Source organism: Macaca fascicularis, chromosome 6 (assembly GCF_037993035.2).
Source record: "Macaca fascicularis isolate 582-1 chromosome 6, T2T-MFA8v1.1".
Lineage (NCBI taxonomy): Eukaryota > Metazoa > Chordata > Mammalia > Primates > Cercopithecidae > Macaca > Macaca fascicularis.
In genome coordinates, this window is record NC_088380.1 from 126,464,313 (window position 1) to 126,752,670 (window position 288,358).

At 36.2% G+C, this 288,358-nt stretch overlaps 1 long non-coding RNA gene across 1 annotated transcript; it reads left to right on the top strand.

Moving 5' to 3' along the window:
- Positions 1-14,931: 14,931 nt before the first annotated feature.
- Positions 14,932-171,526, top strand: LOC123574023 (uncharacterized). The gene is made up of 3 exons (XR_006698837.2): positions 14,932-15,142; positions 82,025-82,115; positions 171,043-171,526. It is a non-coding gene; the product is annotated as an uncharacterized lncRNA (long non-coding RNA).
- Positions 171,527-288,358: the final 116,832 nt, after the last annotated feature.

Genomic DNA, 288,358 nt, shown 5'->3' on the forward strand with positions numbered 1-288,358 from the left:
ATGTCTCTGCGTGTGAGATGGGTCTCCTGAATACAGCAGACTGATGGGTCTTGACCCATCAGTTTGCCAGTCTGTGTCTTTTAATTGGAGCATTTAGTCCATTTACATTTAAGGTTAAGATTGTTATGTGTGAACTTGATCCTGCCATTATGATATTAACTGGTTATTTTGCTCGTTAGTTGATGCAGTTTCTTCCTTGCCTCAATGGTCTTTACATTTTGGCATGTTTTTGCAATGGCTGGTACCGGTTGTTCCTTTCCATGTTTAGTGCTTCCTTCAGGGTCTCTTGTAAGGCAGGCCTAGTGGTGACAAAATCTCTAAGCATTTGCTTATCTGTAAAGGATTTTATTTCTCCTTCACTTATGAAACTTAGTTTGGCTGGATATGAAATTCTGGGTTGAAAATTCTTTTCTTTAAGAATGTTGAATATTGGCCCCCACTCTCTTCTGGCTTGGAGAGTTTCTGCCAAGAGATCTGCTGTTAGTCTGATGGGCTTCCCTTTGTGGGTAACCCGACCTTTCTCTCTGGCTGCCCTTAGGATTTTTTCCTTCATTTCAACTTTGGTGAATCTGGCAATTATGTGTCTTGGAGTTGCTCTTCTCGAGGAGTATCTTTGTGGCGTTCTCTGTATTTCCTGGATTTGAATGTTGGCCTGCCCTACTAGGTTGGGGAAGTTCTCCTGGATGATATCCTGAAGAGTGTTTTCCAACTTGGTTCCATTTTCCCCCTCACTTTCAGGCACCCCAATCAGACGTAGATTTGGTCTTTTTACATAATCCCATACTTCTTGCAGGCTTTGTTCTTTTCTTTTTCTTCTTTTTTCTTTTGGTTTCTCTTCTCGCTTCATTTCATTCATTTGATCCTCAATCGCTGATACTCTTTCTTCCAGTTGATCGAGTCGGTTACTGAAGCTTGTGCATTTGTCACGTATTTCTCGTGTCATGGTTTTCATCTCTTTCATTTCGTTTAGGACCTTCTCTGCATTAATTACTCTAGCCATCAATTCTTCCACTTTTTTTTCAAGATTTTTAGTTTCTTTGCGCTGGGTACGTAATTCCTCCTTTAGCTCTGAGAAATTTGATGGACTGAAGCCTTCTTCTCTCATCTCGTCAAAGTCATTCTCCATCCAGCTTTGATCCGTTGCTGGCGATGAGCTGCGCTCCTTTGCCGGGGGAGATACGCTCTTATTTTTTGAATTTCCAGCTTTTCTGCCCTGCTTTTTCCCCATCTTTGTGGTTTTATCTGCCTCTGGTCTTTGATGATGGTGACGTACTGATGGGGTTTTGGTGTAGGTGTCCTTCCTGTTTGATAGTTTTCCTTCTAACAGTCAGGACCCTCAGCTGTAGGTCTGTTGGAGATTGCTTGAGGTCCACTCCAGACCCTGTTTGCCTGGGTATCAGCAGCAGAGGCTGCAGAAGATAGAATATTTCTGAACAGCGAGTGTACCTGTCTGATTCTTGCTTTGGAAGCTTCCTCTCAGGGGTGTACTCCACCCTGTGAGGTGTGGGGTGTCAGACTGCCCCTAGTGGGGGATGTCTCCCAGTTAGGCTACTCAGGGGTCAGGGACCCACTTGAGCAGGGAGTCTGTCCCTTCTCAGATCTCAACCTCCGTGTTGGGAGATCCACTGCTCTCTTCAAAGCTGTCAGACAGAGTCGTTTGCGTCTGCAGAGGTGTCTGCTGCGTTTGTTATTGCCCTGTCCCCAGAGGTGGAGTCTACAGAGACAGGCAGGTTTCCTTGAGCTGCTGTGAGCTCCACCCAGTTCGAGCTTCCCAGCAGCTTTGTTTACCTACTTAAGCCTCAGCAATGGCGGGCGCCCCTCCCCCAGCCTCGCTGCTGCCTTGCCGGTAGATCACAGACTGCTGTGCTAGCAATGAGGGAGGCTCCGTGGGTGTGGGACCCTCCCGGCCAGGTGTGGGATATGATCTCCTGGTGTGCCTGTTTGCTTAAAGCGCAGTATTGGGGTGGGAGTTACCCGATTTTCCAGGTGTTGTGTGTCTCAGTTCCCCTGGCTAGGAAAAGGGATTCCCTTCCCCCTTGCGCTTCCCAGGTGAGACAATGCCTCGCCCTGCTTCAGCTCTCGCTGGTCGGGCTGCAGCAGCTGACCAGCACTGATCGTCTGGCACTCCCCAGTGAGATGAACCCAGTACCTCAGTTGAAAATGCAGAAATCACCGGTCTTTTGTGTCGCTTGCGCTGGGAGTTGGAGACTGGAGCTGCTCCTATTCGGCCATCTTGCTCCGCCCCCAAATTCTTCTTATTATTGATTTCTAGTTTTATTCCATTGTGATCAGAGAAGATGCTTGATAATATTACTTTTTTGAATGTTGTTAAGACTTGTTTCATGACCTTACATATGGTCTATTTTTGAGAATGACTCATGTGAGGAAAAGGATGTATTCTGTAGCCCTTGGATGAAATGCTCTGCAAATATCTATTAGATCCATTTGGTCTGTGGTATAGATTAAGTCTTATGTTTCTTTGTTGATTTCTGTCTATAAGACTTGTCCAATGCTGAAAGTGAGGTGTTAAAGTCTCCAGTTATTATTGTATTGGGGCCTATCTCTCTCTTTAATTCTAATAATATTTCCTTTATATATCTGGATGCTCTAGTATTGGGTGATATATGTTGAAAATTGTTATATCATCTTCCTGAATTGACCCCTTTATCATTATACAGTGATCTTCTTTGTCTCTTCTTACAGTTTTTGTCTTGAAATCTATTTTGTCTAAGTATAGCGACTCCTGCTGTTTTTTTGGGTTTTCATTTGCAAAGATTATCTTTTTCCATCCCTTTCTTTTCAGTCTATGTGCATCTTCATAGGTGAAGTGTGTTTCTTGTAGGCAACAGGTGAATGGGTCTTGTTTTTTTTTTTTCTCTTTAATCTATTCAGCCAGTCTATGTCTTTTGATAGTAGAGTTTAGTTCATTTATATTCAATGTTATCATTGATAAGTAAGGACTTACTCCTGTCATTTTGTTATTTGTTTTCTGGCTGTTTTGTGGTCTCTTTTTCTTTCTTTCCTTTCTGTTTTCCTCTAGTGAAGATGATTTTCTCTAGTGATATGATTTAATTTCTTGTTTCTTATTTTATTCTGTATCCATTGTATGTTTTTTGATTTGAGTTTACCATGAAGCTTGCAAATGCTATCTTGTAACCCATTATTTTAACCTGATAACAGCTTAACAATATTTGCATAAACTAATAAAAACTCACTTTAACTTTGTTCTCTTGCTTTTAAAATTTTTGTTTTTTCTATTTGTATCTTATTGTACTAGTTATGTCTTGAAAAGCTGTTGTAGTTATTATATTTGATTGGTTCATCATTTAGTCTTTCTACTTAAGATAAGAGTAGTTTGTACACCACATTCACAGTGTTTTGACATTCTGTGTACTTACTATTGCCAGTGAGTTTTGTACCTTCAAATGATTTCTTATTGCTCATTAACATCCTTTCTTTTTCACTAAAGTACCCCCTTTAGCATTTCTTGTAGGACAGGTCTGGTGTTGATAAAAATCCTTCAGCTGTTGTTTGTCTAGGAAAGTCTTTATTTATCCTTATGTTTGAAGGATATTTTCATGGGATATAGTATTCTAGCATAACCTTTTTTTTCCTTCAGCACTTTAAATATGTCATGCCACTCTCTCCCAGCCTGTAACGTTTCCACTGAAAAGTCTGGTGCCAGATGTCATGGAGCTCCATTGTATGTTATTTGTTTCTTTTCTCCTGCTGCTTTTAGGATCCTCTCTTTATTCTTGACCTTTGGGAGTTTGATTATTAAATACCTTGAGATAGTCTTCTTCAGGTTAAATATACTTGGTTTTCTATAACCTTTTTGTACTTGGATGTTGATATCTTTCTCTAGATTTGGGAAGTTCTCTGTTACTATTCCTTTGAATAAATTTTCTATCCCTGTCTCTTTTTCTACCTCCTCATTAAGGCCCATAACTCTCAGTTTTGCCCTTTTGAGGCTATTTTGTATTTCCTTTATATGTGCTTCATTGTTTTCTTAAATTCCTTTCTTTTTAATCTCCTCTGGCTGTGTATTTGCAAGTAGCTTGTCTTCATGCTCACCTGTTCTTTCTTCTGCTTGATCTACTCTGCTATTAAAGGACTCTGATGTATTTTTTAATGTGCCAATTGAATTTTTCAGCTCCAGAATTTCTGCTTGACTCATTTTAATTATTTCAATCTTTTTGTTAAATTTATCCAATAGAATTCTAAATTCCTTCTCTGTGTTATTTTGAATTTCTTTGAGTTTACTCAACACAATTATTTTGAATTTTCTGCCTGAAAGGTTACATATCTCTGTTTCTCCAGGATTGGTTCCTGGTGCCTTATTTAGTTTAGTTGGTGAAGTCATGTTTTCCTGTATGGTGTTCTTTGGTGTCTGGGCATTGAAGAATTAGGTATTTATTATAGTTTTCACTGCCTTGGCTTATTTGTAGCCATCCTTCTTGGGAAGGCTTTCTAGATATTTGAAAGGACTTGCATGTTGCGATCTAAACTGTTTCTGCTTTAGGGGACACCCCAAGCCCAGTAACACTGTTGTTATTGCAGACTCCTAGAGATAACACCTTGATGGTCTTCGACAAGATCTGAGAGAATTCTCTAGATTACCAGGCAGAGATTTTTGTTCTCTTCCCTTACTTTCTCCAAAATATGGAGAGTCTCTTTCTCTGTTCTGAGCTACCAAAAGCTGGGGGTGGGATGACACAAACATTCCTGTGTTTACCATCACTGCGACTGGGCTGGGTCAGACCTGAAGCCAGCATAGTGTTGGGTCTCACCCAAGGCCTGTTGTACCCACTCCCTAGTTAACGACTGTGTTTGCTCAAGGTCCTGGGGCTCTACAATCAGCAGGAGGTAAAGCCATCCAGGTCTCTGTCCTTCCCTTTGGGGAAGTGAGGTCCCCAAGGCCCCAGGTGGGTCCAGAACTGTCATCCAGGTGTCAGGGACTACAGTAAAAAACCTTAGAAGTATACTTGGTATTCTATTGTATTGCAGCTCAGCTGGCACTTAAACCACGTGATGCAGTTCTTCCCACTCTTTCCTCCCCTTTCCATAAAGAGAGGAGTGTCACCCTATAGCCCCTGCCAACCCTGGCCACGAGGAGAACTGCCAGACTACCACTGATGTTCCCTTAAGGCCCAAGGTCTCTTAAGTCAGCTTGTAGTGAATGCTGCCTGGCCTGGGACTCACCCTTCAGGGCAGTGGGCTCTCCTCTGACTTAGGGCAGGTCCAGAACTGCTGTCCAAGAGTCAAACCCTGGAACTGGGGACCCCAAGAGCCTGCCTAGTGCTCTACCCCACTGTGGTGGTGTTTGTACCTAAGGTGCAAGATGTCTCCTTTACTTTGCCCTCTGCTTTTCTCAAGCAGGAGGAGTTTTGCCCCTTAGCCACCAACCATATAATGTGCTGGGTCTCACCTAAAGCCAGCAAGTCTTGGAGGCTCACCAATGCCCTCGATCTAGTACCTGGGATGTTGCTGCCGGTTATTCAGGGTCCAAAGGCTCTTCAGTTAGCAGGTGATGTATGCTGACAGGAATGGGTTCTTTCTTTCGAGGCAGCTGGTTCCCTTCTGGCCCAAGGTGTGTCTAGAAATGTTATCTGGGAGTTAGGGCCTGGAACGGGAGCCTCCTGACTCTGACTGATGCCCTATACTGCTGTAGCTGAGCTGGTATCCAAGCTCAGCTTGGAGGACAAAGTCCTCCCTACTCTTGCCTTTTCTCTCCTTGAGTGGAGGGAAGGGTCTCTTTCGGAGCTGTGAACTGTGCAGCCTGGGGTTAGGGGGATGGAACTTTGGCTCTCTGTGGCAATGTTTGCACACATTCAAGTTCAGACCACTGGGATTGGTGATTCCCCTCTGGGTAGCGATGGTTTAAAGGCTTCCTTTGTGGGTGGGCATTAACTGAGTTTCATCTAATTTTCTTTTCAGCTGTAACAAGACAGCACTGAGTTCAATGCCTTATAATTGCTGTGTTCTCCCTCTCCTAGTGCCCAGAGATGCTCTCTGCACCTTGCCTCCACTGCTGGGGATGGGGAGAGATGGCATCAGCGATTCAAGGCTGCTTTTGCTATCTCTTCAGTGTCTCTTTCAGTGATATGAAGTTAAAGCCAGGTACCATGAGTGTTCGCCTAATTTTTGGTTCTTATGAAGGTATTTTTTTTGTGTGTGTGTAGATAGTTGTTGACTTGGTGTTTTTGCCCCAGGGGGACAATTGGTGGAGCTTTCTCTTCTGACATCTTGCTGGAGCAAGATGAAAATGTTGACTCAGTTAGTTCTTAAGGTCACAGGAATATAAACCCTCTGCATGGAACTTGTTTCACTATCTGGTTTGTGTTCCCAAATGTCCTGCCGAATGGCACATCCTTTCAAAAAATAGACAACACATTTTATTGCTGCTAAATAGACATAAACCCAAAAGTTAATAGTTACAAAATTTCTTCCACAAAATCTATTATCAAATACATATTAAAAACTTGTTTCTCAATCTCATGTATTTTTTTCTATGCAATAGATTTTTTCTTTTAATCAAAACTACCTACCAGTCACTACAATTCTAAAACCTTTAAGGATACAGAGAAATGTTTCATCAACTATAAAGTTTCTATGCTACAGTGATAAATTAGTTATATTATTCATGTTTGTTTATAATTTTCGTAGTACCCTGCAGACATGAGTGACAAGTTATAGGAAAGATTTAAGTTCAGTACCTCAGAATTTTCTAATAGAAGTTGATTGGTTAATCTGGCAGTATTAAGTAGCTGCCATAATCTTCTTCAGCTTCTTGTCCTCCCCAGCTCCATTTAATGAGGCTCCCAGTAGGGATAGAAGCACAGTGGTCAGCGAATAGGGATAGCAGTCACAGCAGTCTCCCTTCCTTTCTCAGGGAGAAAGAAGCTGCTCCTGGAGAATAATTATCAGAACTGGTATTTGCATGGCTTTTGGCAAGTGTAAAGTATATATCCCACATTATCTTTAGAATAAACACAGCAGGTAAGTTGGGATGGTTGTTATTTTTGTCCTTGCTGATGCCAGTATTATTGTTATATTTTATTACTTCTGATAGAGATAGAAATTGAGATACAGACAAAAAAGAAAACTGTTTTAGAAAACTTACACAAGTTGCCCAGTGTCCCATACGTAGTAAGTGGCAAAGCATAGACTTGAATCTGGGATCCTTGAACTCTAAACCCTTTTTTCTTTTCCATTGGCCAACCTGAATGCCCACTTAAGGCTAGGCATTAGACTAGTCCCCTTACCATAACTAACTGATAATCGTGAATTTGTGACATATTTCCGGTTTTTCAGAGTTTAAGCATGTGGAATATCTTTCTATTCTTGATGCTTGAATAATAACTTTGGTTGTAGCACAATCCACAGTACAATCTTATACTGCATATCTCCAGGTTTCTTTTTCCTTTCTTAGCTTTTATTCATCCTGATGGGCAAATTCCTATGTTAATCTTTCTCTCTTAGTGTTCTTTGTTGAGAAGTATTTTCACTGTGGGACATCCTCTCTCACTACTTTATAAGCAGCTTCTTTTTTCTCAGTAGTGAACACACTGTGCTAAGGGATATGTCAAGTTTGTTTTATCTTCCTCAGGTGTTTGAAGTTCTAGTAAAAAGACCGACTACCCAAGGGCATCACCCTTTCTGGTAGGGTTCTGTGCTGCTAGCTTAGATGAATGAGGCCCATTTAAAAACATCTTTACTGGGCTTCTCATGAAAAGACTCTTACAATATTAAAGGTTTTAAAATTTTATTTTAAAACTTTCTTTTTAAAATCATTAAAGTTTTATTTTTTTATCAGAGAAATATATGTCTATGTTACAAAGTAAGAAAGACGGAATAATTTTAAATACATAATGAGTTTTTTGTCCTCACTCCATCCTATTCTCACACCTACTTACCATGGGCAACCTATTATTTTAATTGTATGTGTTTCTAGTTATTCTAGTCATTACCTTTATCACTGCAAATACTATGATAATTCCTTTATTTTTTGATTTATGATCACTAGAGAAGAGCTGCTGACATTACCTGCATTTCTAAGAAAGGCATTTGTCACGCTTGCATAATTTCCACCACTTTGCCCCATTTTCCTTCTTTCCGTTCCTTCTAATTTATAAAATTTCCTATTGGTTCCCATTCTAATTTCCAGTAATATCCATATATATTTATTATTTAACATTCACTTTATTTTATTTTTTGAGACAGGGTCTTGCTCTGTCACCTAGTCTGGAGTATAGTGGTGTGGTCACAGCCTCGACTTCCTTGACTCAGGTGATTCTCTCACCTCAGCCTCTTGAGTAGATGGGACTAAAGGTGCATGCCACCATGCCTGGCTATTTTTCTTTTTTTTCTGTATTTTTGTAGAGATGGGGGTCTGTCCATGTTGTCCAGGCTAGTCTTGAACTCCTGGGCTCAAACGATCCTCCTGCCTTGGCCTCCCAAAGTTCTGGGATTACAGGCATGAGCCACTGTGCCTGGCCAATTTTACATCGACTTTCAATATTCTCCTTTGAATCCCTGATATGTAAGATGGATGTTTTAGAGTCACTAACTTTTCCACACACCGGTCTTTCCATTGCTCAACTTCTAGCAGTTATAACTCTACATTTGTCAAATTGAAAACATTTACAATTTATTTTATAATCATAATTAATCTTGTGCATTTCTATAGGCTAATTTTTAAATCTGAAAATTAATAAAAAGTGTTTACATCGTTATGTCTACATAATAAGTTTTTATTTGTGGCATCAAGGCCAAATAAAGCATTTTTTCTTACACTTCAACATTTTCTCATAATCTTGTACATTTTAGTTAGCAACATTTTAGAGTTGTGACTCTTCTGCATAGTTTTCATTTTCCTGGGGTTTTTTGGTTGCTTTTTCTTTCTTCAAGATTTTCTCCTTGTCTTTGATTTTCTGCATTTGAATATGACACGTTTAGTTGTCAGATTTTTAGTATTTATCCTGCTTGGTGTTCTTTGCACTTCGTAGATTTGTGGTTTGGTGTCTGTCATTAATTCTGGAAAAATCTCAGCCATTATAACCTCAAATATTTCTTCCTTTTCTCTCTCTCTTTCTTTTCCTCCTGCAATTTCCATTATGCAATTTACACCTCTTGTAATTATGCAGTTTACACCTCTTATAACTGGACCACAGTTCTTGGACATTTTGTCAGGCCTCTGAGCCAAAGCCAAGCCATTGCGTCCCTTGTGACTTGCACATGTATGCCCAGATGGCCTGAAGTAACTGAAGAATCACAAAAGAAGTGCAAATGTCCTGCCTCGCCTTAACCAATGACATTCCACCACAAAAGAAGTGAAAATGGCCGGTCCTTGCCTTAAGCGATTATATTATCTTATGAAATTCCTTTTCCTGGCTCATCCTGGCTCAAAAAGCTACCCCACTGAGCACCTTGTAACCCCCACTCCTGCCCGCCAGAGAACAACCGCCTCTGACTGTAATTTTCGTTTACCTACCCAAATCCTATAAAACGGCCCCATCCTTATCTCCCTTTGCTGACTCTCTTTTCGGACTCAGCCCGCCTGCACCCAGGTGAAATAAACAGCCATATTGCTCACACAAAGTCTGTTTGGTGGTCTCTTCACACGGACGCACATGACGCATTTGATTCCATCTATTTTTCTTTTTGCTTTTAAGTTTGGGCTCTTTTACTGGCATATCTTTAAGTTCACTGGTTCTTTCTTCAGTCATAATCAGTCAACTGATGATCTCATAGAAGGCAGTCTTTATTTCTGGTACAGTGTTTTTATTTCTAGCATTTCCTTTTGATGCTTTCTTAGTTTCCATCTCTTTGCTTATGTTACCCATCTGTTCTTGCATGTTGTCCCCTTTTTCCCATTAGAACTCTTAGCAAGTTAATCATAGTTATTTTAAATCCCTAGTCTGATAATTCTAAAATCTCTGCCATATCTAAATCTGGTTCTAATGTTTGCTCTGTTTCTTCGAGCTGTAATTTTTTTTTTTCATTGTAGCATGTTTGTAATTTTTTTGTTGAAAGCCAGATATCATGTATTGGGTAAAAGTAACTGAGGTAGATTTTATGTTTATCTGGCTACCAGTTAGGCTGTGAGTAGAAAAAAAAACTTTAAGATTTCTTGCCTGTATAAAAATTCCATCTTACTGTTCCCTTCCCTGATTGATAATTTGGGTATTCTAAGTTTAAAATAATTTTCAGTGTGGCTGATGAAGTTTGAGGCCAATATGATTATAATTTCTTTAGAGACGTAACTTTTTAAACTATGATGAATTTTTAGAACCTTAATTTTTACTCTGGGTATTCTGAAATTTTACAAATAACTCTTTAGGTGTGGGATTTTCATTCATTTGCTCAGGGACCAAGGAGATCTTCCAATATGAAAATCATTTATCTCCAACTCTAGTAAGTTTTTACTCTTTCTTTGATAACTTCAAATCCTTTATTTTTCTGAAACTTGATTATTTTTTCACGATTAAGAATAAAGGGCACAGTTTGATTAAGCTAGTAGTCAATGTACATTTTCTTCTACTGTTGTGTAAGCAGAACTGTTTTTCCTATGTTTCTCATCTAAATGAGAACTCTGTGTTTCTGGGCAGAACCTGTGGACTGGCAGCTTTCTTTTTAGACTATGTAAGCAGAGGCGATCAAAGGATCCTTTTTTTTTTTTTTTTTTTTTTTTTTTTGAGACAGAGTCTCACTCTGTTTCCCAGGCTGGAGTGCAGTGGTGATCTTGGCTCACTGCAACCTCTCCCGAGTAGCTGGGACTACAGGCATGCACCACCACACCTGGCTAATTTTTGTATTTTTAGTAGAGATGGGGTTTCACCATGTTGGCCAAGATGGTTTCGATCTCTTGATCTTGTGATCTGCCCGCCTCGGCCTCCCAAAGTGCTGGGATTACAGGCATGAGCCACTGCGCCTGACCCCAAGGGGATCCTTAAGTGCCTAAATAAGTGCTTTCATCTGGGAGTACCAACTTGTTCCCTGGAAGCTTATCTGCAGTTAATTAGATTGCTTTAGAGATGACCTCTGCCCTTGCTCTGTACCAAGTATTTTACCTGTGAATAGACACCCGGAAGAAAGCTGTGTGGTTGAGACAGGAACCAGAGACAGTAACTAGCAGAGGTTGCTGCACAGTTAAACCCCTTGTGTTCTGCCCTGTTTCCACTGCTAGCCTCAGTATGTGCTCACTCTCGGTTTCCGGTCTTTGAAGTTCAGTCACTGGGCCCAACTTTCAACTTCACTACAGCCAGGATTTCGCCTAGTTTTATCCATCGACTTGTTTGAATCCACTGTTTCCTAGAAATTTGTTAAAATCCTTTGAGAACTGATAACTATGCCTCATTCTTTGCATTGTTATTGTTCTATTCATTTTGTATGTTTATTGTGCTGTTTCAACAGTCTGGTGAAAAAGAGATATAAATGTGGATGCTTAGTCCATCTCTTTAAACCCAGAATGCTTCTAATTTAAAATTTGTCTTAGTTATCTAAACAATATATGAAAAATTCTTATTGTAAAATTGTAAGAACACAATTATATAGAATAAAAAGTTAAAATCTGCCTTTATCTCTGCCTCACTTTCCCTCCAGCTGCTCATCATCAGTTGACCTTTGCCGTATGCAAGCCCCACTTACCCAACCACTTACTTCCTCACATACAACCACTGTTAGTAGTTTGGTATATATCTCAGTAGACTTTTCTCAATGTATTTTGAATCAAATATGATAATAAAGGTTTGTTTGCTTTTATAATAAGTATATTTATACTCTATGTATCATTTATGTAGCTTGCCATTATTATAGAATGACTATTAAGTAATATGTTTTCAATCTCTAGTCTTAATGGCATTCATTTCTTCTTCAAGTTAGCTGAAATAAATTTGGATTGACTCCTTTCGCTGAAGATAGCTATTTTGGATATCATAAGTCTGATATGAAGTCATAATTATCTACTAATCATTTTGTAATTTCGATTCTATTTATTTTTAATTAATTCATTCCTCTTAAGCATCTTTCCCTTTTACTATAAATTATGCAAAAAATAGAAGTTCTAGGCTACTTGTAATAAAAGCATTTTGGCTTTTATTAACCTCATTTTTTAAAATGAGAAATTGCAGTTCAGAAATACTGTGATTTTCACAAGGTCACATGGATAATGATCAGAGGACAGGAGTTTCCTGACTCCTATCACAGTGTTCTCCAGCCAGACAGTGTTTCCTTATAATTGAAAACTCTGCTTCTTCCAGGAGAAAAACAAAACTGCTAACAAATATGAATCAACCTTTGAAATAGAATAAAACAAAGATGCTATAGGAAATACGTAAGGGGGCATTTATATAAGAAATATATCCAGTAGCTCTTGGCACATGCACAGTTAAAAATTCTCATATAACAAGAAAGATAATCTGGAGAGTGTGTGTCAACCTTTTGTGACAATTTTCCCGACAATCTGCCCCATCCTGCCCAGCCCAGATAGTTAAACAGTTAAGCCCTCCCTTTTCTAAACTTTATTGTCCTTTTGACTCTGAATTATGTCTTGTTTCATGTCCATATCCTCTCTTAGTAGCAAACTCCTTGATTACAGGGACTTTGTCTTATTCATATCTGAACCCCAGCGCCTAGGCAATACATGGAATGTGCAAGGTGCTTACTAAATGTTTCTTGAATGAATAGACACCTTGTATTACTATGCCAAATTCTTTAAATTTGACCCCTAAGGATAACTAACTGTGGGCTGTGACAAATATTAATTCTATGAATAATCTTATAGGAAGGAGATTCTAAGTACTTTTTATGCCAATTATGGGATAAGACAGTGTAATAGCCTCATAATTTAAAGCAAACTAGGAAAGAAGGTTGTATCTATTTTTTTCACTCTGAATTTGTAGACAGAAAACATCACAGTTTTAGAACTTGCACAAAAATAAGCATATCACCCAATAAAAACATTCAACTATGTTTTGGGATGACTATATTTTAAAATCTCCCTTGCTAATCAGCACCCCTCACCTATTGTTTAAAGTATGGGCTAAAGTATCTAGCTGAAATTTAATAATGTTTTGCTTTCATTGTTTTTTATTTAATTACAATAATCTGCCATTTATGGTCAATGACAGATTTTTATTCATGGTCTTAGCATTAAATTTTCCTTTAATGATAAACTAATTTATATTTTAAAGTGGGCCAATTCAAAGAATGACAGTAAGGAAAGGATAGTACAGGGAGTGCCACATGATAATAATTGTGGCAGTTGTATATGAATGGCTAAAGTTTGGGCATACTAGGTTATAGCGTAAGGCCAGAGCTGGTGTCTAATTCCAGTAACAGATCAACCAAAGCCAAATTTGAACAGCTAGAGAGTCTGACTCAGTAGCTTTACTGTGACTCCTAAATGGGGTGTAGATGAAGGACTAGGATTTCTGGCCTAATGTGAATGAATGTGGAATCTTGTCGAAGTTCTGTGAAGCTTTAGAAGACCAGGGCTGTGAGGGGCAGGCCTAGCTGGAGTCCCGAAGGCCATTTATAGTGGACTTTTTTTCTCAATTTCTTCATCTCCCATTCACCTTTTTAGGCAGTCCTGTCTTGCATCCACCCATCTCACATTACTCTACCAATACAGCTCTCACATAGTCAGTAATTACCTTCCCAGGGCATTTATCAATCTTCGTCTTTCTTAACCTTTCCGTAGCTTTTAATGTGTATTTTCTTTCCACCATTCCTTACACATTCCTTTTCCTTGGCTTCACGACACCTCATTCTCCTGGTTGATTTTTAATCATATGGTTTCAGGAAGGCAACCAAAGGGATAGAGGTTACCTTTGCAAACTCATTCTCACTTGTTAAGCCACTAAATGTGGGTTTCCTCAAAGCTGGAGCCTAGGCTCTCTTTTTTCCCCTCTGGACTCTTGCCCTGGACGTGGAATCCACATTAACATTCAATTCTTACCTGTATGCAAAAGACTCACAAATAAATACTTCCAGCCAGATCTTTTCTCTGGGACCCAGACCCATCTACCTAATTGCCATGCTGACAACCTTACAGCGAAGTGGTATGAAAATTCTGTCCAAATCAGCCCTTGGATTGCCCTCCTCCTTTCTGCCTGTCTCCCTTATCAAACCTAGTCCTTGTCTCCTGTCTTCTATCTCAGTAAATGTTGTCATATTCCAGACATTACCAAAGCCAGAAACCTGGAGTCACCCTGATACCTCCTGGAACCTTACATTCTATATCCAAGCCATACTCAAATTTTGGAAGCTTCACAACTTAAATTTATCTCTCACTCTTTTCTCTCTCTACCTCTAGATCATTATTACTGCCATTGCCCTGTTCAAGCTACCATCTTCTCTACTGAATGACTACAATGGCTTCTATGTCCCCCTCCCGGTTTTTTTTTTTTTTTTAAATTTTAATTTTCTTGCTACTCCCCTTCCGCATTCCCCATACTGTGCATTCTCTTCCTTCTTCCTGGGATACTTCATCTGTTCTCCTCCAATCTTCACATCACACAAATTCAAATGTCCACCAAGGGTCACTCTGTCAGAGAAACCTTAGCTCTCCTCCCTCACTACAGCAAATCCTCCCTTGATAAACTAACATGACACTCTATGCCTTCCCTTCATGACACTTAATCATGGTAATGATTTTACCTCTACTGTATGTTTTTGTTAGTTTATGTCTGTCTTCCCTGCTAAATCATGTTAGCTTTTGTTCACTTGAGTATTTACTTTTTTTTTTTTGAGACGCAGTCTTGCTGTGTCGCCCAGGTTGGAGTGCAGTGGCGCGATCTCAGCTCACTGCAAGCTCCGCCTCCTGGGTTCACGCCATTCTCCTGCCTCAGCCTCCGGAGTAGCTGGGACTACAGGCGCCCGCCACCGCGCCCGGCTAGTTTTTTGTATTTTTAGTAGAGACGGGGTTTCACCTGTGTTAGCCAGGATGGTTTCGATCTGCTGACCTCGTGATCCACCTGCCTTGGCCTCCCAAAGTGTTGGTATTACAGGAGTGAGCCACAGCGTCTCGCCGAGTATTTACTTTTTAGGAAAATTTCTGGTATATACGAGATAATAAATAGGTGTAGAATAAATGAAGAGCCAAGTAAGGCCACGAAGTTGGTGTTGGAAGAGCGCAAAGGTAATGAGATTTGAGCATGCCAAGGGCAAATGGTCTTTTCACTGTTTAGCTATGGTGAGAGTGTGTGGCTTTTCTGTCTACTGAATTGGAACTAGAGATACCGGTGAGAGTGAGATTAAGAGTAACCGGCGATACTGCTTCTTTGAATGTTTCTATTCTCTAATTTGCACTTCTCCTCATGGGCTAGGTTTTGGTGTGAGAGTACATTTATAGGAAATGGTTAATTGTGGGATTGGGAATATAGAAGCTTTGCTTGATTAAAAGTATTTTCAATGGCTGGGAAGATTTTCCTAGGATGAAAATACTTACTCAAAGGTTGTTTCTATATTCAAATAAATGGGTTTTTGATAGCACAAACTAGATATTTTGTAAGGTACTTGCCAAAAAAATAAATCTTTGTTCATTTAAAAATCATCCATTTGTGTGCAAGTAAAATTGCCTGTCATGATTTGAAAGGATTATTTATGGTTTCTAAACATTAGTCTCTCCCAACTTGGCTCATATATTGCCTTTACAAAGTGGAAACTTAATTCCATTAGAATGTTCTATTTTCCAATATATACACCTTGTTGTATTGTATTGTAATATGATTACTTTCAATTTCCCTACTTGCTATATTAGAAACTGCCAAAGCACATTAAGTAATGCTTAAGTTTTTACTATAAATGTACTGATGACTGTGACTAATACTGTTGGTGATCATTTCAAAGGTAATCATTAGGAACAGTAATGTTTTGCATTGACCCAAGAAGAAAATAGTTCACAGTAATGTAGAAAATAATAATTATGAAATATAGTTATACAATATACTCTCCAAGACCTTACAAGGTGGAAGACAGAAGTGTAGCATTTATTTTAATTATTACTATTTATTTTCGAGACAGGATTTCACCCTGTCTCCCATGTTGGAGTGCAGTGGTGCAATCAGGACTCCCTACAGCTTCAAACTCCTGGGCTCAAGCGAGTCTCCTGGTTCTGTTTCCCAAAGTGCTGGGTTTACAGGCATGAGACACCATGCCTGGCCAGAAGTGTAGAGTTTACATGACATTTCTCCGAATTTGAATTTTAGAAATGATTTCTTTGGCTTACATTGAATTGCATTGTTTGATATTAAACAGGTATCATGTAAATAGAACATTGTATTAATATGATTTTTTGTGACTATAAAGTTCTGGAATTCTTGAACTCTTAAATTATGTTTCTCTGTCTATGAGATGGTGTTGCTTAGGGGTGAGGAACAGACTGAGATCTGACAAAAGAGTCTCAATGATGCCATGTCCCTAAGAAATTATGATAAAGAGAGGCAATCAGACTGAAGAGTACCCATCAGACTTTGGAAATTGTCTCTGTTGTTCTGTTTTGGCCAAATGCTTGCTTCGTAGGAGGAGACACCATCTGCTTTAGGCATTATTCACACTGAGGGGGGCATGAGCAGTAATTAAGAGGAGATAGTGCATAGGCTGTTAACCACAAAAGAAGACTTCAGAGGAATTTGATACAGTGCACAAACATATAATTAGGAAGGACACTCATAGTTAAAAATTTGAAGGGAAATGCACACATTTGGTACTAAAAATGAACTTATTTTTAAAGACCAGTTTGCACTTTTTAGACAAGAGCAGTCTGTATGATTTGAAATGTCTATGTCTTCCCATCTTTTTGTTCTCTTCCTCTACTGAATTTGAGGATAATTACTTCAGTATGTTGGTATGTTCTTTGACCATACTTTCAAATTAGAGTATGTATGGTTCTCCGTAGCTACTTCTCTGTGCATGAGCAGGTGCGTTGGATGGGGGCTTTATTGTGTCCTGAGCATACACACTCATAAGGGGCTTATAGAGGTCATCGGCTTTACCTGGAATGAAGTCACTGATTGAAACTGTAAGTTTTGATCCAAGATTGCCATTGAATTGTGACAGTCACACCTTGGAACTAAGGCACTGTCATCTTTTCTTTGTTTTTGTTGGTAGCTTCAAGAAAAATAATCTTTGCTGTCAGAGAAAAAAGCTTTATTTCCAGGTAAAAGGCACAACCATGGCAAGTGTTGGGATTATTATAAAACTTGTCAAATCATGGGAGGCTTTATTATGATATTATGATAATTTATCTTAACTCTCAGGAGATTTTGACAATTATTTCCCAATTTTAGTGACAGAGGAGATGTATAGGGATCAAAAACCTCAAAAACATTGTTTGACCTCCTGAGAAACTCAATATGGTCTATATATGTGCTTAGGAGATTTATTTTTGTAATAAAATGAAAGAGTTTTATAATCTTTCTTACTCTCTTTTCCTTCTAAACCATAGGGACAATTGGTATTAATGCTTGTATAGTTTTGTTTTTGAAAACAGCCTATGTGCTATGGGAAAGCAATTTATAATTTTAGCTGTTTGATGGACTAGACTTACTCAAGGAAATCAATCATAAATTTATCTTGGGTAATTTTTTTTTTTCTAAGAACTAGTCTGTAACCTCAGTGACGGCTGCGACCATGACTGTTTCGTTCATCTACATAGCCTGCAGGGACATGCTGCGTGCTCAATAAATATGTGTTGTTTGAATGGTTAAATGAATGAGAAATAATGGCAGACTGCTGACTATTATTATTTAGTAGATGGCATATGCGATGAAGACAATTATTGTCTTTTTCTGCATGCTAAGCATCATGTAGTGTGTTATGCAGATATAAAATATAGGGTCCTGCTGACCATATTAGACAGAAGAGGGAAGAGAAAAAGTACAGTAATATAACTTATCCATGATGATTAAACTGAAGGAAAATTCATTTCTATTGATATCAAGTAAAAACTGATGAAAAGATTCTCCAGATGGTTTGCATACAAGTACTTTGCTTTGTGAAATAGATATATTTATGAAAAGTTGTGTTAGTTGATAACATATTTAATGCTGAAGGAGAAATTACTACATAAAACAATTCTTATTGAAGAATTCCATGTAAATCTTTTGAAATGATGGAATTTATTCTTCATGTAAGTTAAGATTTCATCCTTTGGAACAGCATAAAATGCAGAACAGTAGTACAAAGGACATACTGTTATTTATGATAAAACTAAAGATTCTTTTTATGCTGCTATACAATGCCTTCCATAAAAGAATTCTTACAGAGTGCTATCAGAATCACACCTTGCTTTACAAGCAGAATGCAAAGTTTGCAACATGAGGCAAAATAGACAAAAATAAGCCTAATGTCATCAGTTTTCTATAAAGTGACTTCTTTGTTTTTCCCATAAGAATCCCGATCTAAAGTCAAGTTGGGTCTACCCATCAATATATAAATATTTATATCTGAAATCTATATTTTACTCTATACCTACATCTATCTATGTATCTATGTATGTATTTATGTATCTGTCTATCTATCTATTGGCCCATTTATCTATATATCTCTCTATAAAAATCCCTAGAGGTTTTCAAGAGAGTGACTGAGCCAGTGAGGAGAACTGTGCTCAATTTCTTATAGACAGGCACAAACACTTCTGGAAACCATCAATAATCTACACTCCAAATACCAGGCGTCCTTTTGTGTATCCTACCCTGGCTTACCCACAGTGTCTACACTATGATGCCCATACTGTGATGTCTACACTGTGATGCTTTGGGCCCTTATTACTTAAGCAAGCTAATATGTATAAAGTTCTTTTTTTTTTTTTTTTTTTGAGACGGAGTCTTGCTCTCTGGTCCAGGCTGGAGTGCAGTGGCCAGATCTCAGCTCACTGCAAGCTCCGCCTCCCAGGTTCACGCCATTCTCCTGCCTCAGCCTCCCGAGTAGCTGGGACTACAGGCGCCCGCCACCTCGCCCGGCTAGTTTTTTGTATTTTTTAGTAGAGACGGGGTTTCACCATGTTAGCCAGGATGGTCTCGATCTCCTGACCTCGTGATCCACCCGCCTCGGCCTCCCAAAGTGCTGGGATTACAGGCGTGAGCCACCGCGCCCGGCATGTATAAAGTTTTTAAAAGAGTACCTAGTACATTTCCTAGGTACTATTAAATAAAACAACAAAGAAAAGAATAACTTACTGAAAAAAATAAAGTCACTATGTCAAAATAGGTTTGGGGAGCAGATAGAAAAAAAATCACTGATGATTCAGCTGAAGGGTACTAGAAAGCAAGATATTAGTAAGTGAAAATCAAGATTGTGGAATATAAATGAAACAAAGAGATGACTGCCTAGAACTGTGAAGAGATTGAGATTTTACTTTACCTTCAGGCTACCAGTCAGCCTACTACAGTTTTATGGATGCTGACAAATCACTTTCTGAACTCAATCTTCCTGGTAAGAGGGTTTGCAGTTGCCTCCAAAGGTTTTTATTTTATTTTATTTTATTTTATTTTATTTTATTTTATTTTATTTTATTTATGTTCCAGGGTACATATGCAGGATGTGCAGGTTTGTTACATAGGTAAACATGTGTCATGGTGGTTTGCTGCACCTACCAACCCATCACCTAGGTATTAAGTCTGACATGCATTAGCTATTTATCCTGATGCTCTCCTCCCACCTCCCTGCCCTCTCCTGACAGACCCCGGTGTGTGTTGTTCCCCTACCTGTGTTCACGTGTTCTCATTGTTCAGCTCCCACTTACAAGTGAGAACATGCAGTGTTTGGTTTTCTGTTCTTGCATTAGTTTACTGAAGATAATGGCTTCCAGTTTCGTTCACGTCCCTGCAAAGGACATGATCTCACTCCTTTTTATGACTGCATAGTATTCCATGGTGTACATATATACACATTTTCTTTATCCAGTCTATCATTGAAGGGCATTTGGGTTAATTCCATGTCTTTGCTATTGTGAATAGTGCTGCAATAAACATACATGCACATGTATCATTATAATATAATTATTTATATTCTTGATTCCATTCTGAACCAAATTCTTCAGTTGCCAACTGAAAAACCTTTGAGAGATTCAGTTCAGGAGCTCTATGGCTGTAGCACAGCATGAACTATGGCTTCTGATAACATTTGGTAGCCACCCCCCTCCTATTTTTTCATAGCCCTTTCTCACAATTGGTTGGAGATTAGAGCTAGAGATTCAGCACCTTATTTTTATGTGAAGGATTTTAAAATTTCCTCTTGCTCTCAGCATCTATTGCTTGCTTCACAATTTCTGGAAAAGATAATCTGCTCTGACTCCTATTTACCATTTGGCTTTTGTTCCCTGTCAAGTTGGTAGAGATGTCTATCACGTATTTAAACCCATGCCATTTTTCTTTTATATTTTATCCATCTCTTTGGAGTAGAAAGGATTAATTACTTGCCAAGTCACTGAATCATCTTGAGCAGTTCATACCCTGAGCTGATTTTAGAGTTATGATTTTAGGCCATGGTCATCTACTCTTATTCTGTTTTGTAATGCCCATCAACAGTCCCATTTCCTAATTTGAGGTGATGGTCTTGTAATTGTCAGATCAGCTGTAAGTCCTAGTCATAAGAGAGTGCATTGAAACAGTCATTTTATGTTAACATCCAGCTCTAGTGGATTAGGCATGCATGTGCTTTTATAAAAAATAATTTAAATAAAAAATACATTCTTACTATACTTCCTCCCACAATTGGAAAGTTTGGTTGTTTTTAATTTCCATGACTCCAAAATAAAATATCAGCCACATATATTAGATTAAATACTAGGTAATCACATGAGAACACGCCTTAGGAAATCATCTAGAAAATGTTAGTTAATCCCACCCTGTGGCAGAAGGGACTAGATAATTTTTTGATGTGTCTCACAGTCTTGATCTGCTAAATATGAGACAAAGGCAGAATGTTAACTCTATTTACCACACAAAGTAGGTGTTATTTTCTCTGTTCACTTATTACTTTTCAAGGCGATGTTTACCAATGAAAGTTCAGCACCTGGTACAGTACACAGCTCAATAATGAATGCATGCCTCAATGAATGACAAGTTCAGTTTAAGACAATTATGGAAAAGGTTGAGAACTACATCAATTACACTTGGAGCACCTGTGGCATTAGTACATATGTTTATTCTGGAAACTACTATTTCATCTAGTTTCCAATGATTCATTTTGGTGAATTTCATTTTTTTAAATAAACAATATTTAATACAGCTTTAACTAGTATGTTGATGACCTACACTTGGTTGTATGATTATAATGACATGTTTAACTACACATGGCATGTTCATATTTTCTATTTTTAAAATATACGTCAATCATTTACCATAGCCTCAACGAGACATTCTTAGGAACAATGTTGTCAAGGAAACATACTGAAACTGTTACATAAAAGAATGTCTCTGTGAGGAAAATCTTTCAAAATGGTATTTCTATTTTTTCCCAGATTATGTAAAATTATAATTTACAAGCAATTCAATTTAAGTAAATAATTTATACGCAGTTTATGTAATGGTGCAGCTCTGGGAATCTGTCAGGTAAAGATATTTTTAAATTTGAAGGTTAAGTGATTAGATGCCACTAACATAATACAATGCCCTAATCGGGAGGAGATTTTTAAAAGTGGTATGATGCCTGATTCCCACGTTAAGCATATAAAATTTCAGTGAAATCTTTGAGATGACATAGTTCTTAGTAGAATTAATAGATTAAAAAATGTTCCTCTATTTCCATGTTGATAAAGTGAGGGAGTGAAAAAAAGGAGTGATTACTTTTGAAGGCATAAATGTCAAAGTCCATGGGAACTTACTAGGAAGTATCATTAAACAGCAAGTATATATTATTTATGTGCTTAGGCAACTATGTTAGAAAATAGTAGTTGGAGACTAGGCTGGTCTCAGACTTTGCTCATTAGCACTTGCTTGTTACGTATTTTAAATTTATCATTTAGCATTGAAGGATATAAGCTTGAATGAAAAATTTGTAGGAAGATTTCCTGGAATATATATCACATATGTTTTGTTAAAAAGTATAGATTGGCCTACATTGCATCATAGAATATTTGAATTTAAAGAAACTAAAGAGATTATTCAACAGATGAGAAAATGTACCAAGAAAGGCTATGAAAACTGCCTAAAGTTACTTAGGAACAAAGCCAGAAATAGAATCTGGTTTCCTGATTCCTAGTTCAGTGCTATTTCCATGATATTGTTAGCTTAAAGAACTTGGGGTACCACTCCTTTCCTGTGATTCTTTCCCAATCGTTAGCACTACTGATTTTCAACTGAAATGTAAACTACACATAGCGTTTTGCATGCTGTTTAAATTATTTCTTGTGGGATAGAGGAAAGAATATAAAAAGAAAACAAAATGTTTCTTTAAACATAGGAATTCTCAATGACCTTGATGATACATTAAGAAATAAAAGACTATCCAGTAAGTGTGTCAAGGAACTATAATCATGTAAATACATTTTCATTATCAAAATTTTAAAAAAGAATAAGCTTTTGCTGGAGTCAAAGTAAAAAAGATGTAAGCAGGGAGTTAAAGATTATGCTTTCTATGTGGCACATATACACCATGGAATACTATGCAGCCATAAAAAAGGATGAGTTAGTGTCCTTTGTAGGGACATGGATGAAGCTGGAAACCATCATTCTCAGCAAACTATCGCAAGAACAGAAAACCAAACACTGCATGTTCTCACTCATAGGTGGGAATTGAACAATGAGATCACTTGGACACAGGAAGGGGAACCTCACACACCGGGGCCTATTGTGGGGAGGGGGGAAGGGGAGGGATAGCATTAGGAGATATACCTAATGTAAATGACGAGTTAATGGGTGCAGCACACCAACATGGCACATGTATACATATGTAACAAATCTGCACGTTGTGCACATGTATCCTAGAACTTAAAGCATAATAAACTAAAAAAAGAAAAAAAAAAAGATTATGCTTTCTGTTTTCATTTCTTTTTCATTCATTCTTCTACATTCATATTATAAACTATTACACAGACAAACCCTGTCTGAGATGATATTCTTACCTGGCTTGTCTCTGGGAGCACCAGCATCTTGACTGGCATTGTCAAGTAGACTCATCTGGTAGACCTCTACAACTGACAGAATGGCATTTATACTCTGGCCTTTTTCAAGGCAGCAAAACGATCATTTAGTGCTAATTATCAGTGATCAATGTTGGTTACTAATCCTATGCATGTGAAAAAGTATGTAGTCGTTTTTCCTCCAACTGTTTTATTATGTGTTAATTAAAAATTTTAAAAATCAAAGAAATGTTCTCTTTGCTTTTGGTTTTCAGAGATTTACTAGTATATGTCTACATGCGATTTTCTTTGCAATTATCCCTCTTATTCTGTTCATAGCACTTTTTGAAGCTGGGACTTAATGTATTTTTGTCAATTTTGGGCATTTCTCAAGAGCCAGTAGCTCTTCAAATACTGTTTCTGCTTCATTTTTTCTTTCTCCTTCTGGGTCTTCAAATACGTGTACGTAATACCTTTAAGCCATATGCCATTTGTTATTTCTACACTTGTTTCTGTATCTTCCATCTTTTTTTTTTCCAGACTGTAGCTTGAATATTCTGTTTTAGATATTTCTTTTTTCTATGTCACTCATTCTGTCTATAGCCGTATTTAGTACTGTTGATACCAGCATACTGTTTCTAGAATTCCCATTTGGTTTATTTTTGTAATAGTTTTAGTTAATTGCTCAATTCTATTTGCTCAATTCTATTAGGCATATTTATTTAATGCTTTTGTTTCTGGATCCCTGGTGTGACTGTTTTTTATTACTTGTTTCTCTTGGGAGTTTAGATGAACTATCTTGTCTCCTGTGTGACCTATTTTTTTGATCAAGTGCTAGATATTACTCATCAAAAATTATGGATATAATTTGAGGATCATGATATTGTTATCTTCTATAAGAGAAAATTTATATTTGTTTCTGGCACAGTTAGGGACACTAACAATTTCAGGCCAAAATTTTCAGTCCATATGAAAATCGTTTTATTTCTAATTTCTACGTGTCCCCAGGATGTCAGTCTTTGTAATCTCAGCCCAGTCTTAGTGGTTGACCCACGCACCTTCCCTGTCTCTGCCCTTGATTAATCCTTGATTTATGTTTTGTTTTCAATCTTGTGCTCTTAGCCTCCTGAGTGTAATGAAAGCTTTCTTCAGCTTCTTATTGGGCTTTTCTAGTAAAACAGGCAAACACCCTTCGGACACACAGCTCTCAAATTCCAGGTTATAAATCTGTTTATTTTTTTGTTTTGTTTTCTTAGATCTTATCACAATAAATCTTCACTGCCTTAGTAGTTTTTCAGTGCCATTACACAGATTTTGTTTTATTTTGTCCAAACTTTCTATTTTCTTTCAGCAGGAAGATAGTTCCAAGTTATCTAGTTTTCTATTACTGGAAGCAAACATCTCAAATTTTATCTTTGAAATTTGTCTCATTTTTATATACTTGTGAAGTTTTAATTTTTCTACTAACAAGATTTTTTTTTGCGAGGGAGTGAGCTGCTGTGCATTTCTTTTTCTTTTTACTAGTGATACAAAGCTATAACATAGCTAAGAAGAAATTTAACAGTATTTTTACTATGCTGCTTTTAAGGTTTGGAGGTACAAATTCAGTAGAATTGTTTGGGAGTGGAGGAAATGTAGCATGCTATATCTTCTTTATCATTCATTTAATACCAGCGTTGTTTCAGCTGATATCATATGTTTATTCCAGAAGTTCAAGAGATAATATTTTTATTTCCTGATTGAATGTTTGTATTGTGGAATATAATTAGCAAGTATAGAGTTTTCCTTTATCGATATACTATTGAACATTCCATAATGTTAAGGAAAAAGTTATTAAGAATCATTTTTATGTAATTAAAACATCTCATTTCCAGTTTTCAGAACAATACAAATGAAAGCAAAAGTTATCTGCTATTGTAAATAATTTTTTTTTTGCATAGGAACATTATGTATACCTATATATATTTTACTGTCCTCTAGGTACACAAAATTGAATTGTTCAGAATATTTGATCAATTGTCCACTTTTATTATTGACATATCATGGTCCTCTTTTATTTGTTTCATAATTTACTTATTTTTAATAAATTAACCTCCATAAAACCACCACGTGATCAGAAAACTAGACCCGAAAACATTAACAAAAACTTCCATCTGCCTATTTGTTTTCTCCATCTCGTTTTTCTTTCTTCTTTCTGTGCTGATGTAACCACTTTCTGGGACTTGCGCTCAGTACCTAAACAATATATTGCTTAATTTTAGTTGTTTTAAAATTTTTGTTTAGAGTCTTGACCTTTTGAAAGTAACAAAATCTTCCTAAGTGTTTATTGCTAAGCTAGCTGAATAGAAGGCTAATGCCCTAGGCATCTCAGGTCTATTGCTGATTCCTATCCAAGAAAAAGAGAACTGTTACTTCTTGTTAAGGCTCACATCAAAACAGTTAGAGCTTAAGCATACATGCTTAATAAACATTGGTGGGTGGAATAATTGTGCTGCTTTTGTTGTATTTTTTTTAAGCCAGGTTTATAGATGGTTTGTAAAGACAGCTAAGTCCATGTGGGCTACAAATAACTAGTATGAATTTTATGCCTGGCATACAAATGCAGTGCTTCATCCATTGCCCCAAATTCCGTTCCTATTTATGTTATTCTCAACTACATTCAGCAACAAGGGAGGGAACTGTGGGGGAGCTAACTGCTTAGAATCTCATGAATTGTGCACTCTTCCATCCAACTTCATGGACTCACATGGGTTCTAAAAATAATAATTATGTTAACTCTGACAGTAGTTTTTATTTCAGAGACTCAGATTCTAGTTTTACCCATAGAAGTTGGAAGAACAAATGAAAAAGAATAGATGCTCTTAGTACATAGTGGATAGTGCAAAAAGTCAACAAAATTATTGTGAATCCAGAGCTTAAAATGGCAATTAAAATAGATTTTGCCTCCTACACTCTGTTTCTGGAATGGTTTTATTTGGAATTTAAGAGGAATGTCTTGATTTAAAAATATGCTTTGTGTTATTATTAGAATAAGAATTTTGAGAAGAATGAAAGAAAAATAAAGTAACAGACAAATTCCATTGGAGTAAGAAAGACATTTTCTTAGGAGAAATGTTAAAATCTTAGAGGTTTGACTAGCTAGATATGACAAATTAAAGAAAATAAGCCCCAATTTATCTACTTTTTAAAGTGGGACTGTAAAAGAGGGGATTTTTTAGTTCTTCTAGAATTAAGGAGGGTAAATGGAGCATAGAAAAACATGGCTGTAGCATAGTAGCAGGGGCAAAGAGAGTGTAGTGTAATTGTTATGTTGAGCAATCCCAGATCTAACAAGTCTTTTTTTTTTTTTTTTTTAAGAACTTTTGAGTAAACTTTATTCTAAACCTAATAATGAGATGTTTTAGGGACAGACTGACAATGTCAGGCTTTGTTTTGTTCTGTTTTCTCTTTCTACTATGTGGATCTAGAAGAAAAATAAAAGCCATTGATATAACTGACTCTACTTTAGGCTAATCCACTTTTCAATTTCATTGTAAAAGGGAAAGATTTTTAGAAACTTTACTTAGTCTATAAATATCCTTGTCTATAGACACCGTGATTATAGACACAGTTATAGACAGATGTTTCGTATTTGGGTAGAATTTGTTTTTTTAGTCATCTACGAAATTGTGGACTTAACAGACTCTTGAAAATGTTCCTCTTAAAGTTGTAGATAAGGAGTCTTTAATGAGAACTAACCACATGGGTATAGAATATCTGGACACATGTGAAAGAGAATGATTGAAATAGCAGCCTACATTAAAAGAAGTACTGATGCAAGGTGATACACCTGTTGTAAGTGGGCAGGAAGATACTGTCTCTCTCTCAAGGAGAAGAAATATAAAATAAGGACTTTAAGGAAAGTAATGGGAGCTACTATATATTGAAAAAGAGAGAAAAAAATACATCAAATTCAGCCTGTCTCTGATGAGACAATGATTGAGATGATTCAACCCAGGAGGTGAAGGTTGAAAATATTTTTTTAAACAGTGGATGTTTTGGCAGCGCACCAGAACTCACTGACTGTAATGATCTCAAGATAGGGTACCCTACCAGAAAAAACCTGGAGAAAATTATGTCATTGAAAACAGACAACTGAACTTAAAAACAATGAGAAAGAGAGGCCGGGTGCGGTGGCTCACGCCTGTAATCCAACTCTTTGGGAGGCCGAGGTGGGTGGATCATGAGGTCAGGAGATCGAGACCATCCTGGCTAACACGGTGAAATCCCGTCTCAAATACAAAAAATTAGCCGGGCATGGTGGTCAGCGCCCGTCGTCCCAGCTACTCGGGAGACTGAGGCAGGAGAATGGCGTGAACCCAGGACACGGAGCTTGTAGTGAGCCGAGATTGCACCGCTACACTCCAGCCTGGGCGACAGTGTGAGACTCCGTCTCCAAAAAAAAAAAAAACCAAAAAAACCCCCCCACACACAAAAACAAACAAACAAACAAAAAAATGAGAAAGAAAAGCAGATACTCAGGTCTTGCGGATAGTTATGCCTATGGTAGAGAAGGAAAGTAATCCATTTAAGAAGCAAGGTAAACTATTATGAGCCTACTTGGAATAAGACAATAGCAGACAGAAATAAAGCATTAGAGACCTTCCCTGTTGCAGAAAACTATTAAGCAGAAAGAGATGTTGCTCAAAGCCTAGAACATTTGAAAGCTAAGGAAAAGAAGGGCCTTGCAGAGGGTGATTCTCCAGCAGAGACCAAGATTGGGGAGAGGGGAATCTTCCCTCGCAGGCAAGTCTCATTCTCTAAGACATTCCGGAGCAAGCAGCAATAGTCCCTTGAAACAGGCCTGCATCCTGGTCAGATCTCACCCTCAACTGCTATCCTGGAATGAGGGCTAGGACAGAAAATTAGGCTCAAAGGGAAAATGAAGTGAACAAGTTTTAAGTATGCTGCATGGGAAAGAAGGAAACTTCAATAAGACCCGCTGACTTGGGGCCATGACTACTGCAAATTTCAAAACTTTGTCAGGAGTTTTTCCCACTCTCTGATTGAGGAGAGAGAATGTAAAAATGAATTCCTTTCCCCTTGATATTGGTTAAGCATAATTAATCTTATTGCTGACTTCACAATTCACTGATTTTGGACCCTGAATAAGTGACACTAACTGGGAGTCTAGAGTAGCAGAAATTTTTTCTCTGAATTGACTATCCTTTCGTTAGATAGCACTGAGCCTTTTATGGTCTTTGGGGACAGTACATATTGGTTCCTAGTTTTTGGAGATCTTTTTCTAAAAAATTGGAGATATTCACTTTGGAGCTGCAATTAAGTTGTTTTAAAACTAGGATTCTAATAATTTTTGTGTTGTGTAACTCTTTGGACTTTCTTAGTAGAGGAGCCCATGGGGAAAATAATTTAATTTCTGATGTCTTGTTGTACAATATCCATTCCTATGGAACACAGCCCAGATTACAAGTCAACTAGTCAGGACTTTTCTAGATAGTACACAAAGAACTTGAGAAAAAAAAATATATTTATATTTCTGAATTTAAAGCCAGGTGTGTTACCATTGAGGCTTTAATTTCTTCCTGAGAACTTCATAAGGGAGCATATTTATATTCCCATTTGGTAATTTTTATGTTGTTGATGCTATTATTGGAGAATAATTGTGCCTCTATTTTACTTCATTGTATAACCTCTGGTGAATTATGATGGAGAGTGAGGCTGGGCACAAATTAGAATGAGAAACAAAATAGGGAGTAAAAACAACTTCGTATGAGGGTAAAAGTAGAACTTTGGAATAAGTTTACTTAATGTATGATTCTTTGGACACAGTGGAGCATTGGTTGGTATTTGCAGAGAAGCCTCATAAACAGGGCTGTTCTGAAGCTCATCTCTGTCCCTGGGGATGAGCTGAATCCATCATTAGCCATTTGCTTAGCTGTTAAACCAAATACGTGAAGAGAATGGAAACCAGAGGAATGTGTATACATGTGTGGGAATCTTATTTACTACTTCTCATATTTCCACAAGTAGGAAATAATATGTATTCAATCTCCAAGAAGTAAAATGGGCTAAAATCCTTCTAGACTTTTCTCTACCAATTTTACTCCTAGCCAAAGTTCAAATGATGACTTTTGGGATTGATATACTGGGGAAAGGTACTGAGCATGAATGGTTTTGATCTTTCTGGGTTTTCCTTTCTTTGGAGTCAACCTGACTGAAACACACACTAGAGGGAAGCTTACCAGGGCAGATTCTGTCTCTGCAGCAGAGCAGTCAGCAGTCTTGGATGGGGTTGAATTCAGGTCAAAGTGGAATGGATTAGGAGACCCATTTGACCACTGATCCAAACCATGTTCTTCAGTTTAATGTTATCACTAGTACAGTTGAATTTTTATATTCATTTCCTTGACTCTCTGTTCTATATTTTTACTCTGGGAGGCTATAGGCACAAGAGTGATTATCATTCCTAAAACCCCCAGGAGATTTAGAGAAGTACCAACTAATGAAGGAGGCATAGTGAGTGCAAGAGCAGTCAGTGAGCTGGGAGAGCCCCTCACGGGGCACCATATATTCAGAAACATAAGAGGAAGATTTGGGTCATCAAAAGCAGAATAAAAACGATGACTTGTGACTATGACCACTTTTTTTTTTTTTTTTTTTTTTTTTTTGAGACAGAGTCTCGCTCTGTTGCCCAGGCTGGAGTGCAGTGGTGCGATCTCGGCTCATCGCCAGCTCCGCCTCTGGTTTCACTCTATTCTCCTGCCTTAGCCTCCAGAGTAGCTGGGACTACAGGTGCCTGACATCACACCCGGCTAATTTTTTTGTATTTTCAGTAGAAACGGGGTTTCACTGTGTTAGCCAGGATGGTCTCAATCTCCTGACCTCATGATCCGCCCGCCTCGGCCTCCCACAGTGCTGGGATTATAGGCATGAGCCACTGAACCCGGCCAACTATGACCACTTTTTTTTCTGAAGCAGTGGTTATGATTTCAAATGTCTACAAGGACCAGGTAGGTGAAATGAAAAGTAACAAAGGGCTAGACCTATGTGTTTTTTGTGTGAGCAGAGGTGATGACGGGGGGGCAGGAGTCTCCTCCAGAGTAGAAGTTCTTGTGTGTGTTAGCAGGCTGTAGCTATGGGGGAATTGTTGGGTCTTCTTATTTTTAAGAAAATTCTGATGTAAGTATTTTTATAAGAAATTCCCTAAGTTTTAAATGTTGGCTAAAATTTATGGGAAAAAATTCTTGGCCAATTAAAACAGGTCTATAGATTTGAAGTGGTTTTGGGACTGTTGTAATAGAAATGATATTTCTTTCAGCATGTTGGGGACCTGCCCCCCAATGCACTTAGATTTGAATTTCTTTCTTAGGAGTTTACTTTATTCCAATTGGCTAAGACATTTCAGTTTCCTGTCTGTTTGCTGTATTTAAACTTCTGCTCTACCTTTTTTATTACCACTGATTTAAGAATTTATCATATACTGCCCTAGACCAAATGTGGAGTTTATGAGTCCAGTGTTCATGGGACCTGACTGGATCCAAGAAAGCACATATGGGGAAATGTGCCATCTCAACGTTTTGTCAATTATGCCAGTATACTTGGGCCAGGGAAAGTGATTTCTCTCTCCTAAAGACATATGAGCCAGAAAGAAGTTCTTTGATTTCTTGTTTTATGTGACATTCTGTCTGCAATTAGCAGACTTCCAGATGTTCATGCATTTTATATTCAACTTACACAGTCATTTATGTTTCCTACCAGAAAGCACAGTGGTTTATGTTCCAGAAACTCCATCGAAAAACATTTTTACTAACTTGAACTTGAAATGACTAAATATTTCATGGTGTAACTTCTAATTATAAGTGTTCTGTGAGATTAGAGGACTTTTATTTTTATCTGGGTAAGTTTGAATTTTATCTACATCAATTGAACAAACATTTGAAAATATTTCCTTCAGTTTGGAACTGTTTGCATCTTTCATTTTTTTCGTTGATAGGATCTCTTCTGATAAACTACTGAGACTTTGTAACTTTTAATCTTATTTTAAAAAATCATAGTTGTTCTGTGTTATAACTGTATATTCTAGTTTTCATTAGGCTACGAAGGCCTAGAGAGGCCCTTGCAACACTTCATACAGGACTATCTTATACTAGGTGCTCAAGAAATTTACTTCATTTGTACGAATTCACTTTCCCTAAGAATTAGGAGAAAAGGCATTTGTAGATCAGTGATTTAACTAAGGGTGGAGCCTTCATCAAGCTGGTCCCCTTTGCCAACCCATGTGGGATATGTGGTATGAACAAGAAATTGACTTTGTTAAGCTGTTATTTCAGGTCTGTTACTACAACATAAGCTAGTCTGTTCTGACTAGTAGACAGAAGAAGAAAGGTTAACAGACACTGGCCAGGCAGCTAGCTGGATCTGCAACATTCTTCCACAGAGCCTGTTTCCACTGAATCCTGCAAAACAGTGGTGGTCTTCACTTCCCTTCTAACTTAATTTTGTTGTGGGCAAATTTTAAATAGATACAAAACCAGAGAGAATGATAAAATAACCCAATATACCCATCAACACATGACCAATCTTACCCATTTCTACTCCTCCCCCTCTTCTCTCCACTCCGATTATATAAATCAAATCCTAGGCATCACATAATTTTATGTGTAAATATTTATGTATATGTCTCTAAAATAAAGAACATTTATAATTTAATCATAATGTTATTTTCATAGCTAACAATTAACAATGTCCCTAATATCATCAAATAATGTTCGCATTTCACCAATTGTCTTATAGAGGATTGTTTTTACAGTTTATTTGTTCCAATTGAGATCCAAATAAAGTTTATAATTGTGATTGTCTAGCACATCTTTGAATTCTCTGTTAGTATAAATATTACTCTAGATATTTCCCTAGTTCTAAAAGTCCTGTCATTTTTTCTGCAGAGTTTTCTGCAGTCTAGATGTTGCTATGTGTTCCCATGGCGTCTGTTAAAACAGATTCCTCCATTTGTTTTATTTTCTGTTCGGATCTAGATCCAACTGGTCTTTAGATCTAGACAATTGATAAGATTGCATTTTTTTTTCATAGAGTGGTATCATGTTCTTTCATTAGGAGGCATATGCCTGCTTGTCTCTACCACTCTCCTTCTTGTCCTCTTTTTTAGTGCCTTGAACACCTTAGAGATAGCTTCTGTTTCTGTTAATGGTGATGCATGAAGCTTTCAATAGGACCCTTAATTGTATTGGCTGGGCCATCTTCTCATTTTCAGCAAAATTGAATGTTCTCTCACTTTCTGTTTAAAATCAACTTTCTTGGGTTATAATTTACATAATAGAAAACATCCATTTTAATTAAATAGTTTCATAAGTTTTGACAAATGTATACATTACTGTAACTACCCCCCATTAAAGTATAGAATTCTGTTATCCCAAAATCCTTTTTCTGTCTCCTTCCTGAACAATTCCCTCTCCGTGTCTCCAGGCAACCAGTGATAAACTTTTACCACAATAGATTAGGATTTCGTATAGACAATACAAAGTTTCATGAAAATGAAATTAAGAGCATGTACTCTGGTGACTGACATTTTGCTCAGAAAAATATATGTAAGTTTCATCCATATTGTTGTGTGTATAAGCAACTTGTTTCTTTTTATATCTGAATGCAACTCTATTGTATGGATGTTGCTGAAAAATTAGAGAATGTGAGAAGACAGAGGCAGGGAAAAGAACAATCAAGGAGTCTTAAGATGAACAATTCCCAGAGCTCAAACAAAAGAGAAACACTCAAATTCCAATCCTCCAGAGGGCAGAGCATTTGGGAATCATCTGGGACATTAAGGAAAAACGCAAATGGGTCACACTATCTCTGTTTCTCAATACAAATAAATAGATGATGATGATAGATAGATAGATAAATAGATAGGATAGATGATAGATAGATAGAAAGATTAGATACATGATAGAGATAGATGACCGATAGATAGATAAATAGATAGATGATAGATGAGAGAGAAAATAAAAAGTTGACAGGTACACACTTGAAAAAATGATCAATATCATTAGTAATCAGAGAAATAAATATTAAAAAAAAAAGATACACTACACACCCATTTGATTGGCTAAATTAAAAAGACTGACAATACCAAATGTTGACAAGAGTGTAAAGTAATAACACTATCATACATTCTGATGAATATATAACATTTAACTTTGGAACTATAACTTTGGAAAACTGGCATTTTCTTCCAAACTTGTATATATGCCTGTCCTATAACCCAGTCATTTCACTTCTAGGTTTTACCCTAGAGGATGAAAACATGCAAATATTCAAAGACTTATACAGAAATTTTTGTAGCAACTTTATCTTAGCCAAAACCCAAAAACAATCTAAATGTCAATTGACTTGTGAATGAATATACTCCTTGGTTGTTCTTTTCCCTGCTTCTTAAAATTTTACCTGCACAGATTAGTACTCAGTTCATTTTTAAAGGAACTTATGCAGGTTTTTTGATAACTTCCTCTTCCTCCTCCTTTTTCTTTTGTAGCTTCCTTCTCTGTTTCATAACTTCCAGTCACCTGATTGTTCTGAAGCCCTAATCTCTGTCTTCTCACATTCTTTAATTTTTTTGTGCTCTGCCTGGGGTTCTCTACCCCAGCTTCATGATCCAGAATATTGGATGACATAGAAGCCAAAATGATTGTGAGGTTCACTCATTTTTTTTTTTTTTTTATTCTCAGGATCATATGTCTGCACTAGTTGTTATGCAATGTCTGAAAACAGTAGTCTGATGTATTTTTTCAATTTTTTGTTTTGGTATGAGGCTAAATATGTTTGTTGATACTCCAAATAGTCAATGGCAAAAATCCTGTGACTTCTTTTTTACATATTCTTGAACCTCTTACACTCAGCTGAACCCTCAAAGATTGGTTTATCAAAATTTACTGACTTTAAATTTGTTGAATCCTTTAAATTTGTTGAATCCTTTAAATTTGTTCAATTTCCCTCTACCTACAGTGGATGTTCCTAATTTTTACTATTCTCCTTATGCTCCATCTAATCTTTTCTAGATTTGTTTTTGTAGATTTCTAGAGTTTTTCTTCTCTGAGGAAATAGAAAAGATCAATCATAACCTCCCTCAATTTCACTCCAGCATGCCTCCAATGTCTGGTAAGGTATCCTGCTCCTTGCTTTAAAGTGCAGTGCTCAAACAATATTAATACATTTCACTTTTATACAATTATATTTTCTTTACTCTTTCTTTTTTTTTTTTTTTAATTTATTATTATTATACTTTAAGTTGTAGGGTACATGTGCATAACGTGCAGGTTTGTTACATATGTATACTTGTGCCATGTTGCTGTGCTGCACCCATCAACTCGTCATTTACATCAGGTATAACTCCCAATGCAATCCCTCCCCCCTCCCCCCTCCCCATGATAGGCCCCGGTGTGTGATGTTCCCCTTCCTGAGTCCGAGTGATCTCATTGTTCAGTTCCCACCTATGAGTGAGAACATGCGGTGTTTGGTTTTCTGTTCTTGTGATAGTTTGCTGAGAATGATGGATTCCAGCTGTATCCAAGTCCCTACAAAGGACTCAAACTCATCCTTTTTTATGGCTGCATAGTATTCCATGGTGTATATGTGCCACATTTTCTTAATCCAATCTGTCACTGATGGACATTTGGGTTGATTCCAAGTCTTTGCTATTGTGAATAGTGCTGCAATAAACATACGTGTGCATGTGTCTTTATAGCAGCATAATTTATAATCCTTTGGGTATATACCCAGTAATGGGATGGCTGGGTCATATGGTACATCTAGTTCTAGATCCTTGAGGAATCGCCATACTGTTTTCCATAATGGTTGAACTAGTTTACAATCCCACCAACAGTGTAAAAGCGTTCCTATTTCTCCACATCCTCTCCAGCACCTGTTGTTTCCTGACTTTTTAATGATTGCCATTCTAACTGGTGTGAGATGGTATCTCATTGTGGTTTTGATTTGCATTTCTCTGATGGCCAGTGATGATGAGCATTTTTTCATGTGTCTGTTGGCTGTATGAATGTCTTCTTTTGAGAAATGTCTGTTCATGTCCTTTGCCCACTTTTTGATGGGGTTGTTTGTTTTTTTCTTGTAAATTTGTTTGAGTTCTTTGTAGGTTCTGGATATTAGCCCTTTGTCAGATGAGTAGATTGCAAAAATTTTCTCCCATTCTGTAGGTTGCCTGTTCACTCTGATGGTAGTGTCTTTTGCTGTGCAGAAGCTCTTTAGTTTAATGAGATCCCATTTGTCAATTTTGGCTTTTGCTGCCGTTGCTTTTGGTGTTTTAGACATGAAATCTTTGCCCATGCCTATGTCCTGAATGGTACTACCTAGGTTTTCCTCTAGGATTTTTATGGTATTAGGTCTAACATTTAAGTCTCTAATCCATCTTGAATTAATTTTCGTATAAGGAGTAAGGAAAGGATCCAGTTTCAGCTTTCTACTTATGGCTAGCCAATTTTCCCAGCACCATTTATTAAATAGGGAATCCTTTCCCCATTTCTTGTTTCTCTCAGGTTTGTCAAAGATCAAATGGCTGTAGATGTGTGGTATTATTTCTGAGGACTCTGTTCTGTTCCATTGGTCTATATCTCTGTTTTGGTACCAGTACCATGCTGTTTTGGTTACTGTAGCCTTGTAGTATAGTTTGAAGTCAGGTAGCGTGATGCCTCCAGCTTTGTTCTTTTGACTTAGGATTGTCTTGGAGATGCGGGCTCTTTTTTGGTTCCATATGAACTTTAAAGCAGTTTTTTCCAATTCTGTGAAGAAACTCATTGGTAGCTTGATGGGGATGGCATTGAATCTATAAATTACCTTGGGCAGTATGGCCATTTTCACAATATTGATTCTTCCTATCCATGAGCATGGTATGTTCTTCCATTTGTTTGTGTCCTCTTTGATTTCACTGAGCAGTGGTTTGTAGTTCTCCTTGAAGAGGTCCTTTACATCCCTTGTAAGTTGGATTCCTAGGTATTTGATTCTCTTTGAAGCAATTGTGAATGGAAGTTCATTCCTGATTTGGCTCTCTGTTTGTCTGTTACTGGTGTATAAGAATGCTTGTGATTTTTGCACATTAATTTTGTATCCTGAGACTTTGCTGAAGTTGCTTATCAGCTTAAGGAGATTTTGGGCTGAGACAATGGGGTTTTCTAAATATACAATCATGTCATCTGCAAACAGGGACAATTTGACTTCTTCTTTTCCTAACTGAATACCCTTGATTTCTTTCTCTTGCCTGATTGCCCTAGCCAGAACTTCCAACACTATGTTGAATAGGAGTGGTGAGAGAGGGCATCCCTGTCTTGTGCCAGTTTTCAAAGGGAATTTTTCCAGTTTTTGCCCATTCAGTATGATATTGGCTGTGGGTTTGTCATAAATAGCTCTTATTATTTTGAGGTACGTTCCATCAATACCGAATTTATTGAGCGTTTTTAGCATGAAGGGCTGTTGAATTTTGTCAAAAGCCTTTTCTGCATCTATTGAGATAATCATGTGGTTCTTGTCTTTGGTTCTGTTTATATGCTGGATTATGTTTATTGATTTGCGAATGTTGAACCAGCCTTGCATCCCAGGGATGAAGCCCACTTGATCATGGTGGATAAGCTTTTTGATGTGTTGCTGAATCCGGTTTGCCAGTATTTTATTGAGGATTTTTGCATCGATGTTCATCAGGGATATTGGTCTAAAATTCTCTTTTTTTGTTGTGTCTCTGCCAGGCTTTGGTATCAGGATGATGTTGGCCTCATAAAATGAGTTAGGGAGGATTCCCTCTTTTTCTATTGATTGGAATAGTTTCAGAAGGAATGGTACCAACTCCTCTTTGTACCTCTGGTAGAATTCAGCTGTGAATCCATCTGGTCCTGGACTTTTTTTGGTTGGTAGGCTATTAATTGTTGCCTCAATTTCAGAGCCTGCTATTGGTCTATTCAGGGATTCAACTTCTTCCTGGTTTAGTCTTGGAAGAGTGTAAGTGTCCAGGAAATTATCCATTTCTTCTAGATTTTCCAGTTTATTTGCGTAGAGGTGTTTATAGTATTCTCTGATGGTAGTTTGTATTTCTGTGGGGTCGGTGGTGATATCCCCTTGATCATTTTTAATTGCGTTGATTTGATTCTTCTCTCTTTTCTTCTTTATTAGTCTGGCTAGTGGTCTGTCAATTTTGTTGATCTTTTCAAAAAACCAACTCCTGGATTCATTGATTTTTTGGAGGGTTTTTTGTGTTTCTATCTCCTTCAGTTCTGCTCTGATCTTAGTTATTTCTTGCCTTCTGCTAGCTTTCGAATGTGTTTGCTCTTGCTTCTCTAGTTCTTTTAATTGCGATGTTAGAGTGTCAATTTTAGATCTTTCCTGCTTTCTCTTGTGGGCATTTAGTGCTATAAATTTCCCTCTACACACTGCTTTAAATGTGTCCCAGAGATTCTGGTATGTTGTATCTTTGTTCTCATTGGTTTCAAAGAACATCTTTATTTCTGCCTTCATTTCGTTATGTACCCAGTAGTCATTCAGGAGCAGATTGTTCAGTTTCCATGTAGTTGAGCGGTTTTGATTGAGTTTCTTAGTCCTGAGTTCTAGTTTGATTGCACTGTGGTCTGAGAGACAGTTTGTTATAATTTCTGTTCTTGTACATTTGCTGAGGAGTGCTTTACTTCCAATTACGTGGTCAATTTTGGAGTAAGTATGATGTGGTGCTGAGAAGAATGTATATTCTGTTGATTTGGGGTGGAGAGTTCTATAGATGTCTATTAGGTCTGCTTGCTGCAGAGATGAGTTCAATTCCTGGATATCCTTGTTAACTTTCTGTCTCGTTGATCTGTCTAATGTTGACAGTGGAGTGTTGAAGTCTCCCATTATTATTGTATGGGAGTCTAAGTCTCTTTGTAAGTCTCTAAGGACTTGCTTTATGAATCTGGGTGCTCCTGTATTGGGTGCATATATATTTAGGATAGTTAGCTCTTCCTGTTGAATTGATCCCTTTACCATTATGTAATGGCCTTCTTTGTCTCTTTTGATCTTTGATGGTTTAAAGTCTGTTTTATCAGAGACTAGTATTGCAACCCCTGCTTTTTTTTGTTCTCCATTTGCTTGGTAAATCTTCCTCCATCCCTTTATTTTGAGCCTATGTATGTCTCTGCGTGTGAGATGGGTCTCCTGAATACAGCAGACTGATGGGTCTTGACTCTTTATCCAGTTTGCCAGTCTGTGTCTTTTAATTGGAGCATTTAGTCCATTTACATTTAAGGTTAAGATTGTTATGTGTGAACTTGATCCTGCCATTATGATATTAACTGGTTATTTTGCTCATTAGTTGATGCAGTTTCTTCCTAGCCTCAATGGTCTTTACATTTTGGCATGTTTTTGCAATGGCTGGTACCGGTTGTTCCTTTCCATGTTTAGTGCTTCCTTCAGGATCTCTTGTAAGGCAGGCCTAGTGGTGACAAAATCTCTAAGCATTTGCTTATCTGTAAAGGATTTTATTTCTCCTTCACTTATGAAACTTAGTTTGGCTGGATATGAAATTCTGGGTTTAAAATTCTTTTCTTTAAGAATGTTGAATATTGGCCCCCACTCTCTTCTGGCTTGTAGAGTTTCTGCTGAGAGATCTGCTGTTAGTCTGATGGGCTTCCCTTTGTGGGTAACCCGACCTTTCTCTCTGGCTGCCCTTAAGATTTTTTCCTTCATTTCAACTTTGGTGAATCTGGCAATTATGTGTCTTGGAGTTGCTCTTCTCGAGGAGTATCTTTGTGGCGTTCTCTGTATTTCCTGGATTTGAATGTTGGCCTGCCCTACTAGGTTGGGGAAGTTCTCCTGGATGATATCCTGAAGAGTGTTTTCCAACTTGGTTCCATTTTCCCCCTCACTTTCAGGCACCCCAATCAGACGTAGATTTGGTCTTTTTACATAATCCCATACTTCTTGCAGGCTTTGTTCGTTTCTTTTTCTTCTTTTTTCTTTTGGTTTCTCTTCTCGCTTCATTTCATTCATTTGATCCTCAATCGCTGATACTCTTTCTTCCAGTTGATCGAGTCGGTTACTGAAGCTTGTGCATTTGTCACGTATTTCTCGTGTCATGGTTTTCATCTCTTTCATTTCGTTTAGGACCTTCTCTGCATTAATTACTCTAGCCATCAATTCTTCCACTTTTTTTTCAAGATTTTTAGTTTCTTTGCGCTGGGTACGTAATTCCTCCTTTAGCTCTGAGAAATTTGATGGACTGAAGCCTTCTTCTCTCATCTCGTCAAAGTCATTCTCCGTCCAGCTTTGATCCGTTGCTGGCGATGAGCTGCGCTCCTTTGCCGGGGGAGATGCGCTCTTATTTTTTGAATTTCCAGCTTTTCTGCCCTGCTTTTTCCCCATCTTTGTGGTTTTATCTGCCTCTGGTCTTTGATGATGGTGATGTACTGATGGGGTTTTGGTGTAGGTGTCCTTCCTGTTTGATAGTTTTCCTTCTAACAGTCAGGACCCTCAGCTGTAGGTCTGTTGGAGATTGCTTGAGGTCCACTCCAGACCCTGTTTGCCTGGGTATCAGCAGCAGAGGCTGCAGAAGATAGAATATTTCTGAACAGCGAGTGTACCTGTCTGATTCTTGCTTTGGAAGCTTCCTCTCAGGGGTGTACTCCTCCCTGTGAGGTGTGGGGTGTCAGACTGCCCCTAGTGGGGGATGTCTCCCAGTTAGGCTACTCAGGGGTCAGGGACCCGCTTGAGCAGGGAGTCTGTCCCTTCTCAGATCTCAACCTCCGTGTTGGGAGATCCACTGCTCTCTTCAAAGCTGTCAGACAGAGTCGTTTGCGTCTGTGCAGAGGTGTCTGTGTGTCTTAGTTTACTGTGCCCTGTCCCCAGAGGTGGAGTCTACAGAGACAGGCAGGTTTCCTTGAGCTGCTGTGAGCTCCACCCAGTTCGAGCTTCCCAGCAGCTTTGTTTACCTACTTAAGCCTCAGCAATGGCGGGCGCCCCTCCCCCAGCCTCGCTGCTGCCTTGCCGGTAGATCACAGACTGCTGTGCTAGCAACGAGGGAGGCTCCGTGGGTGTGGGACCCTCCTGGCCAGGTGTGGGATATGATCTCCTGGTGTGCCTGTTTCCTAAAGCGCAGTATTGGGGTGGGAGTTACCCGATTTTCCAGGTGTTGTGTGTCTCAGTTCCCCTGGCTAGGAAAAGGGACTCCCTTCCCCCTTGCGCTTCCCAGGTGAGGCAATGCCTCGCCCTGCTTCAGCTCTCGCTGGTCGGGCTGCAGCAGCTGACCAGCTCCGATCGTCCGGCACTCCCCAGTGAGATGAACCCAGTACCTCAGTTGAAAATGCAGAAATCACCGGTCTTCTGTGTCGCTGGCGCTGGGAGTTGGAGACTGGAGCTGCTCCTATTCGGCCATCTTGCTCCGCCCCTCTCTTTACTCTTTCATTCTCCAAATTGACCTGTACATCAACATTTCTCTCCATTTATTGCTATGTCTTTATCTTGCCACTTAAAATTAATGCATGATCTTCATTCTTAGATTTCTCTCTTGGTATGCATTGTCAGTTTTCTTCTTTGAGTTAGTACATTTATGAAAAGCCCTCGGTGTAACAGTTATTAAGGCTTCATCCAGCTCCAAGTCTCTTTTCTTATACACTTTTATCACTTAATTTCTTTGAGTACTCCTACAAAAGGGGCTTTTCAGTCTCAGCTTTATTGTCATTTGGGGCCAGCTTAGTTGAGGGGGACGTTGTTCTGTGCATTGTAGGATGTTTAGCAGCATCTGTGACCTCCACCAAGATGCCAGTAATATCCATCCCTCCACCCAAGTTGTGACAAAATGTCTCCAGACATTGCCAAATGTGCCGTGGTGGGCAAAATCATCCCCAGTTAAGAATCCCTGACTTAGAACAATTTTCTTTGACCTTGAGATTTCCCTCAACTGTAAAATGAAGATAATGAAACCTATTTGCAAGGGCTATTTTGGGGACTCAACGATGATGTACAGGAATTTTTAGCATAGTGCCTGTTCAAAAATTGTTTGCTATTATTACAATTATTATTAACTTTTCTGTGAATATACTGACTCACCACTCTCCTTACTTCTTAAATCTAATGTATCATGTGTATGTCTATAGTGTCTCTTATTTATTTATTTTTCCGAGATGGAATCTTGCTCTGTCGCCTAGGCTAGAGTGCAGTGGTACAATCTTGCCTCACTGCAAACTCTGCTTCCTGGGTTCAGGCAATTCTCCTGCCTCAGCCCCCCGAGTAGTTGGGATTACAGGTGCCTGCCACCACGGCCAGCTAATTTTTGTATTTTTAGTACAGATGGGGTTTCACCATATTGGCCAGGCTAGTCTCGAACTCCTGATCTCGTGATCTGCCCACGTGGCTTTCCAAAGTGCTGGAATTATAGGCATGAGCCACTGTGCCTGGCCTCTATTATTTATTATAATATTAATTATCATTTTTTCTATTTCTTCTTTTTCATTTTATGTTATTAAAAATTTTTATTTTTAATTTTTGTGGGTACATATTGGTGTATACATATACTTATGGGGTACATGAGATATTTTGATACAGGCATACAAGGCATAATAATCACATCAGTGTAAATGGGATGTCCATCATTTCAAGCATTTATTCTTTCTTTGTGTTATGAACAATACAATTTTACTCTTTTAGTTATTTTAAAATGTACAATAAATTATTATTGACTGTAGTCACTCTGTTGTGCTATCACATACTAGATTATATTCATTCTAACTATATTTTTATTCCCATTAGCCATCCTTACTCCTCCCCGATCACCACCATCCTTCCTAGCTTCTGCTAACCATCATTCTACTCTATCTCCATAAGTTCAATTGTTTTAGTTTTTAGCTCCCACAAATAAATGAGAACATGTGAAGTTTGTCTTTCTGTGCCTGGCTTATTTCACTTAAAATAGTGACCTGGGTTCCATCCATGTTATTGGAAAAATGAAAGGATCTTATTCTTTTTTATGGCTGAATAGTACTCCATTGTTTATATGTACCACATTTTCTTCATCTATTCATCTGCTGATGGAGACTTAGGTTACATCCAAATATTGGCTACCGTGAATGGTGCTGCAATGAACCTGGGAGTGCAGATATCTCTTTGATATATAGATTTCCTTTCTTTTGGGTATACATCTAGCAGTGGTACTGCTAGATCATCTAGTAGTTCTATTTTTACTTTTTTAATATTCAGCCATAAAAAAGAATAGGATAAAATACAAAACATAAAACATGTGGAGAAACCTCCAAATTTTTCTCCACGGTGGTTGTACTAATTTACATTCCCACCAACAGTGTACAAAGGTTTCCTTTTCTCCACATCCTCTCCAGGGTTTATTATTGCCTGTCTTTTAGATAAAAGCCATTTTTATTGGGGTGCAATGATTTCTCATTGTAGTTTTGATTTGTATTTCTCTGATGATCAGTGATGTTGAGCATCTTTTCACATACCTGTGTGCTGTTTGTATGTCTTCTTTCGAGTATTCTTCATTCAGCTCTTTTGCCCATTTTAAAAATTGGATTACTTTTTTTCCTATATTGTTGTTGATTATTTCTTTTTTATTCTCATTTATTATGATATATGCATTAAATTTGGTGTTTCTTACAGTGATAAATTCTCTTTTGCTGAAAAGGTATGGAAGGTATGATTTCATATCTTCCTTAGACAGTTGTCTTTTCTTCTTCTTTTTAGATTAACTTTTAAAACAGTGAACCTGCATTCATTGTTATAAATTCTATTTATATCCTAATATCTGGCCTCTATCCCAGTCACCTTACTCAAAGTGCTCAGGCAAAGATCAGCCATATCTTTTTGTTTAATATTTTGTAAACAGAAATTAAGTATGCAGATAGTTTAGGCAGTTTTCTTAAGGCTTGTAAAGAAACAAAAAACGAAAACAAAAGTTGCCATCCCTTCACCCTTCATCTGGCTCCACCTATCTTCACTGCTCAGAATCAAGCATTTTGTATTTGTTTAGATGATTTTTCAAGTATTTACCTTTATATTTTTTAATAACAGGCTGTGATGGCTAATTTTATGTGTCAAATCAACTAGGTCATGGGGTGCCTGAATATTTGGTTAAACATTAATTCTGGGTGTGCCTGTGAAAGTGTTTTGGGAAGAGATTAGCATTTCAGCTCATAGATGTTGTAAAGCAGATTGCCCTCCCCAACGTGGGAGCATCATCCAATGCATTGAGGGTTTAAATAAACCAAAAAGATGAAAGAAGGGGGAATTATCTCTCTCTCTCTGCCTAATGCTTGAGCTGGCACATTAGGCTTCTTCTGCCCTCAGAATGAGACTTAGAACAGCAGCTGTCTTGGGTCTCCAGCTCGCAGACAGCAGCTTGTGGATCTTTTCAGCTTCCATAGTCATGAGAGCCAATGCCTTATAAAAAATCTCTCTCTCTATAAAATAAAATAGGAAACATAAATAAACATACACATAACTATAAACATATGTATGTATCTCCTATTACTTCTATTTCTGTGGAGAATCCTGACTACTGACACAATTTTTTTTTTTGATTTAGATATTATCTATTGACTCCTTACTCTAGAAAATTGATGTTTACATTTCTTATTCCCCCATGTCCTGGCATGTGCACACACTCCTTCTTTCTATCCATTCTTGTTACTTACATTATTATTTTCAATGTTTGCATTATGACCACCTAAGCTGAACTGACTGGACTCTTTTATTGGCGGATTCTGAATTATCAATATTTCAATATTTTTACTTTTATATTGGTCTATTTCCTCCTGGGGGAACCCTCTAATTTCCTGGGGAGATATGTACTTTGCTATATTTCCTATATTTCCTTTTTTTTTTTTTTTTGGCTGTATTTCCTCTTGGGGTTAAGTGAAAAAAAAAAAGAACAAGTGTTTTACCATTCACTGCACAAGAGTTTCACCTTATCCTCTTGTTTTCAGTATGATGCACTCATCATCAGCTGGGCCTGTTGTTCTTGAGTCCACATCCCCTCTGTTTCACTTCTCCAAAGGAATAAGCCATTTGGCTTCTATTGTATGGAGCAGGGACAGTTGCCTTTCAGTGTGGAATAAGGGGTAGGAATCTGAGAATCAAGGTGATTCTTGTAATCTCCAGCACAAATTATACCACCAGTTTTTAGGAATAGTAGTTCTTTTGATCCTGAGATGTTCTGAGATTCTGTGTCATGAATACATTTGCTTCTTGGCTTTTCCTACTGCTGGCTTAGGCTTTGGCTTTATTTGTTTTGCTGATAGTTACTAATCAACTGTCTGCTTTCTAGGTAGGTTCTTAATTTTGTTGCTGTCACTTCCTTTCATGTTACCTTAATCCTTGTATATTTATCCATTTTATCTATCTATCTATCTATCTATCTATCTATCTATCTATCTATCATCTATCTATCTGTCTGTCTGTCTGTCTATCTATCTATCTATCTATCTATCTATCTATCTATCTATCTATCTCTTTCTTTCTTTTTTTTGAGATGGAGTCTCACTTGTAGCCCAGGCTGGAGTACAGTGGCATGCTCTTGGCTCATTGCAACCTCTGCTGCCTGGGTTCAAGCGATTCTCCTGCCTTAGCCTCCCGAGTAGCTGGGATTACAGGTGCCTGCCACTGTGCCTGGCTAATTTTTCTATTTTTGGTAGACACAACATTTCGCCATCCTAGTCAGGCTGGTCTCGAACTCCTGACCTCGTGATCCACGTGCCTCAGCCTCCCAAAGTGCTGGAATTACAGGTGTGAGCCACTGCACCCTGCCTTATCTATTTCCTAGTTTTTCTCTAATTTTATTTTAGTGAAGGTTTGAAGAGGTGCAGTTGCAAACCAAAATGTTCAATCCACCACATTTAACTTGAAGTCCACAATGATAGCCTCTTTTAATCTTCATTTCTCTTGACGTATTTGTAGAATTGATTAGTATTAGCCCTTTCGTGGTAAATTTTCTGTTCTCATGACTTCTTTGATATTACTTTTATGCAACAACAAATATTTCTTAGAAAACTACAATGTGCTAGGCATTCTATTATAGGATGGGATGCAAAGATGAATAAAACATAGCCTTTGCAATGTGTGTGACTGATGTGAAGAGAGGTGTTATTGTGTTCAAAGTGTTATAACAGGGTGAAAGTGATTGAATCAAGTTTGAGGAGCTGGAGATAAGTACAAATTCATCAGTTGAAATCACTGAGGAAAGTAATTCAATAATAACACAAATGACAATGGTTACAAGTATTTAAACTTATCATATGCCAGGAATTGGAGGAATCCAAAGCCTGGGTTTTAAATGACTGAACTATCCTGCCCTGTGTAGAGGGATAGTTTATTTAAAACAGTGACTCTTGAAGGTGGTTGGCTGTCAGGACGGTGGTGAGCAGACAGTGGAGCCTCCATATTCATTGTTCCATTATCTACTGAGAACGTAGTGTTTGTTAGGCATTGTTCTGGGTGCTGGGAAAACAACACTTTAATGTCACAGTCCTTGGCCTCAAGTAGTTTAATCTGAGAAGGAGTATTGTAAGATTACTTGAAGAAGAAAGTGCTGCAGATGATGCGGACATGAACTAGAGCAGGTAAGGACTAGTGATAGAGGGATCAGGTAGAAGGGTCAACATAAATTTCTGTGGGAGATGCCGAAGGGTTAAATTGAGGCAGTAAAAATGAATATGAAGAGAAGACGTTAGATTCCAGAGACTCTTCTGAGATGTAAGTACAATAATTGACGGGGAATAAAATAAGTCAAGAAAAACTGAAATTTCCAGTGGTAGAATAGATTGATAGCGATACCATTTACAGAGGTAGAGAGGCAATTTCTGAGCAGGTGTTAGAGAATATGTTATATTTGGAATGCTCATGGATAACAAGGTATACTTGGGAACAGAAATCTGTAGCTCAGGAGGAGACCATCCCGAGAGAAGAAAAAGATGTGGGACTAAGCAGATAAGATGCAGAATTAGAGACTGACGTGGGGCTAATCTAGCATGACAAATGAAAAGAAGACTTAGAATAAAGGAGTAGATAAGTAGGAGAATTAGGAATGTGAAGTACCCAGTGAGCTAAGAGAGAAAGGAATTTAGATAAATAGAATGGTTACTTTGTCACTTGGTTGAGGACTGAAGGTAACATTTTGATTTTTTTTTTTCGAGAGGGAGTCTCACTCTGTTGCCCAGGCTGGAGTGCAGTGGCGCGATCTCGACTCACTGCAAGCTCCGCCCCCGGGGTTCATGCCATTCTCCTACCTCAACCTCCTGAGTAGCTGGGACTACAGGTGCCTGCCACCACGCCCGGCTAATTTTTTGTATTTTTAGTAGAGACGGGGTTTCATCGCTTTAGCCAGGATGGTCTCCATCTCCTGACCTCGTGATCCGCCCGCCTCAGCCTCCCAAAGTGCTGGGATTACAGGCGTGAGCCACTGCGCCTGGACAACATTTTGATTTTTTGGTTAGGAGTCTTTGGTGGTCTCAGCAACAGTAGTTTTAGAAATGGGTTTTGCCAGTGTTCAACCTCTAATATTAATTGTATATTCCACTAGCCTTCATATGTTCTCTAAAACAATTATGTGACAATATGTTCATGTTCTTGCAACATCTTGGCAGTATAATTTATCTGTGTTAGGGACTTGAACTGTAGACTCTTTTAATGAATACAACAAGAGATCATGTTTGTATACAGTTTTCAATTTCACAGCACTGAGTTTCTGGAAGATCTAAGTTACACGTATCATTGCAGTCACAATGAACTAGGTAAGTAAACAAGGCAAAGTGGTAACAATGCAAGCTCTTTATGATAGCTTCCAGAAAAGCAAGCACTGACAGTAGGACAGCAAGATATTTAGTTTGATAGACTGGAAAGTTTATTTGCATTAGGTGTGAGCTCTAAAGAAATGGCGGGCAGGTACCTTGCCCAAGAAGAACTCAAGCTCAAAGCAATTTACTTTGATTAATAACTCATACCTTCATTTATCTGATCTCAGTGAGTCCTCTGCACAAACCACTCCCTGTTCATCCCTCTTTCTTGTAGTGATAAGAATGTTAACACTATATAGTTTTCTTATTATCAGGACTTAATCTTCAATTATGATTGAGGCATTTTTGTTGATTCATTTATGCTATTCTTATTTGTTTTTATTTTTGTTAGCATAACACACCAAATATTTCCAAATATATATTCAAAGTCCCTTTTCCCGTGAAAGACCTATTCTTCTGAGTTGGTCTAATAACCTCTTCTACTAAGTTTAATAGATCTTCTTTTGGTCATTAATGATTCATACTCAACACTTCTCTCATTTGCATACTGAATCACACATCCTGGCCTTTGAGCTTCAATTACTTCAGTGTCTTGTTTGTTCTTCCATTTGCAGTTTTGAGGATTGATTCTTTGATAGAAAGGACAAAAGAAAAATAGGACTTGAGAAGTTCTGTGCTTTTTTGCCATCTGTTAACATTATGCCATCTGCTTTAAATACTGATTTAACCCTCTTTTTCTGTGCTTTTAAAGTGAATCTGTTTCTTTTTCTCCCTTGTGTTGTTTGTGATTGTGTTGTCAGAATCTCCTATTGCCAGCCTCCCTCCCTCCCTCTCTTCCTCGCTCTTTCCCTTTCTCCTTCCCTCTGTCCTTCCTTCCTTTCTTCCTTTCATTCCTTCCTCCTTCCCTTCCTGAGAAGCTCATTTTCTTGGACTACTGTCTAGTATCTTAGACCAAGTGATTATACCTATTTTTTCATAGAATATGCTTGAAGATATTTATTTAAAGTCTAGGATACCTGATTGTTATGCTCAGGGATCTTTTCCTGAATTCCATGTATGCATGCATATGTGTGTGCTTGCTGGTATGAGTTGGAGTGGGATGGAGAAGGACTGGGCTGGCAGGAAGGCAGAAACCTGATCATCTCTGATTTGTGTTCTAAGTTACATAGCCTTGACTAATGACATCACCATCAGCCTAATATCTCCAAATAAGAAATTCTCATGCCATCCTAGGCTCTTCCTATTTCTTATTTCTTGCATTCAATTAGTTCCAAGTGCCTATCGATTCTACCCAGGTATAGCATTTCAGATAGACTGCTACCTTTTACTTCACTGCCACCTCACTCCCTTAGTTTATGCTCTTCTAGCCTGGACAGTTTCACAGCTTCAGGCTGTGCAGGCCCCATTTCTCCATCCTCCTTCTCATGCTGTCTATTCATCTGTCTCATCCCACATTCTCATTAACCTCATGATGACTCGTCATCACTGGTGGAAACTTTGACATCCACCTAGAGGATCTAGCCAGTACAAGGTCTCTCATTTCGTTAAACTCCTAAATTTTAATTTTTGTTTTCTGCATCTTCTTAAACCAACCACTGCCATAATCATCACCAATAGCTATCCTGCCTCTATATTCTTGATTTCAAACATTTCATTCTCTTATTATCACTTCTCAGCCTTTCAGCTTTCTTGATCTAATATTCTCATTTGAATAATTCCCCAAACTTTATGAGGCCTTCCATCTATTGACCTCACCTTTTCTTCACTAGACTTAATATTTCAACTTTTATTTTAATTTCTGTATTATTATGTTCAAAGATAATTTTTCCAGTTTTATAATTGGAGACATTATTTTTAGACATATATTTTAGACATATAATTTCTTTCTTTCTTTTTTTTTTTTTGACAATTTATTTCTTTAGAGTGTGTTTTTACCTACAATCTCAGACTCCCAGATTGCAAAGTTTGGGCAAGTTTTAATATTGCTGTTCCTTTTTGTGATTCCTAGTAGAGCTGGACAAAAATGATTTTAAGTCAAGAAAAGAATCTAAAGATTACAGTGCACTACACCAGCAGGCAAGACCTGGGCCACACTGACTGAAGAGAGGCTGAATGGTTATTGTAAAAACGTTTAGGCAGCAGGTGCAGTAACAGCAACATGGACCACGTGTATATGTTTTAGCCTTAAGCTAGATGGTCATTCATATAGACCTCCCTTTCATGAGGTCAGCTGGTTTCTGTCTCTTCTTGGTTCAGACAAGTAAGGGTTGTGATTCCCTTAGCAAAATTAATCCACCAAACCTTTTTCAGATATAGTTAAATTTCAGTTATATGCTTAAACTTCAAATGTATTAGTGGCTTCTAACTTCAAGCAACTTTAGTATTATAGATGTTTATCTGCTAGCTTTATTAACCAAAGTCTACAAGCTTTAACTACATTAAAAATAATCTGGTGATCAAATAAATTCTCCCTGCATTATAGTATTTGCTTGAGGGGCCACTTACCAAGATGGGTCATCATCTTACTTGACTTGCAAGTATCATTTGACAGAAGTGACACCTCTCTCCTTCTCAGAACACTTGCTTTTCTGTGCTTCTGTGATATCACACTCACTTGGTTTTCTTGCTATCTCACCAGTCACTTCTTTGAGTCATATTTTCTAACTTACCCTTCTCCACCATATATTGAAGCACCCCTTAACTGTCTTTGTCTTTTCTGCTACCTAATGGGTTCACTAAATGATAACTTCCATAGCCCTGACTTTAAATATTATCTATAGGTTGAGGTTCATCCAATTTATATGGTCAATCTTTACCTCTCCCCTGAAACCTAGACTTTTACATCTACTGCCTTATTGGCATCTCTGTTTCAATGTCTGATAGACAATTCAAACCCAACATGGCCAACTTAGAATGTAGAGCTACCTCCCACCCTATCTCTTTCCCTTCAGATTTTCCTCATCTCAGAATAGCAGTATTGTTCACTCAATAGTTTAGGCCAACATTTTAGGAATCATCCTTGATTTATCTTCTTTCCTCATATCACAAGCTCATTCATAATTAAGTCTTGTTGGTTTGAATTATGGAAAACAGGGTGGAGATTCCTTAAAGAACAAAAAGTAGAACTACTGTTTGATCCAGCAATCTCACTACTGGGTATCTATCCAGAGGAAAAGAAGTCATTATATGAAAATGATACTTGCACACACATGTTTATAGCAGCATAGTTCTCAATTACAAAATCATGGAACCAAACCAAATGCCCATCAATCAATGAGTGGATAAAGAAACCGTGATTTATATATATATATAATCTCCACACACAATGGAATACTACTCAACCATAAAAAGGAATAAATTAATGGCATTCAAAGCAACCTGGATGGGATTGGAGACTATTATTCTAAGTGAAGTAACTCAGGAATGGAAAACCAAACATCGTATGTTCTCACTCATAAGTGGGAGCTAAGCTATGAGGATGCAAAAGCAGAAGAATAATACAATAGACTTTGGGGCCTGTGGGGGGAAAGGGTGGGAAGAGAGTGAGAGAAGGCTACAAATTTGGTTTAGTGTATACTGCTCGGGTGATAGGCACACCAAACTCTCACAAATCACTGCTAAAGAACTTACTCATGTAATCAAATGCCACTTGTTCCCCAAAACCTATGGAAATAAAAGAAATATTATCTTGAAACGGAATACTTCTTATTACCTTCACCCAAAATATCCTAATTGTAAACCTCTATCATTTCTCAGCTGTAATATTTTAATACCCACCTAATTAATCTTTGCTTTACTTTTACCTCTCCAAAAAGGTCATAAGACATATCATGGCACAAATATTCTTTCCATGTATACATTGGATTATGGCATTCTTTCTGTTTGAAAATCCTCCAGTGGCTTCCACTGCAGCCTGAATAAAATGCAAATGAACTTCTTACCTTGATCTGTATTTTCTGGCCTTCTGCCTACCTTTATGACTTAATTAATCTTCATTCTTCCTCTTATTCACTACACTCTGGCTAAAATGCCTGCAAAAGTGCCAAGTTTATCTCTTTCTTTCTTTTTCTTTTTCTTTTTTTAACCCTAACCCTAACAAATATTTTATTGACTTGGAAAGATTTTCCTTTTTTTTTCTTGCGTGTCTCCATCTCACAACTTAGGTATTATTTCACAGATTATGTCTTCAAAGAGAACATCCCTAATTATAGCAGGCCTCATCATTTTCTTGTGGTTATAGGACTGAGGCTTCCATTTTCCTACTAGCTATTGGCTGGGAACTGCATTCAACTCCTAGCTGTTGCCACATCTCCTATAGTTTACAATATGGATGTTTGCTTTCTTCCAGACTAGTCATATTGTGCCTGCCTCTATACCATTCTCTTCCGTTACCAGCTGAAGAAAACTTTGGTTTTAAATAACTCACCAAATTAGTTTTTGTCCACTCAGGATAAACACCATTTTGTCATATAATGTGACATAATCACATGAATGGTATTTCATCATATGCGCAGGTTCAACTCACACTCAAGGGCATTATATAGGGCATCTACACCAAGGAAAGAAATTTTGGAGATCATATTAGGATTTTGTCTGCCTAGTTCTATGTTAAAGGAAATGAATTCAGTATTAATAAACTTCCAACAACGAAAACTTCAGGCCTAATTTATTTCACTGGAAAATTCAACCAAACATTTAATGAAGAATGAATTCAACTCCTACATAACTTTACCAGTAGAAGAAGATAAAAATTGCTTACCAACTTATTTTGTGAGTCCAGCATTACCTTGATACTAAAACCAAAGGTATTATAAGAAAATTACAGACCAGTACTTCATAAACATATTTTCAAAAATCCTTAAGAAATATTATCAAATTAAACCCAGCTATATATTAAAATAATGCATCATGATCAAATGGGATTTATTACAGGAATTTAAGTCTTGTTTAACTTAAATCAAAACATTTTTTCAAAAATCCTTAAGAAATATTATCAAATTAAACCCAGCTATATATTAAAATGATAATACATCATGATCAAGTGGGATTTATTGCAGGAATTTAGTCTTGTTTAACTTAAATCAATCTATAAAATTTACCATATCAATAGACCAAAGGTCACATAATCATCTCAATAGATACAGAAAAATATTTGAAAAAAATCAGCATCCACTCAGACTGACAGAGACAAAATAACACAAAACTCTTAATGTACTAGGAAGTAATGGAAACTTCTTTAAACCAACAAAGGGAGTCTACAAAAAAAACCTACTGCCAATATTATACTTTATGGTAAAGGGTTGATTACATTCTCTTTGGGATCATGTAGATCTTAGTGCACTAAGGCAAGAAAAATAAATAAAAGGCATACATATTAGAAAGAAAAATACAAAAACATCTCCATTTGGAGATGACATTATTATCCACTTGGAAAATACCAAAAAATTCAGAAAAAACTAATAAAAATAAAATAATCAAGTTTATATAATATAAGATTAATAAAGATAAATTATATTTTTATATATTGGGAATGAAAGTTTGGAAATTAAAATGTAACTATAATAGGTTCAGAAGGACTAAAAACATGAAAAGCAGGAATAACTCTAACAAAATATTTAAAATATTTGTATTCTGAAGTGACAAAATATTGATTCCAATTATAGAAATCAAAGGAGAATTATGTAGATACACCATGGTCATGGATTAGAAGACTCTGTGTTGAAATAAATGTCAATTTTCCCCAAATCTATAGATTCCATGCTATTCTAATTAAAATTCCAGTAAAATTTTGTTTATTGGTTAGGGAATGACCAGCTCATTATAAGATTGATATAGAAAGGAAAGAACTTAGAATGGTCAAATAATTTTGAACAATAGGAAAGTTGGGGGACTCATTACCTGATTTCAATTCTTATTATAAAGGCATAATAAGGCAGTCAATGTCATATTGCTTGAAAGACAGACACAACAGATCAATAAATCAGAATAGAGAGTAATAGAAATAGACACCTTCAGGCTGGGCACGGTGGCTCATGCCTGTAATCCCAGCACTTTGGGAGGCTGAGGTGGGCAGATTACGAGGTCAGGAGATAGAGACCATCCTGGCTAACACAGTGAAACCTTCTCTCTACTAAAAAAATACAAAAAATTAGCCGGGCATGGTAGCAGGCGCCTGTAGTCCCAGCTACTCGGGAGGCTGAGGCAAGAGAATTGCGTGAACCTGGCAGGCAGAGGTTGCAGTGAGCGGAGACTGTGCCACTGTACTCCAGCCTGGGTAACAGAGTGAGACTCTGTCTCAAAAAAAAAAAAAAAAAAAAAAAAAAAAAAAAAAAGAAACAGACACATTCAGTTATGGTTGATTAATTTTTCATAAAGATGCCAAAGTAATTCAATGGAGGGTAGTGACAGCCTTTTAACATATAATGCTCAACTAATTAGACATCCATATGCAAAGCAATAAACCCTAAAAGTACCTCAGTCCATATACAATATTATATCAAAATGTATAATACACCCGTATGTAAGAGCTAAAGCTATGAAACTTCTCAAAAAAATCTACAATAAAGCCTTAAGGTATTCAGTGAGATAAAGTTTTTAAAACCAGGACTCAAAAATCGTAAACTATAAAAGGAAATATTGATAAACTAATGTTAATTAAAATAACACCCCTCATTTGCCCGCTGTGTTATCAAATGTTATGAAAATGAAAAGGTAAGACACAGACTTGAAGAAAATATTTGCAAAACTTATAACTGACAAAATCAGTAATGTAGAAAACTCTCACAACTCAAAATAAGAGCAAAAAACTCAATTAAAATGAGTAAATGATTTGAATAGACACTTGACCAAAGAAGAAATATAATTGAGAAACAAGTGCATGAAAATATTTTCAAAATCATTATTAAATGTAATTTCAATATATTAAACATTGTTTGGTAATAGGGAAATGCAAACTAAAACAAAGAGAACTCATTATTACACACTTATTAGAATAACTAAAAGAAAAATACCTGATTAGTATGCAGGACAACTAGAATGGCCATTTCTTAGTAATGTGAATGTGCAATAGTACAACCACCTTGGAAAATAATTTGGCAGTTTTTTATAAAGTTAAAGAAATACTCATACCATATGACCCAGCAATCTCATTCCTAGGTACTTGCCTGATAGAAATGAAGACCTCCATAGAGACCTTTTCAAAATCTTCTGTACGAATATTTATTTTATCTTCATTTATAATCGCCCAAACTGGAAACAACCCAAATATCCTTAAACTGATGCATGTATAAACAAAATTAATGTACAATGGTACAATGGAATATAACAGCAATAAAAGGAGAAAACTACTGATACATGTAACAATATTGATGAATCTTGAATGTATTATGCTAAATAAAAAGCTACACTTGGAAGGCTATGTAGTATATGATTCCATTTATATGACATTCTGGAAAAGTCAAATTTTAGATGGCAAACAGATCCACAGTTGTCAGATTGACATTTTCATCTAGTGTATTTATTACCTCAAACATTGTAGTTTTCATCTCTGTTGGTTTCATTTGGGTCTTCTGTGTATCTCATGTTTATATACTATATAGTTTTTGAATATATAGAATGAAGTTATATAAATGTTTTAATGTTCTTGTCTTTTATTTCTAATATCTATGTGTCAGTTCTGGGTCAATTTTGATTGATTTCTTTTCCTTTTTATTAAAATCATGCTTCCTTTTTCCTTTTCATGCCTAGTGCTTTTTAAATAAAATTTAGTTATTGTGACCTGCATCATTTCAGGTTTATATTTTACTTTGTTAGGTTGGAAGCTTTGTTAGATAGCAGAGCAAAATTTATTCTGGGACTAATTATTCTCCACTATGGAGACACATATACTCTACCCACTGCCCTGTGAATCTTGGGGCTTTTTATTCTGGCTGATATGGAGGGGCACTCTTCATAGTCTTGTGTAAATCCTGAACAATGAACTTCTAATCCTTCTAGGTGACACTTTCCTCAGCCTTCATAGTTTCTTAACACAAAAACTGATTAGTGGGGACCCTTTGGAGACGTCTCGTGTTCTCTCACTGTCCAACTACGTTCTCTATCTCATGAACTCTAGCTGCCCCGGCGTTCCTGAACCCAACCTCTTGTCTCCTTGACTTAGGGACTATACTGGCCCTTTTCTTGATTTATGTTGCCTGTGTTTTGGCCTGGAAACTCTCAGGTCAGTAAACAGACAATCTCAAAGCTCACCTCACTTGTTTGCTGTATCTCAGGGTTTGCCGCCCATTTATGCTTGCTGTCCATTGTCTTAAAAACATAATTTTATATATGTTTTACATATTTTTTGCAGTTTCTTTGATTAAGCCAGAGAAATAAATCTGTTCCCTGTTACTCCATCTTGACCAGGAATAGAAGTCTGCAGGATATGTTTTTCATACTATTACGGTTCCTTCCTCTGTCTTATCATTGAATGAGGTGAGTTTCAATACACAGGCACTTTTCAGGAGACTCCTTGAGAGGAGAAGATGAAGTTGAAGATAGTATTCCAGTTTTACTGCTATTTTCAATTTAGAAAATCTTTCTTCTCTGCTGCTAAATAGTGGACTGCTGCATCTAATTGTAGCTGTGTCTTTTTTATAATGTATTTATATATTTTTAAAATTGACAAAAAGTGTATATACTTATTGTGTATAACATGATGTTTTGAAATATGTATACATTGTGTAATGACTAAATCTAGCTAAAAACACTTAAAATCCACTTTTAGAAATTTTCAAGAATATGATACATTGTTACTAACTATAGTCACTCTGCTGTAAATAGAACTCTTGAACTTATTTCTCCTATTGAACTAAAATTTCATAATATTTGACAATCTCCTGCATCCCATAACCCCTGATAACCAGCATTCCACTTTCTACTTCTCTGCATTCCACTTAATTTAGATTTCACATAAAAGTGAGATCATGTAGTATTTGTCTCTCTGCGCCTGAATTATTTTATTTAACATAATGTCCTCCAGGTTTATCCTTATAGTTGCAAATTACAGAATTTCCTTCTTTTTAAAGGTTGAATAGTATTACAACCTTTAAAAAGAAGGAATGCGGCCGGGCATGGTGGCTCACACTTGTAATCCCAGCGCTTTGGGAGACTGAGGCGGGCAGATCATGAGGTCAAGAGATCGAGACCATCCTGGTCAACATGGTGAAACACTGTTTCTACTAAAAATACAAAAAATTAGCTGGGTGTGGTGGTACATGCCTGTAGTCCCAGCTACTCGGGAGGCTGAGGCAGAGGATCGCTTGAACCTGGGAGGCAGAGGTTGCAGTGAGCCAAGATGGCACCACTGCACTCCAGCCTGGTCACAGAGCAAGACTCTGTCTCAAAAAACCAAAAGCAACAACAACAAAAAGAAGGAATGCGTGTATATATGCCATATTTTAAAAATCTGTTCATCTGTTGATGAACACTTAGGTTGGTTCCAGAACTTGGGTATCTATTGTGAATAATGCTGCAATGAACATGGGAAACAAGACATCTCTTTGACATACTGATTTCATTTCCTTTGTATATAACTTAGTAATGGGATTATTGGAACATATGATACTTCTATTATACAGTTTTTGAGGAACTGCCATACTGTTTTCCATAAGGGCTGCACCAATTTACATTTCCACCAACAGTGTGCAAAGGTTTCCTTTTCTCAACATTGTGGCCGTCACTTGTTATTTTTTATCTCCTTATTACTAGTCATTCTAACAGATGTGTGGTAATATTTCATTGTGTAGTTTTAATGTGCATTTCTCTGAAGATTACTGGTGTTGAACATTTTTTTCATGTACTCATTGACAATTTATATGTCTTATCCTTTGCCCATTTTTAATAGGGTTGTTTTCTTACTATTGAGTTGAGTTCCCAATATATTTTGAGTATTAACCCCTTTTTAAATAGGTGATTTGAAAATATTTTCTCCGATTTCATAGCTTGTTTCTTCATTCTGTTTCTTGCTTCCTTGGCTGTGCAGAAACTGTTTCGTTTGATGTAATCCTATTTGTCTATTTTCACTTTTATTGCCTTGAATTTGGGGTCATACCCAAAAAATCGTTGCTCCAACAAATGCTATGTAGTTTTCTACTGTTTTCTTCTAGTAGTTTTAGAATTTCAGGTTTGACTTTTAAGTCTTTAATTCATTTTGAGGCTTTTTAAATCTATGGTGTGAGATAAGGGCCTAATTTTACACTTCTATATCTGGATATTCAGTTGTCCTAACAGCATTTATTGAAGAAACTGTCCTTTCCCCACTGTTTGTTCTTGTCATCTTTGTCATAAAATCAATTGAACATAAATATGTGGATTTATTTCTGGGTTCTCTATTCTGTTCCATAGGTCCATGAATCTATTTTTATGCCAGTATCTTGCTATTTTAATGCCAGTATCTTGCTATTTTAATTAACATAGCTTTGTAGTAGATTTTTTTTTTTTTTTTTTTTTTTTCTGAGACAGAGTCTTGCTCTATCACCCAGCTTGGAGTTCAGTGGTATGATCTCGGCTCACTGCAACCTCCGCCTCCCAGGTTCAAGTAATTCTTCTGCCTTAGCCTCCTGAGTAGCTGGGATTACAGGTATGCTCCACCCCACCTGGCTAATTTTTGTATTTTTAGTAGAGGCGGGGTTTCACCATCTTGGTCAGGCTGGTCTCGAACTCCTGACCTCATGATCCACCCACCGCAACCTCCCAAAGTGATGGGATTACAGGCATCAGCCACTATGCCCGGCCTGTAGTATAATTTTAAGTCAGGTAGTGTGTTGTCTCCAGCTTTGTTCTTTTTGCTTAAGATTGTTTTGGACAATTTGGAGTCTTTTATGGTTTCATACAATTTTAGTGAAATTTTCACTGTTTCTATTTCTGTGAAAAATTTCATTGGAACTTTGATAAGAATTGTATGGAATGGCGTCTTGCTCTTTTGCCCAGGCTGGAGTGCAGTAGGCGCGATCTTGGCTCACTGCAACCTCTGCCTCCTGGATTCAGGTGATTCTCATGCCTCAGCCTACTGACTAGCTGAGATTACAGGTGAGTGCCATCACACCCAGATAACTTTTGTATTTTTAGTAGAGGCAGGGTTTCGCCATGTTGGCCAGGCTGGTCTTGAACTCTTGGTCACAGGTAATCTGCCCATCTCGGCCTCCTAAAGTGCTGGGATTACAGGCGTGAGCCACCACACCTTGCCAGTATTTTATGGAATCTGTAGATCACTTTGGGTAGTATGAACAATATTAATAATATTTATTCTTTCAATCCACAACAATGAAATATATTTTCATTTATTTCTGCCTTTTTCATTTTTTCATTGGTGTTTTATAGTTTTCAGGTCTTTCACTTCCTTGGTTAAATTTATTCTTCAATATTTTTATTTTTTGGTAGCTATTGTAAATAAGATTGTTTTCTTGTCATTATTAGCGTACAGAAATGCTACTGACTTTTGTATGTTGGTTTTGTATCATGCAACTTTACTAAGTCAGTTTATTAGTTCTAATTGTGTTTTAGTAGCATCTTTAGGGTTTTCTATATATGAGATAATGTCATCAACAAACAGAAACAATTTTACAATTTAACTTTTTCCTTTCCAATTGGGATGTCTTTCATTTCTATCTCTTGCCTAATTGCTTTTGCTAGGACTTCTTGTACTATATTAAATAGAAGTGGTGAGAGGCGTAGACAAATGGAACAGAACAGAGAACCCGGAAATAAAGCCAAACACTTAGCCAACTGATATTCAGAAAAGCAAACAAAAACATAAAGTAGGGAAAGGACACTCTATTCAACGAACGGTGCTGGAATAATTGGCTAGCCACATGTGGAAGAATGAAACTGGATTTTCGTATCTCACACAAAAATCAACTCAAGGTGTATCAAAGACATAAATCTAAGAGCTGAAACCATAAAAATTTTACAAGATAATATTGGAAAAATTCTCCTAGACATTGGCCTAGAAAAAGCATTCATGACCAAGAACTCCAAGGCAAATGCAACAAAAACAGAGATACATAGATGGGGCTTAATTAAACTAAAAAGCTTCTGCACAGCAAAGGAAATAATCAGCAGAGTAAACAGACAGCCCACAGAGTGGGAGAACATCTTTGCAAACTATTCATCTGACAAAGGACTAATATCCAGAATCTACAAGGAACTCAAACAAACTAGCAAGAAAAAAAACAAATAACCTCATCAAAAAGTGGGCTAAGAACATGAATAGACAATTCTCAAAAGGAGATATATACATGGCCAACAAACATATTGAAAACATGCTCAACATCACTAATTATCAGGGAAACGCAAATCAGAATCAAAATGTTATACTATCTTACTCCTGCAAGAATGGCTGTAATTAAAAAATAAAATAATAATAGATGTTGGCATGAATGTGGTGAAAAGGTAACATTTTTACACTGCTGGTGGGAATGTAAACTAGTACAACAACTATGGAAAACAGTGTGGAGATTCCTTAAAGAACTAAAAGTAGATCATGTGTGTGTGTGTGGGGGTGTGTGTGTGTGTATACATATCATGAAATACTACTCAGCCATAAAAAGGAACAAAATAATGGCATTTGCAGTAACCTGGATGGAATTGGAGACCATTATTCTAAATGAAGTAACTCAGGAATGGAAAACCAAACAATGTATGTTCTCACTTATAAGTGAGCACTAAGCTGTGAGGACACAAAAGCATAAGAATCATACAATGAACTCTGGGGACTTGAGGGAAAAGGTGGGAGGGTGGTGAGGGATAAAAGACTACATATTGGGCACAGTGTACACTACTTGGGTGATGGGTGCACCAAAATCTCAGAAATCACCACTGAAGAATTTATTCATGTAACCGAACACCACCTGTTTCCCCAAAACCATTGAAATAATAAAAAAATTTTTAAAAGATAAAAAAAAAAAAGAAGTGGTAGGGGGAGGACTCTTGTCTTGTTCCTGATCTTAGAGGAAAATCTTTCACCTGTATTCACCAGTATGATGATAGCTATGTGCTTATCATATGTGTTCTTTATTGTATTGAGGTCCATTTCTTCTATGCCTAATATTTTGAGAGTTTTTTAAATCATGAAAAGATGTTGAATTTTTTTCAAATGCTATTTCTCACACTATGGTTTTTGTCCTCTATTCTGTTAATGTCATATACCACATTTATTGATTGAATTCCTGGGATAAATCTCATTTGTCATGATGAATGATTTTTTTTTTTTTTTTTTTTTTTTTTTTTTTTTTTGAGACGGAGTCTCACTGTGTCGCCCAGGCTGGAGTGCAGTGGCGAGATCTCGGCTCACTGCAAGCTCCGCCTCCTGGATTCACTCCATTCTCCTGCCTCAGCCTCCCGAGTAGCTGGGAGTTCAGGCACCTGCCACCACGCCCGGCTAATTTTTTGTGTTTTTAGTAGAGACGAGGTTTCACCATTTTGGCCAGGATGGTCTCCATCTCCTGACCTCGTGATCCGCCCTCCTTGGCCTGCCAAAGTGCTGGGATTACACGCATGAGCCGCCGTGCTTGGCCGATGAATGATTCTTTTAATGTGCTGTTGAATTCAGTTCGTTAGTATTGTGTTGAGGATTTTTGCATCTATGTTTATCAAGGATATTGCATGTAATTTTCTTTTCTTGTAATAACCTCGTTTGGTTTTGGTATCAGAGTAATGCTGGGCTCGTAATATGAGTTTGGAAGTATACCTTCCTCTTCAATTTTTTGGAGGAGTGTGAGAAAGATTAGTGTTAGTTTTTCTTTAATGTTTAGTAGAATTCAGCAGTGAAGCCATCATGTCCTGTTCTTTCTTTGATGGGAAACTTTTTATTATGAATTAAATCACCTTTCTTGTTTGTATTCTGTTTGGATTTTCTATTTCTCTATGATTCAATCTTGGTAGGTTGTATATAACTAGAAATGTATTTGTTTTTCTAGGTTATTCAATTTTTTGGTGTACTCATGTTCCTAGTAACCTCTTACGATCCTTTGTATTTCTGTGGTATCAGTTGTGATGTCTTCTCTTTTGTTTCTGATTTTGTCTTCTCTCTTTTTTGTCTAACCAAATAATTGTGAAGTTTTTGTCCTGTAAGCATTTATTGCTATAAACTTTCCTCTTAGAACTGCTTTTGCGGTATCTCATTAATTTTGGTGTATGTTTTGCTTCTACTTTCTTTGTCTCAGATTTTTCTAATTTTTTTTTTTTTTTCATTTCATTGACCCACTGGTTGTTCAGGAGCATGTTTAGTTTTCATGTATTTGTGACATTTTGAAATTTGTCCTGTTATTGATTTATGGTTTCATATCATTATGGTTGGAAAAAGATACTTGGTATAATTTCAGTCTTCTTAAATCAGTTAAGATTCATTTTATGGATCAACATATAATTTATTCTGGAGAATGTTTCATTTGTGCTTGAGAATAATGTGTTATTCTGTTGCTATTGGCTGGACTGTTCTGCATATGTCCCTTAGGTCCAGTTAGTCTAAAATGTGGTACAAGTTCAATGGTTTTTTAACTGGTTTGTCTCTCTGAATAATCTGTCCGTTGCTGAAAGTGAAGTATTAAATTATCTAGCTATTGTATTACAGTGTATCTCTCCCTTCAGATCTATTAATATTTGCTTTATACATTTAGGTGCTCCAGTGTTGGGTGCATATATATTTACAAATGTTCTCTCCTTTTCCTGAATTGAGCACTTTTTCTTTATATAATGACCTTGTCTATTTTTATAATTTTTGAGTTAAAGTCTATTTTTTTCTGGTATAAATACAGTTACACCTGCTCTCTTTTGGTTTCTATGTGCATAAATATCTTTTTCCATTGCTTCTGTGTACGTCTTTACAGGTGAAGTGAGTCTTTTGGAGGCAGCAGATAGTTGAATTGTGTTTTTAAAATCCATTAAGCCACTTTATGTCTTTCGATTGAGCAATTTAATCCATTAACATTTAAGGTAATTATTGATAGACAATGACTTACTGCTGCCATTTTGTTAATTGGTTTCTGGTAGTTTTATGGAGCCATTGTTTCTTTTTTCCTTTCTTACTGTCCTCTTCTGTGATTAAGTGATTTTCTCTAGTGATATGCTTTGATTTCTTAAGTTTTATCTTTTGTATATCTACTATAGGTTTTTGCTTTGTGGTTACCATAAGGCGTACATAAAACATCATATCATTTTAAAAGACTTTTTAAAGCTGACAACTTAACTTTGATTGCATATAAAACTGTATACTTTTTCCTCCTCTAACTCATCTTACGTTTTTGATGTCACAATTTACTACTTTTATATTGAATATGCCTTAACAAATTATTAAATCTATTATTACTTTTAATAGTTTTGTTTTTCAACCTTTATACTAAAGATATAAGTAATTTACATATCACCATTACAATATTAAAGTGTTCTGAATTTGACTATGCATTTACTTTTGCTTATAAGCTTTATACTCTCATACATTTATGTGTTAGTAATTAGCATCCTTTTCTTTCAGGTTTTTTCCAATTTAAAGAACTCTTTAGCATTTCTTATAAGACAGGTATGGTGTTACTGAACTCCCTCAGCTTTTCTGGGGGGAAAACCTTTATCTCTTTTTTATTTCTGAAGGACAGCTTTGCCATGTACAGTGTTCTTTTTTGGCAAGTTTTCTCCTTCAACACTTTGAATATATTATCCTACTCTCTCCTGGCCTATGAGGTTTCTTCTGAGAAATCTGCTGCTTGCCTTATCAAAACTTGCTTATGTATAATTTCCTTTATTTTGTTCCTGTTCCCACTTTCAGGATCCTCTTTTTCTTTTATTTTTTGACATTTTGATTATAATAGGTCTTGATGAAATCTTGTTTGGATTGAATTTTGTTGGAGACCTTTAACATTCCTATATCTAGATATTTACATCTTCCCCAAGATTTGGAAAGATTTCTGCTATTATTTCTTTAAATAAGCTTTCTACTGCTTGCTTTCTCTCTCTTTTTAAACTCCTATAACTCAAATATTTTCATTTTTGTTGCTATTCCATAACTTGCATAAACTTTCTTCATTCCTTTCCATTCTTTTTTATTTTCTTTCTGTATATTTTTAAACAACTTGTCTGAGTTCACAGTCTTCTACTTGATGAATCCTGCTATTTTACTCTATCATGTGTTTCATTTCATACATTGTATTTTTTAGTTCCAAAAACCACTGTTTGATTTTTTAAAAAATATCAATCTTTCTGTTAACATTTTTATTTTGGTTATTGTTTTCTTTACAACACTGAATTGTTTCTCTGTATTTTATTCAGGTTTTTTTGAGTTTCCTTAAAACAATTATTTTGAGTTTGAATTACTTGCCAGGTAGTTATCGTATCTCTGGCTCTTTTGCGTCAGCTACAGGGAAATTATTGTGTCTTTTTGGTGGTGTTATGTCTCCTTCGCTTTTCATGTTCCTCGTTGACGTACACTGACGTGTTTGCACTTGGTGGCACAGTCACCTCTGTCAGATTTTATAGGCTAGTTTTGGCATGTAAAGACCTCCCTCTATGTAAGAGCAGTGTGAAAGCACTTGTTGGGTACGGTACAGCAGTTTTGGCACCAGTGAGGGTGCAGCTGTGTACTCTCTGTGTAGCCTTGTGAGTTGAGATGGGTGTTGTCACAGATTGTAGGAATTCTCAGCAGTTAATACAGTGGATGTTTGCAGTGATAGTGAAGATTCTTGAGGTCTTCAGTAATTGTGATTGCTGATGTCCTCCTGGTCTCTTTCTCCCACCAGGTAAGATGGGTTCAGAGCATCTCTCTTGAAACTGGGTCTGGTTTACGGCCTGCTCACAGTGGTGGTAGCGACAGTGTCTGATGAGTCATGCCCAAAGGTGTGGTCTTATGCTGAGGCTTGAAACAGAGGCATGTGTGGAGGGACTATAGTTCCGGGATATGAGGTGGTAAAGGTACTGATGTTTTGAGTGCAGGAACTCCTGGTGCTGCACTGGTAACACTGTGTAAGGTACACATGCTTGTAAAGCAGCCAGGGAGTCAAGAAGGGGAACATAGGCATGTGCAGAGTTACAGTGGCTTCAGGGTCACGGCAAGGCCTAGTTCTTTATGGAGGGTGAGCGAGTGCCCAGAGAGCAGGCATGCTCAGAGAGACCTTGTCTTCTGACCCAGATTGTGAACAAGCTCACTATGGCAAAGCCTCCAGTATCTGAGACACGGGTGGGTTCGGTGCATCCACATTTGGAGTGCACGCACTTGTGGTGCAGCCATCAGTTGGCGGTCAGGGTACGTGTGAGGTTGTGAGGTGGTGTTTTCTTTCCTGAAACAACTCTATAGTAGCTGCTTCTTGGTGGATGAGCAGAGGGAAGAGGTGTGCGATATGTCTCCTTCTGGAGTTCCCCAACAAGAATGACTGTCAGTCACCTCAGTGGCAAAAGATGCCAGTGTCCTCTGTGGAGCAGGCCGCTTGGAACCATAATGGTTTGTTTTCTGGGTAGTTATCTGCATTTATCTGTGTTGTGGGAGAATAAAGGCTATAGTATCTCCTACTCTGCCATCCTGGTGATATCACCCCAAGGGATATGTCTTTGATCATCAGTTAGAACCTCTCACTTTTATAAAACACATTTTGATGGAAGTTTTGGGTAGGTGCTACATAAGGCAAATTTTACCCTAAATTTTTATTTCAAATTTTCCCTCCCTATCCACTTCCTTTACCTCAGTTGTTTTGGCAACACTTACGCACATTTTACAAGTTAGGGATTTTTCTATCTGTTGAAAATGGCATTTGCTTTATCAATTCTCATTGTTGCTTTTGGATAATTTATATAAGCAGATGTTGAGATACTGATTTATAAAACTTGTTCATCCTGGAAGTCTTACATTTTTAAAAAACAACTAAAAATTGAAAGTAAGAATTGCCTAATATAAAGGGAATTGATATTTTCAAATAACAGTATAAAAATAATTTATTGATATGAAAAACATGTATTTAATATTATTGAGTCAAAATTTATGTTACAAAGTATCATTTATAGCAGTTATCATTTTGGAAAAAATAGTATAACATGAAAAGGAAAATGAGGAAAGCTATGCACCAAACTATGGACACATTTTGATGTTTAAATTTGGGTGTTTTAAATTTTCTTCTTTTTTGCCAGCTTTTAATGTTTTTAAACAAAAAGCACTCATTTATAATGTAGAATTGCCATTTCTTCAAATTATAGTAAGCACAGAATTTATGTTAGAAACAGGGCGATTTAATTGATAATGTAAACTAAGCATTGTGTCATCAGTCCATATTGCTATATCCTTCCAAGAATATAAATTCCAAATATACATACATATGACCTTATACTACAATGTTGACAGCATGACACAATTAAATTAAAAATTAAAAGTAGAAATAATTTTCATTTTTACCTTATACAGGAATCATTCATTTTTACCAATATAACCGATGAGACCATCCAAATCAGAGCCAGACTTAGTAGGGATCAAACCTCAATGTAGAACACATTTTGTCCTTTAACCATCAACTTGAATGGAAAAAGTTCACAATGGAGTTTCAAGGATTGATGTGGATGTAGAATTATGAAATATATTACTCCTATAGATGGCACAGAGACTTATTGTATGGTGTATATATGAGTTTCAACTGCTGCAAAAAAGTATATTCTATAGATTAGTTACACTGTTTCACTTTCTGTTTTGCCATCAGTTGGACTGGCTGTCTGCTTAAGTTATTATTGAGCAAAAAGTATGAATTTTCTCTTCCCTAAGTGCATCTGTAGACTGTAAAAATGGCATTGCACCAAGATTGCAATAGTCCGTGCCGTGATTTCAAAGAGTACTGTGAGAACCTGGGAATATCCATTTAGATAGCCCTCTCTATAAAATGTACGCAAGATAATGATGCTTCTTTGATTTGTAGCAGCATCTGTCTTTGCAGTATCTATGATATTCACAAGTTTGTCATTTTAGAGTTTTATCTGAAGCCTTTGATTTACTATTCTTCATTACTGCTATTGATGGCCAGGTGCCCAGAACTATGATTTTTAAATTATATATCTCAAGTCTGCCTAATGCTGTTATACTATGTTCAGTTGGTATCTATATATCCTGAATTATTTTACAGACTGTAAATTTGAAAATCACCAGTGTCAGCCTTTAAATATGGTCAGGATATCTGGAAGTAACTTGAATCTGAGTTTAATGTATTTGTTCAAAAAATTCTTATGAAATGCCATAAGGTACTGGGAGTAAAGGGATGAATAATCTCTGTGTCAAATCTGTAAGCCCCAAACCATCAGGAATATATCTATAGTCAAATGAAGTTAGATTTATTGACTTATGGCTATGAGAGAAACGACACACGTGGTGAACCATGAACCTTCATAAGAGGAAGATGTTAAGAATAATTTACTATAGGATTTGTGTTTGTGTTAGGTATTTTTCAGGAGGGTCGAAGGAAATGGAGTTTTCTCTGGATTGGGTAATGTCAGAAAGCAGGGTAATTATTCAATTGAATATTTTAATGCATCTTATCTAGAGAGTGGGAAGAATAAATATGAAGGGAAGTCCATAACTGGCAAAACAGCACTTATTATTCATAATAATAAGGAGGATGTTGGAGATTTTTGCTGTTTCCACTGTTATCTTGTTTTTGTATGTGCTTTGCCAAGGTCATGAAATATTCTTTTTCTTTTTTTTTATAATTTCACTTTATTATAGTCTTAGAGCTACCCGATCTGGTGTCAATGCTCTGTGAGGTTAATTTTAACAGAAGAATGCCACAGCTTAGCTGAGAGTGCCAGGTCAGCTCCTAATAACACCAGTACCTAGCTGTTAGTGTTAGATGAGTTATTATGTTTCAAGGTCTGGTTTTCCTTTTCTTGTCAGGAATTTTCGTGTAATGTCATTGTCTTATTTGGGTATTGCGGTAATTATGGCATCACAGAATGATTAGGAAGTGCTCCATCTACTTCTGCTTTCTGGAGGAAATTGGGATAAGTTGGTATCATTCTTTAGATGTTTGGTAGAATTCACCAGTGAAAGAAAGTTGGTGCTTTCTTTTTTGGAAGGTTATTAATTACTGCTTTAATTTCTCTAGTAGATATAGAAGTATTTTGGTTATCTATTTCTTCTTGCATGGGTTTTGATAGCTCATGTCTTTCAAGGAATTGGTCCATTTCATCTGAATCATCAAATTTGTGAGCATAGAATTTTTCATAGTATGCCTTTATTAGCTGTTGAATATTCATGAGATCAGTTGCAATGACTCCTCTTTCATTTATGATGCTGATAATTTGTGTCTTTTTTTGGGTTTGGGTAGAGAGTTTATCAATTTTTTTGACATTTTCAAAGTATAACTTTTGGTTTCTTTGATTTTTCTCTATTATTTTTCTGTTTTCAATTTTTATCATATTTTGCTCTTTTTGTTATAATTTTTTCTTTTGCTTGCTTTAGGCTTAAATTCCTTTTTAAAAAATTTTCTAAGGTGAAAACTTAGTTTATTGGTTTTATATCTTCTCTATTTTCTAATATATGCATTACATCTTAATTTAGTTAAAATATTTAGAATTTTTTGAGATTTTTATTTCATGGATTACTTACAGTGCTATTTAGTTTCCAAATGTTTGGGGATTTTTCCAATTATCTTTGTTTGCCTTTGTCCCCTTCTGGTATTCCTGTTATGTGTGACACATTTTGTTACTGTCTCACATTCTTCAATGTTCTGTTTTTTAAAAAATTAGTCTTTTTTCCCTTGCATTTCAGTTTGGGAAGTTTCTGTTCATCTATCTTTAATCTCTCGTCAGTCATGTTGGATCTACTAATTCTCTTTCTGATAATTTCAGAAATTATGTCACATCATCTGTGTCTGAGTCTGATGATTGCTTTGCAGTCTGCTTTGCAGACTGTTTTGGTTTTGTCTTCATGATCTTTCTCGAAACCATATTTGTTAGATAGAGTAACAGAAACTGAGGTAAATAGGCCTGTAGTGAGAGGTCATATATTAATATGGTAAAGATCTCATCTGTATTTAATGTCTTCTGTAGCCATAAGAGCCAGATAGTTCAAATTTTTTCTAGTTTGTTATTGTTGTCTCCCCTCTTGACTTTGGGCTTGCCTAAGTTCTCCCTGTCAGAGAAAGTCCGTGTCTTACAGCTCTCTCCGTTGTAAACCACGATTGTTATACTGGAGCTTTGTGTGTAGTAAGATGCTGGAGAGGGAGAGTATTTTATAATTTTCTGATTAGATTTCTGACTTTTAGTGGGTCTGTGCATCAGCGCTGTGATCTCCTGACTGTTTCTCCAGTGATAAGGTTCTCCCGTGCTCCCTACCACCTTTCCTGGCTGCAGCATTTCCAGCCTGTTCTTTGACACCCTGCCCCTTGTTGACCTTTATTTCTCTTAAGGGTAAAAGGGGTTAGGGGAGGTGGAAGGGGAGGAATGCTCTTCTCCCAGCTGTGGTAGACTATGGCAATGGGCTTTTCACCTGACCAATAGACCTTGGTTATGGAGAAACCCCTTGTCATATTTCACATTGACTATTCTTCCTCTCCCTTTAACAGAGACCCAAGGGGCCAAAGAGATCTTTCTAGGATTATCACTGTGAGAATCTGGTGAAGTTTCTGGAGGTAAGGTCCAAAACATTGTGAGGATCTCACTAAGACTGTGGCCCTAAGGAGTTTCTTACTCTGGAGCTAGTCCACACACAGCCTCCAGTAAGCCACGAAAATTACTATTTAAGTGTTACTACTAGTTACTATATTCAGAGGTGTCTTTTCACAGTAAGATTTTGGATGTGTCTCTTTAATGGGATTATCTCTTCAGATTTCCTGGTGGTGATTTTTCGTGTGACTTCAAATGCTCTGAATCCAAGAAAAGACATTCATTTCAGATTGTCCAGCTTTTCCTTGTTGTAAAGACGAGGGTTATGACTTGCACGGTCTTTATATGTCAAAGATGAAACTGTAAGTTCTCTTTCAAGCTTTAAAATAAACCAAACATGCCACTAAAAACAGAAATCGCAAACTGGCTTATTATAAATATTGGCTGGCATAAACTTTTTTGGTACTCAGTGGCTCTGTTTGATAATGGTATAACCATAAAATAATGTCCTTATCAGTATATATTATTTAAATGTGCTGATTTCCTATATTTTAATATTATATCACTATTAGAATGTTTTCCTAGAAGAGTAATGCAACTTTTGTAACTTTTAAAACGAGATAAAATCTGAATTGCAGTTACAGAAATATCCATGTTGGACTCCTTTAGTACATTTTATCTGTGGTTTTCAAAACATTTATAGACATTCCCTATTTAACCGTCTTTTTCATGATGCAAACAAGATGATGTTATGTATCTTTAGCTATTTTAGCCTAAAAAATTGAGACACCAAAAGGTCAAGTAATTATTTAAATGTTAATGTAACACCAATTCCATGCACTTGATATCCTCATGATTCAAGAAAAATTTTGAGCCTGGCTATGTAAATTAGTGAAGTAACTAAAATTCAGTTAGAATGTTCAGACTTTAAGGTTAGAAGTAGGAAAAGTTATTATTTTATATATGAGGACAAACAGAAGAAATTCTCTGGAATTAAATGTAAAGCTGCAGTCAGAACAGAAACTTTTCATAAGTCAGGCCTGTGAGTATTGACCAATATAGTTTGCAATAATGTATGCATGTCAGTCATCTTCAAAGAGACGTTTTTATTAACCTCACAGCATATGTGCTGTAGTCCTTCTTGCAATAAGCAATAGAAGTGAAATATACAGGTAAGACTTATTGGCAAAGAGGTGACCTTTTTAACTATTATAAATACTGGTGGTTTTCTTTTACTCAGTTGTTTTTCTGCAGCATATTGTGTACCTGTTTGTTTTTGCCTGGCATGTCATCAACTCTTCAACCAAGGTCTGCTTCTTGATTACTTTGCTTAAATTTCAAATCAATTTAGGATAGATAAATGGGGCACCACCTATCTTGTAGGTAAAATTGTATTTTCAAGGTCACAAAGTAGAAAACATATGTGAGACTGATGTATTTTATTGTTAAGTATTTAGTTTTATACCTGCTATAGGATGCTGCAGTAGTCAACTATAGTTACCTGTGAAAGAGGTCTCAGGGATGTAAAAACTGGAAACTCACTCTGCATCTCCTGGGAAGCTCCTGGAAAGTTTTTAATGAGAACAGTATGAGAATTCCATGGCACAATGAAGACAACAGAAGGCTAAGATGAGGCTTGTGATCCTGAGAAAGTGATGGGAAAGCTAGACCCCAGAGATGTACCAAGAAGAAAGGAATGGCTTATTGACTCACTACTAATCATGTCCCTCTCACTGCTCAGTTTGGGCTAAGTTTGCAGGCAGCTATCAATACGCAAGGGCTTCTCATCCATTTCTAAATCTGCTTGCTTGGGTCCAGGGAGGTACAACAAATACCTGCCCATAGTGTTGAACACAAAGTGATCTGTGGATGAGATAATAAGGGTATAAGAATTAGAATACTCACATCCCCCAAATGCTGAATGATAGCAAACTCTCTGATACTTTGATACTTCTCTGGTCTTTTTCACTTTTCTTTTCTTCTCTTCTCCTCTCCCCAAAGCCAGATAATTTCGGATTGTCAAGGAGTAGTTTGGGAAGGGTAGTGGTCACGGATTAGTGGGAAAAAGGATCAAGGCATTATTCGCGTGTTTTTCCCAACTTAAACTTTTCATGTACAACTTCTAATGCTTTCCAAACAGCTGTGGTAGATACAAAACTGTTACCTTACACCAGTGGTTCCCAAATTTTGCTGCACATTTTAAAACACCACCTGGGTATCTTAAAAAAATATTTATGCCTAGTTTCCTCCCCAGACATTCTTACTTAATTGGCATTAGCTGTTATCTGGGCACTGGGATTTTCAAAAGCTCCCTAGGTGATGCTAATGTGCAGCAAACTTTTGGAACCACTACTTTACTCTCTGAAATTTTGGTATACATTTTATTCTGGCTTTGTAGGAATCAAAGATCCCTGCAGAGATTTTGTTGCTATATTTCAGTTTGCCAGTGTGCAAACTAATACGATGTTTATTTAGTTGTTATCTTTATATGGGCCCAATGTGACTTCTAAATAGTTATTTCCAATTAGCTAAGAGTTTACTACATATTTTTATGAGTGAGAAATTAGAACAAATTATTGGTACCCCCCAACTTCTGATATTGCACAAATAATCTCAAAAGGATGGCAATTGTTCACTCTTTAAATTCTTCAGAGAAGTTACTAAACAATACTGGTAATAAATTCAAAGAATTAAAAATTGTAAAATTGTTGTAATTACTATTTCCTGGCTTCTGGGTTGGAGACAGTAGTTAGCACTTGCTGTATCCCTGGTATTATACTAAAAATCATATTTAAATTAGCTTTAATTTCCACAAAATTTTGTGTATGCTTATTTCAATTTGCCAATGAAAAATGAAAGTGACATGATAGACCCATCTCTCTCATGAATATTTGAACTTAAAAGAAAATGTCAGGGAGAAGAAAATTCTAAAGCTTAGAATGGATCTCTAGTAATGAAACTTCAGGCATCAGGTAGAACAATATCTTTAGAAGAAGTGACTTTACATTCTATCTCAATGACATTATCTGTTCATTCATTTTTCCTATCCTTATTTTATCCATGGCCAATTCTGATCCATCTTTTCTTAATTTCAACTTTGAAATTATCCCACCTCTTAGTGTCAACATGTCAACCTGGAACATACAGAGATAAAAACCTAAACAAAGCAAGACTCCTTGGAACACTACTTAGCTGTTGCAAAAGCATTTGTAAGTTCTGTATAGATGGCAATCATTTTTTTTTTTTTTTTAACTGAGGCAGGAACACAACTAAATGAAATGTCTCCTTGAAAAAGGAAATTTTTGCCTTTATGCACATTTCTAGCTTAGCAGGTAACATGACCTAGAATGGAGAACTGGCATCTCAGATTTTCTCTATCCTGGTTAAAGCATCACCAGTCACATGGTCACTCAAGTCTGAAGTCTTGAAGTGATTTGACAATTTTACCTCAACCCATTTTAATTAGTCACTAAGTCCTATTAGGGCTACGTTTGAAAACCTTTGATTTTATCCTATTTTACTCTTCCCATCTCTCTGCCTTAATTCTGGCCCTAATCTCTTATTTGAATTAAAACAGTTGCTTCCTAACTGCTTCACCTAGAAAACAGACATTTACCCCAAATATGATATGCACAGTAGCCTAGGTTCATGTAAGCTGTGATACCTGAAAGTCATACAATATATTCAGGAGCAAAAATTCTGACCAAATAAGAGGAAGAGAAGTTTACACAGGTTTTTAATTTTTTACTTTTTTTTAAAAAAAACCTCTGAATTAACCCCCCCCCCCCCAACACACACACACACACTCATGTAGCCACCACTCTGGGAAAGAATTTGGGTGGAGAGTTGCCATACTCCAGAAACTCCCCTTCTGATTCCTCTCAATCAATCCCGGTAATAAATTCAAAGAATTTATTTTTCCCTCCCCAGACATAGCCTGTTTTCCTGACTTCCACTACAGTTGAGTTGTGCCTGTTTATGAACGATATGTAAATGGAATCATACAGTATGCTACATCTAGAGCCTTTTACTCAACAGTTTGTGCGTGTTTCACAGTTCCTCCCTTGTCGTGTCGCCATGTTCAATGTGGGTATGAACTGGGCTAAGAGTTGCCTTTTCTCCGGCCTGGGAGCATCTCACTTACATATAATCCCTGTTCTTTTATTATTCTCTGTTTCATCAGATTCCATGACGACAGTGAAATTCACAGACAAAGAGGCTCTTTTTCCTTCCCTTAGGGTTCCAGCAGGGCAGGAGGCAGCCTGAGGGAAGGTGCTGAGGAGGGAAGGGTTCAGTGACTTACTTCCCCATGTAGAGCTTCTACCTTCTGAAAGCTTTCACAGACAGGACTCATTACCTGAGCCCTCATTAATTGACTTCTAGGTGCCCCGAAAAGGCAATCACTCGTTGCATTTACTATCATTTTATGTTCATTTAAAAACAAGGTAAAATACTTTTTCCTCACTTTGAGATGGCAATATAAAAATAACTTTCATGTCCTTCTAGATAGAAAGAAATCTTCTAGGCCATTTGGGGCATTGTACAGTAGGTGCTCTTATGCATGGTACATTTATTCCTAAAATCAAGTAATATTCTAATGAGCTATGTAATAGAGGTGTATAGAGATAATGGAGAAATGCAAAACCTCATTATATTTGATATTTTAATTACTATTAAGATGATTTAAGAAAATGCACATGACTCCTTATAGTTATGTGCATTTTCTTTTTTAAATCTTCTATTATAATTTATAATATAAAATTGTATGTTTGCAACTTCTGTTGCTTACACTTCCTATACCTAGCTACTTCATGTATCTGTGTCTTTCATCCTGCTGTTCCCTTTGCCTGGAGTGCCTTTCCCAGCTTCCCCTTTTCAAGGCCATGTTCAAGTGACGTCTTCCTAGGAAAGCATTCCTAACTCTAGTTTGGGAATATGACACTCCTTTATGCTCTCATAACACCCTGTCTTGGTCTATCCTAGCATTTTATTACAGTACATTGAAATCCTTTTTATTTTCTGTTTCTCTCATGAAACTTAAGCTCTTCAAGATCAGTTACTTTTTGTATTATTTATATATCCCAGCACAATTCCAATCAGAGAGCACACTTGATAATTGCTGAAGTAAGTTAGTGAATGTGATCTAGTGCAGAGGTTCTCCCAGTGTGACTCCAGACCAATATTATCACTGTCATCTGGAAATTTGTTTGAAATGCAAATTCTCCAATTCCACTCCAGACTTACTGAATCCAAACTTTGGGCACCAGCAATTTGTGGATTAACAAACCTTCCAGGTAATTCTGATATACAGTAAAGTTTGGGAACTACTGATCTCAGATGGTTTGCTTGACTTTTGGATGATGGGAAGGGTCTAAATGCCTTTTAACATGCCTTCTGATGATAAAATCCAAATCGTATGAAAATTCCTGCAACCTCCATTTCCAAAAGACAGGCTGAGACAGCTACTTTCTAATTCCCCCATAAAAACTTGACACTGCACCAGATTTCCAATAATTTTCTTTATGCTGATTCCTTGAAAAAGCAACTCTCCTGTGAATGTTGATGTGGTTCCTTGTCTGTCTTATGATTGTTTTCCTGTGTATGGAAAAAAATCCAATTTAGTGCCAACCATTAATCATATTCTAGACTATTTGTACCTGAACATGAAAGGTGTACATCTTAAGAAAATCCGTCATGATTACAGTGAAACAGACAAAAAACCATGGTGTTAATATGATCAAGGACTTTTTGACTATAAATTTTGAGATCAAATTTATTATATATGACCCTTCAGAAAGCTACACGGTCTCTGAGCACTCTGGCTAATGAACAGTTCTACTGTGATATTATGTTGCATGTGTTTAATAGCATCTAACTTCTTGTTACTTTGGCATAGGTTCCTAGAGACATGCCAACAATGAAAATGCCACTTTATCATTCTGTATTTCTTCCTCCCTCTACCATTAAAAGAAATTAAGAATATACATATAACTTTTACAGTTATGATACTAACTCATCTTTTAAACAATTCTTCTATTGTAATTTATAATAGTAAATTGGATGTTTACAAGCTCTGTTGCCTACCGTTGCTGCTAAGAGGAATTCAGATAATAAACTTTATAAATACAGCAGTCTCCTATTATCTTTAGGGGAGATGTTCCAAGACTCCCAATGGATGTCTGAAATTGAAGATAATACCGAACCCAATTGCCCTCAGTCAGAACAGGATTCTGTTCATGTTTTCCGCTCACAAATTTAATGACTTTTTCATCGTAACTAAGCACTTATGCACTGTGGGCATAACTTTTGCAGTTTAAAGTGCAACAGCAAAACTAGCACAGATTTTAATTTTCCTTTTCACAATTTCATGGATAGAAGGTTCGTTCTTATTGTAGATCTTAGCAACCTCAGCATACGATTTTTTTTTCCTTTCCTTATTAAGTTGAGAACTTTCAGTTTTCACTTAAAGGAAACACCTTATGGCTTCTCTTTGGCATAGCCAAAATGCCAGCATCATTATTCTTGCACTTTGGGGCCATTTTTGAGTAAAATAAGTGTTACTTGAATGCCAGCTTTGCAACATCATGACGATCTGATAACCACAATGGCTACTAAAGGGCAAGGAGCATCTACAGCATGGATCTGCTGGACAAAAGGATGCATGAGGTGGGACAGAGTAAGATTTTATCGTGCTACTCAGAACAGCATGCAGTTTAAAACTTATGAATTATTTCTGGAATTTTCTATTTAATATTTTCAGACTGGTTGACTGCGGGACCACTGTATAAGCACTTTTAGCATGTATTACTTCTGTGGTTATATATGAAAATAAAGCATGCTGTCTTTTATATGCAAAGGAGTTGTTTGTTTAGTTTAACTTGACTAAATTTGCAAAAATGCTTTCTATGTGTAGGCACTATGAGGACACCAGAAATACTAAGACAGTAAAACCTAGTTCTTGTAAATGTCCATTTTTCTCCCTGTGTTTTTCCTTGATCCGTCTCTGTGCATATCTACATCCCAATCTCCTCTTAATAGAAAGACAGTCATATTGGATTGGGGCCCACCCTGATGTCTTTAAGTTACCTTTTTAAAAGACCATATCTCCAAATACAATTATATTCTGATGCACTGAGAGTCATAACTTCAACATGTGAACTTTTGAGTGGACATAATTCAGTTATAACATTCATAGTTCTATCACCTCTAAAGTCTTCTATTCCGATACACCAAACACTCACTGCCAACTTCTATCTCTTCAGTTCTATCACAAAACATCATGAAGCTCTCCAGTGTTGAACTGCTTGTTCTCCAGAGCCATCAATTCTTCATGGCTTTATATATTGTCTACCCACCTGAACCTCCATAATGACTTTAACCACTGAAATGCCAAGAGCTGTAACATTAAGTTCCAAAGTCTTTTCCAACTACCTACCCTATACATTATTCACTGAGTCACAAATTGGCTTGAAGAAATCACCCAAATATAAAAGTGCTGCTATCAATTCACAGCCTTAGTTGTAAATATCCAAATTCATTCTATCTCAGCAGACAACTTTGCCTTTTAAAATTATTTTTCTAAGAGATGGGATCTTGCAATGTTGCCCGAGTTGGTCTCAAACTCCTGCGCTCAAGTGATCCTCTCACCTCAGCCTCTTGAATTGCTGGGATTCCAGGCATGTACCAATGTGCCCGTCTATCTATGCTTCTCTTTAAAATAGAAAATGGGTTGTTGAGTTCCTTAACTTCCTTTCTTTATAGGCATATTTCCTTATGTTGCAGAACATTTATTTCTGTAAATAAAATTTATTCATTTATATTTACTCTTATCTCTTACCTCTAAATGCAAAAGAAGACTGTACACTTTCCTGTAAAATTTTTTCCCTACCTATTCTTTCTTTAGCTGTTTCTTTATCAATTAGTTACTGATTTAGCTTTTGTTTTCCTACTAATTCTTTTTTTTAATCAGTATAGAAAGATACCTGACTAGTATAGTCATGTATTGCTTAATGAAAGAGATCTGTTCTCAGAAAGGTATTGTTAGGTAATTTTGTCATTGTGTAAACATCATAGAATATACTTTCAAGAATCTAGATAGTATAGCCTACTATACACTCAGGCTATATGGTATAACCTCTTGCTTCTAGGTTATAAACCTGTATAGCGTGTTACTATATTGAATACTATAGGCAACTATAACACAATGGTAAGTATTTGTGTATCTCAGCATATCTAAACACAGAAAAGGTACAGTGGGAATATGAAATAAAAGATAAAAAATGTTACACCTACATAGAGCACTTACCATTCCAGGTAGTTAGAAAGGCAATGAGCAGATCAGGGGAGGGCTTTCCCCAGACCCACTAGGAATGTCAGGTGCTGGTTTGGCAATTATCACATTGTCTCTCTAAAAATAGTATTTCGGCAGCCAGGGAAAGACAATCTCCTGATGGTCCACACCTGTTAACATTAAAAATGCTAATTGAAAGCAGGCCCCAGGGAGAAGCAACTTCCTGGGCATGCCTGTTAAAGAGACAGACATGGTCTTCCGGGTCACACGCCACTGGAAAAGGGAAGAAAGCCTCAGATGGGCATGCGGATAAAACTCCCTAAACACACTGTGCTGTGCGTGCTCAGTTCCCAAAGGTAAGGAGGGCACTGCGCTACGCAGAAAGCCCACCTTAAGGGAAGAATCATGGGAAAGAGGGGAGACTATAAAGTCCTAGGATCAAGGTTAAAGGCACTTTGTCTCTGCCCATTTTTTCTCTTGGACCTTCAGACGCCCACTTGGGTCTCTTTGCAGGGTGCTTTCCTTTCTCTCCTGTTTAAAGCCTTTTAAATAAACTTCCACTTCTGCTCTGAAACTTGCTTCAGTCTCTTTTTCTGCTTTATGCCCCTCAGTCGAATTCTTTCGTTCTTTCTTTTTCTTTCTTTCTTTTTTTTCTTTCCTTTCTTTTCTTTCTTTTTCTTTGACGTAGTCTTGCTCTGTTAGCTCTGTTACCCAGGCTAGAGTGCAGTGTCGCAATCTCAGCTCCCTGCAACCTCCGCCTCCTGGGTTCAAGTGATTCTCCTGCCTCAGCCTCCCAAGTAGCTGTGATTACAGGTCCCTGCCACTGAATCTGGCTAATTTTTATATTTTTAGTAGAGATGGGATTTCACCATGTTGGCCAGGCTGGTCTCGAATTCCTGACCTCGTAATGCACCCACCTAGGCCTCCCAAAGCGCTAGAATTACAGGCGTGAGCCACCACGCCGGGTGGATTGGTTCTTTTGAGGAGGCAAGCATTGAAATTGCTGTGGACCCGGGAAAATATACCACTGGTAACCCGGGGTAACTCGTAACTCTGCCACCACTAGCACTTCTCTACCACGATGATGCTTCTACTCATTATTCTCATCAAGTGGGAATTTTGTAAGAGTTTCGGTGAGAAATTAGGCAGCCTTTACACTTCTGATTTGGCTCCTTCTGACTTCTCTTTGTTTCCTAATTTTAAAAAGTCTTTAAAAGACACTCATTTTTCTTCAGTTAATAATGTAAAAAATACTACATTGACTTGGTTAAAATTTCGAGACCCTCAGTTCTTTATGGATGGACCAAATGTCTGGTATCATTACTTAACAAAATGTTTTGAACTTGATAGAGCTTATGCTGAGAAATAAAATTTATATTTTTAATTTTATCTTTTGATATATTTCCAAACCTTTTTAAAGGTTGTGGAAATATATGTATGTATATATGTATTATACATGTATAATCTTATGTAATGTATATATCTATTATACATGTATATAATTTTTTTGCCATTTCTACTGTAGAAGAAATATTTAGGAGGCATTGTATGTCTAAAATGCTCCCCCAGATGGAATCAACTGGTCATTTTATATTTCTTGGTAATTTAATTTTATGCTGTAAATAACTGAATAATATTTTAAAATAGTTATATCCATCAACCTCATTTTAGCTTCAAGGGAGAAGTTGTATGAAAAATAACACAATACAATATTGTATGGGAAACAATAGCAGTAAAATGTGGCAAAGGTAGCAGAAGATTGGCAATGTGGATAAACAGCAGTTTTTCTATTCTCCAACACATAACATTATGAAAATAAGCATGACTAAGCAAACATATGGGAAGGACCTGTGAATATTAAGTTATTTATCATAAAAGTCAATTTATATGATTGCTTTTCGTTAATAAAATGTTCAGTAACATAATAAAATATGCATAAATACAAAATGAATGCTCTATTTCAAAGAATGTCTATAGGACTTATGGGAATAATTTCACAGATAGACATAATTAATGCGATAGCTGCTGAATAACTTAAACTTGGATATAGCCGATAATTGTAGGGAAAAGGCTTTAGCCTGGTTATGGGTTATGTTTCAAATGGCATTTGGAGAAATGAATATTTCACAGTGGAGAGTGAAAAAGAGACTCTGACCATGATTAAGTAGGTATAAACGTGAATAAATCCAACTAGCTATCTTCTTCTAAAAATATTTCCTTTAATACTAAAAAGAAAGAACAAAACATTTTAAGTTTAGTTATTCTTTATTAACTACATCCTTAAATATGGCACATGTTTTCTGCTTCTTAGAAGTATTCTCTTTAATTTGCTATGACATCTGTAATTTTTCATTTCATTAAAATTCGTCTTACCTCATATAATTAGAAAATACAAACATATTTTATATTTAAATGTAATTTGTGGCTTTTAAGGAGAAATCCAAGATATAAACTGTACAATCTCATTATTGCCCATAAGATCCATAAGATCCTAGTAAAATGGAAGATCTTAGAGAAAGCAGGGAGCGGAACAGTTAAAGGATTTTCTTGAAGTCAAATAGGATGAATCATGCTGATGGAAAGGCATAATTCAGGAGTTTCAATAACAACCAGGCTTCACAAGCTTAATGGTTTTGCATTGGTGGCATGAGCACATTTTAATCATTTGGATTAAACTTGGTAGCTTCCTTAGTGGTAGATTAATCTTGTGGCATGGTGGCAACCTCTGATGTCTCCTCTCATTTACTATCCTAGGAGTTGGAGAATTTTGTGAGGAAATTGTATTTGGAGCTCGGCTACTCTTTGCTGGGCTACTTTCTGTTTCAACTTGCCTATGGTAAATGCAGTTCTAAAAGTCTGAACTTCTGGATTACTGAGGAATCCTCCTTATTATGAGCAAAGAACTATATAAGAAGTGAAAGCTTAACAAAAATCATAAAACCAGTTCGAATAAATTCACCCCCTGCTCTATCTCTTAGAGATGCATGTGTCTTATTTTTCATTCTGCTTTCCCCAATCTTTATTTTAATCCTAAAAGAAGTTTTTACTTTGGTTTAAGAAGTCAGAAGAAGGTTATAGGGCAGGAATTGGTAAGAAAGATGGCCCGTGTTCTATAACTTTATAGATCCCAGTCCTTTAAAATCCTCATGCTTAACATAAACAATGAATCATTCTTTAGGACAGCAACTTCTCTTGTAAAGTTTTATAAGAAGGAAACTTGGCATAATTTTAAGTAGATGGGCTGGACGTTATATTATATGTATTGTGCTAATGGTTTCCGGTATTTAATACCCTCCATAAAACCTCTGAGATGTTGGTAATGATAATGACCTCATAGCACAGTTGGAGCAGCTGAATGTAAATGGGATATATAAACTTGCCTAAGGTTTCTTAGCTCTTAAGTGGCAGAATTGGGACTCAAACCTAAGTTTGTTTGCTTTCGAAATTCACACCTACTTTTACGCTTCCTGAATCTTGAAATCTATGTTCTTTCTCAGATATTGGAAATTTTTATTCATTATTATTATTTTTAAATAAGCTATCTTGTCCTTCTTCTTTCTCTTCTCCTTCTGAAATTCCCATAATATGTACATTGGTCCACGTGATAGTGTCCTACATGTCCCTTAAACTATCATCTTTACCCCCATTTTTTCTGTTTTTGAAAATCTGACTAATTTTCAGTAGCTTATCTTTGAGGTCATTGATTATTTCTACTCCTTGATCTAGTCTGCTTTTGAACCCCTCTTTTGAATCTAATTCTTCTATTTGAAACATATTTTCCTGTTTCTTAATTTTTCTTGACTTTCTGTGTTGGTGTCTACGAATTAGACAAGATATCCAGTGTTCCCATTCTTCACAAACTGGACTTGCACAGTGGAAGACCCTGAATAATCAACCTGGCCAGAGATCCTGGGCCTCTCAAAACTTTATGCTAGTCCAAACCACCATCTTTGTTCTTTGCAGCCCCCATATGTTGGGTATCCCAAGCCCCATTAGCTCTCAAATATAGGCAAGTTAGAAGCCATATCCTTGGGTATCAGCCAGAAAAGTTGGGGCAGTGAATACGTGGTCAAAACCCTTCACTCCTCAGGAAAAAAACTAAGAAATTCCCTCCTGACCATATGGCCCTGTGCCAGGAGTGGGGATTTTGGTGAGAGTATGTCCAAGCTTTTCCTAATGTGGGTAGTTTTGCACTCACTCAAGGTACAGGAGACTTTCAGACAGTTGCTATGTTTCTCATGAGAATTACTCTCTGTTGCCATTGGGTTGGTGTGTCCATGAAGGGAAGGAGAGTCCAGAGCCTTCTATTCTACCATCTTGCTAATACTATTCTCAGGCCTGTTTTTATTTGCTATTTTATTTTATTTTATTTTCGAGACAGGGTCTTACTCTGTCAGCCAAGCTGGAGTGCAGTGCAGTGATGCGATCGTGTAGTCTCGACCTCCTGGTCTCAAGTGATTCTCCCACCTCAGCCTCCTGAGTAGCTGGGACTACAGTCGTGCACCACCTCATCCAGTTAGTTTCAAAAACTTTTTTGTAGAGACAGGGTCTCACTATGTTGCCGGGCTGGTCCTGAACTCCTGGCCTCAAGTGATTCTTCTGCCTTAGCCTCCCAAAGTGCTGGGATTATAGGCATGAACCGCTGCACCTGACTTACACCTGTTTTTAATTGCTATGCTATACTGCATATTAGCCTTCACTAAGGTGATTTACACTTTAAATCATTTGAACAGCCACTCAGATGTACCACTGGATTAAGCAAAGCAGTGACTCCTTGGTTTTCAATGTTCTAGTCTGGAAAATGTCCATAATGGAATCTAACACATAGGGTTATTTTTAGGGTTAAAGTTGTTAATATATATGAAATATCTATTAATTGTTAAGTCATATCCTAGCTATTAATAGATATTTATACTATGAACAAAGTTCATGCTTAAGAAATGTTAGTTCTCTTCTTTCTTTGCCACTTTCCTGTCCAATCTATAATGCATATTAGCTCAAATTTTGTGCAATTCAAAGGAGATAAACCAGTGACTGTCATGACTAGTTTTACCCACCCCATTCAAAAAGATAAAACGTATTTTATTGAGGATATTTTATAAAGAAATTTCCAGCATGTCTGAAGACAATAGTGAGCAAAGTGTTGTGGATTCATGGAGGAAAAAAAGGAGCTTTATCCTCAGAACCAGGAGGCAGAGAAAGAAATTTGGGAAAGTCTCATGGAGGGGATGGTACTTTCATTTAAGCTTCACAGAAAAAATTCGGAAAAGTGGAGAAGGAAGCAACTGCATTTTTTTTCTGATACAGAAGCTGCATTAGCAAAGGCAAACAATACGCTGCAGGACTGTTGGATCAGAGGGAGGAACAGCTACGCCTGGGAGTGGTTTCAATGTAAGAGGTAAGGAGGAATGAAATAGGAGATGGTAATTTCATGGGGGGAGGGAGAACCTGATCTCCGAGCATCTTGAGTTCTTTGAAAATTAGTGTTCCTTGTTTTATTTAAATAATACTGCATAACCACTACATGTTTTCTCATCTTTATTGCCTTTGAGTAGTGAAACAACTATTGTGAATTATTTTGGCATTGATCTTACCAATTATAAAGAAATCATTTGTTTTATTAAATGTAGCAATGCCTAAATTTATTATATAATATCAATGATCTAAAAGACAATGTATGTTGAATGATAATCAATTGGATTAAAAAAAATCTGGCTGCATAAGGCCTTGTTGGGGTCACTTGCTTTTTTGTGAAACCAAGAGATTTAATACCATTATTTGTGTTAATTCAACTGTCTTTTAAAGTTTGGGCATATCAACTTTTAAAGTACAGCATCAAGGAGAACTCTTGGAAGATACTTGGTAAAGTTCCCTATTTCATAACACTTGAAAACCGCCTTGTTAGAACAATTTTTAGAACAATTTATCAAAAACCCCTAAAAATACTTGCTGACATTGAGAAATCATTTGCTTCAAGTGTCGTAATTCATAAAACTATATGTGAATCCACTGCTTTAAAATATTTATTAACTCTATGAAAATGCTGGTAAACTTTCTAAAACTTTCTCTTCCTGAGTTAAATGAGAACCATGGGGTTCTGTGGTTTATAAGGTCACATATTTGAACTGAAACCTTAGAGGGAGAAAATAAAACGTAGATGTTCAGAAAGGATAATTTCATTTGTCTTTGGCAAATACTGCATTGTGTAACTAATTAAAATAGTTCATAGATGTTGCATTTCAATAAAAGCAAATGTATACAGTTTATGTATGTTTATGTGTATGCCTTTAAAATGAGAATTACCTTGACTTTTAGGTGTAACTTTTCTCTTTCATTGCTAAAATAAAGAAAAACTGAAGTCTGTTCTCTGTTCTGCAAGCATTCATAGCTTGGGATATTTAAAGGGTGTTCTTGGGGTCCAGGTTCTTTTGCTGAAGAAATTTGAAATCAGACAAGAGTGTCAATTCAAGTGCCCAATTTCCAGCTTGCTTCCTTTTAGCCAATGAATTTTCTAGGCCGTACAACAATCCATTTTATACTGCTTTGCATTTATGCAGAATTTTTTCTTTTAATCACGTTTATGTTGGTATATTCATTTTGTGGGAGTGGGTACTCCTTGATGCTCTATTTTCTTCCTTTTTATTGTCCTGGTACTAACAGCACAGTTGAGTGTTTATTAAATGTCTGGTGGAGTGCATTGGAGTGATTATAAACTTTTGTTCCTTTCATAAGCACATAATTTATTTATAAGCTGTGGTCTTTATAGTTTGGCTCTCACTTTATAATATGCACCCATTTTTAGTGTATATATACTAAAATATATATAATATAAAAAATATATATACATATATAAAATATATATATATTATACTTTTACCCAGGCCTTCTCCATACCTAGTCAAACTCTTCCCATAATAAATTAAACTATTTTATCTTTATTACATTGAAGAGATGAAAAAATGATTAAAGAAGAAAGATAGTCAAGTCATGAAAACGTAATATTAACATATTATCTGACATTCCCTTAGTTGGCCCTTCTTTGTAAAACAAATCCTGGCCTAGAAAAGGTACCTAAAATTTATTTAAATAAAGAATGCAGAAAAATATTTGGAAATATGCACACCAAATTCTTATTATAGTGATTATGTCTGAGGAGTAGATGTGGAAGCAGACAACGGGAAAATTCTTTCTCTTGTTCCAATATTCATAACCTACTTTTGGAATGATAAAAGGCATTAAAATGTGTCATAAGCCAATATTTTCATAAGTATAAATTCTAAGAATTTTATGTATACTGAAAACTTTAAACAATCAATGAAAGAAACTGGAGCAGACACAAATGTAAAGATATAATGTGTTCATATATTAGAATAATTAATATTATTAAAATGTCCATACCATCCAAAGTGACCTATAGGTTCAATGCAATCTTTATCCAAATTTCAATGTAATTTTTTAATAGAAATAGAAAATATACTAAAATTTACATGAAACCACGAAAGAGTCCAAATAGTCAAGGCAATCATGTGCAAAAAGAACAAAACTGGTGACATCACACTACCTGATTTCAAACTACAAAGTGATGGTAATTCAAATAGGATACTGGTGTATAAATCGATTCATCAACAAATGGAACAGTATAGAAAGCCTAGAAATGAACCCACAGATGTATTAAGCTGATTTTCAACAAAGGTGTGAAGAATACACAATAGGAAAAGGATAGTCTATTCAACAAGTGGTGTTGGGAAAACTGGATATTCACATTCAGAAGAATGAAATTGAATGTTTATCTCATACCATACACAAAAATTGGGTCAAATGTAGATTAAAGATCTAAACATAAGACTTGAAACTGTAAAACTTCTAGAAGAAAACATAGGGAAAAAGCTATAATCCATTGGTCTGGGTAATGACTTTTTAGATTTGACCCCAAGAGCTCAGGCAACAAAACTATAAATAGACAAACAGAATTACATCCAACTGAAAAGCTTCTGCAAAACAAAGGAAAGAACAGAGTGAAGAGACAACCTATAGATTGGGAAAAAATATTTGCAAGCAATACATCTGATAAGGGGTTGATATCCAAAATATATAAGTAATTCAACTCTACAGAAAGAAAATAAATAATCTGATTAAAAGTTAGATTAGGGATCTGAATAGTCATTTCTTAAAAGAAGACATACACGTGGTCAATAGGTATGTTTAAAAAATGCTCAACGTCACTAATCAACAGGGAAGTGCAAATCAAAGCCATAATGAGATATTACTTCCCATTTATCCAAATGGCTATTTTCGAAAAGATGAAAGATAAAAAGTGCTGGTAAGGATGTGGAGAAAAGAGAATGCTTGTATACTCTTAGTGGGAATGTAAATTAGTACAGCCATTATGGAAAGCTCTATGGAGGTTCCTCAAAAAACCAAAAATAGGATTACCATATTATTTACAATTCTACTTCTAAGTTAAAGATTTGAAGTCAGTATGTGGAGAAGATATCTGAGCTCCCATGTTCATTGCAGCACTATTCACAACAGCTAAGTTCTGGAATCAACCTAGGCAGCCATCACAGATGAATGGATGAAGAAAATGTGGTATATATACACAATAGGATACTATCCAGCCTTAATAAAAGAAAGGAATTTTGTTAGTTGCAACAACATGGATAAACCTGGAGAATATCATGCTAAATGAAATAAGCCAGACACAAAAAGATAAATATTGCATGATCTCACTTATACCTGAAATCTAAATAAATCAATTTTAGAGAAGCAGAGAGTACAATAGTGGTAACCAGAGGCTGGAGAGGAGGGTAATGGGGGAGAAGATGGTCCAGGGATACAAAGACTCAAATCGGAGAAATAAATTTGATTATTTTTGCACAGTGTGGTAAATACAGTAGATAATGTACATTATGAAATGTGTAAGAGAGTAAATTTTGAATGTTCTCACCACAAAAAAGAATAAGTTTTTGAGGTGATGGATATGTTAATTAACTAGATTAAATCATTCTAATTATATTCATAAATTGTAACATCACATTATACCCCATAGAGATATAAAACTATAATTTGTCCATTTATAATTTAAAAAATAAAAATTGAATAAAAGAACTAATGACTAAATAGAAAATATAGTCTACAGAAATTTTCTTTAAGGACCGATTTGTTGATCTAATTTTTTGCAATAAGAGAATCTTAACAAAGAAAACATTTAGGAAGCTCCCAATAATCTGTATTCCAGATGCATTAATATTCCATGCATCTCTATAATGTTTTAAGTTTGCTGTTTGACTTTGAGCATGTAACAAACTCTCTGAGCCTTAAAAATGATGAAATTTGCATGAGATTATTTCTAAGATCTGTTCGAATAATATTATTTCTAGATCTTTTTCTAAGATTTCTAAGCTGATTATTTCTTCAGCTCTAATATTTTATGACCACAAAATTAGTGCATTAGAAACTGATTAAAAATTTAAAAGCAGTTAAAAGCATGAATTGTGGATAGATCAGCAAGTACACCCACACTGGGTTGAGGAAGTCAGAATTCACACAGAATGAGCTGTTTGAATACAAAAAAAAAAAAACACTGATTATTAAAATATATTAAAGTATCGTAACTGTGTTGAATATTTACTATATGCCAGGAAATACTATACATTTATTATCCCATTTAATCCTCATATCAATTGTATAAAGTAGGGATAATTATTATCCTCTTTAACAGATGAGAAAATTGTTGTAGGGAGAAATTTATCTTCTCAGTAAATTTACACAGCTAGTAAGTGGTAGGTCAGACTTTGAACTCAGGTGACCAGATTCCAGAACACATACTCTTAATTACTAGTTTATTCCCAGATTGTGATTAGTTGGCCAGAAATACCCTTTTTGTCTTCAATACTGGTGGTTGAAAATTTCCCTAAGATGATTTCACTTTTGTGCCTCAATTTTTTGAGTATAACTCAATTTTGCCTCTACTGAATAATTTTCCATGTGTAAAGTTCAAGTCTAGACATCTTTTCTTTTCTAGAAGATTACATATGTAGAAGATTAAGTTGACTTTTTACTTCCATCAGCAGCTATCTTGGCAATTGGATTTTAAAATAAATTTCCTAATACTTTTCCCCTAAAAGTAGTTCTTATGAAAAAAATATTTGAGGATGGTCCTATTTAGATAGGTTCTTGCAAATGTGTTTTGAATTCAGTATTATGTGCCCTTGCTAAAAGGGAACTCAAATCACCATCAACAATATATAGTTCATAATCTGCTATGGTATGAACATATTGAAATATGTATTTGTGTGAAACCCTGTCTCTACTAAAAAATTAGCCGGGGGTGGTGGCCAGCTCCTGTAGTCCCAGCTACTCGGGAGGCTGAGGCTGGAGAATGGCATGAACCCGGGAGGCGGAGCTTGCAGTGAACTGAGATGGCGCCACTGCATTCCAACCTGGGCGACAGAGCGACACTCCGTCTCAAAAAAAAAAAAAAAAAGAAATATATATTTGCTTTGGAAGTAGTGGGAAAAATTGGTCAACTGAATGCAACCCAATAAACATTAATTTTTTATTAAATTTCAGAGATTTGTAATCTGGAAACCTCTACAAAAAGAACTGGAGGAATGATATGGAATTTGGAAAATTAGGATAATTACAATTTTGAGGCTACATTCAACTCCTATTGAAATGTACTTCTTGGCATATTTCTGGGCTAGATTGCAATGATTTCTTTATTGATTTTAAGTTTACAGTCTAAGACATAAAAATTATGATTGGAAGTTAAGATATAATTGGAAAATTTTACCTTTAAAAATGGTGAAATATAAGTTTAAGGTTTTTTTCTTTTAAGAAAATAAATAGAGACAGGGGTCTTGCTATGTTGCCCGAGCTGGTCTCAAACTGTTGGCCTCCAATTATCATCCTGCCTTGGCCTACCAAAGTGTTAGAATTAAAGGTGTGAGATGCCATTCCGGGCCACATTTAAGCATTTGTAAATTAAATTTAAATTAAGTCTGAAAAACGGTAGGTAAAATTGGAATCCCAAAATTAGAAAAGTGCATGGGTTTCAGTGTAGATTAAAATCTTACTCAGATTAGTGAACATTGGAATCTTACACATTCTATGTAGTCACATGCAATAAAAATTGAAAAAGAATCTACTGTATAAATGAGTCTATGGATCATTGAAAAAGCAAAAGAAAAAAAAAAAAGAAATTGCTGTGCTTGTACTTAAAATCGTTCATGGAAGTCTTAAGACTATCTTTGTTCTTCTAGTGCTTCTCATTTTTGAAAAGACTGCCAGTTACATTTGTCGCTGGTGCTCATTATTGTAGTATGTTTTTGTGATATGTTTATACAGCTGTATAAAAGCACTGTAGAAGAAATCAAAGACTCATATTGAAGGGAAACACCTTAAGTATCACATTAACTGCCTAATTGGTTAATAAATGCAACAGATGCAAGTAATGATTAAATGGCATCTGAATCAAGAATGCTGTTGTTAATAATTAAATTAGCCACATTTGTCATCCTGACCACTAATGATTTAAAAGTCAGTTTATGGTTCTCCAGAGCAGTTGCTGAGACAATGAATCCAGACTGGGTCTTTTTGTTTTTACTAGGCATTTGCTTTTTAAATATCATAGCATTTACAGCAGGGAGTGCTTCCTGGTGTAATATATGGAGAAAATAATAGATGATTACAGGATTAACGGCTAGAAATAATTAAAATGACACTACTAAGCTCTGCCTTTTCAGGGAGAGAGCTCCAATTAAGCCACATTTCCTTTCCATTATCACTCTACTGCCAATTAAAGTCTGATGTATTTTGTCAGTTTTATACAGATGAAGCTTTTAGTCTTTAATATACTCAAGAATTTACATTTTGGCAGGATTATAAAGGGCTCTGTCATTTAACTTTTATATCCCTATAAAAGACTCCACTCAGATCTTCCTTTTCCAAGTTTGCAACTTCTCTCATTGTCACCAAAGATATCAAAAAATGCCTTTTATTGTCATAGCAATATGATGCTTGTTAACATTTAGCATTTACATTTTCTCAGAATGCAATTATGTAACAAAGGAAAATTCAGAATCATTAAAGAGACAGTACATAGCATACCCATAAGATTCTAATTTATGTAACCTTTTAGGCATCACAGTTTTGTATGGAACAAGAATAAGGCAGTCCTTTTAGGCTACAGTCTTTGAGGCAATGGAAACCTGGAAGGATAGATATATCGTTAGTGGATGAGATAATTGTTTAATGATCATCTGCAATAATGGTAGAACAGCTTTTGAGGGAATATAGATAGTAGGAAAAATATGAAGAGTGATCTCTTTTAGAATTATACATAGATTTAACCTACTTAAATGTAGAAAATTGATAGTAGAGAGGTAGCATGGTGTATTGGAAAGAGGTGAGTTCTGGTACAAAGCAGTCCTGAGTTTGAATCTCAGTTCTATATCTCAGTCAATTGGAGTATTAGTCAATTATTTATTCTCTACAAGTATCAGCTTCTTCCTCTTTTATGTGAGGGTGATAATACGTAGTTAGGATTTCTTTTCAAGAGTTAGAGACAATGCTTGGAAAGCTCCAATCATTGTGTGGAATAAATATTCAGATATTTGGTGAGTGCAAATTGTTATTGTTGGGGTTATGGTTGTCATTCTGTGGTTTTATTACCTGAGTTATTCCCAGTCTCAGATGCACCTATTGTTCCCACCCTTGTTCCTACAGAAGCGAGCCATATGGGTTCTCATAAAGACATTTGTATTGGCTTTCATATCAAAATGTTAAACTACTCATTAAGAAAGCTTTTTGAAAAAAGATAAACATTATAAAACCAGATAAATGGTTATTTACATCACTATTGTCCTTTTTCTTTGATTTCTTCCTCTCCCTTAGTCTTTGATGTAGATAATGAAAAACTTTGAAAGATGAAATAGAGCACATCAGTTCTATTATTCATTCAGTTTTAAAGAGATTGAGAGTGGAGGTGAAATCTATAAATATATTGCTTTAATATTTGAAAATGAATGATTTTATCCTTGTATTAATAAAATGGATACAAATCTTTGGAACTATATATGTCTGGTCTTTTTTGTTATTGTTACTATTGTTTTTCTTATTATTGTTCTGCAAATAAAACCTTAGCACTTAAAAGTCAGTGGCAGAATATTGTATTTAAGCACACCACACATACTGGATATTAGGTCATTGGTAAATGTGGTAAATGGTCCTGTTGCTACAGAACATTCATTCATTAATTCCCAAATAGCACATAAACATTTTTATTAACTCCCTTATTTAAAGAGAAACTTTTTCTTGAACCCACAGTTTCCTCCAGCCCCTTCTATCTCTATGTCTCTTTAGAACAAGGTTCATCAGAAAAGGTGGTCAATAAATTAACTTCTCCACTTTTCCCTCTTATTGTTCTTTCCTATCTAATTATCTTTTAGCTGTACATCTCCACCGAAATGGCTCTTATAAACATCACCGATGGCCTCCATGTTGCCAAATTAAATGTTGTTTCTTAGTTTTCACCTTACTTGACCTATTAACTTCATTTGACTGTGATCACTCTCTCCTACTTAAAATGCTTTCTTCACATAGCCTTCAGGATATCACTCTCCCTATTTTCATTTTGCCAGTCATGCCTTTTCAATCCCCTTTATGGGTTTCTCTGCATCTTCCTAAATAAGGGCTCAGTCCCTGGGCATCATCTCTTTTCTGTTTCTACTCCTTTTCTGGGTAATCTCTTCTAGGATTGCTGCTGGCTCTCCAATGAACATCCATCCTGAAAATCTCTTTGTTTACACAATTGCTTAATTGGTGTCACTTAAATACTATTAGATATACCATTCTACATTCTATGCTTCTCCCATGCTTCCTCCTTCTTTTGCAGTATTCATCATTTTAGAAATGGGAATTCCATCCTTCTAGTTACTCAGATCAGAAAACTTAGAGACAACCTTGATTTTTGTATCTCACGCCTTACACCCTGTCAGTAAATTCTGTTCATCCTACCTTCAAAATATATGCAGAATCTGACTCTTCTTGCTATTTGGAGTCAGGTGTAAACCACCATCATCTCTTGCCCTGTGTTTTGCAGTAAGCTAACTGGTCTCTCTGCTTCCACAGCTGCTGCTATGCTGTACTCTTAAACACAAGTCAGGTTAAGTGATTTCCCCATACCCTCCTTCTTCTGCCCTCATGGAGTGGAATATCTAAAGACCTTACAGTGCTTCCAGGGCCCCAGATGATCTGCAGCTCCCCTTGGCCCCCCATCTCTCTGACCTCATTTCCTCTCCCTTGCTTACTCTGCTCCAGTGTCACCAGCTTCTTTGCTATCCTTCAAATAAGCCAAGCAGCCAAGCACTTCACCACCTGAAGGCCATACCAATATGCTCTTCCCATTGCCTGTAACTTCCTTTCCTCCAAACGCATCTTGCTTGCTGTTTCATTCTTTCACATCTCTGTTCAAATGTCATCTTTTCTCTGAGGCTCTCCCTGACACCCTATAAGATAACATCACACCCCAACTGAACACATCCTTTCCCTCTTATTCTGATTTCTTTTTTGTCCAAGGAACTTATTACCATTTTATATATATTAATATTTATTCTTTAGTTTTCTGCCCACTCTGTTAATAAGTTCTTGGTGAGCTTAGGCTTTATCTGCATGAATATATCCTGGTGCCTAGAACAGAGTCTGGTAAGTAGTAGGCCTTCAAATGTTTCTTGCATGAATAAATGATTAAATAAAATGTAGATAGCTATAATCACTTAAAGACAGGACATAATCCAAATTTAGGGGCTCTGGAAAGATTTTTTTTTAAGTGACTTCTAAGCTGAGACCTGAAATATGAGTAGGTGTTAACCAGCTGAGATGAAGGAAAAAAGTGCTTCAGATGGAGGAAAATGACTATGTTAGAAAGAATGGCATGTTTGAGGAGTTAAAGTAGTTGACTGCAACCGGTGTGTAATTTGTATTTGGGACAGGGTGTGTGGGTGGGAAGTGGCAGTGGATATGACATAAGTACAGAGTGACTTGCCAAAAAGGCTTTATATACCATGCTAATAACTTAGGAATTTTATCTGAGGAAAATAGCTGCCCCTCAAGGGTTTCAAGGAGAGAAGTGACATACATTTTAGAAAGATCACACCAGCTGCCACACATAAAATTGATATGAGAGAGGGAAGGGAAGGAGGGAGGACTAGTTAAGGAGACAATTATAGAAATCTAGGTGGCTGCCTAAACTGGGAAGTAGCTGTGGAGTTGGAGAGTAGTGGGTGAAGTCCGAAATATTTGGGAACTGGTAACTGGTTGGATGGGGGATAAAGAAAATGGAGGGATCCAGAATGTTTTATAATAACTAAATGGCATATTTATATTTAAGCACATAAAATTGTAGAATTCCCAACCTATCTTTGCATGTCTGAATTTCCTGAGATAACTGTAAAATATGTTCTTGCATTAGCCTTGGCATGTTTTCCTCATAGAAATTTTTAAAATTATGAAGGACTGTTTCATTATAAAGCATTGATGGATTATGATTTATTTAGAATAAAACAAATCAAAATTTACTAGGCCCTTGATTTGTGCAAAGTGTGGTGTTATTAAACTATGACACATGTTTTTTCTTAGTTTTTGGTTTTTAAGGTATAATTGACAAAAATTATAAATATACTGTCTATAATGTGATATTTTTATATATGTATACATTATTAAATGATTAACTCAAGCTAATTAACATATCATCACCTCACATATTTATCTTTTTTTGTGGTAAGAATATTTAAGATCTAATCTCTTAGCAATTCTCAGGCATGCAATACAGTATTATTAATGACAGTTACCATGCTATACAATAGATCTTAAGAATTTATTCATTCTAACTGAAACTAAGTCTTTGTTAAATTTAAATTACATCTCTTTATTCCCCTGCCCTCATCCCCCTCAGCCCCTTGCAATTACAGTTCTACTCTCTGCTTCTATGAGTGGACTTTTTTAAACTGCTCACATAGGTGAGATCCCGTGACATTTATCTTTGTGTGCTTGACTTATTTCACTTAGCAAAATGTCCTCCAGGTTGATCCATGTCACAAATGACAGGATGTTCTTCTTCTTCTTCTTCTTTTTTTTTTTTCTGAGATGGAGTCTCGCTCTGTTGCTCAGGCTGGAGTGCAGTGGCGCGATCTCGGCTCACTGCAAGCTCCGCCTCCCGGGTTCACGCCATTCTCAGGCCTCAGCCTCCCGTGTAGCTGGGACTATGGGCGCCCGCCACTATGCCCGGCTAATTTTTTTTGTATTTTTAGTAGAGACGAGGTTTCACCGTGTTAGGCAGGATGGTCTCGATCTCCTGACCTTGTGATCCGCCTGCCTCAGCCTCCCAAAGTGGTGAGATTACAGGCGTGAGCCGCTGCGCCCGACCGATGTTCTTCTTTTTTAAGACTGAATAGTGTTCTGTTGTGTGTGTGGACATGTGTGTGTATGTATCCACATTTCTTTATCCATTCATCTGCTGATGAAATCATTAATGAATTTAAATGATAAAATACTTGTACCTTGGATCACTCTTTTCTTAAATATTTTAGAATTCCAGAATATAAAATGGATCTAGTAAGTGCTATCATCTTCCTGATTTGGCTAAGAGTGTGTTTCTGGAATTTGAAAAAAAACCCCAACAACCCCAGTGTTACTTTAGTAATGGCAGGTGCCATTTATTGAGCTCTATGTGTTAAGCATTGTGCTAAGCACTTCACATTAATATTATTCATTTAACGTTTATTACAATTCCACCAGGGGAAAAACTATTGCTATCCTATTTTTGTGAGTGAAGAACTGAGGCTCCGAAAGGGTAGGTAACTTGCCTAATGTTACACAGTAAACAAATGGTAGATTCACAGCAGAATTTTTAGTTTTCTGTTTCTCCAAAGCCTGTGCTCTTCCGTTGAGCCTATTGCCTTTCTGTCTGTGTGATTTCCAGGCTTTTTCAGAAAGCTTGAAAATATGAATTTGCTGACTGCTCTTAAGAAAAGTTTGGAACTTTGCACACATCCATCAGATTTTATAATAAGTGTCCTCTTATTGTTTCTAATTATAACTCATCTCACAATTGTGCTCAATAATATATTTTCATTGAATTTTGTGCCCTTCACAGATTTATGAGTTCATATCAGCTTCCTCAATTGCTGCATAGTTAAGCAATACTAATTTTATTCCTTTAATTTGACAAATGCATAATGTGGAAATCAGCAATGGTGTAGGGATCCTTAATTTACAATATTCCCTGTGTTCATTCTTTTAAATCTCTAACTCTTACATTTTCATTGCATTTAATATGCATCATAAAAGTGTCTCTTTGGCTAGTTGATTACGTATGCTCTCTGATTGCAGTTAGAGCCTTTGGAATTGCTATTAGGCACAGTGGAAATAATTAAGAGCTTTGGTCCATGCTGATTTTAGAACAAATAAGTGCAGTCAGTTGGGTTCTCAAATAACTTCATTACTGTAAATCAGGGTAGTAATATATACTCTACAGCAATGGAGTGAGTGGATAACAACTGTCCACTCAGCACTCCCTGGGAAAGAATAAATTAATGTCTTTCACAGTTCAAAGCTGATAAACATAAACTTTTGATGTGTCTAAAATTTTAAAAAGAAATATAGTAGTGTTATTGGAAAACATTAAAGGAAATTGTTAAAATTCATTTTTGATCATTCAAAGTTGCTAGATAGTATTGATAATATTGGTGAACTGTAAGTGACAAATAGCTTCTATAATCATAAAAAAACCTTGAGGTGTTTTATGTTCATTGATTTAAAACATTTCTTTTGAAAAACCAGGAATATAATAAATTTAGACAAAGGAAACTGCAAGCATTTACCAAATAAACAAAATTTTAAGAATAGATTGGGAGATACACTTGCATACATATGAATGGTAAATGGACAATAGCAATAAAATACAAACTGTTCTTACAAAATGATAAAAAAGCATTAATGATACCATGGAAAATGGAAAATAAGTATAAAAACACAATTCATACAAAAGAAAATTGCCAGTAAATTTATAGTCAGTCTCATTGTGTTGGGGGAAATGAAAATTAAAGTAACAGTGAGCTCTCGTTTTCATCTCCATCAGTTTGGCAGATAGTAAAATTAGTGATAATTCTTTCTGCTGGTGTAAATGTTGGGGGAAGTGTACACTCATATAATTGTAGTAGAAACATGAATTGTTATAGACTTTAAATAAGCACTTAGGCAGGGTCTGTAAAACTTAAATATATACCTAATCTTCAATCCAGCGATACAACTCTTGAGAATCTATCCTAAATAAGTTATCTCTCTACCATTTAAAGATGTGTCTAGTGCTATGTAGTTGGTGATAGCAACTAATTAAAAATGAAATTAATGGCAATTAAGGAGGAGGATGACTAAATAAATTGCAGTACATCAATTGCACAGAATGTTATGCATCCATTAGAAGGAGTGGGTTGGAGTTTTGCTTGTTGACTAGGATAAACTTTTACCATGCATTGTTACGTGGGAAGTGCAAGTTGCAGAAAAGTAAGCAATGTCAAAAAGCCCTTTGATTTTATTATATATGCTTGCAAAATATGAAAATAAACACATAGAATTATTAGCATTAGTTATCAATGTGTGTTGGTCAGACAAAGAAAAGAAAGGAGAGGCCAAAAATAAAACTACAAGACATAGAAAGTTCAAAAATAAAAAAGTACATTATATACAATTCAATGTATGAAAATGCAAAAGTATAACCATACATGTGTAAATGTGTATATACATGTGAAAAGGGGAGAGAGTTTTAAAATGATTGTCACTATTATGGACTGAATTGTATACCCCCAAAATTCATACAATGAAGCCCTAATCCTTGATGTGACTGTAGTTGAAAATAGAATCTTTAAAAAGGTTACTAAGGTGAAATAAGGTCACAGGGTAGGGCCTGAATCCAGTATGACTGGTAAGAAGAGAGACACCAGGAATGTGTGTGTATAGGGAAAAGACCACGTGATGATACAGAGAGAAGGTGGCCATGCAAGTCAAGGAGAAAGGCCTCAGGAGGAGCCAAACCTCTGGACCCCTTGATCTTAGACTTCCAGCCTCCAGAACTGTGAGAAATAAATTGATGTTGGTTAAGCCACCTGATTTGCAGTATTTTGTTATGGCAGTCCTAGCAAACTAATATTGTTATCAAAATAATGTGAGTCACCTCAGCATTTTAGGTGACTTGGTACTTTTTTCCTTAGTGTGCATGCTATATGATCTCTTTTTCCACAAGAATAAATTATTTAGAGTCATTATTGTAAAGATATTTTAAGTGATATAAAAAGAAAATGAATGGAAGGTAATAGGCACTGGAAATGAAAGGTCATGTAAGTTTAGGACCAGGTTCATCACAATGGAAAACTAAAGTCATATATCTTATTGTAGCAGAGAGGAGCAGTGACACCCCAAGGAAACATATAAATAGGTATACAAGAGTGAGAGAACAGGACAGCTGGTCAGAGAGAAGCAGAGATGAAGGCTCAATAACCCTGGAGGAAATAAAATAACTTGTTGACTCTTTGTGGATTGGCAATGTCTTATTGCTATTTTTAGATTTTCATAAGATTTCTCATATATTTCCAAGACATTCCTTTTCTGATCCTTCTGATAACTTGAGTTGAATCCCTCTGCCTTGGATTCCAGTGTCTCCTAGAAAAGTATTCAAGACTTATCTATGTTCAGTGGCAGAGAAATCTGATTATTATTGCTCAAAAAGTTTGGTAGACTTGAGAACCTCGACTGTAGAGCATCGAAAGTTTTTCCAAACCAAAGCCTCTGAGTTCTCTGAAATCTTCATATTTAAAGATCTGTACCTTCACTCCAACATTGCCACTGTAGGAATCTACCATTGTCACCTTCTATTTGGCCTTGAGCTTGTGGTACAACTAAGGAGGTAGTGACCATCTTAATTGAAAGATAAACTAAAGTCAATTTTTATTTTAAAAAAGATTTAATTGAGAAAAGATTTCAGAGCTGATGTTTTCTGAATAATTTGCAAAATAACTACATTCAGCATATTCAGGATTTCTTTGATAGACTGCAATGAATCCATCAAAGCCTCAGTGGCTTGCTGTCACTGTTATCTAGTTTGTGTCTTAACATCTCTCCTGGTTCCTGCCTCTTTGTCACTAATATATCTTGCAGGCTCTGCTAATCTGAAGCAACTTCCTCAAGGTTCTTCCTGCCCAAGACTCTAAATGGCTTATAGTCCTTGGTGTCCCATAATGGGTTTGTCATTTTGTGTTTATCTTATCCATTAGTTCTCCCAACAACTGCTGATGAAATTGTGTCACACTTTGCTATTCCCTTCACATACCATTAACATTTAGCCTCGATGTATTTTCATGTGTTGTTTAATCTGCAGAAGTCTCTTTCCCTCCTATCCTTTATATACATAAATTATTCCCTGCTTTAGGGTCAGCTTCATGTGTTTTTCTTGCCCGGTAGCATTTTCTGATCGCTCAATATCATATTTAAGCCACTCTCCCTTTGATGTTCTCAAGTACTCAGTGTTTATGAATACAGTTTAGTCAGATATTTGGCTGTGAAAATAATAGAATCCCAATAAGACTGTTGGCAGGGCGGGGGAAACACCTTTAAGTGTTGATAAAGGGTCCCCATGCAGACCTATAGTCACTATTCATTGGTCTCAAAACCACAGCTTTTGACACATTTGAGTAGTCACACAAATATGCTACCAAAATCCTCCTATTCTGTGCTAGAAAGAAGGGAAATGATGATATTCTGACTGCAAACATCACTTTTATTAGATCCTTAAGATGGCTTTGTTATCGTATTTTCTTTTTAACAAGACTGTGCCCTCAGGGACATATCATGAGTGCATACTACATTGGAGTCCCTAAATACTTAAAATGTCCCTCCTTATTTGACAGTCTTAGGGGTAAGATTCATGTAGAGTTAATTACCTCCCTTCCCTGAAACCCAGCTATTAAATATAAAATGTGAAAAACAGGGAGGGATTTCTATCCTAATAAAACAAGAGAACTGAATCTTAGAGTTTGTGACAAAATTTCACCAGATACGAAACATGCCTCAAATTGAGAAGGAGACTGAAAACTGATTATAAGGCTTCAGTTTTCTAGTACACATTTGTTTCTCTGAATATAACTGATAGTGTCCCAAAAGGAGGGGAAGGAAACTGGGAATATGTTAGACAGCTTTGAAGATATATGTGAAAACAAATGAACAAATATAAATGATACCATGTGTCTGAACTTGTTAACTGTAGGACTTTCCTATGAGCTATGGGGCCACCTACAGTTTAGGCACAGGTACATGTAAGCCATATGTGACTGTGCATATGAGTTGCATATGTGCATAGAGCCTAAGCAATAACCAAGAGTACACACCTTAAATAGTTATTGACTCTTTAGTACAAACCATGTGTACCATGCATAAAAAAGTTTAACAAAACCCCAGAAAACAATTTTGTTTTCTGTGTATGATAGGGTGTGTGTGTGCACACGTGTGTATAGTGCTGTTGAAGTAGGGAGGGAGGAAGCAACTGGGGAGGCACGAGTTGAGGAATTGCTGACTGCCTCTTTAAAAAACATATAATAGAAGTCCATCACTGCTAAGGTGGTCTGGGGATCAGCATTATGAGTATAGATTCTGGTCTCTCTACAAACAAGTAGTGAACCCATTTCTGAAATATGTTTCATTTGAGAAATGGTGTCTTTTGTGGTTCTGATATAAAGTGTGACTTCAGCTGACAGCTATGATGTTAAATTCCATGGAATTTTTCCCCAGGAACTTCTTGAGGAAAGCATGTCCTTCAAGATTTTTTTTTGCTCAAGAGCCCAAAATGGTCCCTAGTTCCCCTTAATGGCAAATGCCCCTTAATAAGCTTATATGATAGAAGTGGACAGACATGTACTTGTCAAGGCCCACTTTGAGGTACAAAATTTAGGCTGCTTCGAGGAACAGTTACTGAAACTAATGGACATCTATGAGTTTGCTCAAGACCACATAGAAACTTTTTAGACTTAGCAGAACTCTTGCTTTTCTTTCAATTAAAATGAAATGTAGTTCAGCAGTCTTACTTGAAGATGTTTGTAGGAAATATATATTTGCATTATATTTTGCACATATACAGTATATGTATTTTAATACTGAACATATAAAACCTGTGCTAGCTGGCTGGGTGCGGTGGCTCACACCTGTAATCCCAGCACTTTGGGAGGCTGAGGGGAGCAGATCACAAGGTCAAGAATGAGACCATCCTGGCCAACATGGTGAAACCCTATCTCTACTAAAAATACAAAAACTGACAGGGCATGGTGGCACGTGCCTGTAATCCCAGCTACTCAGGAGGCTGAGGTGGGAGAATAGCTTGAACCCAGGAGGCAGAGGGTGCAGTGAGCTGAGATTGCGCCACTGCACACTAGCCAAACAATTTAAATTGCCTTGCCATTTCTTCTCTTTGAATTTCCTGCCACCTTCCTCAGACTTCTTTTTCTTCTTTTAATATATCAGTATACAATCAGGCACAAGAACCACTGGCTTAGATATTCTAAGATAGTGATACCTTTCTGTTGGTTAGGTTGAAGAGTAACTGAGATTGTTTTGTGCGAATATGGTGCTTACATATATCACCTTTTAACAAGAGCCAAAAGAATGTGTGAAGTGAATGACCAACTATGCATTTGTAAGATGGGATCTAAAGTCTGTGATTCCAAACGCTCTCATCACACTCACTCAGACTTTCAAGAAGAAGCTCCACTTACTTTTCAAACAACATAAAGCTTTCAGCAGTAAATGAAATAAAGCCCGACAGATTTTTACTCAAAGATTGCAGATGCTGTGTATATTTTTTTTAGGTGTTCTTTTTTATTTCAATTTGTAAAAGCTCAACAGTAACTTAAAATCATTTCTTTTGTAAATATCTTACCATATGGTGATTGGAAGAAGATAAGTCTGTCATAACTTAAATTTATTTATTTATTCATTCATTCAATGATATGTGTTAAGCACCATGTATCATCCAGGTTTAGGAACAAGTACTAGGGATAGAGTGATAAACATGACAGGCATATAGTTTATTGGTGTATAGAGCTACTGAACAAGATTATGAATGCAGTGAGCAATGAGTACTGTAAAGGTCCCATGGAAACATAGAGGAGTGGATTATGACCTGATCTGGATTTCCAGGGAGAGCTCCTTTGAGTAGTAGTTTGATACTTGTATTAGTTTCCTATTGCTGCTGTGGCAAATTCCCACAAACTCAGTGTCTTAAAACAAAATAAATCTATTAATCTTATAGTTCTGGAGGTCAGAGTGTTCAAAATAGGGCTTAGGGGGCTAAAATCAAAGTATCAGCAGAGCCGCATTCATTTCTGAAGGCTCTATGGAAGAGAATGCATTTTCTTGCCTTTCCTAGTGTCTAGAGAGCTCTTGTGACTCCTTGGCTCCTTTTCCCCTTCTCTTCAAAGACAGCAGTGGCTGCTTGAGTCTGTCTTACATTGCATCACTCTGACTCTGTCTCTTCCCCTTTCTGTTTTACATTTACAGGACCCTGGTGATTACATTGGGCTTGCCTGTATAATCCAGGATAAACTCCTTATCTTAATGTCAGTTGATTAGTAACCTAAATTCCTTTTGCTGTGTAACATAACATATTCACAGCTTCTAGGGATTAGGAAGGACATGGACATCTTTCGGGTGGGGGTACCGTCATTATTATTATTATTATTATTTTTGCCAAATACTTGATGAATGAATAGGGATTATCTGGACAAAAGAACATGAAGAGGATTTTGGCTTGAGAGAACAATATGCATGAAGGTCCTGAAGTGAGAATGACCATGGCACACACGATGAGAACCCCTGTGGCAAAGTCTGACAGAAGAAGGAGGTACATTTTCAATGAGTTCTGCACACATCTTGCGATCTCAGTAATCTCCATTCAGCTCACAGTTTCTTAGTAGGTGCTCTCTGTCATACCTTGCAAAGTCTTTTCCTAAACATGAGCCACTAACTTTTTTGGTCAGTGATTCAAGGGGAAACCTATGCAGTTTCCTGGGGTGTTCCTTCTATGAATTTCTCTTTCCTTTCTGGTGAACAGCTCTTCAAATTTTAGCGACTTCAGAAGCTACAGGCATCAGGATAATCCGCAAAAGAGGTACATTCCCTAATATTTGGAACCTGTGAAAATATGGCATTACATGGCAAAAGATAGTCTGCAAATATAATTAAGGTGACAGAGTTTACATAGGGAGATGATCTTGCATTGTACAGGTGTATCCAATCTAATCATACAAGCCCTTAAAAACATAGCACTTTCTCCACTTAGAATCAGAAAGATGTAACAGAAGGGGAAATCAGAGAGATTAGAATATGAGAAGTACTTGACATGCCCTTGCAAGTTTTGAAGATGGAAAGGCAATATGATAAGGAATGCATGTGGCCTTGAGATGAAAGAAGCTCCTAGCTGACAGCCAGCAAAGAAACAGAGACCTTAGCTCTTTAATCTCAAGGAACTAAATTTTACCAAAAACCTGAATGGGTTTGGAAGTGGATTCTTCCTAGAGCCCACAAAGTAATGTTGCCCTGCCAACACTTTGGTTTTGGTCTTATGAGACTGTAAGTGGAGAATTGGCTGATTCATGAAGTACCCAGACTTCTGATTCATGGAAACTGTGATATAATCAATGCGTATTGTTTTAAGCCACTAAGTTTGTGTGAATTTGTTACAGCAGCAATAGAAAATTAATACAACACTCATAAATTCCAGTGTCTTTTCCCAGAAAGATTACTGCTTTGTTTAGGCTCCACTTCTCTGTGCCATGGTTTGTAAAGTGCCCCCAGGAAGAATGTGGCTTTTGCCTCATGTTTTTCTCTTCTCCCAAGGATTGTAGCTTCATATTACCATTGCCTAATGTCTGAATATAGATACTTCATATACTGTGTTCAATTTTATAGTTGTTTATAGCAGGATGGTGAGTCCAGTTTCACTGACTCCATCATGTCTGAAACTATGAATTCAAATAGATTTCTGATTCATGGTATGTTATTTGTTTTTGTTTGTTCTTTGTTTTGTCTCTGAGAGCTTTTAGAAACATGTCTTTTTTTTTTGTTTTTTACCAGAAGTTTGAAATTTCATGATAACATGACGTAGTGTGGGTCTTTTCCCATTTGTTGTGCTACACAAATGCCCATCAACTTAGAAACAAATTTTTAAGTTCTGGGCAATTTATTTAAACTATTTCTTTGACAGTTTCCTTCTCTCTGTACACTCTTCTATTTTTCTTGAATATATGTTGCAGTTGGTCACTATTTTCCAAATCTTATAAATCCTTATGATTTTTTGTTTAGTTCTTCTATCAATTACAAAGAGATAGGTGTTAAAATATTTAACTTTATGGATTTCCCTATTTCTTCCTTTAGTTCTGGAAGATGTTTCTTTGAGTATTTTGAAGCTCGCTCATTAAGTTCATATACATTTAGAGACGTTACTATTAAGAATTAATATTTCCTATTGAGAAATTTCCCTCTTTATCTCTAGTAATACTCCTCGTTTTGAAGCCTACTTTATCTAGACTCATGTGCTTTAGATGAATTTATTTACCAGTTTTTGTAGTGCAGGTTTGCTGATGATGAATTATCTTAGCCTTAGTTTATTTAAAAATGTCTTTATTTTACACTTCTTGAAAGATAGTGTTATAGGCTGACAGTTTTTGTTTCTTTTAGCACATTAAAGGTATTATTCCATTGTATTTGGCCCTTCATTGTTTTTTGATGAGAAGTCAGTCATCATTTATATCATCGAGTCCCTAGTAGGGGGTGTGTGGGTTTTTTTTTTTTTTTTCTTGCTGTTTGTTTTCAAGGTTTCTCTTCTTTGGTTTTCAGCACTTGATGATGATATGCCTAGGTATGTGTTTCTCTGTACTTTTCTTCTTGCTAAGCTTCTTCCATTCATGTGTTTATATTTTCTTCAAATTAGCTTTTCTGCCTCATTCTATCTTTCATCTCCTTTTAGTATTTCCATTATGCATATACTAGACTTTAATATTGTTCCAGAGTTCACTGAAATTCTGTTTATTTCAATATTTTTGTCTGTTTCCTTCAAATTGGATAATTTCAGCTGCTTTAACTTCAAATTTATTGATCTTTTCTACTGCCATACATAATCTTCTATTAAACTTCTCCAGCAAAATTTACATCCTTAATTACTATGCTTGTGATTTCTAGAATTTTTATTTTGTTTATTTTCATAATTTCCATTTCTCTGCTGAGATTTCTGATATGTTAACCTTTATTACTATACTTTTCCTGTAAGCCTTTGAACATATAGAACTGTTTTGATGTTTTAAAATTTTTTTTCCTGGTAATGTCATTATCTATGTCATCTCATATTCCCTTCTTACTGATTTTTTTTCTTCACGATAGATCACACATTGATTTCCTAGGGCAAGTCTCCAGGAAAGCTGAAGTGTTTACCAAGCCCCTCTAAGTTGGGAAACTCCCAACCTGGTCTCCATTGTGGTAAGTAACAGCTGGAACCTCTACTGAATTATTTCAGCTGGCCAGTTGATGTTGTCCACCCAATCCTCTTTCAGTCTTCCATGTGGAGATGCAATCCTGGGAATTAGTCAATATTTGAATTTAGTTATATGTAGATTTAGTTCTCCGCTGTGCTTCCCTCCTTTCGAATGTTGTTCTCTTCAGTTTTCAGTCTGGGATTCATCTTCTAGCACCTCAAGCTAAATTCTAACCTCTGCATCATGAGCGCTGCTGAATGTCTTTAGAATTAAAGCCACGTAATCATTCATCTCACTCAGGATGCTTCACTTTCTTCAAAGGTCAAATGCCTCTAGGATCTCTCAGCTTTTGGCTACTCTCTTTTTTATTTTTATTTATTTTTAAAAGAAATTTGGGAAAAGGATAGTAGAATACTAAATGCTGACTTTCACAATAACATTATTTTTAATTATGATGTGTGACACTGATGAGTGTCACTAATGTGACAGTCTTTTGTATATTAAGTTTAATTCCTACAACATTGTCGTTGCTTATTCTAAAAGTTTATTCATACATCCTTTGAGTTTCTCCATAGAAAAATATTATATGTGAATAACTTATCATTTATTTCATCCTTTCTGTTTTTAAAATGTCTTTTAACAATCTTAATGATTTTAAATGTTTGATCTTAATGCATTGCTAAGAACAGTCACATAAAAGTAGTGATAGTGCATAAATCTTGTTTTTGATGTTAAAAGAAACAATTTAAATAGTTCAACATTGTGTTGCTGTAGGTTTTTATAGATATTATTTAAGCAAGCTGTGTTCTTTTTTATAGTAAGGAATGAATGTTATATTTTGCTATCTATAGAATTAGTTACTATTTTTCTACTTTTAATCTTGTAAACTGGCAAATTACATTAATTGCTTGCTTAATGTTAAACCAATTTTGCATTCCTGAGAAAATCCCAATTAGTTCACAATATAGTATCTTTTTCATTCATTGCTAAATTAGGTTTGCTATTATATTTTTAGAAATTTTGCATCAGTGTTCCTGAGTGATCGTTCTTTGTAATTTTTCTTTTTATGTTCTCTTTATTAAGCTTTGTTCTCAAGGTTATACTTGCTTCTTACAATGAGATGGAGACTGCTTGCTTTATTTATATACATTGTCATAGTGTGTATAAAACTGCCATTATTTGGTTTTGGATTGCATTCACCAGTAAAATTGTCTGGGAAAATATTAAACCATTAGTTCATTATTTCTTAATGTTTATAGGATTTTTGTGGCTTCTATTTATCTTTTGATAAACTTGTTAATTTCATCTAAATTTTTATGTTTATGGACATAAAGTAATCATATCCTCTTATCTGCTTAATATCTGCTGCACTGATTTTTATGTACATTTTTCTTTTTTATTTATAATACTGTTCATTTGTGCCTTGTCTTTTTTTACTGTGGTAAGTTTTGGCAGAAGTTAATTAAATTTATTATACAGTTCAAAAGACTAGTTATACATTTCTTATGTTTATCATTTCATTTCTTTTTTGGGAGGAGGGCTATTCTTTGTTAGTTGTGTGTTAATCTCTTAACTTAAATGCCTAATGTATAATTTTGAATGTCTCTTATTTCCTATTACAAGCATTTGAAATATACATTTAAAAAAAATCCATGATTGCTTTATTTCATAAAATGTTTATGTACTATTTTCATTATAACTCACTTCTAAAATATTTTGAGTTTTTAATTATGATTTTTCTATGACTTGTGCATTTTAAAAAGTGTTATCTTTGAATTTTTTTATTTTTAAATTGATTTTCTTATGAACAGAAAACAACAACAACAAATTGTCTTTATGATACAAATCTTCCCAATTTCTTGAGACTTGCTTCATGACTTAGTGGTCAGTTTTCATAATATTCTATGCATCCTTGAAAATAATGGATATTTTCCATTTGTTATATCCCATTACTTCAAATTTATATCAAATTCTTTGTCCTCTAATTACTGATTTTGTATTGTTCTAGATCTATAAAAGCTGAAGAAAAATGTATGTGAAACTCTAAGAACATTGGGTGATTTTTCAATTCCTTTTTAAAAAGTATCTCTCAGTTTGTTTCATATATTTTGAAACTAATTTGGATGTATCTACGTTTAGAACTGGTAAATCTTCCTGACCTACATTTTCTTTACAAATGCTTTTTGAGTTAAAATCTATATCTTCTGATATTAATAATGGCACACATGGTTGATTTTGAATAGCAATTTCCTAATATATATCCTGTATTTTTCTTTATTTTTATGTTTAAATAGATGGCAATCATTAGATTTTTTTGGTTGTTATTTTTGCATATGTATATTTACTTCATATATGTATATTTACTCATATATTTACTTCAGTCAGGTAAACTTGTCTTTACTTACATTTATTATTATCACTCTTTTTTGGATTTGTTTCTATCATCTTATTTCATGCTTTCTATTTATTCTACCTTTACTAAATTTGCTTTTCTATTTTTCTTTTTGTCTTTTGTTTGTATGTGTGTGTTTGTTTTAAACTTTCAAACCTCTGTTCTTATAGAAGCTATATATTCAATGGACTTTTTATTTATAGTTAACCTAGACATTTTAATATCCATTCTTTGTGAAATTAGATAATTTAAGCCTAAAGCTGTTGGAACTTTAAACTATTGAGCCTTGAGAAAAATGTGACTATGTAGCCTGAGTCACATAGCGTAAGCTCCAGCTTCTGCTTCTACAATTACGGATTAATTCCCTTTCTTATTCTTGTACTGTGGATGATTAGGAAAGACTGAACTGTGCCGCGGATAAGAGCCCCCTTGAGTCCATTACCCCTCCTTATGGAATGTTAAAGCAATCTTCCTTGGAATGTAGCAAACTGTAACTAATCAAATTGCTGTAATGTATGTATTGGCCTTGTGTGGAAAATGTTGCAACCCTGTTAAGTTTCTCTCTCTTTGCTTATATAAGCGAAGCCTTAACTTCCCTCCTTAGGAGCACTGACTGCATTCGTTTGGAGTCTGTTACCCAGGTAGCCATTATCACATTTTATACTCTCATAAACTCTATAATTAATCATATTTTCTAATTCTCATTATTTAAGGATGACAATTTCTTTGAAAATCAAAAGTCAATTAACAATTTTATGTTCTTCTTGAATAATTTGAAGATCTTAGAATCTGTTAACAGTCATAACACTTCTCCACTCTTATGTGACATTTATTTCTATCCCATTCATTTTTAACCCCACATAACAATATCGTTTACATTCAATGTTTGTTTAATCTTCATATTTCTCTTATTTTCATTTCAGTATTCCTTCATGCATTTCAGATGCCCATTTTGGATTACTTTCCTTCTGCTTGAGAATTTTTGAATTTCTTGGTTCTATTCATGCCAAACTTAAGTTTGTGTGTGTTTAAAAAATTCATATATTTTACCCTAATTGGAAGTTATTTTCTTTGTGAATACAAGTCTAGAATGACAGTTATTTTCTTTAAGGACATTGGAGAGACCACCTATTTGTCGTCTGGGTTTTATTCCTGTTATTGAGAAACCAGCTTTCAGTCTTATTTTTATTCCTATGTAGGAAATTTGTCTTTTAAATTTTTCTTTAGTGTTCTTGAATTCTTCTTTGTCTTTGGTGCTCTTTGGGTTTTTTTTTTTTTTTTTTTTTCCTACTATATTATCCAGAGCATGGATTTCTTTTTATTTATTGTGCTCTGGATTAACTGGGTTTATTGAATCAGCAGAATGATATCTATCAACATACTGGAACATCTTCAGTAATATATATTTTTTAAATTGACCTTTTTTACTTTGTCTTTTCATCCTTTCTGGAACTCTCATGTGAGAGTTCCTTTCTCATGTCTCTTAAATTCTTTTTTATATTTCGATTTCCTTATCTCTCTGTGCATTACATGCACACACATAGACATGTAATAGTGAATATCTCTAGTATTATATATCTCTAATATATAATCTATTATTTAATCAAGTGATGAATTTGTAAAATTTTGATCTTATAAAGTTTTTATAAGTTTCATTTACTCATTTTTATGACTTCTTATTTCTCATTCTGTCAGTTTGGCCTTTTATTATTTAATATTAATTTTATGATTTTTCATGTTTAAATATTTTATACTTCATATTTAAAAATATATCTTAAACTATTTCAGAAATATATTTTTAAGTAAAATTTATGACAGGCCATTGTTTTGGGTGAGCTTGTGCACTAGGCTCCAACAGAGTAAAGCAAAATAGAATCACTAGTGCCATATAATCAAACTGAAGCCTTAAAAAAAAAATAAAAAGAAGAATCCCTAAACACACCAGCTTTTCCTTAAAACAGGATATTTACAGCAACTAATAAAAAAGGCCCCAGTTTACCTGAGCCAGCATGATATGGAAGTCCTCTCTGTTTGAAATCTATCAGGAAAGTATCTTTAAAGTGACCAATCTGCTTTTTATTCCTTGTTTCTGCTTTTTCAGCTCCTTTCTGCCTGTGAAGCCCACCTCCTCTGCTCTGCTCATCAGAGCACCTTTTCTAAATGCCTAAAATGGATGCTGCCTGACTTACGAACTCCTAATAAAAGCAATTAGATTTTAAAAATAAATTTGTTGAAAAGTTTTAAACACTCTATTTCTACAAACTTTATTATTAAGTTACCATCTAATAGTTTTTGAGGAACAGGTGGTATTTGGTTAAATGGATATGTTATTTAGTGGAGATTTCTGAGATTTTGGTGCACCCATCACCCAAGCAATGTGTACTATACCCAGTGTGTAGTCTTTTATCCCTCACAGCCTCCCACCTCCCCCTCAAGTCCCCAGAGTCCATCAAGTCCCCAGAGTCCATTATAACATTCTCATGCCTTCGCATTCTCATAGCTTAGCTCTCTCTTATAAGTGAGAACACATGATGTTTGGTTTTCCATTCCTGAGTTACTTAACTTAGAATAATGGTCTCAAACTCCATCCATGTTGCTGTGAATGCTATTATTTCATTCCTTTTTATGGCTGAATAGTATTCCATGGTATATATACTCACCACATTTTCTTTATCCACTCGTTGGTTCATGGGCATTTTGGCTAGCTCCATATTTTTGAAGTTGCAAATTGTGTTGCTAGAAACATGTGTTGGAAGTGTCTTTTTCATATAATGACTTCTTTTCCTCTGGATAGATATCCAGTAGTGAGATTGCTGGGTCAAATGTTAGTTCTACTTTTAGCTCTTTAAGGAATCTCCATACTGTTTTCCATAGTGGTTGTACTAGTTTACATTCTCACCAACAGTGTTAAAGTGTTCCTTTTTCACTGCATCCATGCCAACATCTATTGTTTTTTTGATTTTTTAATTATGCCATTCTTGCAGGAGAAACGTGTTATTGCATTGTGGTTTTAACTTGCTTTGCCCTGGTAATTAGTGATGTTGAGTATTTTTTCATGTGTTTGTTGGCCATTTGTGTATCTTCTTTTGAGAATTGTCTATTTATGTCCTTCACCCACTTTTTGATGGGATTGTTGGTTTTTCTGTTGCTAATTTGTTTGAGTTCCTTGTAGATTTTGGATATTCGTCCTTTATTGGATGCATAGTTTGTGAAAATTTTCTTCCACTCTATGGGTTGTCTGCTAACTCTGCTGATTATCTCTTGCTGTGCAATAGCTTTTTAATTTAATTAAGTCTCATCTATTTATCTTTTTTGTTGTTGCATTTGCTTTTGGGTTCTTCGTCATGAACTCTTTGCCTAAGGTAATGTCTAGAAGAGAGTTTCTCATGTTATCTTGTAGAATTTTTATGGTTTCAGGTCTTAGATTTAAGTCTTTGATCCATCTTGAGTTGATTTTTGTAGAAGATGAGAGACGAGGATCCAGTTTCATTCTTCTACATGAAGCTTGCCAGTTATCTCAGCATCCTTTGTTGAATAGGGTGTCCTTTCCCCACTTTATGTTTTTGTTTGCTTTGTCAAAGGTCAGTTGGCTGTAAGTTTTTATCTTTATTTCTGGGTTCTCTATTATGTTCCATTGGTCTATGTGCCTATGTTTATATCCTTACTATACTGTTTTGGTGACTATAGCCTTGTAGTATAGTTTGAAGTCAGGTACGTTATGCCTCCAGGTTTGTTCTTTTAGCTTAGTCTTTTTTTGGCTATGTAGACTCTTTTTTGGTCCTTTATGAACTTTAGGATTGTTTTTTCTAGTTCTGTGAAGAATGATGATGATATTTTGATAAGAAATTCATTGAACTTATAAAAGGCTTTTGGCAGTATGGTCATTTTTACAATGTTGATTCTGCGCATCCATGAGCATGGGATGTGTTTCTCATTTGTGTATATCATTTATGATTTATTTCAGCAATGTTTTGTTGTATTCATTGTAGAGGTCTTACACCTCCTTGGTTAGGTATAATCCTAAGTATTTTATTTTAATTTTCAGCTATTGTAAAAGGAGTTGAGTTCTTGATTTGATTCCCAGCTTGCTTGCTGTTGGTGTATAGCAATGCTAGATTTGTGTATATTAATTTTGTATCCTGAAACTCTACTGAATTCATTTACCAGATCTAGGAGCTTTAAAGATGAGTCTTTAGGGTTTTCTGGGTATACAATCATATCATCAACAAACACTGACAGTTTGACTTTCTCTTTACCAATCTGGATGTCCTTCATTTCTTTCTCTTGTCTGATTATTCTGGCTAGAACTTCCAGTACTATGTTGAATAGAAGTGGTAAAAGTGGGCATCCTTGTCTTGTTTTGTTTCTCAGGGAGAATGCTTTCAACTTTTCCCTTTTCAGTATACTTACTGTTGGCTGTGGGTTTGTCATAGATGGCTTTTATTACCTTAAGGTATGTCCCTTCTATGCCAGTTTTGCTAAGGGTTTTATTCATAAAGGGATGCTGGATTTTGTGAAATGCTTTTTCTGCATCTATTGAGATGATAATATGATTTTTGTTTTTACTTCTGTTTATGTAGTGTATCACACTTATTGACTTGCATATGTTAAACCAACCCTGCTTTTCTTGTATAAAACTGACTTGATCATGGAGTATTGTCTTTTTGATATGCTGTTGGGTTCAGTTAGCTAGTATTTTGTTGAGGATTTTTGCATCTATGATCATCAGGGATATTGGTCTGTAGTTTTCTTTTCTTTGCTTCCTTCTTTCCTGGTTTTAGTATTAGGGTGATGCTGGCTTCATAGAATGATTTGGAGAGGGTTTCTTCTTTTTCTATTTTTTGGAATAGTTTAAGTGGGATTGGTACTAATTCTTCTTTGAATGTCTGATAGAATTCAGCTGTGAATCCATCTGGTCCTGGATTTTTTTTTTTTTTTTTTTGTGGCAATTTTTAAATTACTGTTTCAATCTCACTACTTGTTATTGGTCTGTTTAGAGTTTCTGTTTCTTCCTGGTTTAGTTGAAGAGAGTTGTATATTTCTAGAAATTTATCCATCTCCTCTAGATTTTCTAGTTTCTGCACGTAAAGGTATCTATAGAGCCTTGAATGATCTTTTGTCTTTCTGTGGTATTGGTTGTAATATCTCCTAGTTAGTTTCTAATTGAGCCTATTTCAATCTTCTCTCTTTTCTTTGTTAATCTCTATAAAGTTTTATTGATTTTGTTTATCTTTTCAAAGAACCAGCTTTTTGTTTCATTTATCTTTTGTATTTTTTTGTTTGAATTTCATTATTTCTTTTCTGATCTTTGTTATTTCTTTTCTTCTGCTGGGTTTGGTTTGTTCTTGTTTCTATAGTTCTTGGAGATATGAGCTTAGATTGTCTATTTGTGCTCCTTCAGACTTTTTGATGAAGGCATTTAATGCTGTGAACTTTCCTCTTAGTACTTCTTTTGCTGTATCCCAGAAGTTTTGATAGGTATTGTCACTATTATCATTCAGCTCAAAGAATTTTAATTTCCATTTTGATTTCATTGTTGACCCAGACATCATTCAGGAGAAGGTTATTTAATTTTCATGTATTTGTATAATTTTGAGGGTTCCTTTTGGAGTTAATTTCCAATTTTATTTCACTGTGGTTTGTGAGAGTATTTGATATAATTTTAATTTTCTTAAATTTATAGAGACTTGTTTTGTAGCCTATTATATGGTCTATCTTGGAAAATGTTTCCTGTGTTGGTGAAAATAACGTATATTCTGCAGTTGTTGGGTAGAATTTTCTTGTGAATATCTGTTAAGTCCATTTTTCCTAGAGTATAGTTTAAGTCCATTGTCTTTTTGTTGACTTTCTGTCTTGATGACCTGGCTAGTGCTGTTAGTGGAGTACCAAAGTCTCCCACTATTATTGTGTTGGCATCTATCTCATTTCTTAGTTCTAGTAGTAATTATTTTACAAATATGGGAACTCCAGTGTTAGGTGCATATATATTTAAGATTGTAGTATTTTCCTGTTGTACTAATGCTTTTATCATTGTATAATGTCTGTCTTTGTCTTTTTTAACTGTTGTTGCCTTAAAGTCTGTTTTGTCTGATATGAGAATAGCTAGTCCTGCTTCCTTTTGGTTTCTATTTGCATGGAATATCTTTTTTTTTACCCCTTTACCTTAAGTTTGTGTGAGTCCTTATGTGTTAGGTGAGTCTCTTGAAGACAGCAGATACTTGGTTGCTGGAGTTTTATCTATTCTGCCGTTCTGTATCTTTTAATAAGTGGAGCATTTAGGCCATTTATATTCAATATTAGTTTTGAGATGTGAGATACAATTCCATTCTTCATGCTAGTTGTTGCCTGAATACCTTGTTTTTTATTTTTCCGTTTTGTTATTGTTTTACAGATCCTGTGAGATTTATGCTTTAAGGAGGTTCTATTTTGGTGTATTTCAAGGTTTTGATTTAAGATTTATAACTTCTTTTATCATTTCTTATAGTGCTGGCTTGGTAGTTGCAAATTTTTTCAGGATTTGTTTTTCTGAAAAAGACTTCATCTCTCCTTCATTTATAAAGCTTAGTATGGCTGGATACAAAATTCTTGGCTGATAATTATTTTACTTAATGAGACTAAACATAGGACCCCATTCCTTTCTGGTTTGCACCATTGCTGTGGAGAAATCTACTGTCAATCTGATAGGTTTTTCTTATAAGTTACTTGATACTTTTGCCTCACAGCTCTTAAGATTCTTTCCTTTGTCTTGACTTTAGATCACCTAACTATGGCTATGTGCCTAAGTGATGATCTTTTGGGGATTAATTTCCTGGGTGCCTGGCTTAGTTTACCTAACATAATGACCTCCAGTTCCATCCAGATTGTTGCAAATGACAGGACCTCATTTTTTTTAAAGGCTGAATAGTATTCCATTGTGTATAAGTACCACATTTTCTTTATTCATTCATCTGTTGACAGACACTTGAGTTGCTTTTAACTTTTGGCTATTGTGAATAGTGTTGTGATAAACACTGGAGTGCAGTCTTTGAGCTTCTTATATTTGGATGTCTGTATCTCTAGCAAGACCAAGGAAGTTTTCCCCAATTATTCCCTCAAATAAGTTTTCCAAACTTTTAGATTTTTCTTCTTCTTCAAAAATACCAATTATTCTTGTGTTTGGTTATTTAACATAATCTCAAATTTCTTGGAGGCTTTGTTCATTTTTTTAAAAAATTATTTTTTATTTGTCTTTGTTGGATTGGGTTAATTTGAAAGCCTCATCTTCAAGCTCTGAAGTTCTGTCTTCTACTTGTTTGATTCTATCGTTGGGATCTTCTAGTGTATTTTGCATTTCTCTAAGTGTGTCTTTCATTTCCAGAAGTTGTGATTGTCTTTTCTTTATTATATCTATTTCTCTGGAGACTTCTTCACCTATATCCTGTATTTTTAAAAAAATTTCTTTAAGTCAGTTTTTAGCTTTCTCTGGCACTTCCTTGAGTAGCTTACTAATCAACCTTCTGAATTTTTTACCTGACCGTTCAGGGATTTCTTCTTGGTATGGATCCATTGCTGAAGAGCTAGTGATCTTTTGAAGGTGTTATAGAACCTTGTTTTGTCATATTACCAGAATTACTTTTCTAGTTCCTTCTCATTTGGGTAGACTGTTTCAGTGGAAAGATCTGGAACTCAACTGTTGTTCAGATTCTTTTGTCCCACGGGGTAATCCTTTGATATGGTGCTCTCCCTTTTCTCCTATGGATGGGGCTTCCTGAGAGCTAGACTGCAGTGATTGTTATTGCCCTTCTGGGTCTAGCCACCCAGCAGGGTTACTGGGCTGTGGGCTGATGCTGTGAAATGTCTGCAAAGAGTCCTGTGATGTGATCCATTTTCAAGTCTCTAAGCCATGGATACCAGCACCTGCTTTGGTGGAGGTGGCAGGGGAGTGCAGTGGACTCTGTGGGAGTCCTTGGTTGTAGTTTAGTTTAGTGCACTGGTTTTCTCAAATGCTGGTTATATGAGCAGTAAAATTGTCACATGAACAAACTCAGAACCTCTGGTTAGTCAAGATGTTGCAGGCAGTGGAGTTAGCCATTGTTTTCTCCTTCTTTGGAGTAGGTTCGTTTGGTTATAAGTTGCTATAATGGCTTGAGTTTGTTGGCCTCCAGCCAGGAGGTGGCACTTTCAAGAAAGCACCAGTGGCAGTAGTAGAAAGGGGATATAATCTTGCCCTATGTTGGCCAGAATAAGTACTTGAGTTTCTCAGGTGATGGGTAGGGGCATAGAGCTCCCAAGAGTTTATGTCTTTTGTCCCTGCTACCAGGGCAGGTAGTGAAAAACCATCAAGTGGGGGCAGGGTTAGATGGGTCCGAGCTCAGACTCTCCTTGGGCAGGGCTTGCTGTAGCCACTGTGGGGGTTGGGAGGGTGGTTCTCAGGGCAATAGAGTTATGGTCCCACGGGGGTTATGGCTGCCTCTGCTGTGTCATTCAGGTTGCCAGGGAAATGGGGTAAAGCCAGCAGTGACAGGCCTTACACAGCCTCCATGCAGCCAACAAGGCCAGTCTCACTCCCACTGTGAACCCCCAGCTGCACTGAGTTTATATCCAGGTAGCCATCGAGCAGGGATGATATCTTTCCCAGGCTATGATCCTCCCCACTGAGAGAGCAAACAAAGCTCTCAGGCCTCACCCCTCCCCACCTGCCTGAACCTTTAGCTTTGGCTTCTGTATTTATATCTGTACTTCCTATTCACCTCCCACCCCCAGAATCTGCTTAGGAAAATTTGTGCTTAGTCAGACTTATTACAATTTCAGCTAGGAGCTTCCTTCACTCTGTGGCCCCTCCCCAATTCCACTGGCTGCCTTCCACTCCCAAGGACCCCTGCGAGAAAAGGCCAGGAATGATTTCCTTAGGTTTGAGCTTGGATCAGGAATTCCTACAGGGCTCTTCCCACTGCTTTTTGTACTTTTATATTTTGCTCAGCTCCCAAAATCCATTTCAGCTCTAGGTAAGGTTAAATCTTTCTCCCATGATTGGGATTTTCAGGTTCTCCAGTGGGGATGTGTGTTCAGAGGTAGACTTTTGCCCCTCTCACACTTTGGGAACTCACAGTTTTCATGGCTGTCTCACAGAGTTTACAACGACAAGCAGATCCTTTTAAAGGGTCTGTGAATTCTTTAGGATTTCCTGGCATGTTCCTGTAGTAGTTCTTGGAGCAAAAGTTCACTATGTGAATCTCCACATGCTGTTCTGTCCGTCTGAGTGGGAGATGCATATTAGTTCTGTCTCCTATATACCATTTTCCTCAGATGTCTGTTTATACAAACTTCTTAATGACAGAGAGTTTTCTTTGTTTTATTCACTACTGTATTTTAAGAATATAGGACAATATTTGCCAAATAGAAGACACTCTGTGATACTGTGTTGTATAAATAAATGATACACTATTATCTCTCTGATTTTAAAGTATTTGTGTATCTCACTTCTTGCCTGCTTTTTCTCTTGATTCTTGATCATCATGCTTTGTTTAGAGGTATGTTTTATTATTTTTGATTTAAGCTCATCTTCTTTTAACTTTATTTATGAAAATTGTGTTCATCTAGAGAAGACTTATGTTTATTTCTGCTAGTTTCTTGGATGCACTGCAAAGTTGGAGCAACTTGAAACTTAATTACTGGTTTTATGGTTTTTAGACTACCTAGGTAGTATTAATTCAGGCTGCATCAAATAAAAATCTGGATTTGGGATGTTTTTCTTTGTTTGCTTTTTTCCTCCTCTTCCCATCATTAAAGTTCAAGGCAGACAATTTGTCTTGCTAGTGGTTTGGCAAACACATTTTTAGTCTACATGTACATTGGGCATTAACTTGCTAGGCCAGCACTGTTCAACAGAAATGTAACATGTGCCATATACACATAATGTAAAATTTTCTAGTAGCAATATTAAAAAATAAAAAGATACAGGTAAAATAATTATAGTCATATTTTTTCTTTAATATTATTTTAATATGTATATAATCATATAGAAATTATTAATGAGATTTTTACATGTTCTTCATCCTAAGTCTTTGAAATGTGGTCCTTCACACAGAGCACAGATCAGTTCCAACATTGCAGTTTTATTGAAAAACCATCTGTGTTTATGTTTCAAAAATGTTACAGTTGAAAAAGTAGATTTGAATGCCTAGGTTGTTCCAAACATAGCTAAAATTTTCAAATAACTGAATTGAGTATCAGTTCTTAAAGCAAAATTAATTTAAATAAAATTGAAATTTAGTTTTTCAATATCATCAGACAGGTGCCAACTTCTCAATATCCATATGTGGCTGGTGGCTACAGTGTTGGACAGTACAGATCTCGGGTCCAAATAAATGGGGACTTCTTATATTAGATACTCACACCTTGGGCAGGCCCTGCTGCTTTTTCATGTGTTTTCTGAACACTAAGAGACCATTGATAACCACATTTCATGGCCAACCGTGAATGGCAAATGTTTTTATGGAGTATTTGTATTCAGTGTTCCTCTTTCCACTGATATTTAGTCTTTCTCTTCTTTTTTGTCTTCAAACTTCTATGTTTGCCATCCTTTTAATATACATTTTATGTAATGTTTTCAATACTTTATCCTACATTTAAAACATTTAGTCATTGGGATAGTCAGCTATGTCATGCAGTCTTTGTTTCTCCCTGAAAAGGAAGTCCTTTGAATCATTTGATCCTGGGGAGAAAATACAGAAAAGATTATTCTTCCAAAATGCTTAACTCAACCCTCTCAAATTCCTCTACAGCTTTAGGGAAAAAATAAAGCAGTGATTTAAGTAATAAAAATAAAAAAGGGCTTACAATTTAAATAGCCTAGTTCATACCAAAGTTTATTGTTTGTGAAACAGTATAGTTCTCCTGATATTATTAAGATTAACAATGGGTATCCTATTTCTTGCTCTTGAAATATTATAAGAAGTAGAAAATTGCAAATGTTTCAAAATAAAAATAGCATCTACCATGAAGGATTTATTTACTCGCTTTGAGAAATAGTACAGAAACCATCTTAAGGGCAAATTTCTTATAATCTCTCTCATAGTTCTCAAACTGTTTGCTGTTGTTCTTTATGTTTTAATGCCAACATTATTTTGCTTCTCATACTCACAACTCTTCTTTATTTGTAACAGATAGTGTACGAAGAGACGTAGAAGTCTGTGTTTTAAAATGAGGTTAGTTGTCTTTTCATCTGAATGAAATGAAAGTTGACAGTTTTAATATAAACCGTGGTACAACAAAAATGTACAATGCCTGAGCTATTGAAAAACTAGTTTTCTTAGTAAACACATGGAGTTTTTATAAGTTAAAGAGGAACTAGGAATATATATCATAAAGTATTTGACAACTGATTTATTGCCATACAAGTTAATAGCATAAATAAGTGAATATCTACAATAGAAGTATAGTTTCTTGGTATACTTTGTGCTATTTATTTATACCATCAAATAAGTGTTCCATGAAATAGGTTTACATTAGGTAGTTCACCAATTTAGCAATGTCTTATTGAGCAACTACTACAGGCAAAGTGCCTTTTTGTAAGAGATACATAAATGAAAAGACCTTTTTTTTTAATGTCCTAATGGAGCAAACTGAAAATGTCCATTTTAAGTCATAATTTTCTAAGCACAAGAAAGGCCATTAACACTTATCAATAACATAAATGTATCCAATAAACTTTTTGTGTTTTTTTCCAACATTTGGTTAGACTTAATATCCAAATTCTTCTCATCAGCTAAAGCCATATGCAACTGATTTCTGCTATGTATGTACCTTGATTTGCCCTCAATTGAACCTTAGCCAGAAACCATTTTTATTCTTCTTTAAACTTTTAGAGAATGGACTCATGTGTCTTATATGCTGTATTTCTTATTTTGCTTTATATTTTGTCTCAACCATACTTAATTTTCTTAGCTTTTTTTTTTTTTTAAATCTTAAAGTCAGAATCAATTTCCTGCATTGGCATAGTGCCCTAGCTATATTAGGTTTTCCAACACTGAAAAAATGAAAAAGCAAAAAAAAAAAAAAGTATTCTATATATTTTCCTTTACATATAGGCAAGAAACATTGTTCTTTACATTGAATAGTAAAAACTTATCTAGCATTTTTATCAGCAGGAAAATTCTAGAAGCTGGAAATTCTGGTGTAACCCAATACCAACTTTCAATCCAGTATTAGATAAGCTTAAGAAAGTTAATAGTAAATATATGTAACATATTATATTCAGAAAACTATTATTTACTGTTCCTGCAGTTCTTTAGTAAAATGGTTAAGACAATGCCCCATAGAAATTTTAGAAATAATTACAATATGTAATTACTACAACACTACCCTGTTATTCACTGAATGATTTCTAAGAGGTAGTGAAAGAGAATTGTTTAGAAAAGAAAGCCATTTGAGAGAAAAAAATTAAATTTCGGAAACAATCTAACACCAGTATTTCATTTTGATGAAGTGACTTTTAAAAATACCTAACTTTTTTTTTTCTGATTGATTGGCACTTAATTAAAAATGTGATTTTTGTTGTAGTAAAAGACACTGAAAACTGAGTTACATAGTAATGTAATTTGTAAGATCTATGGATAGATTACAAAATAAATAATTTTACATATATTTGGAATTGGGGCATCATCAAAAATATATTATTAATTAAATGTAAATAATATATTTATACTTCAAAATTTAAAATTTTGAAAAGCTTGTACTTAGACTTTGGCTAAATTGTACTTTTCATGGATAAAGTGTTATTATTTTATCTGAAACTTTCTTCTTCTAGCCGTAAAATATTATTTAAAATCAGAAGATGTACTTTATATTTGCTTATTCAAATTTCCTAATATTTGTCAGGTTTAAGAAATATTGTACAAACACTTTAGTTTTGCTTTAAATAATGTGCCATTGAAAAGCAGTTTTTCTCTGATTATCGGAATGTATTTTTCTGTTAGTGTGATGACTGAGCTTTTCAAAATATTCACTGGGAGGAGAAAAAATTTACATGTTGCTGATAATAGACCTATTCTTCAAAATGCCAAAGGAAGTTGTGCTATCTGATGAACATTTTATTAAAAAGTTGAGTGGAATAGTAATAAGGGAGGTTTTTCTCTCCATCCCTGAATTTACATTTTCTCAGTTGGCCCACTTAAAATCCCAGGGGGAAGTACTTACCTTGGATAACCCTTTTTTTCCCTGTCCTCTTTACATTGACTTTACACATAGAGGCAAATATGTTTTGTCCAAGAGTTTTAAATTCTTGGATACTACAACTTTTTATTAGATTATGGCATAGTCTGAATTTAGCCATTTTGGACAATGTATCACGCATGGTTATGATGATGAAAGATTCAAGGGCTACATGCTGACTGAAATAATGAGCCAGCTTCCAAGTAATTATGAAAGTAAATGTGTTTATAAGAATGGTTTTGGTTTCAGTAAGATCTCAGGTACATTTTATTTATTCCTACAGAGTGCTGTACTTATCATAATATGTAGTCACTAATTAGAAATGTTTGAAAAGAAAATTAACCTGATATAAAACTAATCTAATATCACAATGTTAAAACTAACTTATTGCATATCATGAACTTACATGTATTTTTATCTATGATGTTTAAGGGTATACGTGTTTTACGTGAAGATGTGGGAGAGTTGCAAAAGGTACATAAATATAAGCCTTCCAAAAGTGTTTTAAATCAATATAATAGGGATTTTTTTAGTGTAATGCTCTTTGTAGCATTTTTAGTAATTATGGCTTTAAACACTTAATATAAAATTTATTCATTACTTAAACTATTTTTGAATGCAAATATTGCCTTATTTTGAAATATTCAACAAATCCATGCATTGAAGATGAAAAAGTATTTAAAATTTGAAGGAAAACTCAGTGACTAATCAGATTTTAAAAAATTATTGTAATTTCTCTCTTTTTAAAAAATGCATTGCTTATCAATATGGAACAAGGGCTTATTTCATTATTAATCAAGACAGCTTTAATCTTAAAAAATGAATCAAAATTTGTTCTGTGCCTGATACTATTCAACACTGAAACAATTTTGGAAATCTTATTTCCACACTCCCTATTTTCGACTTTGCCTTAACAATAGGTTCCACAGAAAATAGTATAGAAATTGAGCTTATTGCTTAGTCAAATGCATAAGTAGGGCTGATTTAAAATAACAGAAAACACCTATTTCACTTTTCTTTGATATTATCATTATTATTTTTCTTTTATTTTAGGTTCAGGAGGTACATGTGCAGGTTTGTTACGTGGGTAAATTGCATGTTGTAGCAGTTTGGTCAACAGATTATTTTATCACCCAGGTAATGAGCATAGTACCCAATAGGTATTAGGTTGGTGCAAAAGTAATTCCCATTTATTGGCATTAAAAGTAATGACAAAAACCAAAATGATAGTTTTTCGATTCTCACTCTCATCTCATCCTCCACCTTCAAGTATGCAGTGGTGTCTGTTATTGTCTTCTTGTGTCCACGTGTACTCAATGTTTAGATCTCACTTACAAGAGAGAACATGCAGTATTTGTTTTTTGGTTTCTGCGTTACATGGCTTAGGATAATGATCTCCAGCTCCATCTGTGTTGTTGCAAAGGACATGACTTTGTTCTTCTTTACGGCTACATATGATTCCATGATGTGTGTACAACATTTTTTAATCCAATCTGTCATTGATGGATATCTAGGTTGATTCCACATCTTTGCTATGTTGAATAGTGCTGTGATAAACACATGTGTGCATGTGTCTTTATGGTCGAACAATTTATATTCCTTTGGGTATATACTCAGTAATGGGGTTGCTGGGTCAAATGGTAATTCTGTTTTAAGTTCTTTGAGGAGTCGCCACACTGCCTTTCACAATGGCTGAATTAATACACCCCCACCCAGCAGTGTATAACATTCCCTTTTCTTTGCAACCTCACCAGCATCAGTTATATTTGGACTTTTTAATAATAGCCATTCTGTCTGGTGTGATGTCATATCTCATTGTGGTTTTGATTTGCATTTCCCTAGTGATTGGTGATATTGAATATATTTTCTTATGCTTGTTGGCCACCTGTACATGTGTATCTTCTTTTGAGAAGTGTCTGTTCATGTCCTTGGTCCATTTTTTAATGGGGTTGTTTGTTTTTGTATGATCATTTGTTTATGTTCCTTATAGATTCTGAATATTAGACCTTTGTCAGATGCAGAGTTTGCAAATATTTTCTCCCATTTTGTAGGTTGTCTGTTTACTCTTCTGGTAATTTCTTTTACTGTGCAGAAGCTCTTTAGCTTAGGTGCCATTTGTCAATTTTTGGTTTTGTTGCAATTATTTCTGGCATCTTTTTCCTGAAACCTCTGCTATGGCCTATGTTCATAATGGTATTTCCTAGGTTTTCTTCTAGGATTTTTATAGTTTTATGTTTTACATTTAAGTGTTTACTCCATCTTGAAGTGATTTTTGTATATGGTATAAGGAAAAGCTCCAGCTTTATTTTTCTGCACGTGTCTAGCCAGTTATCCCAGCACTGTTTATTACATAGGGAGTCCTTTCTCTATTGCTTGTTACTGTGAACTTTGTCAAAGATCAGATGATTGTAGATGTGAGGCTTTATTTCTGGGTTCGCTAACCTTTTTCTTTAGTCTATGTATCTGTTTTTGTATCAGTACCATGATGTTTTTATTATCGTAGCCTTGTAGTACAGTTTGAAGTCCAGTAGTATAATGCCTCAAGCTTTGTTCTTTTTGCTTGTGATTGCTGTGGCTATTTGGGGGTCTTTTTAGATTCCATATGAATTTTAGAGTAGTTTTTTCTTATTCTGTGAAAAATGTAATTGTTATTTGATAGAAATAGGATTGAGTCTGTAAATTGCTTTGGACAGAATGGCCATTTAAACAATGTTGATTTTTCTTATTGATGAGCATGGAATTATTTTATTTGTTTGTGGCATCTCTGATTTCTTTTAGCAGTGTTTTGTAATTCTTGCTATAGACATCTTTTACAAATCTGTTTAGCTGTGTTCTTAGGTATTTTATTCTTTTTGTGGCTGTTGTGAATGAAATTGCATACTGAACATTGATTTTGTATCCCAAAGCTTTGCTGAAGTTGTTTATCAAATCTAGGAGCCTTTGGGCAGAGACTATGGGCTTTGCTATGTAGGGAAAAATATCATTCATGAAGAGAGATAGTTTGACTTTCTCTCTTCATATTTGGATGCCCTTTATTTCTTTCTCTTGCCTGATTGCTCTGGCTAGAACTTCCAGAACTAAGCTGAATAGGAGTAATAAGAGAGGTCATCCTTGTCTAGTTCTGGTTCTCAAGAGCAATGTTTCATCTTTCGGCTATTCAGTATGATGTTGACTGTGGGCTTGTCATAGATGGCTCTTTTTATTTTGAGGTATGTTCCTTTGATGCTTTGTTTGTTGAGGGTTTTTAAAATGAAGGGATGTTGAATTTTATCAAAAGACTTGTCTGAGTCTGTTACAATGATCATGCTTTTAGTTTTGTTTATGTGATGAATCACATTCATTGATTTGCAGGTATTGAACCAATATTGCATCCCAGGGATAAAGCCTACTTGATCATGGAAGATTAGCTTTTTGAGGTGCTGGTGGATTTGGTTTACTAATATTTTGAGCAGTTTTGCATCTGTGTTCATCAGGAATATTGGCCTGAAGTTTATTATTGTTTTTTTTTTTTTGGTTGTGTCTCTGTCAGATTTTGGTATCTAGATGATGTTGACCTCTTAGAATGAGTTATCGAGGGGTCCCTCCTCCATGATCTTTTGGAATAGTTTCATTAGGACTGGTACCAGCTCTTCTGTATACATCTGGTATAATGTGGCTGTGAATCCATCTGGTCCAGGGCTTTTTCTGGTTGGTAGTTTTGTTGTTGTTGTTTTCTGATTAAATTTCAGAACTCATTATTGGTCTGTTCAGGAATTCGGTTTCTTCCTGGTTCAATCTTGGGAGATTGTAGTTTCCAGGAAATTATCCATTTATTCTAGGTTTTTCAGTTCATGTGCATAGAGGTGTTCATAATAGTCTTTGAGGTTTTTTTGTATTTCAGCGGGACTAGTGGTAGGGTCCCCTTTGTCATTTCTGATTGTGTTGATTTGAATCTTCTCCCATTTTTATTTGCTAGTTTTTTTTAGTGGTCTATCAATCTAGTTATTCATTGATATTTTGTATAGTGTTCCTTTTCTCCATTTTGTGAGGTCAGTTCTGATTTCGGTTATTTCTTTTCTTCTGTTAGCTTTGGGGTTGGTTTGCTTTTGTTTTTCTTGTTCCTCTAGGTGTGATGTTAGGTTGTTAATTTGAGATCTTTCTAACTTTTTGATGTGGGCGTTTAGTGCTATAACTTTCCTCTTAACACTGCTTCAGCTGTGTCTCAGAGATTCTGGAATGTTGTATCTTCGTTCTCATTGGTTTCAAAGAATTTCTTGATTTCTGCCTTAATTTTGTTTTTTACCCAAAAATCTTTCAGGAGCAGGTTTTTAAATTTCCATATAATTGTATGGTTTTGAGAGATCTTCTTAGTATTGATTTATATTTTTACCGTGCTTTGGTCTGAGAGTATGATTGGTATGATTTCAGTTTTTTTGAATTTGTTGACAGTTGCTTTATGGCTAGGGTCTGGTCGATTTTAGAGTATGTGCCATGTGCACACAAGAAGAATGTATATTCTGTTGTTCTTGGGTGGGATGTTTGGTAGATGTTTGTTAGGTTCATTTGGTCAAGTGTCAAATTTAAGTCCTGAATACCTTTGTTAGTTTTCTGTCATCTTGATGATCTATCTAATACTGTCAGGGGGGTGTTAAAGTCTCCTACTATTACTGTGTGATTATATAAGTCTCTTTATAAGTCTCTAAGAATTTGTTTTATGAATCTGGGTCCTTCAGTGTTGGATGCATATATATTTAGGACAGTTAAGTCTTGTTGAATTGAACCCTTTATTGTTATGTAATGTCCTTCTTTATCCTTTTTGATTACTGTTGCTTAAAAGTCTCTTTTGTCTGAGATAAGAATAAGAACCCCGGTTCTTTTTTGTTTTCCTTTTGCTTGATAGATTTTTCTCCATCTCTTTACTTTGAAACTATGGATGTTATTGCATGTGAGATGGATCTTTTGAAGATAGCATGGAGTTGGGTCTTGCTTCTTTATCCAACTTGCCATTCTATACCTTTTAAGTGCGGTGTTTAGCCCATTTACATGCAAGTTTAATATTGATATGTGTGGAATGATCCTCTGTCATTGTACTATTAGCTGGTTGTTATGTAGACTTCATGGTGTAGTTGCTTTGAAGTGTCAATAGTTTTTGTACGTAAGCATGTTTTTGTAGTGCTGCTAATGTTTTTTCATTTCCATGTTTAGCACTCCCTTAAGGACCTCTTGTAAGGCAGGTCTGGTGGTAACAAATTCCCTTAGCATTTGCTTGTCTGAAAATGATTTTATTTCTGCTTTACTTATGAAGCTAAGTTTGGCTGGATAATTCTTGGTTGGAATTTCTTTTCTTTAAGGATGCTAAATATAAGCCCCAATCTCTTCTGGCTTCTAGTCTTTCTGCTGAAATGTTCACTGTTAGCCTGATGTGGTTCTCTTTGCAGGTAACCTGCCCCTTCTTGCTAGCTGACTTCTTTAGCATTGACTTTGGAGAATCTTATGACTGTGTGTCTTGGAGATGGTTTTCTTGTATAGGGTCTTACAGGGTATCTCTGAATTTCCTTAATTTGACTGTCAACCTCTCTAGTGAAGTTGTGGAATGTTTCATGGACGATATTCTCAAATTTGTTTTCAAAGTTGCTTGCTTTCTCTCTCCCTCTCATGTATGGATTCCAGTGAGTTGTAGATTTGATCTCCTTACATAATCCCATATTTCTTGGAGGTTTTGTTCATTCTTTTTTCTTGATTTTTCTCTGACTGATTTAGTTCAGATATCCAGTCATCAAGCTCTGAGGTTCTTTTCTCCATTTGGTTTATTACACTGTTAAAACTTCCAATTGTGTTATGAAATTCTCGTAGTGAGTTTTTCAGCTCAATCAGATCAGTTTGACTCTTTCTTGATATGGATATTTCATCTTTCAGCTCTTGTATCACTTTAGTTAATTTGTTAGATTTCTTGAACTGGGTTTCAACTTTCTCCTGAATGTCTATGATCTTGCTTGCCATCTAGATTCTGAATTCTATGCATGCTATTCCAGTCATTTTAGTCTAGTTAAGAGCCATTGCTAAGGAGCTAGTGCAGTTGTTTGGTGATAAGAAGACACTGGCATTTTGAGTTGCTGGAGTTCTGATATCGGTTCTTTCTTGTCTGTGGGGGCTGATACTCCTTTAATCTTTGAAGTTGCTTTCCTTTGGATGGGGTTTTATTGCTTTTATATTCTTTTATGCCCTTGAGGATTTGACTGTGGGTTCAGTCAACTAGTTTACTTTCTGGATAATTTCAGTGGGCCAAGGCTTAGCTTGTTACTCCTGGGTTGCCTGCTGTAATGCTGGGGGGCTGGGACCAGGCCCAGGGCTTTGTTCTCTGGCCCTTCAGGTTAAGCAGCTGCTTTGCTAGAGGGACCAAGGTATAACTGGTCCACTGTCAACAACACTCTGATGTGGGTGCTGGAAAAAGTACTTCATCAGAGTGGTAGCAGTGGGGTCCATGCGTGGGCACACATGCCAGCAGCAGCAGGAAATATTGTTTTTAAAATTTTTATTTTATTCATGTAGAAGAATGTTAAGGGGTCATAAATGAACTTATTAGCTATAGAAGCTTAATTTCACATTATTCATTTTAATAATGTTATTCTCTATTTCACAGATTAATATATAATTTAACTTTCAAAAATGTTATCTGTGTCTCTAATTGTGTTTTACTACATACAACTTATGAAATTACTTTTTAGTGTTATAATAATTGGCATTAAATTTTTGCTAAAAAGTATCAGGAGTTCTGTAAACTTGAAGAAAGGTTCTTTGATATATCATTTTTATATGCGATCAGAAGTCTCATGAAATGTTAATACTTCATAAATTATTACTATATATAAAGTATATTTCAGAAGGCTGAAAATATTTATTTGGTAACTAAAAGCACATTTCAATTTGACAAGATGGGAATTTGTTGTCTAGAACACTATATATTGCCCTAACATCTCAATTAGCCTACCTAGTAAACACATTTGCTATTGTAGTGAGCAAGCAGGGATTTTTCTGTGTGGTTTTGTTGTCTTTCAATACTTCATTTTAATCAGAGCTGAATTAGAGAACTGGGAATGTCAGACCTGGAAGGAACCAAATATGTCAACTTTATCAAGTTTATGAGACTTTGCCAGGAGATTCTCCATTTGTTCTTTTAGTCCATATAAAAGCAAGTATAGTCATGCACCACATAATAATGCTTTGGTCAATGATGGATTGCATATATGACAGTGGCCTCATAAGATTATAATATATTTCTGCTGTACTTTTCTCTGTTCAGATATGTTTAGATACACCAATACTTGCCATGTGTTACAATGCCCTACAATATTTATACAGTAACATGCTGTACAGGTGTGGTGGCTCACACCTGTAGTCCCAACACGTTGGGAAGCTGAGGCGGGAGCATCCTGTAAGGCCAGGAATTTCAGACCAGCCTGGACAACTGAGCAAGACCCTGACTCTAAAACAAAATCCAAAGCAAACAAACCAACAAAAAACCCACATTTAAAAAACAGATGAAAATGTCTATTATTTGTATGTGTTAAGCACTTATTATATAAGCCAGTGCTGTTCTATGAGCTTTACTTGTGTTAATTATTTTTATAATTCTCCAAACAATCCTATAATTTAGGTATTAGTATTATTTTTGTTTTATGCATAATGCAACTCTAGAAAGGTTGTTACAACACAGTTTATTTATAATGGCCAAATCCTTCAGTGGCTTATGAAAACAACTTCATTGTATGAGAATAGTAGCCCTATCAGTGGACTAAAAAGCAGTACTTCCACTAATTTGGGCAAGTCACTTAGATATTTCTGTCTGTATTTACTAAGGTTTCATGCAATTGTAACATCATCTGATTTTATTGCTTAAACTCTGGTAATACTGTATTTATAATTATTTAATAATATAATGATGTGAGTGAGTTCTATTATGGTGTCCAGGGTGACAAAAATATCATCCCTAGGAGATATTAAGAATAGATGCTAAAACTAGGCATTCTTTTGTCTTTGCTTCTTTGTTAATATCTATGGAAATTCTTTGTATTAGAAAATCTGTAAGTGAAGAAAATATTAAAATAGCTTATTTAACAACATGTGTTTTTTTAAAAAGCTACTTTGGTTCTAGGTAACATAAATCAATATGAGCAAGTTTATGCAAGACAGGGAATTGATTGGAATAGTCTGGAATGTCACAAAATCTAAGGAAATGTTAATGTTCAGATCTTATGGGGGATGGAGTTCAGATCAGCTCTACTCCATGAATCTTAGCAGAGGATTTAATGTTCCCTCATTCTATGGCTTAGCCATTAATCTCAAAGACTTATCTCTAAATCACCAATTCAAATTATTGGGTGATAATTTGATTGGCCCATGTCACATTATATGCCCACCCTGTTCTATTATTTCTGGCCAGAGGGCCATGTTCCATTAATAAAAGAAAAAAGGTCCTTGCTGTTGGTAGATATCTTTATAGATGAGGTAGGCAGTTCTCAAAATAACATACCAGGATATACACACCAATATGATCTATGTTAATATTACAGTTGGGAAAACCATCAGAATAAAGTTATTTTTCCTTCTTTCCCCCATGTAATAAATGCATTACAAACATGGCAAAAATACTACCTGCTTCACCGAATCCGCACTCTATAATGTGGTCTTGTAGCTCTGTTCATCAAGAGATGGAGTCTTTGAATCTGAACTGGCCCTGTTTTGGTCAAAAGACATTGTAAGTTATGTAGTGTTAGTTCTGAGGCCTAGCCTCTAGCATCTTTTTTTTTTTTTTTCTTTTATCTCAATCCATGGCTTGTGAAAAAGCCCAAACCATCCTTCTGAATTCTAAAAGACACCTCTTAACAGTGCTATTGTGCAGCCTGTGGCCACAATGTGATTGAGGCCTTTCTAGACCAGCCAGTTTCCGGCCAACTCACCAGCTGCTTGTGGATGCATGATGAACAAGCTCAATCAGGATCAGTCGAGACTGGCTTAGTTTAGTAGAACCACCTCACTGACCCATAGACTTATGAGCAATAATAAATGCTTTTTGTTTTAAATCATTGAGTCTTGAAGTTGTTTCTTTTGGAGTAATAGCAAATGTGCACACCCAATTCAACAAATAACTATTTTTCCCCAATTTTTCAGTTTTCCTGTAGAGTGAAATAGTTTTCCCATTTGGTGTTAGAATGAGTCCTTATTTAAATGTAAGAATGCAAAGTAACTCATTTTTCCCAAGATTACTTTATATTCTATTTGGTGAAAATAGTTATAAGTATTTTGTAGAAAATTTTGGCTACTCTCAAGTGTTTTGTAAACTTCTGTTTTTGAAATTGGTTTTGTGGTATAGTTAATTATCATGTAATCACCAAACGGCTTATTTGAACATTTCAAATTATTTTAGCTTTGCCTGTACAAATGAGTTCTTTTTCAAAATAGCGATAGAAATATAATTATACATAAAGAATAGAATGAGAAGAAATCAAACACATTCGTTTTGCTGTAATAAATACAAATAAGGATTCACATGAATGAAATACTTATTTATGAATTTCTAAAAGTGAAAAACAGCTATGAACTCTTTTTTTTTACTGTTCAGACTTTTCTAATCTTTAAATTCATTTATTATTATTTTCAGTAAAGCCTGTGTTCCTGATCACAAGTGGGTGGTATCTAGACTGGAATCAAATTCAACTTATAAACCCAATAGAGAGTTATTGACCCCCTCATACTGTTGGATCTTCTTTTCCAAACATCTTTTGTCAACTTTTTTTATTTGTACAGATCTGTTTCTTATATTTTTCATAAATACCTTACACTAATTTCCTAATATTTACATTTTTAAAGATAGCTTTTGATAGAATCTTGGTAAAGTACTTTTTAAAAACTATGAACGTGCACACGTGACATTCTCCTTGATTCTATTAATGTGATTCATTGTATTACTGGCTTTCCAAATGCTAAATTTCATGTGCATATCTGGCATAAAGGGCACTAGATTATGAGATCATGCTAGAATGCTTCACTGTGCTCACACAGTGATTTCTAAGATTTAAAATTTTTAAATTTACATTCATATGTCCTATATGTCTATAAAAATCTTTTTCTAAAACTTTTATTTTAGGTTCAGGGGTACATGTGTAGGTTTATTTTATAGGTAAATTGTGCATCAGGTGGTTTCAGTGTACATATTATTTCATCACCTATGTTAGAAGCATAGTATCTGACAGTTCTTTAGTCCTCTGCCTCTTCCCACCCTCCACTCTCAAGTAGGTCCCCATGTCTCTTGTTTTATACTTTCTGTCCAAGTGTACTCAGTGTTTAGCTCCCACTTATAAGTGAGAATATCTGGTAGTTGGTTCTCTGTTCCTGCATTAGTTTGCTAGGGAATATGACCTCAAGCTCCATCCATGTCCCTGCAAAGGACATGATCTTGTTCTTTGTTATGGCTGCATAGTATTCCATGGTGTGTATGTACCACATTTTCATTTCCTTTTTTTAAAATTTATTTTATTTTATATTTACAAATAATACACCTACATTTATAGATCAAATGAATATTGTCATCTTTTTTTAGTGCTCAATAGGTAGTTTTTTTAAAATTTTAATTAATTAATTAATTTATATTATACTTTAAGTTCTAGGGTAAATGTGCACAACGTGCAGGTTTGTTATGGCTGCACCCATTAGCTTGTCATTTACATTAGGTATATCTCCTAATACTATCCCTCTCTCCTTCCACCACCGCACAACAGGCCCCAGTGTGTGATGTTCCCCACCCTGTGTCCAAGCGTTCTCATTGTTCAATTCCCACCTATAAGTGAGAACATACGGTGTTTGGTTTTCTGTTCTTGCGATAATTTGCTCAGAATGGTTTCCAGCTTCATCCATGTACCTACAAAGGACATGAACTCATCCTTTTTTATGGCTGCATAGTATTCCATGGTGTGTATGTGCCATATTTTCTTAATCCAGTCTATCATTGATGGACACTGGAGTTGGTTCCAAGTCTTTGCTATCATGAATAGTGCCGCAATAAATATATGTGTGCATGTGTCTTTATAGCAGCATGATTTATAATCCTTTGGGTATATACCCAGTAATGGGATGACTTGGTCAAATGGTATTTCTAGTTCTAGATCCTTGAGGAATCACCACACTGTCTTCCACAATGGTTGAACTAGTTTACAGTCCCACCAACAGTGTAAAAGTGTTCCTATTTCTCCACATCCTCTCCAGCACCTGTTGTTTCCTGACTTTTTAATGATTACCATTCTAACTGGTGTGAGATCGTATCTCATTGTGGTTTTGATTTGCATTTCTCTGATGGCCAGTGATGATGAGCATTTTTTCATGTGTCTGTTGGCTGCATAAATGTCTTCTTTTGAGAAGTGTCTGTTCATATCCTTTGCCCATTTTTTGATGGGGTTGTTTGATTTTTTCTTGTAAATTTGTTTAAGTTCTTTGTAGATTCTGGATATTAGCCCTTTGTCAGATGAGTAGTTTGCAAAAATTTTCTTCCATTCTGTAAGTTGCCACATTATATAATCTGTCATTGATGGGCATTAACATTAATTCCAGGTCTTTGCTATTGTGAATAGTGCTGCAATGAACATCCACATGCATGTGTCTTTATGATAGAATGATTTATATTCCTTTGGGTGTATATCCAGTAATGGGATTGCTGGGTCTCATGGCGGTTCTGTTTTTAGCTCCTTGAGGAATCATCACACTGATTCCACAATGGTTGAACTAATTTACACTCCCACCAACAGTGTGTGAGCAGCCCATTTCTCCATAACCTCACAAGCAAATATTTTTTTATTTCTTTTAGTAATAGCCATTTTGACTGTTGTTAGGTGATATTTCATTGAGGTTTTGATTTGCATTTGTCTAATGATTAGTGATGTCCAGCACTTTTTCATATGCTTATTGGCTACCTCTATATCTTCTTTTGGAAAGTATCTTTTCATATCCTTTGCCTAATTTGTAATAGGGTTATTCATTTTTTGCTTGTCAATTTGTTTACATTGCTTATAGATTCTGGATATTTGATTTTTGTCAGATGCATAGTTTGCAAATATTTTCTCCATTCTGCGGGTTGTCTGTTTACTTTATTGATAGTTTATTTGGCTGTGCAGAAGCTCTTTAGTTTAATTAGGTCCCATTAGTCAACTTTTGTTTTTGTTGTAATTGATTTTGGCATCTTCATCCTGAAATCTTTTCCAGGTCCTATGTCCAGCACGATATCCCCTAGTTTATCTTCCAGTGTTTTTATATTTTTAGGTTTTAAATATAAGTCTTTAATCCATCCTGAGTTAATGTTTGCATATGGTGTAAGGATGGGCTCCAGCTTCAATCTTTTGTATGTAGCTAGCCAGTTATCACGGGACATAATCTGCTGTCCAGGTGCCGCCTGGGGGAACGTGGGGTTGTGCCTGCCTGCAAAGTTCAGGCAGAAGTACAACTTGTGGACTGGAAGCTCTAGCAGGTATGGCTTTCCTGGCTATGAGAAGTTAAGGTAGGTGTAGTTGCCCATCCTGCCATCCATGTATTTCCCAGGACAATAGGAGGCTGCACCCTCTCGCTGGGTTCACACAGAGTGGGACTTCTGGGCTGGAGCCTTCAGTAGGTATTTACCACTTGGCTACCAGTGATGAGAGTAGCTGGAGTTGCTGGCCATGCTATCTGTTTTTTGCCTGGGGCAACAGGAGGCTGTGGCCACCAGCTGAGTTCAGAGAGAAGTGGGACTGCTGGGCCAGAAGTTGGCACTGAACTTTGTCTGGTGATGGAGGGTGAAGCAATCTTATTGCTCCCAGGGACCATGACATTGCTCCCAGGGACTCTGCTGGGGCTATGGTGCCCATGCTGGTCAGCTCCAAGTCCCAAGGCTTGTAGAGGTTCCCTTGGACTTGAGAGTTGCCCTTGCAAAGCATTCACATGGCGCTGTGCTTGTCTAATAGTGCAGTGGGGAGTGTAGGGGGCCAGGCGCATTCTCCCATTCTTAGTCTTTCACAGTTCCCTTTGGAGAATGTGAATCCCCCAGACGGCTCTCACTCATTCACCTTTCCCGTGTTGGAGACGTTCTCCTGGCTCCACGCTGAGCCTAAATGGGCTGGTACCTACCTTTGCTCCTCTCTTGCTCTCTGTGTCACCCTGCTGCCTGATGGATCCCAATGTGGTTTCTCAGATGACTATCCTGCAGGATCTGTGTTCACCAGCCCTTTTGTTTCCTTTCTGTGAGAGCAGCACACACGAGCTGCTTCTAGTTTGCCATCTTCACCTTTTAAGATGAATTATATAGTATGTTCATTAACTTATGTAGAAATAGATTATTTTCTGTCATTTATATTTCTGATTCGTTCCAAATTGCTTATGTTAGTGGAATAGAGTAGAATTTAGAACAGAATTATGCAGCTTTGTCTGATAGATTGGTAGTTTGATAGATAGATGTAAAAATGGATGGAATGCGTGGTAAACTGGTTAGTACAATGTCTGGTACGCAGTTTTCCCTCAATAAATATGAGCTGGGTATCATCTTACAGAGGTTTGTTATTAAAATTATTGTATACACCATGGGGAGGTATTAATCTTAAAAATAAAACAATTGTTGAGAAGTAGCATCATTAAACAGAATATTTTGAAAATGTCATATGATGTTTTTCACTATGATTTAATTTATTTGCCTGAACAATCAAAATTGTTCATAAAAGAGGACTCAGCCTTGGACCTTTTAAACAGCTGCAATATAGTGCACTTTACTTAAAATACATATGCTGCAAGATACTTTTCAATTTAGGATTTGGAAAGGTGATGGCAAAATTATAGTTGTCAAAATGGTGATTTTCAATAAGTACTGTAATTAGCATGCATTGCTTCTAGAAATTATACTTTTTAGCAATGGGCCATGCATGACTCACTTGTATTTGCATACAATCAGTGCATGTTAGAAATAAATGTCCATTTATCTTCAGAATACAAAGAATGAAAATTTGGCCTAAAAAGTGATGTTAATTAAAATACCTTATCAGATCCTACCCATATCTTATACGAAATGTCGTTTTTGTGTTCTGCAGAGAACTCTGTTAACGTTAGTTACACGCTCTTTCAAATTTAGTCTATGCCAGGTTGTGAAAGCCACTGGAGAGCTCCTTCTTTTCTCTGATTCCTGGATAAATAGACCACGAATTCTCTTTAAGCATTTGGTAAATATGTATAACTCCTCTTGAAGCCACCTGCCACACCCACGCCTGTTGTAAAGAAAGCACCATACTTCATCACAACAGATTTTCAGAGTGAACTCCATGGAATAAGCCTAACAATTGTTCAGAACTCGCAGCAGACATCATTTGTTCCTTTGCTCTCAGTTTTGGCTCAGATGCTTATCACTGTGCCTGAGCTTTCCTATCTGCCTTTGGATTCCTCTGATCTGGGGACCCTTCTTGACTCCTGTCCTGTCTTTTTTGAATCATGTCTCTCTGGCATGATTTTGGATCGGCACCTTCTTTTAACGTCAGTACACCGGATTTGCTGCATTCAGAGAATACTTCCATATCTGGATCCAGAAGACAAGTTGCTTCCTGGGAGACCAGCTTCCAATCTTCTCATGACAAGAGATATAAATACTGGGAATTCTTGTAATATGAAATTTAATTTCAGCGTTTCTAACGAGTGACTCTCACCAACTTACCATTCCCACCAAATACACATATTCTAATCTTTGATAAAAGGTCGATGATATGTTCTTGCTTTTCTCTTTACATATATTTTATCAAAGTTTTCAGGTCATTGATTATTCTTTTATGTGCCCAAATATCCAACTTAATTTTAAATTAAGGATTTCCTTAAAAAAAAATCTCTCTGTTTCTGGGCAATATGGTGATGGAAAAGGTTGTAAATCTCATCAGTCTTATCCAGCTCCTTCCTTATCATGTAAGGAAATGAGCAGATTATGTTTATTGAAAGTATGCTTGTTAAAGCCTGATTGGGCAAGCACAGTTAGCATTGATTTGATTCAAGATTTCAGAAGTTCTAGCATTTATGAAACACTCATATTTAGATTAGACATTTAATAGATGTGTTTCATTTGCAAAGAAAACATTTTGCCAGACTTTCAATAAAATTGTATATGAAATCATCTAGAGATTATGACATTTAGTATGACTAGCCAAGATAATTCTTATGAATTTCTTTGAAAATGGGGAAAAAATGTCAAGTTGCATCCTTCTAAAGCTGGTTTCTAGAGATAATTTTTTTACTAATATTTTAAATAAACTACTTCTGATTGAATCTGTATACCCAAAGGTATGTGCTACTGCATTAATTTTCAGTTTAATTCAGAATATCACGTTGAATAATATTATGTAGTATTGACAACTAGTATTATATTTAAAGCAGCCTGGAGGATAAATTGATTCCTGTAGACATTTATTTAAGAACCTATACTTTTTCTCAGAGAGAAGTTAATTCTGACTGCTGCAAACAGAATGAAGTCTTGTTCCACTGACTTAGTTTGCTTCTCTATTTCCCATGTGGTGATTCTAAATTCTCTGCATTCTGTGTCACTGCTCTCCAATTGATAAAGGAGTTCTGGTCCTTAGTTACCTTTTGCCCAGAATGTAATGTTTCTCCAAAGTCCTATCACAATGAAGTTAATTTTGCTCTCATAGTCTCAGGCTCTGTTTGTTGACAACTGATAGGTGTGCTGGATATATCTTAGCTTCTTGAGTATGACTGAGCAAGTGTGTCCCTGGCTTTATTTAAGTGCCTTTTAATATAAGAAAGTGATGCTTAAAGAAAGAAAGTGATGTTTTAAATGGTGTTACTTAATTCCTGAATCTATGTGGACTCCCAAATTTCTATATTTTCAATTTTGTTTCATTATATTCAATGTACAATAATTTATTTTTCAAATTAGCAAAATAGTGTAAGCTATTTTAAAAAATCAAACATTGCTGAAACTTATAAGGTGAAATAGTAAAATTTCAATTCCCTAGAGGAATTCCTTTAACAAACATTTTTCTGTGCAAGTTATATATCTATGAAGCCTGCTAGTAACATCCAAGTGTGAAGCAAACTTTTTTCTTCTCATAGCCTTTTAATTTGCTCAATGTAATTAGTTTATTCATTGGATGGAAATTTAGGAGATTCCATGAATTTTGGTTTTATTTTAAGATAAAAAGATCAGTCTGGATTCAGAATACCCAATTCTATGTGATAGTCAATATATCAGTATTTATTCAGAAATCAGATGTCACAAATGCCTGGCTCCAGTTAAGGCTGCTCTGGAATAAGCCTAGAAAAACCTTGAGGAATCATATTAGCTTATTCTCTCTCTTTCTTATGAATGTCCTTGATCAATCTCTCTCTAGCTTCTGCTACTGATTTCTCATGGTTTTGGCATTTTTGGTGGAGAAGTTAGGGGAGTTAAGGAAAAAAAAAACATTTGACAGGCACAGTTGTAAGCTAGCTTCATTTATAAAGATTTAAAAAAAAATGATCTGTGACTTCTTCAGAATTTCTCTACCCCCATAGCTGGGTGTTGAGAGATAATTCCCCATGGGTCTCTTACATTTCTGCCCATCTTGTAAACAGAGGCACTGTATTACTTTGTTCTGGACATCTTTTTGTTATTGGGCATCACATTTGTATAGCAAACAGCCTTGGAATAGAGAGAGAGCATCTATCTCCAGAACAAACAAAATACATGCTTAATTCCTTTTATAAAAATGTTGGACTCCTTAAATTCAGAGACCTGTTCAAGGCTGGGTATGAATGCTCTCTTTCCATAATAAAATAGATTGCTTGTTCAACCCCTGACATTATGACTCAATAGAACTGTCTCAGTAGGCACCTCAGATAACAGTCACTTCATGCATCATGGCCAGGTGCTAAGTCTCTACTAATGCCCACATGTGCTCCAGAGTTGTTCTCCAATAAGGAGAGCATCACTGTGCTTCAGAAACTGGGGTAGACCTTGCACTTTATGTAGTTATTTAATTACTCCAACACTGTATAAAGCTCTCTTTCTCTGAAGAATTTCCTTTGTACCCTTGTCAAAAATGAATTGACTGTGTATATGCAGGGTTGTTTCTAAACTCTGTTCTATTATATCCTGTTGATCTGTTTATCTTTCTATCAATATCATATCATGTTGATTGTTGTCACTATTACTGTATATTAAGTTGTTCAAAATCAGATATTGTAAGAAATCCAATTTTATTACCTCTTTTCAAAGTTGTTTGACTATTTTAGGCCTTTTGCATTTCCATATGAATTTTAGGATTGGCTTGTCAATTTTGACCAAAAAATTTGGTGAGACTTCTGTTGGACTTCTGTTGAATTTACATTTGTAAATAATGTGATAAATAGTGACAACTTTATATTTAGTATTTTGATCCATGAACACACCATACATCTCCACTTATTTATATCTTTTTAAATTTATTTCAGCAACAATTTGTAGTTTTCAGGGTGTAGATACTTGTTCAGATTGAGGCTTAGGTATTACATTTTCAATTCTATTATAAATGATATTGCTTTTGTAATTACAATTTCTGACTGTTCACTGTTAGAATATATCGATCTTGTATATTGATACAATATTGTATCAATTTAGCCAACATTGCTAAATTCCCTTTTTAATTCTACTTTTTGTCAATTTTATAGTACTTTCTATTTAGATGATTATATCACATGAAAATAAAGAGTTTTACCTCTTTTACAATCCTAGTGCCATTTATTTCTTTTTCTTGCCTTGTTACACTGGCTACAACCTCCTGTCAAATCTTGAATAGAAGTGATCATTTCTAACCTTAGTGAGATAGGAGCAAATATTTTACTATTAGAAAGATATCAACTGTGAATTTTTTTTGGTTGCTCTTTGTCAGTTGAGACAGGTCCTTTGTGTACTTGAAAAAAATATGCTTTCTGCTCTTATTGTGTTTTATTCATGTTAATTAGGTCAAATAGAAAATGTTGCTCAAAGCTTCTATATCTTCACTGATTTTGAACCTACACTTTCTATAAATTATGATAAGGAAGGCACTGAAGCCTCTAATTATATTTATAAATTTATTTCTAAAAGTATTTCTGTTAGGTTTTGCTTCATAATTTGGAGCTATATTATCAGGTGCATAAATGGTTAGGTATGTTATGTCTTCTTGATAAATTGACTTTTATATTTATGACATGGCCTTCTTGGTCTCTGGTAATATTATTTTCTTTGAAATATATTTTGTCTAATATTAATATACCATTCCAACTTTCTTTTGATTAATGTTCGTATAGTATTGTTTTTTTCAGCCTTTTACCTTTAACTTTTTATGTCTTTATAAAGTGTATTTATTGTAGGCAAATAATGAGTATTGCTTTGTTATACAATCTTATAATTTCTACCTTTTAATTGGGGTGTGTTTGGACTATTTACATTTGATATATTATTGATATGATTAGGTTTAAGCCTACATTTTGCTATTTGCTTCATCTCTCCCTTGTTCCTCTTTTTCTTTTTTCTCCTTTTTTAAATTAATTGAGCATTCAAATTATTTTATATTATCTCCTTTGTTGACTTGTAATTTAAAACTATGTCTTGTAAATATGTGAATTAATTCTTTATTATTAGTACTTACACGGCATGGGTAGCTATAGAATAAAATTTTTTTTGGGCAAAAATATGACATACTGTTTCTTATAAGGCCATAGGGGTATTGAAAACCTCTAACCTACATATTCAAGATCCACATGATTCCTTTCTCTCCAAATTCCATGATTTTAATTGCCTAATTAAGATTAACTTCATTGCCTAATTAATTTTCCCAGGATGTTTGTAGGTTCTTGTTCTTGTCTTAATATTCCAGCTTTGAAAAATGAGCTGGGCAACTAATGTTAACTGCTCTGATACTCATCTCTTTTACCACCTTTCCCCAGCATCACTAGTATATGAATTGCCAAAATTCAGTTAAAACTAAAATTTATTCTTTTTATTCTAGTTGTCGCTTACAGTTTGTAGTAGACTATTTTACATATAGTATAAGAGTTTTACAATATGTTTTATTTCTCATATCCTAATTATTGTCTTAGTTTCATGTCTTTTCCTTCTACATTTTGTAAACTCCAGACATATCACATCTTTATAATTTTCGTTTAAACTCTAAATTATATTTTAGACAATTTTAATAATTCTTAAGGAAAATTATGTTTATTCAGTGAGTTACCATTTCTGGTCTTCCATATTCCTTTCTGTAGAGCATTCTGACAGGATTATTTTCTTTAACATTTCTTGTCAGTGTCGTTCTGCTGGTGCTATTTCCTTTTAGGTTTTGTATTTTATTTCCCTTTTGTTATTCAAAGATAATTTAGCTGTGTTTAGAATTCTTGACTGACAATTTTCCTTTCCTTTTAGTATTTCCAAATGTTATTCCAATATCTTTTGATTTTAATGATTACCTATTAGCTATTTTTTTTTTTTTTTTTTGAGACAGAGTCTCGCTCTATTGCCCAGACTGCAGCGCAGTGGCACTATCTTGGCTCACTGCAAGCTCTGCCTCCTGGATTCACGCCATTCTCCTGCCTCAGCCTCCTGGTAGCTGGGACTACAAGCACTCTCCATCATGCCCAGCTAATTTTTTGTATTTTCAGTAGAGACGGGATTTCACCTTGTTAGCCAGGATGGTCTCAATCTCCTGACCTCGTGATCCACCTGCCTCAGCCTCTCAAAGTGCTGGGATTACAGGTGTGACCCACTGCGCCTAGCCTAGAAATCTTATGTCATTCTTATCTTTCTTCTTCTGTCCATATTTTTTCTTTTTCTTTAATATTTTAGTTTTTCATTAGTTTTACTCAATTTAATTATTAAGTGCTATCCAGTACTTTTCTTCCTATTTTTATACTTAGAGATTTCTTGGATTTTCTAGGATTCATGATTTTTGGTTTTTATCTGATTTGTAGTGTTTTGACAATGATTTCTTTAATTTTTGTCTTCTCTCATTCTTCTCCTCTTTGGAGAATTCCAATTACACATATGCTTAATATTTTCCTAAATGGTCTGATTATTTTTTAAGTCTTTGTTGTACTTTGTGCTTCACTTCAGATCCTATCTACTGCTATTCTTCAAGTTTATTAATTTTCTTCTGCATTATTTCATTTGATGTTGATTCTATCTGCCATATTTTTCACCTCATGCATTGTGGTTTTCATCTCTAGAAGTTCGATTTAGGTATTTTTACATATTCCGTGTCTCTACTTAACAGATTTAATCTTTTATTTAGCTTTTAGATATATGGAATTCAGTTATAATGGTGGATATAATGTTTTTGTCAAATCAATCATGTATGTCATTTTAGGGTCAATTTTTATTGATTGACTTTTCTTCTAGTAATTGGTCTTATTTTCCCATTTCTTTGATTGCCTGGAAATTATTTATTGGATGCAAAAATGTAAACTGTGCCCTGCTGAGAAATGGATAGTTCTGTATTCTTATACCAAAAAAAAAAAAAAAAAAAAAAAAAAAAAGTTGACCTTTGTTACCTGACCTGGTTAAATATTAAAATAAAATAAAGTTAAGACAGATTGATTATTTTGAATCTTGCTTTTAAACTGTTAGATGGAACCAGGACAGCATTTATTTTAGGGCAATTTTGTCCCATTATTGAGGCAATTTCATTTTGTGGCTCTATCTAATGCCTGATGAATTATGAGGATTTCTACTCTGGCTGTTGAGAATGGGAAATATTGCTGTCTCTGCGTAAGTTTCATAGCTTTCAGCCTCTAATCATTTTTGTTGGCTCTTTCCTTAAGCAGATGAATTACAAGCGTGTACTGATTAGTACCAAACTGAAGACTTGCATTTAACCTCTAAAGCTCTTCCAAACTCTCTCTCCTTTAAGTTTTCTTCTCTCTTACACTCTGTTATTTTTGAGTCAGTTTTGCCTCCTTATATTTCATATTTATTCCCATAACTCAGAGATATCCAGTGGTTTCTGTGAATCTCTTGTTGGGTTTTCTGGCCCTGCACTGTGGTCTGTAAATTATCTGTAGGTAGTGAACTGGACAATTATAATTTTCTCATAAATCATTTCACACCTCTTGGTATCACTGACCTTTTATGCTTGTTGCTGTAGTCTGGAAAACCATTGCTTCAATTACTCTGTCTGGTATTTAATTGTGTTCTGGAAACAGGGTAACTCTGGTTCTTGTTACTTCATCTTGACTAGAAGTAGAAGTCCTGGAGTTTGTACTTGGAGTCTTTTATTGGGTCTTAATAAGGAACCAATTCTTATCCATTAGAGATATTTCTAGCATCATCGAAACCTCAGGATTATTTGGCTCAAGATATAGGGAAGCTTGCACCATAGCTAGACTTATTGCAAAGTCTTTTCTTACTCTCTGCTCAACTCAAAAGAGATAAACTTATGGGTCATGCCATAAGTGGATCAAAGCAATATTCCCATGTGCAGTATATTCTACCTTAAAAATGGACTCAAGTCCACCAAATGCTTTGCCACTTTTGCAATGGTAGGAGGCATAGCTTGAACAAATTTCTGCTTTTCTTTATTATCGCTATTCTGGCATTCTCCAGTCAAGTGTATCAATACACACTTCACTGATAGGTCAGACTCATGAATCTTCCTAGTGTTTAATCGCAGACCGCTAGCTTGTGAGCACTAGGGCATATAAATTACTTGACATTTGTTGCTCACTACATCCAATTAGCCTGATATCATTAATATAATGGATCAACCTGATGTTTTGAGGAATAGCAAGTCATCAAAATCCCTATAGACTATGTTATGGTAGAAAACATGAGAGTTAATATAGGTTTGTGGCAAAACAATGAATGTGTACTGCTGTTGCCTTGAAAAAGCAAACTGGTATTGATTATCTCTACCAATGGGTACGAAAGTAAGCATTTGCTCAATTAATAGCTGTATGCTGATCACCAGGTGCTGCACTAAACTGTCTTAGTAAAAATTCCACATCCTGCATTGTAGCTTTGCTTGGTTGATTGAGGCTACTAGTTTATTATATTTATGCTAGTTGATTATCATCTACTCATAGTACATTTTTTTTCTGGGACAAAATAAAATAACTATAAAAATGATTTGATTGAGACTATCACTCCTATATCCTCTAAGCTCTAATAGTAGCTCTAATCTTTGAAAGTATTCTCAAGATGCAGTTTTGTTTTTGATTTATTCTTTTGGCTCCAGTACAGAAAGTGGTTTTGGGGCCAGATACACAGAGCATTTATTCAATTAGACATGTGGGGACTAGTATATGATTATGAAGTGAGTCCTTAGACCTGTTGGACCTATTGTGAGCAAAATTGAACAAAAACTCTGTTTATTACCCATCCTCTATAAACCTAATACATGATGTGAAGAAGCATGATGACGTTTTGAGTGCTTTGGTACCAGTGCTGGCTCAGTCCTGTAGCGTGTAGTTCTGTGTCTATAAGTCTGTCTTTACAGACTCACCATACAGAGGTTACCTGGGAAATTTCAAGAACATAAGCCTGAGATTGAAATTATTTGAAAAACCTGGAGAATGTGTTACCTTTTCTGGTGTTGGAAAATCTTCCTTTGTCTTCTGCTTCCTTTGCTTCTCTTAGAAGTAAAGCTATTGACTGATAGTATTGCCTGACAATAGCTCTTTAAGGTAGTATTGACTGATAGTTATTGCCTGACAGTAGCTCTTTCAGATTGTTTGTCACATAGCCATGTTATTCTCTAATTGTGTAGGCTAGAAGTTTTTCTGTCTTGGCAGCACCTTATAACTACTGTTGGATTACTAAGAATAACATTTTATTTGACTATTTCTGCATGTCCTGAACTTAGAACTGAGTGCCTTTCTTCTTGCCATGACTTCATGGTTTCAGCCCACTCATTTTCTTATTCTTTATTTGCCATTCCAGCAACCTCTTCACTGGTAGCATCAATTAGAGATGGAAACTAATAAAAACTATAGTCCTGAAATGTACCTTTCACTTTCTCTCCCAACTTCAACTTCTACCATTAGGCTCTTGCTTTTGGGTGTATCTAGAGACTAAGCCGCTTTTATAGGCATTCAACACAGCATTGGTTTGGGGGCTTTTAAAGATTTCATTATGCATAAAATTTACATATTGATATAATGTTAACTCAAAAGATTATAATATACTGTGAGTCCGAAGGAAGAATCATGTAAGATGCAGTTTGATATTGTCTCTGACATTCTCCATTTTCAGGAGTCATTTTACCTCCTAGACCTCTTTTTAAAAATCTTTTACTTAATTGATTATTTTAAGAATAAAATTAATACATTTTGAAAAATTAATTTTATTTTAAATAGAACCATATATTGTGATACTGAGGATGTTTTGATTAGGGTTACTAAGGCACAAAGTAATACAAAACAAAGATAAATACTCAGATTCTGTTAACATTCATATAATATCTTTTTTGTAACTTAGCTCATTATTATCATTTCTAATGATTATTATTACTTGGTGAACTGGAACAAGTTTTTTTTTTCTGTTAAATAAAAGTGATACCTGTCTCCTAGGTGTATTGGGGAATTTAAATGTAAAATTGCTGAGTGCATTAAACAGCATGCCATAAGATTTCAGTATATGTTATCTTCCCGTTTCTCTCCCTCTTCCCCCTTAAATCCAAAATAAGATCATCAATCCTGAGAGCTATTGTCTTAACTACTCAGCTTATGTTACCAGATAGTTGCATAAGGAATTTGATGATGGACTGAATGGCATGAATATGAAGCCACTAAAATAAATCCCCAAATGTGCAAAATAGAAACAGAAGAGAGAGAAGAGAGAACTAAATTATTTCATCAATGGACCATGTTATCTATGTGATTAGGAGTCAAGTTTATTTCTTTATAATATTATAGACAGTCCATTAAGCCTCTTTCTTTCTGTTCTGCTAGACTATTCACTATTAGGCTCATAAAGTCACTACCAGAGCTTTCTAAAATTTTTTTTTTTTTTCCAAAAGTGTTTTTGCAGTCAGCCTTTTTATTCTAGCTACATTAATAAAAATTTTAGTTTCTCTGAAGCAGTTCTTCCATATATAATTCCCTCACAGCCAAGCATTTATTGGTCCTTCATTCCCAATAGAATAAAATCTAAGTAAGTCAGCCTAAAGACCCTCCTAGAACATCCTGGTGATGTCTACCTTGTCTTTGCTTCTCTAGATCCATTCTCCACTCTTTTTCAGTTACTCTTTGGCTCTGGGTGACTGATCTGCATAAACTACATCAATGGGATCTCCAGTGGGAAATAGAAACAAAGGAAGAGGGTCAGGTCAGGGAATTTATTTACCCAGCTTCCTCTTTTCTACTAAAAGTCAGGCATCTTGTCAGGCACCCCACTCCACAAGGCTCTCTCCTTCTGGGGTCTGGAAATTCTCACTCCTCACTCCATCCTTCAGGCTGAGGGGTGGAAATGGTTTTTACTAGCACTGGAATACTGCCATATTCTTGTGGCTGTCCTACACCCAGCACATACCTTTGTAAATATTCCCTGTATCAAAACTCAACTCAAATAATCCAATTTCAATGTGCCATCTGTTGCCTGGTTGTTATACCTCCCAAATTTATCTCATGCCATACACTTTTTCCTTTAAAGACAGATGGTTTATTTATTGCAGGCATAGTGGTTCAGAACACCCAATCTGGAATGATAAAGTATTGGGTTTGAATTCTGATTTTACTGCTTATCAGTTCAAAGGCTTTGGTCAAGTTATTCAGCTTCTCTGAGTCTCAATCTCTTCATCTATAAGGCAGGCATAATAATAGTAGTCACCTTAAAGAGTTACTGTGAGAAATAAAAAAGTTTCTAGATCTTTAATAGAACAGATGCTGAGGAAATATGGTTTTGGCCATGAATGTTTCTTGAGCATGTATACCTCATGCATTTTTGCTGCCACATCGCTTTTTCTATTTTTCCCTCCACCTAAATTTATCAGTTTTAGGTTTAATTAAAAGCCTAGTTATTGTATAATCTCTTGTGTTTCTCAATTTTTATGACCCTTGCTCCCTGGAACTCTCCTTTGTGTCTCCCTAATTACATTGTTAACCACCTGGGGACAGAAACAAGAACTTTTCATTTCCTTGTATCACCTCTAACTAGCTCAGTGTTGGGAATATAGCAGTGCTTCACAAATATTTGCTTGGTTATTTAATTTTAATCATTTAATTTCAATTAAGGCAGGTAAATTTTATAATGCAATTAATTTCAATTAAGGTAGATAGGCAAACTGCATAATGCAAATCTCCAGAATAGATTTTTTTGATTATCACAGTGCCCATTTCAGGGTAGGTACTTATTTAATATTTGATGATTTTTGGTAATTACTATACAGATAAGTTATCTGTAATAACATCTAAGTGCCTCACTGATTACTGTGTAGACATAATCTATACCTGTAATGAGATCCTTTTTATTAACCATCAAAGGTTAATGATCTAAGCAGGTTAAAAAGCACAAAAAGGAAATTGTATTAATGTCAGTATATTCATATGTTAATACTTTTGTCATCTTTTAAATATACCAGATTGTAGTCTCACTAGAATACTAGAACTTTGTTTTATTTTGTATTGTACTCACTGTAGAGTACTTATGGGTCACTAAAATAACGTTAAACTACCGAAGGGTCCAAACACAAGAATCAGCTTTAGTTTCTTGTGAGCAGTGTAACTTACCACCTCTCTAAATATTGCATTTAATTTTGTCTTAATAAAAAAATTAAATAAAGGTATAGCCTGTAGATGGCATTTGAGTCCACTAATCACTGTCCTGTGCTTTATCTTGAATCTTTATATTGGTGTTTCCAGTACAGCAGCATGTCTATAACTAGTGTTGGCTTCTCAGTATGATGATGAAGTTTAGTGATAGCTTAGACCATAAGCTACTATGAAAAATCCTCATTGAACCTTGCCAGATTCTTGTTGGAATGTGGCAACTCCCCAAACTTCTGTCCTGTTAGTAGAAATGAAGGATCGTACAAAGAAGCAATGAGGCCTGCCTGACTGATGTACGTATCCCTGACAGCAATATTGGTGGTGTTTCATGGGAATTAAAAGTAGGCTGATTGTGAACAGTGAATTAAATGATGATTAGAAAGAGCTGGGGTTGGTTTCTTTAGAGGCTGTCTAAGAGCACAATAAGATAAGTTTTGTTTGGTTTTTGATGTAACACATTAAGAGATTTAGGACTTTTAGAATTAGGATATTAATTGTCCTAATCACCCAAGGTAATATTTTTAAGCAATTGTCCTAATCACCGAAGGCAATTGCTTAAAAATATTACCTTCTCCTAATTGTCTTCATCACCAAAGGTAATATTTTTAAGAAAAAGTAAATGAAAGAGCAAAAATTAAAATATGTATTTATGTGCTGAATGACTTAATGAAGATAGCTTATTTTGTTCTTTTTATTGACATGACTTATCTTCTTTTCATACATAGCTTTTATATGAAAGAGAGTGAGAGATGCCTATTGTGGAGTACTTATGGGCCTCCAAAATAAAGTTAAAGTATAGGGGCCCAAGTACAAAAACCAACGTTAGTATCTGGTAAGCAGTATAACTTACCACCCTTATTTAAATGTTGCCTTTAACTATTTTGAATTTTGAACCAAAAAATCCTCAGTCAGTCTTTTACCTACTTTTCAGATTCACACAAGATGTAAAAAAGAGTCTTTGGGCAAACTCACTGTTCATTTACTTTCTGTTGTCTTTATTCACATGTGCACCACTAAAATCGCTTCCTAAAAGCTGGGGAGAAGTGAGTTCGTGTACAGTACCCTTCCCTCTTCACCTCTCTACCTGTCAGTGTAGAAATATTGCAGGTATTCACAAGTATGGACCTTGTCTGTTTTTGTTTAATCAACTGGTACTTGTGCTATTTTGAATATAATCTTTGGATGTATTGAATGCAGAAAATGATTGTTTTTTAAAGATCATTCATAATTGGAACCTCAGATATTTACATCAAAATCAGTATAATATTGATCTATCCAGTTTACTCTCAAACTATCAAACACTTAGTTTGTCTTTTTTTGTTTTTTTGGTACCAACAATATGAATTACATTACCATGAGTTGATAAGGTTTTTCAGGTAAGCAATTTGAATAAATATATGAGTTTTCATTTCTGATGGTATAGTGGTCCAAAAATCCTTAACAAACCTTTCACTTCAAAATAATTAGAACATTGAAAAAACATTAGCAAATATATTAATTATTATTATTTTTTTACTTTTAAGTTCAGGGGTACATGTGCAGGTTTGTTACATAAGTAAACTTGTGTCACAGGGGTTTGTTGTACCGATTATTTCATCACCCAGGTATTAATCATAGTACTCATTAGTTATTTTTCATGATCTTCTCCCTCCTCTTGACCTCCACTCTCTGAAAGGCCCCAGTGTGTGTTGTTCCCCTGTATGTGTCCATGTGTTCTCATTATTTAGCTCTCACTTATAAGTGAGAACATGTGGTATTTGGTTTTCTGTTTCCTTGTTAGTTTGCTAAGGATAATGGTCTCCAGCTCCATCCATGTCCCTGCAAAGGACATGATTTCAATCTTTTTTATGGCTGCATAGTATTCCATGATGTATTGAGCTGACAAGAAAATAAGGAAAATATCTAGAGACTCAAAACAGAATATAAGCAGAAGTTCAGAAAGTTCAGCAAGCACAGAATAGCTGGCCATACTGGGGCAATTATCGGTTAATGATAACTCTGAAGGTCCATTTTCAGAGGTTGGGGGAAAGAATGTAAACCCAGTCTGCATAAGTTAGGGAAATTGAAAGAAGATTATTCCCCAGAGCTAGGACCAAAAAAGCTGTATCCTCAGTAGAAGAAGACATTCACCTGCCAATGGAGATAGGAAAGACACTCCCTTGTTTCAACCATGATGGTGTACAAAGAAGAAAGTTTGTAACTCAAATCCTGTCCCCACATGAATTTAAGGCCCAAAATCACACTCTCAATCTGGGAACATTCAACTTCATCTAAAACTTTATTTTAGGTGATATTTGATTAGGAGTATACCTGAAGACCTGACAGAAACAAGAACAGATTGTTTCGTAAAAAATACAGTTTCAATTCAGGCTATAAAATTCTCCAAAATGAAAGTCTACCTCAAATTTTGAACAGAAAAAAATCTACAATAATAGTTGGAAACTTCAACATCCCACTGTCAGCATTGGACAGAACATCTAGAGGGAAAATTAACAAAGAAACATTGGATTTAAATTGCAAGTTAAACTAAATGGATGCAACAGACATTTACAGAGCATTTCATTCAACAGCTGCAGAATATGCTTACTTATAAGCACATGGGACATTCTCCAGGATAGACCATATGTCAGGCCACAAAACAAGCTTCAACAAATTTTTTAAAATTGAAATCATATCATGTATCTTCTCATACCACAATGGAATAAAACCAGAAATCAAAAACAAGAGGAAGTTTTAAAACTGTACGAATACATGGAAATTAAACAACCTGCTCCTGAATGAGCACTGTCTCCATGAAGAAATTAAGAAGATGAAAAAATTTCTTGAAACAAATGAAAATGTAAATATAACATACCAAAACTTATGGGATATAGCAAAAGTAGTGGTAAGAAGGATGTTTACTGCAATAAATACCTACTCCAAAAAAGTAGAAAGATGTCAAATAAACAACCTAAGGAACCTGAAGCAACTAGGAAAGTAAGAATAAATTAAACTCAGGAATTAGTAGAATAAAGAAATAATAAAGGTCAAGAAGCAGTAAATGAAATAGACACTACAAAGAAACACAAATAAAATAAATTAAATAAAAAACTTATTTATTTGAAAAGATAAACAAAATTGATAAACTCCTAGCTGGACCAAGCAAGAAAAGAGAGTAGACCCATATCAGCAACATCAGAAATGAGAAAGGAATTCAGCTGATACCACAGAAATACAAAAGATCATCAGAGACCATCATGTTAAACTACACACTAACATTAGAAAACCAAGAGGAAATGCATAAATAAAATCTAAGATTGATACAGGAGGACAGAAAAAACTTGAACAAGACTAATAACCAGTAAGGAGTTGGATTTGGAAATAAAAGATCTCCCAACAAAGACAAACTCAGGACAGGATGACTTTAGTGCTGAATTGTACCAAACTTGTAAAGAAGAACTAACACCAAATCTTCTCAAGTGATTCCAAAAAATAAAAGATGAGAGAATTCATTCTAACTCATTCTATGAGGCCAGCGTTAGCTTGATACCAAAACCAGAGAAGGACACAACAACAAAAAAAGAAAATTACAGGCCACCATCCTTGACAAACATAGGTACAAATATCCTCAACAAAGTAGTAGCAAACTGAATCCAACAACATATTAAAAAGATAATACACCATGCTCAAGTGGGATTTATTTCAGAGATGCAAGGGTGGTTAAACATATGCAAATCAATATATTGTGATTCATCGCAAAACAGAAGTAAAAACAAGAACCATATGATCATCTCAATAGATGCAGAAAAAGCATTTGAAAAAATCCAACACCCCTTTATGATAAAAAACTCTCACAACTAGGCATAGAAGTAATATACATTGAAAGAGTAAAGATCATATATGACACAGCCACAGACAACATCATACAGAATGGGGAAAAGTTGAAAACAATCCCCCTTTTTTTAAGGATCCTTAAAACAAGGCACAATGGCATGGCATGATGGCTCATGCTTGTAATCCCAGCACTTTGGGAGGCCAAGGTGGGTGGATTGCTTGAGTCCAGGAGTTTGAGACCAGCCTGGGTGACATAATAAGACCTTGTCTCTAATTTAAAAAAACAAAAGACAAAAAAGAATACTTAGAGTGTTACTCCATTATGTTAAGTGTAAAATTAAATTATGTATTATTTGGAATTCCATAATGTTTATAGGAAACCTACAAAGATTAGTAAGGGAATAATAAATAAACAATTCAAGTTGATATTTACCTTAAGTGGCAAGGAGAAAAGGAACTGGCATTGGGAATGGGTACACTCAGGGCTTCAAAGACATTTGTAGTGATTTATTTCTTAGGCTGTGTGGAGGGTATGAAATATTCATTTTTATTGTTACTTTAAAAAGTACATATACACATATGTTAAACATATACAAATATTTTCTACATATAGCTAAAAATATTTTTTTCTAAGCAAAAATGGAAGCAATGCTGTGTTATTCTTTCCAAGACTGATAAAGTTGGGGAATCATTTAACATGGGCTTACAAACAGCCAACATGAGGTATTACTGAGAATTCTTAGTTATTATTGGAGATTAAAATAAATTTAATGTCCTATTAATGGATACATAGGGACCAAGAAAATATTTTTAGTTTTTAAAAATAGTAAAGGTGATATCTTTTTTTTTTTTTTTTTTGAGACGGAGTCTCACGCTGTTGCCCAGGCTGGAGTGCAGTGGCGCGATCTCGGCTCACTGCAAGCTCCGCCTCCCGGGTTCCCGCCATTCTCCTGCCTCAGCCTCCTGAGTAGCTGGGACTACAGGCGCCCGCCACCGCGCCCGGCTAATTTTTTGTATTTTTAGTAGAGACGGGGTTTCACTGTGGTCTCGATCTCCTGACCTTGTGATCCGCCCGCCTCGGCCTCCCAAAGTGCTGGGATTACAGGCTTGAGTCACCGCGCCCGGCGAGGTGATATCTAACCTCAAATACTTTATATCAAATTGCTATATTTTTTAGTTTTGGCTGAAAGTAGACAAGAATGGCTGCAATCATAACAAAATAAGGGGTGAGTTGTTTGTTGGTTTATCCTTCCACTATTTGGAATGTCACACTAGATCTATAACCTTCTGTGCTTAAACCAAGCCCAGAGATGGCTGCTCAGGGCTCTCTAACCAGCAATCAGTGACCTGCTTTCCAACTGGCTTCCCCAAATACCTCCCAACTGTAACGATTGCTCCAGGGAGAGCTGTGTCTTTATTGAGCCCTGAAAGCGTTCATCTGGCCAGATTGGAAGTCTTCAAAATGTCCCCAGTGGGAAGTTACCTAAGGGGAGTAGGTACTCTGAAAGAATGTGTAAGCACCAGGCTGCACAGGGGTGTTAGCTGTACCAAAGCCAACGAATGAAAGGACATTTCCAGAAACACATTTTCCAGGCCTTTGAATGGCTTTGCCATAACAACCCCATCAGCCTCATATTGTCTGGCTGAAGAGAAACGACTGTGATTAGCAGAAAAAAATAAATAGGGCTTATACTTTCTCTGTGTTAGAGTCTGTTTCGTTTAAAATGATCAGTTTGGCCATTTGCAAATAGTTTCTCTGATTCAAGTTCTTCTCTGGCTCTCGGGAGTGGTGATTGCTGTAACAGATAACTCCCCTCCAAAGAGCCTGAAATAACCTCACTTGGGATCAATACTCAGTAAAATTAAAATTGAATTTCTTTGGTGAGGTTTAAATTAGATTGATGTCTGTAAGGAAATTCATGTATTCCTGCACAGTATATCACAGATATTGAGTATATATTTTTTTAATTTTTCAACATTCTGAATTATTAATAAAATATGTGTTTATCATATATGGCAGCTTATATAAAAATATTTCTCTATGTTTTCTAAAAATGTAAATGGAAAAGAATACAAAATAAAATTAGAAAAAGAGAAAAAGACATCAAGAAATGATATTGGAATCTTTCCCATTAACTCATAGAGAAGATAGCCCCTCCCAACAGGGGATTAAAATAGTTTTCAAATAGATCTCAAGACATCCCAAATCCTTATGAGGAAATGTTATATAATGATGGATTACCATGTCCTTTCTGATTTGTTATATGATTGTGGATAAGCCATTTAAGCTATCCTCTGTTCTCTCTGCTGTCCTCTTGAACAGGGTCTAAAATGTATTGACATAGATGTTTGACAGTTGAAAAAGAGGATGAATGATTTTATGGTACTCCTTGGTACTTTTGATTTAAAGAGAAATCTTAAACCTCTGTTAAGCTTTAAAATCTTTGTCTCTCTGTTGGCTTCTATCATTCCTAACTCTATAGATCTAACCATCACAATATCAAGTTGCTGATATCCTCACAAAAATTATACATATTTCTTTCTTAGGAAACACAAATGTTATTATATATCTTTTGCAACATATTTCAAGAAATGAAAGAGATAAAATATTAAACACTGGGTTGATGATTCTATAAAAGCACATACATGAACATAGTTTAAAAGCAACTTTGTAATTTATGAAGATTTATATTAATACAAATTGTGCAGTATTGTCAGAGGCATTTGAACCAGAGCAACTCCATCTTAAATAGGGGCTGGGTAAAATAAGACTGAGACCTACTGGGCTGCATTCCCAGAACATTAGGTATTCATAGTCACAGGATGAGATAAGAGTCAGCAGAACACAAAGACCCTGCTGATGAAACAGGATGCCATAAAGAAGTCGGCCAAAACCCACCAAAACCAAGATGGCGATAAAAGGGACCTTTGGTCTTTCTCACTGCTCATATGCTAATTATAATGCATTAGCATGTTAAAAGGCAACCCCACCAGCGCCATGACAGTTTACAAATGGCTAGAGGTTATATATCCAATGTCTGGAGGTTACCCTATGCAGTCTAAAAAGGGGAGGAACCCTCAGTTCCCAGGAAATTCCCACATCTTTCCTGGAAAACTCATGAATAATCCAACCCTTGATTAGCATATAATCAAGAAATAACTATACTCACACTCAGTCAAGCAGCCCGTACCACTGCTCTGCCTATGGAGTAGCCATTCTTCTATTCCTTTACTTTCTTATTAAACTTGTTTTCACTTTACTGTATGAGTCACCCAAATTCTTTCTTGTACAAGGTCCAAGAACCCTCTTGGGGTCTGGATCAGGACCCCATTTGAATATTGCTTTCCTATATTTTCAGAAAAAAAATGTGTTTCACTTTAAATTTATTTAATAGTGGTTGCTCAAAAAATATGTATTGAGCCCTTACTCTCTACTAGTCATTGATAGATTCTGAGGGGAAAATAAATATGACATACTATTTGTACCTTCAAGAAGTTCATAGAGTCATGAGGAGGTTAAACAATGACAATAAATTAATGATGTAATAAGTGTGTTAAATTAGAGTTTACTCAAAGCTCCATGGGAACACAATTGGGGAAAGCTGTCTTCCTAGAAACCAAAGAATGAAGGAAAATTGTAGAAACTTGAAGTTGGCAGTTGGTCTTAAAAGACAACAAGAAATTGTGGAGTTGAGGGGAAATCACAGAAGAATTTTTTACATTTTTTTGCTTTCTTTCATTTGCATATGGACATGCCAGATTAATGATGGACAAAATGAGTGGAAACTCCTTGAGGCTCTGCAGAACTCTTCATTTATATGTGGTGTCATTGTTCCCCACTTACAAGGGTTTAGTGTGGTTTGGTGTTTCTGACTCTACTGTATGTGGAATTTCCACTCTAATTAGCTTATTAGGTTTGTGATTTGAACTGGTAAGAGATCTTAAACTTTTTTTTTAACTTATCACTGTATCTACATGGTAGAATACATTGCACTTTATATGACCTAAAAGAAATACTTTTTAACAAGTAAGCCAGTTATCATTAAAGTATAGTCAGTTGGAAAAATATTTATTATAATAGCTGAAAAACAGAGTATAATATTTCATATTTAGTATATCAACCATGTAAAATATGTGTAAAAATAGAAAGGAAAATGACAAACTAGTAGTAGTTGCCTCTGGGATATAGGATTATTTTTTTTTTCCATATTTTTCTGAACTTTATAATTTTTCTACTAACACTAATTTCTTTTAAAGTAATAAAAACTACATTTTAAACATAGAGCCTTCTCAATTCAATGTCATCTAATTATTTCTCTCTTGGAAGTGGAGATAATTATTTTACACTGCCATTAGATGGGAGCAGCAGAATTTCGGATTGTCACAGGCAGTATTATTTTAAATCATTTTGCTTTATCTCATTTGCAAAGACAAGGCTACGGCCCTTGGCTAGTTTTGTTTTTTCTTCCTTCCTCTGGGCACCTGAGAATTATTTTATGTTTAAAGTGTTTAACTTTCTAGTCTGTTATCACGTATGAGCTAATATTTAGACCCTGAGCTGACCTGCAGTGTGGCTCAAAGAGGCAACTACATTCTGGAGCCTGCTCTACAAGTCTGTTGGTTATAGTGGTTATGCAGCCAGCCTACAATTATGCTTCGGGGCATTGTTTTTGCAGCCTTCCCTTCTGCAATTGCACCTTTCAACTTCACTGTGTATCACCTGCTTTGGTGTTCTTTTACTTTCTACCCTTTGCCAGTAGGCAAGCGATGCCGATTTGACGTGGGGAAAGTTCTTACTTTTCCTATTTTATGTTTGAGGAATTCTCTGTGGAAGCAGCTAGTTAGCATCTCACTAATGTAGTAGTGCTTAGGAAGCAATACTGAGAGCCCTGTACTTTGGTATGCATCTTGATGTCACCGTCTCTTTCCAGAGATGCCAGCCTCCTAGTTTTAATTCTCTCCCTCTTTGATGATTAAAACACCATCTGGCCAGTGTATAGCCTTAGGAGCTGAATTCTGTAGCAGCTTTCCTCATATGCCTTGGATAAAATTCTTCAGTTGCGTGTAGGTGTTCTTTAGTGTGGGCTAGCATAGGCTGATTGCTTCAGTACCTGGTAATGAAGCTATGTTTAAGGGGCAGAGAAGGAACACTACCCACCAGTGGAAAGTCAGGTAATTGCTCTGGGGGTCTTGCTTCATAACATTGCTGCAAAGAAAATAAGGCAGAGGCAATGTATGTTGCTGAAGAAGGCATGCAGAGAAGCAATTTCCTCAATCACACAGTGCCTTCTTAGCCTTATCTGACCTCCCAATGTGTGCTGTTGGATGTTAGGTGAGACAGGAGCCTGGGTGAGCACAGCCCATTCCACAAGAACTCCTGGAGAAAGAAAACAAAGATTCATAACTTGAGTCAGATGTGGTGCTCTCTCTCTCTTTCTTTTTTCTCTCTCTCCATATATATGTATAAATTAATTTATATATGATATATTTATTTATGCATTCAATTCAAAGTATCTATTTTTGACACCAAGCACCATGCCAAGAGAAGAGCTATAAAATGAGAACTGTAATTTAGTTATTTTTTATGAGTCAACTCTCTAGGCAGACCCTCTTCCTATATTCACGCAGGCGATAGGAACTTTCCTAAGTTGACAAATATGCAAAACTGGAGTGAAAACATATTTTCACAGTTTTTGGAAACTGATGATAAAAGCTGGTCATGGGGTAGAGATTTTCATGTGTGATACATATGTTAAAACAAGCACTGGGGGATGGGAACAGAATACTTTATTTGGGAGACCTATATGGTATAACTGGTGAATGACGTATGTGCTGTTAAACTTGTTTTTTATTGTAATAGAACTGGGAATTTCCTGAACTGCAGCCTCATTATTTCCCTCAACCATGATGGTTTCTGACTATGTTTTCTCATTAATCTCAAAGTGTTTTCTTTGTTTCTATAGGAAGATTTGCAATTATAAATATATTTCTTAACTAAACCTTTTAATTGTCCACTGATAGAGTTCTTTGGTAGTAAATCTTTTCAATCTGCTGAATTTATTAACTTCTTTGTTTACCCACAGTTGGAAAGTATGCAGAGAAGATAATTCTGAGTTATTTCAAAATATTTGTATTTTCTTTATAATTGATACCATCAAATTATAGGAGTAATTTTTAAAAGTGGCCTGTAATAAAAGATACGTAAAATGTTAGCCTGTGATCATGAGCACTATTACATTGACTGAGTCTCTCCACTCCCCTGCCTCCTTCATCTTGCCAGTCTTGATGGCCGTTATATTTTGTGGGAAATGCCAATAGGATGGGCTATTACACTATATGGTATAGTTTTTAGAAGTTAATTGTAGCTTGAAGTTCATCACACTGAAGTAAGCCACAACGCCATGGGCAATTCTCTGTGATGACTTCTTGTAGCAGTATTAACATTGGTTGTCTTTTCTCATTGCCTGGACTACAAGGACAAATCCCTCATGCCTCGTGTCCCTGTTTATCTGAGTTGCCATGAGAGAGTAAAGCCTTTTCTGCCGTCTCTCACCAATTGGAATTTCTTCCCTGTGGTGCCCGCAGACCCCTGATCTGGTCCTCCTTTTTGTACCCAGACTGTTCCATGATGCCCTCTGAAATGCCTTCCTCCTCAGTAGCAGGATTCTCTTAATTCTCACATTGTCACAAAGTATTATCTTGACTTCCCTGCCTAAACCAAAACCTGACTATCTTCAGAGGGTATTGGTTTTCTTACAGTACTCACAAGTGGAAGCAGTTTTCTCTTTCACATCCCCAAATCTCAGGGCTTGAAAATAGTTTCACTATCTACTTTGCTGCTCATTGTCACTTCCAAATTGCTATTCATCAGTCTGCTCTTCAATCCTTATCCTCTGACCATATTTCCATGTCAAGGTCTGAGCAGGAGTAGCTGAGGATGCAGTGTGCACTTTGGACAAGTGTATTTGATATATATTCATTGTAACTTGAAACAACAGAAAATAAGGCTTTTTATAAATATATGTGGCTGGGATGAACATAACAGAAGGTGCAAGAGAAAGTGTTGAAGGCGGCATGAATTAAGGAAGATCAAAACACACTGGTCGACTATTATTCTCAAATATTAATTTTCCTGTACAGGCTTTTGATCAGAACCACATGTCTGTTAAGTTAACACTGAAAGCTTTGTAGAGTGCTAAATACAGGTATTTGGTGTTTTGAATATTTAACTTCAGGATCTGAAGTATAGAAGGACAAATTTGGCATTTTTAGAATGCAAATTGACACACCTGACTTATCATGGAAAGCCATGTATCTCTGCATGAAGATGAGCTGAAGGAGCTATTGGCAGGGTTGAGATACCAGCATTGTATATATAGTATTTGGATGTGTTTTGGCAGGCTTTTGACACATGTTAAGGCTTAACGTCCATCCCTAACTACCTTGCCAAGGGTGGAGGTGTAATTACTGAATGCATATTATGTCTTCAAGTGGCCATTTGGTAGAGCTAAAGAGAGATCAGTGTGTGTTCGTGTGTGTGTGTGTGTGTGTGTGTGTGTGTGTGTAATTGATCCTAAAACACAGCATATGAAAAAAATGCAGTGAGGACTTCAGAGCACAAATCAGGATTCTGCCTGTTTTAACAAATTTCTCTTCTACTGTGCCTTAAAGTGGTACATGTGTTATCATACTTTATCATTAATGTGTGGTTGTGACTTTGGCATTACTTTCATTTAACAGATGACAAATCTGAAGTACAGACAAGTTAAGTAAAATTTTCAATGTAAGTGTTGGTAGCTGAAACTTAGCCTTTAGGTCTGCCAGTTCCAGCTCCAGTGTTTTATGTCCTGTCTGAATTGGAGGGCTAGACAGGATAAACTGTTCTACAGAGTGCATTTCTACAGCAGACACTGAAAGAATCTGAGACAAATTACCGCATGGATGAATTGGTATCCTATCCATCCTGAAGTTGAGTGAGAGATCAGATGATCTGGTACTTTTCTGTTATAGATTTCATAGCTATATTGACGTCTGGAGGTGTTTGCTATAAAGCATCAGTTATTTCACATTGGATGCACTAAGAGAATGGCATTTAAGTCTGTCAGTATTTAGAGAGGAGGCCCTTTTGGCCAATGATCAGAAATTGTTTAGACTTTGAAATAGACTAAAATAGAATAAGAGAGACTAAGATGCCAATGGTGTAGATTATGTGATTCCATGTACATGGTGCCAATGCTCCTGAAGTGGTTCAGTTCTCAGACTCAAGTCCCATTATTTCCTAACACCAGAATAAGCTGGGTGAACAGATGGCTTTGAATAGTAAAGCTGATCTGTGATTCTGGTGTAGAAGAAACAAGTCGTTTATATTTCTTAATACATTATTTGATCATCAGTTACATATTCAGGCCTTGTTTTTGGCCCACTTGATATTACAATGCATATAATCATCCCATGGTGTGTAATAAAGGATTTGGCTGGATATTGTCCCTGATTCTGGGAGGGAACTTCTAAGCTCTTGAGATTTTCTGAAAAATAAGAGTGTCCTTGTTATTTATAAGCCCCCCGAATCTGCCTAAGTTTATGCTAATGAGGTAACACATAGTGGTACCCTGGGTAACTTCAGAATGAAGGCTGGCCACAGAAAATCACATGATTAGAGGGAGGGAACTTTGATATAGACTAACCACCAGGGAGCTGGGGAAAGCTGGAGATTGATTTTAATTCTGTATTCCAAAGAATTAATGAACCCCAATAAAAACTCTGGAGCTGAAGCTCAGTGGAGTTTTGTGGTTGATGAGCACATTAACGTGCCAGGAGGAAGACACACCCTGATTTCATGAGTTAAAGGCTGTGGAGTTCTGTGTTTGGAATGCACCAAGACCTTGTCCTGTGTGCCTCTTCATTTGGCTGCTCTTGAGTTGCATCATATATATATATATATATATATATATATATATAACTATAATTGTAAGTAAAGTACTTTCCTGAATTCAGCAAATTAAGTGTGAGTGGACTTAATATGGTGAAATCCAAATTTGTAGCCAGTTGTTCAGTGGTGTGGATAGCCTGGCGATCACTTGAACTTATGACTGGTGTCTGAAGTGGGGGCAGTTTTTGGGATTACTGAGCCTTTAACTTGTAAGGTCTATGCTAATTCCAGTACTTTGTGCCAGAACTGAATTTCAATTTACAACTTTGTTTTAAATTAGTTTGAGTTGAAACAGAGGATCCCTAAAAGGAAGAAAGGTTTAGGATTAAATTACCCATTGGCACATTTTTTGTTGGTAAAGAATGACAACAAACTTACCATCCGTAGCTATTTTCCAAAGCTTCAAACCAATTAGGAATTATCTTGTAGAACTCCAATCCCAATTATTTACTGGTACATTTTTTGATTACAGGTTTAACCCTTTCTGAATATAGCTGTGATAATTTTATTTGCACTGTCTGATTCCCTGATAACCATTATGAGTATACCACCATAGGTTATGTGCATATATGAACTTGCTGTGATATTTAGTGACCAAGATGGGGTGCCAATGGTAGAAGGTTGGTCCATAATGGGATTGTATAATTGATCCTCTTTACTCTCAAAGTGAACAAAAATGCCTAACATGATAGGTACAGGCCACGCAGTCTACATATACATGTAGGCTGTACTATGGTGACCTCCATGGTATGTGTTCAAACTAAGTCAGAGTTCAAGAAACCTGAAATAGACTTCTGCTCAAAAGAAACTGCACCACGTTTAACATCTGTGTGTCTAAGATGGCTTTTTAACCTATTATTGATTGCCAGAGCTTCAGGGAATGACTCATAATTTATGCTCTTCTTTTGTGTTCTCTTTAAGGCAATTCTTTTTCTTTCTATAGGATGGAAACCTCTATAGTGGTTGCTAACTATTATATACTGAGTGACTTGGCCACTCAAAAATAATGTTTTTGCTTAATATTTTATATTTAGTATAAAAGATGAAGATGGTTTTGGCTTGTTTATAGAAGGTTTACAGTTATGTTTCTATGTTTAATTCAGAGAGGATTCATGAGCATGAAAAGTTTTAAAAGATTTGGAAGAGGAAGAAATTTGAGAAGTTACTGAGGAACATATAAGAAGCTAGAAGAATAAAAATGGATGTTCTTAATGTTTTACTACTTATCCTTCATGAACTAAATTGGGAATCTGATTTAAAACAAACATCCTCCCATCCCCTTCCCCCTGCACCCCTGAGAAAAGAAACTAAGTGAGGAAATGCAGAGCATTGTATAAATGGTTTAAAGACTGCATATTAGCTTGACACTTCAGCTGTATACAAAGATAACCATAACCTAAAAGTTGTCCTTCCAGGTTGTCAAACTGTAACCACTATAAATTTTTTCTGAGACACTATTTTATGGATATCAGAATTTCTGAGTCATATGCCACTTGCTTGTCTTACATTTTTTCAAGAAAACAAATATTTCATTACATTTATGTGAGCCTTGAAATTAGCTGTTTTGTAAGTGTGCTACTGAGAATTCATATCTTACAGGTGCTGACTGGAAAAAAATTTAGTTGAACATTCAGGTTCACTATTTGCTCTCCAAGACTACTTAATAGTAAAGTATATTCTAAATTCTTGTTGTGTACTGCCTCATTGTGTTTTGAGGGCTATGGAATGATCTGGAGCAGGGGTAGAGTTGAAAGAAGGGAATTAAGATACTAAAACCTTACTTGTGTGCCAGACGGTGTATAGTCACTATCTCATTTTACCTTAGTAGCTTAGTGCTAGGTGGTCATATCCCCATGTTATACATGAAGGATCTGACTCTAAATAGATAACTTGCCCAGTGTACAGAACAGAATTCCTGACTCCATGTGTATGTTATTTTAATTTATCGTATGCTGAAGCCTGCTGCTCCTCCTCAACATCATCCTCTACTTGTTTCTCTCTCTCTCTCTCTTTCTTTTCCTTTTTATCTTTTTTTTTTCTTTTTTTGAGACGGAGTCTCGCTCTGTTGCCCAGGATAGAGTGCAGTGGCATGATCTTGGCTCACTGCAACCTCCGCCTCCCAGGTTCAAGCAATTCTCCTGCCTCAGTCTTCTGAGTAGCTGGGACTCCAGGCATGTGCCACCAAACCTGGCTAAATTTTTTTTTTTTTTTAAATTTTAGTAGAGACGGGGTTTCATCATGTTGCCTAGGCTGGTCTCGAACTCCTGAGCTCAGGCAATCTGCCTGCCTCGGCCTCCCAAAGTGCTGGGATTACAGGCATGAGCCACCATACTCAGCCCCTCCACCTGTTTTTTTTTTTTTTTTTTTAACTCCTTCTCTGATTCTGTTTTTTTTTTTTTTCACTACATATGAAACAATCAAAACCAGCTAATAATGTCTGCTAATCCAAAGAACTGGTAAAGAGAAGAAAAATATACTTGAAACTTCCTAATGTTCCAACTGAAATGAATCACTGGCATGTTTGATTGCTGAGTTTGTACAATATTACTTTGTTTATACTTCACCAGGCTATTATTAACATTTTTGTTACCATACAGAAACTATGTTGAAATGTAATTAGCAATACTGTTGCTAATTATCTAATCAGTGGTAATTATTAGTTGGTTGGGTTTTCATGCTACATATGATCCAGTGTTCTATTAAAGGCTCTAGCATATAATATCCATGTGATTTTCTTTACATTAATAAAATTTTCATGTATGATAAAAGTATGCACTTTGACTCCAACAATTGTGTGTTCAGAATAGTAGTAGTTCTGCAGTGGGCTACTCAACTTTTCTGATCCTCAGTTTCTCCATCTGTAAAACTGGGGAATGATGATAATACCTGTAAAAGATTAAAAAGATAAAATCATGACACACACAAATATAAAATAAACATGTGTCAAAGATTTAATTTACTCATTAATTATTGAGGAAACCAGAAAGATATTACAACTTTAAAGGATAATACAAAATATAGTTTTGACTATAGTTAACAACAATGTATTGTTCATTTCAAAATAACAGAAGTGATGAGTTGAACTGTTCTCAAATATAGAAATAATAAGTGTTTGTGGTAATGGATAATCTAAACATCCTGACTTAATCATTACACATTCTATGCGTGTAGTAATATATATACCACATAAATATATGCAAATATTATGTATTGTTAAAATAACTCAGAAAAATAATTATTTCCATTTTGATCAGTTATCTACAATCTACAGAGTAGTAAACAGTTCTATGAATGAAAGGCACGCATCTGCTAGATAATGAGGAAGGGTGTACCCTAGAAAATGCCTAGTTTTTCACTGAGAACTCCCACAAACCTTTTTTGTTCCATTTCTACGTCTTTCACGATTTGTCTCTAAATACCTAATTTGAGAGGTTATTGAGAAGTTTGTAACAAAATCATATAATGCTTTTTCATTTTAACTATTACATGTACACACACACACCCATCATTAGAGTAGATTTGGGCTCTTTTAAAATTCCTGTTGTTGTAACTTAATAATTTTAACACCTGACACAAAAGTTTATACCAATTCACCCAGATTACTGATAACAAGATTAAGGCTGATGCATTTAGGTGGTTTGCTGATTGGACGTAAAAGCTTTGGCTAAAGGTAGATGTTGGCATTATGCATCATTCTATAGAGGAGAGTATAGCAAATGAACAAAACCAAAATGAACCATTGCTGTTTGGCAAACAGTCACAAAAATGTTAAAAGTCTCATTAGATTTTTACACTCTGTCTTTTGCATGAACAAACTGACAACTTAGATTTATCAGACTTATGGCACTTTTTAATCATCAAGAATTTTATTCCTTTTGACTATGAACTGGAGCAGTAAAAGAGAAGCAGAAATGCCTCAAAATAAAGGCTTACCTTTCACTGATCAAGAACCCAGAAGATAACAGATGTGGCACAGTTATCATAATAAGTCTGTTCCCCTCCACCCCACCACTGCCCCGCCCCGCAAAAGAAAAGGACTTGGAATAGATGGAGAACTGAGAAAGGAGTCCAGTGAGCGAAATAAGGCTCTGGCCTAAGTGTAACTATGAGGAATACAGGGTTTGATTTAATTATTCAATTATAATTTAGATTGGGTAGACTCTGTTTAACCCTCCATCCCCCCGATTGATTCTCTGCTCTTCTCTGCCCTTGGAGAGCCTATCCAGGGAGGATGATTCCCATGGACTCCAGCACCTTGGCTGTACAGTTCTTTGCCCTCTAGCTTTCTGTTGGGTTTAGCCAGTGGAAAATATAAATATTTCTCCCCTTCCCTTTGAGTGCTGTAGTTCCGCAACCCTTTTTGACCACCAGGTTGGCTAGCATTATCTTCCCCTTGCTTACCTCTGCAGATCCTGTTGTAATGATGGCTTTTGATTGTTGACAGTCCTGGGTCTTTCAATATCTCTTATTGGTCCCTATACCTCTGAAAATAGCCCAAGCATTAAATTCTCTTCATAACCTTAGCTGAGTTTTTTCTGTTTGTTCTCAGGACCCTGATGAATCCCGAAAGAATAACAACAACAAACTGTTGAGAAGTAACTGTACTCTTTACCGATATATAGCGTATATGTTAATCATTTCATTTTAAATTTTGCCATTATCATTTAACAGAAAAGGAAATTGAGGCACAGAGAACTTCGATGACTCACTTGAAGCAAATCTGTCTTAAAAAAGCCACATTGTTACTGAGCATGCTGTATTTTGTAATTAACTTAAGGTTCAGACTACCTTTTTAAAGCACAGTTTCTTTTCTTTGCATGATGTAAATTTTTTCTCTTCTAAACAGGCCTGCACTCCTATTTTAAATTATTTTTTATTTTTGAATGGGGGTCAAGTGTGGGCTGTCTTACCTGTCTCTGATTGCATAAATCATCTCATTTTGTTCTACTTATAATGCTTCAAGTTACAGAACTCATAACATTATCACATTTATTACTAGCTAAGAGAGCATTAATCATAGATGGCCATAAAAGCTAGAGAAATTAACCATAAAGTTTGCTGGAAATTGCATTAATCATGTGGAATCTTGAAAATGTCAGATTACAAAAATGCTGCTTTTTTGTTAATACAAGTAGAAAAAATTGTGGAAGAGAAAAGAGATCAAACAAAATTAATGTTATTCTTTAAAACTAACCAATTACGTTACACAGATATATAGACTAGGCTCTGTTGTAGGCAATTTATATATGCTATCTTTTTTAACCTTACCAATGACCCTGCAAGTTATACACAACCATCCATTTCTCATATATGGAAACTAAGATCTCCTAACATTGTCAAGGTCACATAACTATTACGAAGTAGAGCTGGAATTTGGACAGTGGTCTGTCTGATACTGAAATCCTATTGCTCTTCATTTAAGAAAAATAAAGTATCATAAAACTTTGATTTGTAGGTTGGTTAGGTTACAATTCAATTCTTAGTGCTAATGTTTGACTTCATTTGAACTGTTTGTCCCTTACGCATAGGCCAGTCCTAGTCAACATTCTTTTGTGGCCTTTCGAGTTGAGGACTCTGCTTCAGAGAAGGCTTATAAAAACTGGCAGTATTGTGGATCAGTAGGAGGTATGCAGTTTTACAGGCCTAAATTTATGAACTATTTGTAGGTCCTTTCAACATTAATGTAAAGAGACCTGTGCTTATGACTAAAAATATAAAACACATTGGCTTTAAATGCAGGCCTATATTTATTATGTAGAACCTCATATGTTCTTTTATTTTGATTGTTTAGAAGTATAAAGCTTGCTGGTGGCAGTTGACCACAGTGTGACTATTGGGAGCAGTGAAATCAGCTGGAGAGAAGCCACATGTCTACATTAAAGTAATGTATGATAAGACTGAAAGGTTCTAGATTATGTGGTGTTTCTCTTCTTAACTTTCTGGCTGCTCCTTATTTATGTTCTTATTTTGGTTTCATCGTGTTCTGCTGACTTCACATCCAGATGATTTCTAAAATTCTGTTCTTGGCTTTTTGTTCTTCTTTTTCCATTTCTTTCTTCATGTTTTTATCATGTCACCAAGTATACATCAAAACTGAGTTCTAGGTCTCATTTTTAAATGCCTGCTACAAGTAGAGACATCTCTTCCATAAGTACATCCAAAATGCCACACTACTTTCCCCCTCTCCAGCTGTCCTTCTATTCCGACTGTTTTGTCACTTAAACATCCTATTTTCCCTCAGGCACTCAGACCTGAGAACGTGGAATCCAACTTAATCCTTGTCTCTAATTCTCTCTCCCAAATGGTTATTCACAGAGTCCTTCCAAGACCACCTCAGTCAGGGAGACCCTAACCCAGCAGCTCTAGAGGAATTAAAGACACACACACAGAAATATAGAGGTGTGAAGTGGGAAATCAGGGGTCTAACAGCCTTCAGAGCTGACAGCCCCAAACAGAGATTTACCCACATATATTTTAACAGCAAACCAGTCATTAGCATTGTTTCTATAGATAAAATTAACTAAAAGTTTCCCTTATGGGAAACGAAGGGATGGGTGGAATTAAAAGAATAGGTTGGGCTGGTTAACTGCAGCAGGAACACACTCTTAAGACACAGATCACTCATGCTATTGTTTGTGGCTTAAGAATGCCTTTAAGCGGTTTTCCACCCTGGGCAGGCCAGGTGTTCCTTGCCTTCATTCCAGTAAACCCACAACCTTCTAGCTTGGGCATTAGGGCCATTATGGACATATCACAGTGCTGCAGAGATTTTGTTTATGGCCAGTTTATGGCCAGATTGTGGGGGGCTTGCTCCCAACAGAGTCCTATAAGTTATTCATTACACTGGATTGGCTCCTGCCTTTCCCTCTTTTCTGCTTCTATTCTAATTTAGGGATATGCAACCTCATAGATACTATAGGAAGACTTTTTTTTTTCTTATTTTGCATATCATTTAGGAATAGAAACCCTAATCAGGTTGATAAATAAATGACCTGTCTATTGTAGCTCTTGCATGGTCTTTTTATATCCACTTTCTCTAATCTTAACTCCCTTATATGTGCTCTCTTAATATTTTATAAATAATCCCCTCTAGCCGTTGTCACATATTTTGTAGTGGTAGAAGTAGGGGTGACAAGGTGGGTTGGGGAGTCCTTTGAACTCTCCTACCACAGTGAGCTCTTCAAAGTCAGGGTCATGTCTCATTCATTGTTGCTTCTCCAGTGTCAAGCATGGTGCCTGGCATATAATTGAGGACTAAGAAATGTTGAATTGAATCTACAAATGTGAAATTTGTAGGTTTAATTTATCTATAAGAAATAGTATCTCCCAGAAAAACTGGTGAGGCTTTTTGGGCTATTTCCTTGTGTTCAACGCATAGGAAACCACCAAGGGCGAAAAGGTGGTAGAGTCTAGATTGGGAAGAGACTTTGATGCTAGGCTGAATAATTTAGCATTGATATTTTTAGAGATAGCATTTTAGAGGGATTAATTAGGTAGCACTCTATTAAATGTCCTAGAAGAAAAAAGACTTTAGGAAGACAGTAGAAGTATTGAAGTGATTCTGGTGTGAGGTTACTAGAGTCTGGAGTTTGGTAATGGAAGAGAAAAATAGAGATGTGTTGGGAAAAGGAGGTTGAGTCAAGGGAAGAAAACGTTTAAAACAGGAAAAATAAAAGTTGACTATAAGATTTGAGGCAGAAGAAATCAGACATAGGAAATTAGAATTCTCTTTGGGATTTCTTCTAGCCACGCCAGTATGACTGCAGATGGAGTTATTCCCAGTAAAGTGTAAGGATGCATTTTTGGAACTTTTAAAACTATCTAGGATCTGATGCACATGAGTTGCAATCCTTAAGAGAGAGTTGGGGACTGATTTTACTTTGGAATACTTTTCATCAGAATTCCTTTTCTTCAGCTGTTTTCATTCCCTCAGAAGAATAGGATAACTTACAATTCAGCACTTACTTTATTTTTTTCCCAAATGCCAAGGTTATTTGAGAAAACAAAACAAAACAAAACAAAAAAACAAAACCCAAAAAACTTCTGTGTAAATTCTGTCCTCAGAGCAGTTAGAAGATAATATTTTGTGATATTTTAGGCATTAAGTAATTTGTTGATTTTGTCCAAGTTCCACTGATGATTTTGCTTAAAATTCTTCAAGAAACCTTTTCTAAGAATCTTTGTCCTTACGGACACTTTAGGAGTAAAAAGTTCTTAAAAGGATGATTATACGCAGTTCCAGAGAGTAAGTTGGGGGGATTCACTCTTCAAGGTATTATATAACTTTAAAGGATTTGTTTTAAAAATAGTTTAAGTCCTGTGCCATGAGCAAAATGGGGTCAGAATATATTATTCACTCCACAGCTTGGATTTCAGAGAAAATGCAATTATGCATTTTTGCAATTTTCTTTTTAACAAATCTAGTAATCCTCTTGGGGCTCATTTGTTGGAGTTGGGGAATAGAAAGCAGTGAAATAATTAAGTATAAAATTCAGTGTAAAGCACGTATGATGTGGCCATGTAAACTGTTTAGTTCGTTAATGCTTTGTACTCAGCTTGCTATCCCTATTGCTCACTACTCTCCCTAAGACAGTATGCTTTTATGGGAGAGGAAAGGGCACAGATTACAATATTTTATCATGCAGAGAAAGATATGCTGTTTATGAAGTAATCTACTTGTTCCTGGTCCTTGTCCACTGGGCAGGGCCAGCTTCATGAACATGCAGTTGTCTAGGGCCCCATGATAGAAAGGTTTTATGCTTGATTTCATGCTCTGCCATTGCTAATTTGAACTTCATAATAATTTTACATTCGAATCTGTGTTTTATAAGTGAATTCTGATGGGATGATGGTGGATGTGTGTAAGCAAATGTGTGTAAGCATTACACAGTATGCATGTCCGCACTGTTCCTTCTTGCCCTATTCACATATAGCACTGCAATACTCCATAAGCACAGAATTCCAATGGACCCAAATATTAGTTTTGTGCACTGTATAATAATTTGCCACAAACTGAGTGGTTTAAAACAGAACACGTTCATTACTAACACTTTCTGTAGGACAGGAATTTGGGCATTGCTTAACTGGGATCCTCTGCTTAAGGGTTCATAAGGCTGTATTCAAAGTTGGCTGGGCTGCATTCTCATTGGGAGGCTTAGAAAGGGAAGGATCTGCTTTCAAGCTCCCTCATGTTGTTGGTAGAATTCATTTTCTTATGGCAGTAGAGTTCATGGCAACTTGCTTCTTCAAAGTTTTAAAACAATGGTTCGATGGTGGGAGGGGAAAAGGAGGAGTGTAGGGAGATGGAGAGAGAGTCTCTGCTGTTGCTTGGAGTTTCTGATCTGTAGTCTCTCTTTTAAAGGGTTCATCTGATTATATAGGACCCACCTAGGATACTCAATCTTTTTATTAACTTCAACCAACTGAGTTGGGACCTTAATTACATTTGTAAAGTCCCTTTACCTTTGCCACATAACATAATATAATAATGGGAGTAATATCCCATCACATTCACACAGCCCACTGCATTTAAGTGAGGGAATCGGACAAGGTGTGCACAACAAGGGGAAGAACACGTGGGGGCCATCTAAGCATTCTACCTATCACAGTCATTGATATGTGGAGGTTCAGCAAGTCTCAAAGGAGTATACAGTAAGCATGTTACATCTACCAACGAGAAAGTGGGGATGTGAACATCCCTGAAGGCCATGCTTTCTGTTTCAAACATAATTTGCTTTGAATGTAGAAATATGTCAATGAGCACTGAGAAACACAAATAACCAGAGGACCCTATAATTTTGTACTTCCCTGCATTACCCAACCACTTCCACTAAAAATGATGAAAGAGAAGGAAAGGGAAGTAGTGCAACCCATAATTCCTTTTCTTGTTAGTCCTTCTTACTCATCAATAAGGCAGAGTTAAAGACTATCAGTAGATTGTGCATACATCAAGAAGTGAAATAAAAGCAGTTGTGTTAATTTTCTGTAGATTTTCCACTCTTCTGGCAAGACTATAATATATATTCATATATGAGCTGAAAAAAGTAAAGCCTGAAATTTTGTTAATTCCATGTATGAGTTAAATGCTCTTATATTTGCATTTAAGATTGGTATTGAACAATATAAAGATGAATGGTAAAAGTTTTAGTAATAATTTAAATTTTCTTAGAATAACATTACATAGCAAATGAAAACACCATAACAAATTGAGACAGACAGACTGTGGAAGGAAGGAATGGACTTTACATTTTAATACTTTTAATGTACTTTTTCTGTACTTTGGGACCCACATTTTCATTTTACACTGAATCTTTTAGATTGTATAGCCTGTTCTGCACTTGGATGTTGCTTGCTGGGAGCTCTGCTAGCCTCCAGAAACATCTGTGACTTGTAGACTTTTAGTCTATTTTTCTTTTTTTTTTGCTTGAGTCATATTCTGAGTAGGATTCCCTGGCTGATTTGGCTTTCACTCTGATTATTCTGGTTCTATGTACTCTCCTGAGATTGGGCTGTTATTTTTCTCAGAGCTCATATCATCATTTATCCAACCATTCCAATTTCTGCGTTCCTTTTTTTATATTTATTTATTTATTTATTTATTTTTTTATTTATTTCTTCATTTCTTCTTGGACCAGTATTACATGGGTTCTCATCTATGGCTTTGTAGTATTTCTTAATGTATGGTAAGTTAAGTATTATTTGCATTTTATGGTTGACATTGCTATTTCTGGACTTCTTTTTCTCAGCATATATTATAGAGAATATGTAAATTCACTTACCAAACATTCACAGAAGAATTAATACCAATTCTTGAACTCTTCCAAAAACCAAAGTAGCGGTCTTATTTTGAAACTTATTTTATGAGGCCAAACTTACTTTACGAGGCCACCCTGATACCAAAGCCAGAAAGATACCACAAGAAAAGATGGTCCAGTTTCTCTGATGAAAATACTAGCAAACCAAATTCAACAACACATCAGCCAAGATATGAAAACAACCTGTGTTCATAGATGAATGAATGCATAAAGAAGTTGTGGTATATAGGTACAATGGAACAATATTCAGAGTTAAAAAGGGAGATTGTGCAATTTATGACACATGGATAGACATGGAGGATATTATGCTAAGTGGAATAAGCCACACAGAGGAAGGCAAATACTGCATGATTTTAGTGAAATTTTAGGGAAAAAATGTCAAATACTGTATGTGGAAACAAAGAGTATGACAGTGATTACCGGGGCATGGAGGGGGAAGAAATGGGGAGATGTAGGTCAAGTTATATAAGATAAATAAGCCTAGAGATCTAATGTACAGCATGAGAACTGTAGTTAATATTATATATGATAGACCTTCTAAATATATATATTTTTAATATTTTGGGAATAAACGTATTTATCCTCTGGTTTATACTGAATTCTTTGGCTAAAACTTTATCTTTGATACAGATTTTATTGATGCAATTAACAGTTTCTCTTATATCAAGGCATTTGAAAATTTATAGCTATTTAAGAGTAGAAACTTAAACAAACATGAACTTTACTCATTATATGACATTATATGACCTTTTTCTCCTTAAGAAATTAATAGACAAGGGAAGGATAAAAAACTGTAGTATCATCTTGAGAATTAAATTCTTTGAAGAGCTGATTAATGTAGCTATTACACATTCTTGTATAAGAAATATTTTCAGACTTCATCAAATGTCAAAATAGGGAGATGCTAGTCTTTAATCACCTACCACACATTTGGCTGCCATAACTGTCATCAGTTAGTGTGATAGACCGGCGTTATCCCAAAATACATTTTTAAATGTGAATTTGAAGTAGTAGATGGTGTAGATTCTAATTTTGTACAGTCAAGCCTCCAAAAGTGTTTTGTTTCATGATTTTTTTTGGGTATGACATCAATGTCTTTAATTTCTGTTGCCTTGAAGAAACCTTTCATTAGTGTCTGAAACATATTTTTATTCTTCATCCAAGACCTTGGGATGTAGTCGTCACTGGACAATAACAATGATCAAGCATGAATGTCATTGTATTGCGTTAACTTAATTATCTCTCTTTTTTCCATCTATTCCCCTTTCCTACTTTCCTTAAATTTTTGATTTGATTTTCAGCCACAAAATTATAGATTTGAGGTTTAAAATAAAGCAAGACATTGGGATTAAATGAAGAATTCTTCAGATTTTTCAGTTTTATAATGTGTGCTGGAGAATTATCAAACCCAAGAAGAACCGTGCACTATATTCTGTTCCAGTGATCCCTCCCAAGTTGTGGGTTTCTTCACCTTCATTCCATAACTGAAAGTATTTCCTGGAAGACCCTTTAGGATTGAGGCATGCTCAGGAAATGTCTGCATCAGGTCCATAGCGTGTTCACAAATTTGCTACGGTGCTCATAAAATCCCACGGAATGAATGGGACTTGTCAATTCTCTGTAATGGGGTGTGTCAATTCTGGATAGCTTTGTGGGTTTCAAGATGCTTATGGAGGGTTTTTGCTTATATGGAGTTGGCCATTTTCTTAAATAGTAAATAAATAATTTGTGGTATATATGGTCAGATCTGTTTTTTCTTCACCTCGCCTCCATAAGTGCATATTGGGTAGTTTTACCTATAACTTAGTAATAATACTCTACTCTTCTGTTACCCTTGAGGATTTATAACGACATTCGTGAAATAGTTTTCTATTTCTACTTTATCATCATTCACTCAGGAAGAAATTAAAACCCTCTTTTGTTAAAATAAGGAGCAAACAAGCAAGGAAACAAACAATAAATCATTCTTCATTCTGCATTGGATAACATATAGAATAAGAAGCACTGTGCCAGTAGGAGAATGACATAAGGCACAGTTCCTGACCATTTGCAGTTTAAGAGAAACGTTAGGAAATTTTTTCTTTGATTTTTGTTTAATTTTTATTATAAGTTTTTCAACTTTTGTGGCATAATAACATAGTCCATCATGAGAATACAACATGTTTCCCAAGTATTAGTTTAGACTGGAGAACTTTACAGCATTTGAAGAGGTTTATTGGACTTTGGCATGTTCATTAGTTTGAACCTAAGATGGAATCTGAGTTATGTTGTATTTCCCAGCCAGCAATTTTAAAAATATTTTAATTTGAACATCTTTGGTTGAGGAATGCACTCTCCTGTTTTGCAGGCTTTACCACTTCCAGCTCCCTTGTGCACTTCCTGGCTTTTAATTCCTGCCTTGTCCTGTAGCATTTGAAGTTGCTACTCTCAGTTTACACTAAAAATGTCAATGAAAATTACAGAATTATAGAGTTTTCTGCTTAAAAGTTATCAATGACCTTGTAATTGTAAAGTAAATTAATAATGAACAGAGCAATTATATTCTTCAAGGCTAATGCAATCAGGTGTATCAATATAGCTATACCAGCAGGTTATGCAGTGCTCATTCTGATTAGACATTGCATTCATTCTGATGGTTGGTACCCATGCTGCCTCTACAGTTGTTACATATTTTGAATATCAACACTGGTTAACATAATTTCTAGCATGGAGTTATGTGTGTGTGTGTGTGTGTGTGTGGTGTGTGGTGTGTGTTTTACATTTTCATCTATTGCAAGCACCTTGCACATGACTTTTTCTATGACACAGAGCCCTTCAGCATCAGTAGGCTCCTTGTTTAACTTTGACTGCTTCCTGCACTAACAAATGACTTTTTGTTCAAGGATGACAAGAGATCAATTAAGGAGAAAGAAGAATGTTAATCCAAGATGGAAAAGGCCCACCCTAATTGAAGAATGGTGAACAGGATTCTGGTCAATGAATTATAGTCTCATTTTAAAATTCACTCATCCATTTGATAATTAATTATAATGGCATCTTACATAATCATCAGAGGCTTTCCCTGAAAAATACATGAAGGTAAATGAACCTTTACTTCAAGCTTGACATCTATCTTTGGCTCACTGTTGAAGAACACATTATAAGGAAAGCAACAGACAGGATGCCTGATCACTCAAGTTTGGTGAAGAAGCCAGAAAGATTAATAACACTACTGTGGAAAGAAATAATTTCAAAACATGAAACACTGAAAAGAGCTCTTTAATCCTGTGGATTTAGAAATATTTCATTTTCATTTTTGTGATTAGAAAAATATTAAATTCTCATTTGAGTGTGATTTCTAACTTTAGTAAAAGTAGAAGGAATGGATTAATAAAATCTTTGGTACCAGAATAAATTTGTTGTTCGAGTTACTGCTTCACTTGGTTAGAGTTCATGAATAAATTGTGACAATGGAGGATTTCACTCTCAGAATGTAAAGTTGACCCATAAATGGGAGTCAGGAGCTGATCCAAGGGAGTATCCAGACAAGCCTCACCATATTATAGGAATAGTTATTGCATCCTTTGAAGTCAGTCCCCATTGCTTACAGAGCTTCATGTACTAATAGAAGCTCCCTGGGGCATATAGGACTCTTTGTGGTTACTTATCATTAATTAGACTCAGGGAACTAAAATACTGCTGACCTCCCTAAGATGTGCTACCAAAAATTAAGTCATAGTCCTAATATGGAGTTTAGAGGGTGCTCCAAATACTCTAATCATGAAAGCTTCCTCTTTCAACCTCCCAAGACAAAACTGTTCAGGCAAACTAAAGCACTCACTTTTCTCAGTATTTGAATAAGACCCTTTCTTATTGGATTATGGATGTTAATATCCAGAATTCAATATGGCAACATCCAGTTTGCTACTTTTCCTGTAGTAATGAATCTGTTTCAAGCAGAGGCCAATGGGCTTCATCTAGGAGCCATGGGAATCGATCTGATAGTTAGCAATCTCACTGGACTGGACCTGTCTTAGTGGGTCACAGTTTTAACATGCATCCAAACGTGGGAGAGTTGTGTTGGATCTCCAGCAAGCTCCAGACCAGCAGGATGGGTCCTTTGGTGCAGTTCCTCTCCTCTCACAGGTTTTGATCTTCTTGGACTATCTTTTTCTACTTCAGTCACCAGAAGTGGGAGATTTATTTTTTATCAGCTCATTAACTTCTGACTCCTTAGCAAGATAAAATATAGTCACACTTGAAGTAAACACATTTTTATTGTCAGCAATTGTTGACAAATACAAGCTTATGCTTGTTTTCTTAAAACAATATATTCAATGCTAAAATCAACTTGACAACTGAAAACTCCCATCTCTTCTTTCCCTAAGGCAAGATATTTGCAAACAAACATTTGTTACATACATGTACTTGACAACTGGCAACTCCCATTTCCTCTGTTCTGAAAGCAAAGCACAATAATCACAGCAAAAGTTGTAAAGAAAATCCCCATACATTCATTTGAGGTCTAAGCATTGCCTTGCGTGCTAGAGACAAATTGGATCAGCAGAATAAGGAAAGAAGGAAACGGGTGCAAAGGACTGGGGTTTTTCTGTTCTTTGAAACATTAAAAAAATTCTTGACAACCCAGAATTATCCTTTGATCATTTATTTTTCTGTGTAGTTCTTTCCTTGTAACATTAATTATCTTTGCTGCTCCCTGTGTCTCTTACCTTTTTAATGTGATATCTTAATATTTAATGTTGAGATAGGCTTTTGGAGAGATGGTTCCAAGCTTCAGCTATAAAATTATCATTCATAGTATAGTGAATCATGTGGTTAAATCCCAAGGCATTAAATAGAAAATGGATTTATGATATAAAAGAAACCAAAAGATGAAAAACCTGACCAATGGCTTTTATTGAGAATAAATATGAATGATTTCCTTTATTTTATTCTTTACTTAAAAATATCATAATTATTTAAAATATAGACATACGTGTATATTTAAGATAGATATATTTATGAACCTAATAATTTAAGACAGATATAGAGACTTACATTGTATAATGAAGTACAAGTAAAAAAGTCATGTAGTCCAAATCTGGGACTTCTGAAATGTGTTAAAATGTCGGTTCCTCTTTTGCGGAGTTTTGTGCTATTATCAACAGAGCCAGCAATTGAACCTAAATTCTGAGTGTAATGGAAGCCATTAATCACTATCAAGTTCATCATTTTTTTTCATGGCAAGTAATATTCATATCAGTGATTGCTATTCCACTAAGAAATTCTAAGTGTTCCATAAAAATGAAACACCACATAATAAGAAACTAAATCATATGAAACAAAATTTTGACTCTTGAATGTATGATTACTCAAGGCTGGTGGATGATAATTTCTCTTTATGATTCTACAGGTAGCTCATTTATTTTTTTCTCATATATTTGACTTATTATAGGGCCCTGCAGCCCTTTCTGAGCATCATTAAATATATTTGTTGAATCATTAATCTAAAAATTAAAAGCTATTTAATACTTTTGTTTCATCTGCTTAACTAATTACACAGAAATAAACCACCTTTTTCTATTACTTTTCTTGGTGCCTTCTGCATTTATATAGCCTTAATGCATTGTGCATATGTATAGGTCTTTCTCTTAACCCAAACCCCTGCTGTTGTTCTTTCTGCACCCATGTTAATGACTCATGATCACTATAACCTCACTAATCTTTTATGTCTTCCACTCTAATGACCTTGATCAATTCATTCACTATATAGAGCTTGTTGTCACCTGGCTTTGACTTACTAAACTTCAAAGTTTCACCCCTGATTACTCTTCTTTTCTCATTTTCTTCCTCCTCTTCCTTAAGTCCTTGATGATATCATTCCCTCCACCTCTCTGAATATTTTCAAGATATTTCTTTCTACCATTGTTTGCTCCTCTCTATATATTCCGAACCCACTGGGCAGATACTCTACAGTATCTCATTTATGCTCATTAATATAAAAATCACAAATATATAGTTTCAGGTTAAACTTCTCTCCTGGGCCACAAACATATTTTTCTAGTGTGTTTTCTCAAATACACTTCCAAATAAAAATCCTTAATACATCTTCCCCATCTTGTGTTCTTTATTCTACTTAAAGCCATTCAGAATACATACTTTATCATCTCTATTTCTCTCCTTTCTCATAATTTTATTCAATCATCAAGACTTGCTAACTCACTTTCTATGAATATATCAAGCTTATATCAAAAAAATTCCTTCAGCATTGCCTAGTTAAGTACCTCACAATCTCTCACCTGAAAAATTGCAACAGCTTTGTAGAATAGTCTCCTTTTTTCCCTTTCTCCCTACTCCAGTGAATCTCTCCGGTCCAATTTTATCCTTTCTGTGTTTAAAATCCTTTACTAGTTCCATACTGCATTCAGAATGTTGTGTAAACTTTGACTCTGATGTTAAAGTACATTGACTATAAATCCTATTCCATTTTCCAGCATTTTATCTCAATTTTTCTACTCCCAAAGTTTACATTCTACTCAAACCAAACTACTTTTCCCTTTTTCTGTCTTTCATTAAAATGAATTATCATGATAATATAATTTGAAAAGCTTTGGAGTTTTATTTTATCTCATTTTAGATTCAGGGAGTACATATGCAGTTTTGCCACGTGGGTAAATTGTGTGATGCTGAGGTTTGAACTCCTTTTTTTTAATTTATTATTTGTTTTATTATACTTTATGTTCCAGGGTACATGTGCACAACGTGCAGGTTTGTTACATATGTATACATGTGCCATGTTGGTGTGCTGCATCCATTAACTCGTCATTTACATTAGGTATATCTCCTAATGCTATCCCTCCCCCCTCCCCCCACCCCACAACGGGCCCCGGTGTGTCATGTTCCCCTTCCTGTGTCCAAGTGTTCTCATTGTTCAATTCTCACCTATGAGTGAGAACACGCAGTGTTTGGTTTTCTGTCCTTGCGATAGTTTGCTGAGAATGATGGTTTCCAGCTTCATCCATGCCCCTACAAAGGACATGAACTCATCCTTTTTTTTATGGCTGCATAGTATTCCGTGGTGTATATGTGCCACATTTTCTTAATCCAGTCTATCATGATGGACATTTGGGTTGGTTCCAAGTCTTTGCTATTGTGAATAGTGCCACAATAAACATACATGTGCATGTGTCTTTATAGCAGCATGATTTGTAATCCTTTGGGTATATACCCAGTAATGGGATGACTGGGTCAAATGGTATTTCTAGTTCTAGATCCTTGAGGAATCGCCACACTGTCTTCCACAATGGTTGAACTAGTTTACAGTCCCACCAACAGTGTAAAAGTGTTCCTATTTCTCCACATCCTCTCCAGCACCTGTTGTTTCCTGACTTTTGAATGATTGCCATTCTAACTGGTGTGAGATGGTATCTCATTGTGGTTTTGATTTGCATTTCTCTGATGGCGAGTGATGATGAGCATTTTTTCATGTGTCTGTTGGCTGCAGAAGTGTCTTCTTTTGAGAAGTGTCTGTTCATATCCTTTTCCCATGTTTTGATGGGGTTGGTTGTTTTTTTCTTGTAAATTTGTTTAAGTTCTTTGTAGATTCTGGATATTAGCCCTTTGTCAGATGAGTAGATTGCAAAAATTTTCTCCCATTCTGTAGGTTACCTGTTCACTCTGATGGTAGTTTTTTTTTTGCTGTGCAGAAGCTCTTTAGTTTAATGAGATCCCATTTGTCAATTTTGGCTTTTGTTGCCGTTGCTTTTGGTGTTTTAGACATGAAGTCCTTGCCCATGCCTATGTCCTGAATGGTATTGACTAGGTTTTCTTTTAGGGTTTTTATGGTTTTAGGTCTAACATTTAAGTCTTTAATCCATCTTGAATTAATTTTTGTATGTGGTGTAAGGCAGGGATCCAGTTTCAGCTTTCTACATATGGCTAGCCAGTTTTCCCAGCACCATTTATTAAATAGGGAATTCTTCCTCCATTTCTTGTTTTTGTCAGGTTTGTCAAAGATCAGATGGCTGTAGATGTGTGGTATTATTTCTGAGGGCTCTGTTCTGTTCCATTGGTCTATATCTCTGTTTTGGTACCAGTACCATGCTGTTTTGGTTACTGTAGCCTTGGAGTGTAGTTTGAAGTCAGGTAGCATGATGCCTCCAGCTTTGTTCTTTTGGCTTAGGATTGTCTTAGCTATGTGGGCTCTTTTTTGGTTCCATATGAACTTTAAAGTAGTTTTTTCCAATTCTTTGAAGAAAGTCATTGGTAACTTGATGGGGATGACATTAAATCTATAAATTACCTTGGGCAGTATGGCCATTTTCATGATATTGATTCTTCCTATCCATGAGTATGGAATATTCTTCCATTTGTTTGTGTCCTTTTATTTCGTTGAGCAGTAGTTTGTAGTTCTCCTTGAAGAGGTCCTTTACATCCCTTGTAAGTTGTATTCCTAGATATTTTATTCTCTTACTAGCAATTGTGAATGGGAGTTCACTCATGATTTGGCTGTCTGTCTGTTATTGGTGTATAAGAATGCTTGTGATTTTTGCACATTGATTTTTGTATCCTGAGACTTTGCTGAAGTTACTTATCAACTTAAGGAGATTTTGGGCTGAGACGATGGGGTTTTCTAAATATACAATCACGTCATCTGCAAAGAGGGACAATTTGACTTCATCTTTTCCTAATTGAATTCTCTTTATTTCTTTCTCCTGCCTGATTGCCCTGGCCAGAACTTCCAACACTATGTTGAATAGGAGTGGTGAGAGAGGGCATCCCTGTCTTGTGCCAGTTTTCAAAGGGAATGCTTCCAGTTTTTGCCCATTCAGTATGATATTGGCTGTGGGTTTGTCATAAATAGCTCTTATTATTTTGAGATACATTCCATCAATACCTAGTTTATTTAGAGTTTTTAGCATGAAGAGTTGTTGAATTTTGTCAAAGGACTTTTCTGCATCTATTGAGATAATCATGTGTTTTTTGTCTTTGGTTCTGTTTATATGCTGGATTACATTTATTGATTTGCGTATGTTGAACCAGCCTTGCATTCCAGGGATGAAGCCCACATGATCATGGTGGATAAGCTTTTTGATGTGCTGCTCGATTCTGTTTGCCAGTATTTTATTGAGGATTTTTGCATCGATGTTCATCAGAGATGTTGGTCTAAAATTCTCTTTTTTTGTTGTGTCTCTGCCAGGCTTTGGTATCAGGATGATGCTGGCCTCATAAAATGAGTCAAGGAGGATTCCCTCTTTTTCTATTGATTGGAATAGTTTCAGAAGGAATGGTACCAGCTCCTCTTTGTACCTCTGGTAGAATTCGACTGTGAATCCATCTGGCCATGGACTTTTTTTGGTTGGTAGACTAGTAATTATTTCCTCAATTTCAGAGTCTGTTATTGGTCTATTCAGGGATTCACCCTTTTCCTGGTTTAGTCTTGGGAGGGTGTATGTGTCCAGGAATTTATCCACTTCTTCTAGATTTTCTAGTTTATTTGCGTACAGGCGTTTATAGTATTCTCTGATGGTAGTTTGTATTTCTGTGGGATCAGTGGTGATATCCCCTTTATCATTTTTTATTGCATCTATTTGATTCTTCTCTGTTTACTTCTTTATTAGTCTTGCTAGTGGTCTATCAATTTTGTTGATCTTTTCAAAAAACCACCTCCTGGAATCATTGATTTTTTGAAGGGTTTTTGTGTCTCTGTCTTCTTCAGTTCTGCTCTGATCTTAGTTATTTCTTGCCTTCTGCTAGCTTTTGAATGTGTTTGCTCTTGCTTCTCTAGTTCTTTTAGTTGTGATGTTAAGGTGTCAATTTTAGATCTTTCCTGCTTTCTCTTGTGGGCATTTAGTGCTATAAATTTCCCTCTACACACTGCTTTAAATGTGTCCCAGAGATTCTGGTATGTTTTGTCTTTGTTGTTATTGGTTTCAAGGAACATGTTTATTTCTGCCTTCATTTCGTTATGTACCCAGTAGTCATTCAGGAGCAGGAGGTTTGAACTTCTAATGATTCCCTTGCACAAGTAGTGAACATAATATCTGATAGGTAGTTTTCCAAGCCTTGGGCACCACCTTCGTCTCCCCCGAAATGCTTTTCATAAATTCTATGATGTTTGACTGTACTTTTGTTTGTCGATTTTTTTTCTTATGCTGGAATACCCTTCTCCATTCATCATCACTTGCCAAACAATTCTTACCAACTTGTCAAACTCCATTGATATTCTACCTTTTTATAGTTCTTTACTCAGTGCCTCCAGGAAGAAATAAAATCTCCTTCATTTATGTCCCTGAATAGTCTACTTACCCAACCCCCCCTTTTTTTTAAGGAAAAAAGAACAGGTGCCACATTTTACTATACTTTTAATGAATCCCAGAATAAACCCAATTGAACAGACCTTTATTGTGCATATAATATATGTCAATCACTCTTTTGGAAAGAAAACTATCCATGAATAATACAAAAATCCCTGCCCTTCTGGGTAGGGAAGACAGACAATGAGTAATACTCATTATAAATAAGTTAATGATATAGTAAGTTAGAAGATGATGAATGTTATGGAAAAGAGGACACGTGAGAGCAGGGCAAAGGGAATCAAGAGTTCTGGGGTGATATTAAGGTTGTAGGTTGAATTTGGAATAGAATGGATGGAGTATGCCTTGCTGAGGAGATAATTTGAGGAAAATCATGAATAAGGTGAAGGGAATAGTCATGTGGAAATCTGGGGAATGACCTTTTAGAGATGAACAAAATGTTGAAAACCATAGTCTTGAGTACACTTTGCTTATAAAAAGGGGGATAAAACTAGGAGATGAAGTCAGAGAGGTAGCAGGCATTATATCAGGTCTTGTGGGTCATCAGGAACTTTGGCTTTTACTTTGAGTGAAATGGAGATCTGTTGCATGGTTTTGAGCAGAGAGACAATAGTTATTATCTCACTTACTTTTTATAAGAAGCATTCTGGCTGTTGGGTTGAGAATACACAGTAAGGGAGCAAAGAAGAAAAGAGAAATCCATGCTAGAACAGACGTTGATTGGAACTAGGATGGTAGCAGTGGATGAAGTCAGATATAATCAGTTTCTGGTTATATTGTGAGGGTAGAGCCAATGGATTTGCTGGTATTTTGTATGTGTGGTGTAAAGGTAAGGAAGGAATTAAAGATCATGCTAAGAATTATGACCTGATCAACTATAAGTATGGAATTGCCTTTAGTAGAAAAAGGAAAAATTGGGGATAAAGCAAGTTTGGAGGGTAAAATTGGCAGTTCAGTTTTGGACATGGTAGCTTTAGACAACCAAGTGAAGCTGTTAAGAGGATTGCTGAATATACTAGCCTGGAATTCAAGAGGGAGATCTGATTTTATATATATATATATATATATATATATATATACACACACATATATATATACACACACACACACACACACACATACACACATACATACACACAAATACATACATACATACATTTATGTGTATGCACACACACATAATTTACAGCCATGAAACTAAGTAAAATCACCAAGAATACGAGTGTTTATAGAGAAGAGACCCTAGGGCTCTTCTACATTAAGAGATCAGTGAGAAGAAAAAGAATTATTACAGGAAAAGGAGAAAAATGATCAGTGATGTTGGGAGAAAACCAAGAGAGAATGGTGTCTTGGATGCAAGTGATGTAAATACATTAAGAAAAAGCAAGTTATTCACTCCATCAAGTGTGGCAGAGAAATGATATTTGATAAAGACTAGCAATGAGCGCTGGATTTACTAACATGGAGGTCATAGGGAAAATGGGGTAGAAGTAGCAATGAGAACAAGAAGCATCTCCAAGTCCAATACTATAATGACTGTGGGAAGAAAGGAAAACCTAATGCTTGAAAGATGGGAAGGCAAAAAGTATTTTGAGATGATAATCAGATTTTTATTAGAGCCAGAAACTGAGGCAAACATTCAGAAATATTCAGATAGGGAATTTTGATAATGACGAATGATGAATTTCACAGGGCATAATGAAAGAGTTTTAGAAGTTAAGAAGGGTGTTGAGGAAAGAATTAGGGGATCCAATTTGCATTGTTGGAATAAAACAATTGTGACAAGAGTGTGAATTTGGGGGATAGGGAGTGGTTGAATTTTGGAATTCCCTGTTGAATGGTCAAGAGGATTTGGCATCATCTTGAGATGTGGTGTCCATCTCGTTATACAGTCTTCCTCTTGACCTCTGATATAGGAGGGAGAAGGCCAACAGGAGCATGATCTCAATTCATTTTGTTGAGGAATGGAGCTTACACCACATGTGGAGGCTCCACCTTAACACTTTTGATTAGACTGGCAGCTCTGGGGAAGCTGAGCATCCCACTGTGCTGGCCTCCTTTAACTCCTGGCAACACCTGTAAAAGGCCTCGGGGTGTGTGGTCAGAAGAAACAGTGACCACCTATGCTGTGTTCAGCCAAGTGTAGCCCACTGATTAGATGATGGGACAGCATGCACTGTTTGCATGCACCCTGAGGTGCCTCTTTGGAGAACACTCATGCCGAGGAAAGAAAGAGTCAGGTAAAATCAGCTAGGTGCCATAGCAAAGCGGGGTGCCAGAGGAATGGGTTATAAATAAAAATGGAAAGAACCATGTTCCCTGTGTGGGATCACAGTGCATGTCAGAATTTGAATAATATCAGTACCACCTGGGAGGAACAGAAAAGAGCACCTGGGAGACACCGTTGCAGAAATCTTTGTGTGGATTCAGGGTGAGGTGGAAGGCTATGCTTCAGCAATCAGGTAAAAGTTAGGAAAATTAGAGTTATTACTGTTAATATGAACTCTATTTATTATCACTAGACTAGTGAGGGCTGGATACATTTGGATTACATGATAATGAAGGCACATGTCTCATGTGCCTGCTGGACTGCAGACTTGAATGGAAAAGGCTATGCCAATATCCGCCACAGCGTACAGTTAAACACATTTGTTGACTTGTCTTTATAAACTGGTTATAAATAACTTCTAATGCTGAGATATGATGTTGCAGGTGCTTTGTCAGTGTTCAGACATCTCCCATAACAATTTTGAATCAGAAGGGAAGAAGAAAAGAAAACCAAGTTATGTTTATGGGATAAGCAGCCTTACAGGCTAATTCAGTTTCTATTAAAAAAAAAAAAAAGATCCGGGTTATACAAGAAATTCAAAGTAAATGGTGAGAGAATATGCTTGTTTCACATCTTAAACAGCATTTTCCAGTAAAATGTGACAAAGTGATGAATATGAAGTAAATAATGATTGAAGAGTTTTGACTTGTATTTCCACATACCAGAGAAAAATGGTTGATTTCCTTATGAATTTCATCCTGAGAGGCTCGATACACAGTGACCAAGGTAAGATGGAGCAAAGAGATTGGAGTAAATTAATAAGGAAACCAAATAAATATGAATGAAAAAGAAGAAAATGCATAAGGGTGTGACACTTAAACTAGAAATTTGAAGAAATAAAAAAAGGAGATAATCTAAGGATAGCAAAAAATGGAGCAAGTAGAGACTTTCCCTATAGGACTTAAATTTTACCTTCTCTAAGGGCCTCCTTTGACCATTTTATCTCAATATGTCTCCATTTTATTTTCTAGTGGCTCAGACTATAGCTTTGCACTTTATGTTTGTTCACTTGTTTGTGGTCTATCTCCTTCACTAAATGGAAAGTTTTATCAGGTCAGAAGCCACACTGTATTTTGTTCATCACTGGGTCCTTTACACAATGCCTAGTACATAGTAGGCACAAATATGGTAGAATAAATGAATAAATAAAGGTAAGAAAGGATAGAAAGAATATATATGTCAATTTCATGATTTTTCGTATTGGCAGTGAATCAGTAACAAAGAGCATTCCCTAAGGTAATTTGTTCAAATACTGTTATGACTCTGTGCCAGGAAAAAACACCAATAGTCTTGGCATAACTTAAGAATTTCTGATAGGTTTTTAGTGAGAAATTCACACTTATCTATAGCACTCTGGGTATGGGAGATGATCTGAGACCCTGTTGGGTGTATCAGACAGAGATATAACCCTGCGTTACATAAATAACCTTAATGATAGAGTCCTGGTGATACAAAAAGTTCTGTAGTGTAGGTATTAAGGTAGAAAAGAAATTTTATTTCAAATAGATGATTGGTAAATTATACTAGTCTAAATTTTCCCAAGCACCCCCAAAAGTCACAACTTCTAGATAAGTGAGTTTGCAAAAATCACTCTTGCATAATCTGTTAAGCTTTAACATGGCATGATTGTTTTAATTACGGGATTGCATGTTTCATGGGTCAATGCCATCCTCACCCTGAACTGTGAAAGCCTGTAAGTTACATATCTGCATCTGAGGGAGGTGAACAGTGTGTGGGAAGTAAGGTGTCAGATCCGTCTTTTTCCTTCTTCAGTTGCTTTAGTAGTTTAAACAGGTGAGAATGCACAGGGCTCAGTCATGAGCTCTACACATTGTACGTGTCTCCTCATGTTGTATCACCATCCTCCCCTTCTTTTGAATTTGTGTTTCTGCTCTGCAATTTAAGAGAAGCAAATATCCTAGACTCTGCATTCAGCAAGCTTGATTGAAAACTCAGCTATGGTGACTATAAGCTGCTGCTGGTTTATAACTCTTCTTTTGGCATACTTAGCAACGAGTCCCTTGTTCAGTCTCAAGAGCGTTCTGCACCGGAGTACAAATTAGCCCTAATAGAAAGTTGTTCCTCAAGAGACTGTTCTGGTTTCCAAAATCTGGAACAGAATCACCAACTAAATACCACCAGAATTTAATCCTGGTAGGCCCTGACTAAGTATGCAAAAAGGACCCAGGAATACCAAGGCAGGTCACCAGCAATCATTTTTGGTAAAGCTTTGTAAGCAGATTTGTAAATGTTCGCGACAGAGGATTGTTCTGACTGCTCTTAGGTACCAGAGCTGGTGGAAGTCAAGACTTACAGGTAATACAAGTGGACAATTACTAGGGGCTTTAGAGTTTTCTTCACACTCTTGGAGATAACTCTTCATAATCTCCAAATTTGTAAATATAGTCATGCCATATATATCTCTCTAATAAAAAAAGGAAATGTTCAAGTAGTTTATGAAGTTTAAAATTCGATTTCTGCTAGCAAAACACACCTTACAGTGTCTTAGCTTTCTTCATTTTTATAATATTAACCTTTAACCTCCTTAAATATACAAGATGAAAGCAGGGCTGACGAGTGTCAGGGCAGTTGCTCTGGAGCACAGGGGACACATGGGAATGTTTGAAAAGACACTTCCCTCCAACAGATATGGGACACTGGTTCTGGGCCACACCCATCATCTTCAATTAGTTTTCTCCGATTGAAGGAAAACAATTCTGCAGACATGTGATTATTATATTCAACTTTTCCAGTCAACTTCATATTATATGCAACACAAGTATTTCTGTTTTCTTCCTCGTTACCTGTGTTAAAGGTTAGTTTGCCTATGTTTGCCCCATGAAAAGAATTTGTATAGGCACATGGCTTTCTAAAGATTCACATTTTTTACTAAAAGCACATGTTACCTGTGTATATTTTCACATCATAAATTAGGCAGATTTTACCTTTCATCAAAATTTTCTTTCTTGATGAGTAAGTAGGGCACTGGTAGAATAATTTCATGAACCTTTTTTCTTTGTTTGTTTTCAGTTGAAACAAATATAGATAGTAAACTTCAAAGAAGCAAGAATCATGCTTATTTTGTTCTTTGTTTAGTCTTAGCACCCATTACAATACCTTGTACATGATGGGTGCACAATTAATATTTATTCAGTGACTCAAGTATCTGATGGTTCTAAAATTCAGATCTAAGCCATAGTCATTTCCTGGACTACAGCCTTTGATACTTTTACAGTTTTTTAACTTCTACTTTTTAAATAAGAATATTTCCTTAAACCATTTCACAAGAGTTACTTTCTTTTTTTTCATTTTTTAAAATTATACTTTAAGTTCTGGGTTACATGTGCAGAACGTGCAGTTTTGTTACACAGGTATACACGTGCCATGGTGGTTTGCTGCACCCATCAACCCATCACCTACATTAGGTATTTCTCCTAATGTTATCCCTTCCCTAGCCCCCAACCCCCTGCAGGCCCTGATGTGTGATGTTCTTCTCCCTGTGTCCATGTGTTCTCATTGTTCAACTCCCACTTATCAGTGAGAACATGCAGTGTTTGCTCTTCTGGTCTTGTGATAGTTTGCTGAGAATGATGGTTTCCAGCTTCATCCACGTCCCTGCAAAAGGGTGTGAACTCATCCTTTTTTATGGCTGCATAGTATTCCATAGTATATATGTGGCACATTTTCTTAATCCAGTCGATCACTGATGGACGTTTGGGTTGGTTCCGAGTCGTTGCTATTGTGAATAATGCTGCAATAAATATACGTGTACATGTGTCTTTATCATAGAATGATTTATAATCCTTTGGGTATTTGCCCAGTAATGGAATTGCTGGGTCAAATGGTATTTCTGGTTCTAGATCCTTGAGGAATTGCCACACTGTATTCTGCAATGGTTGAACTAATTTACAGTCCCACCAACAGTGTAAAAGCTTTCCTATTTTTCCACAACCTCTCTTGCATCTGTTGTTTTCTGACTTTTTTATGATCGCCATTCTAACTGGTGTGAGATGGTATCTCATTGTGATTTTGATTTGCATTTCTCTAATGACCAGTGATGATGAGCATTTTTTCATGTTTGTTGGCTGCATAAATGTCTTCTTTTGAGAAGTGTTTGTTCATATCCTTTGCCCATTTTTTGATGGGGTTGTTTGCTTTTTTCTTGTAAATTTGTTTAAGTTCTTTGTAGATTCTGGATATTAGCCCTTTGTCAGATGGAGAGATTGCAAACATTTTCCCCCATTCTGTAGGTTGCCTGTTCACTCTGATAATAGTTTCTGTTGCTGTGCAGAAGTGCTTTAGGTTAATTAGATCCCATTTGTCAATTTTGGCTTTTGTTGCCCTTGCTTTTGGTGTTTTAGACATGAAGTCGTTGCCCATGCCTATGTCCTGTATGGTATTGCCCAGGTTTTCTTCTAGAATTTTTATGGTCCTAGGTCTTAAGTTTAAGTATTTGATCCATCTTGAGTTGAGTTTTGTATAAAGTATAAGGAAGGGGTGCAGTTTCAGTTTTCTGCATATGGCTAGCCAGTTTTCCCGACACCATTTATTAAATAGGGAATCTTTTCTCCATTGCTTGTGTGTGTCAGGTTTGTCAAAGATCAGATGGTTGTAGATGTGTGGTGTTATTTCTGAGGTCTCTGTTCTGTTCCATTGGTCTATATCTCTGTTTTGGTACCAGTACCATGCTCTTTTGGTTACTGTAGCCTTGTTGTATAGTCTGACATCAGGTAGCTTGATGCCTCCAACTTTGTTCTTCTTGCCCAGGATTATCTTGGCTATGCAGGCTCTTTTTTGGTTCCATATAAAGTTTAAAGTAGTTTTTTCCAATTCTGTGAAGAAAGTCAGTGGTAGCTTGATGGGGATAGCATTGAATCTATAAATTTCTTTGGGCAGTAAGGCCATTTTGATGATATTGATTCTTCCTATCCATGAGCAAGGAATGTTTTTCTATTTGTTTGAGTCCTCTCTTATTTCCTTGAGCAGTGGTTTATAGTTCTCATTGAAGAGGTCCTTCACATCTCTTGTAAGTTGTATTTCTAGGTATTTTATTCTCTTAGTAGCAATTGTGAATGGGAGTTCACTCATGATTTGGCTCTCTGCTTGTCTGTTATTGGTGTATTAGAATGCTTGTGATTTTTGCACATTGATTTTGTATCCTGCAACTTTGCTGAAGTTGTTTATCTTGGGTCTGAGACAATGGGGTTTTCTAAATATACAATGTCCTCTGCAAACAGGGGCAATTTGACTTCCTCTCTTCCTATTTGAATATTCTTTATTGCTTTTTCTTGCCTGATTGCCCTGGTCAGAACTCCCAATATTATGCTGAATAGGAATGGTGAGAGAGGCCATCCTTGTCTTGTGCCAGTTTTCTAAGGGAATGCTTCCAGTTTTTGCCCATTCAGTATGATATTGGCTGTGTGTTGGTCATAAATAGCTGTTATTATTTTGAGATACTTTCCATCGATACCTAGTTTATTGAGAGTTTTTAGTGTGAAAGACTGTTGAATTTTGTCGATGGCCTTTTCTGAACCTATTGAGATATTAATGTGGTTTTTGTCATTAGATCTGTTTATGTGATGGATTACGTTTATTGATTTGTGTATGTTGAACCAGCCTTGCATCCTAGGGATGAAGCCAATTTGATCGTGGTGGATAAGCTTTTCGATGTGCTGTTGGATTCGGTTCGCCAGTATTTTATTGAGGATTTTCACATTGATGTTCTTCAGGGATGCTGGTGTAAAATTCTCTCTCTTTTTTATGTCTCTGCCAGGCTTTGGTATCAGGATGATGTTGGCCTCATAACATGAATTAGAGAGGATTCTGTCTTTTCCTCTCAATTGGAATAGTTTCAGAAAGAGTGGTTCCAGCTCCTCTTTGTATCTCTGGTCGAATTTAACTGTGAATCTGTCTGGTCCTGGACTTTTTTTTGGTTGGTAGGCTATTAATTGTTGCCTCAATTTCAGAACTTGTTATTGGTCTATTCAGGGATTCAGCTTCTTACTGGTTTTGTCTTGGGAGGGTGCATGTGTCCAGGAATTGATCAATTTCTTCTAGATTTTCTAGTTTACTTGCTTAGAGCTGTTTACAGTATTCTCTGATGGTAGTTTGTATTTCTCTGGGATCGGTGTTGATATTCCCTTTACCATTTTTTTATTGTGTCAATTTTATTCTTCTCTCTTTACTTCTTTATTAGTCTTGCTAGCGGTCTATCAATTTTGTTGATCTTTTCAAAAAACCAGCTCCTAGATTCACTGATTTTTTGAAGGGTTTTTTTTTTTGTGTCTCTGTCTCCTTCAGTTCTGCTCTGATCTTAGTTATTTCTTGCCTTCTGCTGGCTTTTGAACGTGTTTGCTCTTGCTTCTCTAGTTCTTTTCATTGTGATGTTAGGGTGTCAATTTTAGATCTTTCCTGCTTTCTCTTGTGGGCATTTAGTGCTATAAATTTCCCTCTACACACCACTTTAAATGAGTCCCAGAGAGTCTGGTACATTGTCTCTTTGTTCTCATTAGTTTCAAAGAATGTCTTTATTTCTGCCTTCATTTCACTATTTACCCAGTAGTCATTCAGGAGCAGGTTGTTCAGTTCCCATGTAGTTATGTGGTTTTGAGTGAGTTTCTTATTCCTGAGTTCTAATTTGATTGCACTGTGGTCTGAGACACAGTTTGTTGTGATTTCTGTTCTTTTATATTTGCTGAGGAGTGTTTTATTTCCAATTATGTGGTCAATTTTAGAATAAGTGTGATGTAGTGCTGAGAAGAATGTATATTCTGTTGATTTGGGGTGGAAGTTCTGTACATGTCTATTAGGTCCACTTGGTCCAGAGCTGAGTTCAAATTCTGGATATCCTTGTTAACCTTCTGTCTCATTGATCTGTCTAATATTGATAGTGGGGTGTTAAAGTCTCCCATTATTATTGTATGGGGGTCTAAGTCTCTTTGTAGGTCTCCAAGGACTTGCTTTATGAATGTGGGTGCTCCTGTATTGGGTGCATATATATTTAGGATAGTTAACTCTTCTTGTTGAATTGATTCCTTTACCATTATGTAATGGCCTTCTTTGTCTCTTTTGGTCTTTGTTGATTTAAAGTCTGTTTTACCAGAGACCAGGATTGCTAACCCTGCTTTTATTTTTTGCTTTCCATTTGCTTGGAAAATCTTCCTCCATCCCTATGTCTCTCTTTGCACGTGAGATGGGTCTCCTGAATATAGGACACTGATGGGTCTTGACTCTTTATTCATTTTACCAGTCTGTAGGTTTTAATTGGGGCATTTAGCCCATTTATATTTAAGGTTAATATTGTTATGTGTGAATTTGATCTTGTTATTACGATGCTAGCTGGTTATTTCGCCTGTTAATTGATGTAGTTTCTTCATAGCATTGATGGTCTTTACAATTTGGCATATTTTTGCAGTGGCTGGTACCAGTTGTTCCTTTCCATGTTTAGTGCTTCCTTCAGGAGCCCTTGTAAGGCAGGCTTGCAGTGACAAAATCTGTCAACATTTGCTTGTCTGTAAAGGATTTTATTTCTCCTTCACTTATGAAGCTTAGTTTGGCAGTATATGAGATTCTGGGTGTTAAATTCTTTTCTTTAAAAATGTTGAATATTGGCCCCCACTGTCTTCTGGTTTATAGGGTTTCTGCTAAGAGATCTGTTGTTAGTCTGTTGGGCTTCGCTTTGTGGGTAACCTGACCTTTCTCTCTGGCTGCCCTTAACATTTTTTCCTTCATTTCAACTTTGGTGAATCTGACAATTATGTGTCTTGGGGTTGCTCTTCTTGAGGAGTATCTTTGTGGTGTTCTCTGTATTTCCTGAAGTTGAATGTTGGCCTGCCTTGCTAAGTTGGGGAAGTTCTCCCAGATAATATACTGAAGAGTGTTTACTAACTTGGTTTCATTCTCCCCATCACTTTCAGGTACACCAATCAAACGCAGATTTGGTCTTTTCACATTGTCCCATATTTATTGGAGGCTTTGTTTGTTTCTTTTCACTCTTTTTTTTCTCCATTCTTGTCTTTTCACTTCATTTCATTAATTTGATCTTCAATCACTGATATCCTTTTTTCTGCTTGATTGATTCAGCTACCGAAGCTTGTGTATGCTTCACGAAGTTCTTGTACTATGGTTTTCAGCTCCATCAGGTCATTTAAGCTCTTCTCTACACTGGTTATTCTAGTTAGCCATTCATCTAACCTTTTTTCAAGGTTTTTAGCTTCCTTGAAATGGGTTGGAACATGCTCCTTTAGCTTGGAAAGTTTGTTATTACCGATCTTCTGAAGGCTACTTCTGTCAACTCATCATCAAACTCATTCTCCATCCAGTTTTGTTCCCTTGCTGGTGAAGAGTTATGTTCCTTTGGAGGAGAAGAGGCATTCTGGTTTTTGGAATTTTCAGCCTTTCTACTCTGGTTTATTCCCATCTTTATGGTTTTATCTACATTTGGTCTTTGATGTTGGTGACCTACAGATGGGGTTTTTGTGTGGATGTCCTTTTCGTTGATGTTGATGCTATTCCTTTGTGTTTGTTAGTTTTCTTTCTAACAGACAGGGCTTTCAGCTGCAGGTCTGTTAGAGTTTGCTGGAGGACCACTCCAGATCCTGTTTGCCTGAGTATCACCAGTGGAGGCTGCAGAACAGCAAATATTGCTGCCTGATCCTTCATCTGGAACCTTAGTCCCAGAGGGGCACCCGCCTGTTTGAGGTGTCTGTTGGCCCCTACTGGGAGATGTCTCCCAGTCAAGCTACATGGGTTTCAGGGACCCACTTGAGGAGGCAGTCTATCCATTATCGGAGCTTGAATGCCATGCTGGGAGAACGACTGCTCTCTTCAGAGCTGTCAGGCAGGGATGTTTAAGTCTGGAGAAGCTGTCTGCTGCCTTTTGTTCAGATATGCCCTACCCCCAGAGGTGGAATCTAGAGAGGCAGTAGGCCTTGCTGAGCTGTGGTGGGCCCCACCTAGTTTGAGCTTCCCTGCCCCTTTGTTTACATTGTGAGCATAGAACTGCCTACTCAAGCCTGAGGAATGGTGTATGCCCCTCCCCCCACCATGCTCCAGCATCCCAGGTCGATCTCAGGCTGCTGCTCTAGCAGCATGCAAGGCTCCGTGGGCATGGGACCTGCCGAGCCAGGCATGGGAGGGGATGTCCTGGTCTGTCGGTTGCTAAGACTGTGGGAAAAGCTCAGTATTTGGGCAGAGTGTAGCATTTCTCCATGTGCAGTCACTCATGACTTGCCTTGGCTAGGAAAGGGAAATCCCCTGACCCCTTTCACTTTCTGGGTGAGGCAATGCCCTGCCTTTCTTGGGTTCTCCCTCCGTGGGCTGCACCCACTGTCCAACCAGTCTCAATGAGATGAACTAGGTACCTCAGCTGGAAATGCAGAAATCACCAGTCTTCTCCATTGATCTTGCTGGGAGCTGTACACTGGAGCTGTTCCTATTTGGCTATCTTGGAAGTGACCTCCGACTATCTCACAAGAGTTACTTTCTATTCCACCTATGGGTAAAGAAAAATCAAGATCACATGTGGATAAGGATATTGAATAATTTGTTCTCTCATTTGTTAGCTAATGTGATTCAAATTCTCGATTCAGCAAATCGTTACATTCTATAAACCTTCACAGTCATTCAATAGAGAAAATTACTTTCAGGTTCATGAAACTTACGATGTAGGTATTTACTATGAATACTGGCAGAATGCTTCATTAGTGGTTTTTTGGCAGGAGTAGAAGAGTAACAGAAACAAACTGATGCTAATGTTACATGATAAAATTTAACTTTTGACAATTGCACCAAGATGCAATAGATGCTACACACAAATAAAAGGTGCTATATTGAAATTTTTTTAAAAGTAAAATTAGTTTTTAGACACTTGGACCACCCTCAGGGACCATGACCCACATCAGTTGTATAAAAGTCTTAAGAGAAGAAAAAAGAAAATAATTTTTAAACTGTTGCCCTGATTCCTGCTTCTCCTTGAGAAAGATAAGGTAAGGGTGATGCTATCTCAATAGGACAACTCAGAAAACATGAGATGTATCTGCTGGACTAGGTGAGAGGCTGTTGCTATCAGCAGGTGGTAGTGGGGCACAGAAAAATCACAGAACTGTTCCAGATGTACCTTCACACTTAGGGACAGTTGTGAAAAGAAAGCATGCTTCTGTGCACCAAGGGTGGGCCTCACAGGGAAAACAGACCTGGCAGCGTCATTTATTATTCTGTCCAAGAGAACCCCTCAGAGAACTTGAGTATTCCAAGAAGGAGTTTTATGAGGCATGGATTATCATATTATAGAAATTGTAGCCAGAGGTACTTAGCATGAGGTGGAAGGGATTTCTCCAGAAAGTTCACAAAGTTTCTGATGAAGCATCTGAACATCTGTCACTTAGAGGGGCCCATTGAAGATGAAACCTGTTATCAACTATGTAAGACTGCCCTTGACCCTAAGCCCTGCTCCTTTCTGGATTCAACCCTGGGGCGGTCAGTAGCTACAGTTAGCAGAGAAGGAGACATGCTAAGAAGGGAAAGAAAGATGATGAAGCCCTTCTGTTTCTCCCCCTTTGCATTCGTGAGCAACAAACCTTCAGTAGTAGCCTGAGAGAGGAAAGTTGCATTTGGACTATTGTCTTGGGCTGGACAATTTTAATAGATACAAGATAGCCTTTAGATTTTAGTGACTGGAGGGTATTTTAAACTTTAAATGAGAACAGAAAGAGATTTAATATAGAAAGAATTTTTATAGAGAAATAGAGAAAGAATTAATAGAGAAAGAATTTTATCCGAGGGCAAGAGAAAAATTTTTCCTTTACCGAATACATTTTAGGAGCATAATAGGAGGCAAAAAAAAAAATGTGTTTTTATTATATCTCACAAGGCATGGTAGGTCAATTTTTCTGTTATTACAGTTTAGATTAAAAAGGAGAATATGCAAATGGTTTCTTATTGGAACTTGGTGTCAGGAAACGTAGATGTGTCTTACACAGGAAGATTACCAAAAATCGGAAAGCTATTAATAACATCATTTACTTTCTCCCAAATCATTTTTATCTGTCTGCCTCTCTGTCTTACTCTCCTCTCTCTGCAGGTCAGCTTTCTCTGCTGTTCCATGTGATCACTGCAGATAGATATATAGGTCATTTCAGTTCAGGTACCAAAGAAATTGATGGGTGTCTTCAAATCCCATTCTAAATTTCTGTTAGGAGAGAATCTTCTGGGTCCATCTTGACTTATATATCTACACCTTATGGGTACAAAGGTGTGTGATTCCAACATGACTGTAGGGATCTACTATTGTGAGTAAGCAACAGGTTCTCTGAAAATGGGGCAGTTGCTGGTCAGAAATTCCACCTTTGTTTACTGCAAAGGCATGTAATAATAAAAAGTCCACAGGAAGAATTCTGAGAATTCACATGTTGGCACTTTATTGGGATGTAAGTGTATTGGGTTTTTCAGATTAAAATATCTTAAGAAATATCAGTGGTTGATATACATATGATATTTTGCTTATGTGTTGTGTATTATTTTCTGCTAATTAAACATCTTAATAAAATTTCCTGGGAAGTGTGCATATTTCAGATCTGTCTGGGATTTCTGGGAAAGGAGAACACACCAACCAGTAATTATCTGAGAAAATTCACACATATGTGCTTGAATTGATGCATAATCTTATTTTTTTTGTTGTTGTTTGTTTTAATGACATGGTCTTGCTTTGTCACACAGACTGAATGTGGTACTGTGGCCATAGCTCACTATAGCCATAAATTCCTAGGCTCAGGACGTCCTCCTGTCTCAACATATTTTAAACAAATTTTGGTGGAGATAGGGTCTTCGTATGTTGCCAAGGCTGGTCTTGAACTCCTGGGCTTAAGCAATCCTCCTGCCTTGGCCTCCCAAAGCTCTGGGATTATAAGTGTGAGCCACCGCACTTTGCTGTTGAGAATAATCTTGGTGAATTTGACCATCTTACTACATTTTGTAAATTTAACCTTCTGCTCCCAATTGTAAATATTTTAAGCTGAGGAGAGTTAGATTTGAGATTTCAGGGGGGCCAACATGGCTAGGGTTCTCATGGAAAAGTACTGAAAGGAGAGAGCTACAGAGAGATAGAGAGCGAGCTACCAAGAGAGAAAGAGACACAGAGGGAGAGAGAGAAGGCGGGGAGGGCGGGGGAGAGAGAAAGACAGAGAGATTGATCCAGACATCTGACAGAGTTCCCAGAGTTGGCTGACTACTCAAGGTTGGGAAAAGAACCACTCAAAAAGAGCGATCAGAACAATTTCCTGAGCACACACAGGGAAAAGTGTTGTTGGTATTCTCACCAGAGAGACGGGGGTGGGGTAGGGTGCTCAGAAAGGTATTTGTGAATGAATGACTGCTTTGGTTTCTCCTAACAAAGTTTAGAAAAAATCCTTACAAAGATCAAACTATTTCAAAGTAATGTAATTGTTTCTCAGAATAGAGATTAGGATTATTTTTAAATACAAGAATAGCCAGTTCCCAATAAATTAAAATCCACAACTCCATTTTGCCACTCATTGTGCTGCATCCCCTTTGCTTCTAAAGTATTGCATTCTAACCTTTATTATTTCAGGATTGCAAAATTTCTATTGCTAGACCAAACCATACAGCATCTCCAACAATTACGTATGTCTTAGAAAAAACAGTCGCCAATCAATTTCTCACTGTTTCTGGCACTTCTTTCATAAACACATTCCTCATTGCTTCAGTAAACACAGAGGTGTCTTATAAACCCGTCTCTGAAAAGCAGTTGGCCAGTGAGTAGTGGCTTTGTTTGTTTGTTTGTTTGTTTGTTTGTTTTTTTGAGACAGAGTCTCGCTCTGGGGCCCAGGCTGGAGTGCAGTGGCCGATCTCAGCTCACTGCAAGCTCCGCCTCCCGGGTTTACGCCATTCTCCTGTCTCAGCCTCCCGAGTAGCTGGAACTACAGGCGCCCGCCACCGCGCCCGGCTATTTTTTTGTATTTTTTTAGTAGAGACGGGGTTTCACCATGTTAGCCAGGATGGTCTCGATCTTCTGACCTCGTGATCCGCCCGTCTCGGCCTCCCAAAGTGCTGGGATTACAGGCTTGAGCCACCGCGCCCGGCCTGTTTGTTTGTTTTTAATTTTGCCTTATCTTACAATGCTGGCCCTAGCACTTTAACTTTTCTGACCATTTTGCTCTTTTCTTTTCTCTTTTTTTTTTTTTTTTGAGATGGAGTCTGGCTCTGTCACCCAGGCTGGGGTGCAGTGGCACAGTCTCGGCTCACTGCAACCTCTGCCTACCAGTTTCAAGCAATTCTCCTACCTCAGACTCCCGAATAGCTAGGACTACAGGTGCACGCCACCACGCCTGGCTAATTTTTGTATTTTTAGTAAAGGTGGGGTTTCTCCATATTGGTCAGCCTGGTCTGGAACCCCTGACCTCAGGTGATCTACCCGCCTCGGCCTCCCAAAGTGGCGTGAGCCACTGCATTCAGCCACACCTTTCTACTGTCTCAGCTTTTCTGACATTTCTAGTTTTCTTACTGTAGATAATTTCTTTTTCCAGGCTTCCAAAAGCCATGCTAACAATGTGTTAGCACCCATCTTCCAGGGTTCTTGCCAAATTATTAAATCCTGTGTCACTGCACAGTGCCCCCTTATTGATGAAAGTTCCCTTACCCACGCTTATGCACTATACTGCCGATCTATCGCTCTAGGGATCTCGTCCCACACACACTCCTTTGGTTCTTGCTGAATCTTGGTCCCTGGGCCCTGCAGCTCCTCCTGGGTTTCTCTTCTCTTAGCAAGCCCAGTGCATCCTTGGCTGGGTTATGCTGTAATTTGACCCTGTTTATTAGTCTTCTAGCCAGGAATGGAAGTGGGGTAGAATCTGAGAAGGGCATGTGTTCTTTTTCAAGGCTCCGCAGCATCTTCAAGTAAGGGCAGAATACCAAGCTTTACAGGAGGAGAGTGAACCACTTGTGCAGAGCTACAGCATTTAGTAAGATCGGAGGATTCAAGATTCTTGAGTATCTCAACCCACATGTCCCCATTTCAAGTCTCAGGGTCTCACTTTGGTGGCATACCAGCTGGGGTAGAGAATTCAACTTCTTTTCTCTGGACCTCTGGTTTTCATATACATTTAGAGTGGAGTCTGATCTCAAGCTATTTCTGCTATCTGGCTGTAGTAGATGAGAATATCTTTATATGCCTCCAAGGAGGCCCTTGGTCTTTTATACTTTGCCTTAAATTTGAGATTAATACCCCTCAGAGTGCCATTAAATTTCTGCAATGCATCAGTGGTAGCCAGTAAGAGCTATCTGATTCTATAGTTCTTATAATTACTTTTTCCCCTAAGCCTTTCAAATATCTAAGATACTGAACCTCCTAGTGTTTTCTGACACACTGAAGTCTTGTCTCAATTTGCCACAGGTAGAAGTTTTATTAATTTCACCACTATCTCATCCCAGGAATGATCAATCTTACAGTTATCACCAGCAAAGGGATCCTTATTATCAGCTCTCCAAAATTCCATTCTATAATTTGCTGCCTAGGACCTTATGTAGTACCAGCTATCTGAAGTTGGATTCCCTGGGAAATTACCTGAGTTGGAGATGGGAGGATATTGGGCAACAGTCTCGGATGCAACAGTTAGAATGGAGTCAGGGAGGCAGAATTGGGCTGAGGGAGGAGTTGACCTCTATTACAGTTGCGGCAAACTTCAGTGGAATCCTTAGGATGCTTTGCACCTAGGATGGTCTTTCAGCATTGTTCCAAATTGAGGCAAGAGGGCCCAGCCTCTGTATCTCTAAAGTGATCAGCAGATGGAGGCTGTTTCTTGGAAATAAGTTGCCAGTCAGATTTCTGCAGGTAATTCATTGAGAGGGGACTCAGCTGTGAGCCATTCAGAACACCAGCTGTGAGAATAAAGACTTCGGTCTTATCTGATCAGGGCAGTACAGGAACCCCTATGAAATTATACACACTAATGTAGTTATGGTCAATTGTACTCCCTATTAGTTTCATTTCCCATAAAGAACAAATCAAATGTGTAATTTCTGAATAATATGCCTTGAAAGAAACTTAACATCACATCAAGTTCAATACTCTTGGTTTTCAGATAAAAACCCAGAGGTGCCATTAAGTTCTTTGTTCAGAGGCACAGCATGTGCTGATGTTGGGTCTAGAAGTCAGGTTCTATGCCTGCAGCCTGGTGTTCTTTCACTTTTAGATTCTTTCAAGTGCTAGAGAACTATAATATTAATTGCTTTACATGATAGAAACTATTAAAATGTAGTCCCCACTGTAACATGCTATGGTGTCAACCTCTTCTCTATAGTTTACTCCCAAGGACTATTTATTCTTTCTCCTTCATTTTCTAGAGTCCTTTTACTTTTTGTAGGACCAAGATATTAAATATTAAATAGATTGAGGTTTTAAGCTCCAGCAGGAGATTGGTGTTTATATATACTGTACTTTTTTGCTGAAAATTTTTGGGGTAAAGTTGCTTTTTTATTGTCTGAGTTTAAAAACAAAAAGCAACTAGATAAAAGTGAAGGATCAACAGCAAATCGCACAGGTTCTCTTCCTTTGACAGTGATTCTTTCTTGGACTGTCACAAGGTTGGACATTAAGCAAATTCCAGTTAAGGCATGCTCCTCCCAGAAAGGTACACTTGTTTCACCTAAGAGGCTGTTTTAAATCTACCTGCTCTCAACAGAGGGGATTTTTTTCATGAGCTAGGAAAGGCTTCAGATCCTTGACCTCACTGCCTGTTATTTCTCTTATTAGTTTAGTCTTTCCTGAAAGAAAGAATTCCCTCTGAAATGCAATTTCTGGCTTTTGCCTGAAATGATTCCAATTTAACAGTTTTCAATTTGACAGTTGAGTTCAGTAATCCTTTACTAAGCATTTATAATGTATGAGGTATTGGACTACATCTAGCCAAAGATCTAAAGACATAATTACACTATCAAGTAATGTGTGTTAAAAAGGTGTGCACAGGAGCTGTAGGTTCACAGAGGAAGTTCAGGAATAACTTTTCTGTAACTGAGGCATTAGAGAAAAAGCCGTACTATTGCCCTCAGAAGGCTGCAGTTAACACGTGCATGGAGTGGTCATCTAGTTCCCCTAATTAGCATACTAAGCAGGAATGATTTACAATGCTAGCTAGCAAATACTTTGGACCATGAAGGAGAGGAATACAGAAGGTGAATTTCTGTGCAATGCTATGGGAATCAGGGAGCAGAGGGTTGAGTAAAGCAGGCACATGGCAGAGATAAGCCTTTGTTGGTGCGCAGAAACAAATTGAATGAATAAATACGACCATCTGCTTTAGATGGCAATCCATCTGAGCTGCGGGAATAGTCTAAAAGTGAGGAGAGAATCCTGGAATGAAGGATAAACTTGCCCATGTTGCATTTTTTTACCTGAGGCAAGCCCTGCTTAGTTTAATTTGACAATTTCCTGGCACGTATGTTCTGTAACATTACCTAAATCACCTTTGGAGTTTGGAGAAAATGTTAATGTCTTGTTAAAACTATAATTATTGTGTGTTTAGCATGCCTTTCTATAGAGACTGCTTTTAATTAGGATAGTGTTCCAGTTTGTCAAACAGACATTTAAAATATCCTGCTATTGCAATATTTACATTTACGTTTGAAATGGTATCAAATGTCAACTTCATTTCCCAGGAAATCAGAAAATGTAAAATTTTGTATTTTAAACTAGAATAGTATTTTAGAACACATTATCGATAGTAAACTGTAGATGGAGTTCTGTTTGCTTTAGTCAGAGTAGGTAATTTCCTTTCTTTGGGGTAATGTGGGGGTGAGGAAAAGGCAGAAGGAGAGAGACGCAGGAGATAGCTCTATGTCTCTCATCATATATCTGCTCCTTGCTTTCCAGACTCAGCTTCATTATTTTTTGCCTTTCCCCTATTTTTTTTTAATTTCGAAAAATTCTAAAGAATACCTGAATACCTTCTCCTAGACTTTCAAATTCTTGACATTTTGAATGTTTGCTTTATGCACATGCACAGATTCTGTGCTCTCTCTCTCTCTTGCTCTCTCTCTCTCTTAGTTTTCTTTCAGTATCATTATGGACTTAATAGATTTAAAAAAATATTCAGTGTGTTATCCATTACTGTCATAGTAAGTTTTTATGCTTCAAAGAGTTATAAACAATATGCATGTACACACTTACATACACACACAGGTACATTGTTCTGGATCATTTGGAAGTTGAACATGTCATGATACTTCACTTACTTCAGGCAATGCCTAAATATCGGGGCATTCTCTTATCTAACTGTGATATAACTGTAATATCATGATTACAGCTATAAAAATTAGTGTGAGTTAAATATCATTTAATACCCAGTCCATATTTACATTAACCCAATTGTCCCCCAAATGCTTTGTATGTGTGTGTGTGTGTGTGTGTGTGTGTGTGTGTGTGTGTGGGTGGGGGGTTGCAGAGAGACACACAGGTCCAGGATTAAATTGAAGTTCACAGATGGCATTTGTCTATATTGTCTTTTTAGTTTTATCTTTCATCAATCCCCTTGACTTTTTTTTCTCCCATCATACATTTTTTAGGAACCTGGGGAAGTTGCCTTACAGAAAGTTTCACAGTTTGGATTTGTTTGGTTGTTACGTCATGATTAGTGTTAGATTAAACATTTTTCAAGGGCCGGGCTCGGTGGCTCACACCTATAATCCTAGCACTTTGGGGGGCCCAGGCAGGCGGATCAAGAGGTCAGGAGATTGAGACCATCCTGGCTAACACGGTGAAACCCCGTCTCTACTAAAAAAAAGAAAAAAAGAAAAAAAAAATTATCCGGGCGAGGTGGTGGGCGCCTGTAGTCCCAGCTACTTGGGAGGCTGAGGCAGGAGAATGGCGTCAACCTGGGAGGCGGAGGTTGCAGTAAACCGAGACCGTGCCACTGCACTCCAGCCTGGGCGACAGAGTGAGACTCTGTCTCAGAGAAAAAAAAAAAAAGAGCATTTTTGGCAAATATGCTTCATGGCAGTATAAATGCTATACACACACACACACACACACACACACACATCTCAAAATATATATAGGTATATATAGTATTATATGTATTTTGCTACTTCATAACAGAAGCACCTAATCTCAGGCTGTACTAAATGATAAAAAGTACTGAATCTATTACTTAGTTAAGGTGGTGACCACCATATTTGTTAATTTGAAACTAAATTATCTCTGAGCTGATACTCTATCACTGTATGAATTTCCTGCTCTTCCAAACCATTTTACTTAATAATTTTAGCATTCATTAATGATTCTTCCATGGATCTATTATTAGACTGGGATTTTCAAAATGCTTTGTCATTCCTACAGTTGTTTATAGAAGAATTTCAGTTAATAACAGCTTTTCCCCTTTCTTTGTCTCTCTGTTTCTTTCAGTATCATCAAAGACTCAGATTTTTAAAAAAGTGAATGTTTTATCCATTACTGTCATAGTTATTTTTGGTGCTTCAAAAAGCTACAAATTTGGCCATTAGGATCCTTGTTAAACTGGTCATTTTGTTATCCCACTAGTCTTTGAGCACATTCTTGAGTCTGGTACAAGATGTTTTAGAATATTCTTATACTTTTTCTGCTTAGACCTGGAGTCAGGCATTTCTTTAGGAATTCCTCATTTCTGTTGGGGAATGTATATAGAACACAAAGTCTGGGTACTAGGTCTGCTCATTGCTATAAGGCTATTATTATTTCTAAGCCTTTCCAGCATGGAGAGAAAAAAAAAAATCTATACTTTCAAGTCAAATCCAACCCCACCAGTTTAGAAAAGATTTATTGTGATGTTAATGGGATCTATTTAAGGTTTTATACCTAATTTTATATTTCTAATGTTCCTTTAAGAGAGCCTCCAAAATTGTATAGGCTTCGAATCCCATAAAAATGTATCTAGCCAGTACTCCTGCATTCCAGTATAGGATCTTCCTCACGTTCAACAATTTCGTATTAGTCATCTGCCTTTTAACACAGAGAAAACTCTGATTCCCAAAAAGATCAATATAATAACTCACTTGCTTTATGCTATATACAGAATAGTTTCAGAACTATGATACTAATAGCAATACCTACAACAAAACAGCTGAGTAAATTTTAAGATTTTATTGCCATTCTACCCTTCAAATGTTTTCCCCAAAGAGTATGCTTGATTACTGGAATTAAATTTTACTTTGTGTGATTGTGTTATCAATTTGATAACATATTAGCTTCATTTGTATGTGTTTATGTTTAATTTTATAGTTTTTTTATTCTCTTAATTATTCTGATTACATAAAATATTGACATGACCCCAAACTCAAAATGATAAAAATAGGAATATCTCACACATCTCCTTATTCCCTCCAATCTGTTCCTACCCATCTTTAGGCCACTGCTCAATATCACATTATCCCTAACTACTCCTAAGAGGAAGAGCAACCATATTGCCTTGTTTCTCTTTGCCATACTCAAATAACTTGCTTTATTTTTGTTAATACTACCTCTCACTCCATGGCATAATTATGTTTATTTTATTATCTGTCTTCTTCTAGAATAGGAGTTCCATGACAGTACTTTGTTTCATTCACTGCTCTGTCCCAAGCACTTAGAATAGTACTTTGCCTAATAGGCACTCAAAACATGTTTGTTGTATGAATTGCATGGATGACATTTTTATTTATACAGATGGGAACCACCCTATACAGACTGTTGCAAAGCTTACCTTTTTTACACAATACCTCCTGGTGATCATTCCATGTATGTTGCTCCTTAATTTTCAAATGGCTGCATAATATTCCATGGTAGGGCCATACATTATTTAACCTGTCCTCTATTGAATGGTATCTAGGTTATTTTCAATCCTTTGCTACTACAGATGCTGCTATAATGAATGTCCTTTTACATATAGTTATGTTCACTTTTATATTTAGTATATTTCAAATATTAATATTCAACAAAAATTGGTGTTTAATGAAGAAGAAAAATTAGATCTGTTTTAAAGAATAAACATGATTTCAAAGACATTTCCTACTTATGATAACTTTTTTTAGATTAAGTTATTTAGTTACAGAAGTACATATGGGTTTCATGCATTTTAAATTATAGTGCATATGGGTTCAAATGCTTGTGAAGAATAGAATGAAATGATTTCTATGGTCCTATATTAGTCAAATAACTTTATGCTACTCTGTTATTTTGGCTCTTAGAGAATACACTAGGCTTGTTTCAATATTCTTTTCCCTTGTCTTTTAAACTGTTAATGTAGAAAATGATAGAAGTTATTTGAAATGGAGCATTTATATCTACATTTAGTATTATGTATTTTTAATTTACCCAGATGTGTATGGCTACATTAAAATATTATAAATTTTAGTTTTGGAAACAGTGGAATAGAAAATATTCTCAATTCCCGTAAATTTGCTTGAGTTCTTTGTAGGTTCTGGATATTAGCCCTTTGTCAGATGAGTAGATTGCAAAAATTTTCTCCCATTCTGTAGGTTGCCTGCTCACTCTGATGGTAGTTTCTTTTGCTGTGCAGAAGCTCTTTAGTTTAATTAGATCCCATTTGTCAATTTTGGCTTTTGTTGCCGTTGCTTTTGGTGTTTTAGACATGAAGTCCTTGCCCATGCCTATGTCCTGAATGGTATTACCTAGGTTTTCTTCTAGGGTTTTCATGGTATTGGGTCTAACATTTAAGTCTCTAATCCATCTAATTTACAAGAAAAAACAAACAACCCCATCAAAAAGTGGGCAAAGGATATGAACAGACATTTCTCAAAAGAAGACATGCATACAGCCAACAGACACATGAAAAAAATGCTCGTCATCACTGGCCATCAGAGAAATGCAAATCAAAACCACAATGAGATATCATCTCACACCAGTTAGAATGGCAATCATTCAAAAGTCAGGAAACAACAGGTGCTGGAGAGGATGTGGAGAAATAGGAACACTTTTACACTGTTGGTGGGATTGTAAACTAGTTCAACCATTATGGAAAACAGTATGGCGATTCCTCAAGGATCTAGAACTAGAAGTACCATATGACCCAGCCATCCTATTACTAGGAATATACCCAAAGGATTATAAATCATGCTGCTATAAAGACACATGCACATGTATGTTCATTGCGGCACTATTCACAGTAGCAAAGACTTGGAATCAACCCAAATGTCCATCAGTGACAGACTGGATTAAGAAAATGTGGCACATATACACCATGGAATACTATGCAGCCATAAAAAAGGATGAGTTTGTGTCCTTTGTAGGGACATGGATGCAGCTGGAAACCATCATTCTCAGCAAACTATCACAAGAACAGAAAACCGAACACCGCATGTTCTCACTCATAGGTGGGAACTGAACAATGAGATCACTTGGACTCGGGAAGGGGAACATCACACAATGGGGCCTATTATGGGGAGGGGAGGGAGGGATTGCACTGGGAGTTATACCTGATGTAAATGATGAGTTGATGGGTGCTGATGAGTTGATGGGTGCAGCACACCAACATGGCACAGGGATACGTATGTAACAAACCTGCACATTGTGCACATGTACCCTAGAACTTAAAGTATAATAATAAAAAAAAAGAAAAAAGAAAAAAGAAACAAAAAACGAACAAACAAACAAAAAAGAAAATATTCTCAATTTTCTATTGAAGGCAACATTCTTTACTCAATTAATTTAATTTAGATATGAAAATACCTTTCTGTGAATAATTGAAAAAGACTAAATTAGGGTATTAACGGAGTTGAAAGTTTGGGATTCTGAATATTTTAAAAGACATTTGTGGAAACTTTTGCTCCTGGAATATTTGTGTAGTATTGTTGGAAATTTTGCTAAATGATTCCCTAACATTTCACCAAGTCTTATACATTTAGGATTGTCATTTTAGATTTATTTTACAGGTGTCCATGGAGGCTACATTGTTTTTTTAAAAACAGCCTTTTTGAAGTATAATTTATGTCATGAAAGCCATCAATTTAAATATACTTTGGAGGTTATGTAGTTTTAAAAACTTATTTTACAGTTTTCAGGTAAAAAAGTATTTGATTACACTATTATACTAATTTCTGGTTTCATTATTACATACTTGTAAAATATTGTATCAATATATAACTATAGCCAATATGTATTTTCATAAACTTCTAATGGACATAATTTTATCAAGAAAAAGAATGCCTATTTTGTAATGTATCTATTTCCTCTTGTGAAATATGAATTCTAGTCAGCAATATGGCAATGTCTTCAGAATCAATGCTTTCAGCAGTTTTCCCTCCCTCCCCATAGAATTTGAGATGATGTTTATTTTGAACCCTTTTTTTCTTCTTTAGTTTAATGAAATTTCCTTTGTTTTTAATATTGTTCTACCTCAAACAATTTATAATTGCATATTCTTTTTCTCTTTAATTCATAACAGTTGACACTTCATGTTTGCAATACAAAAAATATTGAATAAATAGATACATTTTTAACTTTTATTACTATGGAATTTTGTAAATGTACCTACACATGTTGTTTTGTTTTAAAACATATTCTCTTTCTGTTGTAAAATTTAGACTGCTTTCTTACATTCTAACTGGAATTTAACGAAATCAACAGCAGCTACATTTGTTTCAGAACACACTTTATATATTGGCAAAGAAACTCTATTCTGTGAGTTTCAATTGACTGTAAATTTTGTCTTTAAGCCTTTTTAAAAACACAATTTTTAAGTATTTGAATACTCAGGATGATTTGTTTCTCCTTTTATGTACTGACTACTCAGAAATTATTTTTTTCTTTCATCTCCAAAGAGGAATTGACCAAGTCAATGAGGTGATTAAAGATCACTGTAGACATTAGATATAACACAGACAATGGCATGGAAATTGGTGGCAGTGTTCAGGAAACCACGGCTACTGCATTTGGGGAGGCTCAAGTGCAGGGATGTGTGTGGTGGAGTGTAAATAGGCAGAAGAGGAGAAATTTTTTGATAGTAGATGGGACACTGCTGAGAATTTTAATCAGGAAAGACATAATAATGGGTAAGTGATTTGGAAGAGAATGAGGTCAAAGTAAGGATCTCAACAAAACAACAGTTGTATTTTTTTAAAGTAAATATTAATAAGAAATGAAAGGACTGGCCTAAGATAGTGATCATTGGTACAGATTGGTACAAGAAACATTGATTCAAGGGATAATGGGTGTAAGAGATAGCAATGAGAAAGTGTCAGATAAATGTCTCTAAACTTCCCCAGAATCATCTTTAAAAACATAAATAAATTAGGACCACGTCCAGCAATATAATAAACTAAGAGATACGCATAGGAAACTTTCCTGCTACCAACATGTGAAAACAGTGGATATAATACAGCAATTGAAAATATGTAACTGAGCTTCAAGAAAAGAACGAACACATTTAGAAAACATTATGGGAGACCATTGTTTTAGACTGAGCTCCTGCACTAGGCCCCAACAGACCAGATCAAACCAAAATGAAGTCACTCATGCTAAATGCCACATATCAAACTGAAACTTTAAGGAAGCAGATGGATCCGCAAACAGACCGGGTTTTCCTGAAAACAGGAGATTGCAGTCTACTGCAATCAGCATAATAAGGAGGAATATGCTTTAATCGTTACAAAAAAGTAAACTGAAGTAACCTGAAGTAACCTGAGGTTAACCAATTGACTTTTTTCCTATTCTGTTTCCTTGTTCCCACCTTGCAAAACCCACTACTTTGCTACTGCCTAGAAAAAAAATTCTCATTCTATTTTGTAGAATGGAGGCTTCCCTGATTTCTCAATCAGAAATAAAAGCCAGTTAGATCTATAACCAACTTTGTTGTAATTTTGTCTTCTGACACCTATGAGTGGTTGCTGTGTTACTCAAAGAAATTTGGGCCCTTAAAATTTTTGTTCGGCTGGGACGGGGTTTCACCGTGTTAGCCAGGATGGTCTTGATCTCCTGACCTCATGATCCGCCCGTCTCGGCCTCCCAAAGTGCTGGGATTACAGGCTTGAGCCACCGCGCCCGGCCGAACAAAAATTTTAAGGGCCCAAATTTCTTTGAGTAACACAGCAACCACTCATAGGTGTCAGAAGACAAAATTACAACAAAGTTGGTTATAGATCTAACTGGCTTTTATTTCTGATTGAGAAATCAGAGAAGCCTCCATTCTACAAAATAGAATGAGAATTTTTTTTCTAGACCACTGCACTCCAGCTTGGGCGACAGAGCGAGACTCCATCTCAAAAAAAAAAAAAAAAAATTTTGTTCAACTTCACAATACACATTCACATTCTTTAATGCTAGTATAAAGTCATTGTCCCTAGGCAATATTCAACTTATGTCAAGGGGACATCACTTATGTCAAGGGGACATGTGTCAAGGAGAACTGAAGCCCTGATGATCAACGTGGCTTGGTCAAATTGGGGAGAGTTGAAAAATTCTCATGAGAGAAATGCTACAGAGATGGACTAAGACTGAGGTGCAGACAGGACTAACTGAGGACTAACAGAGGGTAAAGACAGCTGGTTGCCTGTGTTTCACTGCAGAACTTACCTTGGTTTTCAGAGAATTCATAAATTGGTGAATTTTGTGTGTGTGTGTGTGTGTGTGTGTGTGTGTGAATATCCTCTTTGGTGCTTTGCAGGCTACTGTTTACCTAAGGGAAAGAAACAAAATTTACTGTTTACAAATCATCTAGTTTGTCTGTTCACAAACTGTTTTTTTTACTTCTCTCCATTTCTGTCTTTGATGAATGAATTTATTCTATTTAGTGGTTTTACTTCTAAAGAGCAAGCCAATAATTAACAATAGGTATTAAAATTATTCTTTATTCTTTGGCATTTTCTAAATTTGTTTTAAATTCATGACACTCTGTTATGTCTGAAAACCAGTTGTGCTAGGGAAAATAGGCTTGAAAGAAAAACCAAAGATGCTGCAAGAACAATAATCACTTCCTTCCTTTAAGGATCTTTTTTGAGAATTAATGGCTAGCTGGGCTAATGACCTTAAATTTTAGGACCATCAATTTTCCCATGTATGCATTAATCCTTCCAAAATGCCCAAGACTAAAATAATTAGTATTCAAATAAAAGCAGAAATAGTGGGATCCAATAGGATGTTGGCAAGATGTCAGAGATAGTGTTTAGAGTGAAAATTATGAGAAAATGCTGAATGTATGTGATAAATTGGTTGGCATATAAAAAGAACTGAAAGCAAGTAATTACTGGAGTAAAAAGAGGAGGGGAACAGAAAATAGCAGAGATTATCCAAAGAAATAATGAATGGGTAGTTCAGTGTCATTCAGAGTGGGTAAAAAAAAAAAAAGCTCACTTAAAATAATATTGGGAAATAGCATAAATTTATCCCTGGTGGAAATTTCAGCAAAGTTTCAATACTGCAAAGCTTTTTAACACCATTTGGAATTCAATGCAGGGCTTCAAAATACAATGTTACCCCTGATTAGATGGACCTATAAATTAGAGAGCAATAAAGGATAAAATTCTGGAGAATTCTGTAACTATGAATCTTGACGGCTATTAGAGCCTTATTTTCAATTGCATGATGGTAAATTAACATGAACAGTTTCTGTATGTGTGATAGACCCAAAGGAAAGTATGTACACATACTGTTGAAAATTCAGACAAATTAGAGAAAATACAGGATAAACTATCCTCTCATTCACTCAAATCCAATCCATTACAAGACATCAAACCGAAAGAAATAAGCATGCAGCTTCTTCTCAGGAGAACATATTGCATAATGTAGAGTAAAATTGCATTAGCCAGGAGTCAACAATTTGTGAAATTTGAAAAAAAAGTCTTTAGTTGATTTACTTATGCTGGACTTGTCATTCGGAATACGGAAATAATCTAGTAATCTGTAGAAATTATTTTGAAGAAGACTATTGGAAAACTGCCTAGACTTTATTTGATTTGGAGTATGAGAAAATTGGGCATCGAATATAAAGGGAACCTGGAGGGCAATTACGTATATAGATTGAATATTGTCACAGAATTGTACTGAATCACTCCTTAGCACTCAAGCAAATGATTACCAGCAGACAACGATGCATTTGAAATTCACTCCATGTTATTCTGGAACACAGTTCTGAGGGAGGCCATAAATCTTGTGTGTATGTTTAATATAAGCATGGGTCTTTCATCTTTATTTTTTGGCATCACCTTAGTCATTCTTAAGTTACCAAATCATAAAATCGGAGTTGGAAGGACATCTAGGGATGTCAACTAAATCACTTCTCTGCATCAAGTTACCTACCTTTTGTGTAAACATTTCCAGGAACAAAACATTTTATGACTCCCCCAAGGAGACTGTTAAATCATCCCAATGTTTATAAGCCCTAGCAGCCAGGAGTTCTGTTTCCATATGGGCATTGTATTTGCCCTCATTCTTCTCTTCCCTGCTTTCTTCTCTCCCACTCCATCCAGATTCTTCTTTTTTGCATGTAATATTTCTTTATTCGAGTAAATATGTTTTCTTTCTTTCTCCACCCCTATTGAATGTTTTTTCCTAATGTCTCAGTGCTGCATTTGTTTTTCTTGTGTATCTTCTCAGTGTCCCTAGATCTTTGATGTTTCGTCCTGAATCTTCAATAAGTTTATTTTATTTTGGATTCAAAGCAAATAAACCAAAATGTTATAAATCAAGTGGGGAGAAAAATGAGGTATTGGGAAGTGTGAATATCTAAAGGGCTATCTTCACCAACTGCAGGATTTTAAGACATTCTTGGAGGTCTAGGAGAACCTCAGTGGTTCTAACCTAGGTACTAACCTAGGTCCTAACCTAGGCAAAATTGTTGGAGATACTTGCTGGCCAACATCTTATTAGCATATATAAAGCTCTCTGTTGGAACTTTCACATAATCAATTAGAGTTTAGAATACTTTTTTAAAAACGTGGTTGAGGGATTCATTTAATGAATTGAATTTTAGGGTGTTTTTGTTCTTGTAGGGATTGCCTATAAAATAAGAGCAGGTGGCATGTTAAGTCCATGGGAGACTTTGCACTTAAAGAGACATTCATTTAGGTAGATGTTTTCTATCTAGAAGGTTACCACATCAGTTTGGAGGTTGTAGCACATCTCAAATCCTAATTTTATAAGTTCCATAGAATTTTCTAAAGAATAATCTTTACTCAAAAAATCTACAATCACTAAGTCATTTTACAAACAAATCCAGTGATTCTTCTTTTGTGCCCTAAATTCTTGATTTTATTTATGTTGATGATACTTTAGAGTCCTGCTGAGTTTTACCATCAAGGCAGTCCCTTGATTTGCTTAGCATAAGTGGATATTTTGGTGCTAAGTGAGGAACACAATTATTCTAAAAGTCTCAGCTCCTGATAGCTATAGGATTATATTCTAGAAAGGTATTATACATATTCATCAATTTTGTGGATAAAAATAAAAGCAGTATTTTTAATTTAGCATTTTTTAAATTAATATAACTTACATAGACTGTTTGTGCTTATGGAATTATTCATTGCAGGATGCATTCAGGAAAATATCAGTGTCTGTCAGAGAAGAATTTCATGATAGAACCACTGCAAAAGACAGATTACTGTTTTAGATGACCCAAGAGTGAGAGCATTGAAAGTTTGAAATCAGAGTTCAATCACACTGGACAAAGGTTTTAGGAAGTATGCAAATAAATCAAGAGGCTAATTAAAAAATTCTTTATAGCTAAAGAAATAAATGTTCTATTTCATTGGAGTGTGATGATGTTAGCTATGATGGATATCAGAATAAAAGCCACCCCCTTTTATTTTCTAAAAGTGTGAAATCAGTGTGTGTGTGTGTATGTGTATGTTCTATCCTACAAAATGAGGAGTTATGATGAATATGACATAAGATAATGAGTGCTATAGTTACACACATGCTTAAAAGAACAATCTTTTTTACTCTGTCAACTCATAAAGTCCAAGTTGAAAATGAAACTGCAACCTATTGTTCCTGCCTTGGTCCTTAAAAATCTACCTTCTACATTAGGAGTTGGAAGTTTTTTTCTGCAAAGATTCAGATAGTAAATATTTTAGGCTTTGTGGGCCATGTGGTCTCCATTGTAACTACTCCTCTGCTGTTACAGTATAAAAACAGTCACAGACAACACAGAAATGAATGCTACAATGTTCCAACAAAACTTTCTTTTCTTTTCTTTTCTTTTTTTTTTTGAGACAGAGTCTCGCTCTGTCGCCCAGACTGGAGTGCAGTGGCCGGATCTCAGCTCACTGCAAGCTCCGCCTCCCAGGTCCACGCCATTCTCCTGCCTCAGCCTTCCAAGTAGCTGGGACTACAGGCGCCCGCCACCTCGCCCGGCTAGTTTTTTGTATTTTTTTTTTAGTAGAGACGGGGTTTCACCGGGTTAGCCAGGATGGTCTCGATCTCCTGACCTCGTGATCCGCCATTCTCGACCTCCCAAAGTGCTGAGATTACAGGCTTGAGCCACCGTGCCCGGCCAACTTTATTTTCAAAAACAAGTGGCAAGTGGAATTTTGTCCAGGGACAGTAGTTTGCTGACCCTTGTCCTAGGTTTTTGATTTCTGTTCATTAGACAGCGCTGTCTTTTTTTATTTTTTTATTTTTTTATTTTTTTTATTTATTTTTTTTTGAGACGGAGTCTCGCTCTGTCGCCCAGGCTGGAGTGCAGTGGCGCGATCTCGGCTCACTGCAAGCTCCGCCTCCCGGGTTCACGCCATTCTCCTGCCTCAGCCTCCCGAGTAGCTGGGACTACAGGCGCCCACAACCGCGCCCGGCTAATTTTTTGTATTTTTAGTAGAGACGGGGTTTCACCGTGGTCTCGATCTCTTGACCTTGTGATCTGCCCGCCTCGGCCTCCCAGACGCTTAGATTATTTCAAATTCTGCTTTAAGGATATTTTTAGAGGAAATTTTCAGTCCTTTTCAATCTACGTCCAGCCCAGAAGAGCCTTATTGCAGTAAGTTTTCCTTCAAGGCCAGATAGTATCTCATTGGGAGAATGAGGTACTACTTTTCTTCCTTAAGTGCTAGAATTACTCCCAGAGAAGGCCTGCCATGAGTGGCAGAAAGAGGAGTGCCAAAAGATTCAGGAAACTTGAGAACCACAGGCCTTGGTTTCCTCCATGGTAAAGGAAGATATTGGGACTAGATGTTTTCCAAATTCTCTAACAGCTCTAGGATTTTATAATGTTAAATTAAGATTCTTGGCAAAGCTGACTCTGTATGCAGTCTTGGATCACTGTGTTTCACTTTTGAGCCACTTTCCTCAGACAGAACAAACAGTAGGCACTGGTAACTTGAAGTGGAACACATTTCTTGTTTCTACCTCAGGAACTGATAAGAGCAGTCAAATTTGTTGGCAGGTTTTAACACAGTTTTTGAGTCCATCATATATATTTTACTTTCCTGCATGAGACTAACATCTCCCTCGAGGATACCTGGAGGTGAACTCAGAAGCGTTTTTCTTTTATTTATTTATTTATTTATTATTATCATTATTATTATTATTATTTTGAGACTGCATCTTGCTCTGTCACCCAGGCTGGAGTGCAGTGGCATGATCTCGGCTCACTGCAACCTCTACCTTCCAGGTTCAAGCGATTCTCCTGCCTCAGCCTCCCAAGTAGCTGGAATTACAGGTGCTGGCCACCACGCCCGGCTCATTTTTGTATTTTTCAGTAGAGACGGGGTTTTGCCACATTGGCCAGGCTGGTCTTGAATTCCTGACCTCAGGTGTTCTGCCCGCCTTGGCCTCCCAAAGTGCTGGGATTGCAGGCATGAGACACCGCGCCCGGTCTGCATTTTTCTTTTCAAAATGTGTAGCTATAGGCCGGGCGCCTTGGCTCAGGCCTGTAATCCCAGCACTTTGGGAGGCCGAGGCGGGCGGATCATGAGGTCAGGAGATCGAGACTATCCTGGCTAATATGATGAAACCCCGTCTCTACTAAAAATACAAAAAATTAGCCAGGTGCTGTGGCGGGCGCTTGTAGTCCCAGCTACTCCGGAGGCTGAGGCAGGAGAATGGCGTAAACCCGGGAGGCGGAGCTTGCAGAGAGCTGAGATCCCCCAACTGCACTCCAGTCTGGGTAACAGAGCGAGACTCCGAATCAAAAAAAAAAAAAAAAAAAAAAAAAAAAAGTATAACTGTAATGCATATTTTTAAAAAGTTAGCTTACACTTTATAATGTGATATATTTTATCATTTCTAAGGAGCACATTTATTTTTACATTTTAACATATGAAAAATCAGAGTGTGTCATACAATTACTGTGATTTAGGTAGATATTGTGATGTAGTTCTTGTTGCCTATACATAGACATACAAACTGTGTTTGTGTATTTATAAATTTTCTGCAGCTTGTAAGGGAATCCAAGAGACAATAGTGATGCACAATTCTTACAAATGCCGTATCACTAAGGCTCTTGATTGCTCAGAGAATAATGTTATATAGAGAATTATGGATCTCAGTTACTCTGATTTATCAGTAATTTGGATTCTGAATGTGAGAAAATTTTAGAAATACTCAACTAATTTATTTTGTTCTTATTTCTTTTTACATACATGCTAGTGAGTGATGTATGAAAGAATATGTGTTTAAATAATTTCAAATGGGCATTTTTAGTAATATAAAGTTAAACTGCAAGTGATAAAAAATATTATGACATAACTTAATTGGCATTGTTTTGTCACTCAGTGGTACATAAAATAAAGTGTATTTTTATAATTGATGGCATGTTAGATTTATAAACACAATATTATTGAGTATAGCGGGAAATGTTTGACAAGAATTAGCAAAAAGAAATACAAATTCAAAAAAGAAATAAGTAAATTACAGCAGAAAGCATATTTTATTTTTTACTTCAGCATTGAGAGGTAAAAGATGATAAAAATAAATTGAAATCTTTGTGTATGAGTTGTAAAAAATTATAACAACTGTGGAAAAACGAATTTTCCTCTGCTCTCACACCGTAGCAATCAACAAAGAAAACTTCTGTGACCATATGTATGAGGCTTTTTCTGACCAACAGGAAAGAAATCAATTCTGTAGCAGATACTAGATGGGTATTCTCTAATTCAATTCACTTCTGAAACTTCTACCTGGAGATAGCGTGTGATCCCCAAAGTTGAGCGTTCATCCCCAAGACTGCCCCCTCAGTTCAGATACCAATCAGAAGGTCCAGGTTGTTTTGCCTGTGCTTCTAACCAGCTGGCTATAAATTGAATTTTCTATGACCCCTTTCCTTAGGTGTGACTCATTTGTTAGAGCAGCTCCCAGAACTTAGGGAAATGCTTTTGTTTACTGGTTTATTATAAAGGATATTACCAAAGATACAAATGAAGAGATGTGTAAAAGTAAGCAAATCAACATTAAAGCTGTTGGAACTTTAAATTATTTTGAGTCTTAAAAGAGTGTGATCAGGGGACCTCAGTCACATGACAGGCAGCTATAACCTACACAGCTGTATCTTTATTTATTTATTTATTTTTGAGATGGAGTCTCGCTCTGTTGCCCGGGCTGGAGTGCAGAGGCATGATCTCGGCTTACTGCAACCTCTGCCTCCCAGGTTTAAGCAATTCTCTCTACCTCAGCCTCCTGAGTAGCTGGGATTACAGGCACCTGCCACCATGTCTGAGGGGCTAATTTTTGTATTTTTTGGGAAGAGATAGGGTTTTGCCATGTTGGTCAGGTTGGTCAACTCATGACCTCAGGTGATCCACCTGCTTCAACTTCCCAAAGTGCTGGGATTACAGGTGTGAGCCACTGCAGTTAGGTAACTTTTGTTCCCCTGAGTATGGATTAGCCTTTTCTTTACCTACATTGTTTTGTAAAATGTGGTAAAAGGCTAAGGAGCACCAGACAAGATCCTTTTCCTCTTCACTGTTGATCTTCGTTATAGATTAACTTCCCTCTTCCCTTATACAAAGACCTTATGACTTTCACATTGTTTAAGATGAAATGTTAAATATACTCTTTTAAATTGGAAAAGGAAAACAGCTGTGAGTAATCAAATTGCTGTAACTATAAACCAGGCTTGTATGAAAAATGTAGTAGTAATCTGGATAAATTTCTTTGTTTTCTGCCTATACAAGCAAGATCTTAACGTTGCAACTTTGGAGCATTGACCCCATTCCTTTGGAGTATTTGCTGCCTGAATGGCTATTCTCAGATTTGCACTTGAATAAACTCTTCTCAGCTGAATTCTGATCATTTTGATTACTTCAGGTTGACAGATGCATAGCGTGAGGGACAGGAAGTGGCACAGAGCTTCCATGCTCTTCCCAAGGGTGCTACTCTTCAGGAAACTTCATGTGTTTGGCTATCCAGAAGCTCTCCCAACCCTGTCTGCTTTGGGTTTTTATGAAGGATTTATTACGTAGGCATGATTGGTCAAACCACTGACAATTAGTGATCAATTTAAGCCTCAGTCCCTCTCTTCTCCCTAGATTTTGTGGGGTGAGGCTAAGAGTCTCAACCCTCCAATTATACCTTGGATTTTTTCAGGGACAAGCCTCTATCCTGAAGCTACCTAGAGGCTGCCAGCCACCACTCACACACATTAACATACATAAAAATATCACTTCGGAGATTCTAAGAATTTTAGGAGTTGTATGTCAGAAAAATGGGGTCAAAGACCAAATATGTATTCTACAATACCACAGAATGCCTCTATCAATGACAGACAAATAAACTAAGATTGCCAGAATTATGCAATGAAGCCTCCTGAAGAACATGGACCTTGCCTGTGTTTGCATCAATGTCCTGAGTGTGCAGAACAATGCCTGGCACAGAGCTGGCTGCCCATTATTTTTTGTTGAATGTGAATGAGGATAAGAGGACCTCTTGAGCAAAATTGGTACACAGTAGATGATAAATCTATGCAGCCCTTCATGATGACATGAAGAGTTGGGGAAAGAGCCCTGGTCACAAAAGTAAGTCTTCTTTTGGCTCTGAAGGATTAAGAAGGTTTATAAAAAGGTTACTCTTACCCTTGAGCTCCAAATTCACATTTGACAAAGAAACATGAGTCAACAGCACTGATATTCAGGATTGTATGCATTTGTACTGAAACTGTGGCCTTGACAAAAGAAGTTATCTAACTTGAATTAAATGAGAACCAAGTATGAGTTAGCATTGAACTTTTAAAAATAATTCATCAATTCAAATTTGAGCAAAACACTTTCTAACGGTATTTTAATGATTAAGCAATCCTTTACACAGTAGCCTTACAGGAGAATTAAAAAGCTTCAGGATATCAGTTTCGATATCAATTTTGATAGAAGCAGATGCTAACTCACAGCATTCTTGTAGAACTTTCTCCATATGGTCTCCAGTATGTTTTGTTCCTGCAATTTTTAGAGTCTGGAATACTTTGGGAAGCTTAGGTGTCATCACCACCCAAGCAAAACCAAATTCTTACAAAACTCACAAAAGAATATATATATAATAATAAAGAATATATATATATTTTGCTAGAGCAATAAATTTACTTTAAAGAAGATGTTAAGATGTTGAGATAAAAGTCTTCCTGGGGTATTCAGAAGTTTAGTGTATGCATATAGGTCTTAGTTTCATCCAATATAAAATTATCTAATTCTAAATATTAAGCTTCTGTTTTGACATTGTACACTCTAGGAATAAATACATAAAAACACAAAAATATGTACTTAGGGTTTAGTTGGGATGATGATGGTAATATGCATTAAGAAATTAGAATGTTGTTCTATATATAAGGATTAACAGTTTGTGGGAGAAATTTTAAGTGAGATAGAAATGCTAAGGCATGAAGGATTAGTGAGGGCAAGCGTTTTCACTGAAGTCTTGGAGGAGGTGAATCTTCATCATAATTTTGATAGACCAAGATAGAAGGGTTGACTATATCTATCAAGGGGGCTGCGTGAAATATCACAGATGGAGATAGTTTATATTGATGTAAATGGCCTCAACGCAGTGGAGGAGAAGAATCTGGGAGTAGGAACAAATATTTAGGTGAGTAAAATAAAACCGTTGATATAATAACATTACACAAGTAGCAATGACATGCATACCAACCTCCCCAGTGCTGGTGAGTCAATGGTAGACAAGATAGATTTGATTCCTTTCCTCATGCAACTGATATTCTAGTTGGGTCAAGCAAACAAAACAAAACAAAAACCCAGTAAGCAAAGAATGAATGGAAGCAAGTTTGTGGTAAGTCATTGTAACAACAACATCAACAACAACTAGATGCTGCAGCAGTCAGTATTGGAGGTGAAGGACATTTTAGGTAGGGTGGGGAAAGCACCTCTAAGGAGTTGACTTTGAACCAAGACCTAAAGAAAGAAAAAGAGCCAGATAAGGAAAGCAGTGGGTAGGGAAGAGGTATCAAAGAATTTGATGGGTTCTACAAACTCACAGAAGTTGAGAGCCTGGAGCAAAGTAAGAAGGGGACACATGGTTCAAGGCGAACTAAAAAGTCAGACAGGAACTAGATCATGCAGGACATTGAGAAGCAGAGGAGAGAATCTGAATTTTGTTTGAAGTGAAATGAATGGGAATTTTTTGGAGACCAAATATGACCACATATAATTTATGTTTTTAAAAGGTTACTTTGGTTTTTATGTGTAGGAAATTAGGAGATAATGTTTTTCAGAACCACCACCCCCACCACCGTCATCATTAAGCTACCTACCATCATACATGATAGCACTTACCATGCATCACATAATATTCTGTGTACTTAAAAAATGCTGACTCATTAATCCTTAAAACAGTCCCATGAAGTAGGTACCATTATTATCCTCTCAATTTAGAGACAAAAGTAGAAAGGCACTAGGAGGTTAATTATTTTGTTCAGATTTACACAATTAATAAATGAAAAGTCTAAGCTTTGAACTGAGGCAGTTTGTGCTCCTAATCACTGTGATGTTCTGTAAGCAAAAACTGAGAAATAATATAGGCTTGCTGTAGTCTGTGAGAAATACATTAGTATCTTGAACTTGGCAGTTGAACAGACAGGACTTGGTGATGGATTAGAGGTTAAATTTTTAGGCAGGGGTGGCAATAATAAGACAGAAGTCAAGAATGATGCCTAAATTTCTCAAGCTGGGTTATAGGAAACCCTAAAAGTGAGATAGAGAAGGTTTGTGTTGATGAATAGGAATATGGTGAAACACAATAATTTTGAGAAGTGTAGTGACAGAATATGCTTGTTTAAGAAGGATGCATTTGTCATGGGGTATAATGAATCAGAATTTTAAAGGAGTGAAGGATATGCCATCTCAATGCATGATAATTGGTAAATTGATTATTTTGAGTTGAAAACCTTGGGAAAATTGTAGTTACAGAAACAAGTAGATGACCTATCTTTTCTTCCATACAGCAAGCCATAAAGATTCCTCTGGGAGATGTACCCTCACGGTACCAGCGCAAGAAAATAGCCCTTATCATCAGAGACTGGGAATTGGGGGCTGCAATGGACCTGAATAAATATACTTCCCAAATTACCCCTTGTGTTCCAGGAGTTTTATACCCTTCTGTGTATCTCCTTGTGACTACCCTAGAAATTTAGTGCTTCCAGTTAGATACCACTTTTCCTGTCATTTCTTCCCAAATTTATCATTCTTTGTTTAAGAAGTATAAAAGCATCTTGCTTTGGTCACTCCAGACTTCACTCTCTTGTGAAGATGCCCATGTACATGTAAAACTCATAACTTTTTGTATGTTTTTCTCTTGTTAATCTGCCTGGTGTCAATTTGGTTTCTAGATTCAGCCACAGAGCCTAGATAAGAGCTAAAGGAGAGATTGGAGGTGATCGCTCTCTCACTCCCCTACAATTACAAAATCTGAGAGTCAAGACATTTTGGAAGGAGACTGCTGCAAATAACTCTTCTGTGAGAAGTTGGGGGGCTTGCATCATGGAATTTATATTACATATACAATTTCTGCAAATATCCCTTAAATGTCAAGCCGACAAAGTAAAATATCCAGGGCCTTCATCTTAAGAGGGGGCCACGTTTAGGATAATTTTTCTAACAGTCTCTTGAGATTTATTTCTGTTTGCATTTTGAGCAAAATGATTTCAAAACATGACATTAGAAAGTACCAAATAGCAACAAAAATTAAAATGTTTGCTTTCCTTTACACATATTGAGTGTTAGTTTTCTGTGTTCTACAAAGTACAGATAATTATGCTTTGTCACTGCCCTGCAGGAGTTTGCTCTCTGCAGCAGATAACATTAACATGCCATTTCAATTTCACACAGGACTAGGTCACATAAAGTCAGAAGCTGGGAAAAGTGCTTTTTTGAGGGGGACTTTAAATGTTTTTTAAATAAAGCTGAAGCAGAAGAAGCTGGAGGCAGCGTTGGGGGTGGTGTGTGAAATGAAATGCATATGTTTCCATATCAGACAGCTCATGAAACCTCAGGGCGGGGGCCGGGTAGGACCAGAAAAGGGGAAGACTGTAAATGAGCCAATAATAAACTAAGTAGGAGTGGTCAGACCTGAGTGGGGTGGCACGAGACACATACAATCAGAGTCTTTTTAATGGGACTTTTGGGAAAAGAGGCTGAACATTTTGGCTGTGATCGTAAGAGCCGGGAGCTCTCAGAGAAGAGCGTGACATGGTGAGAGTGCTAGATGAAGAAAGCTATGCTCCCTGAGACTATTGCTGTCAGGTAAAGAGAAATTGTAGCTGCCTAGGTGAGAAGTGGTCAAGTTTTAGGCAAAGACAGTGGCAGACAAAGGAAAGGAAAGGAAAGGAGGGTATGCAATTGTCCAATTACAGCATTTTAGAGCTGGATGGCACATTAATCATAATCTTCTGGATGAGAAATTGTGATTATATCATTTACTATTTGAGTGACATTGAGCCAGTTTCCTAATATCACTGACAACCAGTTTTACTAATTTGTAAAATAGTGTCCTGGGAATGTTGTGAGGCTCCACTGAGATGATGTATGTGTGTTGTAAACCACAATAAATAGTAGGTAGGAAAGGTATAATTATAGGAGTCATTTTGAAAAAAAAAGAAGTGATAGGTTTTGGCAATAGATTCCATGTGTGGAGTGAAAGAGATGAGTCAGAGTTTAGTCATTAACATATTCTGTTCTATTTTGGCCATATGTATTTATGAGACTCTATAAATGAAGATTAGCATTCACTAAGAGGCATATTGGTAAAACAGTTTTCTATGTTGGCCTTTTGTACTATAACTCTCAAACATTTCATAGCTGGAAAATCAGTCATTTTAGTTAAGTTTGATTATTGGGTTCCATTAGTTTAGCACAAACTGATATACATAGGGTTTGAATAAGGTATTTGATTTTGTATGAAGACCTTGGCCCTGCTCTTCAGTGTCATCCTTGGATACTCTTGTCACCTTCAGCAGTTATGGTTTACTGTTGATTGCCTTGCATAGAGAGTTTATTTATTTATTTAATTTATTTTTTGAGACAGAGTCTTGCTTTGTTGCCCAGGCTGGAGTGCAGTGGCTGGATCTCGGCTCACTGCAACCTCCACCTCCCGGGTTCAGCCTGCCTGCCTCCCAAGTAGCTGGGACTACAGGCACATGCCACCACACCTGGCTAATTTTTATATTTTTGGTAGAGACAGGGTTTCACCATGCTGGCCAGGCTGGTCTCAAACTCCTGATATCAGGTGATCCTCCCACTTCGGCCTCCCAAAGTGCTTAGATTACAGTTGTGAGCCACGTGCCTGGCCAGGAATTAATTTATTTTAGCAGAGTATTTTATAGAATCATTATGTAGCTCTTGTTTCAAATCCACCATTACAAAAAGAGTCTAAATGCTGCATTACAGTTTGCTCAAAGAAACCATGAAACTGAATCTCTCCCACAGATAGGAACCAGAAGACAAAGTTAACTATTTAGGTGTATACACTGGTGCCAATGTAGCAAAAAGATGTTTTATTTCCAAAAGAATACACAAAGAAATTCCAGTTTATTGGCTGATAAGCCAGTTCACAGTTTACTTTCACTTTTGTTAAAGATATATTTAAGTTTCATCAGTTCTGAAATCTTCTGTATTCATCCTCACAAACCCCTACTATCTACATATCATATTCTTACAACGTTATGGCATCATTCCTCTTGAATAGGCAAAAGAGAAATAGAAGAGTCTTGTGACAACTATTGGTACCCAGGTGAATATCCTGTTAAGGCGTAACTGGAAAGGACAGCTTGTAAGAGGCAGATATACTCAAACAAAGCTGTATGTGCCCACTTCTTAGATTTAGAAGCAAGGTTAACAGGTTCATATGCACCACCCTGCAAATCTCACACAGCATCCTGCCTCTGTGGCATTTTAATGAACCTGAGTATTTGACTCTCCCAGTTGCATATATATTTTTTTCTGACTCATTGTAAATTTATGGAGGCAGAAGTATTATTAGGAAAAATAATTTTGTTAAGTAACAGTAGCAGTGGAGCTCCCTGTCGCTCTCTCCAAATCTACAAAGGAAGAGTGCACCTAGTTTGGGGAATATTTAACATCTCTTAAATATTAAATAAAAGAGCAAATCATTTTTGTTCCTATAGAAACCTCAGACTGATGGAAGACCTTAAAGTTGAGCTCAAAAAAGGGCAAACTTGTTTCTCTTAGCTACATCTAAGAAACTGATTTGCCTGCCTGACATAGTACTGTCTATCAGGATCCTGTCACTTACAAAAATTGTTTTTCCTGACAGCACTTCTGCCTCCATAAATTTAATACATTCATAAAACACTTCTTCTACCCTCCCTGCCTGTGATTATTCTACTTCATTTCATCATACAGGTATGCTCATTTGTTCTGTCAGCAATCTCTCCATCATCCAAGAGATTTTTTTTTTTTTTAAGTTAGTCATTCAACAAACATATGCGTGTTTCCTCTGTGAGATTCTCTGTTAGACTCAGTGTTTAAATTACAATTGGCTCATAATACTAGTTAGTAAAATAGGAACCATCTGCCATAGAAGCAGAGAAAAAAATCGAACTGTACCACTGTGATTTTGTAATTTGGAAAAGGTGGGATCCATTCATGAAATGGCAAGGGGTCCAATACAAATATATTGTAGTTATCAAGTGACCAGAGATGAGTTTTCTGATTTCCGTGCCAGAATTAGCGGGTCTTCTGTGCCATGTAAAGCAAACTCTCACCTTCGGTCAGCCTTCCTGAGTTCACCTGCAGTTGCAGAATGAGACAGTTTCTGTAACATTGACAACTTTCCACCTTAGAAGTACCTGCTTCTCTCTTCTCTGCCTGAGATCTTTCTCTAGTATCATGGGAAATGATTATGTTTCAAGTAGCGCAAATTGGAAGTGGTGTTTATATGACTGAGATCACTCTCCACAAATGGAGTTGGGAGTCAATGCTCCATCCCCAAGGCAATTGTAAGGTGTGTTTCACACACAAGGGCCTATAGTGTATTTAGCTGCAGTTGCCTGTAGTAGTAATCTACTTACTAAGGCAGCATTTGTAGACTTTTCTCCCTTCCCTGTCAAACCTTTTTCATGCCATCATTTGTACTTCCGGGATCACCCTCAAAGAACCAACCTACACCCAGATCATTGTTTCAAACTATGACATTATTATAGAGTATGGGCCTAATCTTTAGGTTATTAGGAGGCAGTTATGAATTGTAAATCAGGGAAAGATGTGAACTGATTTCCATTTAGAAACAGAAAGTTCACGGTCTGAAGTGTGGAGTATCTATGGCAGCTAGACAGGACTGGAGGCAAGAACAGTACATAGGTGAGTAAATCTTGGCAAGAAATGAATAACTGTTTGGGAGAAGAAGACAAAGAAGATTATTCCTTTTTTCTCCCAGCTTCATTAAGGTATACAAATCAAAATTGTATATATTTAAGGTATACTATGTCATATTTAGATATCCTTATACATTGTGAAATGATTACCACAATCAAGCCAATGGACATATCCATTACCTCAAATAGTTAATATTTTTTTGTGTGGTAAGAACACTGAAGATCTACTCTTAGCAAATTTCAAATATAGGATTCAGTATTATTAACTATAGTCATGCTGTACGCTAGCTCTCTAGAATATATTGATCTTGCATAACTGACACTTTGTACCCTTTCACCAACATCTTCACATTTCCCCCACCTGGCAGCTTCAGCCAACTAACATTTTCCTCCTTGCTTTTATGAGTTCAACTTTTTTAGATTCCACATATAAGTGAGGTCATGTGGTATTTGTCTTTCTGTGTCTGGCTTATTTCAATTACCATAATGTTCTTCAGGTGCTGGAGAGGATGTGGAGAAATAGGAACACTTTTACACTGTTGGTGGGATTGTAAACTAGTTCAACCATTATGGAAATTGCCAAAAATGGCAGGCTTTTATTCTTTGTTGAGGCGGAATAATATTCCATTTTCTTTGTGAATGTGTATACATCACATTTTCTGTATCCACTCATCCATTGACACTTTGTTTCCATGTCTTGGGTATTGTGAATAATGCTGCAGTGAACATGGAAATGCAGATATCTCTTTGACATGCAGATTTCTTTTCCATCGGATATATACCCACAACAGGGATTGCAGGATCATATAGTAGTTCTGTTTTTATTTTTTTGAGGAATCTCCATACCATGTTCAATAATGACTGTACCAATTTACATTCTCACCATTAGTGTGCAAAGGTTCTCTTTTCTCCACATTCTCACCAACAGCTGTTACTCTTTCTTGTCTTTTTGATAATAGCCATCCTAATAGGTACAAAATGATATCTCATTGTGATTTTCATTAGCATATCCCTGATGACTAGTGATGTTGAACATCTTTTTATATACCCATTGGCCATTTTTGTGTCTTCTTTGGAAAAATGTCTCTTCAGGTCCTTTGCCTATTTTTAAATTGGGTTATATTTAAATTGGGTTAAATTTGCTATTGAGTTGCTTGAGTTCCTTACATATTTTGGATATTAACACTTTATCAGATATACAGTTTGCAAAAACTTCCTCCCATTCTATAGGCTGTCTTTTTAACTGGATTGTTTCCTTTGAGATGCAGAAGTTTTTAATGTAATACAATCTCTTCTTTTGACACCTGTGCTTTTGATATCATGTCAAAAAAATAGTTGCTCATACCAATGACAGGAAGGTTTACCCTATTTTTTCTTACAAAAGCTTTATGATTTCAGGTCTTATATTTAAGCATTTAATCAATTTTGAGTTTAATTTTGTATACGATGTGGGGTAGGGTCTAATTTTATTCTTCTGCATGTGAATATCCAGTTTTCCCAGTAACACTTCAATATGGTTTAACAGCATCTCCACCAAAAACTTACCTTAAATTGTAGCTTCCCAAATCCCCATGTGTCATGGGAGGGATCTTATGGGAGGTAATTTAATTATGGAGGCAGGTTTTTCCCAAGCTGTTCTCGTGATAGTGAATAAGTCTCATGAGATCTGATGGTTTTAGAAAGGGCAGTTCCCCTGCACATGCTCTCTTGATTGCCACTATATAAGACATGCCTTTACTCCTCCTTACCTTCTACCATGATTGTGAGGTCTCCCCAGTCATGTGGAACTGTGAGTCCATTAAACTTCTTTCCTTTATAAATTACTCAGTTTTGTGTATGTCCTTATAGCAACATGAGAATGGATTAATACAGTAAATTGGTTTCAGTAGAATAAATTGGTTTCAGTGCTGTGTAAAGATACCTGAAAATGTGGAGGTGACTTTGGAACTGGGTAACAGGCAGAGGCTGGAACAGTTTAGAGGGCTCAGAAGAAGATAGAAAAATGTGGGAAAGTTTGGAACTTCCTAGAGACTTGGAGGACTCAGAAGACAGAAAGGTGTGGGAAAGTTTGGAACTTAGAGACTTAGAGACTTGTTGAATGGCTTGAATGAACTTGGAGACTTAGAAACTTGTTGAATGGCTTTAACCAAAATGCTGATAGGGATATAACAATAAAGTCCAGGCTGAGGTGGTCTCAGATGGAGATGAGGAACTTGTTCAGAATTGGAGTAAAGGTCACTCTTGCTATGCAAGAAGACTGGTGGCATTTTGCCCCTGCCCTAGAGATCTATAGAACTTTGAACTTGAGAGAGATAATTTAGGGTATCTGGTAGAAGAATTTTCTAAGCAGAAAGTGTTCAAGAGGAAACAGAGCATAAAAGTTTGAAAAGTTTGCAGCCTGACAATGCAGTAGAAAAGACATTCATACAGCCAACAGACACATGAAAAAATGCTCATCATCACTGGCCATCAGAGAAATGCAAATCAAAACCACAATGAGATACCATCTCACACCAGTTAGAATGGCAATCATTCAAAAGTCAGGAAACAACAGGTGCTGGAGAGGATGTGGAGAAATAGGAACACTTTTACACTGTTGGTGGGATTGTAAACTAGTTCAACCATTATGGAAAACAGTATGGCGATTCCTCAAGGATCTAGATGTACCATATGACCCAGCCATCCCATTACTGGGAATATACCCGAAGGATTATAAATCATGCTGCTATAAAGACACATGCACACATATGTTTATTGCAGCACTATTCACAATAGCAAAGACTTGGAATCAACCCAAATGTCCATCAGTGACAGACTGGGTTAAGAAAATGTGGCACATATACACCATGGAATACTATGCAGCCATAAAAAAGGATGAATTTGTGTCCTTTGTAGGGACATGGATGCAGCTGGAAACCATCATTCTCAGCAAACTATCGCAAGAACAGAAAACCAAACACCGCATGTTCTCACTCATAGGTGGGAACTGAACAATGAGATCACTTGGACTCGGGAAGGGGAACATCATACACCGGGGCCTATCATGGGGAGAGGGGAGGGGGGAGGGATTGCATTGGGAGTTATACCTGATGTAAATGAGAGTTGATGGGTGCTGACGAGTTGATGGGTGCAGCACGCCAACATGGCACAAGTATACATATGTAACAAACCTGCACGTTATGCACATGTACCCTAGAACTTAAAGTATAATAATAAAAAAATAAAAATAAAAAAAAAGAAAATAAAAAAAAAACAATTTTCAGGGGAGAAATTTAAGCCAGCATCAGACATTTGCATAAGTAATGAGCAGCCAAATGCTAATCACCCTGACAATGAGGAAACTGTTTCCAGTGCATGTCAGAGACCTTCATGGCAGCCCCTCCCATCACAGGTCCAAAGGCCCAGGAAGGAAAATTGGTTTCCTGAGCTGGGTCCAGGGCACACTGGCTGTGTGCAGTATCAAGACTTATTAGTGCCCTGCATCCCAGTGGCTCCAGCTGTGGGTAAAAGAGGCCAAGGTACAGCTCAGGCCACGGCTTCACAGGGTGCAAGCCCCAAGCCTTGGCAACTTCCACATGGTGCTGTGCCTGCAGGTGCACAGAAGTCAAGAATTGAGGTTTGGGAACCTCTGCCTAGATTTCGGAGGATGTATGGAAATGCCTGAATGTCCAGGCAGAGGTGTGCTGTAGGGGTGGAACCCTCATGGAAAACTTATTCTAAAGCATTGCAGAAGGGAAATGTGGGGTTGAAGCCCCCACACAGGGTCCCCACTGGGGGACTGCCTAGTAGAGCTGTGAGAAGAGGGTCACCATCCTCCAGACCCCAGAATAATAGATCCACCAACAGCTTGCAGTGTGCGACTGGAAAAGCCACAGACACTCAACACCAGCTCATGAAAGCAGTCGGGAGGGGGCCTGTACCTTGTAAGCCACAGGGGCAGAGCTGCCAAGGATCATTAACTCACCTCTTGCATCAGTGTCACCTAGATGTGAGACATGGAGTAAAAGGAGATCATTTTGGAGCTTTACAGTTTGACTACCCTGCTGGATTTCAGACTTGCATGGGGCCAGTGGCCCCTTCATTTTGGTCAGTTTCTCCCATTTGGAATAGGTGTATTTACCCAATGCCTGTACCTCTATTGTATCTATTACACTGGGAGAAATTAACTTGCTTTTGATTTTACAGGCTCATAGGCAGAAGGGACTTACCTTGTCTCAGATGAGGCTTTGGACTGTGGGCTTTTGAATTAATGCTGAAATGAGTTAAGACTTTGGGGAACTATTGAGAAGGCATGATTGGTTTAGAAATGTGAGGACATGAAATTTGGGAGGGGCCATGGGCAGAATGATATAATTTGGCTGTGTTCCCACATAAAACTTATCTTGAATTCAAGCTCCCCAAATCCCCATGTGCCATGGGAGGGAGCAGGCAGGATGTAATTGAATCATGGGGGAGGGTTTTCCCCATGCTGTTCTCATGCTGGTGAATATGTCTCATGAGATCTGATGGCTTTACAAAGAGCAGTTTCCCTGCACACAATCTTTTGCCTGCAACTATGTAAGATGTGCCTTTGCTCCTCCTTCACCTTCCACCATGATTATGAGGCCTCCCCAGCCATGTGGAACTGTAAGTTCATTAAATCTCTTTCCTTTATAAATTACTCAGGTTTGGGTATATCCTTATAGCAGCCTGAGAATGGACTAATAGACACCTATTGAAGAGACAATTCTTTCCTCACTGTGTGTCTTGACACTCTGGTCAAAGATTAGTTGAGCATAGATTGATTTATTCCTAGGCTCTCTGTAATGTTCCATCGGTCTATATATTTTATATCAATATCATAATCTTTGATTGTAGTAGCTTTGCAATATATTTAGAAATCAGGAAGTGTGATGCCTGCTGCTTTGTTCTTACTCAGTATTATTTTGTGTGTTTGGTGTCTTTTGTGGTTTCACGTAAATTTTTGATTTTTAAAATTTCTATTAACAATGCCATTTGTATGTTAGCAGAGATTGTGTCAAATCTGTAGATCACTTTGGAAAATATGGACATTTTAACAATTGTAATTATTTCAGTCAATGAACATGGAATATCTTTTCATATATCTGTGTCTTTAATTTCCTTCATCAGTGTTTTATAATTTCCACTGTAGAAGTCTTTTACCATTTTGATTAAGTTTTACCATTTTGATTAAGTTTATTTTGATTAAGTCTTATAATTTTTGTGCTATTATGAATGGAGGTGCTTTCCTAATATCCTTTTGGAGAGATTGTTGTTTGTGTATAGGAATGCCACCGAGTTTGTATGTTGATTTTATATCCTGCAACTTTACTTCATTCATTCATTAGTTCTTGCTTTTTTTTTTTTGTTGAGTCTTTAAGATTTTCTACATATATGATGATATAATCTGTGAATGGAAGTATTTTACTTTTTTCCAATTTGAATTTTCTTTCTTTTCTTTTCTTTCTTTCTTTCTTTCTTTCTTTCTTTCTTTCTTTCTTTCTTTCTTTCTTTCTTTCTTTCTCTTTCTTTCTTTTTCTTTCTTTCTTTCCTTCATTCCTTCCTTCTTCTCGTCCTTCTTTCTTTCTTTTCTTTTCTTTCTTCTTTCTCTCTCTCTCTTTCCCTTCCCTTCCTTCCCTCCCTCCCTCCCTCCCTCCCTCCCTCCCTTCCTTCCTTCCTTCCTTCCTTCCTTCCTTCCTTCCTTCCTTCCTTCCTTCCTTCCTTCCTTCCTTCCTTCCTTCCTTTTTTTCTTTTACTAATTGCACTGGCTAGGACTTCGAGTACTATGTGGAATAGAAGTGGTAGGAATGAGCATCCTTGCCTTTTACTGGATCTTAGAGGAAAAATGTTTAGATTTTTCTTATTGATTATGAAGATTGCTGTTATCTTTTCATATATGGCTTATATTGTACTAAATTCCTCTTTGCCTATTATTTTTTTTACCTATTTTGTTGGGATTTTTAATTATGAATCAATTTAAATTTTGTCAAATGCTTTCTCTGTGTCTACTGAGATGATCATGTGGTTAAATTTTTTTTTTTTAATCTCATGTATCACATGGGTTTGCATATATAGAATTAATGTTGCATCCCAGGGGAAATCTCACTTGGTCATGATGTATAATTCTTTTAAGGTGGTGTTGAATTCTGGCTGTTAGCATTTTATTGAGGATTTTTGCACCTGTGGTAATCAAGGGTATTGGCCCACAATTTTCTCTTTGTCATGGTGTCTTTGTTTTGCTTTTGTATCGGGTGATAGTAGCCTCATAAAATGAGTTTGAAAGTACTCCCTCTTTTTCTATTTTTTTGGAAGCAGTTAAAAAGGATTGATATTAATTCCTCTTTGAATGTTTGGTGGAATTTATCCATGATGTCAGCTGATTTTGGATTTTTCCAGAAGGTTTTTGATGACTAATTCAATCTTCTTGTATTGTCTATTCAAGCTTTCTATTTCTCTTTGATTCAGGTTTGGAAGGTTGTATGTGTCTAAAAACTAATCGTTTCTTCTAGATTATCCAAGTTATTGGCATATAATTGTTCATAAAGGTAGTGTATGGTCTTTTTTATTTCTGGGGCATCTACTGTATTGTAATGCATCCCCTCATTTCTGATTTTATTTCATTTTAATTTGTTAACAGCTTTATTGAGATATAAGTCATATAATATTTTCCTATTTAAAGTCTATATTTCAATGATTTTTAGTATATTCAAAGTAATACCATCACTAAAATATAATTTTGGAACATTTTCATCACCCATCACCCAAAGAAAACCCATATCCATTAGCTGTCATTTTATATTCATTCTACCCCAGTCCCTAGCAAGCACTACCTTGCTTTATGTCTGGAGTAGGATTTGCCTACTCTAGACATTTCATATAAATGAAATGCTATATGTGGCCTTTTGTATTTGGCTTCTTTCTACTTACCATGTTTTCAAGGTATATTCTGTTATATTATTACTTCATTCCTTTTTCTGGCTGAATAATATTTCATTGTATGGTAATACAACTTTTTTTTCATTCTTTAACTTTTGTTCAGGAGTACATGTTCAGGTTTGCTATATAGGTAAATTGCATGTCGCAGGGGTTTGGCATACAAATTATTTCATCAACTAGGTAATAAGCATAGTACCCAATAGGTAGCTTTCAAGCCTCATTCTCCTCCCACCCTCCACCCTCAAGTCAGCCCTGGGGTCTATTGTTCCCTTCTTTGTGTCCATATGTACTCATTGTTTAGCTTCTACTTATAAGAGAATATGTGGTATTTTGTTTTCTGTTCCTGCATTAGTTTGCTTAAGATAATGGCCTCGAGCTCTGTCTATGTTGCTACAAAGGGCATGATCTCATTATCTTTATGGTTACATAGTATTTTATGACATATATGTACCACATTTTAAAATCTAGTCTCCCATTGATGGGCTTGTAGGTTGATTCCATGTCTTTGCTATTGTGAGTAGTGTTGCAATTAACATATGCATGATTTTATTTATTTATTTTTTTTGAGTCTTTTTCTAGAGGCTCATCCCAAAGGCCTCAAGAACTGGAAAAACAAACAAAACTTCAGTAAAGTTTCAGAATACAAAATCAATGTACAAAAGTTGTGGCTGGGTGTTGTGGCTTACACATCTGAGGTCAGGAGCTTGCAACCAGCCTGGCCAACATACTGAAACCCTATCTCTATCAAAATACAAAAATTAGCTGGGCATGGTGGTGTGCGTCTGTGTTCCCAGCTACTCAGGAGGTTGAAGCAGGAGAATCACTTGAACATGGGAAGTGGAGTTTGTGGTGGGCTGAGATCATGCCACTGCCCTCCAGCCTGGGTGACAGAGCGAGACTCCATCTCAGAAAAGAAAAGAAAAAGTCACTATTATTTCTATATACCAGTAATGTGTAACTTGAGAGCCAAATCAAGAATGTAATTCTATTTAAAATAGCCATGAAAAGAATAAAATACCTGTGAGTACAGCTAACCAGGGAGGTGAAATATATCTCTAATGAGAACTATAAACTACTGCTGAAAGAAATCAGAGATGATGAAAACTCATGGGAAAACATTTCATGCTTATTAATAGGAAGAATCAATATTGTTAAAATAATCATATGGCCCAAAGTTATTTGCAGATTCAATGCTAGTCTTATCAAACTACCAACCTCATTTTTCACAGAATTAGAAAAAACTATTTTAACATTTATGTGAAACCAAAAAATAGCCCAAATAGCCAAAGCAATCCTAAGCAAAAGGAACAAAGCCAGAGGCATCACACTATCTGAATTCAAACTATACTACAAGGCTACAGTAAGCAAAACAGCAGGGTACTAATACAAAAACAGACACATGAACCAATGGAACAGGTTAGAGAATTCAGAAATAAAGCTAATCATGTACAACCATTTGATCTTTGATGAAGTTCACAATAATAAGCAATAGGGAAAGGACTCTGTATTCAGTAAAGAGGGCTGGGATAACTGGCTAGCCATATGCAGAAGATTGAAACTGGACCTTTTTCTTTCACCATATACGAACATCAACTCAAGACAGGTTAAAGACTTAAGTGTAAGACCTAAAGCTATAAAAACTCTAGAAGAAAACCAAGAAAATACATTTTGGACACAGGTCTGGGCAAAGATTTCATGATGAAGTCTCCAAAAGCAAGTGCAACAAAAACAAAAATAGAGAAGTGGGACCTAATCAAACTTTTGCTTTGCAAAAGTTACTATCAACAGAGTAATCAGACATCCTAGAATGAAAGAAAACATTATGAACTATACATCTGACAAAGGTTTGATATCCAAAATCTATAAGAAACAAATCAACCAGCAAAAAACAAATAGCCCCAATGAAAAAATGGGCAGAGAACATGAGCATATAATTCTCAAAAGAAGACATACATGTGGCCAACAAGCACATGAAAAAACGCTCCAATCACTATACATTAGAGAAATGCAAATCAAAACCACAATGAGATACCATTTCACACCAGCCAGAATGGCTATTACTAGAGAAAAAAATAACAGATGTTGGAGAGGTTGCAGAGAAAAGGGAAGGCGACACATTGCTGGTGGGAATAGAGATTAGTTCAGCCACTGTGGAAAGTAGTTTGGAGATTTCTCAGTGAACTTAAAACAGAACTACCTTTTGACTCGGCATCCCATTACTGGGCATATACCCAAAGGAATATAGATAATTCACCAAAAAGGCACATAAACTTGGATATTCATTGCAGCAATGTTCACAATAGTAAAGATGTGGAATTAACATAAATGCCAATCAGTGGTGGACTGGATAAAGAAAATGTAGCACATATACAGCATGGAATACTACACAGCCACAAAAAAGTGAAATCATGTCCTTTTCAACAACATGGGTGCTACTGGAGGCCATTATCCTAAGTAAACTAGCTCAGGAACAGGAAAGCAAATACTGTATGTTCTCACTTCTACGTGGGAGCTAAACCTTGAGTACACATGAACATAAATACGGGAACAATAGATATTAGATCCTACTTGAGAGGAGATGGTGAGGATTAAAAAACTAACTATCAGGTGCTATGCTCACTCTCTGTGTGACAAAATTATTTGTACACCGAACCCCAATGACACGTAATTTATCCTTGTGACAAACCTGTACGTGTACCACCTGAAACCTAAAATAAAGAAGGAAAAACAGAAAAATGATAGTTGTAGGATGACACCAGCCCTTTCCCTTTCATTCTGCCTTGAATGTGTGGAGCTGCAGTGGCCATGATGTCAGCACATGGTAACAATCACGAAGATGAAAGGTCTGGCAGAACAGAAGTATGGAAGATTCTGAGCTCTTGTTTGAGATGTTGAACTGCTGAGCCAACTGAAAGAAACGCCTCTCTCTAAAATTCTTGTTATGTTGGAAAAATACATTCATATTTATTTATAAATTTTTTCTTTGTGGTTCATTGTTTGTTAAAGTGTGTTATTTAGTTTCTATGTATTGCAAATTTTGATTTTTTCTTAATGTTACTGATTTCTAGTTTCATTTCATTGTTGTTGAAATTCCCCAAAAGCCTTATGAGCACTTCCTTGTATGTGATAAGTCATTTTTCTCTTGCTGCTTTCAAAATTCTTTCTTTTTCTTTTTCAATTAATCTTTTTTTAAGCAATTACTCTTTAATAGCTATTGACAGATACCAAAAAGGACAATGTGGGCAGAACCATGGTACAGATCACTGCTCTGTTGTTAGTCCTAGGAATAGAAAGGAAGATGTAATGGTTTCTTTTCTTTATTTTTCTTGTTTTATTTATTTATTTTATTTTTTAAAAATTACACTTTAGGTTCTGGGGTACATGTGCAAACGTGCAGGTTTGTTAGATAGGTATATGTGTGCAATGGTGGCTTGCTGCACCCATCAACCCATCATCTACATTAAGTATTTCTCCTAATGCTATCCCTAACCTAGACCCCTACCCCACAACAGGCCCTGTGGTATGATGTTCCCCTCTCTGTCCATATGTTCTCATTGTTCAAGGCCCAGTGATGAGTGAGAACATGTGGTGTTTGGTTTTCTGTTCCTGTGTTAGTTTGCTGAGAATAACTGTTTCCAGCTTCATCCATGTCCCTGCAAAGGACATGAACTCATCCTTTTTTATGGCTGCACAGTATTCCATGGTGTGTATGTCCACATTTTCTTAATCCAGTCTATCATTGATGGGCATTTGGGTTGGTTCCAAGTCTTTGCTATTGTGAATAGTGCTGCAATAAACATAAGTGTGCATGTGTCTTTATAGTAGAATGATTTATAGTAGAATGATTTATATCCTTTGGGTATATACCAAGTAATGGGATTGCTGGATCAAATGGTATTTCTGGTTCTAGATCCTTGAGGAATTGCCACACTGTCTTCCACAAAGGTTGAAATAATTTACACTCCCACCAACAGTGTAAAAACATTCCCATTTCTCCACATCCTCTCCAGCATCTGTTGTTTTCTGACTTTTTAATGACCATCATTCTAACTGGCATGAGATAGTAACTCATTGTGGTTTTAATTTGCATTTCTCTAATGACCAGTAATGATGAACTTTTTTTCATAAGTTTGTTGACTTTATAAATGTCTTCTTTTGAGAAGTGTCTGTTCATATCCTTTGCCCACTTTTTGATGGGGTTGTTTTTTCTCGTAAATTTGTTTAAGTTCTTTGTAGATTCTGGATGTTAGCCTTTTGTCAGATGGATAGATAGCAAAAATTTTCTCCCATTTTTTAGGTGGCCTGTTCACTCTGATGATAGTTTCTTTTCCTGTGCAGAAGCTCTTTGGTTTGTCACATTTGTCAATTTTGGTTTTTGTTGCAAATGCGTTTGGTGTTTTCATTACGAAGTCTTTGCCCATGCCTATGTCCTGAATGGTATTGCCTAGGTTTCTAATAGGGTTTTTATGGTTTTAGGTCTTATGTTTAAGTGTTTAATCCATCTTTAGTTAATTTTTGTATAAGGTGTAAGGAAGGGGTGCAGTTTCAGTTTTCTGCATATGGCTAGCCAGTTTTCCCTACACCATTTATTAAATGGAATCCTTTCCCCATTGCTTGTTTTTGTCAGGTTTGTCAAGGATCAGATGGTTGTAGATGTGTGGTGTTATTTCTGAGGCCTCTGTTCTGTTCCACTGGTCTACATATTTGTTTTGGTACCAGTACCATGCTGTTTTGGTTACCGTAGCTTTGTAGTATAGTTTGAAGTCAGGTAGCGTGATGCCTCCAAGACTAAACCAGGAAGAAGTCGAATCCCTGAATAGTCCAATAACAAGTTCTGAAACTGAGGCAGTAATTAATAGCCTACCAACTAAAAAAAGTCCAGGACCAAATGGATTCACAGTCGAATTCTACAAGAGGTACAAAGAGTAGTTGATACCATTCCTTCTGAAACTATTTGAAACAATGGAAAAAGAGGGACTCCTCCCTAACTCATCTTATGAGACCATATGAGGCCAGCATCATCCTGATACCAAACCTGGCAGAGACACAACAAAAAAAGAAAATTTCAGAACAATATCCCTGATGAACATCAATGTGAAAATCCTCAATGAAATACTGGCAAACCGAATCCAGCAGCACATCAAAAGGCTTATCCACCACTATCAAGTCAGCATCATCCCTGGGATGCAAGGCTGGTTCAGCATTTGCAAATCAATAAATGTAATCCATCGCATAAACAGATCCAATGACAAAAAACACACGATGATGTCAATAAATGCAGAAAGGGCCTTTGATAAAATTCAACAGCCCTTCATGTTAAAAACTCTCAATAAACTAGGCATTGATGGAACATATCTCAAAATAGTAAGAGGTATTTATGACAAACCCACAGCCAATATCATACTGAATGGGCAGAAGCTGGAAGCATTCCCTTTGAAAACAGGCACAAGACAAGGATGCCCTCTCTCACCACTGCTATTCAACATAATATTGGAAGTTCTGGCCAGGGCAATCAGGCAAGAGAAAGAAATAAAGCATATTCAGATAGAAAGAGAGGAAGTCAAATTGTCTCTGTATGCAGATGACATGATTGTATATTTAGAAAACACCATTGTCTAAGTCCAAAATCTCCTTAAACTGATAAACAACTTCAGCAAAGTCTCAGTATACAAAATCAATGTGCAAAAATCACAAACATTCCTATACACTAATAATAGACAGAGAGCCAAATCATGAGTGAACTCCCATTCACAATTGCTACAAATAGAATAAAATACCTAGGAATCCAACTTACAAGAGATGTGAAGGACCTCTTCAAGGAGAACTAGAAGCCACTGCTCAAGGAAATAAGAAAGGACACAAACAAGTGGAAAAACATTCCATGCTCATGGATAGGAAGAATCAGTATCATGAAAATGGCCATACTGCCTTAAGTAATTTATAGATTCAATGCTATCCCCATCAAGCTACCATTGACTTTCTTCACAGTTAGAAAAACCTACTTTAAATTTCATATGGAACCAAAAAAGAGCCTGTATAGACAATCAGTTTTTCTTCTTTTTGACTTTTGATAATTTAGTTATAAAGTGTCTGTCCTCAATATAATACCAGCAGCTGTAATTTAACCTCACATTAAAATGATTATACATCATGAGTAGTTAGGTTTGATCTCTGGTAAGACTAAATCTAGGATATGATCGAGTGAAGCTGGAGCTGAGTCACAGGGCTGCTTCAGGATCTGTAGTGAGGTAAAGGTCTCCAGGCTTATTACTGGGGACATGAAGAGGTGTGTCTCCCACCAGGTTCCTGGGTTGGCAGGACTGACTCTGGATTATGGTAGTGAGGACCTGCTTCAGAATCCTGGATTGGATCTGAGGTTGGAAGGCCTGTTACTAGGGGATATAAATTGCAATGGTGGAAGGAGCAAGTTTAGAAACTACAGCCAAGTAGGGATGAAGCGGAGTGCAGAGGGAGGTGGGACTGCTTTTGATCTGCAGCCAGGACTATGCTCAGCAAGCCCGCCACTCACGTATGGGTCTGCCTTCTCCACATGGCTATCCTCGGTATTGCGCTTCCGGAGGGTTTCACAATATACCTGGATTCAAAAGCTCCCACAAAGGCACTTCTGCCTCTGATAGCTGTAGTTTGTCATTCATGTGGGGAGAACATGAGCTGGGAATCTTCCATTATCTTGCTAAAGTCACTCTGAGAATATGTTTCTTTAACCCTTAACACATTAGCCCCACTGACCAATTTTGGTCATAGTCTTTGTCATGGGTATAAATAATCCAGCTTTGTTCCTTGGTTAAGTCTCAACTCTTTTACTCTCATTTATCATTATTCTATTGCTTAGTTACTCGTTCTCAAAATTGTTATATGATTTGTGTTTGTGTGCAGTCTCTCCTCCATGTCTAAACAGAATGGTCAATGCTTCAGCAGAGTCCTAACATGCTTGCAACCCCACGTAGAACAGAAAGAAGGGTTTGGCACACCTTTTCCAAGAGGTTGCAACCTGGTTATTAGAAGATCGTGACTCCATTACTAGGATTTATTCTTGGGAGGTACTCATTATGCTTGCAAATTATGTAACCCCCCCTTGATTACTAGTGCCATTTGCTGTCATTTTCTATATTTACGTTTACAAAATTATGCTCCAGAGCCTGTTTATTTACTTGGAGGACCATGGTCTGCAATTTAGGTAAATTGCCACCTGAAATTTGGGTAAGTTGGTGGTGTTCAGGCTATGACTACTGGTTTTAAACAGCTGTACTTATTACCAGGTAAGAAGGCGATCACAGCTGTGATGGGAACATGTTGACTCTGTCTCAGGATGGAGTCTATCCAGTGTCCCAAATTACTCTGTAGGTGGGTTCCAGAGGTGTGGAGTGTCTACAGTTAACGTGTTTTCCAACGCAGGTATATGTTTTCTCTTTCAAACATGAGCTCTATTTAAATAGCCAAATACAAAAATAGCTAGCATTTAAATGATACATTTTAAGGGATACTATATGTCCTAGAGTAAAGTAAAATTTTCAACTGTTTTAAATTACTGCTTAATGTAATTATGACTTTCTCATGGTTTAAGTAAATTCAATTATCTTGAAGTTTTCTTGACACTTTCTTAGAATTTCTGACGACATTACAAAGAAGTATCTGGCCTATTCTTTTCCTCTTTGATTTCTTTTTGGAGTTGCCCATAGTGTTTGGAAATTAAGCAACGGTGCTTTTGTTGTTTTTTCTTTTATGCTAATGAGGAGAAAATAATACGTGAGTCTCATAGTTCACAGAGGCTTTCTCCTGCATCAGAAAATGATAAATAACTTGCATTTTTCTGGCCTAACTCTTCTGTGACCAAGATCATGCTGAGTTTACATAAGCTTCCTCAATATGCCTGTGAAAAGTCTTGTAGTATATAAGAAACAAATAAACCCTGTACTGCCCCCTTTCTACATATTTTGCCCATTTATTTATTGTTTCAGGTGGGAGGATAAATATAGTTTCTGTTACTTTATCTTTTTTCTCATTTTCCTGTTTTTCTCCAGAGCCTGGTGGCTACTTCTTTTTAAACTCCTTTACTGGTTCCACCTCATCTTCTTGACCTCTAATGTTGAATTGCCTCTGAACTTTGTCCTCACTACTTTTCTCATTTCTCTGCTTGCTCTGTAGGTCTATTGTGTTAAGCCCAATGTCCCTTCGTATAATCAATATTTTGTGACTCTTTAACCTTCTGAAATTAAGTTCATGGATAATTTTATCTATCTATACATGCACTTTCAAAAGAAGCTCTGATTCTTAAATGAAGTTGAGAAAAAAAACAAAATACATAATAAAATTATATGATTCAATTCTAAATTCAGTTGTAAATTCTCAAGCAAAATTATACTAGAGAACGTAATAAAATATTCAGATGCTTGCACCCATTCTAATAAATGCAAGCTAATAAAGTCTGTTGTGCTGTTAGCTCAAAACCATGTGTTACCTGCAATTGGTGACATAGTTTTCCAAAATTGGGATCAATGGTAATTTGCTGAATAAAATAAAATTTAATCTTCTGTTGATATTCATAGTAGTTGCATTTATGGAAGAAAATAAATATACAGTAAACATGTACAAAAATATCTCGTGTGTATATGTGTATTAATCTGTTCTCACACTGCTGATAAAGACATATCTGAGACTGGGTAATTTATTAAAAAAAAAAAAAAGAGGTTTAATTGACTCATAGTTCCACATGGCTGGGGAGGCCTCACCATCATGGTGGAAGGCAAAAGAGGAGCAAAGTCACGTCTTACATGGCAGCAGACCAGAGCACGTGTGCAGGGGATCTCCCCTTTATAAAACCATCAGGTCTTGTGAGACTTATTCACTATCATGAGAACACCAACAGAAAGACCCACCCCCATGATTCAATTACCTTCCACTAGGTCCTTCTCATGACACATGGGAATTATGGGAGCTACAATTCAAGATGAGATTTGGGTGGGAGCACAGCCAAACTATATCAATATATAATTATGATTTGGATCTGGGAACAAATAATTACAAACAAGCTTTCTGCTTATATGGCATTTCAAAGTCTAGTAATCCTTATCATCCACTAAATTTCAGGAGCACTCTTAAATAGTGAAAGATCCTAAAACTTTTCCAGAAATTTCCAACATCCATTAAGGATGCAAATACTCCAGTTATAAAACATAGCCCCCTATGTGCTGATGACTCCCAAATGTGTTATTTCCAGCTCTCAACTGTTTGTTGAATTCCAGATTAGAATATCCACCTGATCACTGAAAATCTCCAATTGAGCTTTAATTGACATCTCAAGATTAATAAATCAAAAATGAATCTTTTGATTTCATTCCCTAAATACGCTTTTCCTACAGATTTCCCCAACTCTGAAGCAGCATCACCATATATCCAGTTCCTCAAGGCAAAAACCATAGAATCATGTTTAATTCATCTCTTTCTCTCACATCTCACCTCATCAACATTCCATCTTTTTCTGTACTCAAAATACGAATTGGCTCTACCTCAGAGCCATTATATTTTGTGTGCACTATTGCATTTTTCTCCTACTTGCACCCTTTAATTCCATTATTGCCCTAATGAAGCCTATTTTTTTCACAGCACAGTCAGAGTGAGGGTTTTTAAATGTATAGCATCTTATGTTTCTTCCTTTCAACTCTTCACTTCCTGCTTCTAAATATACTTGGAATAAAATTCCTACCAGACCCTACCTGATCTCTCTTTTTTGTCAGTCTCTATGAATGACCTTTACACCACTTTCCCCATTTTTCACTGAGCTTCCACCGTATTGGATTCATTGATGTTGTACAAACATGCCAAGTCCATTCCTTTCTTAGGGTCCTTGACTCTTCTCTTCACACTCACTGAAATACCCTTCTAAGGAAAAGTCACATGGCACTCTCTAATTGTCACATCCAGAGAGCCTCTCCTTACCATCCCCTCTAAAATAATACTTCATTATTCTATGTTCCTTTATCCTACTTGCAATTTTTATACCCTTCCTATGAGATTATTCATTTATTGATTTGTTTACTTTGTTTTCTAATACTAGCTCCAAGAGAGAAGTCTTTGTTTTGTTTACTGGTTTGTCCCTAGACTTAGAGCCATATGTGGTTCATTGTAGGTACTTAATATTTGTTGAATCAATGAATGGATGATGCCTGTGTTAGGGCAACAATAACAACTTCAATAAACAAATAAAAAAACACACATATATATAGGCTTAAAGAAAAAATTACTTCTTGCTCATAAATTTGAAAATGTATACAACTATCAGTGGTTCCTCTCTAAGTGGTGATTTGTGGACCCTTTAACTTGTAGCTCTAGTGGTTTCCACAAAAGGCATTCACGGCCATCTGATCATCTCTTGACACAGCATGAAAGAACATACTTCTAATTTGTGAGCCAGGCCTGGAAGTGACACCCAACTTCCTCTCATATTCCATTGGCTAGATACTAGAACTCAGTCACTTGGACACATTTGACTGCAAGGGAAATTTGAAAACATAGTCCCTTGCTGAGCACCTGCAGTAACAATTCTACATTAAATAATGGAATACAACATATACTTTTTGGACAATGAGTTGCCTCTCTGAAAGTGAATGAATAAAATGACTTAATGAAAATAATTCCAAGAATATTTTATGTTTTATATTTAAAAGACATTATGTTGCTCTTTTTGGAAGTTTTGTTTTCCTATGCCTTATCATTTTATGTAATTATTTGATAACATAATTTTCCTTTGGGTAATTTTGCCCATTAATTATATTCATGTGTAATTATACTAATAATCTTTTGTCTTCTATAACTTATCTGAGATGCAATTGGAAGCAAACTGATGGGATTTATGTGGTATTATGAGAGATTATGTGACTGAAAATTGGTAATATAGATTCCTTACCTTGCTTTGTGGTTAACTCTGTTCCTGTATTAGTTTTCTTTTCTTTTCTTTTCTTTTCTTTTCTTTTTTTTTTTAATATGGAGTCTCGCTCTGTCGCCCAGGCTAAAGTGCAGTGGCGTGATCTCGGCTCACTGCAAGCTCCGCCTCCCAGGTTCACGACGTTCTCCTGCCTCAGCCTCCAGAGTAGCTGGGATTACAGGCGCCCGCCACCAGGCCCAGCTAATTTTTTGTATTTTTAGTAGAGACGGGGTTTTACCCTGTTAGCCAGGATGGTCTCCATCTCCTGACCTTGTGATCTGCCCGCCTCGGCCTCCCAAAGTGCTGGGATTACAGGTTTGAGCCACCGCATCTGGCTGTTCGCCTCGCCCTTCCCCGCTTCTCCCCTCCCCTCCCCTCTCCTCCCCTCCTCTTCTCTCTTTGGAGATAGTCTCACTATGTCATGCAGGCTGGGGTGTAGCGGCGCCATCACAGCTCTACCTCCTGGGCTCAAGAAATCCTCCTGTTTCAGCCACCCAAGTAACTTGGACTACAGGTGTGCACCACCACACCTGGCTAATTTTTTTTTCTTTTTTTTCTTTTTTAGTAGAGATGAGGTCTCACTATGTTGCCTGGGCTGTAGTTTTCTTACATTTTCCAGATTCTGGAGATGCATTCCTTGGCTCATGGCCTCTCCTTTACTCTTCAAATCCAGCAGCAGAGCATCTTCAGATCTCTCTGTTTTCCTTACATTGCCTTCTTCTCTGTAGTCAAATATCCCTTTGCCTCTCTCTTATAGACTCTTGTGATTGCATTTATGCCCATCCAGATAATCCAGGACACTCTCCCCCAAACAAGATCGTATCAACATAACAAGATCATATCCCCAATCTCTCTGTTGCCACATAAATTTGCAATTACAGGTTCTAGGAATTAGGATCTAGATATCTTTGGGAGTCATTATTCAACTGACTACAATCTCTTTTCTCATGTAATTCCTCCAGGCTACAGTTTTTCTTAATCACAAATTTTGATGGATCAACTAAATCTTACTTCTGTCAGTTTTTAAAAATTTGCTGAATTATGCATTATGTGGATGAATAATAAATTATTTACAGTTACAATCACTTTTTGCTGTTTTTTCAAATAATGGCACAGACACTGTCTAGTTTCATATGGTGAAAAGAGCTCAAAATTTTGGTTGTAAGTTAGAAATGAATTTAAATCCTCCTTCATCTTTCTTTTAGCCGTGTAAACTTGGACAAATTACTAGGTTAATCTGAACGTATTTCCCATATCAACAAAAGGTTAATAATACCTCACAGGGTTACAGCAATAATTAATCGAGCCAATAATCATGTAAAATGCTTTAAAATAATCTATTAGATAAATGTGGTCTGCACTATTTATTGCAGAAGTAAAATTAAAGGTATTTTCTCTGTAATATTTTAGTTCCTTTGTAACAGTAGGTAGCTGGTCAGGTATAAGCAGGGCAGGTGAAGTCCCCGCTCCACACACCAGAAGTGCTGGGTAATCACAGGTGGTGGTCAGGCGGTTGTTAACTGTTTCTCTAAAGTAATAATTGGTCACAGCTGGTGCTAGGAAAAACCTAGTCTCCTGATAGATAGAAAACACCTGAAACTGATCTGCAGCTTCCCAATAAGGTCTCAGGAGTGGGGAGAAGTAATGCAAGATCCCGGAAGTAGGCCAATTTATAAGGCCCCAAGTCAAGCGGTCAAGCTGCGCACTTGGTTTTTCATGTCACCCACTTAACCGACTTGCAAGTTGTACTTTCCTTCTTTTCTTTCCTTTCCTTCCTGTTCTAAAGCTTTTTAGTAAGCTTTCACTCCTGCTCTGAAATTTGCCGCGGTCTCTCCTCTGCCTTATGCCCCTCAGTTGAATTCTTTCTTCTGAGGAGGTGAGAGTTGAAGTTGCTTCAGACCTGTATGGATTTGCCGCCGAGGTAAATCAGATCTCTGCCACTGCTAGCACCTTTATGCACCGAACTTCTGAGGAGAAAGATGATTCAAAGAAGAAATGGCCCTGAAAATCTGACGAGTCCCCAGTAGGTGTGGCTGTTTAAAACTGCTTCATAGGCACTGCTGAGGACAAAGGTAAGTTTGAGAGCACACCTCTAGCTTGCTCTTTTTATTTACAGTACTTGTGGCTGCTCAGAGAGCAGGTTTTGTTTTGTTTTGTTTTTCTTTTTTTTCTGGTTGTAAGCATGCGTTCTTAAAGTATTTGAAATTGTGTGCAATGTGGTGGGTCTAAGTTGTTTTTTTCTTAAGGTTCTCCTTTTTTACTAACATTTATGCCATTAGACCTTAGTGAATGGGTAGTCAGAATATATACCCACACATACAGAAAAAAATGTGGGTGCTGTTCCACCATCCTGCTTGCTGGGCCATTCTAGTGTTAGGATTGGTGTATTTGAGATGACCAGAGGGACCCATCGAATAAAGACTGTGTATTCTTTCCGAAGAAAAATACTGGCAATTTGAATTTGGATTTGAGTCACTTCACTGGGCAGGAGGAGCAGAGACTCAGTCATTAAAATGTATTACTTATGTATTTGCTTTAAAATTTCATAAAAATTCCTTCACTAGATGTAAAATCCATGAGAGCAGGGGCCTTGGCTCTGTGGTTTATAGTTTCTTATAAGCTACCTGACTCAGTACCTAGCTCATAAATATATTGATGAACAAATCATTAAATATTTGTTGAATGAATAAATAGATGGAAGAATTCAGGTCTTAGTGGCCTTCTGTTTCATGGAAATAGAGGTGCAGGTGCTGGATCATTATCTCTCTATAAGGAATGTTATATGTAACAGCATCTTCTGCAATCTCTATGGAAGTGTGAGCAGTCAGGACTTGTGGCTTCACTATGATTCTCTCAAAATTGTCTCTGGTATAGGATATTGCTAAGTTTTAAATTTCTTTTTTAACTAAGCTTACACACTACACTATGCTTTTATATTTCTATTGTTCAATTGCATTGCTTTATAATATAATATATTTGTTGAAAATGACAAGTACAAATGTATCAGCAAACATTGATCATAATACACTCATCAGGCTACAATTGCACTCTCTGTATTGCACAATTGTAGAATATTTATGGAAATATAAAAACGTCATTACATATAGGCTATTTGCTTAGTTTGCTTAAAACAGAAAGGAAATAGGTGACTTCTCCAGGGTCCATCTCTTGTGGCATAGGCACACCCATGATCAGGTGAAAGACAATCCCTTAGAAAATAGGCTGTGTGTTCGTGATGAATGTGAAGTAAAACAGAATGAAATGAAATACATATCCCAACTGCAAAATACAGAACTTCTCTATTTCAGGCTCCTTTTGCTATTTGGTCAAAGAATGGCAGTCATCTCACAAGGAGAAGCTTTCTCTTCCTCTGAGCAATTTAAATCTATTCATGAATTACTATTTCTTTCCAAAGTACCACAGATTGAGATTTATTCTTCTCTATAAAAACACACACATACACCCTTAAACATATTGTATTCAAACTCTTAAAATAAAAAATAGTGAATATTTTGATGACATCCAGAGAGAAAAGAGACTTGACATGCTGGGGCAAAAACATAACAATAATAGCTGACTTTTAATCAGAAACTGGAAAAACTAGGAAAAAATGGAGTGATAAAAATCAATGATACTCACACCTGTAATCCCAGCACTTTGGAAGGCCAAGGCAGGTGGATCACAAGGTCAGGAGGTCAAGACTAGCCTGGCCAATGTGGTGAAACCCAGTCTCTACTAAAAATACAGAAATTAGCCAGGCGTGGTAATGGGCGCCTGTAGTCCCAGCTACTCAGGAGGCTAAGGCAGGAGAATTGCTTGAACCCGGGAAGCGGAGTTTGCAGTGAGCCTAGATCGCGCCACCACACTCCAGCCTGGGTGACAGATCGAGACTCCATCTAAAAAATAAAAAATAAATAAATAAAAATTATATCCAGGAAAAAGACCATTCAAAAAGAGAAATCCATGAAACTACGTAATTTATACAATTGCATAGAAGTTAATATACACACATAGTCATATATGCAGGCATACAAATGAGTATGTAGTAGCCCAGGTGATGGTAAGATGATCATTAAATTGAACTAATTTGATGGAATCTGAAGACTAGAGCCTGAGGTGACTAAGAAAATAAACTTCCAAATGCATGGTTTTTGTTTGGTTTTAAGAAGTAGAATGATATCAGCTGACATCTGGCTTAAATGAGGATAAGAATAATAGAGAACTATATGAAAAAAGTGGATTCAATTATTTTACATTTTTATATAACCTACATCAAAAAAATTAAAAGATAAATGACAAATCTGTATTTGGCAGAATAATTCTCATAGATTATTGTTGACAATAATAAAAACCTGAACATCACAAGTGAACAAATGGGCATGGAATATGAAGAGGCAATTAATAAAAGGAAAATTACAAATGGATAACAAATATTTTGGAAATTTTTCAGTTTCAATAAAAAATAAAATGCAAATTAAGATAATGGATACCATTGTCACTTGACCAAGATTAAAATAAGGATAATACACAATTTCAGACCGAACAATTTTTATAATGTTGGAGGAGTGTGAATTGATATACTTAAATTTGTCAATCTGAATATCAGCCTTTACCTGGAATTCATACTTGAATCACCTGGGGAACTTTTAAGTACAAGGGAAACTTGGGTCCTACTTGAGATTGATCAAATTAAAAGTTTAATAGTGCACACCCAGATAATATTTTTTAAAGTCTTTTCTTCTGAAATAATTCTAATGTGAAGCTAGGATTGAGAAAAGCCAATATACATCCAAAATTTTAAAATATCTATTTACTCATTATTTCTAATTTTCCAATATTATAAATATAAAATTAGTACACAAAGCTTGATGTGTAATAGTGTTCATTAATGTTATAATTGTACAAATTAGGAAATTACCTAATACCCGAAAATTATACTATACACTAATTAAAATCATATTAAGAAACTATCACATGCAAATCTTCATTATTCATTGACAGTGAATACAAAACTGTATATAGAGCATGATTTAAAATCTGAACCATTACATACACTTTCTATTCTTTACTAGAAAAACTATTGAATGACTTATTTTACATACTTAATATAATTTATCTCTGGGTAAACTACAAATAAACTTTACAGTGTTATTATAAATATGTAATTAACATAGGTGGGTTTAAAATCTTGCATTGGGATTCATTGTATGGGAGTGTTCAACCTATGATAAAGACAGACAGGAAAAATAAAAAAACTTTTTTTGTGTGTGTGCTAAACACTTTCAGTGGATCAGTAGTCCAAATGCTCTTATCAGCTCTTTCCTCTCTTCATTTATCCAGCCTAAGTGTTCATTTCAGTCCTGACCTCTAGATTCTGTTCAGATAGATGACTTCTTTAGCCTAAAAAATGAGAGCCAGGTTGCTGAGCAAAACATTGTACTGTTTTTGAGTAAATTAAGGAAGTGGAAGGAGCAGAAAGTATTTTTGGTTGTCCAAGATGAAATGTTTAATATACTTGCTAAAGAGAAACATGCTTACACATGATGGATGACTTGTGGAGTGTTCTTCCTAACAGATTTCTGTACACTGTGATTCAAATAGACTTGCAGTGACTGAACTGGCAACCCAATCACTACTGTAATGTTTATTTGATGGAGAAATACATTTGCAAATAACACATGTGGCATACAGTATGTTTGAGAATTGCTTTTAATGAATTTAAACTTTTTTTTGACACAGTATTGAGTTTTAGGAGACATTCAATCACTGCCACTGAGTAATCTGTAATGTTGTCTGTGTAAATTTGGTTATATATGAGAGTTAGAAAGCCAGCTCACTTTTCTCTCACTTTATATCATTCTTTCCTTTTCCCTTGCTTTCCCTGAGGCAAGGGAGAGTCACATCCAGTTTAGGCTTAATTACTTTCTGCTGCCATAAGGTTAAAGCGAAAGATTTGTTCTGAAATTCTATTTGGATTGCCGATCCTGTTTTTAGATATCTGGAGGTTAATTAAGGAACTGAAAAGAAGGATCTTTATTTCACCTTAACGTCTTTATCTGCATAGTCTCAGGATTTCAATTGCATGTTTGGTCAGGGCCAATGACATTGTAGTTCCAAGAAAGTTTAATGAGGGATATTATCACTACTTAGTTCAGAATGTCTGGGTAAAGAAAAGTGATGCCGGGTTGCATTGTTAGATATCATAGAACCTTGTTCCAGAAATTGCATCTTTAGGAGACTCTTTTGCTGAGGATGCCATTTTTCATTATGATACCATGGTGATAAGTAAGTTTTACCAGATGTTTTCTTCACTAGAAATTTATCACTAGAAGATGTACTAGGCAGGAGCAATTTTTCGAAGCAAGATTATACATATGATATCAAAGAATGCTTGCTAATTTTGCTGTTTACATCTCTCCAAAGTGACTAATAGATTGATAGGGGAAATGATATTTTAAAAGGTATTGAATTAGTTCCATACATCTAAGGGAAATTTGTCAATTTAACAGGTGTTCTTTACACATTAGGTGATTCAAGATTGATTTGATCAGGACTTAGAATTAAGTATGTTCTTGTTTCCATAGTATGCCTAGATATATTCATTACTTTAACAAAAGTGCTTAGCCCAGTCTTGAGCCTACCCAATTATGCTGCCAGATAACTGTATTTAAAATGGACAGCAAGCTATGAGCATGAGATCATTCAGTTTTAATAGTTAACTTGCCAGCCTAGGCAACATGGCAAAACATTATCTCTACAAAAAATACAAAAATTAGCCAGGCATGGTGGCATGAGTCTGTACGCCTAGTGACTCAGGAGGCTGAGGTGGGAGGATGGCTTGAGCACCGGAGGTTGAGGATGCAGGAAGCCATGATTGCGTCACTGCACTCCAGCTTTGGTGACAGAGAGATACCCTGTTTGAAGAAAAAAGAAAGAAAAAAAGAATAGTTAATTTGACTTTCATATACAAATATAAAAAAGCAAGAATAGTTCGATCTCTCTAAGACCTAAGGACAGAAATGCCATTCAGCCAAGCAATCTCATTGCTGAGAATATAACCAAAGGAATAAATCGTTCTATTATAAGTGCATGTGTATGTTCATTGCAGCACTATTCATAATAGCAAAGACATGGAATCAACCTAAATGCTCTTCAATAATAGACTGGATAAAGGCAATATAGTGCATATACACTATGGAATACTATGCAGCCATAAGAATGAGATCATATCATTTGCAGTGACGTGGAGAGAGCTGGAGGCCATTACCCTTTAGGAAAATAACACAAGAACAGAAAACCAAATATCTTATATTCTCACTTATAAGTGGGAGCTAAATGATGAGACCACATGGACACATAGAGGGGAACAACACACTGGAGCCTATCAGAGGGTGGAGGGTGGGAGGAGAGATAAAATCAGGAAAGGTAACTAGTGTGTACTAGGCTTAATACCTGGGTGGTGAAATAATCTATACAAAAAAATCCCTTGACACACATTTACCTATGTAACAAGCCTGAACATATACCCCTGAACTTATAATAAAAGTATTTTTCTTTAAAGGCAAGGAGGTTAGAAATTAATGACATTTGCATTTGCTTTCCAATCTGACTACCTGGAAATTAGATGTAAAATGCTGTAGAGAATGCCTTCATATAGAGTGGATACAGCTGTTTCCATTTGAGATTTGGGGTTACATGATTCCCTAATCTCAAATTACTAGCACTATAAAGATAGAATGAGTAGTCCAATTCTCTCTGCGTGTGTGTGTGTGTGTTTGCCAAAATATAGAATCACTTGTCCTTCTAGGGTAATTCGTCTGAGGAGAAAGAATTAAAACTAAGTAAACTAGATACAAAAATGTGTTGTTTATATCAGAAGAAAATAAGGTTAGAGACAGACTGATTTGATAGAATAAAACACTGAAATGTGAGAGCTAAATTATCTAGGCCTAAGCTGAGAGCAAAAAGCAACTGGGAGGAAGTGTAGGGGAAAACTGAGAAAATTGCTGATGGTATCAGTTGGAAACCAAGTGTTGAGTTAGGTTTCCTCAGATGAATCAGAGTCTCAATAGGTGCATATTTGGGGCTGAATTGGACAAGGATGGATGCAGATCTACAGACATTACCCTTAGGAGAAAAGGGTAATGTCAATATGTAAGGAGACACAGTATTAAACATTAGGACTTGTTGATGCATTAATGTTTGATTAGTTTTTTTTCTGATGAAAGATGTTTCCTTTAGATAACTTCAAAAATGGTATTTTAAAAATAAGATAGAAATAACTTATTGCACAAGCCTAAACCAGTTACTATGTGTATTTTGTATGTGTCCTTCCAGAAATTTTATAATTTATAAATAATAAACACATATATGTATATTATATACATATATTTGTATTTCAATGTATACTGTCTTATTTTAAAAATAAATTTAAAATATACTATTTATAAAGTTTTCATCCCCTTTTCATAAACATTTTAGCAAGTAACTAAATATTACATGATGAAACATAATTCTAATTACAAAAATTATTTCAACATATGGAAATTCATATTTTTATGGATTATTTTAGTTTTTAATTGTAAAATTATTTGGAGTTTGTATCTGACATTTTTAATATTAATTTCTAAAAATAGGTACATATGCACAGTTTTAAGGTCCTTGATATTTTTGACAAATTGTCTTCCAGAGAGTTAGTTCCATTTTATACTTTTACCATCAGTTTTTAATAAAATATTTCAAATATAGAAAATATATTTTATTATTTAATCTTAGGTATATTAGTTGAGGAATAGTTCTTGAACTATTGATATTGATATTCAAGAAACTCTTTCATAGAAGCTATAATATGTTTTCCAAGTTTACCTTGTTGAGTTCACAAGGTGATTTGGCACTTTATTTAGCTTTAGATGTTAAAGTTGAGTGAAATAGGACAATCAGACTATAAAAACTTCCATACTGAATAGTCTGATGGGAATAATTTCAACCTATTACTTTCATAATAATAAACAATAGATTAAGAAACATTGACAGCATCTTTTGAATACTAGGAATATATTGGAGGCATCTATTTCAGTGTAGAGTCTGATTTACTATCTATATTTTGATTCTTTTAAAAGACTTAAGATACCTATTCAACTTTTTCTTTTCAAAAAAAAAAAAAAAAGCCTTTCAGAAGCCTTCATGAGTATGGCTTTAATTAATCTTGGTCAAAATTTAAATGAATTAAAAATGATAAAAATGGATACTGATGTTCATAATTGACCAATGTATGTGCAATGTTGTTGGGTAAATGTGTTCTGCTTCATAACTCTGCTCAGCTTTCTTTGAGCTGTACTTCCAGTTTTCTTACAATTTAACTAATTATAATTCAACTTTAACATGATTCAACTTCTTCATAATTGCTTTGTAGAGGATAGAGCAACTTCTAATGTTTATATTGGAAAATATGAATGAACTTTGATAGTTTGAGTGAGCAAGATATGGAAAGAACATTAAAGTCACTTAAATACAAGTGTTGCTACTTACATTTTACATATTCCTTACAGAGAAGTTCATTATTCCTGAAAAGGGGAAATGAAACACGAATGAAATATCAGTAGGAAGACAATATGAGCAATGGTAGTTTGCTATAATTAGCTGGAATACCAGTTTCATTGCTTCCCTCTTCATTCCTACATCTATCAGAGGATCTCTAGATTCCTTTGGCTCTGATCTTAGAGGTTTAAACTCAAAAAACGATTTACTGAGAACTGTTTTACAGAGTAATTTGATATTTAAAATCTTTTGTTGAATAGGGAGGAATTTGTTTTAGCTGCACAAAAGGAAACAATAGAATTCTAAGAAAAACTCAGGACTTTGAATTATAGAGGTTTTAACAATGTCTAATATCTAGTAATTATTTTCTTTCTGTATATAGAGAAAAACAGGATATTCTCCCTGAAGAATACTACTGTATTTTCTACATCATTAAAATAGTAATAATATGTACATTAGGAAATGGAAGAATGTTATGCAATTGGATAGGCTTATAGATGAAAAGAAATAAAAACTTACAAAAACAAATTAGGGCAGGGCTATGCAAATTTTCCCAATTCAGAGAATAAAGGAAAGACAAAAAAAAGAGGAGATTAACATATATAAATATAATATTTACAGATGATCAATAAAAATATTCCATACTTTATAAATATTTTAAAAATAGTTATTGTATGTTGTGGTTTCTTTGGCTGAAGTCATAGCTGAAGTAATGACTTTATCTTGGTTTATTAGCAAGACATAGGAAAATGGTGTAATTTTAAGCAGAACTAGTTATGTAAAGCAGGCTTTTTTGAAATCCCTTTTGAAATCCTTTGAAACTTTTGCTTCTTTTATTCACACCATTATGAAACACAAACTAGATTATTACATTTTATAATATTCTGCCATTATTTTCTGTGTAGGTTTTTGGCTCTTCAAAATGTTCATTTATCTCATCTGAAAAATAGAATTAAAATACCTATCTAATAGGGTTTGGGTAAGGATTAATTGAATTAATACGTTTCAAAGCACTAATACTAAAATTTTCAATAAATATGAGGAGTAATAAAAACTATTATTGTTATAGGTGTCGGCTTCTAAGATAGCTCCAATGATCCCACCTTCTGGTATTCATACTCTTGTGTAGTCTCCCCCTGCATCATACACCAGGGATGGTTTGTGTCACCAATAGCATTCTGCAAAAGTGATAATATTTTACCTCTGAGATTATGTATACAAGATCCTATGGCTCTGATTTGGTGATTCTCTGACTCGGTTGGATTACTAACTCAGGGAAAAAGAAACCATCATGTTGTGAACATCTTTAAGGAATCTTCTGCATGGCAGGGAACTAAAGCCTCAGGTCAGGATCCAGGCAGAAATGGAGGCATGACAACCATGTGAGTGAGCTTGGAAAGAGATTCTCCAACTCCAGCCAACCTGTTTGACTATAGCCATGGTCCACAGCTTGATTGCAACCTTCTGAGAGATTGTGAGATAATAAATGTTTGTTGTCTTAAGATGCTAAATATTTGGATTATTTTTATGACCAATAAATCAGTAACATGTTTTATAATTACAATAATTATAATAAAATAGCAATTTGTATAATAAGGACAGATTTAACATTGAAAATTCACCTACTGTTTCAAAGCAAGCATATTTTTCTAAGTTATTCCATGTAGTCTCCCTTTCCCAAAAAACCCTATCAAGGTTTAAATTAAGCCAATATTAGGAGTGAAGAAATGGAAATATCTCAAGAATACTCAATTATTTGGGTATATAAGTCATACTTCCTTTGGTCCTCATGTCATAGTATAGAGTACAAATAACCTTGACATGTTGCTCTTGCCTCCTTAATATAGTACTACTTTGCAGAGCCATTAATAATAGAGCAAAGGTGTGGCTCAACAGCTATTGCTTAGAAGCTTAGAAGAAAATGCAGGGGAATATCCTTTTTTTTCTGTGTTGAGAAAGGAAATTACCAGATGTACGGTGAAGACAGTATTTTCCTAGGATGAAGAGAGATGGATTTACGTGGAATTCTTCGCTTGGGAGAATAATCAAAGTCAAGTGACATCAGTTTTTTGTTTTCTTCAATATCTCCATTCAGAGAGGTTTGTCAGGTAGTAAGGTGTACAGCTGCAGAAAAACTTCAGGGTTTCAAGCCTTGTAAATAATTTTATATAATTGGTGTTTAGGCTTGATCTTTGTACACTAAAAAGTGTGGAAAGTGAGATCCCTTTGTAAAATGGTGTCTTTATTAATAAAAGGAAAACCTTGGAGATACCCTTATATCTCTTAAATGTGACCCAATTCTAATTACCTCCCAGTAAAATCCACAGCCCTTTGTTTTATTTGAAGAGAAACACAGGGAAGATAATGTATGTTGCCATTGAAAGAAGTAGGAGGGCATAAATAAGGCAAGATGATTTATTCTAGTTTTTCTATAATGGAAAAATCTGTCATGAAGCAGAAAGAAAATGATGGTGAATAATTCTTAGTCCTCTATATAGACGTTTGTTATTTCTATCAGAGGAATGACAGTTCGATTCCGTTATTTCAAATACAAAAGTATTGTTCAAAGTACATACAGCACAATTGTATAACCCACTCGCCCTTGACTTTAGAAGTGAACATACTAGAAGTCAAAAACAATTCGCTTGAATATTTGCCTATCATTAATCATGTGAGTTTTATAAACTAATCATTTAAAAAATTTGTATACACCAACATACTCAGATATGAAAATATAACAGGAAAAGAAAAGTAAAACAAAACTTAAGTAGCTAATGCTTTTTTGAGTACTTTCTATCTGCTAGAAACTGTAAAAAGTGGCAGACTCGTCAATAGTTCAGTAAAATAAATACAGATATGAGAGTTGCCTCAGATGTCATAGCCTAATTTTGGCAAGGAGAAAAGGTATTTGGTTTTCAAATACTACATAAGAACATTTTCCAATATTAGAACTAGTGTTCAATGACTCTAGGGCAAGTGTACTTGAAATTACTTATCTGTCTATTCCCTCGCTATAAATTTTGTTGAAGAATTACATAGGTAATGAAAAGTGCATTATGTCATTTGTTTAAAGGTTAATGAAATGTATAAAGTGAGCGCAGTCATGTAAATAGCACTAAGATTGGGACTGCAAAAGTTACCACTATCCCAAATTCTAACTCTGCAGTTTTGCAAGTCTTTTACATTAATGAAATATACAGTATGCAATGTTCTGTTTCTTTTTTCCTTTCAACATTAAATTTGAGATATTTATCTTTTTCTTTTGCATATGAAAATACATATTAGTTTGCTTTATATATCCCACTTAAGGAGTAGAATATCTGGATGATAGAACATGCATATTTTTAGCTTTAGTAGAGATTTCTAACCAATTTTTCAAATGGATTGTACTAATTTATACTCTGACCAGCTACGTATGAAAATTAGTTTCCCTAAGTGCTAGCCAACACTTGGTTGTACCTAGCTTTTGTTTTAGATATTCCAGTGGTTGTGTAGGGTACCTTATTGTGACTTTAGTTTATATTTTCTTGTTATTTACCTGGATTGAGTTGCATTTCTTATGTATATGTGCCACTTAGATATTTTCTTTTGTGAAGTGCCTATTCAAATATTTTATACCTTTTTATACTAGTTTGATTGTCTTTTCTTCCCTATTGGTTAGTAGGAAATCTTTACGTATTTTGAATCTTTATATAATCTTTGAGTTCTTTGTCAGGTACATATGCATACACATACACAGTTAAAATCTTCAACTCTGTGTGTTACAGTTTCACTCTTTTACTGGTATCTTTTGATAACTTGAATATTTTAATTATAATCTTATCTAATTTACTATATTTTTCTTTATAACTATCACTTTTTATCTTACATAAGTCAAGAAAGCTTTGTTTATCCTGATGACATATTCTTTTTCTCCAAAAGCCTTGTTTTATCTTTCACTTTGAAATCTATAATCTTTTTTCTTTTTATTTCATTCTTTAATTTTTCCATAAGTTATAGGGGTACAGGTGGTATTTGGCTACTTGAATAAGGTCTTTAGTGGTGATTTGTGAAATTTTGGTGTGCCTGTCACCCGAACAGCATACACTGCACCATATTTGTAGTCTTTTATCCCTCACCTTCCTCCCACTCTTCCCCCCAAATCCCCGAAGTCCATTGTGTCATTCTTATGCCTTTGCATCCTCAAAGCTTAGCCCCCACATATTGGTGAGAAGATGCGATGTTTGATTTTTCCATTCCTGACTTACCTCACTTAGAGTAATAGTCTCCAATATGATCCAGGTCGCTGCAAATGCTGTTAATTCATTCCTTTTTATGGCTGTGTAGTATTTCATCATATATATCCTATATATATGTATCGCATATATATCCTATATATGTATCGCATATATATCCTATATATGTATCATATCATATCGTATCATATCATATCATATCATATCATATATCATATCTGTTTCTTTATCCAGTTGTTGGTTGATGGGCATTTGGGTTGGTTCCATGATTTTGCAATTGTGAATTGTGCTGCTATCAACATCCATGTGCAAGTGTCTTTTTCAAATAATGACTTATTTTCCTCTGGGTAGATACCTAGTAGTGGGATTGCTGGATCAAATGGTAGTTCTGCTCTAAGTTCTCTAAGGAATCTCCACACTGTTTTCCATAGTGGCTGTACTAGTTTACATTCCCACCAACAGTGTAGAAGTGTTCCCTGTTCACTGCATCCATGCCAATGTCTACTGTTTTTTGATTATAGCCATTCTTGCAGGAGTAAGGTGGTATCACATTGTGGTTTTGATTTGTGTTTCCCTGATCATTACTGATGCTGAGCATTTTTTTTTTTTTTTTGTGATTATTGGCCATTTGTATATCTTCTTTTCAGAATTGTCTATTCATGTCCTTAGCCCACTTTTTTGATGGGATTGTTTGTTTTTTTCTTACTGATTTGAGTTCATTTTAGATTCTGGATATTAGTCCTTTGTCAGATGTATAGATTGTGAAGATTTTCTCACACTCTATGGGTTGTCTGTTTACTCTAAGTGTTCCTTTTGCCGTGCAAAAGCTCTTTAATTAGATTCCAGCTATTTTTCTTTGTTTTTATTGAATTTGCTTTTGGGTTCTTGGTCATGAAATCCTTGCCTAAGCCAATGTCTAGAAGGGTTTTTCCAATGCTGTCTTCTAGAATTTTTATAGCTTTAGATTTTAGGTTTAAATCTTTAATCCATCTTGAGTTGACTTTTGTATAAGGTGAGAGATGAGAATCCAGTTTCATTCTCCTACATGTGGCTAGCCAGTTATCCCAGTACCATTTGTTAAACAAGGTGTCCTTTCCCCATTTTATATTTTTGTTTGCCTTGTCAAAGATCAATTGACTGTAAGTATTTGGGTTTATTTCTGGGTTCTCTATTCTGTTTCATTGGTCTATGTGCCTATTTTTATACTAGTACCACACTATATTGGTGACTATGGACTAATATAGTTTGAAATCAGGTAGTGTGATACCTCCAGATTTGTTCTTTTTGCTTAGTCTTGCTTTGGCTATGCAGGTTTTTTTTTGGTTCCATATGAATTTTAGAATTGTTTTTTTCTGATCCTGTGAAGAGTTTCTAATCCTGTGAAGGTATTTTGATGGGGATTGTATTGAATTTGCGGATTGCTTTTGGCAGTATGGTCATTTTCACAATACCAAGTCTACCCATCCATGAGCATGGAATGTGTTTCCCTTTGTTTGTATCATTTATGATTTCTTTCAGCAGTGTTTTGTAGTTTTCCTTGTAGAGGTCTTTCGACTCCTTGGTTAGGTATATTTCTAAGTTTTTTTTGTTGTTGTTGTTTGTTTTTGTTTTTTGTTTTTTTTGCAGCTATTGTAAAAGGGGTTGAGTTCTTGATTTGATTCTCTGCTTGGTAACTTTTGGTGTATAGAAGAGCTACTGATTTGTGTACATTAATCTTGTATTCAGAATCCTTGCTGGATACTTTTATCAGTTCTAGGAGCTTTCTGGAGGAGTCTTTAGGATTTTCAAGGTAAACGATCATATTATCAGCAAACAGTGATAGTTTGACTTCCTTTTTACCAATTTGGATGTCCTTTATTTTTTTCTCTTGTCTGATTGCTCTGGCTAGGACTTCCAGTACTATGTTGGAGAGGAGCGGTGAGGCATCTTTGTCTTGTTCCAGTTCTCAGTGGGAATGTTTTCAACTTTTCCCCTTTCAGTATTATGTGGACTGTGGGTTTGTCATAGATGGCTTTTATTACATTAAGCTGTGTCCCTTGTATACTGATTTTTGCTGAGAGTTTTAATCATAAAGGGATGCTGGATTTTGTTGAATGCTTTTTCTGCATCTATTGAGATGCTCATGTGAGTTTTGCTTTTAATTATGTTTATGTGGTGTATCACATTTATTGACTTGCTTATGCTAAACCATCCCTGCATCCCTGGTATAAAACCCACTTGATCATGATAGATTATCTTTCTGATGCATTGTTGGATTTGGTTAGTGAGTATTTTGTTAAGGATTTTAGCAACTATGTTCATCAAGGATATTGGTCTGTAGTTTTCTGTTTGGTTGTGTCCTTTCCTGGTTTTGTATTAGGGTGATGCTGGCTTCATAGAATGAGTTAGGGAGGGTTCCTTCTTTCTCTATCTTGTGAAAGAGTGTCAAAAGGATTGGCACCAATTCTTCTTTGAATGTCTGGTAGAATTCTGCTGTGAATCCATCTGGTCCTGGGCTTTTTTTATTGCTGGTAACTTCTTAATTACCATTTCAATCTCACTGCTCATTATTAGTCTGTTCAGGGTATCTAATTCTTCCTGATTTAAACTAGGAGGGTTGTATTTTTCCAGGAATTTATCCATTTCTTCTAGGTTTTCTGGTTTATGTGCATAAAGGTGTTCATAATAACCTGGAATGATCTTTTGTATTTCAGTGGTGTCAGTTGTAATATCCCCTGTTTTGTTTCTTAGTGAAGTTATTTGGATTTTTCCCTCTTTTCTTGGTTAATCTTCCACATGGTCTATCAATTTTATCTTTTCAAAGAACCAGCTTTTTGTTTCATTATCTTTTGTGTGTTTTTTTTTGTTTGTTTCCCTTTCGTTTAGTTCTCTCTGATCTTAGCTATTTCCTTTCTTCTGCTGGGTTTGGGTTTGGTTTCTTCCTGTTTCTCTAGTTCTTTGAGGTGTGACCTTAGATTGTGCTCTTTCAGACTTTTTGGTGTAGGTGTTTAGGGCTATGAACTTTCCTCTTAGCACCACCTTTGCTGTATCCCAGAGGTTTTGGTAGGTTGTGTCATTCGTATTGTTCAGTTTGAAGAATTTTTAAATTTCCGTCTTGATTTTGTTTTTGACTTAGTGCTTAGTCAGGAGCAGGTTATTTAATTTCCATGTATTTGCATGGTTTTGAAGGTTCCTTTTGGAGTTGTTTCCAGTTTTATACTACTGTGGTCTGAGAGAATGCTTGATATAATTTCAGTTTTCTTAAATTTACTGAGGCTCGTTTTATGGCCTATCATATGGTCTATCTTGAAGAAAGTTCCACACACTATTGAATAGAATGTATGTTCTGCAGTTGTTGGATGAAATATTCTGTATATATCTGTTAAGACCATTTGTTCCAGGGTGTAGTCTAAATCCTTTGTTTCTTTGTTGAGTTTCTGTCTTGAAGACCTGTCTAGTGCTGTCAGTGGAGTATTGAAGTGCCCTACTATTATAGTGTTGCTGTCTATCTCATTTCGTAGGTCTGTTAGTAATTGTTTTATAAATTTGGGAGCTCCAGTGTTAAGTGCATATGTTTAGGATTGTGAGTGAAATCTATAATCTATCTGGAATTTGTTTACATGGAATGTTACAAAAATAAAGATTCATCTTTTTTACTGATGCAGATGTCAATTGACTACAACCCACTGCACTGAAATGCTATTTTTATTGTGACTCAGGTGATCACATCTGTGTGAGTCAATTTCTGGGCTATTTATTCAGTTCTATTAGCCAATTGGTTTGGCTAATACCACACTAAATTAATTTGTATGAATTTATAATAGATATATTATAATGTAAATTCTTCAGTTTTGATAGTTATCAAGAGTTCATTGCAATTCTTTGTCATTTGGATTTCTCTATACATTTTTAAAACAAGCTTGCTTAATTTCTTTCTTTCTTTCTTTCTTTCTTTCTTTCTTTCTTTCTTTCTTTCTTTCTTTTTTTTTTTTTTTTTTTTTTTTTGAGATGGAGTCTCACTGTGTCACCCAGGCAGGAGTGCAGTGGTACAATTTCAGCTCACTGCAAGCTCTGCCTCCTGGGTTCACACCATTCTCCTGCCTCACTTAGCCTCCTGAGTAGCTAACTACAGGTACCTGCCACCACACCTAGCTAATTTTTTTATATTTTTAGTAGAGATGGGATTTCACTGTATTGGTTAGGATAGTCTCGATCTCCTGACCTCATGATCCACCCAGTTCAGCCTCCCAAAGTGCTGGGATTACAGGTGTGAGCCACCGCGTCCAGCCAAGCTTACTTAATTTCATGAATAACTCTTCTAGGATTTTGGTTGAGATTACAACAAATCTATAGATTTTGAATCTTCCAATTCGTGTTCTCGGTATATCCTCTATTGTCTTTCTAAATTTTCTCTCAGTAATGTCATTTATTCCTAAAATGTTTTAAAGAATTCACTAGTGAAGCCATCTAAGTCTTTCACTGTGGGAATGATATTAATGCTGAATTCAATTTGTTTCATAAAGAACTAGTCATATCTTTTAAAATTATTTTATTTTCACTTTATCAAGGAGTTTGTATTTTCATCTGAATTATTAAATTCATATAAAGCTGTTGATATATTAATGTTTCAACTTTTAAATGTCTTTGAAACCTGTGGTAAAATATCTTTTTAATGCATTTAATTGACAATATATATTTTTCCCATTTTTTCTTAAAGTTTAAAATTTTTTTAAACATTAATGTTTTCAAATAATTTTTGTTTTTGTCAGTTCTTCTCAAGTTTTTTATTTCTCATGTTCATTATTCTACTCTACTTAATTTGGGTTTGATTTGCTCATTCCACATAAACATCTTCAGATGAAAGTACATATTGTTTTTTTAACTTCTGTTATTGTCTAACACATGCTAAATTTAGGACTCTGTTTTTCTCCATGTGTGATTTTGGCAGAATACCACAAATTTTGCTATGTTTTGTTTTCACTGTCACTTAGTTATATTTTTCTAATTTTTGTTGGAGTTTATTATTTGACCCATGATTACTTACAAATATATTTACAAGCAATTATAGATTTTTAAGTTATTTGTTATTGGTTTCTTGTCTAATTCCTCTGTGGTCAGAGGTCACACTCACAACATATTAACCTTTGAAATATTTTGAAGTTTATATGTAACATAAAGTCAATTTTATGCACTTTAAAAATGTGAATTTAGTTGCTCTTGTATAAAGTGTTCTGTATCAGCCTTTAGGTCAAGTAAGTAAATTGTATTGCTCAGGTCTTCTATTTTTTATTACATTTTAATTTTATTTTTCATTTTATTTATTAAAAATTTTTTTTCAATAGGTTTTGGGGGAACATGGGGTGTTTGGTTACATGAATAAATTCTTCAGTGGTTTGTGAGCTTTGGGTGCACCGATCACCCAAGCAGTGTACACTGTATCCAATGTATAGTCTTCTATCCCTCGCCACCCCAACTCTTTCCTCCGAGTCCCCAAAGTCCAATGTATTATTCTTATGCCTTTGTGTCCTCATAGCTTAGCTCCCACATATGAGTGAGAACATACGAGGTTTGGTTTTCCATTCCTGAATTATTTCACTTAGAATAATAGTCTCCAATTACATCTAGGTTGCTGCAAATGCCATTTTTGTTCCTTTTTATGGCTAAGTAGTATTCCATGGTGTGTGTGTATGTGTGTGTGTGTATATATATATATATATATATATATATACATACCACATTTTTTAAAACTACTCATTGGTAGGCTTTTGGGCTGCTTCGATTTTGCAATTGCAAACTGTGCTGCTATAAACATGTGTGTGCAAGTGTCATTTTTGTATGATGACTTCTTTTCCTCTGAGTAGATACCTAGTAGTGGGATTGCTAGATTAAATGGTAAGATCTACTTTTAGTTCTTTAAGGAATCTTCACACTTTTTTCCATAGTGGTTGTACTAGTTTACATTCCCACCAACTGTGTAAAAGTGTTCCCTTCTCATCGCATCTCCACCAACATCTATTATTTTTTGATTATTTATGGCCATTCTTGCAAGAGTAAGGTGGTATTACATTGTGGGTTTCACTTGCATTGCTCTGATCATTAGTGATGCTGAGCATTTATTCCATATGTTTTTTGGCCATTTGTACACCTTCTTTTGAGAATTGTCTATTCACATCCTTAGCCCACTATTTGATGGGATTATTTGTTTTATTCTTGGTGCTTTGTTTGAGTTCCTTGTAGATTCTGGATATTAGTCCTTTGTCAGATGTATAGTTTGCAAATATTTCTTTTAACTTTTAAGTTCAGGGGTACAAGTGCAGGTTTTTTACAAAGGTAAACTTGGTGTCACTGGGGTTTGTTGTACAGATTATTTCATCTCATCACCCAGGTATTAAGCTCATTATCTGTTAGTTGTTTTTCCTAATCCTCATCCTTCTCCCACCCTCCATCCTCCAAAAGGCCTGCGTGTGAGTTGTTCTCCATGTGTTCATATATTCTTATCATTTAGCTCCCATCATCCTGATACCAAAACCTGGCAGAGATACAACATAAAAGGGAAAACTCCAGGCCAATATCCTTAAACATTGATGCAAAAATAGCCAACAAAATACTGGCAAACCAAATCCAGCAGCACATCAAAAAGCATATCCACCATAATCAAGTTGGCTTTATCCCCAGGATACAAGATTGGTTCGACAGGCACAAATCAATAAATGTGATTCATCATATAAAGAGAGCTAAAGGCAAAAACCACATGATTATCTCAATAGATGCAGAAAAGGCTTTTGATAATATCCAGTATCTTTTCATGTTAAACATTTTCAATAAACCAGGTATTGAAGGAACATACCTCAAAATAATAAGAGCCATCTATGACAAACCCACAGCCAACATCATACTGAGTGGGCAAAAGCTGGACGCATCCCCCTTGAAAACCGGCATAAGTCAATGATGCCTTCTCTCACCACTCCCATTCAGCATAGTATTGGAAGTTCTGGACAGGGTAATCAGGCAAGAGAAAGAAATAAAGGTCATTCAAATAGGAAGAGAGGAAGTCAAACTGTCCCTGTTTACAGATGACATGTTCCTACATCTAGAAAAGCCCATAGTCTCAGCCCAAAAGCTTCTTAAGCTGATAAGCAACTTCAGCGAAGTCTCAGGATAGAAAATTAATTTGCAAAAATTGGTAGCATTCCTATACACCAACAGCAGGCAAACAGAAAGCCAAATCATGAAAGAATTCCCATTCACAATTGCCACAAAAAGAATGAAATACCTAGAAATACAGCTAACAAGGGAAGTGGAAGATCTCCACAGGAGAACTATAAAGCACTGCTCAAAGAAACAAGACGACACAAACAAATGGAAAAACATTCCATTCTCAGGGATAGGAAGAGTCAATATTGTTAAAATAGCCATACTGCCCAAAGAAATTAATAGATTTGATGATATTTCCATTAAATTACCATTGATTTTCTTCACAGAACTAGCAAAACTACTTAAAAATTTCATATGGAACCTCAAGAAAAGCCCAAATAGCTAAGGCAATCCTAAGCAAAAAGAACAAAGCTAGAGGCATTGTGCTACCTGATTTCAAACTATACTACAGAGCTACAGTAACCAAAACGGTATGGTACTGGTACAAGAACAGACACATAGACCAATGGAACAGAATAGAGAATGCAAAAATAAGATCACACACCTGTAACTATGTGATCTTTGACACACCTGACCAAGACAAGCAATGCAGAAAGAATTCCGTATTCAATAAATGGTTCTGGGATAACTGTCTAGTCACCTACAGAAGATTGAAACGGGACCCATTCCTTCCACAGTATACAAAAATTAACTCAAGATGGATTAAAGCCTTAAATGTAAAACTCGAAACTACAAAAGCCTTAGAAGAAAACCTAGGCTATATCCTTCAGGACATAGGCATGGGCAAAGATTTCATAATGAAGACACCAGAGGCAATTGCAATGAAAGTAAAAATTGACAAATGGTACCTAATTAAAGTACTTCTGCACAGCCAAAGAAACTATCAACAGGGTAAACAGTCCACCTATAGAATGGGAGAAAATTCTTGCAATCTATGCATCCTACAAAAGTTTAATGTCCAGCATCTATAGGAAACTTAAACAGATTTACAAGAAAAAATGAAACTGCCCCAAAAGCAAAGGGCATGAACAGAAACTTTTGAAAAGAAGACATACATGCATCCAACAATCACATAAAATACCTCAACACCACTGATCATTAGAGAAATGCAAATCAAAACCACAATGAGATGCCATCTAATGCCAGTCAGAATGGCTACTATTTAAAAATAAAAAAACAACAGATGCTGAAGAGGTTGTGGAGAAAAAGGAATGCTTGTATACTGTTGGTGGAAGTGTAAATTTGTTCAGCTATTGTGGAAGACAGTTCAGCAATTCCTCAAAGATCTAAAGACAGAAATACCATTTGAGCCTGCAATCTCACTGGGTATATACCCAGAGGAATACAAATCATTCTATTATAAAGACACATGCAGGCACATGTTCATTGCAGCACTACTTGCAATAGCAAAGACATGGAATCAACCTGAGTGTCTATTAATAATAGACTAGAAAAAGGAAATGTGGTACATATACACTATGGAAGACTATGCAGTCATAAAAAGAGATTGTATCTTTTGCAGGTGCATGAACTGAGCTGGAGGCCATTATCTTTTGTAAACTGAGGCAGGAACAGAAAACCAAATAATGCATGTTCTTCAGTTTTTATATTATTTTAAATCAATTTTTGAGATATTTTCATGTCTTCCATTATGATTGCATATTTGTATATTTATCCTTATAGTTCTGTTAAATTTTGCTTTAACCATTTTAAACTTTGTTAATTATTGCATACAGACTTAGAATTGTGATACAGTCCTCATAGATTAAACCTTTATCATCAGAGAATATCTTCTTTACCTTACAAAATGCTTTTTACCCTAAAATCTGTAATATATTGATTTAACTATACCACCATTCTTTTGGTTAGTGTTTTAAAATACATAGTTTCTGTTCCTTTCAATTTTACTGGCCTTTATATTTAAGGTGTATCTTTTGTATTCAGTATATTATTGAGATTTTCTTTTATATAGTATGAAAATCATAATCTTTTAATTGAAATACTATTTTTTATGATTCATGTATTTTAGTCTATATGTATTTGTAAATCATGCTTTCCATTTTACACACCTGGGTCATTCCTTTTTCCTATTTTTTGTCATCTTTGGATAATCTGTGATTAAAAATTTATCAATTTTCTTAATTTTATTTACAGTACTTTTTACTTCTAATGTTTCTACTGAACTTAGCGCACAGCTTTTTACATGGCCAAGTTTTTTTTAATAGTCTAAAAATACATATTTTCTACTGTCCTCAAAATAGTTAACATGATGAAAGTTTCCATACAACAAATGTTGTAGTTTTCCAAAGCGTTTTGTATAATTATACATACAAAACTAGAATAGAGAAAATGAGGAAGATTTCAACTCCAACTTCTCTCTGTGATCCATGATACTCTGTGATAGAATATATTTTAGAAATCAGAAATACACATAGGTAGCAATATATAGTAGGAAAAAAGACTAAATGTGTGTCTATATGTGTACATATGTGTTACATGTAATCTCAAAAGGAAAATACATATATGTGTACACACCCAGAGAGATTGAGAGAATGGAAGAAAAAAATCAAAAATACTTAATTGGAGAAAAAAGACATTGTGAATAGAAATAATTTAGACTTATAACACATGTCATGTTAAACTGTGTGCATAGGACAGTACACAAACTTAATACAAAGCTAAATTTATCATCTTTCTTGAGTAAAAGCCACAGAGACACAACTGGCATAACACTGTTATTCTTTACTATAAAAAATTGATTTTCATTGTTTTATATAACTGCTGCCACAATAAACTCATATAATTTTTATAAATAGACATCTAAAATTGATTATTTTAATTTCATATTAATATATTAATTTAATATGACACAAATTTCAAGTACCTGATGCCTTTTTATAAAATGTATTTTCAAATTCTCTGATTTCAATGTCATTTCAGAAGTCTTTTAATTTCATGCTATAATGTTAATAAGAATGTCAGCTTCTTTCAGAAGTTGTCACCTAAGCCATATAAAAATCTTGGTTTCTTAAGCACGAGAGCTTAAATTAATAGTAGTTTTGTTTGTTCCACCAGTCAATGAACATCTTTATAATCTCAGTGAAATATATCATCAGCTCCCCTTTCCTTAAGAGAGCAAACCTGTTAGTAAAATACATTTTTAAAGACATTATTTGTAACATTACATCTTAATCTGACCCAAGGGTTATGTTGACAAGCCTATTACATGTCATTTCTGTTCTTCATCTTTGCCAGTTCATTCTTACTAAGTAATTTCTTTAAGTGGAAACTTCCTATGAAAGACTGTCATTTTGAGGTTATGGGAATTTAGAAATTCTCTGTAACTGAACATCAAGTTGTCAGTTTGTCAAAACTTCCTATCTCTTATCTATCAATCATATGTTTTTGAATCAGTTTGAGATAAAGCTTTTTCTAGCTGTGATGACTTTCTGATTTATTAGAATCTGCATTGTATATCTTTTGTTAGTAACCATGTGACTTGATATGGGTGCAGACTCATTTTCAAAAACGTTGAAAAGATCTGTTCTGGAGAACTGCATCTTATTTGTCACACTGACAACCCTGAGATTGTGGGATTTGCCTTTGGTATATAAATCAAAATTTAACTTTAGGCACCCAATCCAACATGGCAGAAATACAAACATCATCAGGGCTATGCTGATTGCTGCTACTCGTCTTAAACTCATAGAATGAATTGAAGCCAACCATTATGTGAATGGTACTCAAGAGCTGTGGGGACTTGTGATAGAGCCCAGGTGACATTTTTGTCTCTCTATATAGAAATTAATAGAAATATTCCACTTATGATTCCTTTAATCAACAATGAATGTTCCTTACCCCTGTGCTATAAGAAAATGATTAAAATTTGAGAGAGCATGCCATTTAGAATCCTTTGTAGAGAGAGATGAGACTCCCTTTCTTGGCACCATGAGATTACCTAAGCATCCCACAGCCTTCTTAGAAAGGACAAGGAAAAGCATTGGGACTTCACCTAAAAAAGTCTGGAGGAAACAGTTTTAACTGGAGAGGACTGCAGCATCTTGTTCAGCAAACTTCAATTCCATCCACCCATCCCAGGGGGAAGAAGATTAGGTCAGTTACAAAAAATAAAGTGGCTGCATTATTCCATCTTTCCTTCACATTTTCATAAATGTTCTTTTATCCTGTTAACACATTACAGAACATACAAACCTTTTCATTACAGATAGTTAGTGACCCACCAGGTACAGGAAAACATTTTTGGGAGTTTTCTGCCATTGTCTATGAAGTGTTGGACACAAACAGTGTCCTGATCTCCAAAGTCTTGGAGTACATGGTGTACTTCAAACTGTAGGGTGCTGAACGTTCCACTGCACACATCTATGTCCAAGATTTTATTTGCCATGTTCCTGGAACTTTCACATTTCTGTCAAACACTAGTTATTCATTTGTTTACTTTTTTGGCTGTCTTGAGAAACTAAATTACATTTATATTGACAATCTTCTTTACTTTTTTCTCCCTACCTTCTTCCATCTCTCTCCCTTCCTTCTTTTTTTTTCAACTTAAGTGTAGTCACTGTTTCTGTCTTTCCACTGAAGAGAGTTATAAATATGCCTGGCTTTTTCAAAGAGAAAAATGCAGACTTGTGTCTTAAAAGTAGTACAAACTTGCCGGAGCAAATTTTAATCCAGCTAGGGTTGTAAAGATATGAGAATGTTCAATTCTGTAAGAATATCCAATATTAGTAAAACAGTAGGTTCCCTAAAATATTTTTTTTGAGATTTTTTTCAGACACAAGATATTTGGCAAAATTTACAAAAGCTGATATTTCAAATTCTATAGAACTGAATTTCATCATTATTTATTTGAAAGTAATATTATTCAAATTAAGACTATTATACATTTCCTATTCTATTTTATTTATAGATTTCAATGAGTAGGTCTTCGTACTGCCAAAATTAATCTCAGAGTAATATGAGAAAAATGAACATGTTCTTATATCAGCCCAAGAATAATAAGGGTATTTTAAGCAACCGGAAGGCCATTTGGGATAAATGAAATATGAGCTTCTGTTCTTGGGCATTTTGTCAAAGGAATTAGGCTGAATATGGCAATAACTGTTTCTCTTTGCTTAAAATTGGTACAGAATAACCTTTTGGTGAAGGATAACAACAAAGTAAGTTTTAATTTTTCATAATTTCCTTTATCTGCTTAGAACAAATACTCTCTCATAATTTTAGCTTAAGTTCATATGGCCAATTAAATGTGTTAAAAAATAATATTAAAAATATTTATAAAATTTATCCACAGATTTTTAGTAATTAATGAAATATTATAAGTGCATTTGCAAAAAATGCATTTGCAAGGATGTTATTAGTTTTAGGTATAATTTAGTATATTCCAGAACTACGTGTGACTGTTGAGCATTTGTTAATTTCAGAGACATCTATACGGTGCTAGCAGTTCTAGTTCTAGCAGTTCTGCCATTAGCTGATGTACAGTAGCATCACTTATTTTATTCATCGTAGGACTAAAAGCAAATTTCCTAGCCATAGTTATACAGATGAGGTTTTAAAATATCCTGATTCATCTGGGCGCAGTGACACAAGCCTGTAATCTCAGCACTTTGGGAGGCCCAGGCGGGTGGATCATGTGAGGTCAGGAGTGTGAAACCAGCCTGACCAACATGGTGAAATCCCGTCTCTACTAAAAATACAAACATTAGCCAGGTGTGGTGGTGCACACCTGTTATTCCAGCTACTCAGGAGACTATGGCAGGAGAATCTTTTGGACCCGTGAGGGAAAGGTTGCAGTGAGCCGAGATTGCGCTACTGCACCCCAGCCTGGGTGACAGAGTGTGACTTTCGTCTCAAAATAATAATAATAATAATAATAGTAATCATAAAAATAAAATAAAATATTCTGATTCCCAGGCTACGTTCCAGACCAAAGAGATTAAACTGCTGAGTAGTACCCAGCGGTAGGATAATGCCTTTTTATCAGCTTAATCTAACTTTCAGAATTGTTGATTTGAATCTTACTTCAGTTATAAATAGAACGTTCTGATTAATACATATAATTCCTTAATCACATGGAAATTTCTCATCACTTCTTCCTCTATACCCTACAATATTAGTAAAATATACCTTATTGCCGTTACTAGAAACTGTAAAATTATGTGTAAATTCTTTAAAAACTGTATAGAACTGTGTAAGAACTGTGTAGAGAGTGTTTAAAGTTTTGTCTTGGGCATAGTTCATTTTCATAAGTTTTTAATGTTGTGATACTACTTTTGGCATTTATGAATTTCTGAAGATTATGGGAAATGTCTGAGCCCAATGTTTGTGATCAAGATAATTTTCTTTAATAAACAAAGAAGTTTGAACCAAGAAAATTCTGTTAGTTTTAATGACTAACACATTTAATTTTCCCAGACACCTGTAAAGTGTGTCACGTATAGCAAAAGAAGACTAATATAATCCAATACAATTGCATGCATATCCACTATGGTATACTAGAAAATCAAACTGCCTGAAATTGAATTATAATCTGTTACCAGATTAATATGTTATTTTTTGGTACAGGAAAATTAATAACATTGATAGAGGAGAGAGAGTATTCTCATTTTTCATGGTTCTTGAGGGACAACTGGTATCAGCATAGTAGTTTCTTCAGCCATATTAACTCAAGCAGATAGCAATCACTAAAAACCTCAAAATTTATATCAGCGTTATTTTTATACAAACACAAAGGTATATATACAGATATTTGCATTGTGTCCGGGCCTGGCTACGTAATTTATGGGGCCAGTACAAAATAAAAATGTGCATTGCTGAGTTCAAATATTACTAAGCATTTCATGATGGCAGAGTCAGAGCTTAACTAAGCATAAGGCCCATCTGTGCAGGTTCTTGTGAGACTGTACTGGTTACAAGCCCATGAAGCGAACTGAGATCTTGATTGTGCCTTCTACTGTGCAAAGATCTGAGATGGCAAAATAAAAAGTAGAAGGATATGGGCTTCAAGTGCTTGCACGTTAGTGAAGCTACCATAGCATCACTAGGGAGCAGTGTGCAGTCATATATACCTCAGAGATGAGCTCTACAGCACTATCTAAAATGACAGTAGAAATTTGGAGTTTGGAGAGATGAGTATGAGAAGTCATACACATCCTGGGAAATGCCATTTGTTCTTTGCAAGAGGGTGAACTGTGGGGTCTTGTGCAAGTAACTTATCACAGACTATCCTTATTTATAAATCTTTGTAATTATGTTTGAGGCTGCTTAGGGCCTGCTGGCCATTAATTATATTCTCCAATACCAAGAAGTGAAAGTTCTGCCATGAAACTCTGCATGATAGGTATATACATTCAATTTTAGTTGATATGTTTATATTTCTGCATATTCTCATCAAATAGTATGGTTTGAATTAAATAATATTTTGGTTTTAGGCTAAATTACAATAATACAGTAATAAAAGAAACAAAATATTTTATCCTCTTAGTGGAGGTGATGGAAAAGTCTTATATTTGAAAATTATACTGTGTTCCAAATTTCTGAGTCAAATCCAGGGTATTTTTGAGCTGGCAAAGTCAGTAAATGGCTTGTTGAAAAATGATAACAACTTAAGGTACAGTTTGAGTTCTTTGTTGGCACCAGATACAGAAATTGCAGTTACTTTTTTGACAATCGCTAGTGCCACTTATTCTGTTATTCTGTGTCCTGGCACTGTTGGTAGAAGGGAATGAGAACAATAAACAATTCCCTTTAGAAACTGTGTGCGCTGCTTTTGCAGGAGCAGAGAATGGAATTGTTATATTTTCTGGAGGACAAAAATCTCAAGGGCCTCTTCTGATGTTTTCCACAATTTTATAGTATAGTTCTAGTACTTTGCAGTCAACATCACTGTTTCATACGTAGCTAGGAGGAAAAAAAATCTGCCATTAAGTAAAGTCTTGGATACAGAAATAATTTTCCAAATGTTGAATTTCTTTGGATGTAAGTGTCCAAAAACATTCTCCATAACAGAGTAAAAAGTAGTTCAGTGAAATTCTAATTTTCTTTATTTTAAAAAAAGATTTTTAAATAGAAAAATTAACATCTGTACATCATTAACGAAGCAGAATAAAAGTGTTTATGATTAAATATAAGTATCATTCATCCCACTCTAGATTCTTATCCCCTCCCCAAAGCATTTTATTTTGCAAAAGCTTTTCTATACACATATGCATACACACATTTGGATGTTGAATTGTTTTTCCTACGTTTTTTGAATTTTTAACAAAGTTTTTAAACTGAAAATGAAGTATAAGTATTTAGTTTCTAAGAAACATGCTACAATATTATCTCTGCTGGTTTATTAAAATTAGCAGAACTATTCCATCAACTATCAACCGCAAACCCTCACCTTCAGGGTATGTAAGAGGAGACTTGACTTTGCTAGATGATGGGAGATAGTCCGTATGATAGAGAGTGGAGAGATTTAGGCCTAGTGAAGAATGATGCATCTTTTCTTTGTCCTCCTCCTGTGAGGAGGGAAAAGGCCTCTCTACCCAAACCTACCTATGTGTTATTTTGAAAAGATCTCTCATACTTATTTGGGGGAGTCTGCAAGAAGGGGAAATCAGTATCTCACTCCCCTGCTGGATGTTTCCTAGATAGGACCTGGTTCTGCCATGGGACCAGGCTTAAGTTTGATAAGAAAGTTTATATGGCGAATCACTATTTATCCCCTGAAGATAGGAAGGGCACACACACGGACCCAAAAGCCTGATTCCTGCCTGGAGCATCCCAAAGGCAGATTAAGGAGAGAGAGAAGCCATAAAACAAGCCCACGCTACTGCCACTTGGTGTGGGAAGGTGTGTGGTACTACAGGGGCCCCTACAGAAGGTAACTTGGCCTGAAGTCTATCAATGAACTTTTCCCCCAAAATCAGCTGGGCATGGTGATACGAGGACTCTAATAATGGGATGTTTGGGGGCACATCAGTGGGGCCACAAGTGAGAGTGTTTCACAAGAGACAACTGGAGGAAGCAAGGCTCACATCAGGGATGACATAATGGGAAGGTTTACTTGGAAGAACCACAATTCATCCCAGATTACTTCTAGCACTTGGTTGCCTGCTATACTGACAGTATGGATAGACTGCATCTACTGCATGAGATTGCAGCCTCTTTTCTTCCAATCCCACTTCTGACAATGGAGGAGACCCTGAAGCAGCAGGGTGAGAGTGAAAGTGGAGGAGATCTGATAGAGCAAAGTAGAAGCAGAAAAGAGACTCACCCTTCTAAGCCCCATTGTATGTCTCCAAGCCATCACCCACACCTGGTGTGGGGGATGGGAAAATACTGCAATAGATGTGCTTTGGAGGATTTAGAATGGGATTTTTTTTTAGTATCTGAAAATGAAAAGAGACTCACCCTTCCATCTCCACTGCATGTCTCCAAGCCATCACCCATGCCTGGACTGGGGGATGGGGAAATGTTGCAGTAGACATAATTTGGAGGATTTAGAATGGGATCAATATTTTTTAGTATCTGAAAATGAATCGTAACTGTTAAAAGAAAAGACTATTCTTTTTTTTTTTTTTTTTTTTTTTGAGACAGAGTCTCGCTCTGTCGCCCAGGCTGGAGTGCAGTGGCCGGATCTCAGCTCACTGCAAGCTCCACCTCCCGGGTTCGGGCCATTCTCCTGTCTCAGCCTCCTGAGTAGCTGGGACTACAGGTGCCCGCCACCTCGCCCGGCTAGTTTTTTGTATTTTTTAGTAGAGACGGGGTTTCACCGTGTTAGCCAGGATGGTCTTGATCTCCTGACCTAGTGATTCGCCCGTCTCGGCCTCCCAAAGTGCTGGGATTACAGGCTTGAGCCACCGCGCCCGGCCCAAGAAAAGACTATTCTTATGAGTTGAAAGTGACCCAAAAGCTATGGGCTCTTTCCTGTGATGGGAAAGGGCACTATAAAATCAGGAAAGCCAATTTTATCCAATGTTAAACTCTCAATAAGTAATTTATACGTAAGAAAACTACGTATACTTTATAAGCAAATGTGAACATACTACTTGTGATGCTATACACTTTTACCCCTTAATATATGAAATATATTGAATATAACTGGATATATGATATATAATAAGCTGATAAGATAAGCTGATTAAAAGCTTATTCTTTGCTCATATAATCAGCAGCAGGCTTTTCTCCAAGTGGATATTCAAGACTCTGGGCCTGGGCTCGCTCTTTAGAAGCTTTGCATCTTGAACATAACAGCATCCAAGCTAGCTATGTTTCTTTGCATTAAACAGGGGAAAAGAATATAGAGGTGGAATTTGAGAAGTTTTTGAGGGGTAGGCTCAGATGGCCACACACCATTTCTGTCCACATTCTACTGGCCTCTGTACATGACCATACCTGCCTGCCAGGGCAACTTGGAAAATAGTCTACTTCTGTGACTACTATAAAAAATAAAGTGCTTTTCTTTTCTGCCTAAAAACTAATAAGCTAGTATATCTACATTGACCTTCATAGTAGCTACAGAATATTCTTTTATGGCTACTCCATAATTTATGAGAGCTGATCTCTATTGGTGGGCATATACATGTTTCCAGCATTTTTCTGACTTCAAACAATGATGCCAAAAAATCCTAATTTGGGCACATATATATCATTCTTATGTAAGATTCATTCTTAGAAGTGAAATTACTAGTTAAAAGGTATATTAGTCCATTTTTACACTGTTGATAAAGACATTCCCAAGACTGGGCAGTTTACAAAAGAAAGAGGTTTATTGGACTTGGAGTTCCAGTGGCTGGGGAGGCCTCACAATATGGTAGAAGGCAAGGAGGAACAAATATATCTTTTGTGGATGGCGACAGGCAAAGAGAGCTTGTATAGGGAAACTCCCATTTTTAAAACCATCAGATCTCATGAGACTCATTCACTATCATGAGAACAGCACGGGAAAGACCGACCCCCATAATTCAATCACCTCCAACCGGGTTCCTCCCACAACACATGGAGGAATTGTGGGAGCTACAATTCAAGATGAGATTTGAGTGGGGATGCAGCCAAACCATATCAAAAGGATATAAGCAATTTTAATTTATTTTATTAATGCTGCCTTCCAAAAAGATATCAATTAGACATCTAACAATAATAGCTAATGATGTTGTTTACTTCCTCTGCAATCTTGCCAACATCGTATGCATATTATTAATGATACTTGTCTATGTCAGTCTTACAGAGGAGCTAGTGTTTCACTAGTAATTTGCATTTCTTCCTTTTAGTAAATGAATATTTTATTTATTTGTATTTGTTAGTTGCAATTATCCATCAATGTATCCATTATGGCTAATTTTCTCGTATTAAAGCAGTGGGTAGTAGATTCATAATCGGCCACTTAATCATAATCTGTCATTCTATGGCTTTGGATAAGTTGTAACTTTATATTACTTATCCAAATTGCTTATATTTCTCACTTGGAAAATTAGAATGCTAGATTTTATTTTTTAAAATAAGGATCTCTAAGTTGCTGCCACTCTGTCAATATCTACAAAAAAAGTTTCACAAGCAGTGAGACTTTCTGACAGGAACATGCAACTTGCAAGTAACAGATGTCTTAATGAAGTGAAAGACAGACCACTGGCGGCATTCAATGAATTTAAGAGTTGGTATGTTTCCCAGAACATTGGTGTGATACCTAATAAAATCCAGCAAAACCCAATGATTCTATAATTTTATACAGTGAATATTTTTAAATTCCAAAAAAAGAAAAAAGTAATTGAAGTCTCCAGTTTTTATATTATCTGCTTTTATATTCTTTATATTTTATATTCTTTTATGTTCTTATAGATCTTTCTATTGGACAGAAGCATTGAAAAGTAAAATATTTAAACAAATTTTTGATGGAAATAAGCAAGTATAAAACCTAAAATAATTTGTATTGATGATCATTTCTAAAGATGTTTATTGCTTAATTTGCTTAAACTAAAAATTAATTTGCATATTTCTATAGCCAGGTTCTTAGGACTCAATTTGCACATATAGGCTCAATTTACATATACACACATATATGTATATTGTGTTTGTGTATATATATTGCTTTGGGTATTTGAGAAATAATTTGGATTGTTACCAAGACTCCTTGGTATCAGTTCAACGTAGAGCTTGGTTTGTTAGAAGGCAAGTATGATCGAATGATCAAACTTGAAGATCAGTGGTTAAGGTTGAGTATCCCAGTAATAGAACTTCTGAGCCAGTGACTCCAGATTGTGTGTGTGTGTGTGTGTGAGTGTGAGAGACAGAGAGAGAGAGAGAGAGAGAATGAGAACTGGGGGTGGGGGGTGCGGGTGAGAGGATCCTGTGTCTTAGAGGCTCCTGGTTCTGAAGTCCATTGGGAGCCAAGATTCGCCTCACAGGTGAGGAAGGAGAATCCAGAGATGAGTCTGATCAATCAAGACAATGAAGGTTTCAGGCAAGTTTCCAAGGGAAGTTATAACCATCTTTGCTTTATGTGGTCTCTAGTGGTTTCAGAGGTAAAGCTGTGAGGCACACAGGGTTCATGTTTGTGATTTCTGTTCCCTAACTCTTACTTCACTTCCACCTCTCCATCCACTTATGAGGCTCAGAAAGCTGAAGTTTCAGGGCTTAAATTGGAGAGCAGTGATGGTAACATAAGGGAGATCTTCTGATTTCAGATGGTGTTCTTTTGCAATTTTTTCGAATTAAAGTATTGTCTTTATATTCACCTGTCATTTCCCTGACTTAATTCCATGCAAATGGTGGGTATTTAGCAGTTTAAAAAAAAAAAAAAATGAGCCAAGTGCAGTGACTCATGCCTGTAATCCTAGCACTTGGGGAAGCCAAGACAGGAGGATCACCTGAAGCTAGGAGTTCGAGACCAGCCCAGAGACCCCCTGTCTCTACAAAAAATAAAAAATTTAAAAAAATTTAGCTGGGTGCTGTGGAGTACACCTGTAGTACCAAATACTGGGGAGGCTGAAGTGGAGGATCATTTGAGCCAAGGAGTTCAAAGTTGCAATGAGCTATGGTCACACCACTGTACTCTAGGCCAAGTGACTAAGCGAGACTCTGTCTCTTAAAAAAATGTGAATAAACAAATAACTGAGGCCAAGAATAGTGGCTTACACTTGTAATCCCAGCACTTTGGGAGACTGAGGCAGGTGAATCACCTGAGGTCAGGAGCTACCAAAATCGCTAACATGGCAAAACCCTATCTCTACTAAAAATACAAAAAAAAAAAGTAGCCAGGCAAGGTGGTGGGTGCCTGTAATCCCGGCTACTCAGGAGGCTGAGGCAGGAGAATCACTTGAACCTGGTAGGCAGTTGTTGCAGTGAGCTGAGATCACACAAATGCACTCTACCCTGGGTGACAGAGCAAGACTGTCTCAAAAACCAAAGCAACTAGATCAAGAAAGTATAAAACCCAGTCTTTAAACAGTAGGCATGAATTGGTATCAATCTCTTTAACGCATTGTAAAATGCATTAATGCATTATATGACATTTTTATGTGAAACTGCAATGCAAATATTGAGCCTGAAATAGTCTTGAAATTATGTTCAGGAAGCATTATATCTAAACAAAACCAACATGTAGAATAGTGCTTCGTGTCTTAGAGGTTTTAATAATCAAATCTGTATTTTGCATAGTGGCTTTTATACATGTTTAAGTGTTTCCCTGTGGATTGTCTTAAAAGCTAATGAATTCAGTGGCCATTGGGAATGCCAGACAGTAGCTTTTCATTAGATTGCCCTAATGCCACAGGCATTTAAAGTGAGCATCACAGAAGTCAACGTTCAGAATTCCTCTTGCCACAAAACAGTTCTGAGCATTGTGTAGAAAGAAGAAACACAGTTTCTATAAAAGAGACCAATTAGAAAACAACATTCTTATCTCAAGAGAACAACATTCCCAGATGGTTTCTCAATGGTTAGAAATTGGTTGTTTGTTAAATGAACCAAAACTGTCACCTTGTCACTGAAAAACAAATTGCCAATGAGGTGTACAGGCAAGTCTTCATTAAGTGACTCACAAAAGGGAGGGAGGTGACACTGCATGATAGCTGTTTACTTAGTAAAGGTGAAGAAAAATTCAGAAGGGCTTAAAAAGAGGGAAATTAAATCGTTCTGTGTCACATTATTTCTTGTACAGAAAACAGCAATAACTCCTGAGGCTGCTGTCATCTCCCGAGTCCATCTTCCTTGCAATATAATCTCCATGAGAAGGCTGGCGAGGAAAGAATGGCGAAGCTAATCATGAGTACATCCTCCTAGCTCTAACCACAAACAAAATATATCTTGAGTGTGACCACTTATGACCACTACTAACACCCTAAGCTAAGTCAATATTATCCCTCCTCTGGATTGCTGTGATTGGCTTCCTATTTATCTTGCATCTATTTTTGTCCCTTTGCAATCTTTTTGCCTTACTACAGACAGAATGCTCCATTTAAACAAAATCAGGTGCTTCTAGTCCCCTTCCTTTTCAGGCCTTATATGATCTGACCTTGTTTCTTAACCTCTTAACCAAACTTCCATTCCAATTTCTCACAATTTCATGAAAAATGTTCTCTTTGGTCATCTCTGTGCTTTGCTTCTTTTCTTTTCTTTTCTTTTCTTTTCTTTTCTTTTCTTTCTTTCTTTCTTTTTTTTTTTACTTCAAATCCTTTTTCTTGTTTTTGGCTTCCTTCAAAAGACAAATCTGAACAGAGTTTATTCCTATATTGAAACTGGTGACTCTTGCATGCCAAGCTATTGTAACTTCATGATTTCTAATGCAAAACAAAATTCAGCTACAAACACTACTACTGCTGCTGCTGCTGCTGCTGCTGCTGCTACTGGTCTCTACTTACTGTAACCTTCTATTTTTCATATAGCAAATGGAGAAAAGTAGTCATTTTTAGACCAGAGTCTTGCGCTCCCAAACTCTAAATCACACGTATTTGGCTTAAAAAAGGAAAGGCCTTATTGGCTGAATTTCAGAGACTGAGAACTAAAATTAAAGGGTATATCAAAAACTTTGCCCTATTTTACTGAGGGTAAAACAACTACTTTCATGGGGCTAACACCTTTACTGATTATCACTAAGGGACAGAGTATGCACCCTTGCCACCTCTCCCTCCCAATAAAGGAGGGACCCATTACTTTTACTTATTCAAATGCTCTAATAACCATTCCAAATACTGAAAGTATATTAAATTAATTGTGTTTAATCCTTACTTTTCAGAGGCTTTTAAAGATGCTATGTATATTAGTTTTCTATTACTGCATAAAAAATTACCACAAATTTGGTGACTTAACACAGCAGTTGTTATTATCTCCATTTCTCTAGGTGGGAAGCGTGGGTGGGCTTGACTAGGTTCTCTGCTCAGAGTCTCAAGGCCAGAATCAAGATGTTGGGCTGGCAGTGCATCCATCTGCAGGCTTGGGGAAGAGTGTGCCTCCAAGCTCATTCAGTTTGTGGGAAGAGCCTAGTTCCTTGTGGCTGCAGGTCTCAGGTTCCTGTTTGCTTGCCGGCTGTTGTCTGGTAGCTTCTCTTTGTTCTTAAAAGCTACCCACTTTCTTCTTCACCTGGCATTGAATCCATCTCATGTGTCAGATCTCTTAGGCTTTCTCTTCCATCACCAGCTGAAGAAAGTTCTCTGCTTCTAAGGCTCATGTGATTACATTGGGTCCATCCAGATATTCTATCCTAAAGCAAACTTGTGCCCAATTTCCAGGGATTAGAGTGGAACACTTCCGAGAGATTATTTCAGAAATTCTGCCTTCACCACTAATCTAACACAGACATTCACTACCATAATTCAAGAGATATTTTCTCGATCACTTTGTTTTTTTTTTGTTTGTTTGTTTTGTTTGTTTTTTTTTAATGGATTCTCACTCTGTTGCTGGGCTGGACTGCAGTGGCACAATCTCAGCTCACTGCAACCTCCGCCTCCTGGGTTCAAGCGATTCTCCTGGCTCAGAGCCTCCCAAGTAGCTGTGCCTACAGGCATGTGCCACCACGCCCAGCTAATTTTTGTAATTTTAGTAGAGATGGGTTTCACCTTGTTGGCCAGGATGGTCTCGATCTCTTGACCTCATGATCCGCCCACCTCAGCCTCCCAAAGTACTGGGATTACAGGCACCACTGTGCCTGGCCTCATTATTACTTCTTATACTGAATTTCTGTCAATACAGAAAATAGATGGATTCCAGTTCTCAGGCCTTTCCAAAAATAATTACCTTTCTCAACTAATCACCAGGGAAAGTATCACTGAGTTCCTTGTCAGAGTTAAAATGGCACCTTAAAAAGGATTTCCCAGTTTTAACTGAGAAATGTCCTTATCTTATTCATGTGGCAAATAATCTTTCAATGACGGTTCATATGTGGGAGATTTCTGCATTTTCTTAAGGCAAAGATAAAACCTTTGCTGTATTCCCACAAAGCCTACCTCATGTCTGTTAACATTTTGGGCTGTAATTTATAATTCTATTTTTTTCTTCTATTTGTGGGTTTGAATTCTCCGAAGGTAGGCCTATAGCACTGAGGCAATTCCTTAGAATATAGTAGGTGGTTAAAATCTTTGCTGAATGAACAAGCTGAGATGGAATGGTATACAAGGGATGGTGTCACAGTGTAAAACAGAAGATCAGGGGACTTTATGGGGTTTGAGAAACTGGCAACTTTATTTTTATGGTAATGATATTAAGTTAATATCATTATTCTACAGGCCTAACTTGTTCTTTCAGGTACTATACTTCATTTTATTCTTATATCACCTCACTGGAGTAAGCAAGTATTATAGACCTTTTACAATTAAGAAAAACTCATCATAAATAAGTTCAAGTTCAAGCACAGCCAATACTTGATCTCCAGCTTGGAGGCAACATGACAGAGCAGGAAAAAAATGAGTCTTACAAGCAGACAGGCGTGGACTTTTAGCAGCTCTTTGAACATGTGAGGTTAATGACATTTTCTGATATTTAAATTTTTCATTTAAAGCTGTAAGATGCAGATATTTTGTACCTTAGGTGATTATGAAAATATTAATTCATTTACATATTTTGATATGAAAATTCTCTAGAAACATACCTGTCTTATACTAGAAACTTACTAACTTTTTTATTTCTACTTTTGATTTTAAGGCCAGTGTAGCAGACTTTGTAGTCTTTGGCATATCTGTATGTCTACTTTTTCCCCCACTTCATTTATTTTCATCATTCATTTTGTTATCCACCACTGTATGCCAAGAGATCTCATGTTGCCCTAAATTCATCCAGGAATCAAGAATAGAAAATGATTTTCACTAAAGTGTTAGAACGCAATAACAGTAATAATAATAGCTTCAATTGACTGAGTAGTGTATATTCATTACGGTTTATATACATTGCCTATCTTTACACCACATTTACAAATTAGAGATAATAACCTCCAGTTTTTGAAAAAGAAACTGGTTTAAAAATGTAGTAACTTGTCCAAAGTTACATAGCTAGGAAGAAAAGCAGCTGAAATTCAGAGCCAGCCGGAACTGCCTCTAGTGTTACAGTTTCTTCATTATACAGTTTTATCTTCCTCTCAAGAAGTATAACTGGTTGACTTGCCTCTGGAATTGGATGAGAATATTATTGGCTGGGGAAGTCCTCTAAACCTTTTTAAGTCTTATCATTTAGGTAATTCTTGGACCTCCTGCTCTTCCATGGTTCCTAGACCCTATTATATTAAGATAGGAAACCCATTTTTTTTTCCCCAGGCTTTCCCAGAATTGCACAATAAATTTTTAACTGCTATGAAAATGTGTCAGGTAGCACTAAGTGGGTTAGTTGGGGTTTTCCTGGAATTGGTAGGGGTAATCTTGGACTTGGACAGGAGGGGAAAAAAGAAGGTCCTAGAAAAGAATCTGAACTCTGGACCCCTAGGGAAGATAGAACAAATTCAAGTCAAATACACAATTATCTTGATGTTTCATTTGAGGTGCTACATAGTGAGGACTCTGGACTCTGGAGAGGGAGTGTTGGTTTGGGAGTAGATGCTCCTGAGGATAGAGTGGTGAATTAGAAGAGTGGAAACTATTTCAATATAAATGACTGTGTGCATCTGTGTTCTGGACTTTGCTAGTAGGAACATAATGAATATGGGACAAGACAATTAATATAAAAATTGTAATGAACTTTCTTAATGAGTGAGATGCAAGCCAAAATTGAAAATAAAAATTCTGAGTCAGGGGCAATGGCTCACACCTGTAATCCCAGCACTTTGGGAAACTGAGGTGGGAGGATTGCTTGAGGCCAGCCTGGCCACATGGTGAAACCCTATCTCTACTCAAAAAAAAAAAAATTCTGATTACCTTGGTTCTGGACATGTTACATGTTTCAGTAGTCCTGATTCAGGGGCTTATAAGAGGGCCTTATGAATGGAGAGGGGCCACCAGAGGAAATCTGATGGCAAGGACATTTCCTGTTTGAAAAAGTTCTATATCCAATGTCTTCCTTCTAGCTGAGTCAGGCAAACTCCTACACATTTAGAAAATATATGTTGGCTAAAAAAAATATACTTTGTATTTATAGAACTGTGCAGAATTTAGCAAGAGTGAACAACTGAATACAATCAGTCATAACATATTTTTCCCACCGTGAATAAAAATGCTACCCATAAGACTATTACCAAGGGGTTTGTGTGTGTGTGTGTGTGTGTGTTTCATTTAAGGCAGTTCTATTAGGATAAATAAGATGCCATTAATTATTAAAGAAACTTTATTTCTTCTTCTTTTTTTTTTTTAAGAGATGTAATCTCACTGTGTTGCCCAGGCTGGCCTCGAACTCCTGGGCTCAAGTGGTCCTCTCACCTCAGCCTCCTGAGTAGCTGGGATTAGACGTGCAATTTTTTTTTTTAACTAAAGAATGTCTGAAATACCCGGTAGCCTCATTTTAGTAAATATGTCTTTGCTGTATTATGCCAGTTATGTTTCTGGCTTATTCGTGATCTTTTTTTCTGATAGGAAAGAGGACTTTTTATTCCTTTTCATTTAAGCATTATGTAATGCCATTCATTAGGTTGCAGTTACCCCTTTCTCTTAGTTCTTTGATCAAATTAAGCCAAAAATAAGTAGGAGACAAAATGATAGGACCATTTTTCTAGGAAAAAATACTTTTTGAGTTTAGTTTCTTTAGAGCACATACATGCTTCAATCAACTTAATGCTTGTCTTTTCAATTTCCATACCCTACTGGGCATCTATTGAAGGCCCTTGGCAGGACAGAATGGGGTCAGAGAAACATATGCTGGAAGGATGCAGGATAGTGTTCAGGTCCGGCAAATGTTGCTGTACTTTCTATAGAAAAAGGGAGCTGACAAATGGTTATCGAAATAATTGCCTTAAATTCAGGAGATAGTGCTTTCAGAAATTGATAAAAACAAGTTTGAAATATGTGTTTTGACAATTATTCTGTTTTCTTTTGGAAGTGAGACACATGTCAGGAGAATTGATAACTTAACTTGCTTTTATATTAATTTTCCACCCTGCAATCAAAATAAAACCAACATCTATTTTATGCTAGATAATAGGGAATGATTTAATATTTGAACAAAGAAATGCAAGTCGAATAATGTATGATGACCATAAATGTGTCACTTGCTGTAGGTTGATGAAATAACTTGGTTCTGTTTGCTCGTTGAGAAGATGAACTGGAAGTATCTGCTATAAGAAATATTTTAGGCCCCACTTAAATCATACTAATGCAATGAGAAAAAATACCATTAATTTAATTTATGTTCTAGTTTGAGGCCTAGATTGGATATTGAACTTGGATAACTTTTTTAAAGTTCATTGATAGTGATGCAATTGAACTCAATTGCTATTGGAAATTGTATTCAGTAAATTAAATTGAAATGACTAAATGTAGACAATTTTCTTGCCCCTGTTTTATTTCTTTAAGTTATTGATCAACTCAGACGACCTATAAATTGGGCTAGAAGATACACATTAGTAACTTAGAAATACAGCTATAAACTAGAAAAGAATCTACCTTTTGTATTATGGAGAAATTTAATTCTATTAAAAATATGTTTAGTCTCATAGAGAAAACTCTGTCTTCCCGTTGTGCTAGTTAGTGCCTGTGCACAGGATCTGTTTTGATTGATTGTGGACCCTGCAACACTGCCAGGAGTCTCCTCAGCCATTTTAGAGAATAGTCTAAACCTTCAATAAGGCAAAATACTTCCAAACGAGAGAAGCAATTAATATCCCATATCCAGAAATGAATTTGTGAATTCAGAAATATGAAATTTGTTTTTGTTGTGAGAGACTTTCAATTTCAAAATTTTACTTGTATATTTTGGTCTAGAACTTCACCTGTATTCCTCAAAGAAAATGGTCAGTATATCCAAACATAACATATACTTGGAAACCCTGAAATGTTTTATCTTCTGATTTCTTAACTTGGATCCTGGTTATTTTCCAACCAGTAACTTGTTTCCTGCTAATTCATATGATGTAAATATAAAATACTTCATTCTCCTGTATTTTTAGCTAGATAACATTAGCTTGAAATTTTATCTCTGATTTTGGACGAAAGAAGCACTTAGAAAAAGAAAGACATGCATGTGAAAGCCAGCATCTAAAAATAATTTCTAAATATGAAGCAAAGAAGGCACTGTAGTCTTCCTTATAATTAGACATGTGCCAGAATGTTGATGTGGAGGCATGAAACTCAGTTATGAAAAGAGGAGGAAAATATGAACAAAAAATACCGAGAAAGAAGGGTTTTACAATGTTATTTATGAGGATTTTAAGACAATTAAATACTTCTAAGTAGTCTTTATTTCTACTTTATTTAAAAGATTCCAATTTGAACACACACCCCCCCCGCCCTGAGAAATTAAGACAGTATGATATTTTTAAATGTCAAATGTATGGCTCCAGCAGAAAAATTAAACATGCAGATAGTTTGGTATAAAATAAGAATGATCATGAAATTATGTGACTGATATTTGCAATTTTATTCAGTAAAACATGTCTGTGTTAGAGATATAGAGATATAGTGTATACAATTAACACAGTAATTGTCATGTGGTATAGAATGAGTAGTTGTATATTTATATACTTGTTCTCTCTCTGTGAATGTTGTTAAAGATTATTAGTTCTTGACTTTCCGCATTCTGATAAATGCCTGTTTTACGAAATGTAAAAATTCACTATGAAATCCATAAAGTCTACTCATTTAAAAAATGTATTTAAGTCCTTTACAGTTCAAAACACAAAAGCCAAACCTTTTTACTGGCAAAGTTTTTCAACTGAGGGGCATAAACATTTAGGAGCTATAGTAAGACTTGTTTTTATATTTTAATGAAAATGAAATTAATAAATTTAGTATTAAAATATATTTTCTATGTCTGTGAAAATATAAACGATTTATGCCTATACATGGGTGGTGCTGAATTTAAAATAGGCGTAGCAAAATGGTGAATTTGGGAAAGAATCTAGTCAGCATATGTATTCTCTGAGTCTAGAAATTTCAGGAAAAATAGCATCAATTTGTACTAACTGTCTCTTGGAATCTTATTCCTTTAGAAGTTGTCTATTCTCTTCCTCTATACAGTGCTTTCTTTTAAAATACTAAATGCTATTATTTCCCATGAAACTCTTAACTTCAGTGATGTTGGCTAATCTTTGGACACTGAAGCCCGTTAGCCTCTTTTAAAAGTTTTCAGGATAATCCAGTGACAATGGAGTGTCACTATGAAATGTGGTCAATGGCATATGAATATAGAATACAGCTAATGGGATGCCATCTACATCCAATCATTTGATTTCAAAATCAAGGACCCACACCGATTCCCTAATACCATTCCTTATTTTAAAAAAGACTTTCATGATACTGAAATCTAAAAGAAATTTATTATATTCATATTTGACTACACTTATGGGTATAATGTATATAAAAGGAAGAATCTCTTCCAAAAATAAAGTATATTTCATGTAGGTACTTACTGTAATTATCTTTGAAAACCAAGAGCCTGCCATTAAAGTACATTATAATAAGGGTGACTCTGTCAGAGGATAAAATAAAGGTAGACTTCTAATCATCTAAATTACTCAATTCAGTAGTAGACAGTAGAACAACTACCTAGAACCAGAACTTATTCTGCGTTTGATAAGGGATAAGCACAATCCCTTATCCCTTCATTTCTCTTTGTTTTTGCCAGGAATCATAGAGGCAAATATAATTTATTAGATAGATGATTAGTAAATGGTTTGGCCCAGGTGATTTAATTTTTCTTTCTGTCCTGTTCCTTATTTTAAAATTTTATTTTATTAGACTTACTGTATCCATGCTTTTTGTTGTCTATTATCTAAAAGCCAATTTGGAATTAGGCAGGGCATAAGTAAATACAATTTGATGATATGGAGTGTATTGGAATAAAATGGAAACTTATTCCAAAATTCAAAAGCTAGGCTGGGCATGGTGGTTCATGCCTGTAATCCCAGCACTTTGGGAGGCCGAGGTCTCAGGCTGATCACCTGAGAGGTCAGGAGTTTGAGACCAGCCTGGTCCAACATGGTGAAATGCCATCCCTACTAAAAATACAAAAATTAGGTGGGTGATGTGGTGTGTATCTGTATTCCCAGCTACTCGAGAGGCTGAGGCAGGAGAATCACTTGAGCCTGGAAAGCGGAGGTTGCAGTGAGCCAAGATCGTACCCCTGCACTCCAGCCTGGGTGACACAGTGAGACATCATCTCAAAAAAAAAAAAAAAAGAATCAAAAGTTAGTTGTAAAAAGAAAGACCAAAAAGTGATGTCCAGAGAAAGGAGTTTCTCAGGGTTCCAGGAGCTGAAAGGTCCATGGGAGAAGAGTAGAAACACTATAGCTCTGGGAGTAGTGACTTCTCTCACCAGATGCTGGACTTTTTGTCAGTGTAAGTTGCTGCACATCTGTGATTATTGGAATTTACAGATGTCTGGAGCCAGGGTTATATAAATTGTTCACACTGTGTATCACATCTTTTTGCCTAAAATAGTAAAAATGCTGTAAAGGTGAGATCAGGCAAATTTGAAAATAATGGTTTTTTTTTTTTTTTTTCAGTTAAAAAAAAATCCGTGTTATTTATGCAATTCAGAAAATCTATTAGAAGCTTTATTTACAGCTGGCTTGATTCAGGATCAAACACTGCCTTGCCATAGGGGAAACCTCTAATCCAAATCAGAAGTTTGACCTTTGAGTTCCTTGGGCCATAGGAAATTGAGAGAGAGGCAAACAGTTATCTCTTGTTTAATAAACCTTGAATATGACTGATTTTTTTTTTTTTTTTGCAAAAAGTAAAACTGTTTGTTTCATTAAAATACGTCAAATTCCAGGAAGATCTGGCTGACATGGGAGATGGGCATCTATCTGTCTTTAATATTTCTGAGCAAAAATCTTGACCATAAGCAATGCCAAAGAGAATATCCTAAATCATACTTTGTGGAAAACTTGTGTCAGCCACTATCACACAGGGCTGCCCAAGATTATGGCAGTATGGATAAAAACACACTGCTTCTGTCTCTGTTCCTTGTTAATTTCTTGGCCACTCTGTATGTTTTCTTTTTTCCTTTTATTAAATGTTCTCGTGAAAAAGGCAGAGATCTGATTATATTTGTAGACTAGTACAGTCATCCCTCGATTTCCCTGGGGGAATGGTTCCAGGAAGCCCATGAATACCTAAATTCATGAATATTCTCAATCCTTGTTATAAAATGGCATACTATTTGCCAATAATCTTTGCACTTTCTCATGTAAACTTTAAATAATCTCCAGGATACTTATAATACCTAATACAATGTGAATGCTATATTGTTGACGGAATAATTCAACAAAAAAGTATGTACGTATTCAGTACAGATGCAATTTTTTTTCCAAATATTTTCAATCTGTACTTGGTTGAATCTTTAAATGCAGAACCCACAGATTCAGAGAGCCAACTGTACTCAGTCCATGACACATTATCACAAAATTGCATTTTTGGTGTAATTTTTCTCTTCTCAAAATTTGGCCAATGAAATTTCATTTTTGAAATTTGGCTTTAGGAAATCCTTTTTACTGTAACACCTACGTCACTTTCTCCAACCTGATCTTTATTAGCAACAATTCTGATAGTTTGCCCTCTTTTTATATGCCTTTTTCTATTGGTTCTGAATTACTTTGGAATTGATTCAATTCTGTAAACACTTATTCCTTTATAGAAAGATAAGGCAATTTTTTCTTAATAACTGTTTCAAGAGAAATGTTTCCAACTAGTATAACAAGTTAAAGGAAGTGTAAAATTTGAAAAAATTATTCAAGTAGAAGGCCCTATCTGTTGATCACAAGCTCTGTTAAATTCACAGAACTTTGCACACGTTCTCACACTGGAGATTTGCCTGATATGTAGCACCAGCTGTGTGCACTTGTCTCCTAATTGCTGATTTTATCAGAACACATTCTCATGTTCTTCACATAGCTGGTCTGTGTTGTGCTGTATTATGAGCCATGTCAAGTTCCCTTTTGCTACTGATGCCTGTGACAGATGTTATAGATCCTTGGGGACTTTTTATAATCCCTAAAAGCATATCTATCCAGGACCATAGTATTAATCAATTCATGAAAAATATCTAGTGCCAGAAATTACATTTCTAATGTATGGCTGTATTTGAAAATTTACCTTGCTATTTTGTAAAGTAGCTTAATACCTTGCAGGAATTAGCTTCCCATTTCATAGCTAGGTGATGCCTACCATAGCAACCAGACATGTTTATATGAATGAGTAGTTTTTGTTCTGTTGTATGTCTATAAATCATTAATTAAGTTACCAATAGCTTTACTTGGCTTGTAAAGGTCAATGTTGCTGTAGTTAACTATTGATATGGTTTGTGTCCCCACCCAAATCTCATCTTGAATTGTAGTTCCCATAATCCCCACATGTTGTGGGAGGGACCTGGTGAGAGGTAATTTATTCACAGGGGCAGTTTCCCCCATACTGTTCTCATGATTGTAAGTAAGTACTCATGAGATCTGATGATTTGATAATGGGCTTCCCCATTTGCTTGCCTCTCATTCTTCTTCTTCTTCCTACTGCTATGTGAAGAAGGATGTGCTTGCTTCCCCTTCTGCCATGACTAAGTTTTCTGAGACCTCCCTAGTCCTGCAGAACTGTGAGTCAATTATACCTCTTTCCTGCATAAATTACCCAGCCTTGGGTATTTCTTAGAGCAGCGTAAGAATGGACTAATATAACTATGAAAAGAGCTTTTAAAAAATCTTACTTATTTATGTAGCTATTCATTTATTTATTCAGTCAAAACTAGTGGTCAGTCTTTTAGTTAACATATGATTAGAGTAGGAGGAAATAGGATTCTGCCTATTGCTGAGTACAAGTCTCCTAAAGTTCAAACAAATCAAAAAACATGCTGTATGATTTATAAACCACAGCTGAGTTGGACTCCAACATCAAAAGTGTTTGAATCTCAACTATTCTCACATTTTGTAATCTTGAGAAGGTTATTTAAACTTTCTAAGGCTCACTTATGTGTAAAAATAGGAGTAACACATGTTTTTATTTCTCCATGATATTTTTACATGGCAATGTGTAGTTTTGTTATTTTGTGTTTTGATTGAGAAAACCTCTTCCTTCTCCCCATCCAAAGGCAGAGAATGGGAGTCAGGTAGAAGAGTGTGTGTCAAAGACTTTTGAGAGGTCAACTGAGGTGAGGACCAAACAGGTATAATTGGCTTTAGTAGCATGGAAGCCAGTGGTGACCTCAGTAACGTAGAGGGCAATGGTAATTTCTACAGTAGGGCTAAAAGATGGAGTGAGTGATAATTGAGAAATCTGAGACAATTGGTACAGATGACTCTTTGAGGAATTGACAGTGTAGGGAAGGGGTAATTAGAAAGATAAGTGGACAGGAACGTAATTCCAAGGTCAGTGGTTTTCATTATTATTGTAATTATTGTGGTGGTGTGATTGTGTTTAACGACAGAGTATTTTTAAATGTCAATAGGAATGACCAACACAGAAAGGATCAGGATACAGGAGGGACAGGAAATAATCAATAGCATGTGACTTCTGAGAAGGCATACACTGTAATAGAACATTTGTGGAGAAACAGGCCTCTATTCAGAAGGATGGAAGAGAAGTTGAGTGTAGACTCAAGTAGGCTTGTAGATTTGGTAGCTTAACTTTTAAGTTATTTCATAGAATGGCTTATTTTCTTTATGAAATAGGAGGCAGGTCACCTGCTAAGAGCCTGATGTTGAGGAAGCAGAAGAGGTAAGTTTGCAGATCATAAGGCTGTGGCTATTTGTGATTCAGGAAATTAGAAGAATCAGTTTAGCTGATTTTCATGCTAATAACCCGTAATATGTGTACAACACGTTATTTTTAAATAAATGTTTTCGTTTGCGTTATCTAATGTACAACAAATTACTATTTTTTTCTTTTTTGACAGTTCAAAATATCTCTAAAATTATCACATGCTACACAAATACATGACCTCTTTGCTAGGGGATATGATTTTTGTTTTAAAGTGTTCTTTGTTCATTTATAGTTTAATATTAATGCCAATAAAAACTAATATTAAGTTTAATACTTTGAACAAAATTCTAAGCCCTTTACATTTATGTTCTTTTAATTTTCATATCACCCCAGTCAAGTTTAGACAATTATCATATCCTTTTAGCAGATGAGAAACAGCATCAATGAAAGAGGTTACCTTATGGGTCAACCTCAATAAGCACAGTGAACAAAAGCTATGAATTTCCTGCCATTTTCAATTATTTGAATTGAAAATCATTTCAATTATTTTATTCAACAGTAGATCAAATAAGTCTATGTTGAATTTGAGACATAGTGACACAATAAGAATATTGACCTTTTTTTCTTTTTTTTTTTTTTTTAAGACACAGCCTTGCTCTGTTGCCCAGGCTGGAGTTCAGTGGCACAATCTTGGCTTATTGCAACCTCCACCTCCCAGGCTCAAGTGATACTTTTACCTCTGCCACCCAGGTATCTGGGATTACAGGTGAGCACCACCACACCAGGCTAATATTTTGTATTTTTTGGTAGAGATGGGGTTTCATCATGTTGACCAGGCTGGTCTTGAACTCCTGACTTCAAATGATCCGCCTATCTCAGGGTCTCAAAGTGCTGGGATTACAAGCATGAGTCACTCCGCCTGGCCTGAATATGAACTTGTTAAAACAACTATTTATACTAATAAGGACATGTTTCAAATACCACCTGATATGTGTATGATATTCAAATAATCAGCTTCATAACTTTGGGAGTACCGATATGGTTCAACCTTTCTTGATGTACCAGTATAGTTCAGTCTTTCTCACTGTTTCCAATTAGTTACCCAAATGCACCTAGATAGTCTATCAACAGAAAATACAATCTTCAAACCCCCACCAAACCTCATATCTGCCCTTCAGATCTTTTCATCTTCCCTTGTATGCCCATGAATCCTGGGAACTCACCCATTCTGCAGTGCAAGAAGGGACCACTACTACTTCAGACACCAAGGGGAGGGACAGCTAGCTATTGCCCAGAGCACTGTTGTCACAGATTTCACTGCCTAATGGTAAATCAAGTGAGATTTTCTTGTCCCAGTGGTGGACCATCCACTTTTGACTTCTCTTGCCTCAGGGAGGTTCCCGTTTGTCTGAATGGCCAACCAGGTCACAACACAGTAACACAGTGGGGACCAAGTTGACTATTCATTTTTGTATACTTAGTTTTTCTATTATTTCCTTTAAACACTGATTTTAATGATTAGCTTTCCTCTAACCCTATAACACTCCAACTCTCCAATTCTCTAAATCAAGGTGATTAGTCATTCCCTAAATACTTAGTGGGCATTTATTATGTGCTAGGCACTGTGATAAGCCCTGGCAATAAAATAATAAATATAAGATTAAAAACCACGAAAATTCCCAGATATACACCTGATCTCGATGCCCACTCAAAGGCAGGAGAGGCAGGAGATGACACATGGGTATAAATACCTGGAAGCAGGGATTACTGAGGCCCTTCTCAAAGCGCCTGCCATAGTCACCTCATATAGCTCTAACTAAATAGGCCTTATTATGATTTGGCCTCTGCATTCATGTCCGAAGTTTGCACTAACAAATTACCACAAATTGAGTGGCTCAAAACAACAGAAATTTCTTCTCTCATGGTTCTGAAAGCCCAAACTCTGATATCTCGGTGTCTACAAGGTTAGATCCTTCTGGGGACTCTGAGGGATGATATATTTTACACTTCTGTCTTCGATTCTGTTGGCTGCAAGAAAACTTTGGCATTCCTTGGCTTAAAGGTTACAGCACTCCAGTCTCTGCCTCCATCTTCACATCACCTTCTCTTCTGTAGAGTCTGTCTTCGCCTTTGTGTTTCTTATTACAACATGTGTCATTTTTCAGGCCCATCTTGTTAATCCAGGATAATCTTATCTCAAGATTCTTAACTTCAGAATATCTGCAAAGACTCCAAATAAGATCACATTCACAGGCTCTAAGTGGACCTATCTTTTGGAGGGGCCACCATTCAACCCTCTCTAGCCTCACCATGCCATAATTACACTCTCTGTACTTACACCAGGTTGCCCTTCCCTCTGTTCCTCAGAAGGGCCTCATTTTTTTTCTACCTCAGAGTCTTTGCACATATTGTTTCTTCTATATCATTTTTACTCTTTGTTGGGCTAGCTTTTATACACCTTTTCCATTTCAGCTTAAAGAGCACTTCCCTGAGTCAGCTTTCTCTAATTATCCTTGAATCACTCTGCATCTCCCCAGCCGACATTAGAAGTCCTTGTACACATCCTTGTAGCATCATGCATCTTTCTTTCATAGCACTTAATAGAATTATAATTTAATAATAGTTACTGTAAAATCATTATTATGAGTATTTGCATTAGATTGTGATTCTCATGACCACAGAGGACCCTTGATCTCACTAGTATACTAGTACAGTGCTTGATAGAAAGTGAGAGTACAATAATTATTTGATAAATTTGATGTTAAAATTTGCTGGACAGTGGATGGGTGGACAAT